General features: G+C 46.5%; 5 protein-coding genes across 11 annotated transcripts in view; 4 read left to right on the top strand and 1 right to left on the bottom strand.

Annotated features, from left to right (window-relative positions):
- Positions 1 to 23,609: 23,609 nt before the first annotated feature.
- Cdk7 (Cyclin-dependent kinase 7) lies at positions 23,610 to 31,496 on the bottom strand. The gene is made up of 2 exons (XM_037423679.2): positions 30,803 to 31,496; positions 23,610 to 24,168 (listed from the first exon to the last, which is right to left on the bottom strand). Exons 1-2 carry the CDS (start codon positions 31,307 to 31,309, stop codon positions 23,620 to 23,622), a joined length of 1,056 nt encoding a protein of 351 aa, XP_037279576.1. The 5' UTR covers positions 31,310 to 31,496; the 3' UTR covers positions 23,610 to 23,619.
- Positions 31,497 to 31,696: 200 nt separating this feature from the next.
- Positions 31,697 to 172,794, top strand: LOC119172534 (B-cell lymphoma 3 protein homolog). 7 transcript variants are annotated; one of them, XM_075893923.1, is made up of 9 exons: positions 37,119 to 45,308; positions 48,785 to 48,980; positions 54,563 to 54,739; positions 60,083 to 60,204; positions 65,858 to 65,939; positions 66,288 to 66,372; positions 93,234 to 93,317; positions 130,465 to 130,621; positions 169,669 to 172,794. In XM_075893923.1, exons 3-9 carry the CDS (start codon positions 54,644 to 54,646, stop codon positions 169,772 to 169,774), a joined length of 732 nt encoding a protein of 243 aa, XP_075750038.1. In that variant the 5' UTR covers positions 37,119 to 45,308; positions 48,785 to 48,980; positions 54,563 to 54,643; the 3' UTR covers positions 169,775 to 172,794. The 7 variants fall into 7 exon arrangements, with proteins under 7 accessions (XP_037279577.1, XP_075750034.1, XP_075750036.1 ...); XM_037423680.2 differs by lacking the exons at positions 37,119 to 45,308; positions 54,563 to 54,739 and adding an exon at positions 31,697 to 32,069; XM_075893919.1 differs by lacking the exons at positions 54,563 to 54,739; positions 169,669 to 172,794 and adding an exon at positions 100,371 to 100,437 and having other exon boundaries at positions 37,107 to 45,308; positions 130,465 to 130,586.
- Positions 172,795 to 177,490: 4,696 nt separating this feature from the next.
- LOC142761610 (uncharacterized) lies at positions 177,491 to 179,293 on the top strand. Its single transcript, XM_075893917.1, has 4 exons — positions 177,491 to 177,772; positions 177,867 to 178,026; positions 178,756 to 178,884; positions 179,169 to 179,293. The coding sequence occupies exons 1-4, from the start codon at positions 177,569 to 177,571 to the stop codon at positions 179,216 to 179,218; spliced, it is 543 nt and encodes a 180-aa protein (XP_075750032.1). The 5' UTR covers positions 177,491 to 177,568; the 3' UTR covers positions 179,219 to 179,293.
- A 39,402-nt stretch (positions 179,294 to 218,695) lies between these two features.
- LOC142814467 (uncharacterized) lies at positions 218,696 to 221,629 on the top strand. The gene has a single exon (XM_075893229.1). It carries the CDS (start codon positions 218,696 to 218,698, stop codon positions 221,627 to 221,629), a length of 2,934 nt encoding a protein of 977 aa, XP_075749344.1.
- Positions 221,630 to 229,343: 7,714 nt separating this feature from the next.
- Positions 229,344 to 250,225, top strand: part of LOC142814092 (uncharacterized) — a 44,070-nt gene continuing 23,188 nt past the window's right edge. Inside the window, exon 1 of the mRNA XM_075892033.1 lies at positions 229,344 to 229,715. Coding sequence (XP_075748148.1) covers positions 229,434 to 229,715 — 282 coding nt within the window. The 5' untranslated portion in view covers positions 229,344 to 229,433. The remainder of the gene's footprint in view (positions 229,716 to 250,225) is intronic.

Here is a 250,225-nt window from a genome sequence, read left to right as displayed (position 1 = left end):
AAGGGGGCAATAATGGAGGCGAAATGGCGGACGTAGCGCCGAAAGTAAGAACATAGGCCGATGAAGCTTCGAAGCTCTTTGATGGTGGTTGGCTTTGGGAACGCCGCGACTGCATTAAGTTTCATAGGGTCCGGGAGAATGGCGTCCTTAGAAACTACATAGCCGAGAATTATACAAGCTTGCGAGCGCCGAAGTGGCATTTCTTCAAGTTTAGTTGAAGTCCCGCCGTGGAAAGGCACGTAAGAACTTGCTCGAGGCGGCTGAGGTGGGTCGCTAAGTCTCTTGAAAATACCACAATGTCGTCCAAATAACAGAGGCACGTTTTCCATTTCAGACCTCGCAAGATGGTATTCATCATCCTTTCGAAAGTGGCAGGCGCATCCCAGAGGCCAAAGGGCATAACGGTGAATTCATATAGTCCATCTGGTGTTACAAAAGCTGTCTTCGGGCGGTCACCCTCTGCCATGGGCACCTGCCAGTAGCCGGAGCGTAAATATAACGAAGAAAAGAACTCTGCACCTTGTAGGCAGTCCAGAGCATCATCGATGCGCAGCAGAGGGTATACGTCATTGGGCGTTATCTTGTTGAGTCGGCGATAGTCAATGCAGAACCGGATGGATCCGTCTTTTTTCTTGACGAGAACAACCTGTGAAGCCCAGGGACTGTTGGAGGGCTCGATGATGCCACGTTTCAACATGTCGTTCACCTCGTTGATGACACGGCGTTCAGCAGATGACACACGGTACGGACGCTGTCTTAGCGAGGCTTGTTGACCGGTGTCAATACGGTGAACGACCGCAGAGGTTCGGCCTAAGCCTGACTGGTCAAGATCGAATGAAGAGTGAAAGCGGAGTAGAAGATTTATAATCTTTTCGCGCTGAGTTGGTGCGAGCTCAGAGTCGATGGCATCCAAGAATATGTCGAGAACATTATTAGGCGTGTTGGTAGGAGTGACAACACAAATTGGGAGCGAAACCGTAGAATCGGGTATAGTTGCCGGAAGAATGTACTCGTAAGGTTCGTAGCTTCCCAGGCATTCTCCACGTAGTAGGGATGACGGGCTGTCCGAGGGAGTGCACACATAAATAGCAGCGTGACCATTGCGAAAAACGACGACGGTAAACGGAACCATGATATTTCGACGGCACGCAAATGGGACCGATGGCATAAACAACACAGGCGATTTCGGAGGGGAGGCACACGACACCGAGACAACAACAGCTGAGAAAGGCGCAATGTCAACGTCAGAAGCAGCAAACACTCTACACGAAGCGCAATCGTCGGGGTCATAGCACGACACAGATGATGCGAATTCGGAACGAGCACAGTCGACCAAAGCAGAATTTGACAAAAGGAAGTCCCATCCTAGGATAACGTCATGCGAAGAACGGAATAAAACTACAAATGTGACGACGTACATCGCACCTTGAATGACGACTCATGCAGTGCACAAAGCTGAATATGATGGGACGTAGCTGTCTGCAAAGATAGGTCGGTAAGTTGCGCGGTCACTTTCTTCAAGTTTTGGCACAGTTTCTCGCTAATTACAGATGTGGCAGCTCCAGTGTCAACAAGTCCGTGCACCTTAATGCCATCAATATAGAGTTCGATTTTGTTCGGGGGACAGCAGTTAGGTCTTCAAATTTTCACTGCCCACGCAGTTCTTGCCTCCGGAACTGCGCCCGTCAGTTTTCCCCTCGCGGTGGGCTGTTGCGACGTAACATTGGAGAAATAGATCAACGAGGAGGAGAAGGTGAACGACTTGAGCCGGATGATCGGCGACCGGGACGTACGTCTAGAGGTGGATCGGCAGGAACGGGATATCGCGGCTGAGTGGGCATGTAACATGAAGCCCCTGCAATATCATGAGAAGGGAAGCTGCGACGACGGCAGTAACGAGCTACGTGGCCTGGAATGCTACATGAAAAGTATATCGGCCGATTATCCGGAGTGCGTCATTGGCTGACGGTAGGGGCACTGTTCGCTGAATAAGGTACCGTAAATGGTCGTGCAGGTGGCGGCGTCATATCAACGTTCTGAGCTGTTTCGTATACAGCCGGAGACGGGACGGTCAGCGAGTGGGAAGGTGGCGTCGACGAATAAACGTGGCGAGTAGCTTCGTAGGTGGCCGGAGGCGCTGGCGCACGTGGCCGAGCAACTGCGGCTGCATACGTTAGTGGTGCGGTAACAGTTGGAGCCTGAGCTGGTGGCAATGCTTCGGCAACTTGCGATAACCTGGCGAAGCGAGGGCGACAAGGGTGCCATTGGCTCGGTAGTTCTTGTGATTATAGATAGCTACCGGGCGACCTCCTCGCGTATGAATTGCTTTATGAGTGGCATCAACGCAGAGTGGTCGGCGGTGTCATGGCGATAGTCGAGGGATAAGATGTCCGCAGTTTCTTGAGCAGCGCAACGTGTAGAAGCGCGCTGCCTATGCAGCTCATCATAGCTTTGCCAGAGCTGAATCACCTCGGCAACCGTTTGCGGACTCTTCGCAGCCAGCATTTGGAATGCACCGTCGTCGATTCCTTTCATGATATTCTTGACCTTGCCTGCCTCAACCAGAGTCGAATCGACGAGCTTGCAGAGAAAGAGCGCATCTTCGATGTAGCTCGTGAAAGTTTCACCTGCTCTCTGTACTCTGCCCCGCAAGCGCTGTTCAGCAGCACGAAGGCGGCGGACAGCAGGACGGCCAAAGACTTCCGAGAGGGTTTTTGCCAATTCCGACCAGGTACTGAAATCACTTTGATGATTCCTGTACCATAGTTTTGCCACGTCGGTCAGGTAAAAAAACTCCCAAGCATTTCCCCGAGGGTGAACATGGTTAAGTGTGAATGCACGGGGTGATGCTATGAGGGGGAGAGAGAGAGAGAAAACATTTATTGAAAGAAGCTTGTGAGTGAAGGTGGGAGCTAGGGTCCAACCCTCTGGCTTGGACAGCCCGCCGAGCTCGAGCGACGAGTTGACGCTGCTCGACCAGGTCCGGCTGGGAGATCGCAGCCTCCCACGCTTCACTGAGGAGTTCTTGGTCCGCATCTGGTGCTGCTGCTCGTAGTATTGGGACGCTTACTTTGCACTGCAGTAGGAGGTGCGCCAGAGTGTCTGCCACATTACAGTGAGGGCAGATGTAGCTGTGAAACGTTGGCCTCATATGGTGCAATAGTACGCCGTGTGTGAACGTGTTGCTTTGAAGACGCCTATAGTCAATCCCTTTGTCTCTTGTGAGTTTTGGATGTGGTGGGGGGTATAACCTGCGTTCGAGCCGATAATGTTGCAGTAATGCATGGTACGTTAGTGGTATGGCTTCTCTTGTCTCTGATTCTGTTGTTGAGTGGGAGGTGCCTCGGATCTTGTATGGGAATGCCCGGTTGACGCATTCGCGGGCTGCGGTGTGTGCCGCTTCATTTCCCTCGAGACCGTCATGACCCGGAATCCACACGATGCATGCGTAGGGAGGAGGATTGTCCATGCGCTTTAGTAGCCTAATCGCCACCGTGGAGACCCTGCCTTTCAGATAGTTCCGTGCTGCTGTTTGTGAGCCGGTAAAGACCACGATGGGATCCTCACTCGTCTGGGTGGCGAGTGCTAGTGCTATAGCAGCCTCTTCAGCTGTTTCCGCACGTTTGGCGAGGATAGTACGCCGATGCCAGTACCGCGCCCTTGTAATCTGCGACGGTAATCGCGAAGGCATTACGTCTCGGATATTTGGCTGCGTCCACGTATCGCGCCTGCGGGTCATTGCTATGTTTTTTCCGGATCATGTTAACCCTGGCGAGCCGCTTTTCTCGGTGATGTTGAGGATGCATGTTCCGAGGAATCTGCTGAATTTTAAGGCTTTCTCGCCGCTGTGACGGTATTTTGCTTTTGCGTTCTTCGTTGGGTTCTAGAGTGGTCTGGTATCCTGTGCGTCGAAGGACGGCTTGCCCTGTGAGTGACAGCTTGAGTCTCTCGACCTGGTTGATGAGGTGTGCTTCGGTGAGTTCTTCCCACGTATTATGAACTCCCATGCGAAACAGTCGGTCAGTGGAGGCGGTAGTGGTGGTGGTGGTAAAAAACATTTATTTCAGAAAAAGTCTACTAGAGAGTGCCGACGTGGCCCATCGGCGTGCTAGAGTGGCAAGACCCTATTCCGGGACGCCAGTGGAGCTGGAAGCTGCCCGTGCGCGCTCCACCAAGGAGCGTTGTGCAGCCAAGGTAGAGCAGCCGAGCAGGAGCTCCTCCCAAGCCTCTCTAGTTCGGATAGGAAAAGGGGATTAGAAAGGGATGGGATTAACTGGGCACGATGCTACGACGTGATATGTGTCGGCGAGGACATGACAGGTCGAGCAGGTGCCACTGATTTCCGGCAAAAAGTGCCTGGCGACCGCCGGACTGATAAAGGTGTTTGTCTGCAGGCGGCGTAGCAGTCGTTCGTCCGCTTTCTCCAAACCACGTGCGGGGTCCGGGTAGAGGCGGCGCGAAGCCCGGTAATAAGCCAAAATTTCGCGAAAGCGCGTCAGGTTGGTATTGCCAGATTCCGTCTCGGGACATGGAGGGGCAACGGCCCGGACAGGAGAAGCGTGGGAAGCGGCATTTGCCGCCTCGTTACCGGGCAGGCCCGAGTGGCCTGGGGTCCAGACTATACGAATGGGATGAGGGTTAAAGCGCCAAGAGGCTGCCCGTAGCAGGCTAGCCGCCAGTGGAGCAATGGAACCCTGAAGGTACTGAGAACAGGCCGAGCACGAGTCCGTCAGGATGGTGCGTGAGGCAGGGTATGAGGCGGCCAAAGCTATGGCAACCTCGTCAGCGTGCGTTACTGTGTCTGCTCGAAAGGAGAGGCCACCTACGTGTTTGCCCTCTGTAATCACGGCAGCCGTGAAGTGACCCGAGGGGGAGGGACCCGAGACGTCCACGTAGAAAACACCAGGACGATCGGAGTGTCGCGTATGAAGGGCCGCGGCGCGTGCTAGTCTACGGCCAGGATGGAGGTCGGGGTTCATATTACGGGGTAGAGGTTCCACCCATAGCTTTTGACGCCAGAGCTCTGGTACCGGCTGCAGAGGGTCTTGGTCAGATATCGGGTTAAGGCCAAGTCTGTGTAGAAGACGGCGCCCTGAAGGCGTCTGCGACAGTCGATTGATTTGGTTAACGCGATGAGCTTCGCGCATCTCTGCAAAGGTGTTGTGTACCCCCAGATCCGCGAATCGGCTGTTGGAAGTTGCAATAGGTAGGTCCAGAGCGCGTTTGTATACTGAACGAAGAAGGACGTCCAGCTGGTGCTCGTGTCGACGACGCAGGCGAAGGTAAGGCAAGGCGTAGAGGACGCGACTGGTCACAAACGCGTGGGCCAATCGGAGGGACTGAGACCCGCGGAGGCCGCCGCGCTTGGTAGAAACTCGCCGTATCATGCGGCTCACCTGTTCGCTGGTGCGTCTGAGGCCTGCTATTGTGCCCTTTGGATCCAAGGACGATGTGAGGTGAAGGCCAAGAACCCGAATATTTTGCACTGACGGGACGGGCCCGGACGGAAGAAAAATTTGAGGTGGCGGTAGCGGAGAGACTGAAAGAAGAGCCGATTTAGCTGGAGAGCACTCCAGGCCGCATGAACCTGCGTAGGTGTCCACCAGAAGGGCAGCCTTTTGCAGGCGTTCTTCGATTTCCGCTAAGGAGCCGGTGTTGGTCTAGATTGTGATATCGTCCGCATATAGCGCGTGTTGTATTCCCTCGACCTCGCTTAGTAGAGAGGGGAGGTTCATCATCGCCAGGTTAAAAAGCAGAGGAGACAGGACTGCCCCTTGAGGTGTAACCCGCGTGCCTAATAAGTACGGGCCGTGTTCGGTAGAATTAAGGCGAATGAAGGCGATGCGATGTCATAGAAAGGCGCGAATGTAGTTGAAAGTCTTCTGCCCGCAGTTTGTGGTAGACAGGTTAGTGAGTATAGTGCTGCGTTTGACGTTGTCGAACGCCCCGCGGAGATCGAGAGCGAGCACGGCTTTATCGTTATGGCGCATAGTAGTCGGCTCTATGATATCGTGTTGAAGCTGGAGCAGGACGTCCTGCGCCGACAGATGCGGGCGAAAGCCAAACATCGTGTCGGCAAAGGTCCTCCTGGCCTCCAAGTAGGCGGAAAGGCGTTCGCGAACCATGGTTTCCATGAGTTTGCCTGCGCAAGACGTAAGTGAGATGGGTCTCAGTGCCTCAATACTAACGGACTTTGCCGATTTGGGAATGAATGTCACGACCGATGTGGTCCATTCCGTTGGAAGCGGAGAGCCGTCCCATATCGAATTTATAAGATGGAGTAGCGAGAGGTGTGCTTGGTCGGGAAGATTTGCCAGGAGTGATACTGTGATTCCGTCGCGTCCAGGGGCCGTGCCCCGTCGCATTTTCGTGAGTGCAAATCGTAAATCAGAAAGCGTGTATGGGGCGTCGAGGTCGGTGTTAGGGGCGCCGGAATACGTATATGCTGGGCCTGCGGGATCAATTGTGCGGCAGATGTAGCGGTCACAAAGTTATCACGCGAGTTCATCCGTAGTGCCCTGAAAGGCATGCAGAACACGGTGGAGCTGGCGTTGCATTTCTCCCCTGGTGGTGGAGGGATCGAGAAGGCTTCTAAAGAGTCGCCATGCACTCTTAGAGCTCATCTGGTTTGCAGCCTTCGAACAGGTGTCTGCCCAGTTAGCATCGGAAAGTTGTGCGGAGTATGCGGCCGCCTCTGCAGTGAGCGCCTCAATGCGCGCGCGAAGTTTCCGATTAAGTTTGTTGCGTTTCCAGCGCCTTATGAGCCCGCGGCGAGCGTGCCAAAGATGTAGGAGGTGTGGATAGATTGCAGGAGTCAGAGGTTGCAAGGGTGCGAGTGTTCGCTTGTTTCATATGGAGAGCGTATGATGCCCACGCTGCATATTCGGTCGAGGAGAGGCCGGCGGGGAATGGTTGCATTCTGAACTGAGTCCAATCGGTGAGACGGGCTTGGCCCCAGTGTTGGCGCATTTTCTGCTGCAGTGTGAACGAAATGCGAAGTAAAAAGTGATCGCTGCCCAGGGTTTCGCCTAAATTTTCCCATGTAGCATCGCGGATGTGACGGGTGAGGGAGAGGTCAGGGCATGTGTCTCGCGTGACCGAGTTGCCGGAACGTGTGAGTTGTGCCGGATCGGTAAGAAGCGTCAGGCTCAGCGAGGAAATGAGCTCCTTGAGCTCTCTGCCCCGGGCCTTCTCATAATGGTAACCCCAGTGAGGGCTGGGGGCATTAAAGTCCCCGACAATCACCAGTGGTTGTCGGGCCGCTATACGCAGCGCCCGATGGAAGAGGTGCGCAAACGAAGCCCTCGCAAGGCGAGGGGGACAGTACACGTTTAAGATATGTATTGATGGTTGGCCCCTCCGCTGAGACAGCACTGATATCATGCAGTAGTCGTAAGGAAGATCCAGATCGAGGTCAATCTGTATCGCCGTGTAAGCTTTATGCACGAGGAGGCATGTGGTGGTGCCGCCTACATAGGAGCAGTATCCAGAAAGGGATGGAGCAGGGCCAGATTCTTGGAGCGCCAAGACGGCCGGCTGAGAGCCAAGTGAGCTGAGGAAAAGGGAAAGATGTGAACGCTTTCGCCTGTTCCCGAAGCCTCCAGGGTTCCATTGTATGATCTCGAATTTAGACGCAATGTTTGAACGGGACGTACGATTGGTAGCCATCGTGACTGTCTTAGGTTTTATATTTGGTCCTCCATGTCCCGCTCGGAATCCTCAGAGGCAGGGAGGGGCACGGAGGCCGGATTGTCCGACGGCGTGGTGGTGATAGCCACCTTACGACGACGCCGTAGAGCTGTACCCTCACTGCTCACCGAGCAGGAGCGGCAACGCGATGCCTTGGGTTGAAACTGGGTGATTGCCCAGGCTTGAATAGCCTGGATAACCTCTACTACTATGCGTTGGACCGAGAAGCTGGTGAGGAGGTGATTGATCGAAGCTTCGACGCGCGTGAGGCGTTCCTCTACGCGCGGGGTGCGTGGAGGCGGCTGGCGGCAGTCCTAGGGCAAGCTTTGTAGCCTTTCGTATCAGCAGATGAAGCTTTTGTTTTCCCGCTGTCTTCAGGTTGAGGTAGGGAGTTCCGTACGTCATGCGGCTGTAAAGGAGAGCTTGTATCATTTTTAGTGTGTCGTGCGCTTTGAAGCCACTGCGGCAATTAGCCACCCTTCGGATTAGGTGGGTGAGCTGTGTCACAGTGTTCTCCAGCCGGGGTAGGGCAGCGGAGCCAGACCCATCTTTATATATGTGTAGTCCAAGGACTCGAAGCGTGTCAACTTGTGGTATTTGGACTCCCTGTAGAAAGACTTGTGGGTCAGGAGTGTCGTAGCTCGGTGGTTTACCCCGGGTGCATGCCGCAAGTACTAACAATTCCGACTTTTCCGGAGCACATTGGAGGCCGCAGGTCTTGAGATATCCTTCAGTGATGTTAACCACCTCTTGAAGTCAGTCCTCCTGTTCACCCGTGCTTGAACCTCTTGTCCACATAGTGATATCATCGGCGTATAACGCGTGATGTATCCCAGGGACAGCGTCCAAGAGACGTGGGAGCTTAAGGAGGGCTAAGTTGAAAAGCACTGGTGATATCACTGAGCCCTGCGGCGCGCCTTTGATAGGGAGTTGAAAAAGCTCGCTCCTGATATTGACAATCCCTACAGTGGCAGTGGCGTTGGTGAGGAAAGCCAGCATATAGGCGTATGTCTTGGCACCGCAGCCGACATCTTCCAGGCTACGCAGAATGGCTTCGTGGCTCACATTGTCAAATGCGCCCTTTACGTCCAAAGCTAGAACAGATGACTTACTGTGCTTGCTCAAGCGGAGAAGAATATCTTCCTTTATCTGCAAGAGGACGTCTTGTGTGCTGAGCATTTGGCGGAAGCCGAACATGGTGTTCGGATAGTGACCATTGTCTTCGAGATGTGTGGTGAGCCGCTCGTTTACCATGTGCTCAAAGAGTTTCCCAGCGCAAGATGTAAGGGAAATGGGACGAAGATTCGCAATCGAGATTGGCTTGTTTGGCTTGGGTACCATGGTCACCTCTGAGTGCTTCCAGGCTTGTGGTAGCTCGCCCTTCCTCCAGCAGTCGTTATAGTGCCGAAGGAGCGCCGTCAACGCCCGGGGCGGTAGCTGTCGTAGGTGCTTATTGGTCACTCCGTCTTTTCCCAGGCTCGTGTTGCGCGTAAGCTTAGCAAGGGCCGCGTGTAGCTCTGCCAGCGTGAAAGGCTGGTCTAGTGCTTCGTTCGGTGCTCCTCGGTACTCCCTGGGCGTCGAACTGTTGATGGAGGTAGCTTGCTGGTTAACCGAGCCACAAAGTTTTGCTTGAAGTTCTTGGAGTAGCTGGTGCTGTGTGTCCTCATAGTAGTGTATGAGCCGCTGAATTGTATTTCTTTGATTAGTTTTGGTGTGGGTGTCGTCAATCAGGGTTCGAAGAATGCGCCAAGTCTTCTTTGTGCTCAATGTCCCTTGAAGTTTGTCGCAGAAGGACCGCCAGTTCTGGCTCGCAAGGTTTTCGGTGTACTCCTGTGCCTGTCTAGTGAGTACGGCGATGCGGCGCTTCAGCTTGCGGTTGAGCTTTTGCCGTTGCCATCGTTTAATAAGCGATCTTCGAGCTTCCCATAGGTGAAGGAGATGATTATCGACTGCCGGATTGTCCTCGTTCAAGTGTATCGTTTTGGTATGTCCGTCAGCAACACTTACAATACTGTTTAACCAGGCTTCAATGTCTTCGATAGTCGAATCATCATCAAGCTCATTCCTGTAGGCGGTCCAGTCCGTGAGCCGAGCTTTTCCTGTCTTGAGCGAGCGGTGAGCCTGTTCGACCTCTATTTGAATTATGTGATGTTCACTCCCTAGAGTGTCTGGTAGCCTTGTCCACGTTGCGTTGTGCACGTCTCTAGTGAACGTGAGATCAGGATTAGTATCCCTCGAGACGCTGTTGCCAACTCGGGTTGGATGGAGCAAGTCATTCCACAGCGTCAGACCGTGTTGCTGCGCAGCGTCGTGAACACGCGCCCCCTTCTTGGTGGTGCTGTGATAGCCCCAGGCCGCGTGTGGGGCATTGAAGTCCCCAACTATGAGGAGAGACGCGCTTGGACGCCGAAGCGAGCGGACGCGTGTCGCATGCGCTCCGCCGAACGTGTGCTCTCGTTGACCGGATTACTTCGATATCGTCGCCGGCACTGTGTCGGATCATCAAGTTTTAACTGTCCTGGGAACCGCACACCCTTCCCGAGGCTGTAGAGCATCTCCATTTTGCTCTATCGCCTTCAGAAGAACCCATGTGAGCGCTGGGCCGCTGGGCCTAAGCGTCGACCCAGCTCACCTGTGCGAGTACGGGTGACTAGGCCTAACGGCGGGACCCCTTCCACAACAATATGGACGCTAGCACTACGCCCACTGCCGACGTGACTACTACCGGATGCGTTCAACCTGCATTCAGCCCCAACGACACCCATGTTAACACGGAATCTCTCGACCTCGACGAGCTCACCTCGGCAAGCGAAGATGAAGTTGCCGTGCACCATCCTACATCGTCAGCATCGCTGGGACCGGCGAGCGACACCGACGCCAACTGGAAACTGGCGATTTCCCGTCGCCAGCGTCAACGCCAGAAAAAATTCGACAAAGCTCGAGCGGAATTGATGCAGCCGGCCGGTCCTGCAAGCACTCCACCCAGCCACGTCAACGCCGGGGCAGCTGCGGGTGCGAGCGCTCCTGCTGCGCAGGCAGACGCGCCCGGCGTCGCACCGGCGCGAACACCACCACCCTTAACGAAGCCGCGCCAGCTACGACGGAAGCTGCCGCCGCTTCTACGCGCGGACATAAAGATCATCATGCGCCCGAAAAAGGGCCTGGCCATTCGGAACTTCACTACGCATCAAATCTCCCGAGCCGTAGCACTGGCGGGCAATTCACGACAACATTGTACTGCTGATCATTTCATTATACCTACTCGCCCCGGGTCGAACATCATCATTGCCAGCACGCCACATGTTGAGACGGCCGAAATTCTTCGTCGGATCACCACCCTTACGCTTGAGAGGAAGACCTACGAATTCAATACCTATGTGGCGGCCCCTGAGGGCACCTTGCGGGGAGTTATTCATGGGATAGACCCTGGCACAACTCCGGAAGAACTCACCGCCAACCTCCGCGTGCGCACGCAGGGAGTGACAGTGCACAGTGCACGAATGCTTGGTGCTACCAAATCTGCCGTGATCACTTTTGAAGGCCCCCTTCTGCCCTGATATGTACTGTATTACGGTGGGGAGGTGGCCTGCCATCCGTACAAGCCGACGCGACAAGCCTGCCAAGTCTGCTTACAACCGGGGCACCGCTCAGACGTATGCCCCACGCCAAACACTCCCGTGTGTCGGCAGTGTGGTATCCTCAACTCCGTTGACGGTCTCTCAAATGTCACTTGTGTGGAGATGCCCACTTAACGGGCGCGAAAGAGTGCTCTCAGAGACTGAAGGCCCCGCGCCCACGGCCACCTCCTCAACCAGCAGCACCAGCCAGGGGTCGCAACCCCCATCGTAACCCACCCACTCCCAAACGTAGGTGGTTCAGCAAGGAAAACGAGACCTCATGCAGCCACTCCCGCTCACGCTCGAGGTCACAGTCCTTCCCGCCCCTCCCTTCTGTGGAACCTGGCCAACAGCAGCAACCACAGCAGCGACAAAATCCGAAGAACCAGATGACCAAGGGGCAGCAGCAGCAACCCACCTGTCAACAGTCCCAGCACGCCTCCAGCAAGCATAATGAGAAGCCCAATCCCACTCCATCAGCCGGTGCCGACAATAAGGTGAGCTGGTCAGCAAATGTAGATCCTCCCATCGCTCCACTCAATACCCTGTCCACCGCATACGAACACCTTCTCGCGGAAAACATAAAACTCAAACAGGAGCTGGCGGCCGTCAGGGCACGTCAAGCAAAGGACAGTTCTCAACTTCAAGCCCTAATGGCACGTCTTGGATCGCTGCCCGACTCCCCCGAAAAAAACCCTCCAACCTCCCCCAAGAGACAGAAGACCCCTAAAACGGCGCTATCAATTCCTGCTGCGTCGGGCACCACAGTCACACGCGAAGAGTTACGCGAAATGCTCTCAACGCTCGCGCAGCAGCTATCGCAACAATTCAGTGCCGTGTTCACGCAGTTCGGAGAACGCCTCGACTCTCTCGAGACACGCTTCGAGGCGCAAATTGCTGAAACAGGCGAAAACATACGCAGGAAGAGGGCCACTCGTAGCTCGCACGCCACGACAGATCAAGGTTACCATAGACTAGGATTGGAATCACATGCATGCGAAATCCTCGCTACCCCCGCATTGACACCCAGCGCCCTCACCCTCACTCCTACATCGGCGTCGCAAGCCGAGATTCCGATACCCACGCCTTTCCACTCAACGAATTAACCATGGGCAGCACAGCCCCACTCATTGGCGAACATTTAGAAGTCTGGCAATGGAACTGCCGCGGCTTCCGCAGAAAGCGGAGCCTCCTCCAACAGTACATTAACACACACATTGCTCGGCCAGATGTCATAGCGCTTCAGGAGCCCGGAACGCCACCCATATTTTCAGGTTATGAGTCCTATAATAGTCAAACAAAGGGCAAAGCGGCCATCCTGATTGACAAAGCGCTAACCGCAGTTGGCTTAGACAATATCCCAGACACCAACATAGAACATGTGATTGTGGAGCTAGTTCTCAGGCAAAAAAAGAAAGGAGAAAAGCGAAGTATCATCATTGTCAACGTATATAGCGCCCCAAAGCAAAAAAACACTGATTTCCATGCCCTCGTCCAAGGTGCCTGCCGATTGGCCCAGGGAAAAGAACTCTTACTGCTCGGCGACTTCAACGCTCTCGACGAACGCTGGGGTTACAACCGTTCGGATGTCAAAGGCAAACAGCTTGCGGCTGCCACTGAAAAATTTCAGCTTGAACTGCTTACGGATCCCGCGTTCCCTACCCGGATCGGCAACAGTGTGTGCAGGGACACTTGCCCCGATCTCACCTTCGCCCGTGGCCGTGCAAACTATAACTGGGACAACCTGCAGGAATCCTTGGGCAGCGACCACTTCATTCTCCGCACAAAAGTTACAGAGAGCGCAGCGCGTCGGTCTATTGGAGAAGCACGCATCACAAACTGGGACGCCTTTCGTCGTGAGAGCGAATATTCACTCGACAGCCTCACAAGCCTCACCGACTGGTGCACCCAACTTAAAGAAATTCGAGAGCGTTGAACCACCACCATTAACAGAACACCTGCACTGCCGGAAGTGGACGGCCATCTGCTACATCTGTGGGAAGCCCGAAGGAGCCTCATCCGCAGATGGAGGACGCAAAAACATAACCGACGCCTCAAGCTAAGGATCGCCACACTCACCACTCAGGCAGAGCAGTACGCTACAGAACTGGCGCGACTCAATTGGGCCCAGTTTAGCGACTCTCTTCGAGGCTCATTGGGCACGGCCCGCACGTGGCACATTTTGCACGCTTTGATGGACCCAACTCGCACAAAAAATGAGACGAATAAGTCAGCCATGCGCCTCATACACGCCTTTGAGGGTACTGACGATGAGCTGCTGGATCAAGTCCGGCGAAAATGCTTTGGCGATTTCTACCCACCCGCATCTCAAGCGTCGTATCGTGGACGTGCCAATGACACTCTCGACCGACCAATAACGGTGGACGAAGTTTACGCAGCCATTCGCAGCAGCAATCGCAACACAGCTGCTGGGGCAGACGGAATCACGTACTCCCTCATCAGGAACTTCAACGACAGCGCCGTACAAGAAATCACGGCGTTTTTCAATGATCATTGGCAACGTGGCACGCTTCCTCCTGAATGGAAGCACGCGGAGGTCATAATGATACCGAAGCCGGGCAAAAAACTTCAGATCGAAAACCTCCGACCAATATCCATCACTTCCTGCCTTGGTAGACTCTTCGAGCGCGTCATCACTAATCGCGTGCAAGATTACCTCGAAGACAATGACCTTTTCCCGCACTCAATGTACGGGTTCCGGGCACATCTTTCAACGCAAGATGTACTGCTACAATTAAAAGAAGTCATTGATAACGCCCCCCAGCAAGGAGAAAACATTATCTTGACTTTAGACATTAAGGGCGCATTTGATAACGTTAGCCACCAGGCCATACTTGAGGGCCTCGAGGCCCTTCATTGTGGGCAGCGCGTCTACAGTTATGTTCACGCCTTCTTGTCGGACCGCACTGCCACAGTCGGTCTCGGCTCCATCCGATCAGATGTTATCAAGGTTCCAAACAAGGGCACCCCGCAGGGCTCAGGGATTTCCCCGCTTCTCTTTAATGTAGCTATGGTTGGCCTGGCACATGAACTCCACCGCATCGATGGCATCCATCACGCAATGTATGCGGACGATATCACCGTCTGGGCCACGCGGGGGTCCCTTGGAGAAAAAGAATATAACCTGCAGCAGGCAGCCACATGCGTCGAACAATACGCGCAGGCACGAGGCCTGGCCTGTGCAACAGAAAAATCTGAGCTTCTACGAATTTATCGACGCAAGCTCCCACCATCGACGCAGAACAACCAAGGCTCCCGCCTCCAGGTTGTCCTTGCTGGCAAACAAATCCCAGAGAAATCCACCATTCGAATATTAGGCATGTGGGTACAGTCGAACCGCCATGTGAATCACACACTTTCCCTTCTCCGCACCACTACACTGCAAGTGGCCTGAATGATATCTCGGGTAGCCACTCGTCGCCATGGCATGCGCGAGAAGGACACCCTGAAACTCATACGTAGCCTCGTGGTCAGTAGGGTGACATACAGTTTGCCCTACCAACGCCTCACCAAGAGCGAACAGGGCCAAGTAGACGCAATGCTCCGCAAGGCCTACAAAGCGGCACTCAAGCTACCACCGGGTACTCCTTCTAGCAAGCTCCTCGCATTGGGCCTACACAACACCTTTGAAGAACTTTGTGAAGCGCAACTCGCCACACAACTGCAACGGCTCAAGCAAACACCTACAGGCCGTGACCTGCTCCTACGCCTCGGCTACATCAGCCAGTTTCACGACGCAGCTCGTCGCAAGCCCATTCCGGACCAACTTCGTGCCACTTATAAGGTCGCTCCCATCCCCCGCAATATGGATCCCCGACTACATCAGGGCCGGAGGGAAGCCAGAGTGGAAGCCCTCGAGCGAACTTATGCACACAAAAACACTACGTACTATGTTGACGCCGCCAACTACGACCATGCAAACAATAAGGCCACAGTCGTGGACTCACAGAACGTACCAGCGCTTCCGTGCGGTGTCGCAACATCACCGATGCTGAAGAAACTGCCATCGCGCTCGCTCTCGCCCTCGGCTACAGACAACGAAGGTCGCTGACAGTTCTCACGGACTCTCAAGCAGCTTGCCGCAACTACCTACAGGGGCGCATCAGCCAACCCGCTCTCAGCGTCATCATGAGCGTTACAGACACTGGCGAGCATTCCATTACACATCCACTCAGAATTTGGCATCGGATTATATGGACTCCGGGCCACATGGGACTGGAGGGGAATCAGGCAGCGGATAGGGTAGCTCGAGGGTATGCGAGCCGAGCACCTTCCAACTCCGCCCCTGAGGAACTCGTTCCGGTCCCTTGCGACTATTCGGCCATCCTAAACCATTACAGAGGACTTAGGAAAGCTTATTCGCTACCACACCGAACACTAAATAAAGAGGAATCGGTCAGCTGGAGGCAAATTCAAACCGGCACGTTTCCAAATTTGCACATCCTGAGTAAAATGCACCCCTCGGCATACTCTCCTCTCTGCCCGTGGTGTTCAGCTAAAGCCACTCTGTACCACGTCACGTGGGAGTGTCAGGCCATTACAGCCTTACAACCAGTACAAAATCCAACAGCGGTGTGATGGGAGGAGCTGCTGGCCAGCGAGAACCTGGGAGATCAATTGAGTCTGATCAACCGGGCCCGCAGAGCGGCTGCTGCAAGCGGAGCCCTAAACTAAGGGCCCCCCCCCCCCCTACCGCAAGCCAAGCATGTCCGACTACTCGGAGCTTCTCCGCAGAAAATTTCATGTAAATAAATAAATAAATATGTTTCCACCACCACCCAACTATGACGAGTAGGTTGCCGTTAACCATTTGACGGAGCTCGTGGGCGAAATGGTCGTATTGGTGTAACATCTCCCGCGGAGGGCTGTAAAGGTTGGCCAGGTATAAGCTTTGTTGAGTCTTCCGAGTGGGGATTATCTCCACGATGGTGTGTTCGATGCCAATGTCTTCAATTTCATGAGCCTGTGCGGTTAGAGTCTTCTTGACTAGAATTGCGGTGCGGGGTGAGCATGTGAGAGTGCTGTAGCCAGGGAGCTTGATTTTTTCTGTGTGGGTTTCCTGCAACGCGATCATATCTGGATTATTTGTTTTAACATATTCTTGCAAGTTTGCAGAACGAGGTCTGTAGGATCTGCAATTCCATTGCCAAATTCCAAGAGTGGGGAGTGGCTCAGACTGTCTATGTGTGGGAGCTGCCATTCTGGCAGTTGATTCCCGCCTGGTGCCGGTCGTTTGGTGCTGTAGATCGAATTTCCGCTGCAGTTTCATTCCCTAAAGTTTTTCGCTATTTCCACTTGGTCCCTGATTGCTCCACCAGCTGCTCATGGGTAACGAATTTTTTGTATGCATATGTTATGAAGTTATGCTGTTGTGCCATGAAGCCATCAAGCTTGGCGTCGAGCGTGCTTACAGTACGGGTCAGTGAATCTACCTTTTCCATAATTTTAGTAACCACTTTCTCTATGGTTGTGTCTATGGATGCGAGGAGTTTCGCAGTGAGGGCTTTCTCGAAAGCTTCAAGGCGTCGTTCGACGAGGTCGAGCATCTTCGCTTCATGTGCTTGCAGCCTTTCTTCTACCCGCTTCATTATTCTGGCTTCCGTCTGTTTGAGTATGCTGTCGTCAAGTTCTAGTGTGCTGGTGGGCGTTGTTGTACCCTCCGTTGTAGATCTTGGACTTTATTTTCTAGAGCCCGGATGGTCGCTGTCTGAGCAGGCGAGATGGTCGAGGCACTTGTAGTATTTAGAGAACTGGGCCCGTCACTACCGGTCACCGCAGCGGCGTAACTGATTCCCCTACGGAGCGAGACCGTGATGGCGTGCGGGATCCAGAGCGACGTTTTTTCTTAGAGCGAGAGCGACTTCGGTCAAATTTTGGGGGAAAAGAGGGGGCCCGTGAAATTTCTGGTGTGATAACTGACCCGGGTAAATCATTGGTGCAAGCACTCCAGTGATTCTCACGGGCGCGGGCGTTATCGAGCTGGTGGCGTCTTACTTGATAAGGAGGGGGTTGCTGCGGAGTTTCTTTTTGCATTCCTTTCCAGCAGTCTCATGGTCTTCTCCGCAGATCTTGCACATCGGTTGGCAGTCATGCGATTCTGTGTCCTTGTCGTGGCCGCATTTGTAGCACAAGTTCGCTTTCGGCTGAGGGCAGATGTCTTGTCGGTGACATAGGGCTCCGCAGGTTCGGCAATATTGGATGGACTTCCGGTATGGCTTGCATCGGTAGTCTCCACTGAGGTACGTCACGTAAAAAGGAACGTGCTGCCCGTCGAAAGTGATAACTGCAGCTGTGGAAGATTCCAGCATGCGCGTGCCAAGGACGTGGTATCTTGGGTCTACGCGAAGTCCTGCAACAATCTCTGTGGGGCTTGTTCCAGGTTCGAGGCCGTAGATCACTCCGCGGCACACATAATCGGGGTGTCGAATGTGCGGATTCACTTGATATATTACTCCACCGAGCTGTATAGCATTTATACTTTGCAGTTTGGAAGCTCGTTCAGTACTTGCTGTGCTTGCGATGATCACATTCTCTACTTTTTGCACCTGCACTCGCACATGGTCATAGAAGTCCTGCTGGGCCAAGCCACTGGATCTTCCGATGGCCTGTGTAACCTCGATGAGTGTTCGTTTTGAGAGATCTAGTCCTGGTTGCGGGCGGAATACAATTTTGAAGTCATCAGTAGGGAATGGCCGCATCCTAGTGCTGCGTTGACGTTGCGGTTGAGATTCGGCGTCTGGCTTCACAGGTTGCGTAGCTCGTTCTTCGGCTGACCAGCCTTTACGGCCAGCTTGAAGCCACTCAATGTGGGCTTTGCCTGTCGTTTTGCCGCTATTTTCATCAAACGTCCATTGTGATGCCGTTCTTGAGTTACCCTCCGTGTTGTCCACTTGCATCGTACTCGGGTTTTCTTGACGTGGGTTAGGCGTCAGCGTTTCCATGAGAGCACTAGCTCTTTACCTCAGACGCTGCGTCTCTGTGTTGCGCGAGCAGCGTGCTCGTGCACCTACGAGACGCTGGCGTCCAGCTCGTTTCGCAGGCCCGACCTCGTGCCACAGCGGCGTTCGCGTGCAGCGCGTCCTCTGAATTCCTTGGCGATGTTGCGTCCCAGCGAGCAGGAACAATATGTTTAGAGTTCAATATCTAGCAAAAAAAGTACACTCACTGCCATGAGTCTGGTGTCAAACGATGCCTTGCAACGTGAGGAATTCCAGGTCACTAAACGCGAGCAGTGTCCAGGCAAGGTTGCACAGAAAATAGCAATAAGAGCAGGAGCCCATGTGAGGTGCGACTACACACCTCAGCCCCCTGGCGGCTTTTCTATGAGGGGGAGTAAAGTTAAAATCCGTCGTCTTGACGCCGGCCTTCATCGCCCTTCTCCGCCTGACGCTTGCGTTGTCGTTCCGCTTCTTGGGCCGCGTTCGCGGCTCGATGCTGACGCCTCATCTCGGTCTCACGAGCGCACAATTCACCATCCGCTGCACGCTTCGCCCGCTCCTCCTCGGCCTCGCGAGCGCGAAGTTCGGCATCCGCTGCACGCTTCGCCCGCTTGCACTCGGTCTCACGAGCCCTTCGCAGCGCCGCCTTGTCTTCCAACGTCGGCGAAACCACCGCGGTACCGCCACCTCCAACGACGGGTGCAGTGCTGGCATTCGGTTGTACTGCATTCGTTGTTGATGGTAGCGTTGCCTCCGGGACATCCATCGCACGACCCGCTCTCGACGGGAGACTGAGAGAGAAGGCGGGCGCGAGAGAGAGAGAGGGGTGCGCGCGCAGCTGCTGCGAGCGAAGGGGGAGGGAGACGCGCGCAGCGGTGTTAAAGATATAAGGCGCGTTACTGACACCGATATCAGCATCGTGTCCGTGGCTTATTCGGTAGAGCGTCGCGCTGCGGCCCGCCAAGTCCTCTTTCTTTTAAAGATAGAGAGAAGACTGCGGATGCCGCCGACGGCGGTGGATGGTTTGTGGTCGCTTATAAAGTGTATTCACACTTAAAACTCACACTTGTGAGCTTATCGGCTGCGTTCCACTTATTGTATGCGCTCACCAGTTCATACTCGGTGTCACAAAACGAACGCTCAAAAAGGGCGCGCCGCCAAATTCTCACGACGAAGCGCCGGAGAGATGCCTCGATGTCAACGATAAAAAAGAAAAGAAAACAAGCATCCAAAGACTCCCCGGGCGCGCGTCCCTCTCTCTTCGGAAGCGTAGGTTCGCCGACGAACCTCCTCACATCGGCGGCCGAGCAAGCCCTAAAAAGTTCTCGATGGAAAGGGGCGTGGTGATGCAGGGTTGCGTCATCTGTCGCGGACGGCCCTCGTACCGTCTCGCGCTTTCCCCAGCCTTCGCTGCGTATCGCACCGACGTCATGATGAGAACATTCTGGAATCTCGCGCGGAAGGTATTTAATCGAGCAGCAGAGATGGGAGATCAGGAGAAGAAGGAAGTTAGCGCCAGTGTGCGCGGGGTTATTCCGCCGCGTCTGCCGGTGAAGGTTTTGTCCTTAGTGACAAAGCAGGAGAAGTAGAAAGTATGCGCCATAGTGCGTAGGGTGTTCCGCCTTGTTGGCGAAGCCTTTTGTCCTCAGTGACAAAGGAGGAGAAGAAGAGGATTTCCACCTGAGGGGTGAAGACTCGAGCTACAGGCAAGAGTGTGTGTCTACCGCTATCGAGCGAAGACGCGTGGCAACAGCTGCGTGTGTGAAGCCGACGTGTTACCGGCGAAGAAGTTTGGAGCCTGGAGAGCGGCCAATCGAAGACGCGAGGTTTCCTGGAAGAGAAACTTCTGGGGGCAGCGGAATGACAACGCTGGACTTGAGTGAGTGATTCTCGGAAAAGTATCATCCAGAATTTTGTTCCAAGAACTTTGGACTGAATAAGTTTCCTAACTCTTTAGTTTTTAAGTGTCTTGGTTGTTCGATGCATGCGACTGCATTGTAGTGCGTATTGTTGTCCGTGTCCGTTGTTTCGAGTGTGGCTGATTGTACTGCGTAGTACGTTGTTTGATTGGTGACGTATTGTATTCAACTATTGTCGAGTGTGCATACTTGTGTATCGTTTTGATCTGCCATAATTGAGAAAATAATTTTGTTTTGTTTAGCAACTCTCCGCTCTGACTTGTTCTTTGGGCCACAGCCGGCGTCCGCTGGCGCGCCAAGTAGGACCACTTCTAAATTGTCCACGCTTTCGTGGTACAGTTCGGGGGGCCGATACTTCGACCCTTGGAATTAGCCCGGCGATCGCCTCCCTAATTAACGGAACCCTGTGACAATATGTTGAGCCATGTACAGAAATACTCTTGAATCGCAGCATATGGTACATGGGCAGACTAACAGGTGCCCTAAAAATGGACTGTGGCAACATGTAAGCAGTGCTGGGCAGCATTTCCTAGCCTTAGATTTCATTTCATTGATTCAGAGCCAGATGCGTGTGGTAAAAAAATGGAGGAAATTGGGGCACCTGTAGTGAGGAAACAGCAGCCCTCCTTTTCTACTCAAGAGAAGGTGCCATCCTTTACCCTCTCCCCTCACTTTCCTTTACAGATATAGCTATGCAATGCTTTCTTCCTCTCTCTCACCCATAGCGATGCAGTCGTATGGTTCCCATAAATGCTTGTTGTGCTGACAAGCCTAAACAGACAAGTAGTTAAGACACTTGGAGCATGGTTGTTCAAATCCTGCCTCGCCAAGAATTTCTCTTTTTCTTTCCCTCCCCATGCTTGTTCTCTCACCAATTAGCATTATTGCACCCCATACAGCACAGATCAGCGCACATGTTGTGGGAGCAAAGCAGGAATGTGAAGACAATTCGTGATAACGAGAATTCCTGTTCATGACTCGCAGGGTTTCTCTGCACTTAAACAGCACTGTTGTTAAAATAACACAGCAGGAACAGGAACCTAAGTAGAACATGAACATACAATTATACATTGTTCATGCTCTACTAGTGAATCATGTAACTGCTCATAATCTTTACGAAAACATCATTTCAGTCACGTTGGAAACATGGTCAGGATTGATAGAAGTATCCTTTAGGGGAGAGTCGGGAGGATAGGGACACTTTTCACAAATGTAATTTTAGTTTTGTTGAACTTGAGGGCAGAAAGATGTCTGATGGATTATAAGCAAGCTGCAAAACTTATGAGACGCACTTGTTTCTACACTCCTGGTACAGCTGTAAAGAATAGTGATTGCCAAAATGTGTCCTATGCCACCCACGTTTGTGGCTGGCATAGGACACATCACGCCAATCCTCCGAACTTTCACCTAGTGCATGAAATGAATCCGACTTTGTAGCAATGGCCTGCATGATGACAGAAAGCAATAGGAGGACAAAGCATCCTTTCAGTGCAGGAAGATGACAAAACAATACGTGACTCTTTTCTGCTCAATAACAATGATGGGAGGGAAACGTTTGTTTTCATGATAGTAATACTTGCTGAACAATGATAATTAGTCTGAATGTAAGGTGCAGTATTGTTCTACACCATCTCTAGACCAATAATTAAGTTTCTATCAGTAGGGTCCCACAAAAGTGTGGTACACTGCAGTTTAGATTGAATTAGTGTTTCATACAAGTTTCAAGGTATGCATGTGATAAAAATTTTGACGTATATAGCTTAGCATGCAGTTAGCTTTGTTAATTATGTGCTCAATATGAGTAGCCCCATATAAGTTTTACATAATGTAAATACCGAGAAATTTGTATAAAATAAAATGTTATCAATGTGGTATGTGGTGAGCAGGTACACCTAACAGCAAAAATGAAAGGGGCATGAAGTTCAAGAAAAACTTATACACATTCCTTTGTCTTGGAACATGGCCTCCAACAAATGTTCGAGCTTTGTTAGTTTTGTTATTTTTCCAAGTTTAGGCATACATGGGTTAAAAGTGAGCACAGCATCAAGACTGCATATTATCAGTGTTTGCTGTCCAAAGAAAACACTTTTTGGGGTGCGCTCCCAAGCGACAACTCAACGACTCGTTATGGTTCTGAGCCTTCCCATACACACTTAGCAAGTCATTCTGGATGACAAAGTTTGGGATAATTTGGCTTAACACCCTCCATAACAGATGCTGGAAGGGTTTCTTTATGAACGAATGGTTCGCCATTAAACAGAGCTTTCTCGAACTTACACCAAGTTTCGGCGTCTTCGGGCAAGGGCTGTGGGATGGATTGGTATCTTCTTATGCCATGTGAAAATATGTGGCTCGAACAATTTCTTGCATGTCCAAATGAGAATAGTTTTGGTGTTTACAAATGATGGCACTGCTAAGACGTCTATATAGGGCCAGATACAGAAAGCTTGATGCCTCTGCTTTTTTTTTGTTTTGCCAGTTCTGGGCCCATTCTTTTTTGAATGTGCCACATGCACTCCATCTTGCACACTGTAACTTCTCGATATAGCTATGGTGCTAGAACTGCAAGAAATACCTAGCTACATGAGAATGGGGGCACGCAGGCCACAGCACAAGTTTTGAAATATGTCGCATTTACAGAAAAAAAACAACAACACTGAGACAAATAAAGAGTAGATTCTGATTCAGAAAAGACCAGAGATTTCAAATAAAACAAAAATAGTTTTGTTTATCCTATCCCCTTAAAGCTTGGTCAGAACATATAAACTCCAACTAATGGTGAGCTACTTACACACACTACTTAATGTTGGTGTGCTTCAGCATGGCACACTACTTAATCTTGGGCGTGCTTCAGCATGGCAGAGTCTCGTTTACTATTAGCTGCGGCACGCTTTAAAAGGCACCGTGTCCTTGGTCCTGCTGCATGAATACAGGAGCCGGAGGGCGTTCACACTTTGACTTGCAGCATGTAGCCGCCTGTGCTCGCATAATCATCTCCAGGTGGGTCCAACGGATGGCTCTAAGTTTAGTACGTGTTAGCTCTCATTGCAAAGTTTGTGCCGAAGCCAAAGAAAGCATGAAGGTCACTTCCCCCACTGCAGCACCTGCGCTTACTAAAGCAGTGAAACTTTGGTCATATAACATTCTAATTTGCAGCTATTGCATTCATTGCTTTGCCGCTTATGGTGAAACTGCAACTTTTCCTTAGAGGCTCGTTGTTTAGAACACACCAACACCTGGTTTTTCTTTCAGGCATACCTGCTCAAATATGTCTGTGTTAGACTCGAATCAAACGACAGCTATCAATGACCCAACTCATAAAATGCACTTTGGAATAAAAGCTAGGCCCTATTCTAAGCCAAACACATGTGACATTGGTGCAGGGCAGCACTCAAGGCTTTGCATAAAGAATGACACAGACACAATTTAGAGACCTCAAAATACAAGTTTCTTAATAACGCTAGGGTCATCACCACCCTTGTGGGCTCGTTTCAAGCCATGGTTACTGTTTCCGTTTCCACTGCTGCTACTGCTGGTGGCACCACCGTTCTTCTTTTGCACGACCGCGGCTGGCAGTGGCAAGTTGGGTCCCTCAGTTGGAGGAGGGCGATTGGCAAAGTATGGCATCTGAAGCGCTTCGGCACAAGTGCAGCGAGACAGCGGGTTGATGGCCAGCATGCGTCCAATCACGTCGAGAAGATCATCTCCGGCAGCCGTAAAGATATGACGAAAGGGTGTGCCGGGAAAACTGCGAAACTGCACGTAGTCGGGTAATGCCGGCATACCATGCCAGTCCTTCTCAGAGGGTGTGCCCAAAGTCTGGAAGATGCGGCTCAACTGGTCCAGGTCCGAGTCTCCAGGCAGGAAGGGCACCCGCAGTAGCAACTCGGCCAGAATGCACCCGACTGCCCACATGTCTATGCCGGTGCCATAGATGCGAGCACCAAAGAGCAGCTCTGGCGCACGGTACCACCTGGTCACCACCTGCGCTTAGTTCAGTTTCATCTTTTAACAGGACTAGCAAACTCTGTATATAATCAAACAGATGCCATTTTGTGCAGGTTTTCACCAGAAAGCCACGCCATTGCCTGAAACTGCTTTAGGGGGATGTCATGTAGTGGAATGGATCTTTTTAAAAGGGGGCCCCCAACACTTTTTGAGCATGGTCAGCAAACGTTGCAGATCGGTAGACGAGACTCCTGAGAACACGTAGCCTGGAATACACAATAAATTCTCCAAGTCAGCTAAAAATTGTTATCTCTTCTTTCAACAAATGACACTACAAGCTGGGAAATCACTCGTCACAGCCCTTGTATTAGTCATTGGTTGATATGAGCATGGCGCGCCCAGTCATTACTTGGGCCGCTGCAACTTGTCTACCACACTGAAGAGCCGCGGGTTCGAAAGGTAGAAAAAAAAATGCTCAAGGTCGCTAAGTGCTTTTCAGCCATACTGCACAGACTCGGCCCGGATTTCTCACTCTACTGCCCGCACTGTCATCACGAGTACTGTAGTTTGGAACACATGCTCTGGTTGTGCCCCTTTAACTCGGGGTCAGAACTACCAGACCAAGCCCCTGGGAGGTTGCCACGCGCAGCACGGAACTCAAAAACCGACTCCTGGTGGTCGAGAGGGCCCAGGACATCGCCGAGAGACTCCACCTCCCGGCACCATCCTGGGCGGAGCCACCTGGCTGAGCTAGCGGAGCCTCCAGTCCTGTCCAATCTCTGCCGCCTTTGGACAAAAATAAAGTTCTCACTCACTCACTTCCCTGTGCCATCCCTTCCTGCTCAGCTTTCAGCACTTTCGTCGGGACGAGAGAACGCGAATGCAGCACGAGATAAATCCTTGTAACTCCGCTTATGCTGGACGGATTCTAAAAATTTTTGTGGCAGTGAATTCGTGACGCAATAAGCTTCTTTTGTGAATGGCTACTTAATAAAGTGTCGCAGGGCCCATTTAAAACATGTGATTTCGCAAGGCAGAATCCTCAAATTACACCAGGTGCCAAAAGAAGTGGGTGGTTTTAATACTTTTTGTGACCGCGCCTGTCCTCGCCGATAGTATGTTATCGATATTTACAACTTCAATATTTGTCCCCTTCTGAACGCTTGTGGACATCTTGCACTATCCAACATGTAAAAGGAGAATTACTTTATTAGTCTCGTTTCTGTGTTTCAGTTTTCCGCCTCGTGGGGATTTTAAAACGCCTTTCTTTATGCGTGGGCGAGCGTGCGTAGTTACAATAATGCTGTTAACGTCGCATGTGACTGTTTCATGAAAACGGTGAATTTCAGAGGATTCTTGTGCATCTGGGCATCTTCAAATGATGAAGACAGCACAGTCTCGGATGATGACATCAACACTTCCGATTTCAGCATGGACAATGAGAGTTCGTCAAATCGCCCCAGAACATTATAGGTCTTCCGCTGTTGAGTGTAGCTTCATGCTCGGGCCACGTTATGGTCGGCGCGTCTCAGTATAAGTTGATCCGGTGTGTTCTGAAGGTTAGGGGCTCTTATCTGCAAGGTGTCCAGATCTTTTAAGCGGGAACACTTTCTAACGGAAGCGTAGAGAGTGCAAGTTCGTGCAGGAAGGCAGCCGGGAGTGAACCTTGGAACTGTGGTCTGCGGTGTGCCGCGCGGCCCTTTATGAGAGCTGTTGACTTTTTCTGCTGAAGTTATTAGAGAGAAAAAAAAAAAAACGTTTTCTGTGAAACATGCACTGAAAACCTGTGTTTCACCGTATTGTAAAACTGCTTGGCATGGTGGCATGAAAGACGCCACATGTAATGTTATTACATGTACACCAAAAACTTTTACATTTACAGGATGTGTGTTTTTTGAGCTTAAAATGCACATTTCGATTTTTTTTATGTTTACCTTTTTCAGAGCAGGGTTGATGATTTTATTAAATTCCTTTTTTCGTGTTACAATTTTTGTTTGATAATTTTTTGTACTATTGTTAATAAATTTATGGTTTCAAACTGACTTTGTTTGAAAGATAACTTCTTGCTGTATAATTTGATACCATAAACATTAACATCAGATACTTTAGATACCATAAAAAGTAACGTTTCCTGGACTACCGAATTTTTCGCGGTGACGAAAATGTTAAGCTGCCCAACGATTACTGAGTGCAGCCCCGCAAGAGTGTGTGGCACCTGACAGACGAGTAGCGGGTACTTTGCCAGTTGGTGAAAGGAAGAACTTTAGTGAAGCGGGCACAAAGCAACTGCACATCCAGTAGACATTCCAGGATAGTTTGAAATGTCCCACACTATGTGCAAAAACGTTCCTTTCCTTGTGGCATGATTGAAGGCGGTGCCAACAGCCCAATTACACTATTGCGTTCCTTCTTTTGAAGGCAATTGTCAAGCACCTTATAAGTTTTTTTTATTTCTCGCTCTTTTCTGTTTTTATATCTATTTCTTCTTTCTCTTTATGTGCTCCTTTATAGTTCTTCTCTGACATGCTCCGTTATATATATTTCTCTCTTCTTCACTATTGCTAGTCTCGCTTTTCATTCTCACCTTGTTTTTCCTTTCCCACCTCCTTTACGCAAAGCTATGCTGTACTAGTGTGCCTGGCCAGCTGAGTGGTTATAATGCCTGCCTTCTGACCATGGGCATGCAGGTTTGAATTGACAAGAATTTACATTTCTCTCTCTTTTTTTTTTCTGCCCAGTTCTTTTCTCTCTCTCTACTCATTCTCTCACCCACCAGAGTTATTGGACCGAATGTCGACCAAATCAGGACCTTTTTTTTTTGTAAGTTTTCTAGCTTACCGACGGTCTTCTCACGATAGTCTGGGTGCTTTAGGTACTATCATGAAATTTTAATTTAATAGCATGAGAAAAATTGTTTTGCTTTTTGGTGTCCTTTTCAAATACGAAAACCTAACAATGATGCCAAGCATAGCAATGAAGCAGGCCAAGCAACGTAATAAATATAGCACAATATGTGTGAAAACATAGCCATAGCGTATGAAACACCTCTCCAAGTCATAAAATTACAGTGCATGGGCCATCATCTTAACCACAACTAGTCTCCTCTAGCTATAAACACCACAGAGCTATAAAGAGATGCAACTAAAGAGTGGCTTCCAGGCAGCATTAATGTTTAGTATTTTTTACTGCAGTTTTAGAACTCATGAGTTTATAAAAGTTGTGAAACTTTGAAGAAAAGTTAACTTATAGAACCCCAAAGACGGTGCATAGTATGGCAGTTGCACGTTATAGGAGCAACAAATCGAGATAACCACTTGCATTGCGTGTTGAAAGTAATAAAAATTGGCAGATCCCACGTACAGTGAGAATCGATGATATGCCAAGCATGAATGAGAAATTTTGATATGTCACTCTAAAATCAGCACAGCGTTACGAGGCGGAGGTAAATGATGGTGTACATGACTTCCGTCTCATGAGTATCATGTTTGGATGTGTCGTTTACCTTAGTCATCTATTCACGTCACGTGATACAAAATTTAGTATATGTGGAGCTAGCGAAAAGACGGCGAGCACGCTATAAGCGTGGTATGTTGTCATGTTCTTACATAACACGCGTGTCACAATTATCATGTTTGCGCCAGTCATATATTTCGTCATCCATTGACGTGAGGTAACACCAGATTTGGTATATGTGGAGCTAGCAAAACGGCTGTGAGCGCATCATGAAGGGTTCAGTATACTCCAATGTAGCGTTGACACGCGCACACGCTGGGCACAGCGACGCTACGTAAGCAAAACGCGAGCACTCTATAGTCTGACGCCAGACGCGACCAGCATCCGGCGGTACGGCCTGACGCGAAATGCGACATGCTGCATTTCGCGACGATGTGTTACCCAGACAACACTGCGTCTCCCTCTTTTCGTGACGGAGGGATGCCGGACGCGCTGAAACGCGCATGCGTCAAAGCAACGCAGTACGGCATGCCACTGCGAGTATATGGCAGAACAGGCGCCTGGTGTGGCAACGCCGGCGTGACGCGACAAAATGAACGCCGCCGAGCATGCGCACCGCGTAACGCTGAAATATATTGGCACCTTGACTGAGGCAGGTAGTCATGTTCTCACATGACACGCATCTCATGATTATCATGTTTGCACCAGTCACATACCTTTGTGATCCATTGGCGTCACGTAATACTAAATTTGGCATATGTGAAGCTAGCGAAACGGCCGCGAGCGCATCATCAGTGTGGCATGTAGTCATGCTGTTACATGACACGCATGTCGTGATTATCATGTTTCGATGTGTCCTTTACCTATGTCGCCCGTTCGTGTTGCATAAATACCGAGTTTGGTACATGTGAAGGTAGCGAAACGGTCGCGAGCGCATCATGAGCGTAGCATGTAGGCTTGTTGTTACATGACACGCATCTCATGTTTATCATGTTTGCATCAGTATCATACCTTCGTGATCCATTCACTTCCTGTAATACTAAATTTGGTAAAAGTGAAGCTAGCGAAACGGCCACCAGCACATCAACGTGGCATGTAGTCATGTTGTTGCATGACACGCATCTCATAATTGTCATGTTTGCACCAGCCACATACCTTTGTCATCCATTTATGAACTGTAATACCAAATTTGGTACATGTGACGCTAGTGAAACGCCTGCAAGCACATAATGAGCATGGCATGTAGTCATGGTGTTATATGACATGCATGTCATGATTTTCATTTTAGGGTCTGTCGCTTGTGTTCGCCATGCAATCATGCCATACCATACGACTTTTGCAACATGCCATGTGAACGGAACCACCGCAAGAGCTGCAGGACCATGAAATGTAAATCATGACATGTATGTCACGATTTTCATGTTATGGCTAGTCAAATACGCTCTTCATACAGTCATGTTATGCCATACCAAGTTTGGTATCGCTACCATTATCGAAATGGCCAGGAGAGCTAGAAGTCGTAGGCAGCTAGATAGATAGATAATACTCAAAGTCACCGAAGTTCGCTAAGAAATGCTTCACATTTAAAAGAAGTAGACAGCACACTCTAAATTGTCTCAACCAGCCACGGTGGCTGTGTGCCACTCATTCCTTGCCTTGTGGCTGCATAGCAAAAACAAAAAGTTTGGTTCAAATTAGCTAAGGCTCAAAACAGCACCTGTCTGCCATCATGGGAACTTTCACAGTCAACTCCTACATTTAATTTGGCTGTGTGGTATTCTAGGCCAGTTGGCACATGATGACTGAGTGAACACAACACGTTGCAACACTAGCACAAGAATAGACGTACAGGGCAAAGGCTCAACTTAGAACTGAAGTTCATCAAAACAAGGCATTCCCTTAGACACTGCCACGCTTGTGCAAAGAACCAACAGGAGTATCCTGCTAACATACTATCTAGCAAGCCCCACCCCCCATCATTTCCAACCAGGCTGTAACGTGTGCACTACATGGTAAAATTATAGTTTGGCAGATGCTGATAGTCTTTACTGTGAGGTGCACCCAAATGTTCGCTGATACGTAATTCAGCACCCAACTTGCTGATGAAGCAAGCTTCGCATATTTCCCTTTTGAGACTACTACATTCCTTATACATGATATAAACACTGCCAATGAGTGGTCTGCACCTCTTGCAATGCAAAGAAAAGTGCCCTCCTGTGCCAGTTGGAAGCGAACTGCGATGTTCACATGGATGGTGCTCATTGAGGTGCACGCATGATATCAATAGAGAGAGGCATTGTTTCTTTGTGCTTCACAACTGCTCTAAACAAAAGCTACGTGCACTCTACGGAGGAAATTTTTTGATGCCCATATGACCAGTAACTTTTCCAGGGTACCACAATGTACTACTGACAACTGTGGACAATTGTTCAGCAAGCTAATGAGAAAGAAGCCAGTGAAGGCACAGAATCCTTGAAAATGAAAAACGTCAAGGTGATGCTGCATCTGCATGGCACATCTCATAAATTTAGGCAGCATGGAATGGCATTGCATTGTCTTGTGCATCTAGAATACTGGCAATGCTCTGGAAAAGCATTGTAGGAGAGAAGGTGCGAGCTGTTGTAAAAAAACACACAAAAAGCACTCTACTGTTTTTGCAAAATAAGCATCGCCTGTAGTGTATCGGGTACCTTTCTCCGGCGGTTAGTAGGCTAATGGGCCAATGCCCCAATGAGCATATAAGTGAACATCGGAACCGGAGTTTGACGGGGATAACATAGTTTATTTGATACAGAAGACTGGAGCTAATTTGAAAGTTGGGTAAACTCATTGACGTTCACCTAGATCATTGTAACACAGGGCCAGATCCCTAAGAGAAAAAAAAATAGTTAACGTTTCTTCGCCTGCTAACGTGTTTTTTTTTTAAACATCGATAGCTCGCGAATGTGTTTAAGGAGAAAACTTCAGCGCAAACCAAGATACCACAAAGAATGGAAGACTTAGAAATCCCTATTGTTAAGTATAATTCGTCTTGCCAAGCGTGCGAATGCAAGGTTTGTGGCATTTATGAGCGTTGTTGTGAAACGAACAAAGCGGCTGTTGGTAACCGCCAGTGCTTGTCTCTTCGATTCTTTGTGTGCGTCTTGGTTTGTGCTGAGGTTTTCACTATCGACTACAGCCCTTTCACTGATATGCATTTGTTCGCCTCAGCCAATACCTGGTGGGTATAGATGCGTGTGGGTGAGCCGAAGAACTTTGCCAGGCCGAAATCGGCGATTTTGAGCACACCCCGGTCATCGAGCAAGAGGTTGTTGGGCTTCAAGTCACGGTGCAGAATCCAGCTCAGGTGCAGATACTCCAGTCCCTGTAACGTTTGCAGGATGTAGGACTTGACGTGTCCCGCGGTCAGCACGATGCTCGTGTCCTTGATGATGGCTTCCAGGTCAGTGACCATGTAGTCAAACACAAGCGACACGTTGGACCGGTGCCCGAACACGTCGTACAGGCCGATGATATTCGGATGAGAGAGCTCCTGCAGCAGCTTGATCTCGCGCAACGCTGTCCGGTTAATGCCATCTTTGGCCTCGGCTCGCGTTCCCAGTTTGATCTTCTTGACGGCGACTATCTCGTCTTTCAAAACGTCCCTAGCCTTATAGACAGTGGCGAACTGCCCCTCGCCGAGGAACTCGATCTTTTCGTATCTCTTCGTTCTGTCGTCAGACATGGTTCAAAAACAGTGCGAACCATTCACATGACGCACTTCGCCGCGGTTGACTTATCAGTCATTGCTAACACTGGTAATGCGAACACCAGCATTCATCCACTATGCACACTGCCGTCAAAACATGCAACCATTCCTTCCTTCATGCAGCAACCACGGAGGAAGAAAACACGTTCTGTAGTCGGTCTATGGATTGACTGCTGCCGGCCAGTACCAAACAATTCAAAAACATAACTAAGTTTAAAACTTGTAGTCTATTCAAATTTACAAGTAATTATACATTAAAAAATGTATAAAGTTAAAAACAACATTATTGAGCTTTATTTTATTTGTTTATTGTAACTACGACACTGTGGCCTAACCACTGCTGGCTGTAGCCATTGTAGCCACTTTCAAAAACGAGAGTACGAAAGTAATAAAGTGATCTTTTTTTTTTTTTCGTGATTTCTGTAGGTCATGTCATAGTCTTGTCCCTGGAATAAGCAGTGTGTGGTTTGGAGTACAGCGGGTGCAGTGTTCAGCAGTTGCGGCAGCCAGCGGGAAACGTCGGTGCCTGGAAGGTTGCCCCTGTTCGTGTGCCGTGGTTGCTTTGGGCGCGTCAGCTGAAGAAGCGTTCTGAGGCGTCATCGCAAATGTCGCTGAACGTGACCGCACTGCCTAAGTGGATGTTGGCAAGCGAGCTGGAAAGCGCTGCTCCCTTCGATGTCCACACAGCGGCAGCTTTTGGCTTCGTGTCGCGTGTGCGAGAGCTTTTGTATACGAGGCAAGTGGACAGCCCCTTCCGATGACGTGACCCGCCGCTGGCGCGCAACTTGAGCGTTGAATCGTCGCATATTCACTGTGCTCAAAATGAAGGCAGTCAAGCAGTGTTGCAGCATCTCAAATACATCATGTAACAATACTGATTGGTGGCCTAGTTGGTACTTGCTTAATGACATGCTTTGCCCGCAAATAACACAAGGTAAAGGAACACACAAAGACAAGCACAACCGGCCTTTCCTATAAGCTCTGCTGCCGTCAAATTAAACATTTCTCTTGGAAGAACTATAACCTCAGCCATAAATCGGAGTTTACGCGAAAGACAAAAGCGTTGTGTAGGGAAAAGAACACAGTCATTTTGGAAGCTTACAAAAAAAAGTGTTTTGTAGTTCTTTCAAAAGAAATGTTTAATTTGAAGGCAGTAGAGGCTATAGGAAAAGCCGCTTGTGCTTCTCGTTGTGTGTTCTTTTACCTTGTGTTATTTGCGGGCAAAGCATGTAATTAAGTACATTACCATCAGTACACTGTACATTCAATAGTTTAATGTAAATTAACATTGCTTTAAGTTACTCATTTTATAGTTGTCATTATCATCTTTCTTGTGACGTGAACGTTTCCCTTTCGTGCTTAAGCAGCAAGTTTTTTTTTTCCCCAAATGTGCACATTTGTAGCTAGCCTCAAACTGTCATCTGTTTACAAAGTCGGAGTACTTGAGTGCATGCAAGAAAACTGTCGCTGCATATTTTTAATGTCTCATGCAATGAGGACAAACAAACATTTCATTGTTCATTTTGAATGCAAACATTCTACAGAAGTCTGTCTGGTTAGGTGTGAAATTGGGCGATGATTTAGACTCCAACCAAAAGTTTTGAAGAAACCCGACATTTCGAAACCGACTTGGTTTCTTCCTCAGGGGTGACTGCGGAGGCTGCGTAGCAGCGACATCTTCAAAGCACTCGCGGGGGGATAATGACCCCTCTCTCTCTCGTTTTGCCGTGGAGCGCAGTCCGTGTATATACACTGGGGGAAGGGTTTCTACAGAGCGGTTGATGTTATGGGCTGTCCTCTGTATGTGCCACGACTCGAGTAATAACCTTCTCCTCCAGTTGGCCCGCTTTTTTCGAAGCGACGGCCATCCTTGAAAGCGAGCCAAACTGGAGGAGAAGGTTGTTACTCGAGTCGTGGCACATACAGAGGGCAGCCCATAACATCAACCGCTCTGTAGAAACCCTTCCCCCAGTGTAAATACACGGACTGCGCTCCACAGCAAAACGAAAGAGAGAGGGGTCATTATCCACCCCGCGAGTGCTTTGAAGATGTCGCCTCCGCAGTCACCCCTGAGGAAGGAAGCAAGTCAGTTTCGAAACGTCGGGTTTATTCAAAACTTTTGGTTGGAGTCTAAATCATTGTCCAATTTTGTATGTGCCATGGAACATGCTGCACCAACCTTAATTGTGAACTACACGAGAGTCCTGTCATCAACGTTAGAGGTCGGCGTTCCATTTTCCCCTTCTGTTGTCAAATTTTGCAGACGAAAATTGTCTATACTCTATTACATTGTGTGAATTGTTATACGTTCCCAATTGTCTTATGGACCTCATAATGTTTAGCTTTTATAAAAAATTTTTATTGCTTGATTTCATTTCATATTTATCATCCGCTGCTCAAAAGCAGCTAGTAATAATTATAACGTAGGTGCACCACGCAGCATCGAGATAGCAAGAAATATAAGTTCCCAGAATAAAATCATTACATTTCTTTTGACTCTTGCCCTTGTGGGTTCAATCTTGGCTGTAGTAGCCATGTAAATAGGGTTGCCACGTTTTCTCGAACAAAAAAGCGGCCTTTCGACAGGATAGCGGAATGAGCTACCACCAGCAGATTAAATTAGTGTTAGCTGGTCTTTGGCATGCAGTGCTATTCAATGTAACATTGGTTTCCTTAAGCCAAATAAACCTGATGTACAAACAAAATAGCACACTGAGCTAACCTACAATAGTCCAATTGCTGGCATGAAAACACGCGTGATTAGAATGACGCTTTATTTACTGCTCTGAAGAAAGAAAAAACTGCCAGTCACGGTGGGTGCGGACCGGCACCTGGCCCGCTGTCAAAAAACCGGCTGAGCAGGTCTAAAACCAGACAGGTGGAAACCTTACGTGTAAAAAGAAATTTATGTTATACGCATTGACACTCAAAATTCATCCGGAGTCCTCTGCTGTTGTGCCTAATTTTACTGCATAAGACACTTGAATTCACAATTTTTTTAGCCACATATTCTCCATATGTACAGTGTGTTCTTGAGTGCATGGGAACACTGAGTTCAAAGAGATTGAGTTCAGAGAAAGATTCTGAGTGCAAAGGGGCATTGAGGCAAAGAAAATGAAGTTTATGTGGTGTAGTCACTTGATGCTCACAGCAGACAAAGGGGATTGCTTGTTTGCTAAGGAAGGAAAAGTGAAGTCGAGGACGGCAGATCAAAAAGTGAAAGTTAAGAATTTGTTGAAAAGCAGGTCACTGACCAGTGTCAAACAAAACAAATGACGTTTCGGGATCCGTATGGATGCCTTGTTCACAATGGAGTGACGGCTCAGCAACAGGTTCTTATGTAGCGTTGAGCGTATGACACAAAGTCTGGGAGTACATGTGGTTTAATGTGCCAGGTGATCTATTGATTGTGGTACTTGTCGTTTGAATTGTCCCAGCTTATCTTGTGGCCCGTCTTCTTGGCATGCTCTGTGAGTGCATTTGTAACTGTGTGGCCCTTGGGGACGCCATTCTTGTGCTGCATCATACGTCTGCAGTAATTTCCACTCGTTCTAATGTACACTGATTCACAATCGGCGCATAGTATTTTGTAGACCACACCAAGAAAGTGTTGTAGAGGGAGAGGATCCTTCACATTTAGCAAGTCGGTTTTAAGCTTGCTTGCTGGAATGTGTGCGATCTGTACACCATGTTTTCTGAACAGATGGGCTAGGGCTTCACTTACATTTTTAATGTAAGGAATTGATGCACGCTTTTGCGTAGACGATGTGCTATGCATGGCTTGACTGTTTGACTGCTCTTTATGCATGATGTACTTAGTTGTTTTTCTAATAAAATTCTGGCGCTATCCATTGCTGATAGGTCATATTCAATAGTCTGGAGCTCCTCCTGCAGGCTTTTTTCAATGGAACAGGTGCAAATCGCTCGTTGAACTAAAGACCAAATTACTCAGCGTTTGTGGGCTACCGGATAGACTGACTCATAGTCGAGGTATCTACTGACGTGCGTTGGCTTTTCGTACAGAGCGAAGGCGAGGCCTGTGGGAGTACATTTTACAACTGCATCCAAGAAAGGGAGGCAACCGTCATTCTCTTCTTTCACAGTAAACTTGATGAAAGTCTCGACGTCATTTAAGCAGTCAAGGAAAGCTTGGACGTCTTCTTCTTTATCACCCAAAAGCAGTCGCCGACAAATCTCAGAAAAACCTTGGGTCTCGGTTGAAATTCTCTCAATGCTTTCTGTTCAATCGCTTCTATTGTGATATTCGCGTTTTTGACCGAATTTGGCTCCCATTTTGGTACCGAAAACTTTACTGTAGAATTCACCCTTGTACGTGAAGTGTTGGATTGGCGAAACCGTAATGAGGTGCACAGCTCAGTGACGTCGAACGGTGTGCGATCTGCCAATGGCGTGTTCTTGTGAAGTGCCCCGCTGCGGTGGTCTAGTGGCTAAGGTACTCGGCTGCTGACCCGCAGGCCGTGGGATCGAATCCCGGCTGCGGCGGCTGCATTTCTGATGGTGGCGGAAATGTTGTAGGCCCGTGTGCTCAGATTTGGGTGCACATTAAACAACCCCAGGTGGTCAAAATTCCCGGAGCCCTCCACTGCGGCGTCTCTCATAATCATATGGTGGTTTTGGGATGTTAAACCCCATATATCAATCAATCAATCGGTGTTCTTGTGAAGCAACTGTCTGGAAGTGTCTACAGCAACTTCGATGAGAACACTTGGGAAGAGGGAGCAGACATCAAAAGAAACCAATACATTGTTGACATCCACAGTGATACTCTTCATGTTGCTAATGAAATCATTTGTGTTCTGGAGGTTAGTTACAGTCTTGCCTGCAATGGCAGCCAGGATGCCATCAAGATACTTTAGGAGCCTGTACTGGGGTGACCGAGTAAAATAAACTATAGGTCTGAATGACGTAGCCAAGGGCCACACAGTGACAAATGCACTTGCAGAGCATGCCGAGAAGACGGGCCACAAGGTAAGCTGGGACAATGCATGCATCGTGACCACGGAAAAGTATTTTACAACGAGACTAAACCTCGAATCACTAATCATTCAGACGACAAGTAACACAATGAATAGATCATCTGGCACACTAAACCACGTGTATTGCCGGACTTTGCATCGTCCGCTCAATGCTACTTGAGAACCTGTTGCTCAGCCATCACTCCATTGTGAAGAAGGGATTCGTACGGATCTCGAAACGTCATTTGTTTTGTTTGACATTGGTCAGTGACCTGTTTTTCAACAGTGCCATTACCTGACCTGTCAAACTCTTGACTAAAGTAGAGCATTCACAGTTAAAAGTACAGGAACTATAGTTTTACAGAAAAGCTTCCATTAGGAACTCGAGAATTGGTGGAATCCTGTCTGGACGGTAAAAGACATGAGTGAAGAAAACACAGCGCCGACCAAAGTGAAAATATTTTGGCGAAAGCAAGGTATACACAGAGGATCGTCAGCTAGGCAATAGGAGTCTCACGCGCAAGTGCTTCATCATCATCTTCGACACTGGTTCATTTCCATCTCGCGGCGCTTGTTAAGGTGGTGTAGAGCTAGCAGAGCAATATCTCTTTAGTCTAGAAACGTGTACAATGACCTTTTGGAGTTACGTGGTCAAAGAGGCTGTGTCCAGGAGTACGATCTTATGTCACATCGCCAAGTCAGCATAGTACTTTATAGGGGCCGTTGTAACGGGAGGGAAGCTTCTCTGATACGCTGACGTGACGTCATAGTGATCAGAGGAGTACCAGAGATGGTGTGAAGTGGATGCTTTGTCGTCGACTATTGTAATGATCTTTTTGGTGTTCTTATGACAAAGATAGTTGCTCACAGGGGACCTGATGAGCGGTATGGGCTTGAACAATCACGTCGCTGGCGTATGCAATAAACAAAGGTCTGGTTGTTGGAAGGAGGCTGTCAAATGGTAGCACTGAATGTCAACCAAAAAAGAGCTAATAGAATGGCGAATAACCTGTAGTAGCATGTTGTGAGGAGTTATAAGCAGCTGTCTCAATCATGGTCATCTGATGAAACGTACTTCGACAGCATCTGAGTAAGCAATCAGTTGAGCTGCTCAGTCAATCCATTTGTCTGTGGGTGATAGGCTGTGGTAAGCTTGTGCTGAGTAGAGCACGCACAGAGGATGGCATCCACGATACATGAGAGGAAGTGCCTCCCTTGATTGCTAAGCAGCTGCCGAGAGGTGCCATAATGTAGAATGACATCGTACTATTGAAAGTCAGCAATGTAGGTCGCACAACTGACAGGCAGTGCTTGAGTGATGGCAAAGTGTGTTGCATAAACCATGGCGACAGCAACCAGTTTATTGCCCGAGGGGAATGTTGGAAAAGGATCTAACAGGTCAAGTTCAACACGGAAGAATGACTCTGTAGTATGTCGATGGGGTGCAGGTGGCCAGAAGGCTGAAGACTACTGGCAACATTTTTGGCATTGGCTGTGGTCACTAGAAGCGACGTAACAAACCACAGTACAGTGCATGCTGGGCTAGAAAGATGACATTGCACACTATCATATGTACAAGAGACACTAAAGTGACCGGCAGTTGGTATCATGGAGTTGTTCCAGAACGCTTTTGCATAGATGGCGGGGTAGCACGAGAAGTTTTGGGCCATCAGCATTGAAGCTACGATAGTACAGAATGTTGTTGTGCAGCTCGAACAGACGCGTCCGGTTGATGGGGACTCTAGACGGTCGACAATGGTCACTAACGATAGGTCCCGTTGATCTTCAGTGGCGATGTTAAGCAAAGTTCAGATGGACAGCATGCAGGGGTCAGAGTCAAGGTCAGTTAGATTGTTTGCTTCAACTCAATGACGTGCAAACAGTCTGCATCTGTGCAGTTGCCCTGACTTGTAATGTACCAGAAATGAATATTCCGAAGATGTTGTGCCCAGCGACCGAAATATCCTGATGGGTCCTTTAATGATGAGAACCAGCAGAGGGTGTGATTGTCCATGACCAGGGAAAAAGTTAGGCCATACAGGTAGGGCCTGAATTTGGTCATGACCCACACTACCACTGGGCATTCACGCTCAGTAATGGAGAATTTCCGTTTGGTATGCCAAAGGAGACGAATGGCATAAGCGATTACTCGATTCTTGCTGTGCTGTCGTTGCCCGAGAACAGCCCCAATTAAGTGACATCTGTCCGAAGTTGTGTATGCGAAGCAGGGTCAAAATGGGTGAATATTAGTGGTGTATTCAACATTTGGATAAGGGCAGAAAAAGAGTCTGCTTGCTTGATGCCCCACATGAAGGAAGCGTCCTTCTTTAAGAGGTCAGTAAGGAGTTGGGCAATGTCTGTAAAGTTGCGTGTGAAACAGTGAAAATATGAATGTAATCCTACAAAACTTCTTCATAGTTGATCATGGCACAAAGAAAAGGTCCGGTTGAGCACCGGCAGCATTTACAAGGTGGCCGAATTTAGTGAGTTTGCGCCGTCCAGAACGCCACTTTGTTGTAGAACTCGCTGTTGGGCTAGTTGGTGCATGTCTTGATTAAATATTCGTCGGTGGTGGTGTCTATATTTGTTTCTTTCTGTGTGTGGTTGTTCGTTCGGTATGACGTTGAATATTTAACCAAGTCACTTTGTTGAATTCAGCTGGAGAGTGGCTCTTTGAAAAACATTCTAAATGGCCGACAGACTTGTAAGATGGTTCTTAAATGTAGGTGAATAGGCGATGACGTAGTTTAAATAACATAAGCAGATTGGCCACTTATATCCTCAGAGCAGGGAGTTGATAAAGTGCTCAAAAGCTGTCGAGACATCGCAGAGTTCAAACGGCATGACCTTTAATTGGTAGTGATCATCGAGCATAACAAAAGCAGTTTTTTTGTAGGGTCGACTGAAATTTACCAATGGCAGTAGTGAACGTCGCTTGTTTAGAAGTATTGTGTGCCGTGGAGGCAATTGTGGGCATCACAAATCTAAGGTAAAGGGTAGACGTCCGTATTAATTAATTTGTTTAAGTGGTGATAATCAGCACAAAAGCACCAGCTTTCATTCTTTTTTTTTTTTTGACAAGCACAGCCAGGGAGGCAAGGGCTGGACCATGGTTTTATAACGTCCTTTTGTCAACTTCACACTGAATTACTTGGCTTTCCTGGGGAGATACATCATATTTATTTTTTTTTATTTACTCATACTGTTGGCCTGTCGGCCGTTACAGGGTGGGTCAAAAGTAGCACTTTTAAAAACATAACTACATGATAAATAACGAAAAGCACTTCAAAGAATAAAGAAAATAATGCATCAGTAAACAATAAAATAAGAACAGAAACCAATAAAATGAAACAAACGGAGGCGTACACAAGGAAATAGTTTGTTGATAGGTTGATAAAATTTTACTACACCATACATGTGAAGTCATGGAGGTGGAAATGTTGTAGGCCCGTGTACTCAGATTTGGGTGCACATTAAAGAACCCCAGGTGGTCAAACTTTCCGGAGCCCTTCACTACGGCGTCTCTCATAATAATATGGTGGTTTAGGTACGTTAAACCCCACATATCAATCAAATCAATACATGCGAAGTCCACCATTAGTGGTGCAAACTATAACTGAGCACTACGTACAATGATACAAAGCCGGACATAAGGGGAATATTCCGTACATACATGACACAAAAATAGAGACAGAATGCTTAAGAATAATTTTGGAGACATCCACAGATAGAGCATAAGCACATGCGTATATTTCCTTAATTTCATGCAAGGTTATTCTGAAATTCATTTGCAGGGGCGTTTTCTCGTGTTAGAAGCGGCAATTCATTCCATTCTGTCATGGTTCTTGGGGAAAAAAGAAAACACGTAGCTGTTTATGTGCATCTGAGGCGCTTCGGAGGTACCCTCCTTCCCTTTTCACAGTATCCTATCTTCTTGTGCCTTTAAGTACTGATAACTATTGATGTTAAATTTATTTTTAGTGAGATAGTAAAAAACCTTAGCCTTGCTATGTGTCTGCATTCAGGAAGCGTGGGCAAGTTGAGTGAATTGAGCACTTCGGAGATGGAATATATACGAGAGTATTTTGATAGGATGAACCTTGCTGCTTGATGTTGAACTCTTTCCAGTCTTTAAATTAACCCTGACTGATAAGGGTCCCAGATTATGCTGGCATACTCTAGCATGGGCCATACATAGGTTAAATAAGCAGTCAGCTTAACTGACTGTGAGGCTAAATGCAGTTTTCTTTGCAAGAACCAGTTTCTTTTCCGCAGTTTCACATACTTTTGCCACATGATAGGACCAGCTTAAATTCTTGGAAATGTTTACGCCTAAGTATTTCAGCACAAACATCCACCTTAGAAAGTACCAATGAATTCACAGCGGTATTGAAGTCAAAGACATGATTTACTTTATTTGTTACGTGCAATGAAACAGTTTTATTCTCATTTGTTTTCATTTTACATTTGTCGCACCATTTTTCTACTGGGCTCAAAGCATTGCTGAGAAATTGTTGATCTTCCCAGCTAATAATTTCTTTGCACAGAAGACAATCATCTGCAAAAAGTCGCACCGTGATTCTTTCGTCTATTTTTAAGGCAAAATCATTAATATAGACCAAGAATAGCACCGGGCCTATCACAGACCCCTGTGGAACACCTAACATCATGTTGAGTAGTTTTGATTTATTGTGTTCCACTTATACGTATTGCATTCTGCCCTGATGGTACGCGGTTATCCATTTCACTATTTTCTCATTTATTCCCATAACAGACAGCTTCACGGGCAATTCTGCTTGTAGCACTCTGTCGAATGCTTTCGACAGATCAAGACAGATGGCATCTATCTGTTTCTTTCCAAGGCAATGTCATTAACAAGTCCAAGTAGCCGTGTTGTTGTGGAAAGTTGGTGTCTGAATCCGTGTTGGTTGGGGAAAAATTTGTTGCCATTTTTGATGTATGCGTAAACTGACTTAAATAGAACGTGCTCCAGGAGTTTGTAGCACACACAAGTAAGCGATATTGGACGATAGTTTTCAATTACCCGCTTATCACCAGATTTATGCACAGGTATAACTTTAACCTTGAGCCAATCATCGGGGTACAGCATTCTGCAAGTGACGCATCAAACATAGCCTTTAAGTAATGAGCAACCCCTCCCGCATTCTGTGGAGAAATTCGTTCGGTATGTCATCGGGGCCTACAGAATTTTTTACGTCCATAGTCAGTAGCAAGGCTACAATTCCCTCATATGAGACTTCAACATCTGGCTTTCTTTCTGAGTGAGACAATGGAGACAAAGTGAATTCCACATTAGACTGCGATGGAGTTGAAAACATCGACTGAAAGAATTCCTTGTAAGAAGAACCAATCTTTGCTGGGTCAGTAACCATAATGGTATCTATTATAATGCTGAGTGACTCGTCATTATTTTCTGTCATGTAGCTCCAAAATTTATCAGGAGACGTCATGAACTTTGCAATGTTTCCTTGTAATATCTGTTTTTGGCTTGAGTAATCATAGAATGCAGTTGCGCAGATAAATCAGCTATTTTTGCGTAATCTTTAGTTAGTTTCTGTCTCTGGCGGCTAATTCGGTGTTTCAGTTGGATTATTTCCCTGTTTATTCAGGGGTTCTGTTTAGCTTTCTTACTTTTCCTAAGTGGTACAAAATTTTTTTGATACAGTAGAAGACAGTACACTTAAATTATTTCCACATTGCATTGACGTCACCTTGATATGGATGCCAGGGTAAAGGAGTGGCATCACCAGTGCTGATTTGGTGAGGAACAACAGCCCAGAGGCTAATCATCGAAGTAACAGATGTTGCCATAGGAAGCAATTAAATGACGAAGATCAGTAGCTTGTGCCTAGGTTAGATTGTGTGTGATCTTCTTCCCAATGTCGCCAAGAAGCAGAGTGGAACTAGCATCACTATGTGGTGATGGAACATTGGTAACCACAGCGGCAATCATGCAATTGTCAAGCGGTGAGATTGTGGCCAAAGACATGTCTTGATGGATCACTTGAATCAACAGACTGGCATTGAGAAATGGGATGACCACTATATTATCAACCCTATGCAGGTGGTGCAGGTTTGTGCTCATTACTGCAGGTGGTGGGGAAGGTTTACCAACTTTATGCAGGTGGTGGAGACGGTTTGCGCTCATTACTGAAATGTGCACCTCGGTGTCGATAAGCACTGAAATTAGTACATTATCAACTTCAACATCGAGCAAGCTTTGTCCCGTCAAAATCATCGAGTGAAAATTTATGGAGGAAGTCGACAATGCAGCATTGTGCCCTGGCGCTGCATTGTTAAGTTTTCTGAATAGGCAGGAGCAGGGTTAAATGGGGAAGACGGCCGGTGAGTCTGCAGCAAGTGAGACAATAGGCAACGACCGGGAGAAAAAAAACATGGCAAAGGAGAGCGGCTGGTGCACCTTGTGTAGATTTTATGGAAGAAAACTGGGTCAGAGGCGCGAAGTAGGTGCTATCCTGTCAGCGGTATTGGGCCGTCAAAATAGCATCAAGGCTTTGACCAATGCCCGTCTGGTCGGGAAGAATCATTGAATGAAAAGACAAAAACGCTGACCACAACAAAATAAAATATAACGACGTTTCAGCACCCAGAACGGGAACCTTGTTCACAATGACAGCGAGAGGTGGAAGCTTAGCATTTAAGTACTCTACTACAGCACTTGGCCCAAACTTCTTGTGTATGCGGGGGGCAGGTTACCATCCGCGCAGTTGAGCGTGTTCTTTCTTGTCCGTATTGTTAGTGATTCCAGGTACAGCTTAGAAGCCAGGTCCTTCTCGGCAACACGTGCTTTGTCCCAGCCTATCTCATTATTTGAGAGATAAGGCAGACAACATCTGAGGTGGTGAGGACCAGCGGGTGTTGCAGTAACAGACTACATTGCCAATACGATGACACTGGAAACAAACCGGTCACTTTACGGCAGTTGTCCAAGCAGCAGGTTTTCGAGTGGACCAAAAACCACTGCTCGGGATAGAACGAGGGTGGGCACTATTAAGATTTATGTGGGCTGGTCACAGTGCACACAGAGGAAATGCCTTTGCTGGCGAATTTTTGACGGGCAATGGCTTGAACCATGGGAGCAGCAACTGATGTATCACCTGCACTGGTGTAAGCTAGAGCAGGAGCCATGGCTTCAAGTTTGTGGCGCAAGATTCAAGTCGCCCGGTCTGGTGATGCGGTAGTCGGCAGTTGTTTTCTTGCGCAATCCTCGCACAACGATGTTGCAGCCGTGTTGGGAAGCCAGGAAACCAGGCAATCTCGCGGTCGATGATCTGGCTCTTAGCTTGCTCAAAGCACCAGCACTCCTTTATAATTGCATCCACGGTTGAGGGATTTTTTTGTACTAGGATGCTTAAGTTGTTGTCTGCAATCTCCGTAAGTACTGCAATCTCCTTAAGAGCTGCAATCCCCTTAAGAATGCAGCTACCTTTGACAGCCTCCGGAATTTTGTCATCTGCTTTCTGACACCATTATATCACACCTTCGATGTATCAGACGTACGATTCTGTGGATGTCTAAGCTTGAGACACGAGCAGTTTGTTCATGCCTATCTTTCTTGTAACAGGCATCCCAAACAAATCCAAGCTTTTTGGTCTGCACTTTGCCTGACTCCCAGTTTCTGTCATACCATATTTAGGCAGCTCCTCTGAGATAGATCTATATCAGGTTAGCCAGCACAAGAGTCTGGTCCCATCAGTTGCAAGTACTCAGCCTGCCAATTCTCTACATTTACTTCATCGGGAATGCCGGAACCACTAAGCATGCCTGAATCTCACGGGGGTTCGAGCATGACCATTGTTATCGCTGGAGCAGAGGCAGTCACTACATCACCTTCATGCTCAGGAACACTGGGTGTAGATGCAGATGCTGTATTTTCCACCATTGTTGCAGAATGACCCCTCAAATGACAGCTGCTGCGTAGTTTCGTTGTGAGGCATATTGTACCTGGCACCAAATGTGACAGAGGCAAGATTTAGATTTATTCACACAGTGGATCATCAGCCAAACAATATGGCTGATGAGTCCAATGTGTAAACGCTTCACATTTTTTCGTCATCTTTATCTTTGGCGAGCACTGGAGTGATTGATGTCTATGTCGCCCTATAACAATATACAGTAGACTCACAATAATTCAAACTCTGATAATTGATACTTTTGGTTAATTAAAAAAATTCAATTTTTAGTTGGCCCTCAATATATTTAAAAGCCTCTTAATTCTAACTCCAGCATTTAATTCATACTTTTTACAGTGCCATACCAGAAAGTATGTGCTGCTTTCCCACTGCTATTTAAAAATTTGTTGCTCTAAAAATAAAAAATAAGCATTTTAAGCCTTCAAGGAAAAAGGCATCGCTAGTAAACAAATGTTTGAAACAAAGCAAGCCCAAGGTAAACCGTGATGCTTCTCAACTGGTATAGAGCTCTGTGCTGAAGGCACGTACCTACAGCATATAAAAAGTTGACAATTCACTATTTCTTGAAAAATTAAGATCAGCAGTATATGGCCAATAAACTTGTGGACCTTACACCTCTGCTTTCTGTTCATTGTGTGCAGTTAGGGTTTAAAAATACCTGCAAAAATTTTATATGTGATAAAATCAATGCCTAATCAAAATGTATGGTGTCACCTCACCCAGTGTCATCTATCAGAGAACTTTTAATAGTTTGAAATTCTTCATAGTTCAAACAAAGTTCAGAGGTCCCTTTGAGTTTGAATTAACGAGAGTCGACTGTATTCTTAAAGGGGCCCTGCAACACTTTTTGAGCATGGTCAGAAAACGCTGCCTAGTGGTAGAAGCTCCCGAACAACATGCGAGCCAAATATTATTGGCCGCGAGATTGAGCAGGGTCGCTGCCTGGCAGCAACTGGCTAAAATGGTGAAGTGTGGATTGCTCCTTACGTCGTCTGCTGGCCACGTCCTGTTTCTATGTGCGCGCACGTCACGCACGTTCTTAAGGTTTGATTTGTCCTGTCATGTCAGTGCGAGTGTAACTGTTTATATGTGTGCCTGAAACCACATACGAAAGCATTTGATCTTTCTCTGCTGCTAATGTTTATTAATAAGATTGGCGTGTCCAACTTTCCAGATTGCTGTTTATTGTTGTCTTACCCTCCATTCACCAGAATAATTTCAGGGTGGGTGCTGCTTTCTATTTCTAGCACATTGCAAAATGCTCTTTGCATACTCCCAAACATGGGGACTAATAAATGGTGTGTGAATGCAGCATTTCATAACAACTTGGTTGTAAAAAAAAAAGAAAACATTGATTGATATGTGGGATTTAACGTCCCTAAACCATCGTATGATTATGAGAGACGTCGTAGTGGAGGGCTCCGGAAATTCAGACCACCTGGGGTTCTTTAACGTGCACCCAAATCTGAGCACACGGGCCTACAATATTTTCGCCTCTATTGGAAAAAAAAAGAAGAAAACAAGCTCTAGGTTATGCACTTACGTGCTGTTGGTAGGGATACAACTACGGCACTGTAGCTTATCAATGATGCGAGGCACCTTAGTTGTGTTTATCTGGCCGTAATACCACCACATAGAAATATTACTATCACAAACTGTAACACATCGGTACTTATATTGTACCTAAAACAAAGTTACCATGCGCGACCATGTGCTTCGATTTAAGAATGCTCTAAAGAGCCCAGACGTTTAAAATTAATTCAGATGGCATGCACTATATATAATGTCGTATAACTTCACTGAAAATTTCATCTTTTTTACATGGTTTTCAGTGTTTGTGTGGCATTGTTAGGGACTGACGGAAGGCAGTGGTAATTTTTGTTTGAAAAAAGAAAAAAAAAAACATGATTGTCCCATTAACTAGGCCTTTGTTGTACTGCCGTCATGCACGTAATTCATCGATTAAAGCTTTCTGCTGAACTCCTATAGAAGATTTTTACTGGTGCAAGAACATGTGCGTGCACGTGGTAAATGCAGTGCATCGCAAAGCGCCGTTAGCCACTAAGTTTTGTTGATTAGACTTATGGACTGTCCCACATTTCATGGTTAACAGATCGAGAAAAAGGAATCATATGCGTATAAAGTGCGAACGGTGGTACTCAACGAATCGCACAGATATGCGGGCTTTCTACGATCTTTCTTTCTCTCTTTTTTTGTAGTATGGAGATGACAAAGATGTAAATAAGTAGTTCAGTCACGCTACAGCAGTGCGTAGCAGGCAGAACACAAGCTAACCTCATACGAATAACACAGAAAAGGCGTGATTTAGTGCGAAAGCAAGAAGAGTCGCCCAGGGCGAGCATTCCTATGAAAGGCAGAATGCACTTAACTCGCGGGTAATGTCAACGTTGCGTAGGAGTCGTACATTGATCCAGTAGAGAAGAGCGTAGATATCAACAGAAAACTGTAGTCAACGCATTTTATCTGCCGACAACTGTCTCGGACAGCACGCAACGAAGCGCCGCTGAGTGTATTTGTATACGCGCCACTGACCGCCTATCCACACTTTCGTGGGGCAGTACTGCCACCTATAGCCCGATCTTGCCGCGAATAGTGCAGGACGTGGCCTGGAATTCACAATAAATTATCAATGAGAGCTAAAGGTTGCTTTTTATTTTTTGGAAAAATCAGGGAAGATGCCCTAAAATCACTCGTAAGAAGACCATCAACGAGCCATCGGCTCATTTTAACTTGGCACGTTTGGTTGTTACGGAGATCGCCGCAGAATGCCACGACTTGTCTATGTGTGCGCGCGGGATCACACTGAAAAAGCCGCACATTCAAAGAAAAAAAAGTGCTCAAGAGCATAAGGCCGGGGTGATGTTTCTTTCGCCCCTGTCATCCTTCCCTGCTTAGCTTCCAGTGCTTTTGTCGGAACGAGAGAAGAGAGAATGCAATGGCAGCATGCGACAAATCTTTGTAAATCCACTCGCACTGAACGGATTTTTAAAATTTTTTGCAGCGTTGAATTCGTCAGGCAATAAGCTCTTCCAGTTAATTGATTCTATGTTTACTTGAAAAAGTGTTTCATAGCCCTTTTGAAAAGATATTTCGACTCTCTCATGAGAGAGCGCCTTGTTCACAATCGCTTGCATGTAGGAGCCTTTTTGAGAATATTTTTTTTACTCCAGTCAGCATTGTGTTTTCTTTGTCCATCCTTCAATTTGATTATGCACACGATGTGAGCAAGGTGTTCTTGAACTTGCGCAGCTGGTATCAGTAATACTGGCATATTCGATGGCACATGTATAAGCCCCAATGTGCTTCACTGTTTGACGGATTATTGATGGCTGATGCTCTGTTGGCCAATATTAATGTGCAGCGTGCATTGCTTGATGTAGTTTGAGCTTCCGTATGCTGGCGACAAGTTTGAAAGAGTTTCGTCTTCGACATGTCAACAGCTGGCTTCATCAACGTCACGGCCATGTGACAATACAGCAATCCCAAATAGTATTTGCATGCTTAGAATAATATTTTAACATATAGTGTAGTAGCGTGAATTCGACCGGACACAAGGACAAGAAGAAACACGACACTCGCTAGCCCAGCTCCTTACCCTGCTGAACTTAGAATGCTATGTCATTCTTGCATTCCTTTGTGAACCTTTTTTCTAACTTAGGGTGTGCAAAAGACTTCCCAAGCATAGAACCCATCAAATAGGAGATGCAGAGTGGCGATTTGATAGCAGTTTATCGGTTGATTAGATGTCAGTTGGCATATCTTGCAGGGTAATCCATGCTTGGTGCATTACAAAGCTTCAAAGAAGTTGGGAGGTGCTCCTACTTTACTTGCACTATCAAGGTGAACTTTCCCTTGATTCTGCCAGGCTCTACGAGTCTGCTGGCCTTTTAAAAGGGTCCTGTAACACTTTGAGCAGGGTCTGACAACACTGCCAGTCGCTAGTCAATGCTTTCAAGAACACGCAAGCCTTACATTGTAGCGTGACCTGGAATTTACAATAAATTTTCAAAGGCTGCTAGAAACTCTTCCCTCTACAAATGATGCCAAGTCCATGGGCAGTCTGAGTTCAGCAGTGCGGGCTGCATAGCTACTGTGGAAAGCTGCAACGTTCATGTGGGAGCACTTGCAGTCACATTAAAGGTAAGCCAAGTCGGCTGCGCATTTGAAGAAAAGGAAGTGCTCAAGGTTATGATGTACACTGACTGACGTAGAGGGGCATTTTCTTGCCTCTTTGACATCCCCCTCCTGAGCATGCTTGCTTATATGAGAGAAGCAAGAAAGTGCTTGAAAAATGTGACCAATCCCTGTAACTTCACTAATACTTGACGGATCCTAAAGGTTTCGGTGGCATGTGATTCATGAAGCTCATGTGCCCCTAGCGGAACTATTCCATTTTAACTTGGAAAATTGATGCAGGCCCCTTTTAAAAGAAAGAAGCATATCATATTTTTTCAGTCAGGCCCTGCTTTCAGCTTTGACAGCTTTACTTTTTTGTGCAGGAGAGATGTGGATGCGCCCAATCGTGGTGGTTGGACGCCCCTGATGCATGCTGCCTGTTCTGGCCAGCGGGACACACTGCGGCTGCTGCTGGAGCTGGGTGCCAACGTTAACATGCGAGGTGGCAGGCATGGGCGCACAGCCGCTATAAATGCGGCCATGTATGGATATCACGAATGCATTGCCCTTCTTCATGAGGTGATGCCTATTTCACGAGAGTTGTTTTGAGCAGACTTATTTAATCATGCTAATTGCAAAACTTTAAAAGCCCCAACATACTGATGGATGAATGCTATGTGGATGTTAGCGAACCAACACATTGTCAGGGATCTAAGGTGCACCGAAATCTGAGCACACGGACCTACAACATTTCCGCCTTCATCGGAAATGCAGCCGCCACAGCGCCGGGACTTGATCTCGCGGCCAATGGGTCAGCAGTCGAGTACCTTAGCCACTAGACCACCGCGGCGGGGCCATTTGTCTATGAGAACAGGCTTTTGGACAAGTTGGTTTGTTATATTCATTGAAGCACTGATAAGAAAGGGACCACAGAAAGGGGAGCGCATGTCCTGTTTTCTTTCTGGAGCCCCTGTCTTAACAGCGCTGTGGCTTCAGTGACTGTGTAACATCGCTTGTTCTTGGTGAATTTAAGAAATTTTGTGGCAGTTTATTCATGAGGCAATAAGCTGCAATATTAAGATAATTCGATCATTACTTAGAAAAGAGGCTCAAGACCATTTTGAAGCAAAATTTTAGTTTGAGCTAGTTGGTCATACATACTTGCTCAAACACCTAGCAGACGACACAGGAGACATAATAGGTGCCAGCTATGAACTAGTTTTACTCACTGACAAACTAAGCATATACAAACCACATTATCAGGTCATGCACACCATCTTGATCACCAGAGCATTAAAAGCTGCGTATATCGGCAGTGTTTTTGGTGGGCATTTAACTGGTAGCTGTGCTCGTGCTGTGCTCGTTTGCTTCGCAGCTACTAGATGTTTGTAGAAGCCCCTGCTAAAGCCCCCTGCAGCCCCTAAGATTTATAGATTATGTGTGTGAGTGAATTTATTGTAGTAGAAATGCATCTCAAAAGTTGAGCCAAGATAAGGCGTGAGAAATGAGGTATTGAGAGAGGTCTTTGAAAATAGAAAAATCACGATTGTAACGAAAAATAGATAAAGTACCTACAACAAAGGGTGCACATTTCAGTGGCTACAATATCATTTGTGAGACATCAGTTGCAAACCTAGACGCAATGCTCACTTTTTCAAGCTTGTGGTCTTGTGCAACCCAGCACACACCATACCAACAGCTGAAACCCAGAATAGAAGGATGTCTTCTTCAGCGGAGCAGTAGTTATGGCGCTCAGCTGCTGCCCCCATATTTATAGAAGCCTCGGTATGCTAGAGGCCTGTGCATGTAAGTGCACGTTAATGAACAGATGGTCAAGCTTTCTGGAGTTCTCCACTACAATGTCTCTCGGGATGTATAAAATGCCAGATATTATTATTAAAATGATGGTTTGTGCTTCACTGAAAAATCCCTGCAATACTTTTTAATTATTATAAAATGTTATTACGCTCAGCTGGCTAACAAATTTCTTGCTTCAAAAATTTTCTATTCTGTCGAATATATGCTCCTTCTTCTCTTTTACTATTACTTTAGAAGATACATATAGGGATATGGCAGCAGAGCGATGCGTCAACCAAATGCTACATGGTCGCACGTTATGTCCTCAAACGATTTCCTTTTTTTAAACCATGCTGGCTGCATCTCCTGGTTCAGACCTGTATCTTTGTTCTACCTCTTTTATTGTGTAACAGAATTTATTTTGCCTTCTGCCCATTTGATAAGTGTTGACGAAGTGCTTCAGACTTGGGACGAGTGGCGTTGCACATAGGACGGGACAAAGGAAGGAAGACGACAACACACCGAGTGCAAATTTTCACCAGTTTATTGGCAAGAGGCAAGGATGCAACAACCTGCCTCTTTATCAAAGTCCAAACTATCAAAAGTCTAAATGAACTATGTATTTATCATCAGAAGAGGGCGCGAGCTACATGCCAAACGCTGAAATGAAGTGATGGTGCACAAGGTCCCGATGGTGTGAATACGTGCCACGTTCTCGCATTGAATTGGTTGGAGGAAAGCCCAATGTGCGTGACCAGAGCTGTGGTGGAAAATTTCCTGAATTTAAGATGGCATTGTCTTGTGGAGTACCGAACGAGGAAGTTTGAGGAAGACAGCGTCGCTCTGACGGTGAAGGCTCGGTTAACCGGGATCTGGAGGTAGTGGCGTTGGGACGCCTGAAAGCAGCTGTCAATTATGGTAGTCACCAAAAGACGCTCCCTGGCCCTGAAGCACATTGCAACAGCAGTTTCTGGGACGCCTGTTGCTATTCACCTCCTTCACAGGATGGCCCCAAACCACTTGACAGTCCTCAAAGTTTGATGTGACAGGTATGCTTAACTTGCTGAGACCCACGACAATCGAGTCATAAGCAAAGACAAGTGCATCGTCAAAAGGATGCGGGTTGAGGACGATTATTGCAAGACGTCTTCCCAAACTTCGATGATGGGAAGCTTATGTCGTAGTTGCAGACCGCTACCATGAACAGTTAGCACGTTCGATTTCAGAGCTAGCGTCTTTGAGTAATCGCATAGAAGCCATAGTGGCTATAGATTGGCTAGCGATAGAGGGAACTCTAATGTAGCTTGATGCGAGTTTTGGTTTCAGTGTATAGCTGAGTTTTGTGTGTTTGTGGGCGCTATATTAGTTTGAAGTGTTTGCGTTTTCCTTTCTTTGTTAGATAAAGTGTGTTTGTCTCGCCACCACTATCCCCCGTCTCTCTCAGTTCTATCCTTAGAAAACACTCCAGAGATAATCGTGGCAGTATTAGTACAGCTTTCATCTCCTTCCCAAAGGAAGAACTGGAATGTCTGAGTGACATGGCACATGTAAGTCAGTGTTTCTTGTAATTACCTCCTACTGCTATCATGGGTACTGTTTGTAAATCACCACGTATACGATATTGTTTTCACGATTTTAATTTGCATGCTGTCACATGCCTTTTATTAAATTTCATTGCTCAATGTTGTTATGAAAATGTCTGATACGGTTCCTTTGCACTCGCCAACAAACTGTTGATAAGTTTCCTCTGTGTGTGCTATTGCATTCATTCCTTTGTTCTATCCTATGTGCAAGGTTCTAATGAACCTATAAGCCAAAGTGGAAACCCTTGAGAAACATTCTATCTTTAGCATTAAAAATCAACTGTGTCAATACATTTTACACGCCGTGACTCATTGCTATTGATTAAGGATGGTTAAATGAGGGAAGTGAGATGGAAAATATTAATCAGTTACTTTAATACAGTTTCATGCATCATTATCGTCATCACTACTGCCACTTTTGGTAATACGCTGCTTCAGCACTAATTTATCGAACAAGTGTTTATTCAGCCCAAATAGCCACTAGCAATAAAGATCTCATGGTTGAAACAAACGGTCTAGTGATAATTATTGCTGAGAACATTTGGCTGGAAGCACACCCAAATGATTCGTCTTGTGGGATTATTTGAATGCTTTGAATATTTGAACAAATATTACAGTATTCAAAATCGCTTCAATTCTTGTATAAATTAGTGAAAATTTTGAAATATTAGAGATGAATGAATAGGTGTATGTTAACCCGCACACAACTTCCTGCAAAGCTAGTTTTACTGCAGCAGATGGGTGCTAAGTCGTTTTATTGAACGTCAGATCCTGCTACTATTTAAAAAACTCACTTTCGTTGACCAAACAAACAAAAACAAAAAAGTCACAGCTTTGCCACAAAGATGAAGCAAGAAACGCGATAGCAACAAATTGGAAGGTCACGCGCAAAATGGCAAGCAGATCGAAACGTACCCAGCGTTTTTCACACACAAGTAATGCACGGAGCGTGCTCACAGGTACAGATGGACGTGAATAAGTGTCTCAGTTGTTACTTCACTGTGTCTGAAAAGCACGCTCTTTTTACAAACGGAGACTGTGCAATGACTGCAGTGACCTTTGTGTGCCAGGTAACTACCACAGAATCATTCCGATGAAAGCTAAAGGCCAGCCAAGACGTACGATCCTCCCCACTGTGAGATAAGGGTGCGCGAGTGAACGTCCAGGGCCTTTACGTTTAAGTCTTCTAAGCTACAACTTATTTATCTTTCATGGGTATGCTTATGATCAGCCTTTTACCAACTGAATTTCGTACATGGCAGCTGGAAGCTATGTGTCAAATGGACAAATGCTTATCAATGATATTAAGTCATGCTCAGAATATAGCCAACCACTATACATAGCCTTCATAGATTACGAGAAGGCATTTGATTCAGTAGAAATATCAACAGTCATGCAGACACTGCGGAATCAGGGCATCAATGAAGCATATGTAAACATCCTGGAAGAAATCTATGGGGGATCAACTGCTATCATAGTGCTTCATAAAGAAATCAACAGAATAGCAATCAAGGAGGGTGTAAGGCAGGGGGATACAATCTCCCCAATGCTATTTAGCGCGTGCTTACAGGAGGTTTTCAGAGGCCTAGAATGAGAACAGTTAGGGATAAGAGTTAATGGAGAGTACCTTAGTGACCTGCGCTTCGCCGATGACATTGCATTGCTGAGTATCTCAGGGGACGAATTGCAACTCATGATTACAGAGTTTGACAAGAAGAGCAGAAAGGTGGGTCTCAAAATTAATCTGCGTAAAATGAAAGTAATGTACAACAACCTCGGAAGAGAGCAGCACTTCGAGATAGGTAATAGTGCACTTCAAGTTGTAAAAGACTATGTCTACTTAGGGCAGGTAATAACCGCGGAGCCGAACAACGAGATTGAAGTAAGTAGAAGAATAAGAATGGAGTAGAGCACATTTTGCAAGCACTCTCAAATCATGATAGGTAGATTGCCACTATCCCTCAAGAGGAAGGTATATAAAAGCTGCATCTTGCCGGTACACAGCTACGGAGATAAACCTGGAAACTTACAAAGAGGGTTAAGCTTAAATTGAGGACGACACAGCGAGCAATGGAAAGAAAATCGGTAGGTGTAACCTTAAGAGACAAGAAGAGAGCAGAGTGGATTAGGGAACAAAGGGGGTTAAGGATATCATAGTTGAAATTAAGAAGAGTAAATGGACATGGGCCGGGCATGTAGCGCGTAGACAGGATAACCGGTGGTCATTAAGGCTAACTAACTGGATTCCCAGAGAAGGCAAGTGGGTTAGGGGGAGACAGAAGGTCAGGTGGGCAGATTAAGTTTGCGGGTATAAATTGGCAGCAGCAAGCACAGGACCGAGTTAACTGGTGGAACTGGGAGAGGCCTTTGTCCTGCAGTGGACGTAGTCAGGCTGCTGATGATGATGATACGATGGACCAACCTGCATGGTGAAGTGGAGCGGATTAATGAGTGCTAATGTGGCACAGCTACCAAGCCCACAGGGCGGTGCAGATCCATGCAGCAGCTTTATAGGCGACACTGTGAAGCTTGTTGTTGGTGATAGGGCCAGCCAAACTAGAATAATGACCAGCGGTTACGGGCAAGATTGTGGAAAAGCTGTTGATATTGTAACACGGACTGAAATAGCGAGAAAGAAGAAGAGGTAGGATGCTCTCGAGCGATGGTGATTCGGCAGTGACGGTTGAGCGCTGGCATTTTCAGTGTAAATAAACCAATCACATCCGTAACAGCTTTGGTGGAGCGGAGCTGGGTAATTCGCCGTCCTGTATCCCGCAGCAGAAGTTCTTCGAACAAGCAGACGCTTAGCTGGCCTATCCCCGGACAACATCAGCATGAACGACAACACACCGTTGACGTACTATGCTGCTGCATCCACCAGTGCCACCGACATGGCACAAGGTGGCTGGCGACCTCGACAACCAGACTACTGGGCGCCTGAACCACGGATATTCTCAGGTAAAACTGACGAAGACGTGGATGCTTGGCTAAAACACTACGACCGAGTGAGCCGCTACTATGACAGGGGCACGCTGGCGAAGCTTGTGAACGTAGCATTCTTCTTTGTCGGGACCGCATTGCTTTGGTTTGAGAATCATGAACTTGAATTCACCACGCGGGATATATTTGTTTGGAACTGAAGGCCTGCTTTGGGGACACGAGTTCTTTGAAAAAAAAAAAAAAAAGCTGAGCAAGCGCTGTCACGTATAGCTCAGTTGCCCGGCGGAACTTGCACAATCTACATTGAAGAGGTGTTGAAGCTTTGCCGGATTGTCAATGCAAATATGTCTGTCGAAGACAAGGTCGGTCATTCGTTAAAAGGCATCGCCGAGGACGTGTACAATTTTCTCGTAACAAAAGAGAACTTGAACACTCCTATTTTCAGGCAGCAGTGTCGCGAATTCGAGGCGTTGAAGACCTGGAGAATTTTACCCAAGTTCGGGCGCTTGGACAATGTTCCCACTGTTGAAAGTATGGACGTTGCCGCCTGCGAAGACATTCCCTTCCTCGTATGTCGGGTAGTTTGAGAAGAGCTCGTTTGGCTTCAAGCAGGTGATGATCACCACCAATGCTCGTTCGGCGCGTGCCCCGAACCACCTCCCTACTGGATGCGAGAGCGCCACGTCAAAAACCGACAGTGTACAAAAACAGCAGATTTCACCTCGTGGCTTCTGGTTTTCCCGACGGATCACGGCCACCACCGGATGTCATCATCTCGGCGTGCCGCTGGAGACCTCCAACCATCGTCAACCAGGCCTCTACCAGAAGACTACTATGCGTCATCATGAAATGTTCCTACAGAGCACGACCTGTCTCCGCGTACTTCTGTAACCTCTGCTCCTGCTAATGTAAGCCGACAAGTCTCCGTTTGCTACACATACGGCCTCCCAGGGCATATTTCACGCTTCTGTCCCAGCTGGCCAGCTGTGCCGCCACGTTTTTTGACGTACCCGGCTCGTACGCACAAAACGCCCGTGCCGCCACGTTTTTCGACGTACCCACTTCCTACACGCGAAACCTGGACCGCTCACCCGGCCAACCATCGTCCCCGGCAACAATGGCCTAACGAATTTCGCAGCGAGTCCCCCGCCTCTGATCGAAGCCTGATGCCACCTCTGACACGTTCCCACCAGTCGCCATCTCCGCGTCGTTGGTCGCCTTCCCCGCATCAGCTGGGAAACTAGCTGGTGCGGCCGATGGAGGTGCGGTCGTGGGGCGGTCATTTTCGCCATTTCCTCCTCCTGCTGCTATGGTGATGAACAAAGTGCGTGTGTGTATAGACGGTGTAGACACTCTTGCTTTTGTAGACACTGGTGCTGCTATTTCAGTTATGAGTCTTCATTTTAAGCATTGTTTCTTGGGCCACAAAGTAATGTTCGCTTGGAATCGTAGAGAAACTTTTCATGGAGTTGGAGATGAAGTATTATGCCCTGTTGGTATATGCTCAGTTGTATCTACGATTAGTGGAGAAAATTTCTAAGTTGAATTTACTGTACTGGCTCGCGCAACTCATGACGTCGTTTTAGGGATAGACCTTCTTAATGAATGCGGTGCTACGCTTGACTGTGGAACTGGAGAGATTCTTCTACAAAGTACGTTGCCCGCTGCCATAGTTGACGATTTTCCAACTTTCCCCATCGATGCGCTTTCATTGTCTGAAGATGTGACAATCCCTGTTCGAACAGCAATGCTAGTTCCCGTACGCTCTTCTCACGTCCGCTCAGTACCCTGCACTGGACTTGTTGAGCCCGATCATACAAACGCCATCTATAAGAATGTGCTGGTCCCACGGTCTGTCCTAACAGCCATTGATGGACATGCTTGTTTGTGAGCGCTCATTGCAGCATCAGAGCCTGTTGTCCTACCAGCCAGATTTAAACTGGGAACGTTTGAGGAGCAGGCCACAGTTGACGTCAGAATGGTCTCAGAGTCTCCAGACATCTATCAGACTGCGCCCAACTACACAGCTGCGATGAAACGCATGATCAATAAGTCGTTGCTTTCTTCTGAGCAGAATGTCCTCGAGGAGGTGCTTACACGCTATGTGGGAGTCTTTGTTTTCGCTCAAGACAAACGTTGTTCCTTGTGGACCGAATCCCCTATGCACCACCGCATCAACACTGGAGATGCTACTCCGATACGCCAAAAACCCTATTGCGTATCCCCGTCAGAGAGGAAACTGATCGCCGATCAGGTCAACGACATGCTGCAGGAAGGCGTTATTCAAGAGTCAAGCAGTCCCTGGGCAGCTCCTGTTATATTGGTAAAAAAGAAAGACAGCTCTTGGCGATTTTGCGTCGACTACCGCCGTCTCAACGCCGTCACAAAGAAAGACGTGTATCCGCTACCACGCATCGATGACGCTGTTGATTGCCTGCACTCGGCCGCATAATTTTCGTCCATCGACCTAAATTATGGATACTGGCAGATACCATTGCATCCGTCTGACAGAGAGAAGACTGCTTTTGTCATGCTTGATGGGTTATTTGAGTTTAACGTTATGCCATTTGGCTTATGTAATGCCCCAGCTACCTTCAAGCGATTCATGGACTCCATCCTTCGTGGTCTCAAATGGGAGATATGTATGTGTTATCTCGATGATTTAATTATTTTTGGCAAGACATTCCTCGAGCACAATCATCGGCTTCGCGTTGTTCTAGATTGCGTCAAACAAGCTGGTCTTGTTTTAAACGCAAGGAAGTGTCGTTTTGGTGAGCTTCAAGCCCTTGTGCTTGGATATCTAATCGACAGGGATGGTATACGGCCAGACCCGCAAAAGATCAATGCTGTCCGAGACTTCAAGCAACCAACGTCTGTGAAGGATCTCCGTAGCTTCGTGGGCCTGTGTTCTTACTTTCGCCGGTTCATCAAAGATTTCACCCAGCTTGCTCATCCTCTGACAGAGTTGCTCCACAAAAACGTTCCATTCCGATGGACCGTTCAGTGTGAGGCTGCTTTTGAGCAGCTGAAGTATTTGCTTACTTCCGGGCCCCTCTTGCGCCATTTCGACCCAAACGCACTCACGGAACTGCATACAGATGCTAGTGGTATCGGTGTTGGTGCCGTGCTGGTTCAATATCACGACAGCCGCCAGCAGGTCGTGGCGTATGCAAGTCGTACTATGACTAAAATGGAGAGGCATTATATGGTCACCCAACTGGAATGTCTTGTGGTTGTTTTCGCCGTCCAAAAGTTCAGACCTTATTTGTATGGCCAGCAATTCAAGATCGTCACAGATCATCATTCGCTTTGTTGGCTTGTCGGACTACGTGACCCAGCTAGTAAGTTGGCTCATTGAGCCTTACGGCTTCAAGAATATAATTATTCTGTGACCTACAAGAGCGGTCGATGTCACGCAAATGCCGACTGCTTATCTCGTCTTCCATCTACGACTGTGGATGCTGCTGATGATGATTTCGATAACTACCTGGCTGCCATGTCCTTCAACTTCCCCAATTTGGACGTCTTCCATCATATACAACAGCGGGACCCTTCGCTGAAACCAATGATCAATGTGGTTCGTACCTCTAAATGCGCCACGCCATTTGTGATTCATGACGCCCTACTATATCGCAAGAAATACTCCAGCCGTGGTTCCACACCACTCCTTGTCGTGCGAGAATGCCTGTGTCTTGCGGTATTCCAAGCCATGCACGATGACATCACGTCTGGGCACCTTGGATTTGCCCGAACGCTTCACCGTATCCGACATCGTTTTTACTTGCCTCGACTCTGGAAGACTACCAAGCACTACGTCGCAAGTTGTCATGTCTGCCAACGCCACAAACAACCTACCACGCCATTGGCCGGCCATCTGCAACCAGTTAAGCTACCGACATCACCATCGAAAAAGTCGGCATAGATTTATCGGGCCCTTTCCCCAAGTCTACCGCCGGCCACCGCTGGATTATTGTGTGCGTAGATTACCTGACGCGGAATACTGTAACATGGCGGTTGCTTCAGCCACATCATCTGATGTGTCATGGTTTCTTCTGCACTCGATTATACTCCGTCACAGGGCCCTTCGTGTGGTGATAAGTGATCTCGGCCGGCAGTTTACCGCTGACGTTGTGGAAGAGTTGCTGTGGCTTTGTGGGTGCTAGTATCGGCATTCCACGCCATACCACCCACAGACCAACGGCCTCACTGAGCGCACCAATCATATCATCATCAACATGCTTTCAATGTAGGTCGTGGCGGATCATAAGAATTGGGATGCCGTATTACCTTTTGTTGCATACGCCTTTAATACCACGAAACACGAGGTCACAGGTTATTCGCCTTTCTTTATTCTGTATGCTCGTCATCCCCAAAGTTTCCTTGACACCCTACTTCCTTTTTCCACGAACGAAAACGCCAGTGCCTTGCAGACATTGTGTTGCGCCGAAGAAGCTCGTCGATTTGCTTGGCTCCGCAATCTCTCCGCCCACGCTCGCGCGAAAGACTGTTACAACGCAAAACACCTGCCTGTGACTTTCGCTAAGGGTGATTTTGTCTGGCTGTGGACACCCGTTCGAAAGAAGGGGCTTTGTCAGAAGCTTCTTTCCAAGTACACAGGATCATTTGTCATTACTCAGTGCTTCAGTGACGTCAGTTACGTTGTAGCGAAAGTGACAGCTCAGAACCGGCGTTGGCGTAAGATGCAAATTGTGCACATTGCCCGATTGAAGCCCTACAACAACTGATCGCTTCTACTCGCTCGGTGAGCTTCGTCTTGCCTGGAGGAAAATGTAACGCGAACTGAAAGAGCGAGAAAGAAGAAGAGGTAGGACGCTCTTGAGCGATAGTGATTCGGCAGTGACGGTTGAGCGCTGGCATTTTCAGTGTAAATCAACCCATCACATCCGTAACAATATGTTCAAACAGCTATTACCAGCTCACTCACACTCAGAAACATGTTAGCTCTCCACCTACCTGTAGTGTGATCGGTTTACAGGGGTAATAACTTAGGCATAGCCTGGGCATTTGAGCAGGCCATAGTGGGATGACGGGTCAACAACTGTCTTTATTCTGCTTAGCACAAATGCTTCACAGCTAGAAGGGGGTGCTACGAACTAACAACATAGTAGTGACTTCCACACTACATAGCAGTGTTTTATCTTTTGTGCGTGACATTTTGTGGGCACAATTTTTCGGGTGCCACATTGTTATTGTTTGTATGCTTGTACTATTTACTACTGTTTCTTTTGTATACTGTGACATGATTATACTGCTTGTTCCGCTCTTATGATCATCATTTGTTTGGTTCCTTTGGGGTCAAATAATTGATGAGAAGTCAGCTGTGCCTACCTTCTCACTCAGTATGGTGCCGACCTTGAGCTGAGGGACTGTGAAGACCGCACGGCTCTGTTCCATGCTGCTGCTCTGGGCCATGTTGCAGTGGTGCAACTGCTGGTTGATTTGGGGGTCAACATCAACTGTGTGTAAGCAGACTCCTGAACTTGGTGGCTGTTCCTTTTACTCAACTTGGATGAAGTACACACGTGAATAACACAACTCCAAAATAAGCCATTTTATATTGGAGTGGTCAAAGTAGTCCTGTTGTTATTGTTGATTAGAGTGAATTAAATGATAGTGTAGTATATTTGTGATGGATTGAGTTATGGGGTGTAACATTAAAAAACTGCACGGTAGATTTTGAGGGACATCGTAGTGGGGATTTCAAGCACTTCCCGCTCTTTAATGTACACCCAAGTGGTCTTCCATGTCTCGCTTTGTGGACAGCACTTTGGCTAACTCGCAAAATGTGTTTGTAAGCAGGTTATTGTACGAGTCATTGGAATCTGCTTCCTGGATACCTTGGGAGGTAACAGATGTTAGAGCAGCTTTGCTCTTATAGTTTTTCTATTGGTATTATCTTTTTATGGTTTTCTATTGCCCCATACTTGCTTCAGAAAGATTATCAATCAGTGTACACTTTTAATTAATTTTATTTGATCATTAATACATATGATTTTGCCTATGCCTAAGTTTGCCTTCGCAGCTTTTAGGCTTCTGCCGCTTTTCACAGCCTGCTCCTTTCTCTCCATGTATTACCTTCTGGTGTCGGCTACCTTACGCCTATTGATCAACTTTGAAAACTCTACTAGCTCACTTTTGTCTGTTGCACTTGAGGCTTTCGTGATTTGTCGTCTCTTAATGAGATTTTTTATCTTCCGAGATTGATTGCCCATGTCCTGTTTAGTGACCGTACCTCCGACTTCCATTGCACACTTTTTGATGATACTGGTAAGATCATCGTTTAGTGCCTCGAATCGATTTTGAAGCGAAACTCTGAATTCCTCTATTTTCACTCTCACCGCTAGTTCATCAATTGGCTTCTTGCGTATCAGTTTTTGTATTTGCTTTTTTAAATCTATGTGAATACAAGCTCTTACCATTCTATGGTCACAGCATCGGATCTTTCTAACTACTTGTACATCATGTACAATGTTTGAATGTGCACACATAATGGAGTATACTTTATTTTTATTTTCGCCATTAGGACTTTGCCATGTCCCCTAATGGTTAGCCCGTTTTCTGAAGAATGTATTCAAGATATGTAAAGTACTACGTTCTGCGAACTTTACTACTATAGCCCTTCTGTCATTTCTAGAGATGATGCCATATTCTCCCACTGCGTGGACTCCGGCCTGTGTTTTGCCTACTTTGGCTTTAAAGTCACCCATCAGAATAGTATACTGTGCCCTTACTTTATTAATGGCTGACTCTACGTCTTCATAGAAGCGTTCAACCAAATGCTCATCATGGCTCGATGTAGGCGCGTATGCCCGTACTACCTTCTTCTTGTACCTTTTGTTAAACTTAATTTTAATACTTGCCTTCCTCTAACTGATGCTATAGTAGTCCTCTGTGTTGCCAGCAATATTCTTGTGTATGAGAAACCCCATCCCTAGTTCTTTTCCGTCAACTAATCCACGATAGCATAGGACGTGTGCGTTCTTCAGCACGGTATAAGCCTCACTTGTATTCATAACTTCGCTGAACCCTATTAGATCCCATTTAACACCCTCCAGTTCTTCGAATAGCACAGCTAGACTAGCCTTACTAGATAGTGTTCAACCGTTGAATGTAGCCAAGTTCAGATTTTAATGACGGCCTGTCCAGACCTGGAGATTCTTAGCACTCTCCGCTGCGTCATAGGTTTGACTGCCACCTTGTACAGTTGCTTTGCAGCCATTGGGACTGAGGGCCAAGGGTTAATTGCTGTAGTCATGGAAGGTAGTGACCAAGTACTGCACCAGGGTGGCCAATTCTGATCTGGTAAGTGCATTACTGGCAGGTGGTCGCCAGTGTGGTTGCACCCCAGACCTCTTCAAAAAAAATAATAAATGGCTAATAGAATCAAAGCAACATTAGAGTTTGATCAACCAAAGGACTAAGCAGGATTTTGTACAGGCTACTCCACAATAGCCCATTATCATACTATCAATAAGGTAATAGAAAAATGTGCTGAATACAACTGACCCTTATAACATAGCTTTCGTATATTACGAGAACGCATTTCACTCAGTCGAGACATCAGCAGTAATGTAGGCACTGCGGAATCAGGGCATCAGCGAACCCTACATAAACATACTGGAAGAACTATACAGAGCATCAACAGCCATCAAAGTTCTCCATAAAAAAAAAGCAACAGAATACCAATAAAGAAGGATGTAAAGCAGGGAAATACGATCTCTCCAATGCTATTCACCGTGTGTTTACAGGAGCTTTTCAGGACTTACCTTGGGAAGAGTTAGGGATAAGAGTTAATGAAGAGCACCTTAGTAACCTGCGACTCGCTCATGACATTGCCCTGATGAGTAACTCAGCGGACAAATTACAGCTCATGATTACTGAACTGGACACGGAAAGCAGTAAAGTAGGTCTGAAAATAATATACACAAAACTAAAGTAATGTGCAACAGTCTCAGCGGAAAACATCACTTTGCAATAGGTGGAGAGACGCTGGAAGTGGGGAAGGAATATGTCTACTTAGGACAGGTAGTAATTGCAGAGCCGAACGATGAGATTGAAATAACTAGAAGAATAAAGATGGGGTGGGTCACATTCGGCAAGCACTCTCAAATCATGACTGATAAATTGCCACTATTCCGCAAGAGGAAGGTATATAACAGCTGCATTTTGCCGGTACTTACCTACAGAGCAGAAACCTGGAGGCTTACAAAGAGGCTTCAGCTTATGTTGAGGACAATGCAGCGAGCGATGGAAAGGAAAATGACAGGTGTAACCTTAAGAGACAAGAAGGGAGCGGAATGGGTCGAGAACAAACCGTGGTTAAAAATATCATAGTTGAAATAAAAAAAAGAAATGGACATGGGCCAGACACTTAGCACGTAGGCAGCATAACCTCTGGTCATTAAGGGTAACTGACTTGATTCTCAGAGAAGGCAAGTGGGTGAGGGGAAGACAGAAAGTTAGGTGGGCCGATGAGAGTAAAAAAAGTTCGCAGGTATAACGTGGCACCGAAAGCACAACACTGGGTTGATTGGCGGATCATAAGAGAGGCCTTTGCCCTGCATCGGGCATAGACAGGCTGATGATATGATGATGATAACATACCCTATAAAGTGAATGGGGGCATAGCCACCGTGGTAGTTCGGTTGGGAGAGCATCAGACGCGTTATTTGAAGGTCGCAGGTTCAGATCCTGCCCATGGCAAGTCACCTTTTTGTCCACTTTTATTTTTTCACATTTACATTACAATTACTTTCTAATAGCATCCCCTATCCCTTCTTTGGCATGATTGTCTGTTAGATCTCGTTATAGTTGTGTCTAAGAAAATGAACCTTTTTAAGTACGCTTCTTTCTTCTACTCTAATCAAGTTATTTTACACTTTCATTTGCAGTCATATTAATTATTGCATCACTAGATGGGCCAATACATACCTAATCTACTTATTTCCCATTCAGTACATTCAAAAGCAAGCCATAAGATTAATAATGTTCAGTCCATATTGTCATTTTTTTTACAACTTTGAGACACTTCCTACTGCTTATCATCTTATAATCATGCTTTTCAAGTTACTGAAACATCTTGTACCATCAAGTGTGTTTTCTCCTGATGCTCTGTATAACTTCAACTAAACTAGGTTTGTTCATTTTGCTGTTAGGTTAAGTAGCATAGTTTTTAACATGGACATGACACTCGCTACTTCTTATCACTCTTTTTCATGTTAAAAACTGTGCTACCTAACCTTACGGTGAAATAATCATCACCAACTAGCCGACTTATCAACATTATTGAACTAGATTTCATACAAATGGAAATTTTTGCTATCTGCTACTTGTACTAATTTTGTTTGCCACGCTGCCTACTTCTCAGCATTATCATTTTATGGAATTCATGGCCATCTGGCATCAAACACTGTTACGATTGGCTTATTTAAAAACAATTAGGTTCATATTGTGTTAACTACCAGAGGTACGTTTTTCTTCACGTAACGTTTATACCATATTTGTTTTTTGCTTGTATCTGAGTTAGTGTTGGTTTTGTCACTTCAGTCATTTTCTTATTTTTTCAGTCTAACTGCTAACTAATAAATTGTTTTGCTATTCAAATAGGAGATTCGCAACGATAGTTATAGCGCGAGAGCAGAATGACGACAAAGGGACACGAAGGAGACGAGCGCTAACTTCCAACTGAGTTTATTACGCAGAGAGCGAAAACATAGAAGAAACGGTAAACCATGGGACAAAAACCATGTGACACAAAGAGCTATGCAAGATTAAGGAAAAAAACAAAAGCAAAGAAAAAGACAAAGAAATATGTTTGAGGAAACAAAACGGAAAACTAAAAGTAAAACTAAAAGTATTATAACTAGTTGCGCACACCGATACTTTCGAGGAACCTTGGTTCCTTCTCGGACAGAGACACAGAGGGCTTGCTAGTGCATGACGCCTGTTTGCATGCCATCTGCGCGGCCTCAACGATAATTCGGGTGCGCTCATTCCTGTGCTAATATAGCACCACTGTGTCCTTGAAAAGAAGCACACAGTTGCACTCAGTGCAGTGCTGAGCAAGAAAACCATCTTTCCCATTTCTAACATTGTTAGCGTGTTCTCCAAGTCGATCGTTCAGACACCTTCCGGGTCCTTTGTCGTCATTCTGCTCTTGCACTATCACTATCGGCATGTCATACCAACTAGCCCAAACCACCACACTTCTAAGGAGATGCCCCTGCAGCCTTGCGCTTTGAAACCTCCTCTCAATTATTTAGCCTGTACGATCTTCTTTTTCCTGTACTAGTAACGGAAATGAACTTGAAACTTGAATATAAAATGAGTAGGTTTGTATAAAAATGTGCACTTAAGCAGTGTGCTGGTGCTACCAAAACCGCTTACAAGTGAACTGCATGGTGTTGCAACGTACATGCAATATACGTGTAGTTTGCTTTGGTGAGCTTCCTTATCTTGCGTAGCTTTAATGAGTGGAGCGACCTTTTCAGATTGAATGCAGTGGCACAGCACTGCAGATAGTGGGGAATCTGTACTCATTCAGGCAGTGCTGCCACTGGAGTGCCTATAAGAGAGCGGGATCTGTGGCTATAGTACCACGCAAACACGTGCAAGGTTATGCTAGAGATGCTTGTGCCGCTCCCCTCCTTTTTTTTTCAGTGCCACTGTGGTTAATGCAAGTGGTTAACTTTTAGGTTGAAGCACAGAACACACATGTGTACACATACACACACAGTGCACTGAATGCAAAGCTCTGTATGCCTCTCCGTCCCCTTTCTCTTTTGCGCTGTAAGCTGAAACATAAGTTTACGCTTCCCAAACAATGTGAATGGGAGATCTACTGCTCTTGGTTGTCAGTGCCTCACAACTTCTCTTATGCACATGTCATCTTGCGGATGTATTATGCAATTGCAGTTTTGTGACATGCTGAGTGCCCAGTTATAGCATTTTTTGGAAAAAGGCGAATAAAGGGAGCCCCAATTGTGCTAAGTCATGAATAGGGTTCCTAATCGCAAAGGTTGTCTCCAAAAAATGCTAAAAAATAAAAATATACAGATAGGATGCTAATTATATTCTACATTATGTTTTAATCAAAGTGGTGGTCTTTGATTTCAGAGAACACTTTAGTGGGCACAGTCCGTTAAGTATAGCAGCTGACGAGAACCACGACAGTGTAGTGGAGATCCTCCTCAATGTGGTGAGTTCTTTTAAGCCATGTACAAGATAACCCTGACACATTCATGTTTGAAGATCACCTGTGTGCAGCTATCACAAAGGCATATCAAAGGTGCAGCTATCACAAAGAAAAAGGTATATTTTTGTTTCACAAAAATATACCTTTTTCATGTATACCAAGCTTTCATACTAGTACTTGGCAGTCTTCAATGTTTTTTCCTTCTCTTTTTTGGCAGAAGTAATAAAAGTCATTGAGGGAAAGATAAGCTCACCAATTGCTATGTTTTAATGCATTTATGCAGAAATCTCAGTGCTTTCATGAATATTGATTACTCTGAATGTGTTGACATTTCCTTTTGATTCGTTGCAGGGCTCAAGGTTCTCTCGTGCCACAACAAATGGCAGTAGTTCTCACCCTTTCCAACCTGGCAATATTTCCAAGACATCACCGTGTGGTAAGATATATTAACAGCAGCTTTTGTCCTATTACGATGGGAAAAAACTGCCTTTGTCAGTGATGCTTGTTTTACTCTTCAGACATGATGATTATTAGTGGGAACAAAATGATCTGTGCAAAACAGACTGTACATTATACAATTTCTTCTTTGAAGGGGCCCTCGAACACTTCTGGAGCATGGTCAAAAAACGCTGCCGATTGGTAATCAACGCTTCCTAGAACACGCAAGCCAAATATTATAACGCAGCTAGTGGCCTGGAATTCTCAAAGTCAGCTAAAAATTGCTTTCTCTTACCTATACAAATGGCAGAACACGCTCCAAATTGCTTGTCACAGCCATTGTATCATCCATTGGTTGATTTGAGCATGACAGGTTCGGTCGTTACCGGGCTCGCCTCGAAAGGCCGCTACTTGTTCACGCGTGTGTGCTCGTGTGATCGCTCTGAAAAGTCACATTTCTGAAAAAGGGAGAGAGAGAAAAAGTGCTCAAAATTTCGAGACGCGCATGGTGTTTTTATTTCTCTGTGCCATCTGGCATTGCTTGGCTTCCAGTTCTTTCGTCAGGTCGAGAGAAGAAACAATGCAATTACAGCATACAAGTCTTTGTAACTCCGTTCGTACTGGACAGATTCTAAAAGTTTCTGCTGCAGTAAATTCGCGAGCCAATAAACTCTTTAGTGAATTTCTTTCATGGAATAAGTGTTGCAGGGCCCCTTTAAGTGAGGTGTCTTGCATGAACCAGAAACTTGGTTTGCACTCAATGCTATTTTCTCTGTTTCACTACTGTCTGCTGAAAGTGGGATTGCTGTGAGCGCACGTGAATTCATGCTATCTCTTCTAGAATTGTGGTGACATCTCTTAAGGTGGTGAGTGCTGGGCACGTACAATGAATAAATGCTTAAAGCTTATTCTTGTGATTTTCATTTAGCAAAAATGCTTGCACTGTGAAGTGATAATTATTTTAACTAAAAAAATTTCACTGACTCAAAACTTTCACTGACAGCAAGGCTTTATGAAAGAAATTGATTTTCTAACAATCAAGCACAAAGAGTTCTGACAGAGAAGGGGCACGAAAACGTTGCTTTACAAATGTAGCAATGAGGGGTACCAGGGAGTTCATATCTCCATTGCTTAGCCCGGGCTCGCCATTCATCCTTTGTGCATCCCTTGATCTTCGATCACCTCCAAGGCTGAGGGGTGATTCCATGAGAGATCGAATGCACAGGTTTGGAAGTTATTTTTTTGTGTTTAATGTTTTATACATTATGTGAGTATATTCAAAGTGCATGGAATCAAAAATTTTATTACCAGAAAAATGATCCTAGCATATCAAAAAGTTACTTGAAAGTGGCAGCACGAGTGTCTCATTCTTTCTTACGGCAATGCTTCCCGATTTTGCAGGAGACTTAAATGCACACTGCAGACGTTGGGTCAAAAACATTTTCTTCTGGTTTTATTATGTGTCACAGTGAATTACATCCCTGCTTTCCTTAGTTTAGTTCTCTGCAGAACCTAAAAAAATTCTGAAAAGATGACAAACTCGGCCAATGTAAAAAAGTTTGCTACCTTTGACGTACCTTGACGCGTTTTTTATTTTATGCAGACACGTAAAGAAATGCAAAATATATAACAAAGTTTATTAACATTCTTGCAAAGTATTGCTTTCCCAGACTTCTAGTGTGAGAAGGAAAAAAAATAGGTAATGTGACTTTCTTCAAAAAAGCTTATTTTTAAAAATGAAGAAAAAAAATACGGACGCAATTTTAACCAAACTATTCCAACAGAGTTCGCTTATGTCACCCAAAATATGGTTTAATCATTAGAGTATAACCTCATTACAGCAGACCTCCAGTGAAGAAGATACTCATCTATTGTGAAAGGAGTATGTAAGATACAAGTACATACTGTTACAACAGGCTTTTATGTAAACTCTGAATGTGTCTGTTATAAACAGAGATAATTAAAAGTCATAAAGGTATTTACTCTCAATGGGAACTTTAAAAAATTTGTATGTTTGAAAACTTTGTTTTCATAGATTTTCCTAAAATCAACCAGATGGGACTGTGGCGCTGCGATCGCTCAGCGACCATGGGGATGATGGGTATGTGACGTCCCCGCAAACAGGAACTGAACCCCGGTCCTTTCAGGATGTTTTCGCTCATTTCTTAAATCCACGCATAAAAAAAAGGAAAAGAAAACCTTCGGTGTAAGAATGGACATTCTGGAGTGGAGTACCTAGAAGGATTATTTCTACTGTTCTCGCGGGCCCCCCACGCAAACACGAGGACCGGGCGGCGCCTTGTCGTCTACAGACAGTGTGACAGTGTACGGTGGAAGTAATCCGCGCGCACCCTTCACATTTGTGGCATGGGGGAGCAGCAGAGCACCTTTTGTTGGTTCGGGGAATGCGACCCTGCCGCGGCGCCTGTGCCGGGTCCAGTCTGACTTTCCGTCAGCCTCCGTGGATCCAGGGCTCATTACTGCGTTCTGCGCAGATGGCCACCTGCGGCATTGAATGACGAAGAAGCGGCGGCTACGGAGAATTTCGCGGGAGACACCGAGCTGCATGGAGACGTCGGGACTCGTTCTGGACATCGGCTCATCAAGTACCAGAAACCGGGACAATTGGTTCGGCTGAAAACATTTTGGCACAACATTGCAAACTTTGGACGTTGGCCATTATAGGCGACGCACTTTGTCGGAAGCATCGGGACCATTGTTCGCCCGTAATTAAAGTGTCTTCGGAAGGCTCGCTCATCTCTCTCGCTGAGGCTTGAGTTTGTACATTGTTACTTGCTCGGCTTTGTTTGGGAGAGGGTTTTATACTGGTGTGGGCCGCGGGAGCGGCCGTCGAAGATGACACACACCGACTGACAGAGAAATGTGTCCTGTCAACAGTGGCAATCGGTTAAGTGCCGCAGAGGGGCGGAGTCGGGTCCTACAAAAAGGGACTATGAGACCATACGAGGGTCGGAGAGAGACAGAGCGTTGAGATTGAGATGGTAGAAAGACGGAATGGAAAATGAAGCTAACGGCGTGAAGAGATAGCAATGAGAGTCGATGAGATGATGACTGAGGCAGAGATGATATGACGAGGAACGAAAGTTAGAGATGGGAAACCAGGAAGAGAGTGATTGCGGGACGTTATGAAAGAAGATTAAGATGGAAATCGCTGAGAGAAACAACAGAGACGACGAAGACGATGAAGACTGACAACACGGACCATTCGTGAGACGAACTTGTAGCGCCTCAATGCGCTGCTCGTCAAGGAAGAAGAAGTTGGCATTTAGGCGGCGCGGTGGGTGCAGCGCGATAATAAAAAAATCAGTTCGAAAACTGAACGCTGTCAGGGCTAGATCTTTCCCGTGTTAGCTCCGACAGTTAATGGTGACCCGATAAAGAACACACAGCCCCGATCATCCCCCATGGATCCCGCCGGCTCTGCCACCAATCCTACCGGTCCTGACGCCCAAGAAGACGCCAGACCTAGCGGTGCTGCAGTCACTGCGATTCAACATGTCAACCTGCCACCATTTTGGCCCAACAGCCCCAGCACATGGTTTCTGCAGGTCGAGGCGCACTTCCGTCTATGGCAAATCACCAGCCAGCAGACCAGGCACTGGCATCTGGTATACTGCTTACCTCCGGGCGTAGCCGACGACTTAGCTGATATTTTAGCGTCGCCGCACCTGAGCCATCCCTACGACACGTTGAAGGCAGCTATCATTTCCCGCAAGTCTGAGTCCGAACACAGCAGACTCCGACAGCTCATCACGGCTACAGAGCTCAGTGACCGTCTCCCATCACAGCTCCTGCGACGCATGCGCCAGCTCATTGGTGGCCCCTCCGCCCCTCAAGAGGAGAAGCTGTTACGTTAGTTGTTCCTCCAGCACTTACCGCAGAGCATGGTCCCGGTCCTCGTAGCTGCAGGAGATGTCCCACTAGACACACTCGCTGAAATGGCTGACCGAGTGGCGGACTACTCGCGGGCACATAGCCTCAACGCTGTTACCACACCGCTACCGGCCACCGCTGCAGACCCGGCGCTCGGGAGCATCGAGAACCGTTTGGACGCCCTTGTCAGGCGCCTCGATGACTTTCTACCTGCGCATCGTCGACCGTCATCCAGGTTCTAGATACAGAGTCGCTCCTCGACGCCCCCACGTTCTCCGGAACTTCGGCCACCCGACGTGCCGCGGGACGTTTCATCCTCAACCGTGTGCTGGTACCACCGCCGATTCGGTGCCTCTGCTCGCAAGTGCACTCGCCCGTGCTCCTGGTCGGGAAATGCGACGACCGGCCACTGACGGCAGCAAGTGGTACTGGTCGAAAGTCATGCCGCCTTTTCTATGTTTCTGATAAGATCACTGGCGCTTGCTTCCTAGTCGACACTGGAGCCCAGGTTAGCGTCATCCCGGCCTCGTGTGCAGATCGCCGTCGCAACGAACAGACCTGCCCACTCCAAGCGATCAACAATTCCGCCATTCGCACATACGGCCAACGCTCTCTTACACTTGACCTTGGACTACGCCGTACGCTCCGCTGGATTTTCATCCTCGCTGACGTCTCGCAAGCTGTTCTTGGAGCTGACTTCCTCAGTTTTTTCAACCTTGCTGTGGACATGCATGCTCATCGCCTCATTGATCTCAACACCCGCCTCTCCATCACCGGTGTACTCTGTACTTCCTCGCCAATGGGACTGCGAGCTCTCACACCTGCTTCGCCGTATGCAAAAATACTCGAGGACTTTCCCAGCATCACGAAGCCGCACACCAGAGAGTCACCGGTGAAGCATTCCATCACTCACCACATTGTGACCACTGGACCTCCCGTTTTTACACGACCCCGTCGACTATCTGGAGAACGCCTCGCCATCGCCCGTCGTGAGTTTGAGCACATGCTTGAACTTGGCATTGTGTGGCCTTCCTCCAGCAACTGGGCGTCGCCACTCCACATGGTGCCGAAGAAAGATCCTGGCGACTGGAGACCATGTGGGGATTACCGCGCTCTCAATGCCCACACCTTACCAGACCGCTATCCACTTCCTCACATACAGGATTTCACATCAAATTTGGCTGGGTGCACAATCTTCTCTAAGATTGACTTAATGAAGGCTTATCATCAGATTCTTGTAGAACCCACCGACATTCCGAAGACGGTCATCACCACCCTATTCGGTCTGTTTGAATATGTGAGGATGCCTTTTGGATTGCGCAACTCTGCACAGACCTTTCAGCGCACTATCAGTGAGGTCACGCGAGGTCTCGATTTCGTATTTGCCTACCTTGATGACCTCCTTGTAGCAAGCTCATCCGGCCCTGAGCATGAAGCCCACCTGCACACCCTCTTCCACCGCCTGGATGATTACGGCTTCATAATTAATCCCAATAAGTGCCTCTTCGGCGTCGCTACAATAGAGTTTCTAGGCCACCTTGTCACTCCAAAGGGTGGGTATCCAACCACTCGCCAGCAAAGTGAAGGCTATTCAAGACTTTCCACCCCCGACTTCACTGAAGGGACTCCGAGAATTTCCGTGCCTACTAAACTTCCATCGCCGCTTTCTTCCAAAGTGCGCCACATTCCTAAAGCCCTTGACCGACCTATTGGCTAAAAAGAAAGACCCGGCTGCGCCACTGGAGTGGCCCAAGGACGCTGCATCTGCCTTCAACACTGCCAAGAAGGCTCTGGCAGATGCTACCATGCTCATATATCCCGTCCCTGATGCCCCGATTCGTCTCATCACTGATTCATCAAGCGTGGCAGTTGGCGCTGTTCTCGAGCAGCACGTATCCGGTTGGCAGCCCCTTGGGTTTTTCTCGCAAAAACTGAAGCCAACAGAGACAAAATACAGTACATTTGCCCGAGAACTCCTCGCGGTATACTTCGCCATCAAACATTTTCGTCATTTATTGGAGGGCCGGGAATTTTACGCCGTTACAGACCACAAGCCCCTGACGTTTGCCTTCCATCGCAATCACAGCAATTATACTGCATGGGAGATCCGTCAACTATGCTTTATTTCCGAGTTCACTGTGGATCTCAGACACGTACATGGGCCGGACAATGCTGCTGCTGATGCACTATCCCGCATCGATGCCTTGTCGACCCAGCCACCACTAGACATGGAAGAGCTAGCAGCTGCCCAAAGCAATGATCCTGAGCTGCGTCGTCTTCGCTCTTCATCCACGTCTCTATCGTTCACGGAGTGCCTGCTTCCATTTTCTACCTCATTAATAACGTGCGAAGCGTCTACTGGTGTCCCTCGGCCCTTCGTGCCTTCAGCTGTTCGTCGCGCAATTTTTGATCAATTGCACAACATGAGCCAACCTGGTATTCGTGCGACCCAGAAGCTAGGCACATCTCGTTTCCTTTGGCCAAGCATCAATGCTGATGTCCGACGCTGGGCGCGAACCTGCCTTGAGTGCCAGCGCGTTAAAGTTCACCGTCACACTGTCATGGCAACATCCCCGTTTCGGCCTCCAGACGCAAGGTTTCCTCACGTCCATCTCGACATCATCGGTCCTCTTCCGTCATTGCAAGGAGCCTGTTACCTGCTGATATGTGTGGATCGCTTCACCAGATGGCTGGAAGCGTTTCCCATTTCCGACATTACAGCACCAACATTTGCCAAGGCTTTCACAAACGGCTGGGTGTCGCGCTTTGGATGCCCTTCTGTCATCACCACTGATCGCGGTCGTCAGTTTCAATCGGCCCTTTTCACCGCACTTGCCAATATCCTGGGCATTCGACACATCCACACAACTGCCTACTATCCTTCTGCCAATGGCATGGTCGAACGGCTTCATCGACAACAGAAAGCTGCCCTCACTGCTCACCAGCCAAGAGAACGTTGGCTCGACCACCTCCCCTTCGTACTTCTGGGCATCCGATCAGCATTGAAAGTGGATCTCGGCTGCTCATCAGCCGAACTAGTCTATGGCGTTTCCCTGCGTCTTCCAGGAGAATTCTTCGAGCCATCATCGCCACCTTCCACTCACGATGCCTCCACGTACATTCGAGAGCTGTGCACCACGTTTCGGGACCTTGCTCCTGTGATTCCTGCCGACCGACACCTCCAGTCTGTCTTCGTCAGTCAGGATCTGCATGACTGCAGTCACGTCTTCGTTCGGCGTGACCAAATACGGCCACCACTAACACCAGCCTATGATGGCCCATTCCGCGTACTCCATCGTACACCTAAGACGTTCACGCTGGACATCAATGGCCGTGAAGACGTCGTGGCTGCTGATCGACTGAAACCTGCGTATATCGCCGCTCTCGCGGCCGCGGGTTTTCAATCTAAAGTCTGGATGCCAACATTCAAGCATGTACACTGGGTGACTCCTCTGGTGATTCCTACGGCTCCCGCTCTACGGGGGGGGGGGGGGGGGGAGCCATGTAGCGTCTCAATGCGCTGCTCGTCAAGGAAGAAGAAGTTGGCATTTAAGCCGCGCGGTGGGTGCAGCGTGATAATAAAAAAATCAGTTCGAAAACTGAACGCTGTCAGGACTGGATCTTTCCCGTGTTAGCTCCGACAAACTTCACCTCCCTTACTTAAACGAGCTTTGCGGGAAGGGATGCGGCATATTGAGACATTGCGGGGTTTTATTCATAGATAACTTCATCATTTGTGTCGTCGTGTGTTTTTTATATGCATACCCTTGTATTGTTGCAGTTACTATCTTTATGTGCCTGCCCTGTGTCGAACGTTGCGAGTGTCTAAATCATGTGTTATAATTTTGTGTAGTGGTTAATGTACGCGGTATACGATGTTTTAAGTTAGTAATAAATTAAATGAATCGGTAAACAAGAACAGGTCGTAGCGTCTCTTACTTCCCGGCCCCAGCACGAATCCCTGTATGTGGCAAGTGATTGAGACACGTAGCCAAGAGGGAACCGGATAGAAAAAGGGTTGAGTGTTCTTCCCTCTCTTTGACATTCAGTGGCGTAGCGGCGGACGTCTCAGGTAGTACAGTGGAACCCCACTTATATGAATTTCAGGGGACCACACAAAACTGTTGTATAATGATAAAAAAAAAACTGAGATTACAGGCAGTGACACTCAGCCTTGCCCAAGAAAACAGGTACAGGCTGCCTCAAAAAATAACCCCACGGCACGACCTTGTTTCTCAGCAAGAAAGGTAGATCAAATTATTCTTTCCAGTGGGAGCTAATGACATCAGTACTTAGTTGATGGATGTGCAAGAAAATCTTCGTTCTCAACTCTAAAAAAATCTAATCCAACGTGCATCTTTCTATCAATAAATAAAATCCGAAAATTACCTGCGCATCAGAATGAACCGAAAACGCCTTGTCAACTGCTTCCTGTCAGAATAGTCAGACGCAATGTCATTGCTATCACATAATGGCAATGGACTGCAAGCTTGTGCGCCATGTTTAGAGTAGCCTAAAATAGGGGGAGTGTCCGAAGTGCCCTGTGAATACATGAGAGGAGTGAGGGCTTTTTGCGGTGAACTCCCGCGCTGGAGCCGTGGGCTTTCTCTGCAGTGAAAGCCGCGTGGAAGCGGTGCGCGTCTGCTACACACTCGATATTTGGGCCAATATTAGCCAACATTGCGGTAGTATTGGTAATAGTTAATATTGCGTCACTCCAACACTATACTGTAGCGACTCACAACACAGATACATAACTCGTTTGGTAGCTCTGGAGTGCGGATCTTGTATGTTTTCTTTCAGCTGTTAGGTCACGGCAATCATCCGCACCTATGCACCCGTTTCTTCAATGCATTCTGCTTGCAGCCGTTCTGAGCGAAGGCACTTATTTCAGTTTCATGTGGAATGACGTATGTAACCTGGCTGTAAAAGAGAATAAGCTGCAGATTGCAAAGTTAATCAGGAGACTTTTGATGCAGTATGATGCATGTACGGTAGCTGTCCGGCCCATTGTGACTGCGTTCCAATCCAAACTTTCTCACCTGCGTGAATCCCCCTGCTCTTTTTCATTTCCTCTCTGAATAACAAGCTCTTACTTGTTCATCGTCTTCCAGCGATCGACTGCTTCGTCATGTGCTCTCGCTGGCTCGCCTTAAAGGGGCCCTGCAATACTTTTTGAGCATGGTCAGAAAATGCTGCCGATTCGTAGTAGAGGCTCCCGACTAGACCCAAGCCAAATATTATAGCGCCGCACGCGGCCTGAAATTCACAATAAATGATCAAAGTCAGCTAAAAATTGCTTTCTCTTCCTTCGATGAATGACGGAAGACGCTCGAAAATCGCACGTAGCAGTAGCAAGGCCATCTATCAGCCACTGGCTGATTTAAAGATGGCGTGCTTGGTCGTTACAGAGATTGCAGTGAGAGGCCGTGACATGTCCACGCGTACGTGCGTGATCACACCGAAAAAGCCGCAGATCCGAAGAAAAAAAAAAAAGAAAAAGTGCTCAAGGTCACGAGGCACGGTCGATGTATTTTATTTGCTCTGCCATCCTTCTCTGCTCAGCTTTCAGCATTTTCGTCAAAACTAGAGAAGAGAGTATGCAATTGCAGCATGCGACCAATCTTTGTAACTTCACTCAAACTGGACGGTTTCTTAAAATTTTCGTGGTGTTGAATTTGTAAGGCAATAACCTCTTCTAGTGAATTCATTCTATGGTTATTTGAAAAATTGTTTCAGGGCCTCTTTAACACGCTTTACAGGTATATATGCACCTAGTAAATGGCTATCTCATGGTAATGAATTTCCACACTTTTTATCATTTCTTTAACTTTGTGCAATTGATTTGTTTTACATCGTTTTGCGCTCTGCTGTTTCAAGCATTTTCATGGAAAGCCAAATGTCTTCATTGTCTCTGTAGAATACCAACAATGAAAACTAACTCACCTATCTCTCTCATCTCGTTCGCTTGGAAAGGTTGATGGCATTACTAACTTGACATGCTTGTGATTTTCGTAATGGCTAATGGTAGTAATATGGTGTGTGGTGCACAGACCCACTTTCTTTAGCCACAAATAAATCTAACGATCCTTGGTCTGATGAATTCTCTCCGCCTGGGATTGAAAATGTGATAAGCAACATTAATCTCAACATTTAGGGCTTTCCTATGCATTTTGGAGAAATGAACACTTAGCTAAAATACACGAAAAAAAAAATGAAACTCACAAGGTCTATATGCATGTGGCTAAGAAAGCTAGACGTAGAAAGCTTTTTTTTTTTGTCTTCCTTGACCCTCCTTCCCCTCCTCTGAAAGCTTTCTGGCCCTAACGTGGTTTCGCACTAGCCCCATGATCTAAGGCATTGCAAGGGTTATGCATGCCACCTATTTTTATATGCCCTCCGTGATCAACCAATAGAGGCAATGCGAAGTTACCATGTCAGGTGATGACGTCATCATATGACACACTCTGAATGATGACTTGATGGCATAAATTTTATCGATCATTGATGTCATCACGTGATACTTTTTTTAATCATTCGTGGTGATGACACGGAATGGCAGCGGTTAATGCCCGTGTTTGATGAGGCAGCAAAGGCTCTCACCTTTAAAAAAAACAGTACAAATCAAAATTAATCGATAACTGTGCACCACCATGTACGTCTCAGTTCATTGCATAAGCGATCACACGGAAACAAACGTGATAATGAGCTATATGTCCACGGCACTCAAGAAGCTTGATCTACTTATCAGGCCTTCTCCTTATATTGAAGAGATAACAGACATTCTGCGTTTGTTAATGTGACAGTTTCGAGCTGTAACGCAGTAGCATGAAACCTATAAGCAAAGAAAAAGGTAGTGTACGCTTGTTACAATAAGCTCATTAGAAAAAAGCAGCATTAAATTTTAGCCAGGTGCCTTGTTATCACACGCTATATTGCTTATATAGTCAAGAGTCCGACGGAATTCCGTCTGGTCGGGGACAAACATAGTGCAAAATAACAAAAAACGCCGACCAAGGTGGCCCCGCCGCGGTGGTCTAGTGGCTAAGGTACTCGGCTGCTGACCCGCAGGTCGCGGGTTCAAATCCCGGCTGCGGCGGCTGCATTTCCGGTGGAGGCGGAAATGTTGAGGCCCGTGTGCTCAGATTTGGGTGCACGTTAAAGAACCCCAGGTGGTAAAAATTTCCGGAGCCCTCCACTACGGCATCTCTCATAATCATATGGTGGTTTTGGGACGTTAAACCCCACAAATCAATCAAATCAGCCGACCAAGGTGAAATACACAAAAATTAAAAAGACATTTCGGCTCCCCACACGGGAGCCTTGTTCCCAGTGACCGCAAATGGCGTAGTGCGCTCTTCTTATGCATGTTTCATCACGTGTTGCAAACATCGCGCGTACACAGGGGAGAGTGTCCCAATATTTCTGTTCAATGTATGCGCAGTAGTTTGAATGGCCAGAGATTCCATGTGCAATCGTGGTAACAACTTTCTTTCCGTGTCAATGATGCAGGCTTTATCCCAGTCGATAGCGTGCCCAGTAGACGCAACATGTTCTGCGAGGGCATTAGAAGCTACTTTCTTGTTCTTGACGTCATTAAAATGTTCCAGGAACGTTCTTGTGCCCGTTTCGCCAATGTATCCATATTCACAGTCTTTGCAAGGAATTTTATACACCACGCCGAGAAAATCATGTCTGTCCAACTTATCTTTGACATTTGTAAGACGGCCTTGAAGCTTTCGTGTCGGAAGGGGAGCCACTTGGACGTCGTAGCTGCGCAATATCCGAGCGAGGGTCTTGCTGAAGCCTGGGACGTAAGGCACCGATGCGCATTTTCTTGTAGCAATGGTGTGTGACTGAGCCGGACGCTGCAGTTGTCGCTGCACCGAGTTCATGAAGGAAAGCGGGTATCCGCAAGTAGCCAGCTCCTGTCGAACAGACTCAACATCTTCTACTGTGTCTTCTTCCTTAGAACAAATCCTCCAAGCGTGCTTTACGAGTGTAGACACAACAGAACGTTTATGGCAGGATGGGTGCTCAGAATTGAAGCTTAGAAAACGACCGGTGTGTGTTTCTTTTCTGTACACACTGAAAGTCAGGCGCCTACCGTCTCGTTTCACGAGGACGTCAAGGAACGGAAGGCAGCCGTTTGATTCTTCTTCCACGGTAAACTGTATCGCGGCTTCCACGGAATTGAGCGGTTCTAAGAATACTGGTAGGGCATCTCGTTGCAAAACACAGAAACAATCATCCACATATCGAAGGAAAGTCTTGGGCGGGGCAGCAAATGAAGTGACAGTCCGGTTTTCAACAGCCTCCATGGTAACGTTTGCGACAGTGACGGACACAGGAGATCTCATTGCAGTGCCATGCACCTGCTTGTAGTATTTGCTCCTGAATATAAAGTAGGTGTTCTCTAAGCAGAACTTAAGCAACCGTAACAGATTAGGAACATCGATGGGCGTTCTGTCCGACTATGATTGGTCTGACTCAAGGGCTGTCTTGCAAACGTCGATTGCCCGACCAACAGGCACATTTGTAAAAAGCAACCGTACATCAAAAGATGCTAGAACATCATTGTCATCTAGTACCATGTCGCGTACCTTATCAATGAAATTACTGGAATTACTTAAGTGCGTTTCACTTTTTCCAACAAGTGGCAAGAGGGTCCTGTCTAGGTAAGCTGAAAGCTTATTCAGAGGCGACCTTGTAAAATCGACAATCGTGCGGATTGGGACACCTGTCTTGTGAATCTTAGGCAGTCCATAGATAGCTGGCGCTGATTTATTGTTACAAAGAAGAGAGTAATATAAAGACTTTTGTGTTGGCGGCACGAAGCGAAAGACGTCTGCTAGCAGCTTCTGGAGGTCCTTTTGAAGTTTTGCTGTTGGGTCGCTATGTAGTGGAAGGTACGTGCTGGCATCCTCGAGAAGGGCGTTAATCTTGTTCACGTAGTCATTTGTGTCGAGCAAGACAGTAGCGTTGCCCTTGTCCGCAGGAAGTATTACAATGTATTTATTATTGCGTAGTGACTTCACCGCCTGAAGTTCTGTTGAAGTCAGAGGGAAAAGGCTGCATATGACGAAGCGAAGAGAGCACAGACACAGCACTTGTACGGGCTTCGTCTCTACAAGAAAATTCTACGAGACTCACAGCGTTCTTGACGGCGCAAATTATCTTCCCACGGTCTGTTTCAGGGCCCATATTGAAATTGAGTCCCAGATTTAGGACCGCAGTCTCGGCGACGTTTGGCTTGTAGGAAGAAAGGTTATGCACAAGGCATTTTTCTGGCACACGCGCATCCTTCGCATGTCGCTGTTGTAAGCTAGCCAGTTTCTTTTTTTTTTCTTTTCGTGTGATTGTTCACAACGACGGCTCTGAAGCATGGCGTTGAAATTAGTGTGTAGCTGTATGCTCGGGAATTCGTCCGGGCACTTGAATTCAATGTGGCGCTGGGCAAAAAAGGCTTCATTTTCCAAGCTTCGTATCCGGTTTTCGCAATCTAAAATTCTTGCTTGAAGTAACTGTCGCTCTGCCTTCGAAACAACGCTGATGCCAAACTTTGTGGGTACAAGTCTGTTTAAATGAAGAGAGCGAGGAATCATACCTTGAGCTTTGCAGGCCAGGTTGAACTTCAAACGTCTTTTTAATTTTTGTGTATTTTACCTTGGTCGGCATTTTTTGTTATTTTGCACTATATTGCTGCGGGCACTTCATGTAACTACTCGTATGCATCTTTTAGATGTAAAGCAGCTCTTTGACTAGCCAGTGTAATGCTGTCCATCCGTGTCTCCGTGCCATGCGCCACATTGCGTTCCCCCCATCGCAGTTGTTGGAACAATGCCAAGTAGGTCAAGTCGCAGCGGCACGTTGACGTCACTTTCTCTCTCACCCGCAGCAGCTGCTGGCTCCTTCCAACACATCTAGGTGGTGTTGCTCGTCCACCTGCTTACAACACACTTCTCTCTCACTGCACCCTCTCCAACACCCACAACACTCGCCTGCATGTCTAGAGGAAACACTCTTTCGGCCTGTTTATCTGTGATGAAACTTACACGAAATTCAGCCCACATCCCGTGTTTTTGTTTCAAAGAAAGGTTTACTCAAGTAAAGGCTACACGGACTTTGGCTTCAAATCATTCTTCTAGCACCCCCTTCGACGCCAGTTTCAGCCAGGTTAACAGCTTGCGCACCGCTGCTGCTTCGCATCCATCATGGTTCCTTTCGGGGAGATAGCCCATAATTTTTGTGAAATCTCTGAGTCGTGCCAACCTTAAGCACTATAAACCTTCAAAATATCAGAAGTTAAGAATGAGTTGTTTGAAACAGTTTTCATTGTGCATGGTGATGGCTTGAAGCTATGAATGCACTTCGCATAAACGTTTCATACTGGTCACGTTCAGTGATCCCGGTATATAAAAAGAAACCTAATGCAAGAGTGACCACTGGCTCACAAACAATTTCTCTAACGAAGACAGGTGGACCGGTCTTCATCAGGGTTTGCAAACAAGTGCGATGCTATGCGAACATCCCGCATCGACAAGGTGGTTCAAAAAAGAAACAAGAGAGAGCAATAAATTAGTGGGGAATTCGGTGGATAAACAACAGAAAAAAGGTGGATGTACCTGGTAATTCGTCGATAGCTGCTTTTTCCTAAGGAAATGTCTCATTTGGTTCACCGTGGTTCTTGCTGAATGAAGAGAGGATTTCCTTGAGTGTGCGTCAAACAGGTCTGGCAAACCTCGTCGCTGTCACGACTATCTTCAACCTCTGGCAGCAGCTTTCATAGAGAAGTAACATCCAAAAAGTTTATGCGACGAACAATATTTTTCTTAGCAAACTTCTTCTTGTGAACGCCTAAGCTATCAGTGCCGAATACTCTGACTGAGCTATAAGCCCCATGCGAAGTTTCTGAATAGTGAACAGTTACACCAAGTCGAGACGTTTGTGTTGAGTAGTGCTACACTTGTTTTGTTGTTTCTCCTATGACAGTGCAGTGACTTGGGAATGCCTCGCTGTTTCATGTTTTAAGAAGAGGGCTGTCTAAAGTTTTCACTGTGATAACATGTGGCATTTCGATGGTGGCAGAGTAGTAGATGGGAGTGACCTTAAGTTTAGGTGCACATTAATGAACCACAGGTGGTCAAAATTTCGGGAGCCTTCCACTATAGCGTTTCTCATACTGATATGGTGCTTTTGCGACATAAAATGTCGCCTGTGCTCTGTTCTCAAGGTGGAAAACTCGTTAAAGACATGTGAACAAATTATAATATATTAGACAGCTTCTGGCAAAATTGTGCAGCGCTTCACGTTTTCAAAAAATACAGGAAAAGGTAGTAACAGTAAGAAGTTATGTGTGAGCAATGTGCAAAGCATGATAATGAGAAACTGAGTAAGCGGCTTGGGAGATAGCTGAGGTGACCTCTTTACTAGCTTATTTATGGACGTTGTGCGTTGCACTACATCGTTGAAGATCTCTGTATCTATTGCACAAGGCACCAGGGAAACAGACAGTGAGAAAGCATCTCTATAATGTCACACCTGCTCATAATAGAAGCCTGTAGTTACAGATAAGGTTGCCTTGCCGCTGATTACATAAGCTTTACCGTGTGCCCCTGACGGGTTTTGGCAAGGTCATTCGAAGGTCAACCTCTTGCAGTGGTGATGGATGGTAGCGCAGACAACGAACACGGACAAGAGAAGGCACATAGACACAACACAGCGCTAACTTTCAACAACAGTTTATTACACGCAGATCTCCGTGGTGTATGCGATCCACCACGCCAACGTCGCACGTGCGTAGCTCTAAAAACCATCAAATATAACCAACGCGCGTGTTCCAATACTTTACAATTTTATATTTTTCAATCTTTTTTTACTTTTTCTTTCTTCCTTTTATCCCATGTTACCACAAACCCTATCGCGAATACATGTAATCAAGTTCCTTATCTGTCAAAACCACTGATGGGCTGCTCACACACGTGTCACCTAGCTCTGCAATTCTGCCGGCCTCCAATACCAACCGCGTCATCTCGTGCCTACTTCTATTGATTATAACCGTTTCCTTGAATTTCGGTGTGCACTTACATCTCTGGCAATGAAGGGAAAGAAAACCATCAGGAACAACACTATTTACTTTGTTATTGTGCTCGCGCAAGCGATCGTTTATGCATCTACCGGTCTGACCGATATAACACTTTCCACAAGTAAGTGGAATGAGGTATACAACACACATGATGCACTCCACAAATAGGTTTCTATGTTTCTTTTGGCATACATTTGATTTTCCCTTGTCTGGTCTTGTGCTTCTGCACAGACTCACCAACTTATTGGGTGCCGAGAAAACTACGTTAGTGCCACATTTTTCCGCAATCTTTTTTATCCTGTGAGAAACCTTATGCATGTATGGAATCACGGCAAAACTTTCCTTTCTTGAGCTCACCCTATCCATCCCTTCACATCTTTTCTCCAGCACTTTTCTGTGCAATCCTTCAGCAACGGACACGACGAGGCTCTTGGGGTACCCGGCATTGCTTAGCCTCGAGACCTGTTGTCTGAAGCTTTCATTCATGAGGCACCGGCAGGACTTCTTTAGTGCCTCACTCAAGCACATCTTCGCAATGCCTCGTTTTACCAGTTTAGTATGCGCTGAGTGAAACTGTAGTAAAGGCTTACTTGCTCTGGGCTCGTAACACCAGCATGTCTTTTCATCTGAGAATTGAAAGTTAATGTCAAGAAATCTGAGCCTTCCGTCACATGGCATTTCAAAAGTCACTTCAAGTGGGTTAAGCCCCTCACGAAAAACGCTACACACGCTATTACATTGAGTAGCAAAATCTGCAGTTCTGTCATTGATAAACACTAAAAAGTCATCGACGTACCTAAATACGTGCACAACATTGTATTCATTTAGGCGTCCTGATAGCCTCCTGTCCATTTTAGCCAAAAACAACTTACTTGACACAGCATGCTCTGAGTGTACTTCCAGTCGATAAAGAAGGAGGGTTTGCGGTTTTCTCGCATGATGAATTTAAAGAAAAGGCTAAAAGTGCTATTACGGCAGTGTTCAGCGAAAAGAAAAGTATTTCGATTGAAAAAGTGAGGGGAAAAGCAATAGAACTTTGTAAGAGGATGAATCTAGAAGGTGTGCTTAGCGGTATCAGAAAAAGTAAAAATGACAGTCTGGATGTGTTCTTTAGTGCTAAAACGCATAAGGAAGGAGTACCGTTCAGAGTGATAGTGTCGGAGAAGGACACGTGGCAAAAAGCTGTAGCTGTGTATCTGCAAAGAACATTAAACTTGCTTGACATAAATGACCCCTTCCTGACAAAAAATTCGGAACAAGTGATAAGTTTCGTCAGGGAACGAAAAAACATAGGGTTAAAAGCATTTTCGGCTGACATAAAAGATCTGTACTATTCTCTGCCACAATCAGCAGTATTAACAAGTGTTGGCGAATGCATCGATGAGTACGGTGCCGTTAGATTTAGCTCACAAGCAGGTACGTCCGTCGACAATTTCTTAGAATTACTTAGGTTTTACTTGTCGTCAACGTTTATTGAAAACAATGGTACCCTGTATCTGCAAAAACAAGGAGTATGCATTGGCTCGTGCTTAGCACCAGTTTTAAGTAATTTGTTTTTGGCTAAAATGGACAGGAGGCTATCAGGACGCCTAAATGAATACAATGTTGTGCACGTATTTAGGTACGTCGATGACTTTTTAGTGTTTATCAATGACAGAACTGCAGATTTTGCTACTCAATGTAATAGCGTGTGTAGCGTTTTTCGTGAGGGGCTTAACCCACTTGAAGTGACTTTTGAAATGCCATGTGACGGAAGGCTCAGATTTCTTGACATTAACTTTCAATTCTCAGATGAAAAGACATGCTGGTGTTACGAGCCCAGAGCAAGTAAGCCTTTACTACAGTTTCACTCAGCGCATACTAAACTGGTAAAACGAGGCATTGCGAAGATGTGCTTGAGTGAGGCACTAAAGAAGTCCTGCCGGTGCCTCATGAATGAAAGCTTCAGACAACAGGTCTCGAGGCTAAGCAATGCCGGGTACCCCAAGAGCCTCGTCGTGTCCGTTGCTGAAGGATTGCACAGAAAAGTGCTGGAGAAAAGATGTGAAGGGATGGATAGGGTGAGCTCAAGAAAGGAAAGTTTTGCCGTGATTCCATACATGCATAAGGTTTCTCACAGGATAAAAAAGATTGCGGAAAAATGTGGCACTAACGTAGTTTTCTCGGCACCCAATAAGTTGGTGAGTCTGTGCAGAAGCACAAGACCAGACAAGGGAAAATCAAATGTATGCCAAAAGAAACATAGAAACCTATTTGTGGAGTGCATCATGTGTGTTGTATACCTCATTCCACTTACTTGTGGAAAGTGTTATATCGGTCAGACCGGTAGATGCATAAACGATCGCTTGCGCGAGCACAATAACAAAGTAAATAGTGTTGTTCCTGATGGTTTTCTTTCCCTTCATTGCCAGAGATGTAAGTGCACACCGAAATTCAAGGAAACGGTTATAATCAATAGAAGTAGGCACGAGATGACGCGGTTGGTATTGGAGGCCGGCAGAATTGCAGAGCTAGGTGACACGTGTGTGAGCAGCCCATCAGTGGTTTTGACAGATAAGGAACTTGATTACATGTATTCGCGATAGGGTTTGTGGTAACATGGGATAAAAGGAAGAAAGAAAAAGTAAAAAAAGATTGAAAAATATAAAATTGTAAAGTATTGGAACACGCGCGTTGGTTATATTTGATGGTTTTTAGAGCTACGCACGTGCGACGTTGGCGTGGTGGATCGCATACACCACGGAGATCTGCGTGTAATAAACTGTTGTTGAAAGTTAGCGCTGTGTTGTGTCTATGTGCCTTCTCTTGTCCGTGTTCGTTGTCTGCGCTACCATCCATCATCATGCAACCATACCAACAAGCCCAAATCGCCACCCTCATTGACTCTTGCAGTGGTTCACACAGTATTAACAACAGAACAGTGTTGGCGTAAGTTGATGTAGGCTGCTGATTGGGCATATGTTATCGCTTTAGAGGGTGGCCGTCTTCCGCCCAGTGCACGCTAGACCCAATAGAATCTCAAGATGTGTTTCCGATGGAGGCGGAAATGGTGTAGGCCCGTGTGCTCAGATTTGGGTGCACGTTAAAGAACCCCAGGTAGTCGAAATTCCCTCCACTACGGCGTCTCTCATTATCATATGGTGGATTTGGGATGTTAAACCCCACATATCAATCAAATCAATCGAAGGATTTAAGCTGCTTAAAAAAAATTTGAACTGTAGGTTTGAGTAGAATGCTGGCTCATGGACAACCAGTAAGGGCAATGAACTAAGCACCTTCAGCAAGGGCCACTTTGGCTCATTGTATTTTGTGAACAAAGCAAATGAGGACATATAATATTGAAACCTTATTTTAAGTTGTAAGTAGATTTCAATAAAATATTTTGTTTGAAGTTGGGATCGGAGTTAGTTTAGTTTTAGAAAATGAAATTTTTGAAGAACTTTTTTATTTTAAAATTGTTTTTTTTCTTTCTCACTGCATCTAAAAAAACAATATTTTTCAGGAATGCTTAAAAGACTTTATTTCGTACTAGACACTCTTTAGAAGTACTCGCGTAAAATAAGAAACATGCCAAGGCAGCTCAAAGATAGCAAACAATTTTTTATTTTGGCCAACTTTGCCATTTTGTAGAATTTTATGGCTTTGCTGACAGCTTAGAGAAGGCATGGATGTAATTCACTGTGGCGTGTATTAAAACCAGAAGAAAATGTTTAGGACACAATGCGATGCAATGCACACTAAGTGAGTTTGTAATGTGCACCGAATTCTCCTGTGAAAATGGGAAATCTTGTGGTAAGCAATAGTGAGACACCGCGCCGCCGCCTTCAAATACTTTTTTGCCGCCCAGGGATTGTTTTTTGCAAATAATATTTTCGATTCTATGCACTCCAAATATACCCACATAACATATAAAAATTCAGACAAAAGAAACTTATTATCCGGACATGCATGTTCGTTCTGTCATGGTTTCACCACAGAGGAATGGCTATAAAGAGATAATATTTGAATGAGGAATACACAAAAACATGAAATTACAAATAATGAAAAGAATAAAAACACTAAAAAACGAGTGTGATGTAAAAAAAATTAGGCACAACAGGTTACAATGAAACAAGAAGGAAGAAAGAGGAAGCACATATTCTGCAGATACTGCACCGGTTGGTCAGAGGTGCACTTATATTTTACCGAAAAGGGAACATATCAGTGTACAGAAAGTTAAAGCAAAAGGAAATTTTTTCCACTGATCAGGCACCAAACTTCTAGGCTTTCTGTGTGCACAAACATTATGTTTTCGAAGTTGTAGGTTCAATTTAGAACAATTGAGTATATTTACAGTGTTTAGCTATCAACTTAGTAATGAATCTGAGCATAGTGCTCATTATAAACTCCACAGCAACCACCTTAACAACAACAACAACAACAACAACAACAACAACAACAACAACAACAACAACAACAACAACAACAACAACAACAATAATAATAATAATAATAATAATAATACGGGGTCGAGCCAACATATAACGACCCCACTCGAAAGTTCGTTAAGTGAACGAACTTTCACTTAAAACAAACAATATCCGCATCACCGTGAAAATATACATTGGTTCAATGGCACAAAATCGCACTTACAACGAACATCTCCGAGCGCCGCTGATCGGTTACAGTGAATGGAGTCAGCGGTCTGCCGACTTCCCGGGAAACCACTTTCAATCACCGATCAGGCATCGGCGAGGTGCCCATACATGCTTATTGTTAAATGCCGACCCTGCCTCCGCGATCCTCTAGTTGTCGCTCTCCCCGACCCATGGAAAAAGGAAAGCTGTTTCCTTCCTCCATGCCCCGACTGCTTTTTGTTACGCACCCCTCCGTCCTTTGTTCCCCCCCCGCTACTCAGAGCACCCCGCATCGCCAGACGAGGCCCGTGTTTTCGTACTGCCATCGATCTTTTGAAGACTGGTCGGTCGTCTACCCTGTTTTTGATCGCTGGTACTGTCGTTGGCAACGCCGGCCTGGAGTGACCTGACCATTTGCTAGCATTGCCGGCCATCGACTGTATCCGATAGTCTGCGTCTAGTGCACGGGCGTACGCTACCCCACCGACTCTGATAATTCGCGATTTGTTTTGTGTTTAGGACTTTTTCTCGCTCACTTCGCAGTCGGCTCAGCAGCCTTCCGTGCTAGTGCGGAAGCGCGAGAACGGCTTTTAATTTGCGTGGAATGAATGTCGAAACATCGAAGTTTGTGAGGCCACGCAAACCCGCTGGCGCAACAAAACGATTTTTTGACCAGGGCCGCCGATTCTTCGAACACCGCCGCGCGCATCGATCCTGGCTGCCATGCTTTCAGTTCTGCGAGCGTAGGCGCTCTTTCCAAGCTTTTTTACGGGCGAGTTTCGCGGACCTTTCAAGCAAGCTACCGAACCTGCCTTCTTCCTGTGTGTTTTAATTTTCAAGGTCGCCCTCCCGCCGCATCCTCCCTTTTCTTTATCGCAACTCTTTGCCCTTCTCCCGCAAATCTGCTCTCCTCTCTTGATCACAACCCCTTTGCCCATGTAGGAAGGAAATGCCTTCGCGCGTCTCCACCGCTGCACGACGTCTGCCATGCTGGCTTGAATTAGTTTCGTTTTCTGACTGGAAAGGGGCCCAGAGCTGTTCCACGCATTCTGGCTTGTGTGTCGCTTGTGCGCGTCTTGCTCGGTCTAGGTGTGCGTGTGTGGTCATGATGACCAACGGGAGGACTAGCACGCTTTTTCCTGCCGCTCAACAAAACGTCGAAAGTGTGACCGCTTGGCTTGAGCGTAATCCGCTTTAGGTGCCGTGTTGCGGAGTGCTTGCCCATAGCTGCTGACCATCTGGCAGCCAATTTGCCGCTTCGGGTGTCCCAATAGTCGGTTGTGGAGGTGGTGAATATTTCATGGGTGGCGGTGACGGCTACATGCACGCGAAACTGTTTTCTCGAGGCCGACTTCGTCAACGTCGGGCCCGATGCCGAGCCTGAAGCTTCTGAACAGGACCACTGCGGCAGCGATTTGTGGCAGCGTGTCGTCCGCTCTGACCTGGGAGAGTGGGTGGGACGTCTGTTGTGATGATTTAATTACAGCTGATGATGATACCGACACTGCGGAACCGTGCACGGGGGCATTGTGCATTGGGGCATTGTGAATGAAGTACATGGCAAGAGCGATTTGAAGGAATGGGATTGCGAAAACGACGAAACTTTGGAGCTAGTGCCTTATGCAGCTTATGCCACGGGCCACGGCGAATGAGGCCCTGCCGTTTTAAATGAACTCGAGACCGCCCTTATTGCTTCTGCTCTTCGAAACACGTGCATCATGGACTTTTGGGGGCAAGAAAAATTTGTGTTTTCACTTGCAACTTCTTTTAAAACCTGTGTTTGATTTACTACGAAGTTTGGATACAACGAATGGATGCCGCGTCACGCTCAGGTTCGTTATAAGCAGGCTCGGCTGTAATAATAATAGTAATAGCTTATTTCATGTTGGAGTGTGGTACTTAGCGGTCTTTTTCAACCAATAAGCAATCATTACTAGTCCCAGCATCATCATCATGCAAGAAATGGTCAGTGAAGTTAAATTATTCATATATTATATTGTACAAAGAATGACAGGAACCCGACTGATGGCAGCTACAGTGAAACAGGCGACATAGAAAGGTAAAAAAAGAAAGAAACTTAGCAAGCGCGTAAAGTTTCACAATATTTATAGCTTGTAGCGTCGTCGTCGCCTATCATCATCATCATTTTCCAACCGCTGCACGTCTCGCATAGCTCATGCAGAGACCTCGAGGCACGAGCCAGAACAGAATGAGCTTACACACCTGGTGGTCTAGACGCCTGTCGCTGCTGTGGCTTTGCTTCGGCCTAGGAAATAAAGTGGCAAGACATTGGCACGGCCACGTCGGCTGTTCTCACATTGTTTTTCATCTGTTGTTACAAGCTTCTTCTTTTTATGAACTGTGTTTCTTGGTTGTAGAAATAAATTCACGAGGGATATAGTTCGGGATTACGAGAATATGAAGGCACCTTCTAGCTTAGCTATTCAATCTTTTTTAATTTGCACTTTTGCTTATGATTTCTACCTATGTTTGCTGTAAGCCTCTATAAATATTTGAACGCGTCAAATATTCAAACAAATATTGGAGTGCTTTGAATGTTTAATTGAATGCAGTATACTCCTTTTGAGTTCACTTTAGAGGGACCATGGTCATTTGTTCATCATACTGGGAGTTCGGCATACCAGAAGTGTCCCCAAAAAAGAAATGCTGTCATGTTGAAAACATCCAAACATGTTCCTGTAAAACACTGAATGGAGCATATTTACAATGGGAAGGAAAAGAACAAAATTTAAAAATTGGGTGCATATCTGCATGATTGGCTGCAAATGTAGTCAAAAGTCTTCTGTCTGGGTGCTGTGTGAGATATGAACGCCATTTGGTGGTAATGCCTGGAAACAAGCTTGTGTAGAATGCAGAGTCACTGGTAGGTAGCAGCACCGTATCGTCTTAGCCAAGTGTAGGAAATACCAGCTTTCTCGTATGTAGCGTCCCATTGTCAGCGCAGCATAAGAAACACAAAGTTCTTTACAATTACGTATCTATGCATTTTCCCTAAAGAAACACACCACCTAATACTTATGTATTGATGTTGTGCTGCAGATATGCATAATATTTGCTTTTTGATCAACAATGTTCACAAGTGTGAATGCAGCTGCCTGATCGAGATGGCTGGGCATTAAGGAATGCTTAAACTTTGGCCGGGTGGCTGAATCATTTTGAGTGACAGACAGACATGCAGACAGAAAGACAGACCAAAATATAGGTGTTGAGGTATCCCCAGAAAAACTGTTGTCTTTAAAGGCATTTGTTTGGCCCAGCTTCATAGATACCATGGCTTCAAGTAAAGTATTTACGTGAATATATCGAGTACTCGATTTCACGAGCTCATTATAGATAGTGTTCTAGTTCTGTACAAACCTCGTCACATGCTGTCTTGTATGTATTGATCGTGAATGTCTTGGTTTTAGGGCGATGCTTTTTTGCGAGATAAACGGGGCACATGGAAAAGAGTACTGCTCAGGCGCCAATGTCAAGCTCAGTCGGCAAGGAGGAAGTGCGAGCCATTTCTCGTTTCGTGTGGAACTCAGTCTGGCAGTTGGGTGGCATTTTCTTTTGGCTAGGTAGCCGCGACTGTGTGTTTAGTTTTTCTTTCCGGTGTGCAAAAGTGCGCTCTATAAAGAATATCCCTAAATTTTTGTTACGCTGTTGGTTCTTGCTTGAGCTGCTCTCATATGTGACAATATGCTCATGAATAAATTGCTACCATATTTTAACAATAAAACAGTAGCACGACCCCATTTTGACGATTAGAAAAAAAAAGAATGGAGAGAAAAGCATAACTTTCTTTCAACTAATGTAAAATTTATTCTTCTGGCTGTTTACCTTCTGCGAGCCTGTTTTACTGGCTTTCATATCACTATTGTTTTAATGGATTTGATATCGCATTCATTGCATGCTATTACCTTGACGAAGGCAATTTACGCTGAGTTGCTTAAGAAAGTCTGCAAGCTTTTCTTCAAGGTTTGGATATTTTATTTTCAGCTTGCAGTAACTCTTTATTGAAATGCAGCTGAAGATCTCCGTTTGCGCTTTTCATGGTCACAAGCCTCGGGCACACAAAAAGACCTGACACAGCTGTATTTAGTATGCAAAAATAACTTACTTTGTCGTGCACATTTATAACCTCCTCAGTCGCAAGAAATTTCCGATGGAGGCGGAAATGTTGTAGGCCCGTGTACTCAGATTTAGGTGCACCTTAAAGAACCCCAGGTGGTCGAAATTTCAGGAGCCCTCCACTGCGGCGTCTCTCATAATCATATGGTTGTTTTGGGACGTTAAACCCCACAAATCAATCAATCATCAGTCAGTCGCAAGAATGCACCAATCAAAAATGTTTTTGCGAAACCGCATTATTTGACTCCCTACCCTTAAAAACAAATGCAGAAAAATTATGAATTCCACAATTTTAACGTTTATCTCAAAATGTAAGGGTCGTTTATGTACTCCTGATATTTTGAAGTCTCCGAGATTGAGTGCAACAAAATTATCAGACCGGAATGACTAAATATGACCTACAAGGCGTTCATAGTTAAAATAATGCACTATAGACAATGTCGTTCATGCTGCAGCTAAGGAAAAAAGCTTTCTCTTATCACGAGGACGGAGCCGAGCTGTCGTGTTGTACTCAGCAATTTTCGTACGCTCATTTTGGGAGTATGACTAGACACACGGCGCCAGTTCTCAGGGCTTGTGAAAGCAACTCATCTTTATTGTTCCAAGACAAATTTGGACACATTGATATCAAACAATGATGATATTTAGCCTTTAAAACAATGGTGCCCAATTGGGTACCCGGGAACTCAGGAGGATAATTAAAACGGCACTTAGTTGCACTTCACTAGGAACAGTTTCGATGTGCACAGGCCTTATGCGCAACAATGCGAACTGACCACAGCATGTGCTTGGGCACCATTGTGTGATGGCAATTACAATGCGTTTGACACCTCTGATGGAAGTGCTAGCATCACAAACGTTGTTTCAGTTTCGTATCTGATTTTAAGGTACCGACAATTTTGTTCTTGTCACTTTCACTTGGCTTTTTTTGCCCCCTTCTCCTCACATTTTCCTCTCTAGCCAAGCTCTTGTGTTCTTGTGTTCTCTATTGTACTCCTGGTAAGAAACTGAAGAATACAAAAGGACACAATGGCTTGAGGATTAGGCAGTTCACTTTAAGAGTACTTTTTTTTTTGCATTGAGTTTATGAGAAATTCCTGAACACGTTTTGTTGCTTTCTTTGCTGATATAGGCGGCCCTTTTTTACCTACAGGCGAGGGGTTAGGAAAGTACCAGCTTTATAAGCTGACCTTTCTTTTCCGCCTATGTCGCTCTGTCTCTCCATGTTGCTTTACATCTTTGTGCCGAAAGATTTTTTTTTCCGTATTGCTTTCTCTTGCTCACCCGAATGCCTCACCCAGGCTGCAACGTTCGTTGTGCAGAATCACCATTGTTGTCAGTTTGTGCAAGAGTTTATCTCGAGAGAAGAGGCCTGCTATGTGGTTTTTAAGCAGATTTTTTTTATTGAGTCTCTGAGAAACCAAGCAAACATTCCCGTGTTGTTTGTCTTAAGCAAGAATTTGTCATAACAGAGTTTGTCTTAAGATGAGTTTATTGTATTAGTGTATTGAAATTCAATTTGAAAAGGGAGAGAGAGAATAAAACTTCATTTTGCGGTCAGGCTTGCGTTCTCATCTCCGTGGGTGGCATCCTCATTCCAGGTAGCCGTGAATAAAGATTCTTAAAGTTTCAAAGTATTCTAAAAAAAATAAATAGATGCAATTTGCTGCTCGTAAACCATCTCTCCAAAAGTGGACTCACTGCAGGGTGAGATTGCTGCTTCACAAAACTGCCTACTCGGGTAGAATCGACACTGTCACAGAGCCATGCTACATGGTTACATGGGCATACTACTTACACCTCGGTTACCTTTAATTTATATTGAAGATCATGCTATGCGGGGTTATGTAGGCTAAGCGTAGTAGTATTTAAAACATACAGTAGTCTACTGCCTGTAATATACACATTATTACTATCTTTCTACTACAATTTGAAACCACTTTGAAATTATTTGATACGAGTCACTATTCACTTTGAACTTCACTTTGAACCAAAAAAGTGACATTTGTGCAAACCTAATTGGGCATCATGAAAAAGCTGTTATGTAGTGTACATCATTTGCATATAATCACAGTCTCCTATTGCATGGACAATTATGCATTATAATGAAAGTAATGATTGCACCTGCAGGTCGTGCCAGGAGGTCACCAGAGGTTGAGAGTCTGGTTCTTCGTTGTGCCAATTTAGCTCTGCAAGGAGCATTGCCACAACCTGGTAAGAGCTCCGTCCCACATTTTGTTCCCAAAAAGCACCAAAATGCTCCCCCCTCCCCCCAGATGAATGTGTTTGTAAATGAATGGGCATGGCCATCTATCATTGCTAACACAAACGTAGGCCATTGGTCTTCTTTGCCGTATGTTCTGAACTGTTGTGCAAATTGGAAATGCTTGTAAATTTTTGAAGGCAATACAGGCAAGCAATGCAAACATTGTGTCAGACTTAAGGCACTGGAATGTATCACTTCAACAAGAAGCTGCAATCGAGTCGGCAGTTTTGCTGTAAGAACTATGGTAACCTCGCATTATTACATTTGCGACATTTTGTATAATACTAATGTGCCTTTTCTAGAAGCATTGTTTATAACTGGTGAATGTTTGCACACAGTTTACACATGTGCACACTGGGAAGTAACCCAAGTGGGAACTTGAAAGGGTTCCTGAACTACCCTTTAGACATAATAAGTAAACACATTCTGCGAATTTTGAACATTGCTGCCAACAGTTTAGCCTAATTTTGTAGTTTTGCATGGGATGTAAAGCGTAGAGGCGGAGTGCAGAGTTGCCGACTTTCTCTAGGGCCCTGTCTTCGTATACAGGTCCCATCCTCACTCACTCTGGTGGGCGCGGTGCCAGCTGTATATTGTCAAACTGCTGATTACTGCTATTGGCTAGTAGATGAAATGAATCAGGAGTGGCATTTGGACCGGATGCTTTTTTTCCGCAGGGTGTTGCCATGGGGAAGCGCACTAGTGCTTTAAACTTGCGCACTGGCAACAGTGGTGCACACAGCAATTATAATCGGAGAAATAAATGGCATTTTGTAACACACACTTCTTTTTTCTGTGCCGTGCTTCCCATGTAGCTTCTAGTGCTCTTCTTGGGACAAGAGAGGAGGGAAAGTGCTTTGAGTGCGAAATACATTTCTCAAGTGTAGTGAGGAAGAGAAAGATGACAGGTTCGTTGGGGTTGCTGCTGTGCATGATATCTGGGTCTCTGTCAGATCGGCACTACCCTGACTGGTGGTCATCACTGCATTAGCAATAAGTCGTCATATGACATTTGGTGGAGGCTGCTGCATTCCCTGCCCTCACCCTGGAACTGCGCGACCGAATGTTGCCAACTGTTTCACCTGCTTGAATGACGGACAGAGCCCGCCATCAGCCCAACACTGCCGGAGCTTCCAGCTCCAGTGGCATCATTCAGCTGTACCCCGACACTCCCATCATCGTCGTGTGTTCTTGTCCTCTTCGTCCCCGTGAAAATTGCACTACTACACCGTATGGTTAAATGACCCCCATCTTCATGCAGAATAGGTGAGGCTGACGGGGACGAATGGCTTTACTCTTATGAGTGTGTCAGTGAGCCGAAAAACTGGGATGACCCGGCGAAACTTGTTGTCATCTTCTGCCTTTTTGACATTGCCAAGCTCTGGTGTCGCAATCACGAGCACGAGTTCCCCTCTTGCATTCGCAGACATTTTCGGCCGCCTAACCTTAAGGAAATTATGGGCTGAAAAACATTAACGCCAGCGTGCTCAAATGCCTGGTGAGTCATGTACGAGCTACACTGAGGATGTAGTCAGCATTTGTTCATGCGTCAATGCTTCCATGAGATAAGTGGAGAAAGTGAAACATATCCCGAAAACCATTGAGGACAAGGCATTTCAGATGCTTCTTGTACGAAATCCTGTTTCTGTTTAGAATGTCCTCATTCTTTGCCAAAGTTTCGATGAGCTGGGTCGACAAAGGATTCTTGCGCGTAGCACGGTCGCAGCTGCTGAACCTCTCTCGAGCCTCACGCTAGCTCCCAACTCCTCGTCTGATACATCGCAATCAAGCCAAATCAAAGACTTCATTCGAGAGGAGGTAGCGTGACAGCTTTCCATGCTGCCTCTAAGCGACCGACCCCCACAGCCTGACACTAGCTTGACACCTCCTGGCTGATCCCATCAGGAGAGCTCATCATCATCATCATCAGCCTGACTACGTCCACTGCAGGACAAAGGCCTCTCCCACGCTCCGCCAGTTAACCCGGTCCTGTGCCTGCTGCTGCCAATTTATATCCGCAAACTTCTTAATCTCGTCTGCCCACCTAACCTTCTGTCTCTCCCTAACCCGCTTTCCTTCTCTGGGAATCCAGTTAGTTACCCTTAATGACCAGCGGTTATCCTGTCTACGCGCTACAGGCCCGGCCCATGTCCATTTCCTCTTCTTTATTTCAACTATGATATCCTTAACCCCCGTTTGTCCCCTAATCCACTCTGCTCTCTTCTTGTCTCTTAAGGTTACACCCACCATTTTTCTTTCCATTGCTCGCTGCGTCGTCCTCAATTTAAGCTGAACCCCCTTTGTAAGTCTCCAGGTTTCTGCTCCGTAGCTAAGTACCGGCAAGATACAGCTGTTATATACCTTCCTCTTGAGGGATAGTGGCAATCTACCTGTCATAATTTGAGAGTGCTTGCCGAATGTACTCCACCCCATTCTTATTCTTCTAGTTACTTCAATCTCGTGGTTAGGCTCTGCGGTTATTACCTGCCCTAAGTAGACATAGTCTTTTACAACTTCAAGTGCACTATTACCTATCTCGAAGCGCTGCTCCTTTCCGAGGTTGTTGTACATTACTTTCGTTTTCTGCAGATTAATTTTAAGACCCACCTTGCTGCTCTCCTTGTCTAACTCCGTAATCATGAGTTGCAATTCCTCCCCTGAGTTACTCAGCAATGCAATGTCATCGGCAAAGCGCAGGTTACTAAGGTATTCTCCATTAACTCTTATCCCTAACTGTTCCCATTCTAGGCTTCTGAAAACCTCCTGTAAGCACGCGGTAAATAGCATTGGGGAGATTTTGTCCCCCTGCCTTACACCCTTCTTGATTGGTATTCTGTTGCTTTCTTTATGAAGCACTATGGTAGCAGTTGATCCCCTGTAGATTTCTTCCAGAACATTTATATATACTTCATCTACGCCCTGATTCCGCAGTGTCTGCATGACGGCTGATATTTCTACTGAATCAAACGCCTTCTCGTAATCTATGAAGGCTATGTATAGTGGTTGGTTATACTCTGACCATTTCTCTATTACCTGATTGATAGTATGAATGTGGTCAATTGTTGAGTAGCCTATTCGAAATCCTGCTTGTTCCTTTGGTTGATTGAATTCTAATGTTCTCTTTACTCTGTTAGCAATTACCTTTGTAAATAGCTTGTATACTACAGAGAGCAAGCTGATCGGCCTGTAATTCTTCAAGTCCTTGTCACCTCCTTTCTTATGTATTAAGATGATGTTAGCGTTCTTCCTAGACTCTGGTACCCTTCCCGTCAGGAGACGCCTCGTAAACAGGGTGGCTAGTTTTTCAAACACAATCTGTCCTCCATCTTTCAGCAGATCTGATGTTACCTGATCTTCACCAGCAGCTTTGCCTCTTTGCATGCTCTCCAAAGCTTTTCTGACTTCTTCTATCACTACTGGTGGGGTGTCATCTAGGTTACTGCTAGTTCTTATAGTATTAAGGTCGTGGTTGCCTCGGCTACTGTACAGATCTCTGTAAAACTCCTCCGCTATTTTAACTATCCTATCCATATTGCTAGTTATTTTGCCTTCTTTGTCCCTTAGTGCATACATCCGACTTTTGCCTATCCCAAGTTTTCTCTTCACTGCTCTGACGCTTCCTCCGTTTTTCAGAGCGTATTCAATTCTCTCCATGGTTTACCTTCTTACATCGCATACTTTACGCCTATTTATCAACTTCGAAAGCTCTGCCAGTTCTATTTTGTCTGTTGTACTTGAAACTTTCATGCTTTGACGCTTCTTAATTAGGTTCTTCGTTTCCTGGGAAAGCTTGCCAGTGTCCTGTCTAACTACCCTGCCTCCAACTTCCACTGCACACTCCGTAATGATACTCGTCAGATTATCATTCATTGTATCTACGCTAAGGTTGGTTTCCTCACTAAGAGCCGAATACCTGTTCTGCAGCGACACTCTGAATTCCTGTACTTTCCCTCTCAGTGATAGCTTATTGATTGGCTTCTTGCGTATCAGTTTCTGTCGTTCCTTCTTCAAGTCTAGGCGAATTCGAGACCTTACCATTCTATGGTCACTGCATTGTACCTTGCCAACCACTTCCACATCCTGGCCGATTCCTGGGTGTGCAGTCATTATAAAGTCTATTTCGTTCTTATTTTCGCCATTAGGGCTCCTCCATGTCCACTTGCGGTTTTCTCGTTTTCGGTAGAAAGTATTCAAAATCCGCAAATTATTGCGTTCTGCGAATTCTACTAGTAGCTCTCCTCTGGCGTTTCTAGTGCCGATGCCATAATCTCCTACTGCCTGGTCTCCAGCCTGCTTCTTCCCTACCTTTGCATTAAAGTCGCCCACCACTATAGTATACTGTGTTTTTACCTTACTCATTGCCGATTCCACGTCTTCATAGAAGCTTTCAACTGAAGCGTCATCATGGCTGGATGTAGGCGCGTAAGCCTGTACTACCTTCATCTTGTATCTTTTATTCAGTTTATTTACAATACCTACCACCCTTTCATTAATGCTATAGTATTCCTCTATGTTGCCACTCCCAGTTCTCTTCTGTCTGCCAAGCCCCGATAGCAAAGGACGTGCCCATTCTGTAGCACAGTATAGGCCTCATCTGTCCTCCTAACCTCACTGAGCCCTATTATATCCCATTTAACACCCTCTAGCTCCTCAAATAGTACAGCTAGACTTCCCTCACTAGATAAGGTTCTAGCGTTAAATGTTGCCAAGTTCAGGTTCCAAAGACGGCCTGTAGTCCAGAGATTCTTAGCACCCTCTGCTGCGTTGCAGATCTGACCGCCGCCATGGTCAGTTGCTTCGCAGCTGCTGGGAACTGAGGGCCGTGAGTTATTTGACGTATGCATGTGGGAGGTAGTGGCCAGATACTGCACCAGGGTGGCCAATCCTTCTCTGGTGAGGGAGTGCATTCCCGGCGGTGGTTACTGGTGAGGCCGCACCCCAGGCCTCTTAATGCAGTTCCATCAACACGCGGATTTTTTTTCTTTTCTTTTTTTTTGATTGGGAACTGCGTGGCACCGAGATTTGAACCACGGACCTCTTGCATGCGAGGCAGATGCTCTAACCACTACGCCATCGCCGCACCCGTTTTGTTATGTTCTAAATGTAGGTTTCAGCGGTGTATCAGTCAAGTTTTTGGTTATTTTTATAAAAATGTTTTAATGAAATGAGATTTCTGCTGATCACCCCCTTAATTAAGGGTCTAGAGAGTACGGAGTTGGGCCTCCGATTAGCCTATGGGGTGCTGTTTATTAATATATTAAGCGGACAAAATTTAAATTCATTTGTGAGGTGATGTTACCAAATTAATATTTTAATAGGAGAGCTATCTGTGAGCAACTTGCCGAATCTCTACCTCTGACCCAGCCCTGTCTGCCTGTGGCTACCCCTCTAACTCAGCCATGTTTGCCTGTGGCTGCACCTCTGACCTATGCCGCAGCTGTGGCGCAAACTCCACCGCCACCGTTCGCCTTTCCTGAAGAGATGCACCAGCAAACAGCCCTACCTCTTGCGCCGCCTTTAATGCCAACTCGGAGTCATTATGTTCAGAACCTCTGGCACACATGTGACAACTGGGCCATATGCTTCACTTGCGGTTTTGCTGGTCATGGGGTGCGCCACTTCGACCCTCGCATGCCGCACGCTCATTCAGCTACCGCAATGCCAGATACAGCCACTCACATGTTGCTGACGATCACCCACCGTGTCTCAGCTCAGACTTTTTGCTTCCTCCCCGATGGCCTTCCGGCACCCATCATTCCCTGTCACCCCATCGTTGCTCGCCTTGACCCTTGCGTTGTCAGCACACCCCTCATGAGGGAAACTAGCTGCTGCAATTCCGCAGGCACAAACTGCCAGCTTCACGACTTCTATCTACAAGGCCTGCACAGTCACCGTGCAGTTTACTATAGTAAGGAACTGCCGCAATACCACTTATTGATACTGGGGCTGCACTTTATGTCATAGACGAGAAAATTTGTAGAAAACTGCATAAGGTCACAACTCCGCTGTCAGGCACGTTACTGTGCACATCAAGTATGCGGCATGTAGCACCGCGTGCTGTGTGCACCGCAAGAGTACTCATCGAAGGTGCTTTATACGTTGTGGAACTTTTCATGTTGCCTTTATGCTCCCATGAAATCATTCTCGGCTGGTACTTCTTGTCACAGCATCGTGCCATCATAGACTGGGCTCAAGCTGAAGCACTTTTCCCATTCTTCGGATCTGTAGTGCCAAACCCTTCGACAAGCAAAACCGCAAAGCTCACCGTTGTATCCGACACGGAAGTACCGCCCGAAATATCTGTCCTTGTGTCCTTATCTTGCTCCACCATGCCACATGCCACTATACTCCTCACTTCGTCACCTATTTTTCTACGCTGCAAGGTTCTTTCTCTCCCGTTTTCCATTATCGCCACTGCACCCAGATTATCAGCTATTTTTGTGTCCAACCTGTTTCAACACCTCGTGTTCTTAGTGCGGGGAGAATCACTAGGTCATGTTGAGCCCATTGATCCATTTCACGTTCTGGACACTCCTGACGATACACCCTGTTCCCAGCTCGATGCCCTTACTTCTTTGGAGCATTGCACACGACCATCACCGTCATCGCTCTAGCCAGACATTCTTCAAGCTGCCTTGGATGCCGATCTGCCAAGTCCATACCATTAGCAAGTGTTCGCGCTCCCTCAGAATTTTCAGTCATCGTTTGATTGCGACCAATCATACTCGGGACGTACATCGAGCATCACTTACAGCATCCACATGGGTTCCCATCCTCCATTACGCCAGCGCCCATACCACGTGTCGGCTACCGAACGACGGGTAATCAGAGAGCAAGTCGACGATATGCTGCAATGTGGTGTCATTCGCACTTCCCTCAGCCCCTGGGCATCTCCTGTAGTGATGGTACGGAAGAAGGATGGGTCAATATGCTTCTGTGTACATTATTGTCGGCTCACTAAGATCACTCACAAGGATGTCTGTATCTGCTTCCCCAAATAGATGATGCCCTTGACTGTTTGCAAGGCGCGGAGTACTTCTAATCTCTGGATCTTCGCTCTGGCTAATGGTAAGTACCCATGGCTCCAAATGACTGCGAAAAGACAGCTTGCATCACGCTTGACGGCTTGTACAAATTTACCGTCATGCCTTTCGGCCTGTGCAATGTGCCAGCTCCCTTTGAGCGCATGATGGATACCATCCTTCGCAACTACAAATGGAAAACGTGCCTGTGCTATCTTCATGATATTGTCATGTTTCGGACCGATTTTTTAATGCATATCATTCATTTTGGTGAGATACTGACTTGCCTTTCCTCTGCCAGCCTCCAACTGAACATCAAAAAGGGCTGTTTTGCTGCTCGTAAGTTAACAATATTAAACCATGTCATATCAAAGCATCGTGTCCTTCCTGAGCCGGCCAAGCTTCGAGCGGTCGTAGAATTTCCAAAGCCCACCACGCTCAAGGCACTCCGTAGTTATATATGGCTCTGCTCTTACTTTCGATGTTTAGTGTGCAATATAACAGGCATAGTAGCCCTACTGATTCATTTGCTTACTGCAGGCAACAGCATTTATACATGCTCAAACTCGTGTGATCAACCTTTGGAGCAACTACGGCGCCTACTAACCTCACCACCAATGCTCCGTCATTACTACCTTCATGCACCTACAGAGATAGACACGGATTCTAGCGGCATTTGCCTTGGTGCGATCCTAGCGCAACAGAAAGATGGCTATGCATAACGAGCACGTTATGGCATATGCCAGTCGCACATTAACGAAAGCAGGAATTACTCTGCCACACAAGAAAAAATTTAGCTGTCTTTTGGGCTCTTGTTAAATTTTGTCTATACTCAATGGTGTGCACTATACCTAATGGTACGTTGTGCTCGGCACAACGTTGGCCCTAGGTCACTGGCCAACCTGGCCGACATTGAGCATAGGTCGGCTGCTAAAATCTGCCCACATATGGAGATTGACATTGGCCTCACGTTGGCCGATCTGGCCTAGTGCCAGCCTCTGTAGGGCTACGTTCGGCCCGGTGAAAATTAGTACGTGGCCAGATGGCGGCCACAGGGCGTAGCTCGGTAGGGTGAGGGTCCTAGCCATTCCTGAAATTTTTTAAACAATTTTCATGTGTTCTGTATTGTACACATATGCAGGCACACTTACAAGCACACACGGAAATGCATAAGGTATGATTGCTCACCCCCTCCCCCCACAAATAAAATTACAGGTCACACCAGCAGCAGCTACTGTAGCTCGTACATACTATGAACTATAAGTGCAAAAATGAAGCCTGCGCGATCGGCCGCCTGCCTTATGCTGGGCTTCGACCAGCCATTTTTCGACGACATTGCAGATGTCCTGCATTGATGCACCAACATGATTTACCATGTCACAGCCTGCAAATACAAGAAAATTAATGAATACAAGAAAAGTTATGATGAGATCAGCCAACAAAGGTTTGAACACCACTTCAAGATGTCTTAGAAAAGAAGTTGACACGCTTCCAAGCTAATGAGTACGAGAGGAGGTGAATAGTAGTTTAAGAGGCTTGTTTTTACTGAAATTAATTAAACCAACAAACAATCCAGCTATGCAAAACATAGGTGGAACTGTTTAGTTTCTTTCAAGACTACGGTACACATTATGACCTAAGCTGAAAAAAAGCTAAATTCGTCAAAAATGAGGCCTTCCTTCTGCGGGATTAAAACCACCCGCCTTGGAAATAGATGTCTAATGCTCTCCAAACTATAAGCAATGGAACTCTCAATTCAGTGAGAGTAGATACAGCAATATTTTCAGCCTAAAAATGATGGAAGCAGTTTTATAACACGCAAAAAGGCAAAGTGATTACTCATTCAAAGGTAGTGTCCAAATTTAGCTGTGCGTGTAGTAATACAAGTTTTACAATCCATGGCGAGCTATTGCTATAGCTCTAGTAGTCGAGTAACATACTCAGATACTGTGACACAAATACTGCGCTTCTCTTTAGAGCACCCCACGAGGTTGGTGTCAGAGTGTCAGTAATCAAACTGCGGTTCTGTATTCATTCAGAGAGTTATACGACCAAGCTTGCATTTCTCATTAGTAGCAATAGAAACGAAAGCATGGCCTGGATATTGCACTCTTTCCTGATAAAGATTCTTGCTATGTGTTGTTCTAAGCCTTGCTCCTTTAAGTCTCACACGATCTCTGCACGGCAGTCGTATAAAGGCAGGCGGGAATGCCTCGGCTGTGCTTATTTGGTCGTCACGGATGGTTAACACGTCCGTTCACAGGACATGACATTGTGCTTTTTGTGTTGTATTAACGTTCCTTTGCGAAAAATCAGGAAATACATACTCACCGAAATTGGAACCACGCTGTCCACACGCTAGCTGCTGTCATAGAGTCCCCTAAAGTTAACTAGAGGGGACACTGGCGCTGCGGTCAATCAGCGACCGTGGGAATCATGAGTCTGACATAGATTTGCCTAATCTTCGTGCTTGCGGGCGGCATATGCACTTGTGGCTTTGTTTATTGCTGTGTTTTGATTTTTGTTTTGAAGGAAAGAACAAACCTTTTTTTCACTTCGTGACCCGTTTTGAAGGGGTAAGCCTAAATGTTAAGGTTGTGAAGCGTAACTGCTGAACATTCGCCGATTGTTGTTTCATGACAAAGCAGCCTTAAGCTACGCAAAGCCAGAACAAACGTAAAGTATGAAGACTAGGCAAATCCATGTCATACCCATAATATTTATGTTTGCTTAAGCGCTATGCGTTGCAGCTCCCATAGGCACTAGTGCCAGAGTTCCCTGTAGTGTATATTCAGGAAACTCTATGGCTGCTGTCACCTGTCCATGGAGGAAGAAAAGCACCTGTGTCAAACCAGCCGTCCAAGTGGTTGCAGCTGCTATTCCACGAATGTGTATCTGCATCTGGGCCACAGTTGCGTATTTTAAAATAAAAAGGCGGAAAAAATTTAATTTATGGTTGCGGAACAACTATGCTACCTTGTACACTTTCCGAAATTTATGTGTAAAAATAAGTTTTCAGCTAGCATATTGGCTAACTTCATCTGTATGAACATACACTACAATTTATACTGGAATTAAAGTAATGTCACTGCCCATATTTAAAAAGATAATAAAGAAATTGCAGAAGAGATGTGCGTTTCTGCATACATCATGGGCAAATGGACAGGCGTGGTCATCCGCGCTTGCATGTGTCACCGAACAAAAAATGTCGACCAAACTCAAGAGGTAAACCGACGACGTAGCGCCAAGCACACTGGCCGATCTACTGCCGACCTGGTCAATGGCCAGTCACGGGCCGACCACTTATTTCGATTCTGTTGCCAACTAAACTGGCCATTGACTGCTTGCCGACTCTTAGCCAACCGTTGGCCACTGGCCATGTCCCATTGGGTACCTATATGGCCATCCTGGATGCCAGGGGCATCGGCCTTGGTGCGATCCTAGCACAAAGAAAAGACGGCTACGACCAGAACGTTATGGTGTATGCCAGTTCCACATTAAAAGAGGCAGAAAGAAACTACTCTGTCACAGAAAATTAATGTTTAGCCATAATTCGGGCTCTCATAGAATTTCGTCCATACCTATATGGTCGTCCTTTCGATGTGGATAGATGGATGGATGGATATGGCTGTATCCTTTAGATCGGGCGGTGGCTAGCGCCGCCAAGCCATGACACTTAATGAACCAAGAACTAGATTTATTTTTTTTCTTTAAAAAGTGAGTTTGAAGATTGGTACTTTGCATTGAAGAGTTTAATTTTCACTCGTGCCTTGACTTTAGCCACCAATCAGATAACCTCCTTCTAGTTAAGTCTACCCACTTAAAGTCTGTTTTGCCCTCCCGGTCCCTAAACCCCAGTGCTTTGAAAAACTCTGCACCATCATCCTGAACTATAGGGTGAAGCCCTTTACAGAATATTATCAAGTGTTCGGCAGTTTCTTCTTCCTCTCCACACGCACTGCATACTGTGTCTACGCCTTCGTATTTGGCCCGATATGCCTGGGTTCGCAGTATTCCCGTCCTGGCCTCAAACAGTAAAGAACAACCCCGAGTATTATCATAGATCCTTTCCTTGGCAATTTCCTGCTTAAAAGTTCGATAGATCTCTAGTGCGGAATTCTTAATCATGCCCATTTTCCACATGTCAATCTCCGCTTCCTTCACTTTCTTCTTAACCGATAGTTCTTGTTGGTTTGGCCACCTGCTGTTTTCTAAGTATTTACCAGTCAATTTCCTGGTTCGCTTCCTCCATTTTGTATCGACATTCTTCATGTGCAAGTAGCTGAAAACCTTCCTAGCCCAACGCTCCTCCCCCATTTCTCTCAATCGCTTCTCAAATTTTATCTTGCTGCTAGCTTCCCTGCCCTCGAATGATGTCCATCCCATATCACCTTGTACTCCCTGATTTGGTGTATTCCCGTGAGCTCCTAAAGCAAGCCTACCTATTCCACGTTGCTTAATTTCTAATCTTGCTTGAACTTCTGATCTCATGCACAAGACCGCATTGCCGAACGTCAGCCCAGGAACCATGACCCCTTTCCATATTCCTCTCACAACATCATACCTATTGTAATTCCACAGTGCCCTATTTTTTATCACTGCTGCATTCCTGTTACCTTTAGTCGTCACGTATATTTCGTGTTCCCTCAGATACTCGGTCCCATTGCTTATCCATACACCCAGATATTTGTATTTATCTGTTATTTCTAGCGTGACCTCCTGTATTCTAAGCTCACTACTTTCGTTGTGATTGAAAATCATGACTGCTGATTTTTCCTTACTGAATCTAAAATCTAACCTATCTCCCTCATCACCGCAGATGTCCATCAATCTCTGCAAATCTTCCTTGTTGTTAGCCATTAGCACTATATCATCTGCGTACATTAATGCTGGTAGTGCCTGATGAATAAGTTTTCCTTGTTTGACTAAAGAGAGTTTGAAGCTCAGTCCACTTCCCTCTAATTTGGCCTGTAATGCTTGTAGGTACATCATGAATAACAAGGATGACAGAGGACACCCCTGCCTAAGCCCCGTTTTACCTCTGTGGACTGGGATACCTGTTTTACCCACTTTATAACTACCTTGTTACCTTTATAGATATCCTTTAAAAGATTAGTGACTACATGTTCCACGCCTAGTGTGTCCAGTATTCCCCACAATTCCTTTTGAACCACGCTATCATACGCTCCCTTGATATCCAAAAATGCTAGCCACAGGGGCCTGTGTTCCTTTTCTGCTATTTCGATGTACTGCGTCAGTGAGAACAGATTGTCTTCCAACCTCCTGGGTTTCCGAAACCCATTCTGCAGTTCCCCCAGCACCCCCTCATCTTTTATCCATGTCTGCAGTCTTTCCTTTATAATCTGCATCGCCAGCCTGTAGACTACTGATGTCACTGTTATAGGACGGTAGTTATTTATGTCAGCTTTGTCCCCCTTTCCTTTATAGATCATGCTCATCCTGCTAAGTTTCCATCCATCGGGAACTTCACCATCGATTATTATTTTGCTCACTGCCTCTCTCAAAGCCTGCTTAGACTTCGGACCTAATGTCTTTATCAGCAAAATTGGAATGCCATCTGGGTCTGTTGATGTACTACTAGGAACCCTTTTCTCAGCCCTCTCCCACTCTCGTTGTGAAAATGGAGCCATTGCACCACTTGATTCGTCCTTGTCTATTGTGGTGCATAAAGTACTTTTTTGTTGAAATTTTTCTGTCACCCTTGTTCTTATATATTCAATAGCTTCGTTCCCTTCTAGCCTAGCACCTCGGCTGTAGTTATAAAACTCTGCTCTAGGCTCGTCTCATTTCTTAGGGAGTTTAGACGGTTCCAAAATTTCGCAGCTGCCTTTCTATCTTTTTTATGCACTTCTGCCAGCCACTGAGCTCCCTTTCTTCTAATCTTTTCATTGATCAGAAGGGATGCATCCCTTCTACAGCTTAGAAAGGTTTCCCATTTTCTTTCAACATCACCTGTCGGTTCGCCCCGCTGCTTAGCATGTCTGTGTTTCCTAGAGGCTTCCTGATGTTTTGATATGGCTCTCTTAACTTCCTCATTCCACCAACTTTTGGGTTTGTGTCTTCTTTTCCGGGGTGACTTGTCACGCGTCTTAGCAAGCTCTAGCTCAAAGAGTCTAATTAGATTCGTGTATGTCCACACTGTCTTATTACCCTCCATGATTACTTTCTCAATTTGTTTAGTGGCTATTTCAATTTGCCTTTCTGGATAAAAATTTTCCTGTAGTTGCTCATCTTGTCTCCTTCCCACTTTCACTGCTCTTCCAAAACTTAGCTTGATACGTTTGTGATCACTACCCAGACATCTGGAGCCACCTTCATCTATGTGCATTCCCCTGAGCTTATCATACATCCTATGTGACATCAGTGCATAATCTATCGTCAACTGCAGTCTTCCTACCTCCCATGTTATTTGCCGTTCACACGTCTCGGTACTGTTGCAAATGATGAAATCAAGCCTTTCACACATATTCATGATCATTTTGCCTGTCGAGTCGGTATACCCATCTATATCTTCTATGTGCGCATTCATGTCTCCTAGTATAGTTATCTCGCACTCTCTTCTTAACTCCTGAATGTCCTTTGATATACACTCTACCATTGCCTGGTTTTCCTCTCTGGCCTTTGCTCCCGTCCACAAGTACACGAAACCAAGGAGTGTCATTTGACCTGCCACTTTCCCTTTTAGCCATAAATGTTCCTTGCACTCCTGCTTGACCCTTTGCCAGTCTGTACTTTTATGAATGAATGCCCCAATACCACCCCCCTTTCTGCTGCCTTCTGTTCTATTACAATATTCCCACGCGTAGTCCGGATTGTTCGGAGGTTGTTCCATGTCCCTGAGATGTGTTTCTACAAAACCGTATAACATCGGCCTCTCTTCCCTTAGCTGTTCTTCTATCTCTTCTCACTTCAGCCTGTTCCTACCACCCTGCATGTTAATATACCCTATGCCTGAATTGGCTCGGCGCTCGTGGCTACGTCTATTTATGCCCCGGACTCTACCTATCTTAGATATTGGTGCCACTTTGGAATCGTATCTGTCCATACCACCTGTCGAGGAGTCTCCCTGGTTGTTTTCCTTGTTACTAGCTATCCTGCACCCCGAAGGGCTCGCTTGCCCCCCCAAAAAGGCTACTGCGCGTCCTGCAAGTCGCCAATCCACCTCATGACCTTGCCGCCCATCGAAGTGAATTCTGTCTCATTGAAAACCACCCCACCTATGCACCTTTCTGTTTATTTCCACCACCTCAAAGCCTTTCTCTCGACTCATCCGCCATATCTCTTGGTTTGCGTTGACAACCGCTCTTTGCAGGTTGCTATCACGCACTAGTACCTCCGGTATCGTGCATATCACTGCCTGTACCTTAGGAGAAGTGGCGCGCATGTAATCGACGCCTTTCGCCAGTGTGGTTGCTAGTCCTGCTGTATCTTCATTTAAGACATCGTTTAAACATCCTGAAATTATCACGAGGTTTCGTCTATCAGCTGTAGTCTTCAGTTTTGCGCTCGCTTGCCTCAAGACTGCTTCAAGCTTGCGTCCTGGGAACGCCCCTACTGCAACCCTCTTGTCACCTCTTACCCTCTCTTTGATGGCTTCTGTGCATTGATTTAAATTCAAGTCCCCGTCAATTATCACATGCTGTGACTTTTCAGCTGGAGCGTCCTGCACCTGGGGGCTACTTGCACCTGTGACGCCGGCTGCTTTGTCCCCTCCCAGCCCCGCCATGTAGTTACCAACCACCACGCCCTCTGCTGGCTGTCCTCATTAAAAGATCCGTCAGGCTGCCTCGGGCATTAGGCATTTCACTTACAGTAACACGACATGCTCTTTATCTACAAATTAAGCAAAAGGCACTTCAACGCCGTCGCCCAGTCACCCATACCTTTCAATGTGGCTTCCACATATATGTCCTTGGTATGTCTATCACCCATTGAGGTAGCCAACTTGCCGGTCGTGCAGCACAAAGATCTTACCCTTTTAGCTATGCTGAACTTCTTTGAAGATCCAACGACCACACTTTCTCGCATGCTTCGTCACCAAGCTGCTAACTTTGCTGTGCACGACATTGTCCTTTACCGACGTAACTATGCACCTTGTGGTCACAAGTGGCTACTCGTGATTTCCTGGCACATGCGTTCTGAAATATGTGAACATTTTTATGCTGCTCCTCATAACGGTCATGCTAGTGTGCTGAAAACGTATACACGACTATGACAACTCTTCTACTGGACTGGTACTTATGCCTTCATCCACCAGTACGTTCGTGCCTGCACGGCATGCCGCCGACGAAAAGTTTACCATTGACCTTGTGCCTTACCTTCTGCCGAATTGCAACCATTGTCCTGTCCGGTTCGTCCTTTTGATCGTGTCGTTATAGGTCTATATGGCCTGCTTCTCTGCAGCTCCTCGGATAACCATTGGGTGGTTGTAGGAGTCAATCATCTGACGCGCTACGCCGAGATCGCTGCAATTCCATTCGCTACAACACGCAAAGTCGCATTCTTTATGTTGTGGAACTTCGTTCCCCGGCATGGAGCACCACGGGAACTGCTTAGTGATAGGTGGCGCATGTCCTTTTCTGAAGTAATACAAGCCCTTGCTGCTGCATGTAACATCGTTCACCGCAAGTCAACAACCTACCATCCACAAACAAATGGCTTGACGGAGAGATTCAACCGTACTCGCAGCAATATGTTGAGCTAGTATGTACATCGCCTCCGATCATAGCAACTGGGACGTTGTTTTGCCGTTTGTAACATATGCTTACAACACGGCCATACAAGCTACCACTGGCTTTTTGCAGTTCTTTCTGCTATACAGGCGAAAACCTTCTTGCACCTGGGATACATTGCTTCCACACCGACCCGACACTTCTGAGTGCACAATGGTGTCTGAAGCTGCCAAATATGCAGAGGACTGTGGGCAGCTTGCACGTACCCTTACGAGCGCCGCACAAGGACCTGAAAAGCTCCGGCATGATAGCGACGTTGCTACACAACATTTTGCATCCGGTTCACTCGTCTGGTTATCCACCCCACCACACAGCCCTGGTTGTTTATTGAAGTTTTTTCTCCGTTATGATAACCCCTACCGCATAATTGACCACACATACTGTGTCAACTACTTCGTTGAACCTGTGACACCATCCTACGACCTGAGACATCGTGGTCGTGACATGGTGCATGTCAGCCGACTCAAGCCATGTTATTATTCTTTAATTCTAGCCATGCCTTACTTGCCAGGATGGCTTCTCTTCAATCCCAGGGGCCATTGTATCGAGGAAAAGGAAGACGATGGGTTTGTTGTGGTTGTTGCTGTGCACGAGGCCTGTGTCCCTGTCAGATCGGCGCTACCCTGACTGGCAATTATAACTTCATTAACAATGAATCTTCATACGACAACTAATAATATGTGGGGTTTAACGCCCCAAAACCATCATATGATTATGAGAGACGCTGTAGCGGAGGGCTCCCGAAATTTCGACCTCTTGGGGTTCTTTATTGTGCACCCAAATCTGAGCACACAAGCCTACAGCATTTTCACCTCTATCGAAAATGCTGCCGTTGCAGCCAAGATTCGATCCCGCTACCTGCGGTTCAGCAGCCGAGTGCCTTAGCCACTAGACCACCACGGTAGGGCCATTTGTCTTGGAAAATAGACTTTTGGGCAAGTTGGTTGTTACATTCACTGAAGCGCTGATAAGACAGGGATCACAGAAAGGGTAGCTGTTCTCTTTCTGGGGCTCTGTCTTAACAGCGCTGAGGCGTCAGTGACCGTGTAACATCGCATCTTCTTGGTGAATTTAAGAATTGTTCTTGGTGCAATATTGAGATCATTCGATCATTACTTGGAAAAGACGCTCAAGACCATTTTAAAGCAAAACTTAAGTTTGAGCTAGTTGGTCACCTAGCGACCAGGACGAAAAACCTGGGAGACAGAATAGGTGCCAGCTATGAACTAGTTTTATTTGTTGTCAAACTAAAGCATATATATGCATAACCACATCATCAGGTCATGCACACCATCCTGATCACCACAGTATCAAAAGCTGCGTATATTGTCACAGGAAATTGCCATTGATCCACGCAACGCAGACGTCGGGAACGAAGAGAAACGCTGACGCCACGACTACGAGCGATGAAGCCAGCCGCAATGCACGAGCCGGCCCTGCATGTGCACGGTACTCCACCGAACAGTCAACACGGGTGAAAAAGAAGAGAACGAGGGTGCCCGAAGCAGAGGCTCACGAGGACTACCGATCTTCGGATCTTCTTGGTTACTGTGCGTTTTTCACTTTGGGAACAAGTTCGCCCTTAATAAAGCGTGTAAATAGAACATCCTTGTTGTGCGGCTGCTACAATTGTTACATTTTCTGGTGAAAGTGCTGGGTAGATGATTCCAAACCCCATGAGAGAGCGAAGTCCAAGCCCTGACCATCCGCAAGCCGTGGAGCTTATGTTGGTACACCAACAGACAAGTCGCCGTATTCGAGAGGATTCACGAGAATTCGGACCCCTTCCCCCTGTGCCAAGGGCATCGGCGAAGGAGACAAGGAACGCCACCACCATGACTAGCCAAGTTGCACCATCACAGCTCATTGTCAGCTAATCCGTCATATCGAAGGTGTTCCATGGTGATTCGCTCAAGGACGCCGAAGACTGGCTGGATAATTTCGAGAGGGTGGCGAACATAGACCAATGAAACGAAGCAGGCAAGTTGCGCAACGTATACATCTCTGTGGAAGACGCAGCGCGAGTGTGGTACGAAAACCACGACGTATATCTGATGCCCTGAGAAGAGTTCCGGCGGCAGCTATTGTGTACGTTTGGAAACAGTGATCGCCGGGAAAAGGCAGGAGCAGCTCTTCGTGCACGGAATCAACGCACAAACGAGACTGTCGCTATATACATAGAAGACATGTCCCGCCTGTTCAAGCAAGCTGATCCCAACATGACTGAAGACAAGAAGGTGCGTCATCTCATGCATGGGGTAAAACCAGAGCTGTTCGCAGGACTCATTCGCAATCCGCCGCGCACTGTTGCTGAGTTTCGGTCCAAAGCAACAATAATAGAAACGACGCACAGCAATCAAAAAGATCTGAAGGTCGGTAGTCCTCGTGAGCCTCTGCCTCGAGCACCCTCATTTTTTTCTTCTTCACCCACGTCGGCTGTTCGGTGGAATATCGTGCGCATACAGGGCCGGCTCGTGCATTGCGGCTGGCTTCATCGCTCGTAGTTGTGCCGTTAACGTTTCTCTTCATTTCTGATGTCCGCGTTGCGTGGAACAATGGCAATTTCCTGTGGCAATATCTGCAGTGATTTTGTTGGGCAGCCAACTGGTAGTTGTGCTTGTCCTGTGCTCGTTTGCTTTGCAGCTACTACATGTTTATAGAAGCCCCTGTGAAAGCCCCCTGCTGCCCCAAAGATTTGTATATTATGTGCGTGAGCGAGTTTCTTGTAGCATGAATGCGGCTCAAATGTTGAGCCAAGGTAAGGCATGAGAAATGAGGTATGAAATGAGATTAAGAGAGGCCTTTGAAAATCGAAAAATGATGGTTATTGCAAAACTGTATGTGAATAGTAAGCCTGCAATTATGAATTATTAATGTATAGCAAAAATACTTCAAATCAGTTAATGCTAGTAACAAGCAGCAGGAGTTGCTGCTAAGGCCTAACAAGTGTTGAAAAAGCCCAACTTCGAATGAGCACTGTTCCCCCGCTTTTAACCGACCATCTTGGTTTTGCCAGTGGCAGAGGCATGGCCAAAGCGTGACTTGCTTATGATTGGGGGGCTTTCGAAGGCTTTTGAGTGTTTGTATTCATATTCATAGCGGGGAAAAGAAGACAGATGCAGACACAAATAAGGAACACATACACAGAACGAGTGCTAGACATCAACTATTTTTTTTTCTAAAGGACAACATAAAAAAGACAGAAACTTCGTGCCTCGCCAGATAGTTGTCGTGTGCTGGATACCTTTTTCATGTGGCAGATGCTGTATCAGACAACCTCGACATTGTCTTAATGACAGACTGCGAGAGCACCGTAGTTGATGCACAGACAGCCAATGATATCCTGCATAAGGCAAAGTAATTGCTTGGTTAGCGCCACTGCAGTGCCGTGTCCATCGTGCCTCTTGCTACCTACTTCAGGCATCAGCGCAATCATCTGCCACGGTTGTAAAACGACAGGGTCTAATGTGTTCCCTGTAGTTAAGGGTCTCCAACTAATCTAACACCTAAACATTGCCTTTACGCCATTAGTCTGCGCAGGGAATCCTGTTTTCTCGCTTGATTGCTGCAATGCAGGTGCTTTTTCTATCTCAATCGGTCGGAGAACAGAACGTTTGTCTAGCATATGAAATCGGTTCAGGCTTGCAGACTGCTTCCTGGCTTGAAACAGCTGTGCCCGAGTTTCGAGCTCTTCAGTGGAATAATTTTATCTGCATAAAACATCAAAACACAAGCGTCTGGGTCCAGTAACAAAGGTTAAAACCACGCATAAAACAATCTGAACAGGAAGTTTCCAAGAGTGCATTTTCGCATTTTCAGTGCACAAAGTTGCCAGAGACCAAAAGGCTCTGGCGAAACCATCTATAAAAAAGCACCTCGAATTGTGATGGTGCGCGTGTGCTTGTGTCCGACGGTTCTTGGCTGTTTTATGTTGTCTTTTAGCAAAAAATCAGCTAATTTGTAAAGCTCGTTCTGTGTATGTGTTCCTTACTTGTGTCTGCATTTTATTGTAAGATATTTAACGTAACCTTCACTCTCGCAAACACTCACACAAACACTCACACATCGATCAGAGTAACAGTCATGATACTTGGACAAATGTGTGAGTATTTGTGAGAGTGTTTGCGAGAGTCAAGGTTGCGCTAAATATTTTGCAGTATGGTGAATAACCAACTAACCCAATAACAAGTTTTGTTGTGTCTGCGTTTTTTCAACTACACTTAATATACCCAGGTATAATAAACCTACTGCAAAATAGAGTTATCCAACTGAATTCAAAAATCAAGGAAAAGAATTATTGTTTTCTGAGTTCTAAGATGTAGTGCTCAGTTATGTACTGAACTGCTATGTGGTGTGCAATGTATATCGGAGAAGAGATACTGCCACATTTGTGCAACTGTCTTGTTGCTTACCGTTTGTTTTCCTCTCAAAGCTAGAAGACAGATTTTCTTTTTTTTTAAATATCTTTTGTTGCATCGTACGAGTGATATTATGGTCATGTTAAATTGTGAATGTCATCACTGTTGCAACTGCTGTCTGGGTGATTCAGCCTAGTCAGGCATCATTTGGGCCTTTTGCTGTGTCTCCTAAGAAAATTGTAAATTGAACAAATTTTGAATGAATAAATGAACTTATGAATACAAGTGACTCAAGCCAACTGGTCTGCATCGCCACTTTGAGTTTGTAGTGCTGCTGCGCCTGACGATGTGGCCTTCTTCGGCAGTTTTTTCATGCCAACAAGGTTAATAACATCTTTTTTTTTTGATTTCCACAATGTTTCTTATCTTCTCTTGGTACTAGACGATTGCATAGGCATTGCTAGAGCTTGTATCTTATGCACGTACCATCATAGTTAAGCGGATCAAAGTGCATCTGGCATCTCGAATCTACATCGACAATCGCAACCCCAAAATGGAGAAAGCAAGAAAACCAGACCAGGAGAGGTGAGAAAGCATAGAAGTGCATAAGTACGTAATTAATCTCACTGTAATGTCATTATAGCCCAAAAAATGTGCTGGCGACATTTAAAACCTGTTTTCACAGAATCGACTTTTCGATGAATGGATTGCTGAGGAAGGTTTTGTCTTGAGAACCACTTTTCAGATTTCCTTGTGGTTTTTGTTTAATCTATTTTGAAAGAGTTTTTCAGGGTGTAAGAAGCTCACTTCTTTTTTCTTTTTTTCTTAAAGACTAAGTACAGGCAATATATAAAAAACAATTTTTATTGGTTATGGTCATTGCTGACTACGTAAAGTTCAAAGTCGTGCTAAAATTTTTTGGAGGGGTAATTAGAAAAAAGGCGCCATGTAGCGCCTTGGCATATTCATCAAGAGATGACTACAATAAGTATTAGCTTCATACTATGTTCTGAGATTTCTCGAGGCTCTTCCTCGGGCACACATCGACCACTCAGTTAGGCAATAATTGCCCTGGAACTAATTTAAGCAGCTTCATGAAAGTTTGCAGTCTCTTAAGCTTTAGCATAATGGACATTCCCTGAAAGTTTTATTTTAAAATTTAAAGAAGTACAGTCTCTAGCGTAACCTTAAGATAAGGACTTTCCAAAAGTTGCCATTTCACTTGCAGTGTACGCATGTAAAGTGGCAAAAAACCATAGAGCACTTGGTTTCGGTGCCATGTTTTTTTTTAGTGACGAAGTCAGCATAGAAGAAAGGAAAGTTTATTAAAGGATAAAAAAAAAACATACATTGTCGCAAAGAATTTTTGTAGAGATTAGCAGCGATTAGCAAGTACAGACGGAACCATAGGCGAAAGCCTTGACCGCTGACCTTGAGTCAGTGAATATTTGCGATCTACTGTCATCCAAAAGGGCAAGGGCTACAGCCAACTGTTCAGCTCTTCAGGGAGTTTAGTTCCTAACTGACGCAGCATTGATAATAGAACCCATATGATTGACGGAAATAACAGAAAACCTAGCTGAGCGACCGTACTGAGCGGCATCGACAAAACACACTGAATGAGGATCATTCCTGATGTTTTAACGAGGAAAGCCAGCATAAGGCATTGTGGTCTGTAACCACGCTGAATGGGCGTCCATAAAGATAAGATCTAAACTTGTCTATAGCCCATACAATGGCTGAGCGCTCTTTTTCTGTAACTAAGTAGTTGGCTTCTGCTTTGGTCAACGCATGACTGGCGTAGGGTATGTCATACGCATCGAATCCTGATTTACTCTGGGTGAGCACAGCACCAAAACCGACACCACTTTCTGTCGGGACAAGCAGATCAAAATGTCACATTATTGGAAGTGATGTAACAAGGGGCCGGAGTGTGGCGAAGGCATCGTCACATGCGGGTGACCACCCGGAAAGGTCGTGGTTGCAGCACAGTCAAGGGCAAAATGATGGAGGCAAAGTCTAGAATAAAATGACGAAAATAAGAGCATACGCCGAGGAAGCTGTGAAATTCCTTCATCGTCTTTGGCTTAAGGAACTCGGCAACAGCGTGCAATTTTGTTGGATCTGGAACAACACAATCCTTAGAGATGACATGGCCCAAAATTAGAAGCTGTTTAGCACCAAAGCAGCACTTCTTTAAGGTGAGCTGTAGACCGGCAGAGCTGAGGCAAGTGAGCACTGTTTCAAGACGCTGAAGATGTGTGTAAAAGTGGCTTGAAAAATATGATAATATTGTCGAAGTAGCACAGACATGTCTGCCATTTGAGTCCACGGAGGACGTTGTCGATAATGCGCTCGAAAGTGGCAGGCACATTGCATAGCCCGAATGGCATGATGCTAAACTGATATAGGCCATCTGGGGTGACGAAAGCTGTTTTGGGGCGGTCAGCCTCAGCCATTGAAACCTGCCAATAACCGAAGTGAAGGTCTAGCAACGGGAAGAATGTGGCTCCTTGTAAGCAGTCGAGGGCGTTGTCAATGCGTGGTAGCGGATATACATCTTTATAGGTGATCTTGTTCAACCGGCAGTCGACGCAAAATCTTATTGAGCCATCTTTTTTTCTTTACTAGAAGTACCGGGGATGCCCATGGGCTGTTAGAGGGTTCAATAACGCTGTGCTTCAACATGTTGTCAACTTGTTCGGCGATGATTTGACGCTCAGACGCTGACGCACGATATAGACACTGACATAAAGATGCGTGAATGCCAGTGTCGACTTGATGAGAGACAGTTGAACCACGGACCAAAGTTGGTTGATGGTGGTCGAAACTTGTGCGGAAGCGCGTGAAGTGGGCGATGATGTCCGCACACTAGTGGGCTGTAAGGTTGTAGTCGACGCAGTGAGAGAGTGCATTCATGAATGACGGCTCAGAGAGTAATGCAGAGCAAGCAACGGCGCCAATTGGAAGCAGAAATGAATACTGCGGAATGACACGTACACTCAAGGGATCAACATCATTGGGAAGGCCGAGGCACTCTCTGAGCAGTAATACGAAAGGCAAGGAAAACGAATTAGTTGCATAAATTTCACTTGATCCATCCTGAATAGTGAGAATGGCGAAAGGAATCAGGAAGCAGGAAGTAGGAATGCCACAGGAAACTAGTACTAGTTCAGATGTGAAAGGGGGTATCGATGTATCGACAGCAACAAAAACTTTTACAGTTGAAGGTGACGAGTCTATGGCAGCTGAGCCACATAACGGCGAGAACTCGACTTCGGCCCGGGCACAATCGATAACAGCATGATGAGTGGAGAGAAAGTCCCAGACTAGTATAAGGTCATGGGAACACTATGGCAGCACAGCAAACTCGATGGCATAAATGACATCTTGAATAACAACGCGGGCTGTGCACGCGGCGAAAGGGCAAAGTTTTTGGCGACTTGCTGTACTCAAAATGAAGTCGTGAAGATGTGTTGTCACTTTTCTTTAGTCTATGGCAAAGTTTCTCAGTCATTACAGACACTGCGGCGCGAGTGTCAACCAATGCAAAAACAGGTATACCTTCAACGGAGACAGCAACGACAGTGGGCGGTGAAAAACAAGGTCTTCTGTAAAGTTCGAAAGCTCTGCAGTTCTTGCCTCTGGAACTGCAGCTCCTAGTTATCCTCAGGTACAAGGCAAAGGCAACGTAACATAGGGGAAATGGAACGGCGCCGTGGTGAAGGCGACTGGTGTCTGTTGAAGCTCCGATGAAGGGAAAATGTGTCCATAACAGCAGGCGGGCTAGATGAAGCAGGCTCAGGTCGAGGTGGAAAATTGTAAGCGTTGTACTGGACATCGTCACACAGAAGAAACTCATGCCATCGACAAAACCACACTTTGTGGCCAGCAATACCACCGGCAAAGCATATGGGGCGGTTGTCTGGAATGCCCCATGGGTTTTGAGTGTGTGGCAGTGGTCGGGCGAACGGACGGGCAGCCTGATGCACAGGTTCAGGTGGTGTGGCATAGGGATGTGTGGAGACATAGTTGTTCGCGGCAGACAAACGTCGTGGTGCGGTCAGTGCTTCGACGTAGGACAGCGGAGCATTCACAGCTGGTACATTGGCTCCGGGTAGCACCTCGGACACTTGCTCCCGAACAACCGCTGTATTGGTGTTGGCAAAGTAGATGGTGCACCATCAAAGGTATATGGCACAATGGACATCTGGAGTGCGACCTCTTCGCGTGTGAACTGCTTGACCTTCAGGAGCAAGGAATTATGGTCGTCTAAGGTTAAACCGGAAATCGTGGCACATGACGCACTGGTGCAACGAGTAGATTCACACCGTTTCCAGAGCTCGTCTTAACTTTGACGAAGTTGAATTACATTCACAACCGTTTGCTGGTTCTTAGCGATGAGCATCTGAAATGCGTCGTCAGTGACGCCTTTCAAGGTGTGCTTCATCGTCTCTGCTTCTGTCATAACCGGGTTGATGCGCCGGCAAAGGTCCAGCACATCTTCGATGTAGCTGGTGTAATTCTCGCCACTTTGCTGGGCACGAGCGCAAAAGCGTTGTTCAGCATGTAGCTTGCGAAGCACTGGATGGCCGAACAAATCTGCGAACTCTGTTCTGGAGGCTAACCAGGTGAGAAAGTCCATCTCATGATTGCGGTACTACAGACTGGCAACGTCGGTTAAACAAAATTGGAGAACGGTGAGCTTGTGCGTATCATCCCATTTGTTGTGCTTACTCACCCGGTCATATTCGTACAGCCAAACCTCCACGTCTTTGTCATCAGTGCCACTGAAGGTGAGCGGGTCATGCAGCTTAATGGGGCCGGGACAAACAAGAGCCGGAGGAGTTTGAGACGAAGCCGCAGCCTACTGATCTTCATCCGTGGACATCCTAGCAGCTGGAGGCAGTGTACAGTTTCGAAGTTCAAGGATTATCGATATCCAGTACCTCCAACAATTATAATAAGGCATTTGGAAGCAGCACTTATTTATCTGACAAGATAGCAGCCTTTTCAACTGGCGTCGTAAAGGTGGATCCAGCCGAAACGCCGAGAAAGCGAAGCATCATTCTCTTCTCGTCCTGGCAGGTACCTGCTGCCTCCTCGAGTAGCATTTATCTTCTTCTCTACATTTTGACACTACAAAGCGTCCCTAAGTGACTGATGTAGCTTGCTCACATCTATTGCGATTCCAACGCACGTGCTTGGTGCGTGAACAGAGTCGATTGGCCCACGTCACAAATTCACTGGCTGTAGCTCAAGTTGCCCGACTGCATTCAATGTCCGTACAAAAAACGTTTTGAGGCATCGACGTGGAAGTTGAAGTTTAACTGCGTTTTCTCCGTGGGAAGTACCCGAAAACTCTTGTCAGGAAGCTGCAAGTGCTCGCTTATCGCATGCGGTTGACAGCTGCTTTAGCTAGAAAAACTGCACTGCACGAATTTATTGATCTCAGTGAAAACTGTGTAGGTGGTGCTCCAGCAGCCAAATCAAAAGGGAAGAAATGCCAAACTTTAGACAACCGGGCGCGCCCGCCCATCTCATATGGCGGCAGCAGACGACTTGTACTGGCCGTGCGCGCAGTCCACTGCTCACACTTCATTTCACTCCGATAGTGCTCGCGCTTTGCTCTTCTGCTGTGCGTTTTATGACAGAAAAGTATAGCTCCTAGTAAAATTATTGTTCAGACTACCATTCAAAGCACAAGATGCCAATTTCAAAGAAACGAAATTTTCGAAGAGTTACTGAATTTCACATCACAACCTTGATGCCGCAATGTCTCAAAGAATCCCACGCATACAATACTAATTTTTAAACATTTGCTATTGTGTTTATCACTGTTGATTTGTAGCAGCAAGACATAATTACTCAATACAATATCATTCCAAATCGAAATGCTGTACGCGATCACAAATTTCATGCAATCTTCAGACCCACATGTTGTGCTCAGTCTTGCACAAAGGCCTTATTCGACGGGCCCTCTTCACACTGGAACATGAACTGTGCGCGCTTGCTTGCTAGGTGAGGCCACACTCATGGCCGCTCCTGTGACCAAATTATTTCGAAATTGGCATCCTCAGTGCAGTCGGCCGCCATTTTAGTGCTGCTTGCCTTTTAAGAAACTGAAGTACTATAGGCATGCATTGCATACTTAGCGGGCAGGAAGTTGAATCTACAATTGCTTATCTTTGCACAAGGGCATTAATAGATGAGTCGTAATTCCAAGTGAAACCACATTATACAACATGGTTTCATTGATTGTGAAAGCTGATATGCAAGAGAGTAAGTGGGGTAAGTTTGAGAAATATCAAAAGTGGTGTTTTTTTAATCGTCATTGGACGTTTCCATTACATACTGTTTTCTTGTTTGCACAATTGTATCTTTTTATTAAAAAGTGGTAATAGTATAAGCTTTCGTTGTTTTATAAACAAGCATGCTGAGAAAGCAATGCAGAATTTTCACCGCTCTTTCGTTGGCCATTTTGAAATAAAGACCCGCAAAGTAGACAGAAAAATTTTTTCTGGGTCGATTTTGAGATTTTGATAAAGTATTTACGCTTCTCAGAGGAGCCAGAAATATTTTAATGTAAGTGCAAGTGGGCATATGTTTATCTAAGCAAATTTGAGGTATGTAGCTCTATTATAGTTGTTGTAATTCATCACCGAATTCGGAAAAAATAGCAGAGCTAGTAAGCCTGGCACTGCACGTGATTAAATGATTTACTGTGAAATTTTTTCTGGCAAAACCGATTGCAAATCTCTTCTTTCCACATATCAGAAAACAATATACAAAATTTTGAAATAAATTTAAGAGGTCGACCGGCTATGCTTTGTTCGATCTTACGTGAAATCACCTTCTGGCTGTTTTGTCAAGCTCTACTTTTTGGCCCTATATGTTACAAATAGAGCTGTGTGAATAGCAAAACTTCAGGTGGGAAGCAAATTTGAATATTGAAGTGTAAGTGGGAAACGAATATTTTTGAAATATTTTTGGAATATTTGTCGAATGCTTCGAAGCATAATTGCAGGAAAAAAGTTGGAAATGATTTCTAAGCATATTCTTGTGAGATAGCAACATGAAACTTTCTTTTGTCTGGGTTGATGAAGTGTTAGCAGTATGGTGTTTTATAGTTGTCGAATCAAATCAAATAGGAAACATTGTTTGAAGCATATTCAAATATTCACACACCCTTAGAACATGTAGTATGTAGTCGTTATACAATTTTTGCTTTAAGGGTAAGGGCAGATTTCCTGACATTTGGGAGTGCCCATTAAATGCACTCCAGCCCATTCATATTCTTCCATGAATTTTGTTTCTTTTTGTGAATTATCGTGCACATATAGCAAGTTTAGGTATTGAAGGGGTCAGCACCTGGCCTTAGACTCAGTGGGGAGGGGGCTGGATCAGGCAGCTAATGGGCACCTTAAGCAGGATGTTGCTTTTCTAAATATATATTGTGTGATAACATATTGCAGGACGAGGGAGAAACAGAAGCAATATATGAAACAAATTATAAATATTCTGGGAGCATATTAACCTTTGATATTTGTGTACCAAATGAATTATCGAAGTGCCTGAGTCAAAAGTTGCATAGTGCCGCTGTTATTGCAGGGGCCTATTAAACATTCTAATGAAAAAACAGCAGAAGAAGGCAGGAATGGAAAGGGCACAACTATGAGCGCTGCACTTTAAGTTGGTGAAGCGTACAATTATTTCATCCTGTTTTGACAATGCCCTAAAGAAATTGTGTGAATACAGAGTTGAGCATAGCCTACTTGAACAAGCTAAATGACTGGGAGAAGTTTGCTATCCAGCACCAATACTGACATCCGTGGCTGAGGATTTGAGGAAGCAATGGAAGCTTAAAGCAGGCAGTGAGATTATGCCCTCAGAAAAACCAAAAGATGTAGTAGTCGTACCCTACTTGCACCGCATTTCCCATAACTTCAAGAAGACAGGCAGGTAGTCAAACAGGAGTACAGGTTTTGTTTTCTGCCCCTGATTACCTTCAGGGTCTATGTGCAAATAAAGAAAAAAAGGGGGGGCCAGCGGTCACTTGCTTCACGCAGCACCGCAGACATTTGTACAATGCACGTGCAATGTATGTAGTCTGTTTAATACTCTTGCCATGTGGTAAAGCATATATAGGACAGACTGGCAGGTGCCTAAATGAAACACTTTGAAAGCAGTTTAGGATGTAAGAACAGTGCCAAAAAAGAGACCACGACTAAAGATGTTATTACACAGGTGCTGAAATAAAAATAAAATTTTTGGTTGGCAGTTCAGTGCCCGTGTCATCTCAATAATCTTCAGCCATTGTCTCTTTTTTGCAGAGCTTCAGTTTCTCGGCTGCACTTTCATGAGGAACATTTGTGTTGTCTGTATAAGCCCCGATCCGTAAAAGGTGCCTTGCCGTTTACTTCAGGCCATTCCAAGGTAGTCAAGTCCGGCATTATTCATGCAGCACTGTGAGCTGTGCTTCATAGAACATGCACACATGCAATAAAAGAAAGTTTCCTGAGCCAAATGGAAAGGCTGAAGTCGGCGGGCTACCCTGATGCGAAAATCTTGAGGAACTGTCAAATCTTATCAAGTGGGTCAAAGGTGTTAATGAGACACGTAGGAAAAAGAGAGCCCATGTGCAATAAAAAAAGATCAATTGTGGTCCCCTACATGCATAAGTTCTCCCATTGCTTGAAGAATTCAGCCATTAGGTATGGGGTGCGGGTTGTCATGTCGGCTCCTAATAAGATGTCCTCTATTTGCTCCTGCTTGCATAAAAAAAAGTTCGGTTTGGTGCAAGACCTGCTCGTTCTGTCTGTAAGAGAAAAAAATAGACACATTCAATGTAAGTCACATGTGTTGTATATAGGGTGCCATTATCATGCTGGGAGGTGTATATAAGACAAAATGGGCGGTGCATCAATGTGCGATTAAGCGAACACATATCTTTGTTAATAACTTCTGGCAGTTTGCACTTTCATTGTAGAAAGTGTGGCTGCCAGCTGATGGCAGAGGAAACAACTTGTTTGTTTGACCATTGGGACAATGCTCTAGGTAGGTGATAGAAGCATTTCACATTGAAAGGTAGGAGGAAAAGTGTGAGTAAACCATCAGTGGTCCTTGGCAGACGCGTAGCCAGAAATTTTTTTCAAGGGGGGGGGGGGGGAGGGGCACCATTTTGATTTTCGGAGAGGCACCGCTTTAAAATGGCCATTTTTCACTCTTCTTGCCATGGCAAAAAAAATTTTGGGGAGGGAGCACGTGCTTCATGTGCCACCCCCAAGCTACGCCCCTGGTCATTGGTGAAAAAAAGGCTCGATACTTAAGGCCAGCACTGCCGCGTTGAAGATATTTTTTTTGTGTGTGAACAATATGCATGTCTTTGTCCATAGAAAGTTTGCTCTTTTTTCTTATGTGTTATCACACATGTTGTATTTCGTCATGATTCGATAATTTTCGCACCCTTCTCGCTCTGCTGCGCAGAGATCACAATGTGACATGTGACTAGGTCAGCTGCTTCATATATGTGCGTGTGCCTTCCAATAAATTTTCAGTTGCAAGTTCGGCACCTGTGTCGTCTCATCTTAAGCCGTTGTCTCTTCTTTATGCTTTTTTACATTCCATACATCAACTACCAACTAGCCCAATTTTCTCTTCTTGTCAAGGAGCAGTATTAAGTAACATGATCAACACAGCTGTTTCTGTTCATTTAGGGTTGCATTGCCGAGATTGTCGATGTGTTCCATGCTTTGAAGGTACCACGGTGCTTAGCCGCTCATTAAACAAGATGACTCTATTAATAATCGTAGCTACACGCAAAGAAAAACGGGAAAGTGTAAGCGTAGCATCACTAGCACTGACTGAGAAAGAAAAGCAGTTTCTAGATTTGTATTGCTAGATGAGTAAGCAATTCTTGCGAGTAGGAGTGGAACAGCTGTGCCATTTGTCCCATTGTGCGCCAAATTTGCTACCTGTGCCGTAAGAAAGTGTGCGTGTGCCACCTCTCGTTTAGTCCTTGGATGGCGGTGCTTCTATATGCAGAATATATGATGGAAAGATGCGAAATGGTGGTACTTGGAGTGTTGATTAGATGGACGAACGGACACACAGACAGATGCATGGACGGACGCAGGGGCAGATGCATCGACGAACGTAGGGACGGATGCACGGATGGACGTGCGGATGCACGAATAGACGCACACACGGCTGAGTGGATGGACGCACGGACGGTCACACAGACAGACGGATGGACGGACGGAAGCAAGAACGAATAGATGGACGGATGCTTCGCCCCATGCACTCTCCATCATTCACCCCGTGGATATGCTGCCATTTTTTTTTGGGGGGGGGGGGGGGGGGTTCCTCAAAACAGATATAGTTTCGGTTTCGTAAAAGCTGTGATCGCTCCAGAAGCAGATGTGAACTTTGATCTTTATGGCATGATCGCACTTGCTATGTGTGCACAATCACGGCAGGCATCAGCGCGAATGGCTGGGGAGCTATTCTACAAGCTGCGCTGTCAATGTGAAGACACTACGAGAAGAGCACGGTTGTACGTCTCTTTGGCACGGCTGTATTTTTTTACACCGGCATTTTGTAGAGTTACGTGACATCTGATCTAAAAAAAGTTTACTGCCAGCCCTTACAATTTGTTGTTATGGCGTTCATTGATTCTCCATTCTGGTGAAACTTCTTTTTTAACGGCGAAAGCTGTTATGAGATTACAACTTGGGTCACGTGCAGTTGTCCGCCGCCGCAGCTGCTGGTGTCAGTAGCCACATTGAGCGAAAAAAAAAAAAAAAAGTCTAGTACCATTGACACAGTAGGGCTCGAACCTGAGTTTTATTGGTGCCAGTTCAGTATTCTACCACTGAGCCACACTGTTTTTTTTCTTTCTTTATTGCCTGTGTACATACAACATTCAAATATACATCAAACAAAGGAGAAACATGAAAAAAGGAAAGAGGTAAAAAGTGTCATACTTAACAGGCTTTTTATAATTACGTCATGTGTAGAAAGCTTTCTACTAGGTGAAGCCATCCGGGCACCTCTTGTTGAACCTTTTGTGATTCCACGAATGAACAGACAGATAGAAAGAAGTATTGCCTAACCGGACGTGCTATAACATCAGCATGGCGCACCGCCATTCTAAATTGCCATATACCGTGCAGGCCCAGTAACATAACTAGGTCAAAAGGTATTCCTTCTTCATTTGATACTGGTAAAAATCTGATGCCATAGGCATCGAGAGGCAGATCTTTTTTCAAAGTCCTTTGGAGATCATCCCAAATAAAGACTGCATCCCAGCAGTCTAGGAAAACCTCGCCTTAGGCAGGCTTGATGTCGGGAAAGCAATCATGTTAATACGACTTACAAAGCATTTTAAAACAACGAAAGAAGAACCAGTCGTCCCACAATGCGAATAGAGTAACAAGTAGGTCGTCCAGTGCTCCAACCCATTACAAAAGCTTGTTCTTGTTCATTATTAACCCCGGCGCATAACCACTTCAGGCATAATTCCTTATCGTCGTCAATTTACTGCATGAACAATTGGCACAAAATTTCTTACAAGTGTTTAGCGGATACCACACTTCTCAGAAAAATGACGAAGAATAGCATAGCAAATGCCGGCTACCACCCTAACATTTTTATTATTAATGCCATAGTGGGTATCAAGCAAGTGTGCTTGCAGCAGTTACGCAATGAGTGTTTAGAAAAGGTTCTGAAAGGATGCTCTTCTAACTTTCGCTGTGACTGTGCTGCGCCTTTCGTGCAGGCCTGGCATTTCTTATAACTTGATGGCAGCATTCGGAAAAGAAAAAAAAGAAGACAAGGATGGCAGTAACGGTGCTCAAAACAAAGGCAGGGGGGTGTGTTCGGTTCCAAGAACAGCCTAGCGCAGACTGGTGCACATGATTGCTCATCGAGTGCATGCTCGTATTCTCGGTCATTGGGCCGCTGTACTTCGCGCCTGTCAACTCGGCGGTAGACATTGGCGTGCTCAGGTGAAAAAAAATACATGGGCCGCTATGTATAACTAAAAAAAGTCTCAATTGCACCGCAAGGGTGAAGCCGTGAATCCAATATCAGCAAACAGTAATGTTATACGAAGTGAGGCTGGCAGCTAACTTTTTCGTTTCCGATGTCACTGATGTAAGTTGAATGACCCTCCCACATGAGCAGCATACGCATCGAAGAAATTTGAGAGCGACGAAGAAGAAGAGAATGTTTAGTGAAATCAAACACGCTCATTGACATGAATGCTCGGCTTTGCGTCTTTTTGATTTGGCACTTTTAGACGTCGAAGAGCAGTTTTTTCACAGTCACTTCAGGGCAAGCAACACTTTTACACAGTCACTTCGCGATGAGAGGACAGAACGTAGCATTGGATGCACGAGCTGCCCGCTGATAGCTGCCGAGATAGTGTGCGAGCCAGCGATCGTGACCGTGCCCTTAGAAGCAAAGTTCATTGTTGTTGCTCGAGTGACACCCCCCTCCTCCCTTGTTCTTTTTTTTTTCCTGCTCTTCCGACAAGGCTGAGGCGCTTCCTTTCTGCTTCGACTACAGGCTTCCCGGGAGGGGGTTTCGGATGTTATCGTGCATGCTGTCCTAGCGCCAGAGAGGGACTGGATCGTTTCATTTCTGCTTCAACTTTGTTCGTCGCCTTAGTCTGAGCTTTTCCCGGCAGAAAGAGCATACGGTGCGCAGGGGTATGTTATCAGTTTTTAATTTATATGGGCGTGATGGCAATGGCAGAAGCCTGCAGGGAGTGTTCATGTAATTTCTATTACAATAATGAGGCTATCACACAATTTAGCTGAGTGTTGGAAACGTGTAGCGAGGAACAAATGTATCTTCACAATTGAAAAAATTGAATTGCTGCACAAACTTGAAGAAAAAAACAAGAGAGACAGGAAAGAGCGCAGCTTTAAAGACAGGAAAGAGACAGGAAAGAGCGCAGTGCTGCGCAGGAAAGAGCGCAGCACTGCGCTCTTTCCTGTCTCTCTTGTTTTTTTCTTCAAGTTTGTGCAGCAATTCAATTTTTTCAAGTATGAACCAACTAGTCTGCAAAAAAGTATTGCTGTATCTTCACAAGTGCTTTGAATGGGGCTACATCTGCTCTGAATGTTCATACTGCTCTAAACTTACTTGAAAAGGTCCATCTGGCTGCTTCAAGCCTGCTCCAAAACGTCTTTCTGGCTGCTCTAAGCCTGCCACAAAAAGCACTTTTATGTGCTCCCAGAACTCCTCCCAAACTCATGTACCCTGTTCCACCCCTGCGCGTAATGGACGAAAAGTGCAAGAGATTGTTTAACAGTATTTATTTTCGTGTGTTTGCTAAACCCTTTATGTGCAGCAGCAAATCAAAATCAGTTGGAAGCAGTGCTTGTGTGTGCCTCACGCCGTCCCTGTCTTCTTGCTCTGTAATCTTGCTAAAATGCTACCCAACCAGCCCACTGACAAGCATTAACTATTAATAAACAGGTTTTGTGCATGTGGGTGCTTAAAATGCTCTTTGGGAGCCTGAAAATAATCATTGTAATTTCACTGTTCTTGTTGTCTTCTAAATGACCCAACTGAAAGGGCCTCTAACTATATGCATTGAAAGAAAATAAGTTATTTCGCTGTCACATTTTGTCTTCATGTCCCAACTAAAGGCTATGGCATTATGTTAATAAAGTGAAGCTTTGGACTAGTTGAGCATTATGAAGTACAAACAGTGCAAATTCAACACTGGCACACAAGAAGAGACACAGACAAGCGTTATCTGTGTCTCTGCTTGTGTCCCGGTGTTAAATTTGTGCTGTTTGTACCTCATAACACACTATCTTGTTGAATCTTATATAGTGAACTAGAACCAACATCCAAGTGGCACGAATGGAGGAGCATTGCAATGCAGCAGCTCCTTGCTGAAAGGGGCATGGCTTCACCTTTTCCTAGCACTCCGATGCTTGGGCTCTTCTTGGGCTGCTGCCATCGCGCCACTATGTATTGCTTAGTGTCTATCCCTGCCCGGATTGTTTATGAGTGTTGAGGTGACATGAGTTGAGGTCTGAAAAAAGGTAGTTGCCCTGTAGTAGAAGCCTCTATAGCGAACTCTGAAAAAATATAATTAAAAAATTCTCTTTCACTGTAGATGCCGTATAGACAATGCTACAGGTGTACATCCTCACTTGAAAGCGTAGAAAGCATGCATTTTTATTTAGCAATGTCTGCCGTAGTTTTAAGCCTGTGAAGTCGGAAGGGCTGTCTGGTTTGCTTACTCATGAATTTTTGCATGGTTTCCCAATAAACTACAGCGAAAATAATCTTGGGTGTGTTCATCGTGAAGGTGCTTTTGAAGCCTGTCAAAGTGGATTGTATGCACATTCTCTATAATAAACGTGTATTAGACACTTTCAGTTGGCCATCTGCAACTGCTATGGGGACGCTGCCTGCAAGCCATATTGGGAATGGCAGGCTGTGTTCACATAACTGTAGTGGACGCTCAGCTAAATCGGTCTAGTAATGTGCCACACCAGCACAACAATGCGATAAAACGCACACAAGCGCATGCAGCACCAGCAGTGGTAGTGTTGCTGCCACTAGGAAAAGTTGCAGCGGCACTACCTGAATTTTTCTGCACCGGATGTCATGCTTGAACTCTCCCGTTCATGTCACCAGGATGGTGGTTGTATTTCACTATACAAAACCCTATGGCATCCCAGGTGTGCTTGCCGTCTTCAGCAGTTTCATTTTTATAAAAGCAAAATACTAAAAACCCTAGGCAATGTGCTTTTGTTTTGCATACTGAAACAGACCTAGATGGTAATAACTACTGCTGAGCCCCTGCACCATTTATAGGGCTTTTGTAGTTTAGGGAAGCATATTGTCACGATGAGTCACAAGTACTGGGGGATATATTGAACGACCGGGTAGCTAGCTCTAGGACGATGCGTCAGTCGTGGCTGGCTCTCGAGCCGAGAAGAGACACGCAAATCTTCTTTCTTTCCTCCAGATGGTAGAGCCGCTCTTGCAGTCGACCCACTACGTGTGGGTGGCATTATCCCCCTTTCGAAAAGAAAAAAAAAAGTCCCAAAAGGGGGAAAGAAAAGTACATAGCACCACCACGATGTTAAGACATAGGCACGTGGAAAAAAAGAAATTGGAAATTCGGATAAAGTAAAAATAGAAATGAACGAGCGTGCCAATATAGGAAAAATCAGTAAACGAAGAAGCAAGTTCACAAAAATAAATAAATAACACAAAGAACGCTGTACGGCAAGAAAAAAGTTATGAACAACGCGCAATAAATGGTTTCATGCGCAACACATGAACGACATCCGACCTCGGTCGTGTCCTACTCCGTGCCTGCGATGTTGAGTCCGGTACCACTTCGTAGTTCACGTCACTGACGCGACGTAACACTTTATAAGGGCCAAAGTACCGTCTCAGTAACTTTTCACTAAGGCCACGGCGGTGGACGGGCGTCCACACCCAAACTTGGTCTCCGGGGTTGTAAAATACTTCACTGTGGCGGATGTTATAGCGCCGTGCGTCTGCCTGCTGTTGCTGGCCGATGTGTAGTCGCGCGAGCTGCCGGGCTTCCTCGGCACGCTCTGCGAATTCATTGGCGTCAGTTGCCAACTCGTCTTCGTCTTGACACGGTAGCATAGAGTCCAGCATGGTCTGCACTTCGCGGCCGTAGAGAAGCCGAAATGGCGTGAATCGCGTGGTCTCTTGCACGGCGGTATTATACGCGAAGGTCACGTAAGGAGTCATTGCTGGTCCCAGCGGCGGCGAAAATGTCAGCAATGGACATGCCACTGACTTGCCTGTCGTATTGGTTTGATCGCTGCTGTAGCATTTTTTCCGTTGTCACGGCTTCAGACAAGAACTCTGCGACCGTCTTCGGAGGGCTTCGCACGAGGCCGGCGAAAAGCTGGTCCTTGACACCACGCATCAAGTGACGCAACTTCTTGTCCTCTGTCATTCTTGAATCTGCCCGTCGGAAGAGACGCGTCATGTCTTCGACGTACGCGGTCACAGTTTCGTTTGGCGACTGGACGCGGGCAAGAATAGCTCGTTCAGCTCTTTCTTGGCGGTCAGCGCTGGCATATGTCTGCAGAAGTCTACGAGAGAATTCTGGCCACGTCGTCAGCTGCTCCTCTCGATTTTGATACCACGTGCGAGCCCCGTCTTCGAGATAGAAGTAGACACGACCCAGTTTCGCCGCGTCGTCCCACTGATTCAAGTTGGCTACGCGCTCGAAGTCCGCCAACCAGTCCTCAACGTCTTCGCTCTCCGTACCATGGAACGTCGTCGGTGCCCGTGGACTTTCCAACGTATATCGGTTCGACGACGTGCTTCCCGTGCCGGTTGGCAAGGTTTGTGTCGAAGTGCTGGTCATGTTTGTTGACGTGGTGGGAGCAGTATCGTTGACTTCCGGAGGTAATCCCCTGATTCGGCGGCTCGTCCGATGCACGGGAGTATTGATTGGAACTGGACTCGTATTACGGCTTCCTGGGGGGGTCTGCAGCATCCGTGAGACTACCCAGCACCTCCACCAGTTTGTCACGATGAGTCACAAGTACTGGGGGGTATATTGAACGACCGGGTAGCTAGCTCTAGGACGATGCGTCAGTCGTGGCTGGCTCTCGAGCCGAGAAGAGACACGCAAATCTTCTTTCTTTCCTCCGGATGGTAGAGCCGCTCTTGCAGTCGACCCACTACGTGTGGGTGGCAATATCATAGCTCTGCAATTTATTCTAAAAATGTAAGTTTTTTGTTTTTTTTTGCTACATGAAGAAATCAAGAAGCAGAAAATATGTGCTTTTCGTCATTGAGGACTCTCACTGCCTCCACTGGTTTGGCAAATCTTCATGCCAATGTGTTGCTAAAGAATGAACAAGAAATGGTGGCATGTATTTAATTGTAGGTGCTGCTGTTGAATCTACAGAATGCACTTTGGTCTCCCAGGTCTGCGCCTGCCTTCGAGGTCAGCTGTCAACAACCTTGCCGACCTTCTTGATCACTTCGGCCTGTCCAAGTATGTACCCATGTTGGAGGCTCAGGGCATTGACCTTGACCAGTTCCTGACGTTTGGCGATGCTGAACTTGAGCAGGCAGGCATTCGGTAAGTGGGCTCGCTCATTCTGAGCTGTATTGTCAGTTGAAAGGAATGCTGTGAAGGACAAGGTCATGCCAGTTTTCATTCCAAATCTCTGTTCACTCGACAGTCAATTTGCATTCATCTGGTCCCACAAATGTATTTCAGAAGTGCTGAAAGTGGTAAATTCAGCTGTCAGACAAATCCTCAAAGGAGACACGTACTAGTCTTTTCAAAATAATTGTTGGTTTAAAAACAATATTTGCTTTTCTGGGACATCTATCTAACCAGAAGCATAGGCGTGCACACGGTTCCTTCATGGAGGTGAGGGGGAGGTTCTTCAAACGATTTTCTCTCCATATTGTTTCATTCGGGGCTGACACCTACTATTCGTGATCTGATAATGCTTGCCGACTTTGTTCCCTCCCAATATTATTATTCTCCAGTCTCATGGTTCGGTTCTGCAGTCGCTACCTATCCTAAGTACACATATTTTTTTTCCACTTGCAATGCCTTGTTAGCTTTTGCGAGGTGCTGTTCTCTCCCGAGACTGTTACACATTATTTTAGTTTTCAACATATTGTTACGGTGAGATGCCTTTATTTACAGGAGATGATGAATGTGAGAGTCCAGGGATCTGGCCGATCACCGCTCGTGCCAACCTCGTTCTCCTCTCCTTCCACGCGCCCCCTCAGTATCCTAGCAATTCCCCCTTTGCAGACGATGCCCACCGGGCGAGTTAGGCTTCATTGCGATGATGATAGCGTTTTAGACGGGCAACATGAACAACATTGGTCTTGCTTGAGGGGCGGCCAGTTGACAACAGCTGAGATATCACGTACTAGACATCGCTGAGACATTCCAGGACAACAAACGGACCTGTGTAATTGGCCAGAAACTTTTGGCAGAGGTCGCGCTTGCGAAGCGGCGCCCAAAGCCACAAAGCCACCAAATCTCCTTTCTCAAACAATACGTGCCGGTGACTTCTGTCGTAATGATTCTTGGAGCATTTCTGCGAGACGAAAGTTCGAAGGCAGGCGATGCGCCGGGCCTCTTCTGCGCGGCAAATGATTTCGGCGAGGGTAGGTTGATCAGTCTCGGATAAAAGAAGGATAGTGTCAAGAGCTGTGCGGGGCTGGCGTGCATAGAGCAGATGAGATGGACTGTATCTCGCTTCATGCTGTGCAGTGTTGTAGGCGAAAGTTATAAATGGCAAAATTGTGTCCCATGTTTTGTGTCCAGAATCAACATACATGGAAATAATGTTGGCGAGAGTCCTATTAGTTTGTTCCGTCAAACCATTAGCCTGCGGGTGATACGGGATAGTGTGACGAAAATGGCACGAAGCAAGACAAAGGAGGTCTTCAACTGCATCGGCATCAAATTGCCGCCCGCGATCGCTGATGATGACACTGGGGGATTCATGGCGTAATATAACGTGTGACAGCATGAACTGTGAAACTTGAGTGGCCGTTGCCGCAGGAATCGCCGCAGTTTCGGCGTAACATGTGAGGGGTCAACGGCCACAATAATCCATCGGTTGCCGTTCGTTGATCGCGGAAAAGGGCCGAGCAGGTCGACACCTACGACGTCAAATAATGAACTCGGGGGTGCTATGGGATGAAGTAGTCCGGCTGGCAGAGCTGTAGGACGCTTGTGGCATTGACATTGCTCACAGCTCGCAACGTATGCAGTCACACTTTTACGCGTCTTCGGCCAGAAGAAGCGTTCTTGCGTGCGATAAAATGTCCTAGAAAAATCCATATGGCCAGATATTGGGCCGTCGTGCATTGCTCGAAGCACGTGTTGTCGTAGACTTGTAGGCACAACTAGAAGTAGGCGAGGGCCTATGCCGGAATAATTCTTTTTGTAAAGAGCGCCATCTTTTACGACTAAACCACGTTGACCGTTCGTTCCGGAAATAAAGAAAGAAGCGAGACTGTTGTCATTGCGTTGCTCTGCTCGAAAAGTTGTTAGGTCAGAAAACGGAGTATCCACTACAGCCAAATATTCATCAAAGTTGTCAGCCTCACACTCGGTTGTCGAAAGGAGAAGTCGTGAAAGGCAATCGGCGTCGGCAAGACGACGACCGCTCTTGTAACAGACTTCAAAGTCGTGTTCTTGCAATCGTAACGCCCAACGAGCAAGACGACCAGATGGGTCCCATAGTCCAGTGAGCCAACATAAAGAATGGTGGTCCGTGACAATCGTGAATTGCCGTCCATAGATATAAGGGCGAAAATTGTGCACAGCGAATATGACCGCAAGACATTCCTGCTCTGTGACAGTATAGTTTCGCTCCGGTGAATTTAAACAGCGACTGGCATAGGCAACGACGTGTTCAGCAGCTCCATGACATTGGACCAAGACGGCGTCAATACCTACACCACTGGCATCGGTATGAACTTCTGTGGCAGCAGATAGGTCATAGTGGCGAAGTACAGGCCCTGATGTAAGAACAAACTTGAGTTGCGAAAAAGACGACTCGCATTCCGCTGACCACCGAAAAGGTGCGTTCTTGTTGAGTAGGGACGTCAAAGGGTAAGCGAGGTCGGCGAACCTGGGCACGAAGCGACGGAAGTACGAGCATAGGCCCAAAAAGCTTCGCCATTCTCGTACCGACTGAGGCTGTTTGAAGCTGCTGACTTCAGCGACTTTCTGGGGGTCAGGTCGAACGCCATGCTTGTCCACCAGGTGACCGAGAACGAGAGTCTCACGGCTGCCAAAGTGACACTTTTTAGAGTTCAGGGTGAGCTTAGCTCTCTCAAGGCAGGTGAGAACAATGTCTAGATGATGGTTGTGTTCATCGAATGTACGGCCAAAAATTATAATGTCATCCAGGTAGCAAAGACAAACTTCCCACTTTAGTCCACGTAACACAGAGTCCATGAAGCGCTCAAACGTGGCTGGAGCGTTGCATAGGCCAAACGGCATTACATTGAATTCAAATAGACCATCTGGGGTTATGAAGGCCGTTTTCTCTTTGTCATTCGGGTGCATAAGGATTTGCCAATAACAAGATCTCAAATCCTAGGAGGAGAAATACGATGCCGAATGTAAACAATCGATGACATCATCAATCCTGGGAAGCGGGTAGACATCCTTTTTAGTAACAGATTTGAGCCGTCTGTAATCCACGCAGAATCGCCATGTACCATCCTTCTTTCGAACAAAAATCACAGGGGCAGCCCAAGGGCTACACGACTCTTGGATGACCCTTTTCTTTAACATCTCCTCTACCTGTCGAGCAATGACCTTGCACTCCGCAGATGAGACACGGTATGGTTTCTGCCGGATAGGGTGAGCGGATCCTGTGTCAATCCCATGGGGAGTGTGCGACTCGGATACACTTATTTGCTCTTCATTCTGCGCAAAGTCAAATATAGTAGCGTGCTTCGCAAAGACTTCGACCAAAGCTTGACGTTTTTCTGATGATAGCGACTTGTTTACCATACTCAGAAAGTTGGCTTCTGTATGGTACGTTGCACGAATAGGATCTACTCTCTCGTCGTTTAAAGATGCAATAAAACTGGTCGCATTTTGTTCGAAGAGGGCGAGTCGCATCCTGCAGGGTAGCAAAACAGGTTCATTTGAATAGTTCGACACCCATAATGACGATCGCCTATCAATGATGGACAGAACACAATGTGGAACGAGCACATTTTTCTTGGCGCAATTGAGAGGAATGGGCTCCACAAGAACATCAAACTTTCCGGCGTCCGAGGCAGAAGCGTCAACGCGTACGGTCTTCATCGAGTTGGGCGGCAAGACAACACCCTCAATGACGGTGATAGATCCTTGACAGCACCTAGGATCGTCAGTAAATGCCGATAGCACAATCTCGCCAGCACCGCAATCTACAGTAGCCCCGCACTCGCGTAGAAAATCGATCCCCAAGATGATGTCAAGGGTGGAGCTGGTCAGGACAGCGAATTCAGCCTAGAAGACCTTGTCACCCAAAGTGACACTGACAACACACACACCGATCGGGCACAGTGTCTCCCCGCTCACTGCACGAAATGATTCACAACTGTCCCAGCGAAACATCACTTTATGTCTTAGCCGCAATTTGAAGTTTAGACTCATCACTGAAACAGCTGCTCCAGTATCTATCAAAGCCATCATAGCAAGTCCATCAATAAGCACGGGGACCCTATTTTGTGTCATAAAAACGGGCGGAGCATAGGCGGATGTAGTGAAGAATGTTCGGCGACCTCACCTCCATTGGCCGCACCACCTAGTTTCCCGGAGGCGGGGAGGTGACGCGTCGACCAGGAGATGGGGAACGGAACAGGCGTGTTGTAGGGGGCGTCAAGCTTCGCATGGAGGAAGGCGAGTCATTGCGTAAATTCCGGTGGAAATTGCGTCCTACATGTGTATCACTGTGGATCGTTTGCTGGAAGCCGTCCCCAACGTACGCGTCCCGCATTGAACGCATACCACCGCGCCAGCGGTTTTGTCGAGAAAAAGCTAATGATCCCTCGTAGTAGTGCTGCTGGGGACGACGCCTTTGACCTTAGAATCGAGCCACATGTCCACGGAAACCGCAGTTATAGCACACAGGGGCCTCACGCACGTCGCCAAACCTTCCACGAGGCGCCATGTGCCCATGATCGTCCCACGAAGACACCATTGTAGGTGGTTGGCGGGAGGCGTTCTGGAAACCACGGCGATGATGTAGGTTGTCGGTTGGGGGCTCTGGTGCTCTTGATTGAGGCACATCATATAGCGTGGCATCAACGGCAGCACACATTGCGTCGTATGGCGGGGAGGTGTTGATAGCAGGTGCTCTCGGCGGGTTGACAGCATCACGTCGTCCAAGTTCTTCGCGTACGATTTGCCTGATCATTGAGGCAAGATCACAGGAGGATGTTGGAAAGACGTCGACACTTGCAACGGTTGTGACGTTGGCAAGTCTACCAAATTTGGGAGTGATGCGCCTAGCCTTCAGGGTCTCAAACGTGCGGTAGTGTTGTATTACGTCCGCTATAGACGCCAACGTGTCCTTGCCGATGAGGAAATTGTAGACATCCTCAGCAACCCCTTTGTGAAGATGCCCTACATTGTCATCTTCTTTCATGCGTGGGTCTACATACTTGCACAATTTCAGAGTCTCTTCAATGTATGTTGTGCATGTTTCACCGGGGACTTGAGCACGCTGCATCAAAGTTTGCTCAGCGCGCTTATTCTTTATCAATGGGTCCCCGAAGCAGCTCGCTATTTCTTTCTCAAACGCTTCCCAGGTCATTATTGTTTCTTCGTGGTTTTCAAACCACACCAACGCCGTCCCTTGAAGAAACAATCCTATATTGGACAACCGGGAGGCCGCATCCCAACAATTGTATTTACTTACACGATTGAAGTGTTTCAGCCATTCGTCGACGTCTTCTCCGACCCTCCCAGAGAAGCTTCGTGGTGCTATATGTCGGGGCCACGTAGCGCCAGACAAAGAGTGCGTGGAGTCGCCATCAGCAATTGGATCCATAGAGAGCGGTGGTAGACCAGCCAGTCGGTGGCTTCGGCGTAGTTCTTGAGGTAGCGCTTCCGTGATCGTTGCCTGGGATCGCTCTGCTGTACCCAGCACCTTCCACCAATATTGTTACGGCGAGATGCCTTTATTTACAGGAGATGATGAATGCGAGAGTCCAGGGGTCTGGCCGATCACCGCTCGTGCCAACCTCGTTCTCCTCTTCTTCCGCGCCCCCTCAGTATCGTAGCAATATTAATCTTCAAGTCTACTGTTCTGCCTTGTTCAATTTATAATTTGCCATTAATTTGTCATAGTTGGTCATTTATGCCTCGAGTTACTCGTCAATGCAGTGTCATCAGTGAACCATAGGTAACTAAGGTATTCTTTTCATTAACTCGTGTACCAAATAGTTGCCATTCCAGGGCCCCGAAAATTTTCCTAAAGAATGTACTGAATCAAATTGTGGAAAATGTGTGTCCCTGCCTTACATGCTTCGTTATTAAAATTCTGTCACTTTCTTTGTGAAGGATTATGGTGGCTGTCCTGCTTACAGGAGGTTTTCAGAGGCCTGAAATGGGAACAGTTGGGTATAAGAGGTAATGGTGAGTACCTTAGTAACCTGCGCTTTGCCGGTGACATTGCTTTGCTGAGTAACTCAGGGGACGAATTGCAACTCATGATACGGAGTTAGACAAGAAGGGCACTTCAAGTTGTAAAAGACTATGTCTACTTAGGGCAGGTAATAACCGCGGAGCCGAACAACGAGATTGAAGTAAGTAGAAGAATAAGAATGGAGTAGAGCACATTTTGCAAGCACTCTCAAATCATGATAGGTAGATTGCCACTATCCCTCAAGAGGAAGGTATATAACAGCTGCATCTTGCCGGTACACTGCTACGAAGATGAACCTGGAAACTTACAAAGAGGGTTAAGCTTAAATTGAGGACGACACAGCGAGCAATGGAAAGAAAATTGGTAGGTGTAACCTTAAGAGACAAGAAGAGAGCAGAGTGGATTAGGGAACAAAGGGGGTTAAGGATATCATAGTTGAAATCAAGAAGAGGAAATGGGCATAGGCCAGGCATGTAGCGCGTAGACAGGATAACCGCTGGTCATTAAGGGTAACTAAGTGGAGTCCCAGAGAAGGCAAGTGGGTTAGGGGGAGACAGAAGGTTAGGTGGGCAGATTAAGAAGTTTGCGGGTATAAATTGGCAGCAGCAAGCACAGGACCGAGTTGAGTGGCGGAACTTGGAAGAGGCCTTTGTCCTGCAGTGGACAGTCAGGCTGATGATGATGATTATCATGATGGTGGCTGTAGATTTCTCTCGGTATTATATTATATTGCTGCGTAGCTATCGCATGAAGGGTGAACCATTCTGTGATCAGAAGACAATGAAGAGGACTAATTTGCTCGCTCTGTGTGCTGCGCTTCGATTTTATCGGTGTAAATACACTGCCATGTAGTCACGTCCCGTCTCATTTTACAAAACATATTTGTGGTGAAGGTGCTGGGTAGCGTCAGTAGAGGGTTTCCAGGCGTCGTTGGTATTGCAGCTTCACCTACATAAGCTGTAATATCTAGTTTTCCTGCTGCGATTGTTTAGAAAAGCTCGGCGAGGAAAAGTGCTGAGGCGGCGGAGAGCGGGATTGGCGGCGTAGCGGCGACGTGGAGCGGGAGTAGCGGCGACTGGAAGAAGGGGCGTCAGTGGGAAGAGGCTCGTGAGGAGGCGGCGAGTAAAAGTGGGACGGTGTACCGGCTGGATGTTCAGAAGTGGTAAGGCGCATTTAAGTAGGGTACCTCTGACGTGGTAGGTTAGACCAGCGGCGACAGCAATTACGAGAAATATGTCCAGGCTGATGACAGGAAAAGCAGATTGGCTGGTCGTCAGGGGTTCGCCATTGCGTAGGGTTCCGGAAGGGCAATGATGGAGGAGATCTGCGAGCGTTACCTGAGGGGTATGGGCGTACTTCAGGGTGAGTCACGGGACACGCTGACGGAAGACCGAGATTAGCGAACTTCTGCCTTACCACAGCTTGAATTAAGGCTACCGATGGGTGTGATGGGTCAGTGGCTTGTGTTGTACAAACAGGCTGTTGAATGGGAGCTGGACAGGCAGCTTCAAGCTCCCGACGAATAATTCGGGTGACGTGGTCATAAGTGGGTGGTTGGCGAGCGGCTTCACACGATGAAGTTGCGGCCGTGTTGGGCAGTCGTGTTAATCTCTGTGTGATACGGCGGCTCTTGGCGTGTTCGAACCGCCGGCAGTCTTTGATGATTTCGTCGATGATGGTGATGTTAGTGTATACAAGCAGGTTGAAGGCATCGTCGGCGATGCCTTTAAGCACATTCGATACCTTCTCAGGCTCGGGCATGTGTTCGTCAACCTGGCGGCAAAAGGCAATGACATCGTGAATATACGCGACGTAGGATTCGGTAGACATCTGTGCCTGAGGAGCCAACTGATTTTGCGCAGTCATCTGTCGTGCAGTGGTGTTCCCAAAAAGGTCACGGATCTTCTCCTTGAAAGTGTCCCAGCTGGTAGTGTCGGCTTTGTGCGTCCCGAACCACACCTGCAGAGGGCCATCAAGGTAAAAAAGCACGTTGGCAAGCATCAGTGTTGGGTCCCACCTATAACTGGCGCTGATTCGTTCATGCATGTTGAACGCTTTGTCAATGTGGTAATTTCGAAGTGCCTGCATTACTGCTGAGATTTTGACCGAATCATATGTTTCCTCATAGTCCATGTAGAATATATCTCCTTCAGGCACCAATTATGATCTATTGCCTGCAAATGCATTAAATTTGCATGGCATGATTCCAAGGCACTCAGTACTACATGTCAAGAAAGAAATGAAGGAGTGTTGTTTTGGGTGAGTTTTAGTAATTAGTGGTAATTATTTGTAATGAAGCATTATTCTGCTACTAGTCAGCTTAAATACTTGCACAAAATTATTAAAATATTAGGCTCAGAATGCTTGCAAAGTTTGTTTTTGGTTGTGTTCATTTCAAGCAGAGGAGAAAAACTTGTTCTTGACCTTGGTCCTTTTTTGCTCCATGTAGAACAACTGTTGAACATGGTAGTGCCTCCATCAAAGTGATTCTGTGCTGCAATATATGTACAGCACAATGATATTGAATGAATGCTAGTGTAGTTCACTCAGGAAGTCTGCAGGAACATACACGTTACTTTTCAAATAGCTTGAAGAAACACACGGTGTGTGATGCACTTTCAATGTCGATGTGTAAAGTGTGCACATTGTTGATGGGTACACACTGCCACTAAAGAGGGTATACTTGGGTTGGCTATACTATTCTGTGCACCTTTTTATCAGCTCATTTATAGTGCGAACGTAGTCCAAGGGTGGAAGTGTTGCGCCATTCTGCGCCAATCTGACCTGCTGCGCCTAAACGGCAATTTGCGTGTGTATCGCCAAGTTTAGCCGAGTTTTGTCATCAACCGACAACCGAGCAACATGCGTGGGCTACACAAAAGGCACAACCGCGTCCATATCAAATTAGTTCGGTGACGTCGTATTTCGGTTCATGCATAAATCTTGTTAATGTGTTTGTGTGCATACCTCATTATGCGACTCTGTATGTGTTTTAACAGCAAAGCTGTTAGTCAAACCATATAAACTGAAAAAAAAAATCAGTTTCACCGGTAAAGTGACGACTGCAATAGCAAAACTTTGTTATGGTAATGGTAATGCTGCACGCCCTTTCTATTTTTGCTACCGCACCATTACGCGTGTAACGCTGCCTTGCGCGATCCGCTCCCGAATGAATGGGAACAATCTAGGTAATTCTAGGACCTTCCGATGAGATTACACGCACAACGCGTACATTAGAGTTTGTTCTGGAACTTACGTAGTCGCTAGCGATAACACAGGAATCTTTGATGGCACATGTATAAATGCCTACGCACTTTGCTGCTTGGCAGATTATCGGCGGCCGACGCTCTGGTTTGCAGCTATCAGTCTGCAGCTTGTATTGCTTGTAGAGTGACGTTTTGTATTCTGGCACAGGTTCTCCCAAATAAGGATCACTCATGAAAACAGCGGTAGCTGCCTTCGTCAACCTCACGACCCCGTGGCAATACGAAGGTTGAAAGCTAATACTTTTCAATCCGATGAAGCGACACGGCAAAACCGCTGGTGTAAGAAAGGATTACGGCCACTCCAGGGAGAAATGCTCTTATCGCACAATCTCTTTCCGTTGAGAGGGCACCACGTAGAACGGTTTACGAGCTGCACGCGGATGCTTGCCGATAGCAAGCGCGCCAGCGTATCACAATCACGCCCTTAGAATCAAAGTTCATTGCTGCTGCCCCTCCCCCCTTTCCACCACGTATATTTTTATGCTTGTTCAAGACGGGCGGCGTGTTTTCTTTCTGCTTGAGCATTCGACAACAAGTCTAACACACGGTGGGATAGTATCGCGTGCGCCCTCCAAAGGATGGAGATCGGCTGCCTCGTTTAATCTCTGCTAGAGCAGCGGTCACCAACCCAGTTTGTGCAATTTCAGGCGCGGGTAGAAAGTATGTACAGGGAATGTTACCAACTTGTAGTTTACCCAGAACATGGCGGTGATGGTGAACACCCGTTAAGTGCCCATGGAGTTCCCTTCCAAACAAACAAACGAAAAATCACTCAATTGCCTAGCAGTGGCGTGGCGAGCCCATCTAAATTTCTTTGCGGTTCTGATGTCAGCTGTGGCACTTCAGTGACTGGAACATAAGTTTTACATTTATTTTTGTAGAGCCCTATCAGGTTAGTAGGAAGATAACTTTTATTATATTAGTTCATCTCTATAGTCTTGAGTTGCTGTTAATGTTATATGCGGTATTTTAATCACATTTTGAACATTGCGACATTTCAACAAATTTTTTATTCGTCTTAGCAGCTGTTTAGAGCACCGCTTATGTTTTTTTTTGTGTTGCTGTGCTTTCAACTTTAATGTTGTAAGGTTATATATATATATATATATATATATATATATATATATATATATATATATATATATATATATATATATATATATATATATATATATATATATATATATATATATATATATATATATATATATATATATATATATAAGGGAGAGAAGTTTATACCTAAGGGCTCGTATTTCCATGTTTTAACACAATATTAATGAGATATAACAGACAGTAATGCCAAGGAATGTACAGGGGAAGTTATTAAAGCCAATGGAATGTAAATAAGAAAAAAGAAGAAAGAAAAGTGGATGAAAAAATTACCAGCTGTGAGCAGGAATCGAACCTACGACCTTCGAATAACGCGTTCGATGCTCTAACCACTGAGCTATCACAGCGGACGTCCCTCCATCCACTTTTTGGGGTTTATATGTGAATTTAGAAGTAGGAGTGACAGTCAGCGCCATCTATAAGCCAAACAACGAGTGCGAAAACACTCTTATTCGCATGTTTGGCGTCACGTAGCGCGTGAACTTATTATGAGCGGGCAGCTGAATAATTGTCCCTCTTATACAACCTAAACACACCAAGTCTGCCAGTACGAGACCCTCGTTCAATGAAATAAGGGAGAGAAGTGTATACCTAAGGGCTCGTATTTCCGCGTTTTAACACAATATTAATGAGATATAACAGACAGTAATGCCAAGGAATGTACAGGGGAAGTTATTAGAACCAATGGAATGTAAATAAGAAGAAAGAAGAAAGAAAAGTGGATGAAAAAATTACCAGCTGTGAGCACTTTTCTTTTCTTTCCCACGGAAGTAGGTGTACTACTTCCGTGGGATTGCGGCGTCTTGAGCTCATGTGTCCAGCAAATCTGACTTCATAAGTGACGTCGCTGATACGGTTGAGTACATCATAAGGGCCGAAGTATCGACAAAGAAGCTTTTCAGAGATTCCGCGACGGCGCACTGGTATCCATATCCACATTTTGTCACCGGGATGATAAAGTGTGTCACTGCATCGCTTGTTGTACCTACTAGAGTCGACGCGTGTTGACGGCGTATTCGGTATCTAACCATTTGTCGTGCTTCTTTGGCTCTTTGCAAGAAGTCATCTAAGACAGGTGGATCGCTGTTTTCGTCCTGTAGTGGTAACATGACATCCAGTGGGGTGGTCACTCTTCAGCCCAATACTAGTTCGAAAGGGGCAGCGTGCATTGTTTCTTGAACGGCTGTATTATATGCGAATGTTACAAAGGGTAATATTTTATCCCACTGTTTATGTTCAACATCGACATACATTGATAGCATGTCGGTCAGAGTTCTGTTGAGGCGTTCGGTCAAGCCATTTGACTGAGGGTGATACGCGGTTGTTCTTCTGTGATTGGTATTTGTCATGCGCATCAGACATTGCATAAGGTCTGCAGTAAATGCGGTGCCCCGATCCGTAATAACGACGATGGGCGCACCATGTCTGAGCACTATGTTGTTCACAAAGAACTTGGCGACTTCGGCAGCTGTCGCACTGTACAGAGAGTCAGTCTCAGCTTAACGGGTCAGATAGTCTGTGGCTACGACAATCCATTTCTTGCCTGCACATGATGTCGGGAAAGGTACTTGGAAGTCTATGTCGACTTGTTGGAATGGGGCATCCGGAGGGTCTGTTGGCTGGAAAAGGCCGGCTGGTTTTACGGCTGGAGTTTTGCACTGTTGACATTGACGACAAGTTTTCACGTAACGCTGCACTGATGTGAGCAACTTAGGCCAATAGTACTTCAGACGAATCTTGGCGAATGTTCGGCTCACACCCATGTGTCCAGATGTTGGCTCGTCGTGGCACGCATGCAGAATTTCCTGTCGCATGGCTGTGGGCACGACTAGTAAAAACGTTTCGCCATTAGGTTCGAAGTTCCTCCTGTAAAGGACACTTCCTCGAAGGCAGAAGGTGGAGAGCCCTCTGGAGAATATGCGAGAGACTTGAACGTCGAGACCCTGCAGGTGTTGTATAAGCGCCAGCAAATCCGGGTCATCTCGTTGTTGTTGAGCGATTTCGGATGCGTCAACAACGCATAGAAACGGGAAGTCTTCCTCTTCAGGTACACTTGGATCGACGGGAGAGCGTGACAGGCAGTCGGCATCACTGTGTTTCTTTCCAGATTTGTATACGACCGTAATGTCATACTCCTGCAGCCTAAGGCTCCATCTGGCTAGTCGACCTGACGGATCCTTGAGATTTGCTAGCCAGCATAGAGCATGGTGGTCACTGACAGCTCTGAACGGTCTACCATAAAGGTAGGGTCGAAACTTATTTATTGCCTAGATGATTGCGAGGCACTCTTTTTCAGTTGCAGAGTAGTTTGCCTCAGCTTTTGAGAGTTTGCGGCTGGCATAGGCTAACACTTTCTCTTGACCATTTTGCCACTGGACCAGGATGGCGCCTAGGCCTACATTGCTGGCATTGGTATGGACTTCAGTGTCGGCTGTCTCATCAAAATGAGCAAGTATTGGTGAACCCTGTAGCCGTTCTCTTAATTCATCAAAAGCTTTGTGTTGTTCGCTTTCCCATGTGAAGGGCACATCGTCTTTTGTTAGTTTTGTAAAAGGTTCCGCTATCTTTGAGAAGTTTTCCACAAATCGCCTATAGTAGGCACATAAACCTAAAAATTGACGCACTGACTTTTTGTTTTTAGGTGTACGGAACCTGTGAACAGCGGCTGTCTTCTCGGGATCAGGACGAACACCGTCAGAACTAATGACATGTCCAAGGAATCGCAGCTTTTCGAAGCCGAAGTGGCATTTTTTGGGTTTGATTGTCAAGTTTGCTGACCGGATGGCTTGTAATACTGTGTGCAGTCGCTCTAGATGTTTGTCGAAGGTTTCAGAGAATACCACCACGCCATCCAAATACACTATGCATGACTGCCATTTCAATCCCGTGAGGACAGTGTCCATCATTCGCTGGAACGTCGCTGGCGCGGAACAGAGGTCGAATGGAAGCGCTTTGAATTTGTAGAGGCCATCTGGTGTTACGAATGCCGTTTTTTCACGGTCCTGCTCTTTCGAACTCTATTTGCCAATATCCGCTTTTCAGATCCAAGGAGGAAAAAACTTTGCGGATCGCAGCCGATCTAGTGTATCGTCGGTATGTGGCAAGAGGTAGACATCTCGTTTAGTTGCACTGTTCAGTTTTCGGTAGTCGACACAGAATCTAAGTGTGTTGTCTTTCTTCTTAACGAGCACTACTGGGAACGCCCATGGACTATCTGAACGCTGGATGACATCATCCAAAAGCATCTCCTCCACTTGCTTCTTAATGATTCCTCGTTCTTTTTGTGACACTCAATATGGATGCTCGCATATAGGCCTCGTGTCGTCTTGCGTTATAATTTTGTGTTTAGTAGTTGACATGCGCTGGACCTTCGAGAGAGTTGAGAAGCAATCAGAGAATTCTTTTACCAAGGCATAAATCTGTTTCTTTTGACTGTCCAGAAGGCTCTGGTTGACGGTCACGGATGTTTCGATGTTGCAGGCCACTGGTCGAGTGGTTGATGTCGTTAAGCTGCATAGTTCGGTCGCCATACAAAAGTCGTGTAAACAGGCAATAGCCGTGCCTTGAGCGATGTGTTGAAGTTCATTGGAGAAATTTGTGAGGGGGACATCTGCACGGCCATTCGTCAAATGAACAAGACCCCGAGCTACGCAGACACTTTTGTTCAAAAACAGCCCTACATTTGTACCCGCTATGCCTTCGCAGTTGTAAAATGCATCGTTCTCTACGAGCACCATTATACTGCAGCGTGGCGGCACAGTTATGTTGTCATGAACAACGCGTAGAGCAGTTAGGCGTCGTTCCTCAGATTCCTCTACAGGTATAGCTCGTTCAGTCGAAAACGACACGCTTGACCTATGCAGGTTAATTATGGCACCATTAGCTCGCAAAAAATCCATTCCTATAATGAGTTCCCTTGAACATTCTGGTAGCACTGTGAAATCATCAGTAAATAAAGCCCCGTATTTCAAGTCTTGCAGTGCATCTGCCAAGGGGCGTAATAATGTGAGCACCTGCCGTGCACATCTGCGATCCATATATATATATATACATACTTATATATGGCAAGTCTGGTCTCTTAATCAGCAATAAATGTTTAGTAAAAACCACTGCATTTTCTTGTGTGGATAAGAAAGCAAAGAGAAAACAAAAATTCTAATTAACAGTGATGTGTGGCCCAAAAAATATGCTCCCAAACTAAATTTTGATGCTCCTAAACACGCCTTTTGGTGCTCAAGAGCTGTTCCAAAATGACCCTTTTACTGCTTAAAAGCTGCTCCAAAACCGTGTTATTCCTGCTCTCAAAGCTGCTCCAAAAGACTCAAGCCCGCTTCCACCCCTGATAGTCTACTCTTGAGTAACCAGTCTTTGATCCTGCTTTGTTTTTTCAGTGATAGCATTCTAACGTGGCCTCAATTCTATTAGCTTTATAAATACTAGCTTGTAAGCAATAAACAGTAAGGTGGTTAGCATGTAATTTTAAAGACGATAGTTTTTCTTGGGGCACTTCGACGCATGAATGAAGGTATAGATAGACGGGATGGTGCGAAACCCTGTGCGGTGCTCCCACCCTTCCAACGCAGGATTGCCCAATAAAGTCTATTTCTCTCTCTCTCTCTCTCTCTTGATGCAAAAATTTTGGTCTGTCTGTCTGTACAGTTGTCTGTTTGTCCTTCATAACGATACTCCGAAGGGCACCAAGCGATACCCAAAATGGCCAACCCCATCTGCAGCGCCCACCAATATTGCTCAAGTTTCAGCGCTCATACTTGTGTGATTGCCAATTAAAAAGCAATTATTGCGTATATCTTAGGCACTATAACAACATGTCAATATTTTGTATGTGTGCCTTTATACTAGAGAAGGCACACATAAGTAATTCTGAAGACCGTAGCGTTAATCATGCTGCGCTCACAGTGCAACGCGATGCTCAAAAAAGCAAGTGTTTCCAATGCTTTGCTAAGATGACACGGTGGTGGCACTTGCCCATCACTTTGCGTTCTACACCTTATCGCCTCCGATACAGATGCACATCTTTCTCCTTGGACGTGAACACCTTCCTTTGTTTTCTAAGATTATTGCCAGATAGGGCTCGTTCGCCTTCGCAGCACGGATCGAGACTCTAGCGCAGCACTTCCAGAATACAATTCACAGATTTGCTTGCACAGAATATCAAATAAATGTTTTGTTCATTCTCTCACCTGAGTTTATCGTCTTTTGATGCCATTTGCAGTGAAACATGCAGATACAGGGCCAATTTTTTTTCAGGCCCTGGCACCCCATTCCTTATGGGTTCAGATGATGAACATTTTTCCAACTTACTGGGTAGCTGGTGGCTGACTTCACCATTAAAAGACACTTCATGTATAAGATGGCTAGTTATTCTAACGCACTCTGTTTAAAAACTCATGCTACCTGATCCTCACTGGTGACATTGCTTCTTTGCATTTCATCCTAGCTTTTCTCTTGTTGTTGCTGGTCGGGTGTCTTGATTCCTCCGGGCTACTTATTACTTTATCATCCTGGTTGTCCCAGCTACTGTAAATATTCCCGGAGAACTCATCAGTTACTTTAACTATCTCATCCCTGTTTTTAGTGACACTACCTTTTTTGTCCCCTCATTGCATGCATAAGATTTTGCCTGTGCCCAGTTTTCTTCTACGGTATTTAGAGATGCCTCAAGTAGCACTTGATAACACAATACCTGACGCAGTGATGAGACTGCTGGCATATCCACAGACTTCAATGATATTTCGTAGTCGCTGAATGCCGTACAAAAGGTTTGTTGTACCAAGCAGATTTTTGAATCACTCGATTGAGCTTGTGGTTGCGATTCGTTGTAGAATACTTCTTTTCTGGAGCCAAAATGCTCTCCAGCTTGGTAAAGTGTCTGTCATCCTGATTATTTTGTAAGTGAGCTGATCGGTCTCTACGTTGCTTAAGTCTTTTATGTCTCTCTCGTTGTGCTAACATCAACAATATCGTATTGGAATTTTTGTCTCTTACTGGGAAAATTTATGTATTATGTATTCATTGTGGTTAATTTGTTGCAAGTTTCCTAAGTATAAAGTCCCTTGTATCTTTGATCACTCGAACTGTTGTACTGTCTTCCTTCATGTGACATACCATGTCAGGTGGCCTTTCTGACCTAGTAATCGGTAGTTATGTCCTTGGTTATGCCGGGAACTTTCATGTCCTTCTACTCTGTTTTTCTACCCTGTTTTTATTCAATGGTGAGTGAATTGTTCGAACTGGACAGTGCAGGAGGAAGTGTTCTGCCACCCTCAGTATGTATTCCATAAGCATAAAAGTGCCCTGTCTCTCTCTTACTTCGTACCGCAAAATAGCGTTACTTTGTGACTGCAGGGATTACTTTGTGACACGTACTCAAGTTTCCGTATTTTGAATTTCGCCCCGTGACCAGGTGCCGTTGAAAAGCAAAAGGCCACTAAAAAAGCTCACTTGACATGCCTAGTGACCTAGCAGCAGGCGGTCCAGGTTCCCATGCTGCACACCCATTCTAAACGCCGACATGTTGGATGCACGCATTATTGAAGCACTGTAAACATTGCGTGCTAGACCAATACCCACGAGAAAAACAGCCAAAACTGATGTCTATTTGTGATTGTTATAATGCAGGCTAAAATAAACTGTAAATTTCATTATGTCATGTCTGTTTAATGTGATAGAAAAGAAACTGAAATGTTCATGCTTCGAGGGGTAGAGAGAAAGAATTTATTAGAAGGCAGAGAGGTCGGCCTGAGCTAGTTCGCTCTAGCCTGCTACTACACACAGGGGATAAGGGAAGGGGAAAGGAAAGAAGAAATAAGGGTGATGATGAAGACAAGAAGAGGTGGTACGTATGTACAGTAGCCACTTAGCGTAGCACCCTACAGTCTAGTATGTAGTCCAGTGCTTTTTATAAAGTCTAAAGCAGCCTTTGTAGCAGTTTTTAACACTGTTTGGTCGTTAATTGCTGACAATATGTGGCTTTAACTTAATGGTGTTTGTCCGATGCTTGCCAACGTTGCAGTTAGCATTTTTCTTTGCTCCTTGTATAATGCACAGTCACAAAATATGTGAGCTAAAGTTTCGCGCACTTGGCAGCGCTCACAACTCGGGCTGTCCGCACGGCCGATCAGGTGGGTGTAGTGGCGAGTGAAGGCGACGCCCAGGCGAACTCAGTGCAGTATATTAGCATGTCTTCGACTGATTTTATCTGGAAGATGAAAAGTCATACTGGGATCTGTTTCCCGCAGACGCTTGTTCCGGTGATCTGGTAGCGACCAGTGAGTGGCAGTGCATTCGCGCATGAGCGATCTCAACAATGTGTTGACGTCACTTCGCGAATACGGTACTTTGACGTACATAGGAGCGTTGTATATTGCCGCTCTTGCTTCACTATCGGCTGTTTCGTTGCCAACCAGGCCGCAGTGTCCAGGAATTCATTGGAGTATAATCAAGTGACCGCTCCTGTGTGTTAGGTCAGATGCTTGGACGATTTATAACGCTAACTCGTAAAATTGGCCTCTTCTTGAGCAAGAATTGATAGCTTGAAGTGCTGATTTTGCATAAAACAGAATCGTCCATTTACGCGGTGCTAGGTCGTTCACAAGTTTTACGGCTTATTGTATAGCAACAAGTTCTGCAACTGTCGAAGATGACCTGTGATCTAATTTGTACTGTCGGGAAATGCCGAGTTGAGGGATCACGAAGGCTGCAGCTGAAGCGGATGAAGTTACGGATCCATCGGTGTAAATGTGCACAGAGTCGCTGTATCGGTCATCCAAATGTGCCAAGGTTAGTTGCTTGAGGGCAATATAATAAACACGCGACTTATACGAAATTCCACGTATGTGAAGGCACACCAGCGGTTTATTCAATGTCCATGGAGACACTGCAGGGATTACGGCAGGTGCAAAGCCTGAAGGGATCATGTGTCTATGCATATCGAGGCGTCGCGAATAGGCACAGCCTGGGGGTAGAGGCTGTATTTTGCAAACTTAAATTCACAACCCAGGTTATCATTCTCGGGTGTGCATACCGCGCCCCTTCATCAAGCCTTGAGTGTATGGATGCCCTGTGCACGTATATGCGGCGTCACGCATCTAATGCCAGAGTTGTTCTAGTGGGGGACTTCAATTCACCTGACTTCAACTGGGAATCAATGCTGTATCACAGCACCTGCTCAGAAATAATTTATGATTTAATTTTTTCTTTGAATCTTTCACAAATAGTGACGCAGCCTACGTGTGTACAGGGACACAACTCGAGTGTGCTGGACCTAATCTTTCTCACTGATAACTTTCCGGTACATGAAGCAAAGATAGAACTACTAGACGGCATTTCAGACCATAAAATAACTTATTGTAGGATACCTATAAAGGACAGTAAAATGCCTGCATACGCAGAGGAAACATTTCCAGACTTTTGTAATGCCGATGACGTAGCAATACATAACTTACTGTGCGACGAATTTTTATCATTTCAAGAATTAGCCTCTGACTCCACTGTGACTATGGAAATGTTGTGGCATAAATTCAAAGAAATTGTTATTTATTGCTTACAAAACCACGTTCTATCTAAGAAAAAAAAGACCAGAAATATGAATCCGTGGGTCACCTGTGTCATTATACATGCTAAAAGAAAGGTGAAGCGTTTGAGGAAAAATCTAAAAGAGAAAACGAATATTTATAGCCGACAAAATCTGAGCGCAGGTATAACTGACATGAAAAATAAAATAAAGGCAACCAAGTCTACTTATTTTGAAAAAACTCTACCTTGGTTCATAAAAAGTTCCCCAGCAAAATTTTGGCAATACATGAATTCTAGGGTCCGTAAAATGACCGACGAAACGCCTGAAGAAAATGCCTATTCCGCAAACGTAATGAATAGCTATTACCAATCAACTTTTACAGTAGACGACCTAAAACAGCCTCACATAGAAATTAGAGACGAGAAATCTATTAAGCGATTATTCGTTTCAGAAAAGGGAGTTTTCAACTTAATATTGAAGTTGGATGGCAAAAAAAGTTCCAGACCAGACAACATACCTAACGTGTTTTTAAAAAGATATGCCGAATGGATAGCAAAATACCTGTGCCTGCTGTTTAACCGATCATTGTCGTCGCGTACCCTACCAAAGGATTAAAAAATAGCAAAAGTGATTCTTATACGTAAGTCCGGAAATAAAAACGAACCTTCCAATCATCGGCCTATCTCATTAGCTTGTACGGTTGGTAGACTTCTCAAACACATAATCTTAAAGCACATAACGAAACACCTTGAAGAACACAAAATACTGTCCCCTTTTCAACACGGCTTCCGCCAGGGCATGTCTACTGTAACACAACTCATTGAAATGGTCCATGACGCCTCATTAAGCATTGATTGCCAAAAACAAATTGATCTTATTCTGCTAGATTTCTCGAAAGCATTTGATCGGGTGTCACATAGCAAACTCATCTTGAAACTCCAAGTTTTTCTAGGCAAGGGCCAAATTCTTGACTGGATTACTAACTTCCTAACAGACAGGTCGCAGTTCGTGGAATTAAACCATGTCCAATCTTCAATCGTACCGGTGACCTCTGGCGTACCGCAAGGCAGTGTTTTGGTGCCGGTATTATTCTTACTTTTCGTGAACGATCTTCCTTCATCTGTTAATGTTGGATGCAGATTATTTGCAGATGACTGCATCCTGTACAAAAAAATCTACTCACACGATGACCATATCGCCTTAAATACAGCGCTAGACGCAGTTTCAGCCTGGTGCAGTGATTTGGCAAATGAACATCAACGAAAAAAAGTCCGCGCTCTTATCTATAACTAGAAAAAAGCATTCATCCGATTTCAATTAAGTCATCAATTCAGCTACCCTTTCTAAAGTCACGAAACATAAGTATCTAGGGGTAATTCTGTCACATGACCTACGGTGGGACGCTCATATTCATTACATCACATCACATCACATCATCTGCGCTGAAAAGACTGATTTATAAAAAGGCGATTACAGCAAGCACCACCACACACAAAGTTACTGGCCTATAATACACTTATACAACCCATCCTGGAGTACGCAAACACTGCCTGGTTCCCGTACACAAAAAAACTAACCAGCAAACTCGAAGGTGTTCAACGAAAAGCACTTAGGGTCATCTTTAACAAACTTAACCGAACAGATTCGCCTACGGAGTTGCTTAAGAAGGCTGAACTACTAAGCATAAAAAACCGGGCGATATTGGCATACTTAAAGCTGATGTACCAACTGTTACATGGTCACCTAAACATAGACAAGTCCCGCTACATAAAGCTATCCGCAGCTAGAACTACCCACCACAAATGCTCTCATACCCTTGCCCCTTACAGATTTCACACAGATGCCTTCAAATTCTCGTTCTTCCTGCTTGCAATCAGAGAATGGAATAACCTGTCCCCCTCCATTACCAGTAGCACATTCTTAGCCACTTTCACAATAGTAGAAAGCGACTTGATAGCCTCGCCAACATAATATGGTGCTATGTGATCTTTCTTGTTATTTAAGTAAAGTGCCAATATGATTGTACTTTGACAAATGTGTGTATATGTTTTCTTTTTTGTTGTTGTTTTGTTAGTTTTTTCTCATTATTTTTTTTCCTTTCTATTACTGTACTTATTCACCGTCTTAGATTGTCCGCCTGTTGAAATCTCTTTGGGATTGACAGTATGTAATAAATAAATAAATAAATAAATAAATAAATAAATAAATAAATAAATAAATAAATAAATAAATAAATAAATAAATATCTCCTTACAACTGCATATCAGTTGAGTGCAGCGGTTGGCAAGGTTTTTAGTCGCAAATCGGACCAAAATAAATGCAGTAACAGAAAAAAAAAATGATTTACTTCAGTTCAGCCAGAAGATCCTGGCGGCAATTCTCGCTAGTAGGCAAAAAAAACAACATGCGCACGCTGAAATCCCGTGTGCTCTGCTGTATGCTCAGCTGCCGCCGGAACCCTCACTCGCTGCACCTTCTCATGCTATCCGGACATGCGAGGCGATACACGTTGGTGTTGCTGGGGAGCACGGCGATTGGGACGACTGCAGAGAAACACGCCGCGTGCCCACCATCTCGGAGGCCATGTTGAAGGCCACGCGCTTTGTTTTTATGCCGCTGTGCTTGCGTGGCGCTATAAGCAAAGAGTTTTCTCCTGCATTCGGCAGATGACGCTTTGCTGTATAAGGCGGACTACGTATGGGAATATTGCAATAGAACAGAAGGCAGCAAAAAAGGGGGTGGAATAGGGGCATTCATACATAAAAGTATGGGTTAGCAAAAAGTCAAGCAGAGATGCAGGGAACATTTATGGTTAAAAGGGAAAGTAGCTGGGCAGATGACACACCTTGGTTTGGTGTACTCGTGGATGGGAACAAAAGATCAGAGAGGAAAACCGGGCAATGGTGGAGTGTATAACAAATGATATTGAGGAATTAGGGGGAGAGTGTGAGGTAATTATACTGGGAGATATGAATGTGCACATAGAATATATAAATAGGTATATTGACCCAACAGGCAAAATGAGCATTGATATGTGTGAAAGGCATGATTTGATCATTTGCAACAGTACTGAAAAGTGTGAAGGGAAAATAACGTGGGAGGTAGGAAGGCTGCAGTTGACGATAGATTATGCACTGATGTCATAAAGGATGTATGATAGGCTCAGGGGAATACACATAGATGAAGGTGGCTTCAAAAGTCCGGTTAGTGATCACAAATGTATCAAGCTAAGTTGTGAAAGAGCAATGAAAGTGGGAAGTAGACAAGAGGAGCAACTACAGCAGAATTTTTATTAAGAAAGGCAAATAAAAATGGCTACTAAAGAAATTGAGAAAGCCATCACTGTGGATAAAACAGTGTGGATGTACACGAATCTAATTAGACTGTTTGAGCTCGAGCTTGCGAAGGCACGTGACAAGTCACCCCGGAAAAGGAGACACAAATCCAAGTGTTGGTGGGATGAGCAAGTTAAGAGAGCAAAATGTCAGGAAGCCTCCAGGGATGGTATAACTGTCAATTGAAGCACATGAATAAACAGAAAAGAAGAGAGGACAGACATGACATCACAGACATGCTACGCGGCGGGGTGAACCGACAGATGATGTTGAAAGAAAATGGGAAATCTTTCCAAGCTATAGAAGAAAAGCATTCCTTCTAATCAATGAAAAGATGAGAAGAAAGGGGGCTCAGTGGCCGGCAGAAGTACATAAAAAGGATAGAAAGGCAGCTGCGAAATTTTGGAACCATCTAAACTCCTTAGGAAATGAAACAAGCCTAGAGCAGAGGTTTATAACTACAGCTCAAATTGTTAGGCTCGAAGAGGATGAAGCTGTTGAATATATAAGAACAAGGATGACAGAAGAATTTCAACAAGGAAGTGCCTTCTTTACATAAATAGACAACGAGGGATAGACAACGAGTAGCTTCATTTTCACGAGAGTGGGAAAGGGCTGAGCAGGGGGTTCCTAGTAGTACATCGACAGACCCTGACGGCATCCCAATTATGCTGATAAAAGCATTGGTTTCCAAGTCTAAGCAGACCTTGAGAGAGGCAGCAAGCAAGACAATAATCGATGGTGAAGTCCCTGATGGACGGAAACTAAGCAGGATGAGGAAAGGCGAACAAAGCTGACATAAGCTACTATTGTCCTGTAACAGTGACGTCAGTGGTCTATAGGCTGGTGATGCAGATTATAAAGGAAAGACTGCAGGCTTGGATAGAGGATGAGGGGGTGCTGGGGGAACTGCAAAACGGGTTTCGGAAACAGAGGAGGTTGGAAGACAATCTGTTCTCACTGACGCAGTGCATCGAAACAGCAGAACAGGAGCACAGGGCCCTGTGGCTAGCATATTTGGATATCAAGAGAGCATTTGATAGCAGGGTTCAAGAGGACTTGTGAGGAATACTGGACACACTAGGTCTACAAGATGGAGTCACTGATCTTTTAAAGGAGATCTATAAAAGCAACAAGGTAGTTATAAAGTGGGGAAAACAGGTATCCCAGTCCACAGAGGTGAAACGGGGCTTAGGCAGGGGTGTCCTCTGTCATCCTTGTTATTCATGATGTACCTACAAGGATTAGAGGCCAAATCAGAGAAGAGTCGACTTGGCTTCAGCCTCTCTTTCCTCAAACAAGGAAAACTTAATGAACAGGCACTACCAGCAATGATGTATGCAGATGATATAGTGCTAATGGTCTACAACAAGGAAGATTTACAGAGATCGATAGACATCTGAGGTAATGAGAGAGATAGGCTAGATTTGAGATTCTGTTTGGAAGAATCAGCAGTCATGATTTTTAATGATAATGGAGGTAGTGAGCTTAGAATACAGGAGGTCACACTAGAGATAACGAATAAGTACAAATATCTGGGCGTATGGACAAGCAATGGGACCGAATACCTAAGGGAACACGCAAGATACGTAATGACTAAAGGGAACAAGATTGCAGCGGTGATGAAAAGTAAAGCACTGTGGAAATACAATAGATATGATGTTGTGAGAGAAATTAGAAAAAAAGTCATGGTTCCTGGTCTGCCGTTTTCCTGGTCTTGTGCATGAGATCAAAGGTTGAAGCAAGATTAGAAATTAAGCAACGTGGAATAGGTAGGTTTGCTTTAGGAGCTCACGGGAATATACCAAATCAGGGAGTACAAGGTAATATGGGATGGACATCATTTGAGGGCAGGGAAGCTAGCAGCAAGATAAAATTTGAGAAGTGATTGAGAGAAATGGGGGAGGAGCGTTGGGATAAGAAGGTTTTCAGCTATTTGTACATGAAGAATGCCAATACAAAATGGAGGAAGTGAACCAGAAAGTTGACGTGCAAATACTTAGAAAAGAGCAGTGGGCTAAACCAAGGAAAGCTACCGGTTAAGAAGAAGGTGAAGGAAATGGAGACGGACATAGGGAGAATAGGCATGATTAAGAAGTCGGCAGTAAAGATCTATCGAACTTTTAAGTAGGAAATTGCCAAGGAAAGGACCGATGATAATTCTCCGGGTAGTTTTACTGTTTGAGGCCAGGATGGGAGTATTGCGAACCAAGACTTATCAGCCAAATACGAAGGGGTAGACACGGTATGTAGTGCGTGTGGAAAGGAGGAGGAAACTGCCGAATATTTGATGATGTTCTGTAAAGGGCTTTATGCCTCTATGCCTCTATAGGCCTCTTTGCTATGCTGGTTGTGATCATGACGTTGCAAGTTGCAACTGGCGAATTTGGCAAGAGCATGCTCATTGCTAACCATGTGAGCTTTATTGAGGTCCCGTCACTTTACTCTACTTTCTATGCTATGTTAACAGCAGGGCCAGTGCTCTTGTAAATGACACTACACTCAATAATGTGGCATCACACATACTTTTGGGCATAAAGTTTCCTAAATATACACTAGAGGGAACTCTGGTGCTAGTGTCTATGAGAGCTGCAACGCACTGCGCTTCAGCGAGCATGGGAATGATAGGCAGTACACGGATTTGTCTAATCTGGGTACTTCTGGCTCCGTATGTGTTCGTGCAGCTTGGAGCTGTTTCGTCACGAAACAAAAATCTGCAAATGTTCAGGGTTTGCACTTCACTGCCTCTTTTTAGGCTTACCATTTCAAATCAGGTCACGAAGTCCAAAAGGGTTCGTTCTTTCCTTCGAAAGAAAATTGATACACAGCAATAAACGAAGTCACAAGTGTGATTCGCTGCCCCCAATATACAGACTAGGCAAATCCGTGTGCGACCCATCATTCCCATTGCCGCTGAACGATCGCAGCGCCAAAGTCCTCTCTAGTTAATTTTAGGAAATTCTATGCTTTTGAGAGCTTACTTTATATTATCAAGTTGACACTCATTCTTATGAAGGTTTCTCAAAAGTGGGCCACTTTTATTGAGCAGAAGGGTCCTGCCTTGTGTCCAAAATGAGTATGGAAAGGGCAGAGCTAGTGGTTGTGTGAACTAGGAAAATAGAAGGTGCAGACACGGAAATAAAAAGGGATAGTAAGAATGCAGGTCTACAACAAAACTTATACTGAGAAAAAACTGGTCTTATACGGTTAGCATATGTGCCAACAGGGTCTTTTTTTATCTGTAGTTGCCTTGTAAGCATTGGCACCATGAGAATAAATGGAAAGCATCTGTCTCTATTCACAGCATGCTGCACAAATACTTTTTTTGTACATCCGTGTCCTTTGCTTGGTCTAATTTCACTGCCGTATCTAATTTAAGATTCTTGAAAAAACATTTCTTAAAACAACAATTCCACTGCTCTATTTAATTTTACAAATCATTATTGTTTCAAATGTACCATATGCAGCTTACTCTGTGTGCCAAATACATTTGTAAAAGTTACTATTCTTAAAAAAATCATATAATGCTAATACAATGGATAAATGTTATAATGTCATGTAGTTGTGACCATGAAGTAGACAGAGATGGCATGTTCAAGATAAAACACTTTATTCGGGTAATCTTCTGCCCAAAAAATAAAAAGGTAATGTAGGTTAACTCAAACAACCCGCCGCATGGCCTCGAGCAGCTTTGAGTGAGTGAGTACCCCTTTATCAATCAGAGAGGTGAGGCATATGGGAGGCTAAGCCTGTGATGCTATGTGTATGCACGGGTTCAGTTATGCAAGAACAACACGGTGCGCCGTTCAGTGGCGACTGGGTGACAACCTGTGCCGCTTTTAGAATTTGTGTGCCGTGCGGGTGTGAATCGTGTATGTGCCGCACGATGGCGAAAATGACGGCGATCTAGCCCATGTGTGGCTCGAGAAAACGTAGCAGTGCGTGAGCTGTGCGGGGGCGTCGGAAGGTTCCAGGGCTGTCTCCTTCGCTGGGCATCCGGTTCATGGGTGAACCAGCAGGCCTACCTCCTGTTGCCTTGGCGTAATCAAAGCACTCCCGCTTGTTCCACTATGAGAGGAAGATCGAGCCAGGGACCGGGCACGAGGCTGGGCCAAGCCTTGCCGCTTTGCTCTGATAAGTGCACTGAAGATTTGGCCACGAGCACGCAGGGCCGAGTACTTCTTCGTGAAGCAGTTCCCGTGGGTCAGAACTCCGGGATTAATGGCCACGCCTCTACGTGACCACGTTGCTCATTGAGTTACGTCATCGGACATTCAACGACTTTGACTCGGTGATATCATCGGCTACTTCCTCGTTCACTCTGAACCGTATCAGCATCTTTTGACTCTCCCACGTAGCGGACAGGATAAGGGCTCTTTAACTGTGTTCATCTACCCTTTTACGTCGTTCGCGTGTGTAAATACGTTCTACGTTGCCTTGTTCACCTACGTGCTGCGTCGTCCTTTCTGGGGCGAATTGTGAACTCAAACATAACATCGCAAAGTCACGTAGGCCGCCAGGCAGTACTTCTCGATGATGGCTTCTGCTTGTTCCAGGACCCATGTCTGGGTGTCTCTGTCAGTGCTGGAGAGAAGGGTCTCCCATTGTTCCTTAATTGAGGGTTGGGCACATAAAGTCAACTGGCAGGGGTCGTCCAGGCAGCCACAGAGGATGCTGCTCAGTGAGGCATTACCCCTCACAGAGGCAGTAGTGTGGATCGCTGACACCCGGGTGGATGTAGGAAAGCGCAAGGGGGTACAAATTGTGCAGGTCTCTAGGCAATGCCATGGATTTCTTCATCTCAGACCACTTGGGAAGACTGCTGTGAGGGGTGGATAGACCTATTGCTCGAGATGATAGTGTTGGGTGACGTCGTGGTAGGTGACCAGGGGCTTTAGCAGCAGGCCGTACGATACTCACGTGCCCCCCACTCGATCGACGAATCGTTGAGCATGTTAGTGGGCTGTCTCGTTGAGTGGGTCACCAGAGTGGCTAGGGACCCAGATCAGTTCATAGTGGCGCTGCTCATCTTCCAGCAATGTGGGTGAAGGTGTCATAGAGTGGTAAGCTAGACAAGCCCTCGTGTGAAATTCGAGATGACTTGTTTGGAGTCACTGAGTATGATGTCAGCATTGGCTGAGATCACATAAAAAGCGATGGTTGTCTCTTCAGCTTTGATAGTATATAGTGTTCAAACAGTGCCGACCATGATTGTCGGTCCAGAAGGCGCAGGGTGACATAGAAACAACTACGAAAGTATTCCTGGGTGAGTTGTGTTGCCAAGTTGTGCTGCCAAACGTTGGGTACGGTATATTGGTAGTGCTTAAAAATTGAGGAAGCGTGATTTGATTTCACTGGTAAATTTTTGTGTTTTTTTTTCTGCCTGACCGGTCGGCTGACTGCGCTCGCTTGACAGGTCAATTTTTCCCACATTTCCCTCATAGTTGTATTCTCATGTGCGACTATGAAATTTGTTGCTGCAAGCTTATCTCAACAATGCGACAGCTCATACTACTACTACACTACCCTACTTCAGATTTATTTATCTGCTTTTACTTCTTTTACAACTTTTACGAATGCAATGAGCCTGCGTTTGCTCTGCTTTTCCAATACGTTCTTATAGGGAAGAAAGCATATGCAAAGAATATATTTGCGAGCAAATGTGTACAACGTTGCCGCAGTCCGTGCACATTCCCTCAGCCCTTCGTCGTTGTCATTCTCAGGTATATACTCAGCTCATGACATTACCCGCCGACGCTCGGCTGCTGACCCACTGGTCGCGGGATCAAATCCCGGCTGTGGCGGCTGCATTTCCGATGGAGGCGGAAATGTTGTAGGTCCGTGTACTCAGATTTGGGTGCATGTTAAAGAACCCCAGGTGATCAAAATTTCCGGAGCCCTCCACTACGGCGTCTCTCATAATCATATGGTGGTTTTGGGACGTTAAACCCCACAAATCAATCAACATTACCCGCCGACGGCAGAAGCACCGTCCTGGTGCGATCAATTCTCAGGGCATGAGTAGTATGGTTCAAGTCATGATACGTGCACAATATCGGTCGGGACTGAAGCTGTTGCTGATGTGGTATAAAGGGGAGCAATCTTATAGGTCACACCGGTGACCTTGCATATAACGCGGTAATTGCCAACGGAACGGGACATGAGTTTTACGCAGAGACCGACACGTGATGGTAACCACATCAAGATGAGCGACCAGTGCTCATCTTGATGGTAACCACATTGAGATGAGCTCTGTACGTCGTGGTGCCGACGATTGTAAGCACTTTTTCGGTTAAGCTGTAAGGCACATGAACCATCTTGGGGGACTTGGCAGGTGACGGAAGCAGGGGTCAGGACATCACGTGCATAGGCACTCGATGAGGTGGTGTCAGAATAGAGCATGGTGTCCATGGGTAAAGGCGGGTCATAACCAAACAGCAGGTAAAAAGTTGAAAATCCAGCTGTGTCATGATGTGAAGAGTTGTATGCGAAGGTAGCGAAAGGTAAGTGGATGTGCCAATCTTTATGAACCTTGGAGACGTGCATCGCTAACATATTTGTCAGGGTACGGTTGAGGCGTTCGGTGAGGCCGTTGGTTTGTGGGTGGTACGCTGTAGTGAACTTGTGGTGGGTAGAGCAGGATCTAAGGAGCTCATCGACTACTTTAGATAGAAAACAGTGGACGCGGTCAGTGATCAACTGATGAGGAGCACCATGATGCAGAATGATGTCATGAAAAATGAAATCAACTACATCAGTAGCGTGGCTGGGAGGGAGGGATCCTGTAACGGCATAACGCATTGCGCAGTCGGTAGCGATGGCAATCCACTTACTACTGGCGGCCGACGCGAGGAAAGGTCCTAGAAGATTGAGGCTGACTCGGAAAAATGGCTCATATTGCCGCGTGCATAGCTGCATTTAGCGGCGAGATAGCAACGACAACGAAGAAGGCGGTTTTGCTCGAGAGGCGCAGCGCAGGCAAGTGAAGAAGACGACAATCCTAGCGGCCTTCTCTGAGAGCGTCTCTATAAGTTCCATTGTCCGTGTTTTTAAATAAACCCCCTGTAATTTACAACCCGCGACACTGGTGGAGGAGCTGGGTACTACCACCTCATGGTCAGCACCCCTGTGAGAAGCCCTGAGTCCAGCCCTACGAGACAGCCACGCGTGGAGACGCCGGTGCACCGCTCAAGCCGTCGCCTTCAAGGTCTTCAACCGGAATTTGGCCTTTTAAAGGGAGCAACACTTTCGACAGCCACCCCTACTCAAGAAATGGCAAGGAGTCCTGCACAGGTGACGGTTCAGAATATGCGCATTCCTGAACCATTTCACGGCCGGCCGAACGAAGATGCGCAAAACTGGCTTGAGCAGTTTGAACGGGTAGCTAAATCGAACTACTGGAGCCTCGAGGGGAAGCTCTTCCACGTATACACTTCGCCCTTGAAGACGGCGCGAAGACGTGGTTTATAAACCGGGAGGCAACATTGACGACATGGGAGGAGTTTTGTCGTCGGTTTCTTGACACCTTCGGTAACGCGGACCGACGCGAAAACGCACAACGCCTTCTTGAAGGACGCACCCAACAGCTGCATGAAAGCGTCGCCATGTTTGCTGAGGATATGGTGCGTCTGGGCCACCGCGCGGACCCCAACATGCCCGAGGCTCGAAAGCTAAGCCATCTCATGAGGGGCGTCAAAGAGCAGCTATTTGTTGGTCTTGTGCGCAATCCACCGACAACAGTGGACGAGTTCACCAGGGAGGCCACCGCAATAGAGCGTGCGCTGCAGCAACGGTACCGACAGTCTGATCGCCCGGCCACCGGCGCAGCTGCAGGCGCCGCCGCACTTACCGCAAACGACGAGTTTTCTCTACGCCACCTGATTAGACAGATCGTGCGTGAGGAGATCGCGAAGGAGAACGCAAAATACACATTGCAGTCACAGGCATCCCCGCAGCAGGAGTCCACGGTAGCCTCCGTCGCTGAAGTCGTTCGCCATGAACTTCGACAAGCGTTTGCCTCTCCTCAGCAGTATTCCGCTCCACCGCACCGTCCCAACTCGTGCACCTATGCAGACGCTGTGCGTCGTCCATTGGCTCCAGAAGTATCCTACCAGCCGAACGGATACAGCTATGCAGACGCTGTTCGTCGACCCACGCCCATGCCAGCACCGCAGTACATCGAGCCGTATCCTGTGGCAGCCTGGGCTCAGCAGGATTCTGTCAGGCGACCCTATATGCGGAAGACTGACATATGGCGCACTGCGGATCGCCGACCACTCTGCTACAACTGTGGAGAGCCAGGGCACATTTACCGTTTTTGCCCACATCGACGAGATGAATACCGCGGTAGTGCACCCGCAGCTACGCGCCGACAGTTTGACGAAAGCCATGCCCACATCGACGACCACCAGGCTGGCAGGCGGGAAGGCTCTTCTACCTTCCGGACGCGCTCACCATCCCCGGCTCGCTTTGGTTCACCAAGCCGCCGTAGTTTTGCCGACGCCGTCAGAGGTCGGTCTCCCAACCCACGGCGGGGAAACTGAAAGCAGCGACCTCTGGGGGGAAGGTTGCAAGCCGTCGAATTGCCGAAAATCCCCCACTGCTGCCGAAACACGTGAGAGATGACGATAAAGATTCCGCCGAGAAAACTGTGACTGCCGACCTCGCTGTGACGATCGACGGCGTTGAAGTGACGATCGACGGCCTTAGTCGATACGGGTGCAGACTTCTCCATAATGAGTGAACGATTGGCAGACGAACTTAAGAAAGTCAGGATGGAATGGACGGGCCCATATATTCGAAATGCTGGAGGCCAGATAATGACTCCCACCGAAAAATGTACAGCAAAACTCACAATTGAGAATGCAGCTTTTGTAGCCACATTTCTGATCCTACCGGAGTGCTGCAAACCTATGATACTGGGAATGGACTTCTTAAGAGAGTACGGTGCTGTGGTTAACATACGCGATGGTGTGATCACATTCGCCGCTGACAAGTCTGTGACCCAAGATCCAGACCAAGAACCCAGGGTGTTACGTGTGGTTGACGACGACGTCTGCGTGCCACCACTGTCTTGTAGTCTTGTTTCTGTGTGTTGTGACGTGGACTGTAATGAAGACGCCATAGCCGAACGCATCACTGCCCTTCTTTTTCGCCAAGGCATCGCCATCACTCGCGGCATCGTCAGCTTAGTGGATGGGCGCGCAGAGGTGCTTCTGACCAACTTCACGAATGAGCGCCGGCACATCGGTAAAGGCACGGCTGTGGCGTACCTCGAAGAGCTCGACTACTCTCACGACTGTCTTCTAATGCAAGGGGAAGCCACGGCTCAATCACCTTCACATACACCACCAGTTGATATCGGTCCGAGTCTAACACCGACTGAAAGATGCCGTCTTATGGAGCTGCTCGACCAGTTCAAGGACTGCTTCTCATCGACATCACGAGTGGGTCGAACGCCTCTGACTAAGCATCGCATCATTACGGAAGACACAGCAAGACCGATCCGACAGAACCCATATCGCGTTGCTCAGAAAGAACGTGAGGTAATCCAGCAGCAAGTCAAGAAGATGCTAGAGGATGATGTAATCCAACCATCGAAGAGTCCTTGGGCATCGCCAGTGGTTCTCATGAAAAAGAGAGATGGCAGCTTGCGTTTCTGCATCGATTATCGTAAGCTGAACCATGTTACAAAAAGAGACGTTTATCCATTACCACGGATTGATGACTCTTTGGACAGGCTACGGCATGCGCGCTACTTCTCATCAATGGACCTTAAAAGTGGATACTGGCAAATAGAAGTAGATGAGCGCGACCGAGAAAAGACCGCATTCATGACGCCAGACGGGCTTTATGAATTCAAAGTCCTCCCTTTCGGTCTATGCTCAGCCCCAGCCACGTTTCAGAGACTAATGGATACCATTCTGTCCGGCCTGAAATGGAAAACATGCCTTGTGTACCTCGACGACGTGATCGTTTTTTCGGCTACGTTTGAAGAGCATCTAAAGCGGCTACTGTCAGTTCTTCAAGCCATACGGTCCGCTGGACTCACGCTCAAACTGGAAAAATGCCACTTCGGCTTCGAAGAACTCCAGTTCCTGGGACACGTGATCAGTCGCGAAAGTGTGAAGCCTGACCCAGATAAAACGGCAGCCGTCGCAAAGTTCGCAAGACCTGTTGATAAGAAAGCGGTCAGGCGTTTTCTGGGTCTCTGCGCCTACTACCGGCGATTTATAGCAGGCTTTGCACACATCGCCTCTCCACTCACCCGCCTTACAAGGGAAGACATTGCATTTGTATGGGGTGAAGAGCAAGAAGCTTCGTTCAACGAGCTGCGACAACGTCTACAAACTCCACCTGTCCTCGCTCACTTCGACGAGAATGCACCAACAGCCATCCATACAGACGCCAGCAATGTGGGCCCAGGTGCTGTTCTTGTCCAATGCCAAGATGGTATGGAGAGAGTGGTCGCCTACGCTAGCAGAACGTTGACACGCGCCGAGTCTAACTACTCAACAATGGAGAAGGAGTGTCTGGCCGTCGTCTGGGCAGTTGCGAAGTTCCGCCCGTACTTATATGGCCGCGCCTTCCAAGTCGTAAGCGACCATCATTCTCTTTGTTGGTTGACTAACATGAAAGACCCATCTGGACGTTTAGCACGATGGAGCTTACGGCTTCAAGAGTACGACATGGCCGTAGTTTATAAGTCCGGAAGGCAACACTTAGACGCCGACTGTTTGTCAAGGTCTCCGATTGAATCACCGGCTGTAGAGGATGATGATTTCCCAGGTTTTTTAGGAGTTGTCGATGCAGCTATCATTTCTCGGCAACAACAAGATGATCGGGAGCTCAACTCGCTTATAGAATTCTTGAACGGACGGGCCGCCAGTGCACCAAGAGTATTTTCGAAGAACTTATCGTCATTCTGTTCACGGGACGGAATTCTGTACAAAAAGAACTTTTCATCAACAGGTAGAAGCTATCTGCTGGTAGTTCCTGGAGTTCTCCGCAGCGAAATATTACAAGCCTGCCATGACGAAGCCACTGCGGGCCACCTCGGTTTCACAAGAACACTGACACGCATCAAAGAAAAATATTACTGGCCAAGAATCGCAGCAGAGGTTAAAAATTACGTACGAACATGCATTGATTGTCAGCGGCGCAAGGTACCACCTGTCAAACCCGCTGGGCTATTACATCCTGTGCCCGTGCCAGAAACGCCGTTTTCTCAAATCGGAATGGATCTGCTGGGCCCATTCCCAACATCGGACAGCGGCAACAAATGGGTTATAGTAGCGACGGACTACCTCACCCGATACGCGGAGACCAAGGCAATCGTGAGTGGCACTGCAGCTGAAGCGGCCCAGTTCTTCATTGAGAACATTGTCCTTAGACATGGTGCTCCAGCTGTCGTCATAACAGACAAAGGCACCGCGTTTACAGCCGAGCTTTTGCGCACTGTGCTTACGCTCAGTGGCACAGCGCATAGGAAGACGACTGCTTACCACCCACAAACAAATGGGCTCACAGAACGACTTAACAGGACAATCGCTGACATGCTTTGCATGTACGTCGACGTGGAACACAAGAATTGGGACCGAATATTGCCGTACATCACATTCGCGTATAATACGGCGCGCCAGGAAACAACAAAAATGACGCCGTTCGCGCTAATTCATGGCAGAGAAGTTACAACAATGCTTGACGCCATGCTGCCTTACGATTGCAATGATTTAGAGACAGACGCCGCAGACTTCACTGAGCGCGCCGAGGAAGCAAGGCAGCTTGCCCGCGTCAGAATATTGAACCAGCAGCAACTTGACGCCCAACGGTACAACCTTCGCCATCGATTCGTCATATATCAACCAGGAGATAGAGTCTGGGTTTGGTTTCCTGTACGACGAAGAGGCCTCTCAGAGAAACTCCTACGCCGATACTTCGGACCCTACAAGGTTTTGCGCCGTCTTAGCGACGTGACTTACGAAGTCGTGCCCGACGCCTCCTCCTGTTCGAAACGTCGCCAGCATCTGCCTGAGACAGTGCACGTGGTCCGCATGAAACTTTACCACTCTCAGTGATGTAAACACCCGCTGGCTGCATCTCTACCTGTTGAGCATCGGGACGACGCTCACTCTGGTGGGAGGGTAATGCCGCGTGCATAGCTGCATTTAGCGGCGAGATAGCAACGACAACGAAGAAGGCGGTTTTGCTCGAGAGGCGCAGCGCAGGCAAGTGAAGAAGATGACAATCCTAGCGGCCTTCTCTGAGAGCGTCTCTATAAGTTCCACTGTCCGTGTTTTTAAATAAACCCCCTGTAATTTACAACCCGCGACAATATGGTATTTCAATGGGCTGGAGGGTACCAGCAGGACCCAGCGCAGGTGCCTTGCAGCGCTGGCAGAGGTCACACGCCGCAAAGTACTGTCACACAGAACGGTAGAGGCCAGACCAAAATAATCATTGGCGAACGCAGTCATACATGCGTCACTCCCCTAGGTGTCCAGCAGTGGATGCATCATGAAGCTGGGCTAAAACGGATGAGCGGAGATGCGCAGGAACAACGAGAAAAAGCCCAGCACCATCAGGGCGGGCGTTGTAGCGATGCAAGATGTCGTTGTGAAGGACGAACATCTGTGAGGGGTGGTCAGGGGGGGGAGATTGCAGACCATTGATAATAGGACGCAAAGAGGAGTCGTGGCGTTGCTCAGCAACTATGTTGGTGAAAGCTGTTATTGAGAGAATGAGGACTTTTTGTTCATCTGCTATAATTTCAGGAGCATCAAGTGGGTAACAGGACAAGCAGTCGGCATCCTTGTGAAGTTGTCCAGATTTATAGGATACAGAAAAAGTGCAATCTTGTAAGCGCAGCTCCCAGCTACCAAGGCGTTCCGTATGGTCCTTGAGCGAGGAGAGCCAGTAAAGTGCATGGTGGTTTGTAATAACTGAGAATTGTCTGCCATACAGGTACGTTCAGAATTTCGCAGTGGCCCAGACGAGAGCTAACCACTCACGTTTTGTGATAGAGTAATTTTGTTCTGAGCGCGACAACAGTCAGCTTGTGTACACAGCATGATGCATTTCTTGTTGCTATTGGGCCAGCACTCCGCCTATGCTGTGGCCACTGGCATCGGTACGAAGCTCCATGGCAGCAGATGGGTCAAAGTGTTCTGGGACTGGTGGATTAGTAAGAATGTCAACGAGCGACGAGAAGGGGTTTGCTTGCTGTTGGCCCCAGGTGAATGCGATATCCGTTTTGAGGAGGCAGGTTAGAGGATGGGCTACTTCAGCAAAATTCTCGACAAAATGACGATAATAGGAGCACAGTCCCAGGAAACTTCACACGTCCTTGGTTGAGCAGAGTGGGGGGAAGTAGCGAACTGCTCGGACTTTGCAAAGTCTGCTTGTACGTCCGCAGCGTCAACAAGATGGCGGAGTAAGCAGATTTGGCATTGCCCAAAGCGACATTCGGACGCATTAAGTTGCAGGTTGGCATGTTGGAAAACATCAAGCACTGTGGACAGGTGGGTAGGATGGTTTTCGAAAGTAGTCGAAAAAACAATAACATCGTCATTATAGCAGCAGATGGTCCACTTCATGCCTCGAAGGAGAGAGTCCATCATGCGCTCAAAAGTTGCGGGGGCATTACGTCATCCAAAAGGCATCGTTTTTAACTGATAAAGTTCACCAGGAGTCGCGAAGGCTGTCTTCTCTCTGTCTTTGTCGTCCACAGCGATCTGCCAGCAGCCGCCTGAGCTGCTGGTAGATCGCTGTGGATGAAGAGAAATATTTAGGAGAAATATTGAAAAGAAATATTGAAGAGAAATATTTGGCACCGTGTAAGCAATTGAGTGCATCATCTATGCGCGGTAGAGGGTAGACATCTTTCTTGGTAATATGGTTGAGATGGCGGTAGTCAACACAGAATCTCCAGCTATTGTCCTTCTTCTTAACAAGTACAACGAGTGAGGACCAGGGAATAGATGAGAGTTTGATTATGCCCTTATGAAGCATTTTATCCACTCTTCGCTGTATAATAGCCCGCTCTTGAGCTGACACACGTTAGGGCCATCGGCGAATGGGTCGAGCGTCACCGGTATCGATGCAATGGGTTACCACGCATTTCTTGCCCAAATTGCGGTCCCCGAAGTGAGAGATATTCTAATAAGAAATGAGGACTTGTTCAGAGGTGAGCTTGTCGAATATTATTGGCGTGAAAAGGTTGGAACAGGAATGTTATGAGAGTGATGTTAATGAAAAATTAGGTGACCAATCAGTGGTTAGGGTGGAAACTGTGTGGTCGACCAGTGGTGTCAGACGCGCACTTAACTGACATGCCGCGAGGAATAACTTGTGCCGAGAAGCCAGAATTAAGAATGGGAAATGAAGTTCGGTTGTTTTTAACGGTAACCACCTTGTTAGGGAGTGTGACATTACGCATCATGGCCACGTTAGAAATTGGGGCAGCAACATAATCACCATTGGGTACTGTAGGGTATGGTGAGAGCTGGACTTGGACTGCAGTTTGCGGTGGAAGTTGGAGGAAATCGACAGAGTGTAGACGAGGTGGGCTGGTGGAGACGGTCTCTGAAAAGGATAGGAGTTAAGCAGAAGAAGACCTTCAGAACTATCAATGAGCAGAGTATGCGAGGCCAGAAAGTTGAGTCTGAGGATGAGGTCGTTAGGGCAATTTTTCAGTACAGCAAACAGAACTGAAGTTTGATGCTCAGAAATCGGTAATTGTGCTGGGCACATTCCAAGCACAGCAGGAGTACTCCCATCCTCTGTACGAACGGTAGGTGCAATCGCAGGCATCAGAACTTTTTTGAGGCGGTGGCGGAGGTCTGAGCTCATCACAGATATTTGTGCACTGGTATCAATAAGAGCAGTTACAGGTAAACCGTCGATGAGAATTGTAAGAAGGTTGCACCACTGGCGGGGAGTAATCAGAGGATTTTCAGTCTGAGTCGTGTATGCAGCGTGATTTCTGGGGGCTGCACTGGCTAGTTTTCTGAGCGACTGTCTTAGGAAGACAGAGAGCGGCAATGTTGGGGTGAGCAGAACTGACGATGTAGCGGCTATGGCGAGCAGCTGGTCTGACGTTCTGGAAGATGCTCTGCACTTGTCTCAGCACGGTAGGACGAAGCATAGGCGCACGTTCGGAGTGGGCTCCCCAATCATAGAAGCTTGGTCGAGGTAATGAGGTCCAACGACTGCGGCAGCGGCGAGCAATGTGTCCTATCCGACGGCACGTGAAGCATATGGGCCGATCATCACGAGTGTGCCATCCGGCTGGATTTTGTCGTGGCGTGAAGGTGCGGTTCGGAGTGGCAGCCGCAACGGCTGGAGGAGCAAGCTGAAAGTAGCAGGGGCATTTTGATGAGGTGGTGATATGGCCATATTTGCGATCTCTCGGCGAACCATAGCCTGTATCATTGTAAACAGCAGTGAGATTGTGTCCTGGAGCGGGTGCCATAGCCTCGAGTTCCCGACGGACTATTCTGGTGACATTTTCGGCGCTGGTGGTTGATGTGTAGTCAAATCTTGCAAATCATCGTAGGAGGATGTAGCCGCCATGTTGGGAAGGCAGTCAAACTGGTGAACGATGCGCCTACTTATCCCCTGTTCGAAGCTATGACATGCTTCGATGACTGACTCCACCATCGAGCAGTCCTTGCACAGCAGGAAATTGAAGGCGTCATCGGCAATTCCTTTCAGGGTGTGTCCGACTTTGTTCTCCTCAAGCATGTCCTTGTTGACCATGCTGCACAAAGCCAACATGTCCTGGATGTACGGGATGTACGGCTCTCAGGATATCTGGGCACGAGTCGCAAGCTTTGTTTGCGGCCACTTGTCGTCTGATGGGTTTTCCAAATAAATAGTGTAATTTCTGCTTACAGACGTCTCAGCTGGTTAACTCTTCTTGATGCGTCTCGTAGCAGAATTTTGCCATGCCATGCAAATAGAAGGTGATATTTGCCAACATAAGCGTTGGATCTCAATGGTTGCTGCTGCTAACGCGCTAATACAGAACCAGCTAGTCATCGTCTATGCCACTTGTGTCGTTGAATGGGCCTGGGTCACGAGCTTGCATCACAAAGATCGGCTGTGGGGCTGTTGGATCTTGTTACATTGAGTAGCCTGACCAGTCATCGTGGTAGCTGCAATGCGCCGTCCGCTGTGAAGATCCAGCTACTGCGCCTGTAGAGGGAGTTGTACCCCGCACCTTCCACCAATGATGTTAGGGGAAAGAAGGTATATGTGAAGAATATATTTGCGAGCAAATGCGCACAATGCTGCTGCAGTCAGTGCATGTTCCCCTGAGCACTTCTTCGTCGTCATTCTCAGGTATCTACTCAGCCCGTGACAATATGATTTTTTTCAAGTGCCACCCATGATTTCAATCTCGAAAGGTGGATGAGCTGTTGCACGCAGTGCTTCATGGCCGACATAAGCTTACAACAACTAAATTCATGGGTGCATGTGAGAATGCTGGCACTAGCGAAATGTGGTTAAAATGGACCAGCCAAGGACTCAACCCACTGGCCAGGTAGAAGAGAAACAAAAATTAACCAGTGACTACATCAAAATAATGCAATAAATGTGCATGGCAATATATTTTAAATATGTCCAACTTTAATTTTGTAGCTCAGACCCTGCATTTTTTACATTGTGATAACGATACTTTCTTTTTTTGTTTCAGAAGTGCTTTGTCAATACTCACTTTTGTTCTTGTATTTCTGCAGCCTAATTGGCCCTAAAAGGAAAATGGCCCTTGTGATTTCCTGCTGGAATGAACGGGAACGGCAGCAGGTGAAACACAAGGCAACAGCATTGGAGCAGCTGCAATGACTCATCTTTATTGTGATGTCCTTTTACTTTAAAGTGCCTTGCCAGAAAATTTGCTTATTTGTTGTAAGCTATTGTGAGGGATTGCTGTATAGAGAGTCTATTTTTGCAAGCATTTTTGAGATGTGTATTGACAGATTTTATTGTGAGAGAGGGGATAAATGTTCGCTGTATCATTCCCAGCAGTCAGTCTCCTACATTGTGGTGGTCGATGACAGACTTTTGCTTTACGGTAAGAAGCCATGCTGTACTGGATGTATTTGCAGTGGTAGATTTGTGCATACATTTCACAAGCATCCTCATATTGTAGTGCTGATGTGGGCTGTTGGTGCGCTGTAAGTGCAGGATGCACAACTTATAATGTCACCTCAGTTCGCAATGAAGTGGTGTTCGAAGTTCCAGCTGATCTCTCGTGGTGCACTGGTGGAATTGATTCAATTCAATTCAATTCTTTTGGTTATGGGTTTAACCAAAACTGGTTGGAGCCATAGCCAAAGGTTAGTCTTCTCTAAACCCGTTCATTGACACTTCGTCTTCTTTGTTTGTTCCTTTGTTTTAGAAACTAAACAGGGGAGAGGCCTTTTAAAAACTTTAGAAAGCTTTCTTTTGGAGGCCTAACTTGTCAAGAGGATTACTTGCACGTACATGTGGACTTCCTTGACAAATTGACACTTTTTGCGTCTGAAAGTTTAAACAAAGAGCCAGTACGTAGAAAAAGAATTCTTACTCAGAAATGCTGTGTTATTGTCTATTATGGAAATCCCCACTGTGAAAATATCAGGCTGCTTACCACACTTTATATTTGGCATTGCTTAATTTAAAATTTTGATCAAAAGCCATGAATACATAAATAATCTATACCTGTGGCACATGAAGCATATATCGTATTGGTTTCCAAAGTTAGTGTAAAAATTAAAATAGAAAAACTTAAAAAAATATAAACATGATTCAGCTCTCTGGCTGGGAGCTGTTTAACAATGACTGCCAGGAGCTGAAATGTTTTTTACTCCTTATAGTGTGGTTGGTGTTCATTTTTAACCTTTTTTGATGTTACTTCTCGACCTGATGAGCTTCTGTCAAAATCTCAACCTTTAAGGTAAAGCTAAAGGGAAACAGTGATTTTGAGTGTAAATTTTGTGATTGGTGTTCCAGAAGTGTGTTCTTAGTATGACAGCAATTATTTCATAGGTGTTCTAGGGAAGAATACTTTGTGGTCACCTTTTTGATTCACTGTATGCACATTTGCCCAGCCTGTCGTGCTTCAAGTGGAGAGGAGGTTGAGGAGCTGTGCTGTGTCCATTATGTTTGTTGATATGGAGGGAGCTGTGGCAACATATTGCACACGCAAACTGCTCACCCTGTTTGCAGACATGACGAACCACCATTAGTTGGGCGAACTGTATCGCAGGAAAGCTGTGGTTGTAAGTGAAGCATAAGCTCAAGAGGAAGGTGCCTCCATGAAGGAAGCCAAGGAGAGAGTGTAGCCAATCAGAGGTGGCCTTGTGTGCCTGTAGTTGTCCAGGAGCAATCCTCCCTTGAACATGTTACTTGGTTTATTTAATGACATGCAGAATTTTATACTTACAATGTTTCATCTAGTATTATACTTTTTATCAGCTCAATTGGGCAATACTAATAGTAGTTATATTCTTGACTAAAAAATACTATAATTGTATGCTATTGAAAGTTGTGAATTTCAACGAAACAGGGGTGACATGTGTCATTGTCAATGCAAAATGGTGTATGCAATGTCTCAGCAAACCAGTGATACATCTCACTGTTCCCTTGGGCATAAAGTTTATTTTACCAAACATAGCTATTAGTTGTTTATCGTTCACAAGCCACCTGCTTTTCACAATTATCATCTTGCATGCCGGCACATGCAAGGGCCATATGTCTTGCAGAATGCTCTTTGCAGAATGCTCTTTTTGATTTAGCCGGGGAATGGGGACTGCCTCAGTTCATACCTGTCTTCATTGTAACTGACAGTGCCAGAAACTTCCTGAACGCTGCATTGCAAATGGGATAGGTATGCATTCAATGCTTTACACATTTCTTGCAACTTTGCATTAAATGTGTGAAGAAATTCACCCCCAACTTTGAGCAACTGTGCAACAAGGCACTAGAAATTGTAGGATACTATGACAGGAGCTCTGAGGCCAGGAATCTCCTCAAGGAATTTCATACAAGCATGGGTATAGATCCCCTTGAAGTAATCCAAGACGTAACTCATTGGAACAGTTAGTATGAAATGATGGCTGGCCCATTAAAGCTTTGTCATTTGATATGGCATATAAAACTATTATTTGTTTACACAACATCATAATGGTTAAAATCACAAAAAGAGCCAAAACCACAAAATGACATACGAATCCTATATTATACGTTGTCATTATAAGAGCACACAATTTGAAAACAGCAACATCGTCGACTAGATTGCTGCTGAAAACAGTTGCAAAAAGATAGATACATAGGTATGAATTTGTAACGCGGCGTAGGATCAAGTACACATTTTATTGAACAACTTATTTAAACAAGTTTATGAACTATAAACAAATTGAAAAATGTGTCACTTAAACAAGAACTCTGTATTAGTAACTTGACACAGATTCATTGCTTTTTGGGTTTATTGATGTGTTAATATCGTTGGCGCAGTTTACGAGGCAAGCAATTCGCTGTCAATGGCAGCTGTGAACAAGTTTATGGATGATTCAGTGGTTAGGGTACGTTTCAGTAAGTTCCAATCTTTAATTGTTAGAGAGAAAAATGAATATTTGAAACACTTAGTGTTAGAAGAGTGTTCGGCAAGAGTATGACAATCATTATGATAGGTTGGTCTGCAGTGAAACAAAAATGTATACCCTGAAGTTTCAATTTTTATTATGTTGTGTAGTTGATGAAACATTACTTTTAGTCTTGTTAGCTTTGTTCGGTTATGTAGTGTTTTGGGCTGTAGGTTTTGCACTGTATCAATGAGTCTGTCTGTCTATACTTGTCATAAATAAAGTTTATGGCTTTTTAAATGCGAAGCATTTCTTAGCATGCTTTGGTGACTTTGAGCGTATCTATCTATCTATCTATCTATCTATCTATCTATCTATCTATCTATCTATCTATCTATCTATCTATCTATCTATCTATCTATCTATCTATCTATCTATCTATCTATCTATCTATCTATCTATCTATCTATCTATCTATCTATCTATCTATCTATCTATCTATCTATCTATCTATCTGTCTGTCTGTCTGTCTGTCTGTCTGTCTGTCTGTCTGTCTGTCTGTCTGTCTGTCTGTCTGTCTGTCTGTCTGTCTGTCTGTCTGTCTGTCTGTCTGTCCGTCTGTCCGTCTGTCCGTCTGTCTGTCCGTCCGTCCGCCTACGGCTTTTAGCTCTCCTGGCCGTTTCGATTATAGTATCGATAACAAACTTGGTATGGCATAACATGACTGTATGAAGAACATATGTGACTAGTCACAGCATGAAAATCATCAGATGTATTTCAAAAATGTCATGAATTACATTTCATTGTCCTGCAGCCCTTGCGGTGGTTTTGTTCACATGGCATGTTGCAAAACTGGTATGGTACGACATGATTGCAATGCAAACACAAGCGACAGTCCCTAACACGAAAATGATGACATGCGTGTCATGTAACAACATCCCCCTTATGATGCACTCACGGCCATTTCGCTAGTGTCACATATATCAAATTTGGTATGACGGTACGTGAATGGATAACGAAGGTATGTGACTGATTCAAACATGATAATCATAAGATGCGTGTCCTGTAATAACATGAATGCATGCTACGCTCAAGATTCGCGGGTGGCCGTTTCGCTAGCTTCACTTATACAAAATTTGGTATTACGAGACGTGAATGGATGACGAAGGTATGATACCGATGCAAACATGATAAACATGAGATGCGTCTCATGTAACAACATGAATACATCCTATGCTCATGATGCACTCACGGCCGTTTCACTAGCTTCACATGTATCAAACTCGGTATTATGCGACGCGAACAGACGACATAGGTAAATTAGACATACAAACATGATAATCATGACATGCGTGTCATGTAACAACATGACTACATGCCACACTCATCATGCGCTCGCGGCTGTTTTGCTAGCTTCACATATGCCAAATTTGGTGCTACGTGACGCCAATGGATGACGAAGGTATGTGACTGGTGCAAACATGATAATCATGAGATGCGTGTCATGTGAGAACATGACTACATGCCACAGTCAAGGAGCCAATACATTTCGACGTGACCCGGTGTGCGTGCTCGCCTGCGTTCATTTCGTTTCGTCACGCCAGCGTTGCCATGCCAGGCGCCAGTCCTGCCATTTACTCGCAGGGGCACGCCACGCTGCCTTGCTTTGACGCATGCGCGTTTCAGCGCGTTCGGCATCCCTCCGTCTTGAAAAGAGGGAGACGCAGTATTGTCTCGGTAACGCGTTGGCGTAAAATGCAGCATGTCCCATTTCATGCCGGTGGCCGTCGGGCCGTGGCGACGGATGCTGGTCGCGCCTGGCGTCAGACTATAGAGTTCTCGCATTTTGCTAATGTAGCGTTCCTGTGCCCAGTGTGCACGCGCGTCAATGCTACATTGGAGTATATTAGGCCCTTCATGATGCGCTCCAAGCTGTTTTGCTAGCTCCACATATACCAAATTTGGTGTTACGTGACGTCAATGAATGACGAAAATATGACTAGTGCAAACATGATAATCCTGACACGGGTGTCATGTAAGAACATGACAATGTACCATGCTCATACCCAGACAACACTCGACGACCTGAGGTCGTCCTCATATGGTACAAACGTCCTCGGCAGTTTCAGGACGTCCTCATTTGGTCCTCTAGTCGACACTTGCAGGATTATCCCCAAAATGCCCCTTTGAGACCTTTTTAAGGACGAAGAATTGTCCTGATATCGTCTGCTCGAGGACGTTTTGAGGATATGCATGTTTCGTAGGTGCATGCAGCTTTCGCAATTCGTGTTTGGTTAATTTTCTGGCTGTTAACGAATAAGTCCACGGGATTTCGTATGCCTACTTTCGAGTCATAATAGTAAAGTACTTCTCGATCATTAAAATGAGATAGTTACACGAGGAAGCACTTCAAGCCAACACGAGAAAGACGTGTTCTTTTATTTATTATTTATTTATTTACTTTGTAAGTGATCGTAGGCCAAACTTTCTGCCTGCACGTTTTCGTTGGTCGTGATCTACCGCCGACGTGCATACGGAATTATATCGCACTGACTGTGGTCTGACCCGTTTCCCCAATGAACGCACGTGCGGCAGACCAAGTTTGGTGCGAGTATAAACGGTGTCGGCTCCAAAATGAATGCAGGCGTGAAAACTGTGAATAGCGAGCACGTTATTCTCGAGTGTCCAGTGTTGCAATGCCGCACGGTCCCATCGAGCAGACGACAACTGACCATGCTGACGACTGGGCTGGCCTAGGTTATCGTGAATAGAGCAGCATTGGAACTAGAACGCTGTGGGAAAACGAATGGGCGACTGAAGTTGTGGTGGTGCTAACAAAAAAAAAGCAGTACCTTAATGCGGTCACCATGCGCAGTCAAGGTGCTTTTAAATCTGGATGTCTACGACACTGTTTACCCATTTTAAAGTGACGCAACTATCATCATCATCATTATGGGCCTGCAGTAAGTCAAGTCGAGTCATTGGTCGAGTCAACATTCCAATACAACACTTCTCGCCATAGAGGAAGCTTCTCGCAGAAGCCCTCAAAGAATCGTAAGCATGCCAGGTGAGTGTCTTCTGTTAAATTTTCATATTGAAGTTGTAAGCCGCAAAGGTAAATAAATAAAAAAAGAGAGGACAGTTGATTTTCAGCCTCGCGCTGTATATCTTTACTGCTTATTCATGTATGTATGTACAAACCAACTGACTAGCCTAACAACGTGTTCTGGTGGTGGGTGTTCTTTGGTCTAGCCACCATTCTACTGTGCTCTGTGCTGTTCAAGATGGCTGAGAGCGCGGATCGCAAATTTCGGCGTGAAATTAATCGGCGCGTCAATGCTAGTTTTCAGCTTATTGACAGTGAGGCCGATGTCATAAATGACACGCGGTACGTTGACCGAGATTCCCGCAACGCCGAAAGAGAGAGCGACTTGCCCTCCGAGGCTTGTGCGGTCGACCTCGAAGACGGCCATCGTCGCCTTTGTGTTCATGACAGAGAACGGCCTTCGGCACACTCCTCGATCGTTCCAGAAACGGATGTGCCCCAAGGACACGTTTTGATTTCTGGCGACGCGTGCTACCCCAGCGGCTGCAGTGTTTCTGTGCCTCACGATCACACAGACTTCGAACGGCGTGCCTTCCATGACAGCAGCGCTGCGGCTTCAACTTCGGCGACCTCGCAGGTGAGGCAGAGGGATTCTTTCGAATTGGCACCGACTGGGAGTAACGAAGAGCAAGTTTGTGAACGCGGCAGTGTGGACAGCTTGCTGGCCTTTCGTGAGAGACTGCAAGCGTGGGCCTTACAATCTCGCGCATCGCACACTTCAGTTACATCGCTCTTGAGAGTACTACAGTCCCACGAATGCTTCAGCGCGCTCCCTTCAACTGCAAGGGCATTGTTACAGACGCCCAAGAAGTGCCTGGAAGTGTTGCAGCTGGCCGGCGGGAAATACCATCATTTCGGCCTCAGTGCAGGCCTACAGCGAGTGCTGCAAGATTGTGCAGAACTACCAAGAATTTTGAAGCTTAGCTTCAACATTGACGGTCTGCCGGTTTCAAAAAGTTCACGGGGCCAATTTTGGTGCATACTGGGACGCATAAGTAATTTGGAGGACAAAGCACCATTTATAGTGGGTGTTTTTTTCGGAAGCAGCAAGCCCAACAACGCGAATGATTTTTTGCGACCATTTGTTTGTGACATAAATGCTGCTATCACAACAGGGATTACCATTGGAGAAACTGCAATTCCTGTTAGCTTGTATGCCCTCATATGTGATGCACCAGCAAAGGCATTTGTATTATATGTCAGAAGCCACACAGGCTATTACAGCTGCACCAAATGTGACGTAAAAGGTGTCTACTGTGAGGGCAGGGTGTGCTTCCCAAACGTCAATGCTCGCAAGCGAACAGATGACAGCTTTCGCTTAAAAGTCCAGGAGGAGCATCACACAGGCGAAAGTATTCTTGAGGAACTTCCTTTTGACCTAGTGAAAGATATACCATTAGATTACATGCACCTTGTGTGCTTGGGTGTCATGAACAAGCTCTTGACACTGTGGGTACGTGGCCCAAAAGTGACCAGACTTGGAAGCAAAGTGCGTCTTGAGATGTCGGAAAAAAATTCTCAAATTGCACGGTGTGTTCCATGTGATTTTAGCCGAAAGCCGAGGAGCATTGCTGAACTTGATCGGTGGAAAGCGACTGAGTTTCGCTTTTTTCTTTTATATGGAGGACCCGTTGTTTTGTCATCACTGATTCCTGCACACATGTACAAGAACTTCTTAGCTTTACATGTGGGGATCTCTGTTCTTTCCACACCAGCTGCACCTGCAAGTGAGATAGAGTATGCCGGAAACATGCTCAAGTTTTTTATCCGGACATTCATAAGCATTTATGGCAAAGAGCATGTTTCACACAATGTGCATGGCCTGTGTCATTTGGCAGATGATGTTACACACCTTGGCCCCTTGGACTCATGGAGTGCCTTCCCATTTGAAAACCATATGTCCTCGTTAAAGAGAATGCTGAGAAAGCCTCATGCGAATTTCGCAACTCATGCGAATTTCGCAAACTCATGCGAATTTCGCAAACTATCCTGATGAGGCTAGAGCAGCTGGGACGACAGGTTGATGCCATGCAGCAGCACCTTTTCAACACAACAGTGAGGCTTCAAGATGAGACAAATGATGATGTGGTTTTGACACCGGTCAAGGATATTGACCAATTTCTAAGTCTTGAGGGGAGACTTGCTGCTGATGGCAACATTAAGCTAAAGCTTGTACGTCATTCATTATATTTTTCTATAATTTTTTTTTCTAGTCACTGCATTAAGCTACTCTTCTAAAAAAAATAATGACCTCAAAACTGTACAGATACAGCAGCTTGCTGGCCTTGGTGGCTCAACTTTTGGGGCAGCAGCCAGGAGGATGCTGGAGCTTCTGCTAAGCCTTGAGGTTGCTGTGCAGTTCAGCTGGGCAGGCCAAAAAGGCAAAAGGAAGTTTGTGGATCTAGGTGTCACAGATGTCATTTGCAGTGAGTAATTTGTTTCACAACACCATGTGCTGCAAGAGCCGTGTTTGAGTACAGACATTTCTAAGTCTGTTATCCACATTATCTTTCATTTGAAGTCAATAGCAAAAGAACAATCTTTTCATGAAAGCATTAAATTTTTTAGGATGCTTGCTAATTAAAATTATGTGCTTAAACGTGGAAAATTTTTAGCATGAAATATCTGTTGTCAGTAAGAAACCCTGCAGCTTCTTCAAGCACACTAGTATACTTGCATGGCACACATACGCAAGCATTCACTACTTGCAGAAGTTATTATCAGGTAGCACTACTAGGCATTCTTAACTGTAGTGGAAATCTTATGTACAGATGAAAACTAACAGATGGAAGCTCATAGTGATCACTGAGGATCTCTAAACAGGAATAAGTACCTAAGACAAGCTGGTCAACATTTTCATACATGGACGTATTTTCGTCAAAGGCGCCTCATCATTCTTTGCATGCTAGGTTTCAAAAAAGTTACAATGATGTCTTCTTCGTGGTGTTCTTCTTGTAATGCAACACATAGTGTCAATGTCAGTACTCTTGAAATTAACATGGGGAAGGATGGCAAGGACCTTTAATGATGATGTGCCCACCTATCAAAATGTCGATCATGCTGACTAGAGGTACTTCTTCAAACAACCTATGTAGCATTATATTAATGTATTATGTTTGTGTAATTCCTGTTTTATGAACTTTGTACTTTTTCAGAGGCCGTGAGGCGAAATTTTCCGGAAACAAAAAAAAATGACATCGAGTGTGTGATTAAAGTGTGGCTTCGGCATGCTGGGGAAAAGCTCCAGAAGCAGCGCTTAAGAACTTCTCGCACTCACCATGAGGGTGAGTTTTATTATCTGTGCTGTTGAAGCTATCATAACATATGATACTTTTGCTGTTATAGTTTAAATAATTTTCTTGCCTTACTCGAATTTTGATGTGTATGCAAGCATGAACTATATAAATCATTTTCACCATTATATAATGGCTAGTTCGTACCTGCACATTATGGTAATATAATTTTCATTTTATGCTTTCAAATCTGGCATGCTGTTATTGTCTTAATATTCTTATTGATACTCTAAATTCACTTGTGCTTCAAGATATGCTGCTTTCTATTACTACAGAATGTCTTCAAAGTGTCGCGTTGTCAAGCCCATCGGATGAAGACCTCTGAAGGCACAGGGCAAGAAGTCTCATCTAGTGAAAACTGCCAAGTTTCATTCCTGAAAATAAACATGTTTTCTGTGCATTGCTGTTTTTATTGCTATACTTGAAGAAATTGTTACTGAAACCTCACAGGCAGTGCTTTAAAGAGTGTGCATGTTCAGGCACTTTTGATTGATCAGTTGTCATTTCAGCGCTCCAAAAGAAGAATTAGAGCAACTTTTCGTAAGGTCTGATGAGTGCCTAGGTCTTGTATGCTTCGTCCTCAAAAAGTACTAGACTCATCATAATGTGCTCTTTTCTGGATGCCCTGAGGACGATCTGAGGCCGGACAAACGGACTGGTTTAGGACCACTTGAGGTTCATTTGAGGGCTTCCTCAGGTCATACTTTCGTACGGTGTAGGTCATCCTCAGGACAACCTCAGGTTGTCGGAGCGTTGTCTGGGTAGCGTGCTCGCGGCCGTTTCGCTAGCCCTACATATTGCCGCCAGCACGTAGTGGGTTGACAGCAAGAGCGGCTCTAAATCTGGAGGAAAAAAGAAGATCGCGTTCTTCTTTGCTCGAGAGCCAGCCACGACTGACGCATCGTCCTAGTGCTAGCTACCTGGTGGTTTAATAAATCCCCCAGTACTTGTGACTCATCGTGACAAACTGGTGGAGGTGCTGGGTAGTCTCACGGATGCTGCAGACCCCCCCCAGGAAGCCGCGATACGAGTCCAGTGCCAGTCAATACTCCCGTGCATCGGACCAGCCGCCGAATCAGGGGATTGCCTCCGGAAGCCGACGACACTACTCCCACCACGTCGATAAACATGACCAGCGCTTCGGTGCAAACCTCGGCAACCGGCACGGGAAGCACGACGTCGAACCGCTACACGTTGGAAAGCCCACGCGCACCGGCGACGTTCCATGGCTCGGAGCACGAGGACGTTGAGGACTGGTTGGCGGATTTCGAGCGCGTAGCCACCTTGAATCAGTGGGACGACGCGGCGAAACTGGGTCGTGTCTACTTCTATCTCGAAGACGGGGCACGTACGTGGTATCAAAACCGAGAGGAACAGCTGACGACGTGGCCCGAATTCTCTCGTAGACTTCTGCAGACGTATGCCAGTGCTGATCGCCAAGAACGAGCTGAACGAGCTATTCTGGCCCGCGTCCAGCTGCCAAACGAAACTGTGACCACGTTCGTCGAAGACATGACGCGCCTCTTCCGACGGGCCGATTCAAGAATGACGGAGGACAAGAAGTTGCGTCACTTGATGCGCGGTGTCAAGGACCAGCTTTTTGCCGGCCTCGTGCGAAGTCCTCCGAAGACTGTCGCGGAGTACTTGTCCGAGGCCGTGACAATGGAAAAAATGCTGCAGCAGCGATCCAACCAATACGACAGGCAAGTCAGTGGCATGTCTACTGCCGACATTTTCACCGCCACTAGAACCAACAACGACTGTCTACGTGAACTCATCCGTGATATAGTACGTGAAGAGTTACAAAAGGCTGGTGTAACACCTCATCCTACAGTCAACTCTATTGCAACTGTGATCAAGGATGAGCTGCACCAGGCCCTCCGGGACACCTTGCCTCATGATACAGCTGTGCCAGCTCCTGCTGAATACCGCCGTGAGACAACCTACGCGGAAGCCTTGAAACGCCCTGCTGCAACGCCGCCATTATTCGTCCATCCTGTTCCTGCTGTTTCACTACAGTCAGCGCAGCACATACCGTACTACGAAGGCACGTACACGCCACCACCGTTGGCCTTTGTCCCTGGTGCTTCTGTCGCCCATCGTTCAGTGCAACCAGTTCAGTACATCGACGATCGGCGCACGTCTCCTCGAAAGTCTGATGTTTGGCGCACACCTGATCGCCGGCCTCTGTGCTTTCACTGCGGAGAAGCTGATCACTTGTACCGCCAGTGCCCATATCGCCGTCTTGGGCTTCGTGGCTTCTCTGCGTACTCACCGCCACCCCGTTACGGCCAGAGACCGCGCGACATCGAAAACTACCTCTGGATGGATGGATGCTATGAGCGTCCCCTTTATAACGGGGTGGTGACAAGTATGCCACCAGGCTCGACGAAAAAAAAAAAATCTTTTTTCCCTTTTTTTTTATGTTGGCCTAATGCCTCTACTTCGATAAATTCTATCTTAATGGAAAAAAGGTAAATTTTCAGCTTAAGTTCTCTGCCATTTACGGCACACTGTCCATATTTTATTTTTCCAATATTTATTTTTGTCCTTTCTCTCTAATTTTCTGCCACCAATATTCTAACCGTCTCTTACTTATTTCAATCGCGGGTGTGTTCAGCTTTCCATTGTTGTCCCTAAAACCCAAGGCTTCCTGTAGGCTCGTGCCCAAACGTACACCTGGGTGGATATCTCCACATTCAATCGGAACATGCTCCGCCGTTTCCTTATCTTTCCCGCAGCATGTGCATTGTTCTTCTTCTTTACTGAATCTTGCTTTATAACTACGCGTTCTAAGGCAACCCGATCTCGCTTCAAACAGTAAAGCGCTTCCCCTTGAATTATCGTAAAATGCCTCCCTCCTTATTTCATTTTTGCCCTTTCGGTAGTTACTCAAAGCCGGTTTTTTCTCCATAGCTGCCATCCAGTAAATCCTCTCCGCCTCCCTGACTTTTCCCTTAACGCTCTTTGTTGACATATGGCTCACAATACCAGCCGTATATTTACTAGTGAGTCTTCTAGTTCTTTTTCTCCACTGTGTGTCCACGCTCTTCCTATACAAATAACGGAACACCTTCTCTGTTCATCTACTCTCCTTCATATTTCTTAGCCTTTCTTCGAACCTTATTTTGCTCTGCGCTTCCCTCGCCTCAAAACCTGCCCACCCCATATCGCCCTTTACAGCCTCGTTTGTCGTCTTCCCGTGAGCACCCAACGCGAGGCGTCCCACAGTCCTTTGATTTACATCCATTCCCGATTGCACCTCTGCCCTCATGCACACCACTGAGTTCCCAAAAGTAAGCCCTGGAACCGTTACACCCTTCCACAGACCTCGAAGGACCTCATACCTATTGTATCCCCACAACGCTCTGTGCTTCATTATTGCCGCATTCCTCTTTCCTTTTGCTGCCGAGGCTTTTTCCTGTACCTCCATGTATCTATCACTCTCATTTACCCATACTCCAAGGTACTTGTATTCACTTACCCTCGGTATTTCTTGGCCTTGTATGGACACCGTCTGATCACAGGGATCATTGAATACCATCAAACCACACTTCGTTACACTGAATCCTAGTCCAAGAGCTTCACCTTCCCTTCCGCACATATTCGCCAGCTGCTGTATATCATCTCGATTGTCCGCAAATAAGACGATATCGTCCGCATAAAATAAACCTGGAAGCTTCTGCTCAATCATCATGCCGCCCTGTTTGTGTGACAGATTAAAACCAATGTTGCTACCTTCTAGCGCTTTTTCCATACTCACCATGTACAGCATGAATAACAGTGGGGACAAAGGACATCCCTGTCTCAGACCCCTGCTAACCTCAACGTTCTCTTTGCTACGCATTCCTTCCCACTCTATGCAAACTGTATTTTTTCGGTATATCTCCCTCAAAAGCTGTATACAGTCGTCGCCCATGCCCATTCCTTTCAATATATCCCACAAAATTTCCTGATTAACGTTGTCGTATGCCCCAGTGATGTCTAGAAAAGCCACGTACAAGGGCCTATTCTCTATTTTAGATATTTCTATACACTGAGTGAGAACAAACAGGTTATCGTCTAACCGCCTGTCGACTCGAAATCCGTTCTGAAGTTCTCCCAAAATATCGTTATGTTCGGCCCATGTTTCTATTTTCATTTTTACTGCTTGCATCGCCAACCTGTATAGTACCGATGTAATGGTTAGTGGTCTATACGAGCGAATCTTGTCCTTTTCTCCCTTGCCTTTATAGATTAAGTTCATTCTACTTTGTCGCCAACTGTCCGGTATTTGTCCGTCCTTTAAGCTTTTTTCTACTGCTTTTAACAATGCTTCTTTAGTGTTATGTCCTAGTTCGTTAATGAGGCTAACGGGAATCCCATCTAAACCCGCGGCAGTGCGCTTTGGAATTTTTCCTTCGGCCTTTTTCCAGTTGAAATTATCTAGTACTAGCTCTTCCTCTGTTGCTTTCTCCGCCACACTTTTACTCACCGGGGAGATCCCCTGGACGCTCTTTTGAAACGAATCGGCTGTTACCTTTTGGATGTAACCTAGCGCTTCGTACCCTTCCAATTGATTTCCTCCTTCATCTAGAATATGTTGTTGCGTTGTGACAGACTTCCTACCTAGCGCCTTTATGTGGCTCCAAAAAATCCTAGGCGCGGCCTCCTTTTTTTCGTGTATCTCTGTCATCCAGCGTTCACCTTCACCTTTAATTTTTGCCTCTACCAATTTCTGTACAAGGGATTTTTTCTCCAAATAGATTTCCCATATTTTTTTGACTTCGTCCTGCGGCCGCTTCTCCTTTTTTGCCTTTCTATGCTCCCGTGATGCTTCGCGTCGCTCTCCCAGCAGCATGCACCACCACCTGCCGGGCGCCAGTCGCGCTCGCCATCACCGAGGCGATTTTCATCAACGCCCCAGCGGTATTCTACCACACGGTCTCCCAGCCCCCGCCGGGAAAACTAGCCAAAGCGACCTCTGGTGGCGGGGTCGCTGAACGTCGAAGCGCTGAAGACCTCCTATTGACGCAGAACTGTACAGAAACCGGTCCGACATCACTTACTGCTGCAAAGGATGGCCGACTTTCACTCGACATAGCAGTGACAATTGATGGTTGTGCAGTTAATGCGTTAGTGGACACCGGCGCAGACTATTCCATACTGAGCGGGAAACTGACAACGCAGCTGAAGAAAGTCATCACGCCGTGGCATAACTCGCAGATTCGGACAGCTGGTGGCCACGTCGTTACTCCACTGGGTGCCTGCACAACTAGAGTACAGATTCAAGAGTACACATTCGTAGCAAGCTGCCTTGTTCTACGCGAATGTTCCCGTGACGTCATTCTGGGAGTTGACTTTCTACAAGAAAATGGAGCTATCATTGATCTGCAAGAGCGCCGCGTCACGTTCTCAGCCCAGCGAGCAATCAACGTGCAGGATGGTGGAAGGCGTGTCGACGTACTCCGTATTTCTGAACAGAGTGTGACGCTTCCTCCACGAACAAGTGTTCTAGTCGACGTAACATGCTGTGGTTTGGGCGATGGCGATGTGGTGGCTGAGACAAATTTAGAACACCTCTTGCAGCAAGGCATTTGTGTAGCTAGAAGTGTAATACACCTTCGTGATGGTCGATCTGAATTGCTCGTAACCAACTTTAGCAATGAGCATCGACATCTTTTCCGTGGCACTTCGATAGCGTTTGCCCACGAAGTAGCAAACGTCACCAACTGTTTCACGTCGGAAATAGTGGATACCGCCGACACGTCAATGAGTAATATTGACATCAATCCTGATCTGTCCACCGTTAACCAGACTGCACTACGAGCGCTCTTGTTCGAGTTCAGGTCTTGCTTCGCAACTTGCTCAAAGATCCGCCAGACGTCCATCACTCAACACAGGATCATCACGTACGAGGACGCACGTCCGATACACCAGAACCCCTACCGCGTGTCGGCCAAAGAACGTGAAGCAATACGTACGCAAGTCACCGAGATGCTTGATGATGGCGTTATTGAACCATCTAACAGCCCGTGGTCATCTCCAGTCGTACTTGTCAAAAAGAAGGACGGGTCGCTACGCTTCTGCGTCGACTACCGAAAGCTTAACAACGTGACGAAAAAGGATGTGTATCCGCTGCCACGTATCGATGATTCGCTGGATAGACTTCGTCGTGCCCATTATTTCACTTCTCTCGATCTCAAAAGCGGGTATTGGCAAATCGAAGTAGATCAGCGAGACCGTGAGAAAACAGCCTTTGTGACTCCAGACGGCCTATACCAATTTCGAGTGCTTCCTTTTGGCTTGTGTTCAGCACCGGCAACTTTCCAGCGAATGATGGACACTGTCCTCACAGGGCTCAAGTAGCAGACTTGTCTTGTCTACCTTGATGATGTGGTGGTCTTCTCTACCACGTTTGAGCAGCACCTTCACCGCCTGCGCAGCGTGCTGGAGGCTATTCGATCGGCGGACCTCACACTAAAGCCACAGAAGTGCCACTTCGGCTATAAAGAACTAAAATTTCTTGGACATGTAGCTAGCGCCGAAGGAATCCGTCTCGATCCGGACAAGCTTGCCGCTGTTGCCGAATTACCAGCTCCTGTTGATAAGAAAGCCGTCCGGCGCTTCCTTGGTTTGTGTGCCTACTATCGCCGATTCATTCATGGCTTTTCACATATAGCAGAACCTCTGACTCATCTCACAAGGGACGGCACGCCGTTTGTCTGGGAAAACGAGCAACAAGCAGCTTTTGATGAGCTGCGACAGCGCATGCAATCAGCGCCCGTTCTCGCTCATTTCGACGATGATGCTGACACGGAGGTCCATACCGACGCTAGTAACATTGGGCTCGGTGCAGTGCTCGTTCAGCGTCAAGAGGACATCGAAAGAGTGATAGCCTACGCCAGCAGCTCTCTATCCCGTGCCGAGGCGAATTATTCCACTACGGAGAAAGAGTGCCTCGCAGTCGTGTGGGCAATCACCAAGTTCCGCCCGTACCTTTATGGTCGTCCCTTCAAGATAGTGACGGACCATCACGCGCTCTGTTGGTTGGCAAGCCTGCGTGACCCTTCAGGTCGGCTAGCACGGTGGTGTTTGCGACTGCAGGAATTTGATGTCACCATCGTCCATAAGTCCGGCCGTAAGCATGAAGACGCTGACACACTGTCACGCGCACCCCTTCATGTCGTCAGTCAGGAAACAGAGGAAGACGAAGGCTTTCTGGGCGCCGTTAGTGCATCAGACTTGAGCAAACGACAGCGAGATGATGCAGAGATTCGTCCAATCATTGATCATTTAGAGGGCCAGGGCGCAATAATACCACGTCATTTATCCCGCTCGTTGACGTCGTTCTGCCTACGAGACGGTGTGCTGTACAAGAAGAACGCTCGTTCGAACAATCGTGCTTACCTCCTGGTGGTTCCTCGAGACATGCGAGACGACGTCCTCTTCGCTTGCCATAACGAACCCACATCCGGTCATCTGGGCTACTCAAGGACACTTGCCAGAGTGAGCGAGAGGTACTATTGGCCAGGACTTTCAGCAAGCGTAAAGAAGTACGTAAAGAGCTGTCGGGAATGTCAGCGCCGAAAGCAACCATCTGTTAAGCCAGCTGGTTTGCTTCAGCCCATTGAAGCACCCTGCACGCCGTTCGACCAAGTCGGCATGGACATTCTCGGGCCATTTCCTATGTCTGCGGACAGCAACAAATGGGTGATCGTCGCGACCGACTATTTGACACGCTACGCTGAAACCCAGGCGATCCCACGAGCCACGGCTTCTGAGGTAGCACAATTATTCATGCGCCACATCGTGTTACGACACGGTGCTCCTTCCAGTGTAATAACGGACAGAGGGACGGCATTCACGGCGCAGCTTACGGACGAAGTTTTCAAACTGAGCAACACCAGACACCGAAGGACAACTGCGTATCACCCGCAAACCAACGGACTTACTGAACGACTGAATAAGACCCTCGCAGACATGATCTCAATGTACATCGACGTACAGCACAAAACATGGGACCGGATCTTGCCTTACGTGACCTTCGCGTATAATACCGCAGTGCAAGAGACCACGCGATTCACGCCATTTCGGCTTCTCTACGGCCGCGAAGTGCAGACCATGCTAGACTCAATGCTACCGTGTCAGGACGATGACGAGTTGGCAACAGACGCCGAAGAATTCGCAGAGCGTGCCGAGGAAGCCCGGCAGCTCGCGCGACTGCACATCGGCCAGCAACAGCAGGCAGACGCACGACGCTATAATACCCGCCACAGAGAAGTGTTTTACAGCCCCGGAGATCAAGTTTGGGTGTGGACGCCCGTCCGCCGCCGTGGCCTTAGTGAAAAGTTGCTGAGCCGGTACTTTGGCCCATATAAAGTGTTACGTCGCGTCAGTGACGTGAACTACGAAGTGGTTCCGGACTCAACACCCCATGCACGGAGCAAGACACGGCTGAGGCCGGACGTCGTTCATGTGTTGCGCATGAAGCCATTTATTGCGCGTTGTTCTTAACTTTTCCTTTACCGTACAGCGTTCTTTGTGTTTTTGTTTATTTTTGTGAACTTACTTTCTCGTTCATTGACGTTTCCTATGTTGGCACGCTCTTCAATTTTTACTTTCACTTCATCCGAATTTCGATTTTTTTTTCACGTGCCTATGTAGTAGTATCGCGGTGCTGCTATGTACTTTCCTTTCCTCTTTTTGGTACTTGTTTTTTTTTTTCTTTTCGGAAGGGGGGATAATGCCGCCAGCACGTAGTGGGTTGACAGCAAGAGCGGCTCTAAATCTGGAGAAAAAAAGAAGATCGCGTTCTTCTTTGCTCGAGAGCTAGCCACGACTGACGCATCGTCCTAGTGCTAGCTACTTGGTGGTTTAATAAATCCCCCAGTACTTGTGACTCATCGTGACAATATACTAAATTTGGTATCACGTGACGTGAATAGATGACGAACGTAAGCGACACATTCAAACAATAATCATGACACGGTAGTCATGTACGGCATCATTTACCTCCACCTCCTAACGCTGTGCATACTTTAAAGCGACATATCAACATTTCTCATTCATGCTTGGCATATCGTCGATTCCCACTGTACGTGGGATCTATCAATGTTCTTTTAACGGCTTCTATTTTATTAATCTGTTGGTGAGTAAACGGGAACCAGTACAGGGCTGGCATATTCTAGTACCGATCTGACGACGTTTGCATAAGCTATTAGTTTCACGGTGCGAGCTTAAATGACAATGAAACGACTATCTAGGGATTTTTCTTATAATTTAGAATACTTTTGATGGTAAATCCAGGGATCGAACGCTGTCCTAGGTTGGCATCACTGATATAAAACGACGTCACGTGGTACCGATTGTGCGAATTCTTTGACTACTCTAGCGATTCAGGCTGTTCAACCGTGGCTTTTCTGACTTTGCTAGCGTTGGATGTGTTTGTATTAGCTGCAAACCAACGTATAGTGTCGGCCAACGAAGGTTTTTAGCGAGCCAACGTGCGGTCATCGCTGTGTCATGTGCTTTCGATGAAGCACGTGTGCTTGGTGCCATGAACGCTGTGAAGAGGTGCTCTAGTAAAAGGTGAGTTGTCATGAAGCTCATCTCATCATCATCATCATCATCATCATCATCATCATCATCATCATCATCATCATCATCATCATCATCATCATCATCATCAGTCTTACTACGACCATTGCAGGACAAGAGCCTCTCCCATGTTCCGCCAGCAGCGGCGTACAAACCTACCTCACCTGCCACTATAAAGTTCTCTTAGTTGACACACACACACACACACACACACACACACACACACACACACACACACACACACACACACACACACACACACACACACACACACACACACACACACACACACACACACACACACACACACACACACACACACACACACACGCACACGCGCACACACACACACACACACACACACACACACACACACACTATTATGTATTCTCATGACCAAGAAAGACGCTGGCGCTTCGGTGCGTGGGCAGCTAAGGGAAGGTAGAGGAAGATGAAGGTAGAATAAGAACTCCAGATTCCGGTGCCATGTCCCCCCATTAAATTTTTATTTACACAGAGCTGGTCTGACACTTTCCCCCCTTTGTCCGTTTTGCAAAGAATCAGACACTATTGAACATTATTTTGGCTCATGTCGGAACTATGCATTAATTAGGAAACGACTTTTAGATATTCCATTTGCGAAGCTAGGTTTAAATTTAACCACAGAAAATGTTCTACATTTTGGTGCCTCTGTTTTGGGAAATTGCCACAGAGATGCATTCGATGCGGTGTGTAATTTTATTCAAGACTCTAAACGTTTTTCAACATTAAGCCCACGTTAACAGGTACTCAAAAAGAAAAAACGGGTCGAAAGTAATTTTCAAATCTGGATAAATCCGTGACATACCAAATTAATCGGGTTTGGCAAAGCCAGCTGTCTGGTCGGCTCCCAAAATCAAGTTATAGCTATTAGTATCTACTTTATTGTTGATTCTTTTTTTCTCACTATCTAAATCTTTGGTTTCTTTGTTTTAAATATACTGTCTTCACTATACAAATCCCCCCCCCCTTTTTTTTTCGTTATAAGCAATAATGCAGTTATCGTCTATATGAGATTATATGTTCTCTTGGCCAATCCCCCAGAGTGGCTATGAGCCATGGATAAGAGGCTACAAACAAACAAACAAACAAACAAACAAACAAACAAACAAACAAACAAACAGCTTGCCCAGGATGGGGTGTTGTCTTTTGTTCTCTCCGCTACAATGGCACAGTCGACGAAGAAGAAGTCTTACGTCCCAATGTTTTGTACCAGGAAGCACGATTACCTACATTGCCTTGCCGTTTTTGTATCCTAAGGGTTCAGACGTTTCTGAAATTTTATAGCTATGCGCCAAGACGATCTAAATATGATTTTATAAATGACCCAGACACCTTTTTTCTAGCCCATTGGCCACGGTTTCGAACACCTCAAATTGCTTTTGTTCAGAAACAACTAGATAGGATAAATGTAAAAATTCGAGATGTGATTGCGGCGCAGATTACAAATCAAATTCTTAAGATAGAATTCGATGAGATTTTTCCCTCTAGGCCCAAATTACAATCCTATAGGGTCTTAAATAGCCGACTGCAGGATTATCTTGCCCACGCAGAAACGAATAATATTATAGCCACAGATGCTTCAGTAATGGATGAAAAGACAGGTGTAGGTATATACTGCCATTCGCTTGACTGGTCTTTTTCATTAAGATTACCGGATTCAACCCCAGTTTTTGAAGCTGAACTGTTGGCAATAGTTCTAGCGCTGCGAAAGCTACCTTTGAATGCTGCTAACGCGATCATAATCACGGATTCTCTGTCAGTATGTACGTCAATTACGGCGTCCACAAAATCGATGGCCTTAATGACGCTCCTTATGCTAGTTCCTCCTCAGCTGCAGCTACTGAAATTAGTATGGGTACCCGGTCATTGCGGCTTAGAAGTAAATGAAATTGCCGACTCTCTAGCACGAGCAGCCTTGGAAGGGCCAGTACTATCAGTCCTTCCCGAAGTGGCCACTATAACTGCGACAAGATACAGAAAACTTGCGCTTAGTGCAGACGCTATGGAAGCAATATTGTCAACACCAGAATTTACTCATTTAAGATTTCTATGGAAAATTCATTGGTGTCCTACAAGACACTTGGAAACCATAATAACTAGATTTCGATGTCGTGTCCCCCCGTTAAATTTCTATTCACATAGGGCTGGTCTGGCAATATCACCACTATGCAACTTTTGTTCAGAATTGAAAACAATAGAGCACTACTTTTTGTCATGTCGCCGATACAAATTGCTCAAGAAAAAACTTTTAGTCCTCCCATTCGCTAGCCTAGGGCTGAATTTCACTATGAAAACATACTTTCCTTCGGTGCTTATGATCTGGTCTTCAGCCACGAGAACGTTTTCTATGCAGTCTGCAAGTACCTAAACGAAAGTAAATGAATAAAGCTTTTAATTGAGTGATTATTATTTGTGCAAAAAATTCCAACATACACAAGAGCATTGTTTAATCATGCTGATTCCTATTCAATGTAATGAATAATTGTCTTATCTGAACGAGTGACAAACAACTATTGTACTCCTTTCATTCTGCCTAGGGTGTCTGTTCTTCTTTCTTTCGTTTTTCTGGTGGGTGGTTTCGATATTGAAAAAAAAAAATCTTACTGAATTAAGTCATCGATTCCTGGCCGATCCCCCTGAGTAGGTACGAGCCACGGCTGTGGAATCATCATCGTCATCATCAGCTTTGTCATCCAGGACAGCCGCGATAAGCGCCGCTTGAGGACGGCCTCAAGGCCTCCTCGGCAGCTGTTCACCTGCCGCCACTGCCACCATCGTTCGGGCGCAAGCCGACAAGTGAACCCTCTGCGGGAAGCCACCGGCACGGCCGCTGGATCAAAGCGCACAGGGCCTGTGCGCTTTGATGCAGCGGCCGTGCCACCGGTATACGTGTCTTCGTGGTTCGTCGGCAGTGCGGGCTTTTCCATCGAGGAACGCCGTTCACGCTTCCTTGGCAATGGGGTCCCACCCGCCGCTTCAGCTACCCTTCAAACCACCAGTGGACGGCGTCCGGGCCTCCCCTGGGGTTGTAGGGCATGACCTTATTGACACCCTGCCACCGTTTTGTTGCAGGGATCCGCACCGGCTCCTGTCCTTTTGGAATGCCGCTCACGCTTCCCATGGCCTACATTTCCGTTGCCGCACTCTTTCAACATACGAGCTGCCAGGGAACGCCGTCCAGGCTTCCCTGCTCGTCAACCTCACCGGCGTGAGTGCTGCAACCGCTACTCATTCGAATACCGCGATAACCAACGCTTCGGACTTCACACACGACAGCGCCGCGAACCTGCGGCGTATCATCGCGCTACTCCGCGTCAAGACTAACGAACTGATAGCGTCAATCTTCGAGCGAGCTCCTACAATGTTGCCAGAATTGCGTGCCACTAACGCCGTGTTGGATGTAGCTGCCTCGCACGACCTTGAGGCAAGCCCATTGGAGCAACGCAGGCAGCTTTGGCGCACCCTCCTGTAGCTCTCAGACCAGCTCGACGGCGTTGCCTCAGTGATATCCGCATTCTCACGTGCCGCCCCACCATCGCCGTCCACCTACGAACTGCCGGAATTCGACGGGGTCCGGAACGACGCCGACAGCTGGGTGGCAACCGTCAACGCGCTAGCCATGCGCGCGGCCTGGACAGAGAATCAGAAATGGTATGTGGCCATAGACCGTCTTCGGGAAGGTGCAGCGGCGTGGCACCGGTATGACGGTTGGAAGCAGCAGTCACGGGTGGAGTAAAGCGTCAAGCTCATAGCTGCTTTCGGTCCGATTCCCTGTGCCACCTGCCCATGTAACCCGACCTTCACTCAGGACGAAACTCGGGAAAAGCCCGAGCTAGAGGATGTGATTCGAGCCCCTACCATCCTGTCATCTCTCGGTGACCAAGATGTAGGGAAAAATCACGATCGTGTAACTCGGCCTTGCACAGGCATTTCTGCTGTCGTATTTAGAGCTCCTGAGGAGCACTGGCCCGACGGTGCAGCTGTGTCCGGCGGGTCCCTGATGGCAAGCTTTGCGCAACGCTCCGCAAGAGGCCCCAACGCAGGTCGTCCGGTCAACTTAGAGGCACCGGGCCCCATCCTACTGGACATTCCACCACCTAATGAGACATGTCTTTCCGCTGAGTCCAATAACATCCCATCTGACCAGACGGAAGAGGATATGCGTGCGACGCATGCACTGCCTGAATCGGTAGAGTCTCCGATTTTCGGAAAGGCTTCCGTCGAGAATCTTCCGCCAGTACGCAGCGTGGCTTCAAGAATCGCGGACTTTACAGCGTCCGGGAGCCCCATAGCGACAACGCTGCGCGAGTCACGGACTACGCAAGTCACGGCGCAGGAGCCACGCCACAGGTCAGCACGAGGATTTCACCCCAAGTTCGTGCAGATGTCTAATCACACCGAAAAACATCTCTCGATCCGCAGAAAATTGCGCAGACGGCTGTATAAGGTACTCGTTTCGTTGCCGGATCCATCATTTCCTGCCCTGTTTTCTAAAATGTGGTGGGAGAAAGGAAAGCGTTCTGTGATAAACCTGCGACCATGTCGATCCAATCGGGGCCGCCCGCCAGAACCATCTACCAGAAAACCACACCACCGCAGGAAACTTCTACCACGAGAATGCCTGCTCGGTCCACCAAAGGAAAACCGGAGTCGAACTACTTTCTCTGAAAAGTCGCAGCGTGGCCGAGGCTGTAGACTGCCACGCGACAGTCAATGTCGTCCCGCGGTGTCATCATCAACAAAGGGACCAACCAGGACCCTGTCCCCACCATGACATGGCGAACGACCCGGGCGACATAGCCAGTGTCGGCCGCCGGAGCCGATTTTGACAAACTTCCAGCATGGTCGGGGCAGACCACGACGATGCAGCCAACCCCGCCCACTTGAAGCAATGTCAACTGCTGCAGCTAGCCTCACCCACATGAACATGGTCCTGTGGCCCATCGACAATGCTTGCAGTCATGGCCGAGTGTGACGATGAAGACCGAAACTGGCACTCTGGCACTGACGCGCATGCTACTGAGCGAGGGAGAAGAAGCAGAATAAGAACAGCTGGCCCAGGATCGGGTGCTGTCTCTTGTTCTCTGTCTAGTACATTACAATATATATATATATATATATATATATATATATATATATATATATATATATATATATATATATATATATATATATATATATATATATATATATATATATATAGGCGAGAGATAAATCCAATGGTTCCGGTAGGAAATGCAGTCGAAAAAAGGAAGACGACAAACGTACGAAACGCAGTTTTTACTAACGTTTCGGCAGGTGGCAGGCCGAAACACGAAGCACGAAGGCAGGCCCACCTGCCGAAACGTTAGTAAAAACTGCGTTTCGTACGTTTGTCGTCTTCCTTTTTTCGACTGTATATATATATATATATATATATATATATATATATATATATATATATATATATATATATGTCGGTTAGATCTCATTAATATTTTGTCAAAACACGGAAAAACGAGGCCTTAGGTATACACTTCTTTCCCTTATATATATATATATATATATATATATATATATATATATATATATATATATATATATATAACATAACTTTCCCTATACTTTCCTTGGTATTATTTTCTGTTAAATCTCAATAATATTGTGTCAAAACACGGAGAAACAAGCCCTTAAGTTTACACTTCTTTCCCTTATTCAATAACCAGAGTCTCGTACTGGCAAACTTGGTGCCTTTAGGTTGTATACGAGGGACTATGGGTCACCTGCAAGCTAGTAATAACTTCACGTGCTACGTGACGCCAAACAGGCTCATAAAGAGTGTGTCGCACTCACCGCCATGGCCACTGGTGGCGCTAACTGACACTCCCATGGTGCAAAGTCGTGGAAGTCGCGCAAGGTCGTGCAAGTCGGCAGGTCGCAACGTTTCTAGACTAGGTAAGTTGCAAAACTCCCCACGTCAAACTACTTTGCACACGGCGCCGGGAGAGCTTCCGGTTTGGTGGCACTGGCGGCGCAATCAGCTTCCACTAGCAGACAGAACGCGTAGTCGTCGTGGCAAGACGCCGTGGCGGCCGTTCGGAAAGAGCTTTGCCAACAGTATATTATCGAGATTTGTTGTGCTGCCGCAGAAACTTAATAGTGCGTAATATTTAGCGGTGTCAGGCAAGAATAGTATAATTATGGCTTTCTGAACAGCCCACAATAAACAATGCTTGATATATATTGCATAACATACACGAGTCTTTCGGTTAGCTGCTAGTTGGTGTACTTTCGCAATAGATTATTACACGCGAAAAACCCAATTAAAATGTCTTGCATCGTCTCTTGTGACTGTGTTTTTAATGCTTGAAAATAAATTACAACTATATGGCGCAAACTCGTGGCTTTTGTCTGGTTATGTAAACAGCTTTTTTTGTTCATGTCAGTTACATTCTTTAGCAACTTAGACAGTCGAAAAGTTACGCGTGCGGCCATTATCTTGAGCATGTCTTCCCTATGCTTCTTTTTGAGTTCCTGTAACACCTGTTAACACAGCTGCAGCTAAAGCTTCGAGCAGAGATCGGTGAGCTCTTCGTAGTCATTACTCACGAGTCTGCCTGCTGACGCACTGGAACAACATGAACACACTTTCAGCTTTTCAATGTTTTCCAGAAGTTCGGCTAATTGGGTGATGGTATCTGCATTGTCGGGCGACTTGGCCAAGCGATGGTGACGGCTGCTAATGGTGACTGTCATGTCTTCTGCGACGACAACACATTTCTCCACAAATGACGCTTTTTTTAGCACTAGAAACATCACAAGACGACTTGTCTCGCCATCCTCAACAACTTTCCACCAGCATGCAGCATGAAAACAAACGTTTTCTATGTCTTGAAGTGAAATGACGCCACTAGTTGACGGCATGTCGGGACTTATTTCACTGTCTTCGAACTCAGTGCTCGGAGATAGTCTATTCTTGTTCGCCGATGATATTCCGGAAAATACCTCACTCCTATCGGGCAGCTTTCGCTTCTTTGTCGTGGGCCCCGCGACAAAGGTAAGCGGGTAAATTCGGGAATATTCGTGGAACGCATCCTTCGACGAGCTCTCACTTTGCTCTGGCGATTTGTACCTTCTTACCATATGACGTGAGTGAAAGTCTTCAGGATGTTCTTCTCATGAAAGTGCATATCACACACACGTGAGGTGCTAGGCAGTTTCCTATCCGCACGAGGAATAGCGTGGTCCGATACCTCTCGGTGCTCTGGTACACGTGGGTACAAAAGAAATGTTGTGATGTCTCTCATTGCTGTAGCTACTCTACAGCCGGGAACGCAACATCTGGGCATGATGAAAACACGCAACACATACAAAGCAGAACAGGGCACGCTGAAGCAAAAACTGTTCACGCAGAAAGAAGCCTCCACAGATATCGACGCACTGCAACATGCACAGGCGATGGAGGTTACGGGAATGACACAAGCGAGCATGCAGCGAGTGGATCCGGATGCGACAGCAGTGCCACATTTGTTGCTGGCAGCGGTGGCGCCGCGCAATACCGCTCAGTTTTGCAACTTACCTAGTTCTAGAAACGTTGGCAGGACGTGCAAGGTCGACCAGGTCCGTTGGGGCAGGAGCAGCGCGCAACTAGAGATAAGTTTTTCTTTATTTCTTTGTGTTTGGTAACACCATTATTATTTTTTCTCTCCTAATCAATAACTTGCGTTGCGAGTACTGTAGGTGTAGGACACGGGCAACGTTGCAGTGACGTTTACCACGTGAGCGGGGTAGGCGGCTGTTTTGAAGAAGTTCAGGGCGCCAGGTTAGTTGTTAAACAGCTAGAGCCGAACACGAAGGGGACCTTGTGAGAGTCTACTAGCGAAATTGAACACGTGTGTGTGTGGGCTAGGTGGCAGCTTTTAACAGTTGTTGAGGTAGGAGAGTTAGCGGAGGCGGCTGGATAGTGGGATTAAGGTTCAGCTTAAGGCTGTCGAGCGCTTGGTCCGGTGGTCGGGCGGGCGATGGCTAAGGAGGCTAGGAAAACCACGGGCGAGAGTGAGTTGGTGCATTGCGAAGAATGCAAGGGCTGGTGCTACTTGGACGAGACAGGATTCTCGAGTTTGGCCGACGCGCAGAAGGCGAGCTTCGTGTTCAGGCTGTGCGAGGCACTGATGGCGGCCGTGCAGCGCATGGAGGCTAGCATCAAGGGGCTTCAGGGGGAGCTTAGGGCGGAACGGGAGCAGAGGATAGAACTCCAAAAACAGCTCGGAGCGTCGCGTGAGCGAGAGGACGCTACCGCGAGCCTATTAGAGCAAATGAAGGGTGACCATCGAAAAGAACGAGAAGAGCGGACCGAGCTCGAGCAGCGGGTAAAGGAGCTAATGGCGCTTTGCCCCGGCCCCAAGCGGTGTGAGACAGAAAACGTGGGTAGCGGAGAAGGCGACAGGCGGGAAGGAACAGGCGAGAAGGAAGGTCAGGGGGACACAGTGTCTGGCCACAGCACGGAGGCTCCAAGAACATACAGCTTGGTGGCGCGGCAGTCTTTGAGCCAAGCAGAAACACAGGACAGACGGCAGAGAGAGAAACAGGTGACGCAAACAGGGGCGCCATCACAAACAGGAAGCCAGCGATTGGAGCGTAGAAGGGTCCTAGCGGTGGGGAATGCTAACGTGGGCAGTGTTAGAAATGGCGTCTTCAAGACAGTGAAGGAAGATGGGAGAGTCAGGGTGGAGGCACAGTCAGGGAAGAACATGGTGGATGCACTGGCCAAAGCTCAGGAGGTTGTAGAGAACAGCATGGAGGGCGAAAATCTTGTCATTATTCATGCTGGGCTCAATGATGTGTTGAAGAGCAAGGATCAAAACCTTGAGAGACAGTTAGAGGATGGAATGCGTAAGCTCCGAGAAGCCTCTGGGAGTGTGCATGTGACCATATGCACAGTCCCAGAGGTCTGGGGGCAGACTTGTGGGATTGAAAGGAGGGTAGTGGAATCCAACTGTGTGATCAAGGGTATAAGCCGGCAACTCGGATACAGCGTAATGGAAGTTAACCAAGACGGGTTACCAAGGAATTCACTACAGTGGTGCGACGGGCAGGAGGGTCGGTAATAGAATGGGTCGTCAAGCCACAGCTTTTTTTAGGGGGACCAGAGCCCTGAGGCCAACAGTGTAGCCAAAGATGGTTCTAAAGGGGCACAAATATTCAAGCCACATGGAGTGCATGGGAGAAGAAATTGACGTAAGCACAAGGGCCGTGCTAAGTCATACGTAGGCTATATTAACATGCAGGGTGGCAGGAATAGATTAAAGTGGTAAGAGATAGAAAAGCAGTTCAGGCAGGAGCAGCTGATGGTATATGGGGTTGTGGAGACACATCTTCGGGACATGGAGCAACCACCTTGCAATCAGGACTACGTATGGGAATATTGCAATAGAACAGAAGGCAGCAAAAAGGGGGGCGGAATTGGTGAATTCACACATAAGAGCATGGGTTGGCAAGGAGTCAAGCAGGGATGCATGGAACATTTATGGTTAAGAGGGAAAGTAGCCGGGCAGATGACACTCCTTGGTTTGGTGTACTTGTGGACGAGAGCAAAGGCCAGAGAGGAAAGCCAGGCAATGGTGGAGTGTATATCAAAGGACATTGAGCAATTAGGAGGAGAGTGCGAGGTAATTATACTAGAAGATATGAATGCGCACAGAAGATATAGATGGGTATACTGACTCAACAGGCAAAATGATCATGGATATATGTGAGAGGCATGATTTGATCATTTGCAACAGTACTGAGAAGTGTGAATGGCAAATAACATGGGAGGTACGAAGGCTGCACTCAATGATTGATTACGCACTGATGTCACATAGGTTGTATGATAAGCTCAGGGGAATGCACATAGATGAAGGTGGCTCCAGAAGTCTGGGTAGTGATCACAAACGTATCAAGCTACGTTTTGGAAAAGCAGCAAAAGTGGGAAGGAGACAAGATGAGCAACTACAGTTAATTTTCATTCAGAAAGGCAAATAGAAATTGCTGCTAAACAAATTGAGAAAGTAATCACTGAGGATAATAAATCAGTGTGGACATACACAAATCTAATTAGACTGTTTGGGCTAGAGCTTGCTAAGGCACGTGACAAGTCACCCCAGAAAAGAAGACGTAAGCCCAAGAGTTGGTGGGATGATGAAGTTAAGAGAGCCGTAGCAAAACGTCAAAAAGCCTCTAGGGAACACAGACATGCTAAGCAGCGGGGTGAACCAACAGATGATGTTGAAAGAAAATGGGACATCTTTCTAAGTTCTAGAAGAGAATCATCCCTCCTGATCAATGAAGAAAATTAGAAGGCAGGGTGCTTAGTGGCTGGCAGAAGTACATAAAAAGGACAGAAAGGCAGCTGCGAAATTTTGGAACCATCTAAACTTCCTAAGAAATGAAACAAGCCTTGAGCAGAGGTTTATAACTACAGCTCAAGGTGCTAGGCTAGAAGGGGACGAAGCTATTGAATATATAAGAACAAGGGTGACAAAAAAATTTCAACAAAGTGCTTTATGCACCACAATACACAAGGATGGATCAAGTGGCCCAATGGCTCCATTTTCACAACGAGAGTGAGAAAAGGCTGAGAAGAGGGTTCCAAGTAGTACATCAACAGGCCCAGATGGCATTCCAATTCTGCTGATAAAGACATTGGGTCCGAAGTGTAAACATACTTTGAGAGAGGCAGTGAGCAAAACAATAATCGATGGTGAAGTCCCCGATGAATGGAAACTTAGCAGGATGAGCATGATCTATAAAGGAAAGGGGGACAAAGCTGACATAAACAACTACCGTCCTATAACAGTGACAACAGTGGTCTACAGGCTGGCGATGCAGATTATAAAGGAAATACTGCAGGCATGGATAGAGGATGATGGGTTGCTGGGGAAACTGTAGAATGGGTTTCGGAAACACAGGAGGTCGGAAGACGATCTGTTCTCACTGACGCAGTGCATCGATATAGCAGAAAAGGAGGTCACGCCCCTGTGGCTAGCATTTTTGGATATCAAGGGAGCGTGCGAGAGCGTGGTGAATTCAAGCGGACTTGTGGGGAATACTGGACACACTAGGTGTGCAAGATGGAGTCACTAATCTTTTAAAGGAGATCTATAAAAGCAACAAGGTAGTTATAAAGTGGGGAAAACAGGTATCCCAGCCCACAGAGGTGAAACGGGGCTTAGGCAGGGGGGTCCTCTTTCATCCTTGTTATTCCTGATGTACCTACAAGAATTAGAGGCCAAATTAGAGGGAAGTGGACTTGGCTTCAGCCTCTCTTTCGCCAAACAAGGAAAACTCATTGAACAGGCACTACCAGCAATAATGTACGCAGATGATATAGTGCTAATGGCCGACAAGAAGGAAGATTTGCGGAAATTGATGGACATCTGCGGTAATGAAGGAGATAGGTTAGATTTCAGATTCAGTAAGAAAAATCAGCAGTCATGATTTTTAATGATAATGAGGTTGTGAGCTTAGGGTACAGGAAGTCACGCTAGAGATAACAGATAAATACAAATATCTGGGTGTATGGATAAGCAATGGGACCGAGTACCTAAGGGAACACGAAATATACGTGACGACTAAAGGTAACAGGAATGCAGCAGTGATAAAAATAGGGCACTGGGGAATTACAATATGTATGATGTTGTGAGAGGAATATGGAAAGGGGTCATGGTTCCTGGGCTGACGTTCGGCAATGATGTCTTGTGCATGAGATCAGAAGTTCAAGCAAGAATAGAATTTAGGCAACGTGGAATAGGTAAGCTTGCTTTAGGAGCTCACGGGAATACACCAAATCAGGGAGTACAAGGTGATATGGGATGGAGATCATTCGAGGGCAGGGAAGCTAGCAGCAAGATAAAACTTGAGAAGCGATAGAGAGAAATGGGGCACGAGCGTTGGGCTAGGAAGGTTTTCAGCTTCTTGTACATGAAGAATGTCGATACAAAATGGAGGAAGCGAACCAGGAAATTGACTGGTAAATACTTAGAAAACAGCAGGTGGCCAAACCAAAAAGAACTATCGGTTAAGAAGAAAGTGAAGGAAACGGAGACTGACATGTGAAAAATGGGCATGATTAAGAAGTCCGCATTAGAGATCTATCGAACTTTTAAGCAGGAGATTGCCAAGGAGAAGATCTGTGATAGTACTCGAGGTTGTTCTCTACTGTTCAAGGCCAGGACGGGAGTATTGCGAAGCAAAACATATCGGGCCGAATACGAAGGGGTAGACACAGTATGCAGTGCGTGTGGAGAGGAAGAAGAAACTGCCGAACACTTGATAATGTTCTGTAAAGGGCTTCGCCCTATGGTTCAGTATGATGGCGCAGAGTTTTTCAAAGCACTGGGGTTTAGGGACAGGGAGGGCAAAATAGACTTTAAGTGGGTAGAATTAACTAGAAGAAGGTTATTTGATAGGTGGCTAAAGTCAAGGCACGAATGAAAATTAAACCCTTCATTGCAAAGTACCAGTCCTCAACTTCACTATTTAAAGGAAAAAAAAAGATAAATCTAGTGGTTATATTGTTCACTAAGTATTACGGCTAGGTGGCGTTAGCCGCTAGATCTAAAAGGTACAGCCACATCCGTCCGTCCGTCCGTCCGTCCGTCCGTCCGTCCATCCGTCCATCCATCCATCCATCCATCCATCCATCCATCCATCCTTCCATCCATCCATCCATCCATCCATCCATCCATCCATCCATCCATCCATCCATCCATCCATCCATCCATCCATCCATCCATCCATCCATCCATCCATGTTGACATATATGCCCCATAAAGTGACTAGGGGGAAAACTACGCGTGGCAGCTCAGTGGTAGAGCATCTAACGCGATATTCGAAGGTCGCAGGTGTTCGTTTCCTGCCCACGGCAAGTTATCTTTTCACGCAATTTGCTTTCTTGACGTTTACATTACAATTCGGTCTAATAAGTTCCCCTATATATTCCTTGGCATTATTGTCAGTTAGATCTTATTATTGTTGTGTCAGAACACGGAAAAACTAGCCCTTAAATATACACTTCTTTCCCTTACACATAAATATAATTATATATATAATTATGTAAAGAGGTTTATTGGGTGAGCCTAACGGGCAGGTGGAACATTCGAGATAGACACAGGACGAGGAAGATGGTGGTGCTCGAATGCCGATCTCGTGGTGCCTTTTTCTGCGATGATGCTTGTTGTTCCCTGGTGCTGTCATCATTCCTTTATTATAACTGCCCCCGTCGGGAAAGATGAAGCCATCGTGGCGATCCAACAGGCGGAAACGAGCGGGTCGAAATATGGCTTCAAGCGGTCCACGTGAACAATATCGTGTCCACGCCGACGATGGTCAGCGAGTGGCGTAAGCGGTTCAATGGCGTAATTGACGGGCGATGTGGGCTCTACCACGCGGTATTGACAATGATAATTTGAAAGTAGCTTGGTAGACAAACCAGGTGCACAGAGTGATATATACAGCCATACAGGGGTTCCAGGGGCGTACTTTGTGTCAGGAGGGTGGTCGTCATCACGGGTATTTTGATGGCGTTGCTGGTCAGCCGTAGTAAACTGCTTCGCTAGTTGGCGGCATTCTTCGGCGTTATGGGCGGCTTCGGATACGATCGTGCACTCAGATGCATCTGGTGCATATGGCAGCAAAGTGTCAATTGTGTGCGATGGTTGACGTCCGTACGGAAGGAAGAATGGGGAAAAGCCGGTGGTGACTTGGGTAGCGGTGTTGTACGCGTAGGTCGCAAACGGTAAAACCAGGTCTCAGTTCGTTTGGTCAGATGCCACATGCGTCGCTAGCATGTCACCCAGGGTCCAATTAAACTGCTCAGTCTGGCCATTCGTCTGAGGGGGGTAAGCATCCGGTGTACAATATGGCACTGGCGGCGAAGTGCTTGAATTACGTCGAATAGAAATACACGGCCCCGGTCACTGAGGAGCTCGCGAGGAGAGCCATGACGTAACACAGAACAAGGGAGGATGAAAGCGGTGACGTCCTGAGCGGTCGCCGTAGGAAGGGCAGCGGTTTTGGCGTACCTTGTCAGATGATCTACAGCAACAATAGCCCACCGGTTACCTGCCGTGGTCAATGGCAGTGGTTCATATAGGTCAATTCCGACGCAATCGAATTGGCCGTCGGGGCACGCAAGTGGCTGTATTGGAGCTGCTCCTGGATTAGGCTGTTTCCGTCGCTGACACTCGTGGCAGCCGCGAATAAACTGTCGAACAAAATTAAACATCCCACGCCAGTACTACCGCTTCCTTAAACGTTCGTAGGTCTTGAAGACACCGGCATGAGCGCATTGCGGGTCGGAGTGAAATGATGCGGAGATTGTAGAGCGCAGCTTTCGGGAAATAACGAGCAGCCATTTCCTGCCGTCTGGTGAGTAATTGCGCCAGTACAAGAGGCCACCTCGAATGGTGAAGTGCGAAGCCTGGCGTCGCATTGCTCGAGTGGTGTGAAGTGTCGGTACCTCAGATAAAACGTCCAGAAGCGAAGTTATCCATGGATCATCGCACTGTGCAGAGGACATTGCGTCGATGTCAAGAGCTGACAGCACGTGTTCTATAGAGGATATAGAGGCAGCCTCAGTGGACAGTGGTGATCGCGAGAGCACATCAGCATCGGCATGTTGGCGGCCGGAACGGTACACGACGTGGATGTCATACTCTTGCAGTCGCAGAGCCCGACCAGCAAGGCGACCGGATGGATCCTTCAACGACGACAAACAATACAAGGCATGATGGTCTGTAACTACAGCAAACGTGCGGCCATATAAGTATGGGCGAAACTGGACAATCTCCCAAAGTATGGCTGAGCACTCTTTTTCGGTAACACAGTATTTCACCTCAGCTTTGTTGAGCGTTCTGCTGGCATAGGCGACGACATACTCAGGGGGTCCAGGCTTGCGTTGAGCGAGAACTGCGCCGGGACCGACACCGCTGGCGTCTGTATGGATCTCAGTTGCGATGATGTCAGGAGATGACGAAGAGTGGTAAACGCGTGATCACACTCGGAAGACCATGACGAGATGTCGTTGACACTGCTGAAACGTTGGGTCAAAGGGGCAATTATGGAGGCAAAGTTGCGCACAAACCGACGAAAGTAGGAGCACAATCCCACGAAGCCGCGTAACTGTTCTACAGTCGTCGGTTTGGGGAATTCAGCGACAGCGCGTAGTTTAGCCGGGTCGAGAAGAACGCCTTCCTTTGATACGACATGACCGAGATTGGTGAGCTTCCGAGCAGCGAAGTGTAATTTCTTGAGATTCAGTTGAAACTGCACATTCTTCAGACACGTGAGGACATGTTTCAGGCGCCAAGATGTGTTGCGAAATCGGGTGCAAAGACGACGATATCGTCGAGGTAGCAGAGGCATCCATTTCAAACCCCGCAGAACCGAGTCCGTCATGCGCTCGAATGTGGCCGGCGCATTGCAAAGGCCGAATGGCATGGCATTGAATTCATATAACCCGTCCAGTGTCCCGAAGGTTGTTTTTGGACGATCGGCATCTGCTAAAGGCACCTGCCAATACCCCGAACGCAAATCTAATGACGAAAAAAACTCGGCACCTTGTAAGCAATCAAGGGCGTCATCAATCCTGGGCAAAGGGTATACGTCTTTGCGAGTGATCTTATTTAAGCACCTGTAACCCACGCAGAAGCGAATTGAAGCATCCTTCTTCTTAACAAGAATGACAGGTGATGCTCATGGAGTTGGGGAAGGTCGGATAACGTCGCGCTTGAGCATATCGTCAACCTGATCGTTGATAACCTGACGTTCCGTGGTGGAAACACGGTATGGTCGCTGTCGTGCTGGCGCGTTGGAACCTGTGTCGATGCAGTGAAAAAAACTGGGAGTTCGGTCAAGGGTAGGTTGAGCAACGTCAAAGGATTCACGGAATCGGTAGAGCAGCTGGAGAAACTCAGAGCGTTCAGCTGGCGATAGTCCGTCGGCGATCGATGAATTGAAAAGCTTGGAAGGTGGTACATTGGAAGGATTGAGGGCACTGATGGCGTCGTAGTCACCGGAACAATCTGGCGGCACGGTAAAAATTTGTTCTTTATTAATGACATGCACGTGTCCAAGAGATTCACCTTGAAACAATTCCACGGGATACGGAAGGGAATTGATCAGGCAAAGAGCACTGTTTCCTTCAGAAATGAAGAGGGTTGAATAAGGCAGAAGAAATGATCTTCGTTTAAGGAAGACGTGAGAGCGAGGTCCTTCGCTGCTGGCCGCTGGCTTTGAAGAAGCTTGCTCTCGGGGTGTGGCCAAGAAGTAAGTAGCTGTTGTTGGTTAATTGATCTATCATCGTTTCTTATACTGCAATAGTTGTTTGATAAGTGTTTTTTTTTTGCAGTTCAGACAAGACAAGGTGCCCTTGTCTTCGCCAGGGCCGGGGCTTTTCTTTGGTCTGCTTCTACGTATCCGAAGGAGGTGCCAGTGGATCTTTTCTTGCGCAACGGAATATCATCAGTTCCAGTGGCTTTAGTCCCGACCAATGACGGCATCATTCGGATGAAAGACTCGAAAATCATTCAGGCGGAATTACGGTCAGTGACGGCCCATTTCCAGTCCATAACGGAAGTCCGCCAGTTCAGCAGAGGAGGCATACTGTGCTTTTCGCCAGACCAGTTTTGTGTCCTAGATCTACTGAAGTGCTCAATGTTTGCATCCCAGCCGGTGGGCGCGTTCATACCTCCAAATTTAGCATGTACCCGAGATCTAGTGCTTGGCGTCGATGCCAACATGCCACCCTCCGAAGTACTAGAGCTGTTTTCGCCAGCAGGTGCTATTTCAGTCTATCGGTGTGGACGGGTGGTTGATAAGAACAAAATACCAACTGAGTCTGTAGTTGTTACCTTTGCGGGATCAGTTCGACTATCAAAAATTAAGGCTTGGCCTTTAATTTACAGAGTAGAGCTGCTCTCTCCTCGTCCGCTCCAATGCATAAAGTGTTGGCGTTATGGTCACACAATGAAAGGTTGTAGGTCAGCGGTCAGGTGTAAGGTATGCGGGGAAGGTCACAATTCTAGCGACTGTCAGAGTAATAAAGAAAAGTGTTGCCTATGTAACGAAGCTCATGCGGCCGATAGCTCTAGTTGTTCGGCAAAGGTACGTGAACTGCAAATTCTAGAGATAGTAGAACGAAGACGGTGTTCGCGGAAGGAAGCAGCACTTGAAATACAAGCACGAACAAAATGCTACGATGGTGTTACAGCTTGTGATATGCCAACATTGGAAGCTCTCTCTGTCCCTATTGCGGAAGCAATTGAGAAGGCAGTGGAGAAGGCAATGGAGCGCAATCGCTGGGAATCTTTGTGAGTCCTTGGCCCAGATACTATCGAACCAGATGGCTCAAATGTTGAGTACAGCGGAAAACAACCTCAGTGCACCACCTAACATTATTGACTTTTCGGAGTTTGCAAAAGAGCATGACTCTGATACGCCACAGCAGGCTACGGAAGCCCTTCACATTCGTGACTCCCCTGAGATTTCAGAGGAGTATGGCTCCGATACGCCAAAGCAACCTATGGTAGCTGCAGACTCAGTAGAGGAAGGTAGCGTATCTCAATACGAGCTTACCAGGAAAGTGGAGGACTCAGATGAAATGGAGACGGATCCCTGATCGCTAAAGCGCTCGAGATCCCCTTTGTACAAAAAAGGCATCGCACCTGTCAATTCAAAAAACCAAAAGTACCAGAAGAACACCCTGTCTAAAGCTGATTTTCTTAAAAAAATATTCTAAACAAGGCCATCGCTGAGGCTTTTTTAGAGCAACAATAGGGTCACTCAAAATCCTTCATTGGAATTGCCGATCCATTTACTCTGCAGCAACTGATCTAATATATTTGGCATCGAAATTTTCTCCAGATATTATTGCACTACCAGAAAATTGACTTTCAATGCATTAGTCTTTTCAATTAAATAGATTCAGATGTTTCCGTCTAGACCGTCCATCGAAAGGTGGAGGTTTGGCATTTTTTATTAATCATAGAATAAGTCTCAAGGCGAAAATTGCGTATAAGCTCATATGTCACCTGGCAGTGAAATCCTCGCCTTAGAAATAACCTTACCAGGCTGCATGCCTTTTTTGATGGTGAATGCATGCTTTCCTAAAGGTGTAATAGATGCTCGAAGTTTGGATGCTGCAGTGACTTCTAGTTATCAAAATAAAATTCTAATCGGCGATTTCGATTGTTATCATACGTGCTGGGGTTTCCGAACTGATCAATGCGGTAAGGGATTCTGGGAGTGGACAGCGGATAATAACTGGTGTTGCCTGAATTGAAGAACACCCACCTGCAATAGTGATAGGTCTCGTTCAGCCTTAGATTTAAGCTTTGTGAGTTCATCACTCACTAGTTTGTCGAGGAGTGCGTGTGATTGTGCAACTAACAGTGATCATTTGCCTATATTATTCGAGATTGCTTGCCAAGTTATAATGTCGGGCTCTCAGACTCGAGTGTTTATTAATTACACTAAATTTAGGAAAGATTTAAAATCTGCTTTTACAACTTATTCTGAAGAGCAAGAAGATACAAAAGCCATGAGACTAAGTGCACTGATCAAAAGAACACATAAAAAGGCAGAATTCATTGTGGAATCCGCAAAGAGCACAACCCATAGTTTGTGGTGGAACTCGGGTTGTGCCCGGGATTTCCGACGAAGAAAGGCAGCTTGGAAAAAGTTTATGTATAACCAGTGCCCCCAAAACTGGTCTGATTACAAGTATCACGCTGCAAGTTTTAAACGCACAGTATCTTTAGCTAAGGAACAATATGATAGAAAACATTATGATCACCTTTCAACAGCTTGTAACAAAAAGGCGCTGTTCATGAAATCGCGTAAAATGATGTCATCTCCAAATAATATGGGGTTTGAGATTATGTCCTTGGAAGAAACAAAGAAATCCTTAGAAACCATGGCTGAAGGCCTGGAGTGTAGATTTACATCAACTAAGTCTTACGATCTACAAAAACCAGCATTAATTATTGAAAACCAGCGTTAATGATAGAAAAACCATCGTTAATGATTGAAGTTACTGAAGTTACAGCGGAAGAGTTAGCACAAGTGATACAAGGTTTGCTCTCGTCAGCTCCTCGTCCGGATGGAATCACAGCTGCTATGATAAAAATATTATTCAAATTATCACCATGTGACCTACTAAACACTGTAAATTATTCGTTAAATTATGCCTGGATTCCGTATGAGTGGAAATTAGCTAAAATAGTGCCGATACAAAAAAGACAAGGTTTAGGATATGTCATAGAAAACATTCGACCCATTTCTCTTACATATAATATGGCGAAGCGCATAGAAAGAGTGCTCCATAAAAGAATTCTAATATGGATGAAGGAAAATTCGATATTAAATCCAAATCAAATTGGCTTCAGAACAGATTGTTCAATCTGGTGTGCACACGCAGATTTAGATAGCCGCATTCAGCTTGCTCGCAAAAAAAGACAACATGCGGCACTAGTGACATTAGATATAGCTAAGGCATACGATAGTGTAGAAAATTCAGTTTTATTAGACATATTAGAGAGTCACAATCTCCAAAAATATATATTGGCGTGGGTGAGGAAACTTTTGAGAGGAAGGGAGTTCTAGTGTTTTAAGGATGGGTGCGCGTCGTCAAAGCGCAAACAAACACGCGGTGTCCCCCAAAGCGCTGTATTATCGCCAGTTCTTTTTAACATCTTAATGAGCACTATACCGCATTACCAGGAAGTGAAGGTGTTTGTATATGCTGATGATATTGCATTTTTCACGGCACATAGTGGCATATATTCTTTAAATCATAATCTACAGAGATATGTCAATATGCTGGATAGATGGATATAGATGCAGTCTGCATGACCTTAAATCTAAATAAGAGTGCAGTATTGATATGCCCGTTATCCGATCCCATCACAATTTCAATATGTTACAAACAAGAGCCCATTCCGCAGGTGGAATCTTTTAAATATTTGGGAGTAATTTATAATGCTAACATAAACTGGACTCCCCACATAGAAAGCATGTCATCTAAAGCACAACGCGCCTTAGGAATTCTTCGTCGACCGAGCAGCCGTCGATATGGTCTACGCAGAAGCACAATGGTGATGATATATAAAATTTACATGCGACCAATGCTAGAGTTTGGGTGCGTATTGTTCTTAGGTGGCCCTGCTTATAAAACAAAGCCTCTGGTTATGCTTGAACGAGAAGCCTTGAGATTGTGTCTAGGACTTCCTAGGTTTGTAACAAACAATGTTTTGTATCAGGAAGCACGATTACCTACATTGCCTTGCCGTTTTCGTATCCCAACGGTTCAGACGTTTCTGAAATTTTATAGCGATGCGCCAAGACGATCTGAATATGCTTTTATAAGTGACCCAGGCACCTTTTTTCTTGCCCATAGGCCACGGTTTCGAACACCTCAAATTGCTTTTGTCCAGAAAAAACTAGATAAGATAAATGTAAAAATTCGAGATGTGATTGCGGCTCAGGTTACAAATCAAAATCTTAAGATAGAATCAGATGAGATTTTCCCCTCTAAGCCCAAATTACAATACTATAGGGTCTTAAATAGCCGACTGCAGGATTATTTTGCACACGCAGAAACGAACAATATTATAGCCACAGATGCTTCAGAGATGGATGAAAAGACAGGTGTAGGTATATACTCCCATTCGCTTGACTGGTCTTTTTCATTAAGATTACCGGATTTCACACCAGTTTTTGAAGCTGAACTGTTGGTAATAGTTCTAGGGCAGCAAAAGCTACCTTTTACTGCCGATAACGCAATCATAATCACGGATTCCCTGTCAGTATGTACGTCGATTGCGGCGTCAACAAAATTAATGGCCTTAAAGACGCTCCTTATGCTAGTCAATCCTCAGCTGCAGCTACTGAAGTTAGTATGGGTACCTGGTCATTGCGGCTTAGAAGTAAATGAAATCACCGACTCTCTAGCACGAGCAGCATTGGAAGGGCCAGTACTATCAGTCCTTCCCGAAGTAACCACTATAACTGCGACACGATACAGAAAACTTGCGCTTCGTGCAGACGCTATGGAAGCAATAATGTCAAAACCAGAATTTACTCACTTAAGATATCCATGGGAAATTCATTGGTGTCCTACAAGACAGTTAACCATAATAACCAGATTTCGATGTCATGTTCCCCCGTTATATTTCTATTCACATAGGGCTGGTCTGGCAATATCACCGCTATGCAACTTTTGTTCAGAATTGGAAACAATAGAGCACTATTTTTTATCATGTCGCCGATATAAACTGCTCAAGAAAACACTCTTATTCCCCCCATTCGCTAGCCTGGGGCTCAACTTCACTATAGAAAATATACTTTCCTTCGGTGCTTGCGATCTGGGCTTCAGCCACGAGAACGTTTTTTATGCAGTTTGCAAGTACCTTAATGAAAGTAAAAAGAAAATTAAGGTTTTTATTGCGTTATTATTATTCCAGCCAAAAAAATTCCGACATACACAAGAGCATTGTTTAAATATGCTGATTCCTATTCAAGGTAATAAATAATTTTCTTTTCTGCACGATTGACAAACAACCATTGCACTCCTATCGTTTGCCTAGGGTTTCTTTTCTTTTTTCTTTCTTTTCTCCGGGGGGCGGGTCTCGATATTGAATATAAAAAAAAAAATGTTACTGAATTAAGTCATCGATTCTTGGCCGATCCCCCTGAGTGGGTACGAGCCATGGCTGTGGAATCATCATCATCATCATCATCGGCTCAGCTGTTGAGAACACGCTGCTTTTGCTGTCTCAGGGCGTACCTGTGCTTTGTTCGCGTTGTACTGCGACACTGGTGGAGGTGCTGGCCCGCGACCCCGCCTGATGCTCCACACTCCCACGGGGAGCCGTTCATCCAGCCCGGACGCACGTGTCGACACTCACGTGCATCGCTTCAGTCGTCGCTTCCGAGGCCTCCCTTCACGGTTCACCCTATCGCGGGAACACTCTACAAGGCACCGCTCACATCTACCAATGGCCACCACCAGTTCACAATAGTTACTACGAGACAGTGATCTGGCAACTCCATCTCAGGTAACCTTTTTTTCACCGCTGGTGCCTGATCGCTTTGGTGGTGGAGCACATGAAGATGTCGAAGACTGGCTTGATCACTATGAACGTGTCGCCAACACCAACCAGTGGTCTCTTGAACAAAGGCTCTCCCGCACCTATTTCTATCTCGACGACAGTGCTCGTACTTGGTACGAGAACAGAGAAGGCAGTTTGTCAACATGGAGTGACTTTAAAAGAGGAATGATTGACACATCTGCCAACGTCGACCGGCGCGAACGTGCTGCGCACGTTCGCGCCGGTCGACGACGTACGCTGGATGACAGAGATACACGAAAAAAAGGAGGCCGCGCCTAGGATTTTTTGGAGCCACATAAAGGCGCTAGGTAGGAAGTCTGTCACAACGCAACAACATATTCTAGATGAAAGAGGAAATCAATTGGAAGGGTACGAAGCGCTAGGTTACATCCAAAAGGTAACAGCCGATTCGTTTCAAAAGAGCGTCCAGGGGATCTCCCCGGTGAGTAAAAGTGTGGCGGAGAAAGCAACAGAGGAAGAGCTAGTACTTGATAATTTCAACTGGAAAAAGGCCGAAGGAAAAATTCCAAAGCGCACTGCCGCGGGTTTAGATGGGATTCCCGTTAGCCTCATTAACGAACTAGGACATAACACTAAAGAAGCATTGTTAAAAGCAGTAGAAAAAAGCTTAAAGGACGGACAAATACCGGACAGTTGGCGACAAAGTAGAATGAACTTAATCTATAAAGGCAAGGGAGAAAAGGACAAGATTCGCTCGTATAGACCACTAACCATTACATCGGTACTATACAGGATGGCGATGCAAGCAGTAAAAATGAAAATAGAAACATGGGCCGAACATAACGATATTTTGGGAGAACTTCAGAACGGATTTCGAGTCGACAGGCGGTTAGACGATAACCTGTTTGTTCTCACTCAGTGTATAGAAATATCTAAAATAGAGAATAGGCCCTTGTATGTGGCTTTTCTAGACATCACTGGGGCATACGACAACGCTAATCAGGAAATTTTGTGGAATATATTGAAAGGAATGGGCATGGGCGACGACTGTATACAGCTTTTGAGGGAGATATACCGAGAAAATACAGTTTGCATAGAGTGGGAAGGAATGCGTAGCAAAGAGAACGTTGAGGTTAGCAGGGGTCTGAGACAGGGATGTCCTTTGTCCCCGCTGTTATTCATGCTGTACATGGTGAGTATGGAAAAAGCGCTAGAAGGTAGCAACATTGGTTTTAATCTGTCACACAAACAGGGCGGCATGATGATTGAGCAGAAGCTTCCAGGTTTATTTTATGCGGACGATATCGTCTTATTTGCGGACAGTCGAGATGATATACAGCAGCTGGCGAATATATGCGGAAGGGAAGGTGAAGCTCTTGGACTAGGATTCAGTGTAACGAAGTGTGGATTGATGGTATTCAATGATCCCTGTGATCAGACGGTGTCCATACAAGGCCAAGAAATACCGAGGGTAAGTGAATACAAGTACCTTGGAGTATGGGTAAATGAGAGTGATAGATACATGGAGGTACAGGAAAAAGCCTCGGCAGCAAAAGGAAAGAGGAATGCGGCAATAATGAAGCACAGAGCGTTGTGGGGATACAATAGGTATGAGGTGCTTCGAGGTCTGTGGAAGGGTGTAATGGTTCCAGGGCTTACTTTTGGGAACTCAGTGGTGTGCATGAGGGCAGAGGTGCAAGCGGGAATGGATGTAAATCAAAGGACTGTGGGACGCCTCGCGTTGGGTGCTCACGGGAAGACGACAAACGAGGCTGTAAAGGGCGATATGGGGTGGGCAGGTTTTGAGGCGAGGGAAGCGCAGAGCAAAATAAGGTTCGAAGAAAGGCTAAGAAATATGAAGGAGAGTAGATGGGCAGAGAAGGTGTTCCGTTATTTGTATAGGAAGAGCGTGGACACACAGTGGAGAAAAAGAACTAGAAGACTCACTAGTAAGTATACGGCTGGTATTGTAAGCCATATGTCAACAAAGAGCGTTAAGGGAAAAGTCAGGGAGGCGGAGAGGATTTACTGGATGGCAGCTATGGAGAAAAAACCGGCTTTGAGTAACTACCGAAAGGGCAAAAATGAAATAAGGAGGGAGGCATTTTACGATAATTCAAGGGGAAGCGCTTTACTGTTTGAAGCGAGATCGGGTTGCCTTAGAACGCGTAGTTATAAAGCAAGATTCAGTAAATAAGAAGAACAATGCACATGCTGCGGGAAAGATAAGGAAACGGCGGAGCATGTTCTGATTGAATGTGGAGATATCCACCCAGGTGTACGTTTGGGCACGAGCCTACAGGAAGCCTTGGGTTTTAGGGACAACAATGGAAAGCTGAACACACCCGCGATTGAAATAAGTAAGAGACGGTTAGAGTATTGGTGGCAGAAAATTAGAGAGAAAGGACAAAAATAAATATTGGAAAAATAAAATATGGACAGTGTGCCGTAAATGGCAGAAAACTTAAGCTGAAAATTTACCTTTTTTTTCCATTAAGATAGAATTTATCGAAGTAGAGGCATTAGGCCAACATAAAAAAAAGAAAAAATGTTTTTTTTTTGTCGAGCCTGGTGGCATACTTGTCACCACCCCGTTATAAAGGGGACGCTCATAGCATCCATCCATCCATCCAAGCCGCCAAAACACGGATGGACTCTTTAGACTTCAGTGGCTAAATCCTGCTGAAAAAGAAAGAAAGAGAAGGAGAGAGAGAAAGGAAGAAGGGAATAAAGCGTGTTGCACTGTACATCAGGAATGCATAGCCAGCAGGTTAGGCTATTGTGCCAAAGATTCCAGGAATTGCTTGGTTGCTCGCCTTTGTACTCAGGTGACTGTAGAAGCGTTTTTGAAGGACACAAAGAACTGGACCTTGCCTCCCCATATTTTTGAAGCCCGTAGGACATTATCTGAAGCGCGCATTCCCATCGCAGGGAGGTGACGAGTGTCTGGCAGTGTATGTGTGTTTGAATATTTCACGTGAAATTTTGGTGATCTGTGACGTCATAAGGTGACGTCAACCAACGATTTTTTTGTAGCACTGACGTAGATGGCGACGGGCACTTTTCGCGCTAGATGAGGCCTCTAAACTTTCCCAACCATGTGTACTGTGCTGTTTATTTTGTAAGGGAGCGCGAATATTAACTTTTCACATTGAATCGAATACTGCCAAAGGCAAATCAACTTAAATACCTCCTTTTTCGATTAGAAATCTAATCGAATATGGTATTATTAGAGTTCTTGTTCAAGGTTCGCTCTAAATTCATTTCCATAAAAGTTATTTCCGAAACACACCAGGAAAGTGCTACAAGAACAATCGCTTCCGTGTGCCTTATTGGACAGCCTCTTGGAAAAGCTGAGCTAGTTTTCGGGTGTCGACTCTAGGTCTATACAGATAGGTTGGGTTTCGCTGAGAAAGAGCCCTTACGCATTTTATTATTCAATACTCCCAAAAGGACGCAATTCGCATCTGTGTTACGACTTGCGCTCTTCGGTGCGGTGCTAGGAGGACTCGTTTTATAGATGAAAAAATTGTCTCATATGTTTCGCTAAAGCTGAGCAGCGCATTCGTGTATACGCCTTGTGCACCGCCTATAGAGGCGCCACTGATAGCCACCTGCGCCCCATACATCTGTTTACAGCTGCGCCCCATACATCTGTTTTGGGATGCATGAGGTTCATAGTGTTCTCGCTAGCAAAAAGGCAAAGCCCTTCTGTCGTTCATGCATACAAAATCACCATTTTTGGCTCACTGCAAGGCACTGAAAAGGGGCTTTGTGTAATGATAGCCAGGAAGTAGTGGAAAGGAGCTTCCTGGGTAGCTTCTGAATGTAGCGACATAAGTATCAAGCGGACCATGCGCGACACCCACACTACATTCACAGTCGAACCAAAGCTGCTGACAGTGGAGAAATCTATAATTACTATGCACGTGCACAAGGTCGGCGTTGTTCCACGCGACCCAACACTGCCGGTATTCAGGGCCACTGAAGAACTTCCTCGAGAACTACTCTTTTTATACTCTTTTTCTTTCTACTCTTTTTCTTTCTACTCTTTTTTTGCGAGGAAGAGAAAGAGTCGGTTCAGAAACCAAACCATTATTTCCAGCAACCCTTGCGGCAGCGCGGTTCAGCGCCGTTCTATTGTAAATAGTTATAGGTTACCAGGAGAGAGAGAGGCACCTCTTTTTCGGACAGTTGCAGGGGAATACAAAGGCTCTCGGGTCCGTGCCTTTTTTTGTTGCTGTTGTTGTTATTGGGGAGCGGGGGGGGGGGAGGGCGTCACGCACATTTGAAACGTTTCAAAGGAGATATGGGAGCAGCGGCACCCCCGAAAAGAATGGATTAGTTCCAGCAGGAACAGGCTCTTCGCCACTGCATGCTACGACGGCGGAGAGTGCATTTTCCTCCCTTTTTTCCAAACGTGACTTAGTGGCGTCTTCTGGTGGCTCAAGCAGAAACTACTCGCAAGATGGCGACGGTGGTACCGTCACCTTAAGCAGCTTCCACTGGGACAGCACATTTATGCGTGTCATGCATGCAATACTATTACATGAGATGCGCTTTATTCATTACCTCACAACTTTCCGCATGAATACAATTATGTTAATAAATGGAGACCTCCCCAGCAGTATATGTATCATTGAATTGATTTTTTATAGACTACAACCAGCTCCCTAAGAATGGAGTTTTTAAATGCGAAGCAATTCTCAGAGAATCAAAACGTACTTTCAGCGTTTCTGTCTACTTATATATCTGGAGGTATATGTCGGTGCTTTAGTAGTTAGTTACCTGATCACTTCAGTATAGACCAATATCGGCATGGGGCGGCACGAGGGTGCGAGAACATGCACGTGTCTTGTCCCGACATAAACAACGTGTCGAATATTATGTCGTGTACGTTAAGAACCTCTTTCTTTCAGTCATCTGTGTCGTACACCCGTATACCGTGCGGGTATGCACCTTGAAATTTGTATCAAAGCGGAGACAATATACATCAGAAATTTAAACGCGAGAGGTTAAAAAATTCGGCATCGGCAGCGTTGATCTGACGCTTGCAGAGAAAAAAAATATGGATCTCAGCAGGAACCGAAGCGAATTTAAGCATTTCGTGTGGTAGTAAGGTATTCTACGACAGAACCAGGCAAGGTTTTGAATCTGAAGGTGCTGTGCAGACATCAGGTCTGTGCACAAAATGAATGTAGTTACCCTGCTAGCTACCTGAATTTATAACAGGGAGATAAGCATTGCATATGCACCACTACTGTACAGACGCACGTCAATCCGGGTCAACATCAGTTGTAGCTTCAGTGTCGGCTCCGCTTTCATAAGTATCATAGCAGTATATACCCAACCATATGACTCAACAAGCTATAATCAAGCGTTGCTCGGCAACGTAGGAATGCGCTAACGAACAAAATTCACAATACCGCACTGAGCATGCACTTCGTTTTCATAAAAATTACGTATTTCACCTAACGCGAGCACCGAGGTTGTGTCAGGTCGTCGATTTTCTTTAAAAGGCCAGTTTAGCGACTGCTACTACTCCATTTATAAAAACACGTTGATGTACCCGGTAACGCGTGTCCGAAATAAAAGAAGAGATGTGGCATAGACGGTACTCGCTGACAGTTTCGCATGAACAGATTCCCACAGTTCATAGTATCAGCTGACTTTTAATGTGAAACTGTTGGATGTCTGGGTCCACTAAGACTTCAGTGACGTATTTCAACCATGGAAACAATGTACCTGATTGTTTGTCAAAGAAAAAAGTATCGTTAGCGGGCATAAAATTGATTACCTCTCAATCCGCCACCAAGAGCCGAACACGCTATCCACTGCGCAACACCCTCAAATTCTAACTGTTATACAAACGCCCTTTCCTCCTAGAGTGCTATTAGTTATCGAAGTAGTGTCGCCCTCTTCAAACGGTAACCATTACAGTGGCCTCCGTGATTGGATCCTGCAATGCGTACTGCGACGCGTTGGTTTCATTCAGTGCATTTTCATTGCTAGTGCGATTTCGTCAATGCCTTAACGCACCGCGAGGTAGCAGCCTTAGCCCAAGCGTTGTAGAGTAACTGAATATAGTCCCTGTTGGGCTCGAACTTCGTGCGTTCCCCGAATACCTTATGTTACCCACCCAGCGGCCGGCGACCCCTCGCCAACAAGGAAGCAGGGCCACCGGAATGCGGGACGATGACTGTCTCCTGGCCACAAAGGACGCGACAACTCCCGTGCTGCTGTCGGGCTCAATTATGGCGCCTTACAGGAGACCAAGCCAGGCTGGAGGTGGCCGGTACACGTGGAAGGTACACGTGGAAAGTACACGTACGCGTCCGCCGGACAATCAGCGGAGGCGACGGCATTGGCGCAGGGGCCAATTGTATCGATGGCCTGTCAACCCGGCATCGCGAGAACTTACTCGGAGGCGCTTTTCCACGACCTGGCAACGCCCGTCGTCGACCGTTCCGGGAACCGGTGTGAAAGAAACCTGGGCGACGGCGGAGAACCGATGAATGGGCAAGAGGTGGTGGGTCTTCGAGGTTGTGGCGAGGAGAGACACATCTGTGCGTTTTGATTGGACTATAAGAGTGGTGCGTTACGATTGGACTTTAAGAGTGGTTGAATGGGGAGACAGGAGATAAAACAAGGGGTGCAGGGACAGTGAAGGGGGAAGAGAAACGAATAAACGTCTCTATATCCAGATGATGTCGGAGCGGTCATTTCCTCAAGGTGCCAGCAGATGAAAGGTTCTCGTCTTTGGCTTCCTTAGCGGCAGCAGCAAATGTCGCTCAACAAGCGAGAGGCGAGTGGAAAGAACCAAACGGAACGTAACTGGCGCAGTCGAGCAGGATCTGCATTGCTGAACTGAGGAGGACAGCGGGGAGCGACATCGACCGAGACTGACGACAACCACCTTCAACTGACTACCACGCTGCGGGATCAACGAAGCAAGGCTAGTCCACCGGATTCAGAGGAGGAAGAGCGCACCGCAAGGCTACTTCAGGCGGGTACCTCTTGATTTTCTGTTGGGCGCAGGCGATGACAAAGCATTACAACTTGCGAGACAGAGAAAGGGACAACTCGGAAATGAACGGGGACGGGGCAGGAAACTTGCAGGCGTTGGGAGTCGCCGACAGCGGCACGGGGGGTCATGGTAGTGGCACGTCAGATACGGCGTCGGAACAGCAACTAGCGCTGCTCCAGATTCAATTAAAAATTGCTGAGGCGGAAACGGAGAAGCAGCGTTTGATGCTGGAAAGCCAGCGGCTACGAGCCCGTAATGGGGCAGAGTCCAACGAGAGCGATGACAGCGTAGCGCTTGGCGGAAGGTCAGAGGAAGACAGGCGACTGAAATTCGCAAGCTTGTTAAAGGGTGTACTGGCACCAATGCCGAACCAAGAGTCGCTTGCGCCAATGTGGTTCGAGGATGTTGAGGCAACGCTCGAGTCGTATGAAGTTCCGAGCGAATGGTGGGCTGGGCTAGTTTTGCCACAGTTGAGTGAAAGGGCACGTGGGCTGCTGTGCAGGCTTACAGCAGAGGAGCGCAAAGCTTATGTTAAGCTTAAGTCAAGCATTTTGGAGGGTCTCAGGCTTTCGGCGGCGGAGTACAAGAGGCTGTTTGCGGGATCGAAAAAGGGAGAAAGGGAGTCCTGGGATCAGTTTGCCGTACGCCTTGAGAATTATTTCGACTATTATGTCCAGAGTTCAAAGGTAGGCACGTTCGAGGAACTCAAGCAGCTAGTCGTCGCGGATCGCTTGAAAGAATGTTTGAGCCCGGAAGCGAGAGCGCATGTTATTTGTAATCAACAGGAGTCCTGTTTGCTGCCCAGTGGCGTGGCTAGGCTCGCGGAGAGATTCGAGGAGAGCGAAAAGTGCAAGGCAGCACAAAAGAAAGCTAAAACAGCGGCAGATACACCCACGGACGGAAAAGGGAAAGGCGATGTTTTGAGTGTAAGGGTGCCGACCACATTGCGAGGAATTGCCCCAATAAGAGCTCAGGTGCAAGGCAAGGCACTAGGCCAGCAGGACAACAAAACGGTCCAGTGGTCGCGAGGGTGACGGCTTCTGCATTCGGGTCAGAAATAGCAATGGCAGACAGGTTGTGGCAGGGCAAAGAGCAGAAACAACTCTCACTGGAAACTGTAACGCTTAAGAGCTCAGGTCGATCATTAAACGCCGTGGTAGACTCAGGAGCGGAGGTGAGCGTCATCAGAAAGGCAGTGGTACCTCAGTACGATGGTACGGGTTCGCAGATAAAGTTGCCGGGAGCGTTCGGGCAACAGGTAACCGCTGAGTTGGCTTACGTGCCGCTCATAGCTACTGAAGGAAGTCCTTCCGTGTCGTCCGAGGCGGTGCAGTCGGCCGTGCTTTGTGCAATCACAGATAAGCTGCTAGACGGCACCGACCCGCTGATCACGCCCAACGATTACGCACAGCTTCTCGAGGAAAGGGTTAAACGCGACATAGTGTCAGACGAATGTTCAGCAGTCGAAGAGACCGAAGCTATAGTAGAGTTGTCAGATGAGGCATGCGAGGAGCAACGGGCGATGGCAGGCGTCATAACCATGGAGAGCAACAGCGAAGGTTCCGAGCCGGTCAAAAGCAAACGACAGGAGTTTCATGAGGCTCAGGAAGCAGACACGGCTTTGCGAGATGCTTGGGCGAAGGCAAAGGCCGGAACGCATGGCATGCTCGTTCAAGACGAGCTATTGTATCATCAGGAACACCTCGCGGGTCACATCTGCAAACAGTTAGTGCTACCATCACACAGGCACAAAGATGTGCTGAAAATGGCTCACGATTCACCATGGGCAGGTCATTTAGGAGAGCAGATATTTTCTCAACACGGGATGCCAGAGACAATTCGCTCAGATCAGGGCACCAACTTTACGTCGAGGTTGACACAGGAGATGTTGCAAAGACTTGGGGCAACTCCGAGATTTTCCACACCCGATCACCCGCAAAGCAACGGCTTAGTCGAGCGCTGGAACGGTACGTTCAAAAGAATGCTTTCTCACATAGTCAGCGAACATGGACGCGAGTGGGATAGGATGATTCCGTTTTTGTTATGGGCATATCGTGAGGTCCCACATGCGACCACAGGGTGCTCACCGTTCGAGCTCATGTACGGGCGGGTGCCGAACGGGCCCCTATCCATTCTCAAAAGGACTTGGTCAGGAGACTGGGAAGTGCCGGATTCATTGGGTATTCCAGCAGCGGAATATCTTGCGAAGCTCCAAAGTAATTTGGAAGAAGCTAGCGAAGGAGCCGCCCGACAGAGTGAAGTCACTCAGAAGGAGTACGTAGGACGCTATAACTTGAGGGCTACAGACAAACAGTTTGTCGCAGGGGACCAAGTACTATGGCTCGAGAAGGAAGGAGAGAGGAAGCTAGTGGCGAAGTGGAAGGGACCGATCACAGTGGTCGAAAAACTGCGACCGTACAGTTATTTAGTTGAGCTCGAGGACGGTTCACGCAGAACCATTCACGCTAACAAGCTTCGCGCATATCACTCCCGAGAAACTACAGTAGGAGTGATATTCGAAGGCGATCAGGAATTTGGAGAGGTTCCGGTCCCACCATGTGGGCTAGAGGCGCAGGCGACGCTGCAGATTGATGAGGTAGCACACCTGGAGCCCACACAGAAAGAACAGCTGCGAGACGTAATCGCGAGGCACCCGAGGGTATTCGCAAACAAACCCGGCACCTGCAAAGTGGGAATCCATAAAATACGAATCAAAGCAGGAGAGCAACCGAGGCGCGCATACCCTTACAGAATGCTGGTGAACGAAGTAGAGAGGCAGGTAAATGAGCTCCAGCAGTGGGGATTGATATACCCGGTTGAAAGTCCGCACGCGTATCCACTGGTCTGCGTATCAAAGAAGGACGGTGGCATCCGCATCTGTTGCGATTACAGGAGACTTAACGAAATAACAGAGACAGACGCATTTCCCATGAGCGTGGCGACTGATCTGTTATACCAAGTAGTGAAGGCTAAGTACATAACTCTGCTAGACATGTTCAGGGGTTACTGGCAAATACCTCTCGACGAGGACGCGCAGGTTTGTACTGCTTTTGCCACTCCTTCAGGCCAGTACGCATGGAGAGTGATGCTCTTCGGGTTAATGAATGCCGCCAGTACCTATCAGAGGGTCATCAATAGTGTACTGGCTCCGCATAGACATTATGCTTGCGCTTACATTGACGATGTAGCGATATACTCCGAGAACTGGAACGAGCACCTGGAACATCTAGACAAGGTGCTTGTGTCCCTAGCGAAGGCAGGGTTGACACTCAACGTAAGCAAATGTCGGTTTGCACAACAAGAAGTAAAATTCTTGGGACATATTGTGGGATCAGGCAAGCACGGGGCCAATCCAGAGAAGGTCAGGGCGATAAAGGAGATCCCGGCTCCCGAAACAAAGGGACAGCTTCGTAGTTTCTTAGGGCTAGCCAACTATTATAGGGACTACGTGCCCGAGTACTCCAAAGTCGTTATGCCTCTGACTAACCTAACTGGCCGACGTATTCCGCAGAAATTACCTTGGAATACAGAGGCGCAGGAAGTTTTTGACAAGGTGAAAAACTATCTAGTGCAGGCGTCGGCGTTGCAGGCACCAGACCCGGGGAAAGAATTTATCCTCGCCACAGATTCATCCGATTACGCCGTGGGTGCGTGCCTGGCACAGCAGGATCTGGTGGGCAAGGAGCGCCCTATCGCTTTTCTGAGCAAGGAGCTTAGCCCGGCTCAGACCCGATGGGCCACAATAGAAAAGGAAGCTTATGCAATCATTTGGGCACTGGGGAAGTTGGATGCTTGGCTGTTTGGCGCTAAAATCAAGGTGATTACCGATCATAACCCACTCAAATTTCTGACTCTAACCACTCCGCAGAGCGCTAGGCTGACACGCTGGGCGTTGGCACTACAGAAGTATAACCTGGAAATTGAACACAAAAAGGGGTGTCTAAACGCTAATGCCGACGCAATGTCGCGGTTGGTGACTCCTAACGATGACGCATAAAAGGGACGGTGAGTTAAGAGGTGTGTATGCTTTGTTAGCGCGTGCGCGCGACGGAGTCAACGAGGTACGAGTGACAGTTGGTGCCTCACGTGTCGAGCCAGTGAACATGTGTGCATATGTGGTTGTGTTTGTGTCGCATGTCATAGATACAGTGCAACACAATTGGAGGGGAGGTGTTGGGCTCGAACTTCGTGCGTTCCCCGAATACCTTATGTTACCCACCCAGCGGCCGGTGACCCCTCGCCAACAAGGAAGCAGGGCCACCGGTATGCGGGACGATGACTGTCTGCTGGCCACAAAGGACGCGACAACTCCCGTGCCGCTGTCGGGCTCAATTATGGAGCCTTACAGGAGACCAAGCCAGGCTGCAGGTGGCCGGTACACGTGGAAGGTACACGTGGAAAGTACACGTACGTGTCCGCCGGACAATCAGCGGAGCCGACGGCATTGGCGCAGGGGCCAATTTTATTGATGGCCTGTCAACCCGGCATCACGAGAACTTACTCGGAGGCGCTTTTCCACGGCCTGGCAACGCCCGTCGTCGACCGTTCCGGGAACCGGTGTGAAAGAAACCTGGGCGACGGCGGAGAACCGATGAATGGGCAAGAGGTGGTGGGTCTTCGAGGTTGTGGCGAGGAAAGACACATCTGTGCGTTTTGATTGGACTATAAGAGTGGTGCGTTACGATTGGACTGTAAGAGTGGTTGAATGGGGAGACAGGGGATAAAACCAGGGGTGCAGGGACAGTGAAGGGGGAAGAGAAACGAATAAACGTCTCTATATCCAGATGATGTCGGAGCGGTCATTTCCTCAAGGTGCCAGCAGATGAAAGGTTCTCGTCTTCGGCTTCCTTAGCGGCAGCAGCAAGGTCGCTTAACAAGCGAGAGGCGAGTGGAAAGAACCAAACGGAACGTAACTGTCCCTACGGGACCAGAGTAGCGCAACTGTTTTCCAATGCCACCGGCACCACCAGCAACCATGCATTGGGGTTAAGCTGACGCTCGCGCCAATTTTGTGTGTTCCGACGCCGCCATGGCAAAGCGAACCCGGCTGGTCTTCGCGCATTTTCTGAACGTGGTTTATAGATGCGTGCGGGTCACTGTGTATCACCTCTATGTGCGCACCAGGTCTGCAGTTCTACTATGACAGCCATCAGAATGTTACAATGACTGGGTAAACTGGTAAAACACGTTTTTGCCAGTTTTATCAGCTTCTGAGTGCTCCTCCGTTTGTAGTGTACATCCTAAAAGAGAACTGCATCGTTCTTTGTCGTGCATTTATATATGTTCAAACGAAGCCTGATTACCTATCTTCATGAGAAGGAAATATATTTATTGACCACCGACGTAGCTAAAACAGCGCGGTTGTCGAATTTGCTGAATTTTACAGAGGAAGCTCTTGAGAACACACTGGCCGATTCCAGCGCGTAGATGTCCACCCATGCCGGTGTCCGTGACAACTATCGCACGTTATTAAAGGAAAAGAAAAACCAACGTAAAAAGTGTCGCAATTGGGAATCAAGCCCGAGATTTCTGAGGGGTAGTCCAATACTCTACCGCAAAGCTACGTCAAAACTTCGAGTTGAAGTCTGTAGTGACTCGTATCCCGAAGGAGTACGGCCAACAGCGTGGATCCGGTCTTAGCGAGCCGCAGGGCACGCGTTAACCGTCGCCGTGGCGAGAACATGATACTGCTCAAAGTCGCAACACCGTCTGTGCCAACACCAAACGTGGTACAGCCCGTTGCAAAGGCGCGGCGGGAAATCAAATAGGCTTATCCACGCCACGGGCATAAAAGTACTACACAGAGTGCCACGAGCACGTCTCCGTGGTAAAGGTGATTCACGGAGACACCGAGACCAAGGCCCGGTCGCTCGAGCGAGGGCAAAGGCGCTCGCGTTGGCTTCGGAGGGAGACGGGTCAGCGTAGCTTGGCCAAGCACTAGGACACCGTACCACCCTTCGGCCGAGAGTACCCAGAGGGGCAACAAAAGGTGAGCGTTCGCCGTGGGCGCGAGGCGCCGTCAGCGAAGTCCGACGAGCCCCGAGCGACGGGAGTCGACAGACGGAAAAGATTGCGTGGCCCACCGTCTGCTGTCCTGGAGAGTATCTGCCCGCTCCCGACGCAGCGCGCGAAAACCTCTCGGGAGACTCCGCGCGCGGCGCCACAGTCAACATCCGCTACCGGGTGAGGGGGTTAAACGTCACTTCGCTACCCCAGCGCGGCAGAGTAGTGGAGGAGGGGAGACATGTCGAGACATGAGAACGGCAGAAAAGGCGGCAAAGCCCGCGCAAAGGCAGCGGGCTAGCCTCAATTTCCACATCTCCCTCTCCTAAATTTGCCCTTTACCGGTCTGCAAAAGGCAGCTGGACGTCACCCATGCAGTTAAAATGACACTGCTATGAGCGACAGCTAACCTCTGTCTAGCGCTGTAACTGCTGCTAAAGAATGATGACAAAAAAACAGTAATAAAATAAACACATGACACCAAAAAAATAATTGCTGAACGGAGCACAGAAAAGTATTAGTAGTGTTCGTGGTTCTGAAGCGGGATAGCGTCCACCGCGTGGAGGGGTGGAAGAGCGTGACAATGTTCGCTAGGTGTGATGCCCGAGTGCGAGGTCAGAGGCAGGGAAGGGGGCTCTTTGATGGCTCGCTGCTGCTCTTGATTAGCCACGAGTCCGACGAACGCCACTTCGGTTATGGTTCGGAGGCCCCACATTTTTGGCTCGATGACGGAGCTGAGACGTTGCGGGAAGCCGGGCCTCTCCATGATTAGGGAGGCCGAACCAGAATTGGCTGCGAGGCGCCCTGGCGTTGGCCGACAGCATATAGCTGCTTTCAGCTGGCCTCGCGCAGGAGCCATGGTGGGAAAGGCAGCAGGGCTTCTTCGACGACGGCCGAGAGCAGAGCACAGTCAGACTGTCTGACGTCAGTAGGTCAATGCCCCCCCCCCCCCCCCCGCACCTCTAGTGTCCACGGGGCGAAGCCACGACGCGCACTCTTCACGGGCACGCACTGAAGCGTCACCCACTTACACACGCACAGAAGCACGCACGCACACGCCGCCGACGGCTGCGCGAGCGTAGGCGCAAAGCGTCCTTCGTCTCTCTCTCCACGCACCCATCGATACTCAAGGTCACAACTCCCTTCGTGGTAGGCGAAATAAACACGAGAAAAAAATTTAAACAAAAAATGACACTAAATCTCTGGCCAAAAGAAAACAAAAACATGAAATAGTAATAACACTTAATATTAGACAAAAGAAACATAAAATACTCATGAACACTTAAAAAAGAAATACTGGCAGCAGACTGGGTGGGGCCGACTTCTTTACGAAAAAAGGCCGTAAAGAAGCTAACCTATACTGAGGTTACACAGTTCACTGAGGGCCTTCGGTTGCGGAGAAGTCCGCCGTCCGGCGCGAAATCACAAAGGTGACCGCTTCCTCAGATTATACCGGTGCGGGGTCCAAATGAGGTCCACCACTCCGGGTGTACCCCGTTGCTTGCGCGAAGTGCCGCAGGGCTCTGGCGCGAGCTCGTCAGACCGTGAGACAAAGGGTTTCAGGTCTGCGATATGGGCACGGCTGAGTTTTCCCGTATGGGGATCTTTCAGCAAGTACGCGAGTGGAGTGCAAGCTTTCTCCACTCGGTACGGACCAAGCCACTTAGGAGCGAGCGAGGTTGAGAACACCTTACTGGCATCGCTAAGAGCATGGTTACGCTTCAGGACAAGATTGCCCCACTCAAAGACTAGGTCGCGATGCTTGCGGTCATATTGGGCCTTCTGCTGAGCTCTGGCCGACGCCAAACTTTGCCTTGCTTTGCAGAAAGCTCGACAAAGCCTGTCCCGAAGTGTCGACGCGTAAGCAGAGCAGTCTGCCGGCGTCTCCTCGTCCTCTAGCTGGCATTGAGTGACGCTGGTCACCGGATTTACCAACTCCCTTCCAAAATTTAAGAAGGCGGGCGAAAAACCAGTTGAGCGACTCTCGGATGTTTGAATAGCGAACGCGAGCTGCTGAGAAATGGTCTGCCCAGTCCCTTTGACTTTCGGCAAAGGCCGCCAACGTCGGTTTGAGCGTACGATTGACGCGCTCCGTCTTATTGGACTGGGGATGGTAGGCTGAAGTGGTGCAGTGATCAATTCCGAGGCAACGGCACGTGACACCAAACACCCGAGCGGTGAAATACAAAACATTGTCAGTGATGAGCCTTTCCGGGAAGCCGAACCGGCAAAACACTTCCTGTAGCTTCTCAAGCACCGCTCGCGCTTTCACCTTCCGAAGAGAGAACAATTCCACCCATTTCGAAAAGTGATGAACGACTACAATCAGGTGAATGAACCCCTGCTTACTTTTGGGAAATGGTCCCTTTAGATCGCTGGTGGCCACTTGGCAATCGCCAAGAATGCTCACTGGCAATCGGTTTCTTCAGACCAGGCTGTTTGCCACCCCTTGATTTCACCGTTTGACAGACGCGGCGAGAACGGCAATAGCGAAAAATGTCTCGCTTCATGCCAGGCCAAGTCACAACGCGGCTCAGTTTTGCAAAACCTTTCGAGCCACTCTGGTGACCGGCCATGGGTTCGTCGTGAGAGGATTGCAACAGTGTGGCTCTCAGACTTTTGGGCATAACCACCTTAAACGGGTGGATGGACTCGTCGTCAGTGGCTATATACTTCAGCAGGAGCCCGTCATGGTCCAGCAAACATGAATCCGCCGGGGACTCAGCGACACACGCTGGTTCTAGCCCCCTATTCGCGCCCGCTGCAGGGCAAGCAGCGTAACGGCGCTCCGTCTCGTCGAGACAGTCGCTATCGGCGCCCGCTGCAGGACAAGCAGCGTCACGGCGCTCCATCTCTCTGAGACCGTCGCAAATTTTGCGACAAAACGGATCACTTTGCTGGGCCTTCAGAAGCTCTTCTCTGCTGAAAACGAAATGCACCTGTCTTGTTTTTGTGTAATTAGAAAGTAAGCGAATTTCTAGAAAAAAAAAACTTCATCAATGTAGAATGACAGCAAAAAAAAGCACTGAAAAAAGGTAGTCACTTCTTTTAATGTATAAAAATGTTGTACAATGACATAATTTACCGTATGAGACTTACGTATATTATTGAAGGAAGGTGACGGGGTGTATTTAGCAGAACGTACTAAATGATATTAAACGTATGGACGAATGTTGTATGCACAATGTATGTTCAGCAGTCGCATATGTTTTATATAACCAGTTGTTTACACTTGCATAATGATGCCAGCAGCAACACAAGCGTTAGCAACATCATACGGGGTAAGCTGGTAAGTAGCACTTGTTCTCTCAAGGATGGTGGCCCTGAACATTGCTACGTAAATCTACCAAAATGTATGGTGCTTAACTACAATTGACGTGAACTGTTCGTGACGGCTGCATCATAGGAGTGCATGCGTAATTTTTAGAAAATTCTATATTTAGCATTGCAAGTTCAATGGACGTTTCAAGAAACATTGTGCCTGAGGGTGTCTATTTGCACTGCAGTGTCGAGACATGGTGTGGCTCTGAGGTAGAATACTTGATTGCCACGCAGTGTGTTAGGTTATCATTCCTGCTGGGGCCCTGATATTTATTCATTGCACTCATAGGGTCATCATTGACTTTTTCCTCTACGTTGGCGCGTTAAAATTACCAATAATATTTCTTGCCATTCTTTGGTACTGTCAATCACCTGTGGCACATAACCGCATATACCTGCCAGATGTGTGCCACACATCTTGAAGAAAGGGTTTGACAATATACGTGACGGGATCGCGGCGTTATTCATGACCTGACGGGCAATCGTATTCGTCAAACCATCTTACCCTTCTATACTAATTTGGTTTACCCAAAGCTAATAAAGTGATCACGAGAGAAAACCGGACGTAGGTGGCTAGATAGATACATAAATAGGCAATTGAAGTCAATTTTTTCTTCTTAGTCAATTGAACACTGTATGGTGGAAAATTTTTGTTATGAGCGTGATGTAACTAAACACTCGATGTCTCATTTTCTTTAATGAAGTTCTTTTTTTCAGCGTTCTATGTGCATGCCAAGTTGTATGTGTTGTATGCGCAGGCTCCTGTCTTAGAAAAACTAAATCATATTGTGAGAATATTCCACTTGTCTGCATCCACTGTTGCTGCTCACGATACCACCTCTCCCCCTTCCTCCGCCTACACATTTTAGATACCAGGCATACAACTAGCAGATGACTGTTTTTTCGCCAGCAGCTTAACACAGCAGCTCTAAGAAAAAAAAGACGCACACTCTGGTGTTTCCAGGTTTAAACAACTTAATGTGGCTGCCAGCGTACTACGGAAGAATGCTTACCAAGTACGCTTCACACACCTGCCTTCTAATGAGTATCTGGAGAATCTTAGTGCTGCATACTCAGTCAATTCCTACTTCTCAATATTTGTCCTTCTTTAGAACACTTAATATATGAAATTAATGTCTAATAACGATTCACTTTGGAAAGTTGTCTTGTCACATGCATTGGCCGGCAAGTGAAGGATGTGCTTTAATTTCTTTGTGTTTTACATACCTGAAAAGAGTAGCAGGTGCATTTTCATTCACTGAAAGCCTGATGCATCTTTTCAGAAATAAATTTGTTGTTGTCCTCTTCTTGAAGAGTTCCCCATGCACCTGAATAGCACTGGGCTTGGTGAACCACAGTCTTGTCTCGCTGTTTACAAACCTGCGCTTTCTTTACAGCTTGAAAAACTAAGAGCAAGACTATCACTTGTGCTCCATTCATTACCATATTGCTTTGCCGTGTCACTCTTTTAGTTTATTAAATGCGAAGCATTTCTTAGCAAACTTCCGCGACTTTGAGCGTATCTACCAGCCGCCTACTACTCTTAGGTCTCCTGGCCGTTTCGATAATGGTATCGATACCGAAATCGGTATGGCATAACATGATTGTATGACGAGCATAACTGACTAGTCATAACATGAAAATCATCACATCTATGTCATGATTTACATTTCATGGCTTTGCTGATCTTGCGGTGCTTTCGTTCATATGACATCTTGCAAAACTGGTATGTTATGACATGACTACATGACGAAAATAAGCGACAGACTCTAACGAGGAAATCATGACACGCAGGCCATGTAAAACACGACTATATGCTACGCTAATAGTGCTCTCATGGTCGTTTGGCTAGCTTCACATACACCAAATATGGTTGTGCATGACATCAATGGATGACGAAGGTATATGACTGGTTCAAACATGATAAACATGACATGCGTTTCATGTGAGAACATGACATCATACCCACACTCATGATGATAGGCGTATCAGCAGGGGGTTGAGCAAGGAAGGTGCAAGCCCCTTCCGCCACTTTCGACAGTGGTCACTGTCAGCTGCACACTGGGCAAACCAACTAGTAAGGCAAAGTTTTCATTGACCACTTTAATCACTTAGTCATATTGTTACGAAAAAAAGAAAATATTATGAGGCAAAGGTACAATGTAGTGTTGATGTTCCAACATTTTAGCAGGGCACGTCAGCTGGTCCCCCTTCAACACATCATGAACCCTTGTCTGCTTTTTATGCAGACTTTCTTTCTCGGAACGGCGGGGGTGATCAAGGCAGGCGGTGATTCCGTGTATTCCGTCTTTCCTGCACACCACTTCGGAGAGTGCGCACAAGCACTCGAACACAAGCTTGATTCACCTGACTTGATACCACCGCCCCCTGCGACATCGTCGGCAGCCTACTCAAGAGTACGGCTCTGCTGGGATTCTTTAAGCGGGCACGTCAGCTAGTCCCCCGTCAACCCCACCATGAACCCTTTTCTGCTTTTTGTGCAGACTTTCTTTCTCGGAACGATGGGGGTGATCAAGGTAGGCGGTGATTCTGTGTGCTCCGTCCTTCCTGCACACCACTTTGGAGTGTGTGCACAAGCACTCGAACTCAAGCTTGATTCACCGGACTGGATACCACCGCCCTATGCGACATCGTCGGCAGCCTACTTAAGAGAACGGCTCTGCTGGGATTTTTTCAGTGGGCATGTCAGCTGGTCCCCCGTCAACATCACCATGAGCCCTTTTCTGCTTTTTATACAGGTTAGTAACAAATATGCATCTATAAGGTCTGATGACTGTTGCTTGCTCCAGCTGGCGTTTCCCTATAGTTTCTGTGTGTTTTGTTTGCATGCAAAGAACGTTCCTTTCTCTCTGCTGAGGCTTTGTGGGGATATTGAATCAAATCCTGGACCCAACACCAATGAGCTGCTTCACCAGCTTTTGGAGGGCCAAAAGCTGCGGAAAAATAGGCTGGACACAATTGAATCCAAATTGCAACAAGTTGAAGAATCTACATCAATGCTTGGTAAGATAAGCCTATTATAGACAGGCAGAAATATAGGTGTGTTAGCCACCCTTCGGTAGCCTTACTATAAGAAATTTCGCCCATGTCTGTTAATCAATGAACCTGTTAATTAGTGATATGTGCGCAGTGCAATTGTTTTTCGGTGACCAGAGAGCGCAGATCTGGGGGTTAAACTGGATGTTTATTCGAGAAATAAGCCAGTCGTTAGATTGCGTCCGTTTGTCTTCCTTTCTATGTCCTTGTGTGCTGGCGCAAAAACTTCAAGATGGATATGTTCCAACTATAGCTATAGGCCGAATTGCAGTTTTGCTTCAGACATAATAAGGTAAATATAACATTTCTATACTTTGAAAAACCTTTGATCGGGTATCCCACTCTAGTTTCATACTAAAATTCAAGCCAATTCTCAAAAATGATCGCCTTGCAGCCTGGATTACTGCGTACCTCTCGTCAAGACGGCAGTGTGTAATCATTAATGGCACGACTTTTCTTTCAGCTGCGGTGGCATTTGGTATTCCTCGGGGCCCCGGTCTCGGTCTTTACTTTTTCCTGCTAATCATAAATGATATCGTTCGGGACATAGGCGTACAAATTCGGCTGTTCGCAGACGACTGCGTGATATACCGAGAAGTACCTAGTCCTTATGATCAGGTGCTACTAAATAGAGCATTAGGTAGTATTGATAACTGGTGTAGTACATTGCAGATGACAGTTAATAGCAAAAAAAAAAACAGTAGCAATGACCATAAACCGAAAGTAGCAACCACTCAAATTCACGTATTTCATCAATAACCAGCCATTATGTTTTGTCCACAGTTATAAGTATCTAGAAGTAATCATAACCTCTGACTTGCGCTAGAATGAACATGTAGTGTTTACTGCTATAAAAAGCCTATAGACAATTACGATACCTTCGGCACACGCTGGGTCATTCAACAGCAGAAATAAAATTTTTATAGCATGCAAGACGTTTGTTAGGCCTATATTGGAGTATGCTGCGGCGGCCTGGGATCACTGGACAACCTCTAATAAACGGCAACTGGAGGGTGTCCAAAGAAAATCTGCTAGGTTCATACACAACAGTTATAGTTGAAAAACATCCCCGTCGCACCTCCTACAAAAAGCAGCGCTAGAGGATTTTGAAACGAGGCGCTACCGTGACAGGCTGAAGCTTTTTATTTATTTTATTACAAAATGTCGCGGTTTCACCCATCTCAACTCGTAGCACCCGCCAAAAGCCGCTTAACTCGTTCTTAGGACACAAAAAAGTGGCCGAGCTGAAATGCAGCACGAGCACTTTTCTGTACTCTTTTTTTCCACGGACAATCGTCGAATGGAACGCCTTGCCTTCTGATGTGGTAGCACTGCATAACATTCATTCTTTTATCCATGCCATAAAAGATATGGCTCCGTAGGCGCTGCGGCGCTTGGTGGCGTAATGTGACGTCATTTACTTCCTTGTTTCGCCATGTTCGAATCAATGCTGAAACTTTTTTTCTGTGCTATGTGAGTACGGGATCAGTGCTTATATGGGCTCTATGCTATGGGCGTTATTGGAATATGGGTCGTTTGGGCTTTCTGAGTGTTCACTGCCACAAAGCTTGTTTGATCTTGTTGTTTTTGCATATTTTTTGATGTCACTATTTCACAATATATTACTTCATGTACTTCTTTTTTTACCTTTTTTTTCCGAACTTGTCTTACCTATTTATGCCCCACTCCTGACTAAGGCCTTCATGGAAGGCCGGCAATAATTAACAAAACAATTAAATATATAAATGATCACTTTATTATACTGTTACGAGAAAAGTAAAATATTACGAGGCATAGGTACAATGTAGTGATAATTTTCCAACATTTCAGCAGTGAGAAAGCTCTTTGCTCCATGAAAGCTCCATGAAAGCTCTTTGCGACGCTTTCCACCCTGTGCAGTACCACTGCAGAGCAAGCTAGCACTGAACAAGCGAATTGAATCACTTGCTCATGTTCTTATTCTGCTGCGACTGGTTGATGCACTTATCGATGGGAAAGAACAAACTGTTTAGGGACTCTTCAAAGCATTTGCTGCTTCAGTAAAATAATTTTCTTTCATCAAAAAAGATTGCCATTACCGCTGCTCTAACGAAGCTGCTGTGAGCACATGATTGTGACTAATCTTTCTAAATATTTTAGCTTTGCCTCACGAGAAGCGCCAAGAAAGGTTTCCGCTTTAATCTCAGATAATTATAATAAGCCTTGCTCATGGAAACCTGGAGCCATGAAGGCAGCTTGCAAAGCGGCGACGAATAAAGCAGTGGACTCGAGCTCAGTGGGAAGCTGAAAAAGTCGATATAAATTGTCAAATTACAATTGGTTCCTCAAGGAGCTCATCAGTAAGGACAAGTGATTAGCGCCACCTTCCCGAACCAACCTCGTTTTAATGCATTCTGCATCTATTCCTAACGTGTCGCATATACTCAGAAAGCATTACAACTTACTGACACGGAGCGATTGGCTTAAGGACATCTTCACTGAATCACTACGGGTTGTATATCGGAGATCAAGGAACTTGCGCGACATGGTAACTTCTTCCAAGACTATATTCATTGCTCCTGTTAATTGTCACACCTGTAAAAAATCGCGCTGTAAAGTTTGTGCGCACATGACCACTGCGACTGTTGCTAAAAGCACGGCACCTAACTTTTCACTTAGGATTAAAGGGGACTTAAACTGCGATAGCAGCAACATCATTTACTTACTGGAATGTTCAATCTGCCACAAGCAATACATCGGTCAAACCGAGACATCATTTTGTATCCGTTTCAATAACCACAAATCACACGTAAACAGTTTGCCACACCTCCCATTGTCCAAGCATTTTCATCTACCAGGTCATTCGTTTGACAAGATTATGGTGACGCTATTAGAATCAGGCTTTAAATCACACTATGATCACGAAATTCGAGAATCGTTCTTGATTCACAAATTCAATAGTTTGTTATTCGGCATTAACGAATGCGTAGGCAAAGTGTCATGCCTTTCTACGATGCCCTAAAGTCCACATTTTTGCGAAATATTTAAAGAAGCATCTCTAACGTATTCTATACTTCCTAAAGGTTATCATATATATTTTTTTTCATGCGTGATCTTCGTCGTCAATGGTGAATTTTACAAATGCCTTTTTACATGCCCTTAATCTTGTCGTTTGTATTACATTTTTTCTCATGATTTTTTTAGTGTAGTCACGGCTGTATCAAAAAAAAATTTTGTGACACTCACATGCTGATCACACGTGTTTTGTACTCACGTGTTCATGCCTGCCCATAAAAGCGGCCACATGAATGTATTTCTGTTAATCCTGACGAAGGCGCCGTGTCACGGCCGAAACGTAAACAACTATCAAATTTTCGTAAGTGTGCTCCTTCATTTCTTAATCATATTTGCACTGGACCCACAGAATATATATATATATATATATATATATATATATATATATATATATATATATATATATATATATATATATATATATATATATATATATATATATATATATATATATATATATATATATAATTAGGAATAAAGGAGCACACTTACGAAAATTCATAATTGTTTACTCTACGTTTCGGCCGTCGCACAGCCTTCATCAGGATTAACAGAAATACGAGTATGTGGCCGTTTTTATGGGCAGGCATGAACACGTCAGTACAAAACACGTGCGATCAGCATGTGAGTGTCACAAGAATTCTTTGAAACAGCCGTGACTACACTAAAAAAACCCAATAAAAAATGTAATACAATAGACAAGATTGTGGGCATGTAAAAGGCATTTGTAACATTCACCATTGACGACGAGGATCACGCATGAAAAAGAAAAATAAATATGTGATAACCTTTAGGAAGTATATAATACGTCAGGGATGCTTCTTTAAATATTTCTCAAAATTTCGGATGTCAGGGCATCGTAGAAAGGCATGACACTTTGCCTACGCATTCGTTAATGCGATTCTCGAATTTCGCGATCATGGTGCGATTTAAAGCCCGATTCTAATAGTGTCACCATAATCTTGTCAAACGAATGACCTGGTAGATGAAAATGCTTGGACAATGGAAGATGTGGCAAACTGTTTACGTGTGATTTGTGGTTGTTGAAACGGATGCGAAAAGATGTCTCGGTTTGACCGATGTATGGCATGTGGCAGATTGAGCATTCAATTAAGTATATGATGTTGCTGCTATCGCAGTTTAAGTCCCCTTCAATCCTAAGTGAAAAGTTAGATGCCGTGCTTTTAGCAACAGTCGCAGTGGTCTTGTGCGCACAAACTTTACATCACGTTTTTTTACAGGGGTGACAACCAACGGGAGCAATGAATCTAGTCTTGGGAGAAGTTACCATGTCGCGCAAGTTCCTTGATCTCCGATATATAACCCGCGTTGATTCAGTGAAGATGTCCTTAAGCCGATCGCTCTGTGTCAGTAAGTTGTAATGTTTTCTGAGTATATGGGACACGTTAGGAATAGATGCAGAATGCGTTAGAACGAGGTTGGTTCGGGAAGGTGGCGCTAATCGCTTGTCCTTACTGATGAGCTCTTTCCGATCGAGACATTTGGCCCGTTGGAGAGCGTCGTCAATTATTTGTGAAGGTTATTGTTGTTCGGTTAATGCTTTACTGGTCACAGTTGCGAGTGAAATCCCTGTTTTCCGAACAAATTATTTAAAACGAATAGCTTGGTTATAGGGGATACTTGTTTTGCAGTGTTTGACATGGCTACTTTTAAAATGAAGATATCTTTGTCGGTCAGTGGGCTTCCTGTATAGGTTTGTCGTTAGTTTACCATTGCTTAAAGCTACATTGACGTCAAGGAAGTTTATGGTGAGTGGTGAATCAGAGTGGGAAAAGGAGATGGATGGTTCTACTTTGTAGAAGTCTGCAATGAAAGAATGTAATGCCGCTTCACCATGGTGCCGAATGAAGAAAATGTCGTCAATGAAGCGTTTGTAATAAAGTGGTTTAAGGTCACGAGTGGCGAGAAAGTTATTTTCTAGAATGCCCATGAAGATGTTCGCATAATTGGGACCTATCTTTGTGCCCATCAAGGTGCCACTGGTTTGAACATAATGTTCACCGTTAAATTCAAAGTTGTTAAGCTCGAGTATCAGAGATAAAATAGTGCCCAAGGTGGGACCGTCGATGGGTTTGTCATTCACCGAGTCATTGTATGCTTGGAGTACAGAACGAATCCCGTCCGCATGGGGTATATTTGAGTACAGTGACACAACATCTAGTGTGACAAGAAGAGCCTCACTCGGAACACGCATATTTACAATGTCACGCAGAAAGTGATTAGTGTCCTTGACATATGAAGAGATGCTTGGAGGAATTGAACTAATTAAGCTGTCTGCATATCGAGACAAGCTTTCCGTAATGGTTCCTATTTATGAAATTATTGACCGGCCTGGATTATTTTGTTTATGAATCTTAGGAAGCAGATAAAATCTACCAGCTACCGGACTCAGGGGGACTAAGGATTTAAGCACAGTTTCTGGAATTTTATTTTTCTTACAAGCTCTTTTAAAGTTTCTTTTACTTTGGTCTTGAATCCCTCGATTGGGTCGTAGCTCAAATGTCTGTAAAATGTGTGGTCATTTAATTGCCTTTGGGCCTCACGAAGGTAATCAGCCTTATTCATTATTACGATTGCTCCCCCTTTATCGGCCGGTTTGATGACGATGTCGTCTCGGGAAGCCAGGGTCTGGATCGCTTGTTTTTCTTTGTCGCTTAGGTTGCGGTGAAACGGCGATTGTTTTTTGTATGCTTCGAGTACATCTCGCTGCACTGCTCGGATGTAAATATCGAGACATTTATCCCTTTGAGAAGGGGGAGTCCAGTTCTTAGTAGAAAAAAATGCTGTTTTGATAGATGGAGGCCGATTATGAAAGTATTCGCGTAAACGCATGCTTCTTTCAAAATTGTGTAAGTCACTGATTAGTTGGAATTCATTGTATCCCCCAGTGGCAGGACAAAAGTTAAAACCACGGGAAAGAACGCTCAATTCTTCAGCCGATATTTGGCACTGGAAATATTTACTATATTTCCAGCTTCTGCGGAGGACGAATGCACTGAAGACGTTGCGTCATCAGTGCGTAAATATGCGTGTTCCGAGTGAGGCTCTTCTGGTCACTCTAGATGTGGTGTCACTGTACACAAATATACACCATGCGGACGGGATTCGTTCTGTACTCCAAGCATACAATGACTCGGTGAATGACAAACCCATCGACGGTCCCACCTTGGGCACTATTTTATCACTGATACTCGAGCTTAACAACTTTGAATTTAACGGTGAACATTATGTTCAAACCAGCGGCACCTCGATGGGCACAAAAATAGGTCCCAATTTTGCGAACATTTTCATGGGCATTCTAGAAAATAACTTTCTCGCCACTCGTGACCTTAAACCACTTTATTACAAACGCTTCATTGACGACATTTTCTTGATTTGGCACCATGGTGAAGCGGCATTACATTCTTTCATTGCAGACTTCTACAAAGTAGAATCATCCATCTCCTTTTCCCACTCTTATTCACCAGTCACCATAAACTTCCTTGACGTCAATGTAGCTTTAAGCAATGATAAACTAACGACAAACCTATACAGGAAGCCCACTGACCGACAAAGATACCTTCATTTTAAAAGTAGCCATGTCAAACACTGCAAAACAAGTATCACCTATAGCCAAGCTATTCGTTTTAAAAGAATTTGTTCGGACAACAGGGATTTCACTCGCAACTGTGATCAGTAAAGCATTAACCGAACAACAATATCCTTCACAAATAATTGACGACGCTCTCCAACGGGCCAAGTGTCTCGATCGGAAAGAGCTCATCAGTAAGGACACGCGATTAGCGCCACCTTCCCGAACCAACCTCGTTCTAACGCATTCTGCATCTATTCCTAACGTGTCCCATATACTCAGAAAACATTTGACACAGAGCGATCGGCTTAAGGACATCTTCACTGAATCAACGCGGGTTGTGTATCGGAGATCAAGGAACTTGCGCGACATGGTAACTTCTTCCAAGACTAGATTCATTGCTCCCGTTGGTTGTCACCCCTCTAAAAAAACGCGATGTAAAGTTTGTGCTCACATGACAACTGCGACTGTTGCTAAAAGCACGGCATCTAACTTTTCACTAAGGAATAAAGGGGACTTAAACTGCGATAGCAGCAACATCATATACTTACTTGAATATACTTACTTACTCCAACTCTACACTGTTCTGTTCCTCGGTTATATGCGATACAGCTTGCCCGTGCTTTGCGGGATCCGAAGAACACGCTTGCGCGTCCTCCAGTCGATCCAAGCCCAAGCACTGAGAATATGCCTTGGTCTCCCAAGATGCGCGTCTACAGCAGCGACAGTCATCATTGCGCGTGATTATCCAGTCAACGCATACATCCGCGTAGACGCTTTGAGAATGCACATAAGACATTTCGCTCCGCTTCCATCTCATCACCTCGCCTCACTTCGAACTTCCAGGCCCCACTCAGCGTTCAGCGCAACTGTAGCTCAGCATCGCGCAGTGCTTCCATTGCACTTCACGCATGCAGCACAGCCGCCGATACCATTATGGTGCCTACATTTACTCAAAGCCCTTCTTACAATTCCTGGCATCCAAAATAAGAAAAAGTCGTCGCATCTAGCTCTGAAACAGGCCACATTACTTTTCCTGCAAGAGAAGCACAACGGACGCCTTCACATTTACATGGATGGCTCGGTGTCTTCAGTAAGCTCTGCAGGGGCGGTGTTTATTCCCGCGAGGCACATCACAATTAAATTCATGACATCGCATATGACGTCGTCGACAGCTGCAGAACTTGCGGCCATACGTGCAGCTCTGGAGTTTATAGTGAAAGAACCTTAAAGAATTTGGTCTATCTTCTCGGACTCGAAGGCATCTGTTCAATGTCTTATGTCACCCTTTCGCCATGGACCTAATGAACAGCTAGTAGCTGAAATAAGGCTTCTTCATCACCAAGCAATCGAAAAACAGCACAGCATAGTGTATCAGTGGATACCAGGTCATTGCGGTATGTATGGCAATGACCGCGCAAATGAGGCCGCTAGATCTGCACACGATGGTACCCAATACACAGCCATCCCGTTCTCAAGAACCGACGCAGCTACAAGACTTCGTTCGCTTGCACGTGACCTCACACTGGTACAGTGGAACTCAACAGACTTCACAAACGCGCGCCTGCATAACTTGGATCCCGATCTGCAGCTTCGTCTTCCCCCAAGGATATCTCGAGCTGAGGAGACTCTTCTATGCTGCCTGTGGCTTGGAGTGGCCTTCACGAACGCATACTCTTATCTCATTGGGATGGCCAGCTCTCCTACATGCACTTACTGCAGTTGCGAAGAAACCATCGCACACTTTCTGTGTGAGTGCACCCATTTCAACGCGCAAAGACAAGAACTCACTGCAGCTCTGGATAGACTAGACGATCGGCCTTTGTCGGAACAAAGGATTCTGGGTCCTTATACGAGCCCATCCTCAGCCCAGAAGGCTTTGAAAGCTTTGCTGCGCTTTTTGCGGACAAATGGCCTCAGAGACAGACTTTAGTGTATTATACTCTTTGATGTTGCCTTTCCTCTGTCGCATTTTTTTTGTAATTTCTCTTTCTCTTCGCAACATTTCTTTTTAACATCTTTCATTCCCCTCACCCCTTTCCCCAGCACGGGGTAGCCAGCCGGTCTAAGAACTGGCTAACCTCCCTGTCTTTCCGCTTAAACGTTCTTCCTCCTCCTTCTACTTGAATGCTCAATCTGCCACATGCAATACATCGGTCAAACCGAGACATCTTTTCGCATCCGTTTCAACAATCACAAATCACACGTAAACAGTTTGCCACATCTTCCATTGTCCAAGCATTTTCATCTACCAGGTCATTCGTTTGACAAGATTATGGTGACACTATTAGAATCGGGCTTTAAATCACACCATGATCGCGAAATTCGAGAATCGTTCTTGATTCACAAGTTGAATAGTCTGTTATCCGGCATTAACGAATGCGTAGGCAAAGTGTCATGCCTTTCTACGATGCCCTGACATCCGAAATTTTGAGAAATATTTAAAGAAGCATCCCTGACGTATTATATACTTCCTAAAGGTTATCACATAGTTATTTACTTTTTTTTCACGCATGATCCTCGTCGTCAACATCTGCGGACAAAAATATATCGGCCAAACAGACACGCCATTTCGGCTGCGGTTCAATAATCACCGGTACCACGCCACTTCACTGCCGAAGCTACCTTTATCTAGACATCTGTGCCTGCCAAACCACAGTTTTGAAAATATCAGCATAACTCTCTTGCAGTCCGGTTTCTCAAACAGGCCCGAGCGCGAACAGCGTGAGGCATATTTTATTTTCAAATTTCGAACAATAGTAGCCGGCATCAACGAGGACCCCGGAAAACTCTCCTGCCTCCGAGAAGTAAGCCAGGAGGAAATTGGTGACAAAGATTGATAGCTGGAGACCATGCTTGTTTTTTCTGACTGACTCCTACGTGTACACTGTCCTTTCTTGTTTTTTGTTTTTCTTTTTTTCCTTTTTTTCTTTTTTCACATGCACATACAAAGTGTTTGTGTTCGCCTACCACTTGATGACCATTGAAGGGAAACGGATGAAGATTAAAGGTAAAGAGCCGACTGACCCATTAAGGGGAAACCCTTTCTTTACGCACGCGGTCACGGACCCCTCCCGCCACCGCGGCGACAATCTTGGGTGGCCCGACACACGTCGAGAACTGAACAGCACGTGATAAAAACCGGATGTGGACATACACGGACAGTTGGCTTCGTTCTCAGTGTTGACAGTGGTTCTTCCTCTTTTTTACTTTCTTTTTTTTCTTTCTTTTTTCTTTTTCTTTTCGTTTTTTTTTCTTCCCCCTTTTTTCTTTTTTTTCTCTTTCTTTCCTTTTTTAGTTCCCTCTCACTCTCGCAAACATCTTTCAAGGCAAGAGGGACGCAGCAGCAACGAAGCTTGGAAGTTCATGTCAGTATAACTCATCCGCTGATGAAGAGAGGACCCCTCCCGAAACTGTTGGGAAATAAATATATTTATCCTTGTTGACAACACTCTCGTTGTATATATATATATATATATATATATATATATGTTATTCTGACGAAGGCCGGTCCCACGGCCGAAACGTAAAGAAACCTTTCCGTTTTTCGACGTGTGTCTTCTTTTTTTCATATATATATATATATATATATATATATATATATATATATATATATATATATATATATATATATATTGTAACAGCGAGCTGTGATAAGATGGTTTTATTTACAGGAGGTGAATGATGGTCGTTTGCGGCAGCACACTGCGATCGTGCCAAGACTCTTCGTCTTCTTCTGGTTCTCTTCTCTACCTTTTTCTAGTCTGTTACATTCCCCCGCAAGCAGACGAAGCCCGTAGGGCGAGTTATGATGCACAAGGAGGGTAGAAAGGTTTCAGGCGAGCAACGTGAGTGAGCTGCGTTCTGCTCGATCGTCGACCATTGGACAAAAGACGAGCTATTACGTAAGTGAGCTGGCTTGGACACTCCAAAACTACAAAAGGGCCTGAATATCGTGACAGAAACTTTTGGCACAATCCACGCTTGCGTTGCGGTGTCCAAAGTAACACCAAGTCACCTTTTTTGAATAAAACCGGTTCGTGACGGTCGTCGTATCGTGAGAGGCCAGAGTACGAAGACGAGTGATTCGACGGGCTTTTTCTGCGAGGCACAGAGTGTTTGATACAGAGTCGTCATTGTGTAGAATGAAGGGTAAGAAAGTGTCTAGAGGGCTTAGTGGCAACCTGGCGTACAACACTTAAAATGGGCTGAAGTTCGTTGTTTCATGTTTTGCCGTGTTTTACGCGTACGTGATAAAAGGCAGCACTTCATCCCAGTTCTTGTGATTGGAAGAAACGTACATGGCAAGCATGTTGGTCAGCGTTCTGTTTGTCCGTTCAACGAGGCCATTCGTCTGCGGGTGATACGGTGTGGAATGACGGAACTGTGTCGTGCACATGCGTAGTAATTCTTCAACGGCATCGGCAGTGAACTGGCGGCCACGGTCGCTGATAATAACACGCGGTGGGCCATGGTGAAGGACCACGGAGTGAAGCAAGAAGTCCGCCACGGATGCAGTGGTAGAAGAGGGAATAGCTGCGGTTTCGGCATACCGCGTAAGATGATCTACGCAGACGATTATCCAACGCTTTTTATTGTTAGATAACGGAAATGGACCCATAATGTCAATTCCTACTTGTTCAAAAGGTGTGCTGGGTGGTGTTAACGGCTGAAGGGGACCTGGTGTAGCGGTGGCCGGGCGCTTGTGACGTTGGCACGTCTCGCAGCTAGCGACGTAACGCTTCGTCGTTTCGTACATCTTGGGCCAGTAAAAGTGTTCCTGCGTGCGGTTCAGCGTTCGTATGAAGCCGAAGTGACCAGACGTCGCATCGTCATGCATGGCACGTGGAACATCGGAGCGAAGGCTGTCGGGGACAACTAGAAGAAAACGTGCTCCAGGTATAGAGTAGTTAGTTTTATAGAGCAACTTGTCTCGGACAGTAAAGCGACCGCTGTGTTGGGAGGCACGTGCGGCGGCAAAAAGGGGATCCAAGTTGAGATCGTTGCATTGTCCCTCTGGAAATCAGCCGCGTTAGGGAACGTGCTTGTAACAGCAGCAAGGCAGTCGCCAAAATTCTCAGCATCGCAGTCAGTAGTCGCAAGAGGAATCGGGGAGAGGCAGTCTGCGTCAGCGTGACGACGGCCACTCTTGTACGACACCGTAAAGTCGTATTCCTGAAGTCGCAGCGCGCAACGTGCGAGGCGGCCAGAGGGGTCACGCAAACCGACCAGCCAGCATAACGAATGGTGATCGGTAATTATCTTAAAGGGCCTCCCGTAAAAATAACAACGAAACTTCTGTACGGCGAAAACAGTTGCCAGACATTCCTGTTCCGTAACTGTGTAATTGCGTTCTGATTTGCTCAGGCAACGGCTGGCATATGCCACGACATGCTCTGCGCCATTGTGACGTTGTACAAGCACCGCGCCTACACCGATACCACTAGCGTCCGTGTGGACCTCAGTCGGGCAAGATGGATCGAAGTGACGCAACAGTGGTGCTGACGTTAGTACAAACTTAAGTTGTGAGAATGCGGCGTCACACTCTGGTGTCTAGTTGAAGGTTGCATCCTGTCGCAAGACGTTTGTCAGCGGATACACGATCTCCGCAAATCGTGGAACAAAACGACGAAAATATGAGCATAGGCTGACAAATGAGCGAAGTTCTCGTGCGGACTGCGGTGATTTAAAAGAGCTCACTGCTTCTATCTTGCGAGGATCGGGTCTGACGCCATCCTTGTCGACCAAGTGCCCCAGCATGAGAGTTTGACGTTCGCCAAAGCGACATTTTTTAGAATTCAGAACCAGCCCAGCTTTTTCGATGCATTCGAGAACAAGACTGAGACGGTTGTGATTTTCCTCAAACGTACGGCCAAAGATCACAACATCGTCAAGGTAGCACATGCATATCTCCCATTTTAGACCACGTAATACTGTGTCCATAAATCTTTCAAAGGTGGCTGGAGCATTACAAAGGCCAAAAGGCATGACATTAAATTCAAATAAGCCATCCGGAGTTATGAAAGCAGTCTTTTCTTTGTCGCCGGGTTCCATAGGTATTTGCCAATAACCTGACCGCAAATGAAGCGTTGAAAAATAGGAAGCGGCATGCAAGCAATCTATGACGTCATCACTCCGCGGTAAGGGATATACATCTTTCTTCGTCACAGTGTTTAGACGCCTGTAATCTACGCAGAATATCCAGGAACCATCCTTTTCCCTGACAGGAATTACCGGGGCTGCCCGTGGGCTGGACGACTCTTGCACGACCCCTTTGTTCAGCACGTCCTTTACTTGTTCGGCGATAACTTTGCGCTCAGAGGATGACACTCGGTAGGGCTTTTGGCGGATGGGGTGTGCAGAGCCAGTGTCTATTCCGTGACGAGCGCGGGACGAGGGTAACTGAAGGGGTGCATCTCTATGTTTGAAGTTGAAAGCAGCAATATGCCGGGACAGGACCTGCACCAACGCTTGCCGTTCCGTCGTACTGAGAGTCTTGCTGATCATAGCGAGCATTAGATCTTCAATATGGTGAATATCACAAGCAAAGGAAGAGGTGGGGAGGTCCGTAGCTATTGCTGCTATCGAGTTGCATGAGGCTTCATCAAAGAGAGCTATCTTTATCCCGCGAGGAAGCACAACCGGCGTGGCAGAACAGTTCAGCGCCCACAATGTTGCTACTCTTTTTGTCATGCACACTACAGAACAAGGCACAAGTATGTCCTTCTTAAAACAGTTCTTGTGTAGAGGCCCCACTACGAGGTCAACACAAGCATCATCAACCGCTGTGGAAGAGACTCGAACGGGTGTCAGGCACCAAGATGGTGCTATCACTTCATCAATCACACTAAGTGTGTTCCTGTCTTCGCCACGGTAGTCTTCTTCGGAAAGCGACGGTAGAAATAAATTGTTTAGTAATATTTCCCCACTATCAGAGTCAACGGAAGCACCGCATTGCTCCAGGAAATCGATACCAAGAATGACATCGTGCGAACAACGAGATAGAACCAGAAGATCCGATACAAATACTTTTCCAGCCAATGAAACACTGACAACACATACACCAAGAGGATTAAGCTACTCGCCTCCTACACCACGAAAGGTGATTGTATCGTCCCATGAAAACATAACTTTGCGACCGAAAGGGTTTCTGAAGGCGAGGCTCATCACAGACACAGTCACCCTAGTGTCAATTAAAGCCATCGTCGGTATTCCATCAATCAACACATTCAATTTGTTTTTGATCATAACAATAGGCAGAGGTATATCTTGAAAAGACCGTCTGGCGACCTCACCTCCATTGGCCACGGATGCTAGTTTCCCGGCGGCGGAGAAGAACGACGCAGAGGAGACGGCGAGCGACGAGAACGCTTGGATGGTGGTGTCAAACTCCGCTCGGATGCTGGCGAATCACTGTGTCTGGTCTCGCGCAAAAACGGTCCCTTGGAAACAAGTCGGTTGGCTGCAGGTCATATGAAGCACCGGGTCTTGGTGGCGAAGACATGGCTGGTGTCCTTCGTGATTGGCGGCGTTGTTGGCGGCAATACCGAGCGATATGCCCAGTGAAACCACATTTGTAGCAAACGGGAGGGTCACGGTTTATACTATATTCAATGGAACGAATCCTGGGCCGCTGCTGTCGGCGAGGAAGTTCATTATCACGCGAAGAACGGGTTTCTGCCACTCTCTGGAATTCATTGTATTTGTCGTAAGTTACATCTTGGTAGTAGGGTTGGTACTGTCCTTGCCGCAGCGGGACGTAGTCCGGCTGAGAGCCCTGAGTATAACAATGTGGCTGTGCTCGTCGTGATCGTGCGTCATAGGCAGGGCCTCTATTGTATAGACGTGGCTGATACTGAGGTGTGGCATCAGAATCCTCAAAGCCCTCCGTCACTCGGTGCGAGGAGAATGAAGCAACGTTTCGCTCGAACTCTGGTGGCTGGTAGGTGGGATGAGTGCTTGGGCGGTTTGCCACTTGCGCATACAGGCCGAGGTCTTCACGTACTATTTGCCGGATTGTTGATGCAAGATCAAGCACCTGGTTGCTGTCTATGCTCGCGATGGTCGTCACATTCGGTAGCCTGCCGAACTTCGGCGTGATGCGCCTCGTTTGAAGTTGCTCAAAAGTGCAGCAATGACGAATGACATCGGTGACAGATGTCAAGGTGTCTTTCACGATGAGGAAACTGTAAACATCCTCGGCGATTCCTTTTAGAATGTGCCCGACTTTGTCTTCCTCAGACATTCCGGAGTCAATGGTCCTACATAGCTTTATGACTTCCTCTATGTAGGTCGTGCAAGTTTCACCTGGCACTTGAGCGCGTAGCATTAGCGTCTGTTCTGCTCTTTTCTTTATCGTTGTTGGGTCGCCAAAACGCTCTTTGATTTCAGAAACAAATCTGTCTCACGTCGTTAGCATTTCCTCCCGATTCTCGTACCACATTATTGCAGTATCCATCAGAAAGAACGCGACGTACAAAAGCTGAGAAGCGGCATCCTATTTGTTAGCGGTGCTCACCCGTTTGTAATGGATGAGCCAAGCCTCGACGTCTTCATCTGGTCTGCCGGCAAAGGGACGAGCATCTCTCAGTTGTGGAGCCGAACTGGTCGGCGCAGAAGTCGAGAGGGGTTGGTGTTCATTTGCGTTGTGGGACATGTCCAGACCAGATGGATTCGGTGGAAGTCCAGGAATGCGACGGCTCCGTCGAAGAACTTGCGGTTCACCTTCTGTATTCGGGTGTCGATTACCCAGCACGTCCACCACAACTGTAACAGCGAGCTGTGATAAGATGGTTTTATTTACAGGAGGTGAACGATGGTCGTTTGCGGCAGCACACTGCGATCGTGCCAAGACTCTTCGTCTTCCTATATATATATATATAGGCAGGCATGGTGGTTGAGTGGCCGTAGCGTTGCATATAGTCCAGTAGATCCTCCATGAGCGGTCACAACGTGGTTTATTTCGACGTTTCGGCCTAGAGTCTGGCCTTCATCAGGATCGATATATATATATATATATATATATATATATATATATATATATATATATATATATATATATATATATATATATATATATATATATATATATATATATATAGTCACGTATATAGAAAGATACCTCAGGCATGGGTGCAGAAATGACGCAGAAGGAATGAAAACGACGATGTTGTTATGGGGCTGTGTCTGGACTGCCCTGTTGTCCCGCATCTTTGCACGCTATGTGCAGTATTAGCCGAACCGGCGTTAACTTATTAAATACTCCCCGTTACATATTTCTGGTGGAGGTGCTGGGTAACATTGCAACTCTAGGTCTTCGTAGTGGACGTCAGCTTCGTCCAGCCACGATGCCTGAAAGCAGTGTGCCGTCCGTTCAATTTACGCCTGCTCCGTCACCTGGGATCCTTTCCCATCTTCTCGATCCAGGTACATTTTGCGACACCGACACAGCTGACGTTGACGAGTGGCTCGCTTTCTACGAGCGCGTCAGCAAGCAATACAGGTTTCATGAGACGCTTATGCTGGCCAGCATGATCTTTTGCCGGCGAGGTACATCACGAGCCTGGTACGACGGCACAAGGAAGGCCTGTCGAGTTGGGACGTGTGCAAGCAGAAGCTCTGTGACTTGTTCGCCGGTCAGTTGCTCGACAAATGGCAGCCAGGCAGGAACTCGCGTCACGAGTTCAATCTTCCACCGAGTCGTACGTCACCTATATCCAAGACGTGCTCGCCTTGTGTCGGAAGGCTGACAAAGACATGTCCGAACTAGACAAGGTCAGCAATGTGTTCAAGGGCGTAGTCGACGATGCTTTCAACATTCTGATATGCAAGAACTGTACCACCATTGACTCAATTGTCAGTGATTGTCGGCGGTTCGAACAAGCAAAAAGCAGGAGAATCACTCAACGCTTTTCCCGACTCCCGAACACCGCTGCGACGTCTTCCTGGCAGAATTCTGTGGCGCGACGTCCATTCGTGAATCCTCCAAACATCACAAGAATCGTTCGCCAGGAGCTGGAAGGCATGGCTCCTTCCGCTCATCAACCCCTTGTGCCTTAAAACCTGGTCCCAATATCTCTTATTCAGGCTGTTGTGTGACAAGAGTTTGCCAACATGGGCGTATTAGTTCCCCAAAACTCCAGCCACACACCGCAGTCCATAAATCCTAACGCTCACTACCACGCCGCCCCACTTGTTGCTGCTGCCGCGTCGATCCCGCGGTTCTCATCGCACTACCGAAATCCATCTGAGTGGCGCACACAAGATGATCGACCGATATGCTTCTCCTGCCATCGCGTTGGCCACATTTCCCGCCACTGCCGCAACAGATGGCCTTTCCGACAACGTTTTCTAGACGACCACTGACAGGATCGTGGGCAGTATTCGCCACCTCGTTTTGCTGATGGGCTCCTTCAGGGCCTTCCACCTAGCCGTTCTACGCTACGCTCCGAACCATCCTACGCCGCTGTCGTCGCCCAGGGAACCCGAGTCGCTCGCCGTATCCTCAGGGTCGCCAGCCGCGCTCCTATCAACGCCGTCGCTCCCCGTCACCGGCGTATTCTGGGCAGTTCTTGGGAAACTAACAGATGCAGCTCCCGGTGGTGGCACTGCATTGACAACTCGAACCGTAAAACCTCTACTGACCACTAGTTCCAGACGAAATTTACTTGGTGTTCTTATCGATGGCCTGACCGTTACAGCTCTAATAGACACTGGTGCCCACATATTTCTTATGAGTTCACGTCTTCAATTCCGCCTGAAAAACGTTCTTACCACTGCCATGTCTTCGACTGTGCGAGTAGCTGACGGCAGCCGAACATCAGTTATTGGTATGTGCACTGCCCGCGTCACTGTTGCCGGCCTTCACACTTCAGTCCTCTTCGCTGTTCTAGACACTTGCCCACACTACGTGATTCTCGGCATTGTCTTCTTGACCGCGCATTCAGCCCTCATCGATTGTTCAACCGGCACTTTACAGCTAGAGTTGCCTTTGTAGTCCGATGTCCCTCCTGCAGCGTGCACATGGCTACGGTCCGTGGAGTGTCTAAGATTACCGCCTCAGGCCGCCGTGGACCTTTATATGTCGCCGTTCTCACCGGTTCCTGATGGCGACTACTTGGCAGCTCCACTCATTGACGTGACTCTATCTCGGAACATCATACTTTCTCATAATATAGTGAGAATTAGCGAAAACAAGACGCTCCTCCCTGTCCTCAACCGCTCCGTGTCGACCCAGGCCATTCCTTAAGGTATTGCCTTAGCAGAGCTCTCAACTCTGGAGTAATGTACAATTTCATCTCTCACTCCTGACAGAATACAGCATTCCTAGACAAAAAGGTATCAAACTACCTGTCGCCGTCCCAAGTTGAAGCGCTACGTGGTCTTCTATTTTCTTACCTTGGCATTTTTAATATCGACGACCATTCCTTTAGCCGCATGAACGTCGTAGCCCACCGTATCGACAGTGGCGACGCCAGTCTCCTTCATAAGCGTCCTTAGCGTATGTCTCATTTAGAGCGCCAAATAATCCAGAAGGAGGTAGAGAAAATGTTCGACAAAGACGTCATAGAGCCTTCAACCAGTCCGTGGGCATCACCTGTTGTGCTTGTTAAAAAGCAGGACACCTGGTCATTCTGCGTCGACTATTGCCATTTTAATTGAATAACTAAGAAGGATGTCTACCCTCTACCTCGAATTGATGATGCGCTTCACTGCCTCCATGTTGCCAAGTATTTCTCTTCCCTGGACCTACGATCTGGATATTGACAAATTTCAGTCGATGACCGCGACCGCGAGAAGACGGCATTCATAACATCAGACGGGATTTAGTAATTTAAAGTGATGCTTTTTGGGTTGTGAAGTGCGCCAGCATCTCTTGAACGCACGATGAACTCCTTCCTTCGCGTTTTTGAAAGGTCGACGTGCCTGTGCTATCTAGACGATGTCATCATTTTCTCGCCAACCTTTGAAAGCCATCTTCCATGTTTGTCGGCCATTCTTGACGTTTTTCGCTGTGCTGGCCTCCAGCTTAACGCGTCTATGTGCACCTTTGGACGCCGTCAGATAAAGCTACTCGGCCACCTTGTTGAAGCTACTGGTGTATGACCAGGCCCTGATAAAGTGCGCGTGGTGCGCGAGTTCCCGGTTCCACGTTCCACGCAAGAAGTCCGCAGCCTTTTGGGAATCTGTTCATATTTCTGCCGTTTTGTCAGCAACTTCACGGAAATTGCTCGGCCCCTCACGGATCTCCTCAAAAAGAACGTGGCTTTTTTCTGGCATGCAGACCAAGAACATTCCTTTGCGTCGTTGATTTCTGCGCTCACATCACCGCCTGTGTTGGCTCACTTTGACCCAGCCGCTCGAACGGAGCTTCGCACCGACGCAAGTGGTCATGGCATAGGGGCATTACTCGGACAAATGCAGAACGGCACAAACCGTGTCATAGCGTACGCTAGCCGCCTACTTTCTCAGTCGGAAAGGAACTATTCAATAACTGAGCGAGAGTGCCTGGCTCTTATCTGGGCTACCGCAAAATTTCGTCCGTACCAATATGGACGCACGTTCGCAGTCATCACAGACTACCATGCGTTCTGCTGGCTGTCAACACTTAAGGATCCTACAGGAAGACTCGGGCGATGGGCATTGCGATTGCAGGAGTACACGCTCTCTGTTGTGTACAAGTCTGGCAAGCTGCACAGCGATGCCGACTGCTTATCTCGATACCCTGTTGATTCACCAGACTCCTCTGATTTGGAAGCTGATGCCTGCCAACATCCTAGCCATAACATATTTTCTGCAAATAGCCGACGAGCAACGCCCAGATCCATCGCTGCTATCGATGATTGACCGTCTTGAATCCGGCCATAAAAACCCTTCACTGAGCCTATTTTTTCTTCAAGACATCGTTTTGTACCGCCGCAACTTACAGCCCAATGGCGCGGAACTTTTTGTCATCGTCCCACGTCATCTGCGCAAGGACATCTTGCAAGAACTTCACAATGCCCCAACTTCCGGACAATTAGGTGTTTCCAGAACCTATGACCGAGTCCGCCGATGGGTATTCTGGAAGGGCCTTTACCGTTCTGTTCGCCGCTACGTTGCAGCGTGTGACCTGTGCCAGTGTTGGAAGACGCCTACGCATTTCCCTGCCGGTCACCTTCCACCTATTGAAGTCTCAGCCGAGCCGTTTCATCGTGTGGGTTTAGATTTGTTAGGTCCCTTCCCAACATTGGCAACGGGAAACAAATGGATAGCAGTAGCTACGTATTATGCCACTCGGTATGCAATTACTCGAGTGCTACCGACCAGCTGCGCAATGGACGTCGCAGATTTCCTACTCTATGACACCATCTTTCAGCACGGCACTCCTTCTCAGCTGCTCACGGACCGTGGCCGCTGCTTCCTGTCTCGTGCGGTTGACGAGCTCTTTAGATCCTGTGCTACGCGGCACAACTTTACGACTTTTTACCATCCTCAGACTAACGGACTTACTGAACGCCACAACCGCACACTGACGGACATGCTTGCTATGTGTGTTTCTGACGACCAAACCGATTGGGATACTGC

Source organism: Rhipicephalus microplus, chromosome 4 (assembly GCF_043290135.1).
Source record: "Rhipicephalus microplus isolate Deutch F79 chromosome 4, USDA_Rmic, whole genome shotgun sequence".
Lineage (NCBI taxonomy): Eukaryota > Metazoa > Arthropoda > Arachnida > Ixodida > Ixodidae > Rhipicephalus > Rhipicephalus microplus.
The sequence above is the reverse complement of the archived record's forward strand: the minus strand, read 5'-3'. Positions and strand labels throughout refer to the sequence as shown.

Excerpts from the sequence above, each read along its gene's own strand:
- LOC142761610 (XM_075893917.1), top strand. The coding sequence starts at position 177,569 with ATGCGAATTTCGCAAACTATCCTGATGAGGCTAGAGCAGCTGGGACGA. Across the intron at positions 177,773-177,866 it reads GCAACATTAAGCTAAAGCTT|ATACAGCAGCTTGCTGGCCT; the intron begins GTACGTCATTCA and ends AAAACTGTACAG. Across the intron at positions 178,885-179,168 it reads TTCTCGCACTCACCATGAGG|AATGTCTTCAAAGTGTCGCG; the intron begins GTGAGTTTTATT and ends CTATTACTACAG.
- LOC142814467 (XM_075893229.1), top strand. The coding sequence starts at position 218,696 with ATGGCAGACAGGTTGTGGCAGGGCAAAGAGCAGAAACAACTCTCACTG.
- LOC119172534 (XM_075893918.1), top strand. The coding sequence starts at position 44,965 with ATGTATGGTGTCACCTCACCCAGTGTCATCTATCAGAGAACTTTTAAT. Across the intron at positions 60,205-65,857 it reads GGGGTCAACATCAACTGTGT|AGAACACTTTAGTGGGCACA; the intron begins GTAAGCAGACTC and ends CTTTGATTTCAG. Across the intron at positions 93,318-130,464 it reads AGGAGCATTGCCACAACCTG|GTCTGCGCCTGCCTTCGAGG; the intron begins GTAAGAGCTCCG and ends TTGGTCTCCCAG.
- Cdk7 (XM_037423679.2), bottom strand. The coding sequence starts at position 31,309 with ATGTCTGACGACAGAACGAAGAGATACGAAAAGATCGAGTTCCTCGGC. Across the intron at positions 24,169-30,802 it reads CACGCATCTATACCCACCAG|GTGGTGACCAGGTGGTACCG; the intron begins GTATTGGCTGAG and ends AACTAAGCGCAG.